This window comes from Muntiacus reevesi, chromosome 1 (assembly GCF_963930625.1).
Source record: "Muntiacus reevesi chromosome 1, mMunRee1.1, whole genome shotgun sequence".
Taxonomy (NCBI): Eukaryota; Metazoa; Chordata; class Mammalia; order Artiodactyla; family Cervidae; genus Muntiacus; species Muntiacus reevesi.
The window spans coordinates 215,133,953-215,422,310 of record NC_089249.1 but is presented as its reverse complement, the minus strand read 5'-3'; the positions used below and the strand labels follow the sequence as shown (position 1 = coordinate 215,422,310).

The window sequence follows — 288,358 nt, the reverse complement described above, 5'->3', positions numbered from 1 at the left end:
AATTTCAACTTGCCACTTACAGAAGGGCCCCCAGAGCAGATCCACCCTATGTCCCAAGTTCCAGCCCTGTGTATCCGCTGCTGGAGAGACAAGTACATGTCTCACAGTGGGGAAGAATGGGGTGACTGTGTCCACCTGTGATGCCCTCCCCCCAACCCTGGGACGAGAGTGGGCACAGAAGTATGGGTGGACTTATATACCCTTTCCCATTGCTGGAGACACAGCTGAGGCCCCTGCCCTCCTTGCTTCTGAAGGGTACCATCTGTATCCTTCATACAGCTCTCTCCAAGCAATGACTTTCAGCTGGGGGCCAATCTCTTTGCAAAGATGGGAAACTGAGGCACCAGTAAAACACCCATCTGGCCGAGCAGACAGAAGTCCTGCTCAAAGCTAGAACTCAAAAATATTATCAGCCTGGATTAAAAAACAACAGCAAAGAATGAATTACAAACCAACTCTCTTGTTGGCAATTAGCATGTTATTGGATGTCTACTATGTGCAATACAGTGTGGGTGTGTGGGTGCATGGAGGGGGATCCCAGGGGACAGATGGAGACTGTGAGGCCTCCTCTCCCAGCAGAGGAGATGAGCTCTAGAACCTAGGAGAGAAATCACATTAGACACATCAGGATGCATTTTTGACTTCAGGGTCCTGAGGAGTGAAATATTCTCATATATGTCATGGCCACATTTTATGCATCCCAGGCTTTTATGAAGATCCTGCATAATTCAAGACAACTTTTCCCATAGCAGCAAATGTGAAGTCAGGGGGCTGTGTTCCAGGAGCACATAAATCTGTAATTACCATGTTGTCCTCTTGCTTTCAAGCTGCCTCCCCACCCCCAGCATTATCTTTAATATTTGGCAGAGCCTTTTCTTGCATTAACAGCATGTCAGAGTGTATGGATGGATTTCATCATGGCATTTTGCCACATCTAACTTCTCTTGCCAAGATTTTGATTTGGGGGCCCCTAATATCAGCCCCCACTAACATCTCCATTCAGGGCTCTTTTAAGTGCCCTTCTATATTAGATTTTCTTAGGATAATAAATTCTATCAGTAATGATTAATATTAGCAAAATAGTCACCAATATAGTAACAGACTCTTTCATATATATAAACATTAAGAAGGTTCACAGATTAGAGATCCTTAAAAAGCATGGCAGACATTTCTATGGTCTGACATGTGGGAAAAATGCCAGCCGTTTCCAAGGACCTCTGCTGGTCTTAAAATTATGCAGTTCTTGTTGGGTTTTTTGTGGGGGGGATTCTGATTTTGTATGTAATATGAGACTGTTAAGTCCATGCTACTTTATATTACTTGGTTTGGATTTTCTGCAATTATATTGTGATAATTAACTGGGACCCTCTCCTGTGTGCCTGTAGGCAGAGAGGCAGGCCTGAGCAATGTGAGGGGAGGTGTAGGGGATGTGGGATGCAGGAGAGGCTGGATCTGGGTGACAGCTGATAGCACGTGTACTGCCCTGCTGGTTGGTCACCTCTGTCAGCAAGGAAATGAGAGCTCATTAACTGCCTCTTCAACCCCCACTGGAAAACACCCCAGGGGAAACTCAAGGGGTGTTGATTCCCTGACTAGTTCTTAGGCAGTAGTTCTCAAACAGTGGTCCCTGATCAGTGCCATCAGCACCACCCGGGGGTTTTGTTACAGTGCATATTCCCATCCAGTTCAGTTGCTGGAGCCTAAGTATCTGCGTTCCTAACAAGTTCCCAGGGGATGCAGATTCTGCTAGTCCAGGGACCACATTTGGGGTCATAAGGCTGTTGAATTCTTTTAGGGCCCATCAGCTCCATCCCCTTATACCTCTTTACCCACCTATGTGTGTGTGCTTAGTTACTAAGTCATGTCCAGCTCTTTGCGACCCTATGGACTGTAGCCCACCGGACTCCTCTGTCCACGGAATTTTCCAGGCAAGAATTATTGGAGTGGGTTGCCATTTCTTTCTCCAGGGGATCGTCCTGAACCAGGGATCGAACCTGTGTCTCTTGTGTTCCCTGCATTGGCAGGTGGATTATTTACCACTCTGCCACCTTGGGAAGCCCCTTCGCCCACTTTTAAGTGCCTAAAATGCACCTTGATTATAAAATTAGAGAAAAGGCTAAACAGTGATGGAGCCACAGTGTCAGTGATGAATTCTTTCACAGGATGCAATGACTGGTTCGCCTTTTGATGGTGGAGAGAAGATGAGGGCCCTGGGAGACCTGGGGGAGAGGACAGAAGAAGGAATCTGGAAAGCCAGAATCATATCAAAGACTTGATGGTTCTGCACAGGATGGGCCAAAGGGGACCTGGGAGCCTCCATCTCTCAGAGTGGCTCTGGCTGCACGCTGCTTTGGCTGTATTTATTATGTCTGACTTTACAGAAAGGGGCTTTGTCTAGGGGGTGAGCTAACTGAGGCATCAAGGTATATGAGGCAGACCTTGTCATCCAGGAGTGTAATGTTGTATTTTTAACTGTTTCCAGAACAAGACTTAAGCACCCCAATTCTGCACAAAAACCACCATGGTTAGTTTCCAGTTTCTAAGCACTTTCTCATTCCAGACAGAGAGGCAGACAATCCTGAAAGAGCCTGCTTTCTTCTCCAGAAGCCAGGGATCTCTCTAATATGTCAAAATATATTCAGCTTTGGGGGGAAATGACATGACAACTCATTTTCCCATAAAATTCATCTTCACAAAGGACAGCTGGCAATGTGCGAGGGCCCTGCATGGGATTCTTTGATTTATTTTTCTTCTTTAAACACGCCTTTTAACGGTGACTCTGATGATGTGCATACAATAAAAACATTCATTTTAGAAGGCAGAGGAGTCTCTGAACTGTTTCCATTGTGCATTGTATTGGTCAGGAGAGAATAAGCTCATTATTCCCATACAGGCAGGAGAGCAGGAAGTGATTAAACCTTTTGATAAGAAGATAAATGATAGGAAATCCATCTGAAAGCCAGTGAGAATTTCCACACGGGGCCAGCACAAAGCCTGCCTTCTGTGTGGGGCAGCCCCCTCCTTCCAGCTGTGGTCACCCATTGGCCGTGACCCTCTTTGAGTCCCACACCTGAGGCAGTGGTGGTTCCTGAAAGCAGGACCCAGAGGCGTGGGCACACCCCTGGCCCTGCTCTCCTGTCATCTTCAGCACCCTGGGAACCATTTGCTGTTCAGTGTGTGCGTCCCTGATGCTTGATGCTTCAGATGTTGGAGATCAGGTTTCACGTGCACAGCCTGGGATACATGGGAACTTGGGAAGATTCATTAGCTGGATGGACATATAGATGGACAGATGAAAGTTGATGAAACTTTTAAGTGGCCTTCACTGAACGCTTGGCCTTAGGCCAGACTGTTGTGTGAATTGGTAACTGAGAGACCATATGTTTGTATCACTTACCATCTAGGGGACTTCCCTAGTGGCTCTAGTGGTAAAGAACCCAGCCACCAATGCAGGAGACTTAAGAAATGCTGGTTTGATCTCTGGGTGGAGAAGGTTCCCCGGAGGAGGGCTTGGCAACCCACTCCAGTATTCTTGCCTGGAGAATCCAATGGACAGGAGAGCCTGGTGGGCTACGGTCCATAGGATCACAGAGAGTCGGACAGGACTGAAGCGACTTAGTCTGCACGCACCCCTCTAAGGGGCAGGTTTCTTCTTGGGGAAATCAGGAAGCACCCATCTTTCCCAGGAAATTTGTGTGCATGCAATGATTTACTTTATTTTATTTTTTAATATTTATTTATGTACTTACTTATTTGACTGTACTGGGTCTTAGTTGTGGCACATGGGGTCTTTGATCTTTGTTGTAGCATGCAAACTCTTAGTTAGAGCATGCGGAATCTAGTTCCCCAAGCAGGGACCAAATCCAGGTTTCCTGCATTGGGAGCATGGAATATTAGCCAAGTGACCACCAGGGAAGTCTCTGATTTACGTGCATCAAAAATTGTATCCACTGATGTCCAGGCTCTTAAATAACACAAACCATCTTCAGTTTGTGTGCTTCAGATGTCATAGCTCACATTGAGGGCCTTGAAGGCACTCCAGACATAGGACCCTCCAACTCTCAGCTCTCTCTCATTTCATCTCAGGTCGTGGCACAGCAGGGTCTGGACTTCCAGTCCCAAGTTTAACATTCAGGAAAAAAGGAGTCACTGAGAGATTATGGAAATACCACTCCATGGCCCACCTTCCTCCCATTTCTGTGCCTTTGTGCTTCAGGTAAAGCATCACATGTTTAGAATTAGTGACTTGCCTGACCACCAGAATCCACCAACCAGAATCCACTCATTTAATTGACGCTTCTGAACTTCTGTGTAGCAAAAATATGGATTAAAAATAGTCTAGGTGTTGTTTCTATGCAAAAAAAAAAAAAAAAAAAGCTTCCTTTTCTTATGTATGGGTAAATATAAATAAAAGAAAACCCCAGACTTCCCGTTAGACATCCTATTTATGCTCTTGATCTCATCTGACAAATGAACAACTCTGTGCCTTGCACAAGCCATATTCATCTCTTCACTTTTGGACCTCACGGTGATGGGTTGACAGCTCCCGAGAGCACTGAAGAATGCTTTTGGTTCTGTTGTCAGCTTGCTCTAAATTTTGTCTCACGCATGTGAAAACAACAGTGCTTTGTGATCCTGAATCAGGAGTTTATCAAATTAGAGCTTTCTCAAGTGTCGGAGTCAATTAGAGGACAAATTATTTTCTGGAACAATACTAATACAATGAGGCCAGTGGTCTCATTTGCTGTCTTGTGTGTGAAATGATGTTGTTTACATGGGTGTATTTTTAACAGGTCCTTCATGCAGGATAAATTGAGTTTTTGGATTACCTATTAATACTAGCGAATTTACCTATTAATTTACCTAATAATACTAGTGAATAAAATATAAAAAAAGAGTCACTTTTTATAAATAATATAAATTTATAAAAAATATAAATTTCAGTGAAATTTCTTTGAACCGACAAAAATCTTTGGTTTAGGAACCAAAACATGTATGTTCTGATCCCCGCTTTGCCATTTACTTACTGGCTTTCTGTCCAGAGTGAACATCTGTTGTTTTTGCCTGCTCATCACCCATGTCCTCGTCTTCAAGTACCAGCAGCTCTTTCTCACTCACTTGCCATGTTTCCCTTGGGACTGATCCCAAATCCCAGCCCCAAGGAATGTTCTAGGCCAGGACATTCAGACTTATGGTGATTAGTTCAGCATTGGGCATGCAATTTAAATCAGGTCAATGAAATTCAAGCTGTGATGTCTGCTAGAACTACTCTTTTTCTCTGGGATTGCCCAGTTGGTGGAATACTAGAGCTACTAGTGGCCATCTTTGTTCACAGGAAAGCAAATGCATTGCCAAGAAATGGAAAACACATACATGTTTGGGATAATTTTAATTGAGCACCTAGATACAGCCTTGAAAGTGAAAGTGAAAGTGTTAGTCACTCAGTCGTGTCTGACTCTTTGCTATGGACTGTGGCCCACCAGGCTCCTCTGTCCATGGAATCCTCTAGGCAAGAATACTGGAGGAGGTTGCCATGCCCTTCTCCAGGAGATCTTTCCAACCCAGGGATTGAACCTGGATCTCCCACAGAATCTGCAGGCAGATTCTTTACTTTCTGAGCCACCAGGGAAGCCCCAGATACAGCCTTACCTGTACAAGTAAAAGCTAATTACAAAAGCTAATAAATGTTCCACATATTTGCCTTTTTCTTTTCCTTCACTCCCTCCTGTCCTTTCCTTCCTTCCTGACTTGGTTTTTGTCATTTGCAACCAAAAGAACAGTGATTTTAGCAAAGGCCTTAACCTGTTTGGGCTTTATTGTACAACTGATAAAATTAAATGAAATGAGATTCCCCGCCTATCAATGCAGGAGACCTAAACGATGAAGGTTCAATCCCTGGGTTGGGAAGATCCCCTGGAGGAGGGCACAGCAACCCTCTCCAGTACTCTTGCCTGGAGAACCCATGGACAGAGGAGCCTGGTGGGCTATAGTCCATAGGTTTGCAGAGTCGGACACGACTGAAGCGACTAAGCACACGTGCTTTTATGACTCAAATATCCATTATGGAGATGGTGAAGCCCCTTTGGAAATGTATTTATCCTGGGACACCAACTAAACATTCGGGGACTGGGAAGAGTCAGTGTAGCCCAAAACCTTTCTAAGCTCTGGCTCCAGGCAGCAGTGGCTGCATCGTGTCACTGGCCGTCTCATCTGCTCTGCTGGGCTGGTGAATGAGCTGACCGCTCCCACCAGGTCAGACTGTCCAGAGGGTGACAACCATTGCAAGCACACGGCTCTCCCTGCCTTATGTGTAACCGGCACACTGACTGACCCAAACTTGGGTGCAGGTAGGAAACAATTTTGTTGTTGTTTAGTCACTCAGTTGTGTCTGACTTTCAACCCCATGGACTGCAACACACTAGGCTCCTCTGTCCTTCACCATCTTCCAGAGTTTGCTCAAACTCATGTCCATTGAGTTGATGATGCCATCTAACCATCTCTTCCTCTGTCATCCCCTTCTCCTCCTGCCCCTAATCGTTCCCAGGATCAGGGTCTTTTTCCAGTGAGTCTGCTCTTTGCATCAGGTGTCTTAAGTATTGGAACTTCAGCTTCAGCACCAGCCCTTTCTCATTGTTGACTCTCCAAATCCATTCCCTGTACCAATTTTTATCCATCCATGATAAAATTTCTTGGGAATTCCCTGAATGGTCCAGTGGTTAGGACTCTATGCTTTCACTGCCATGGCCTGAGTTCAATACCTGGTTGGGGAACTGAGATTCTGCAAGCCACATGGTGAGGCCACACACACAAAAATTCTGGTCGTTTTAAGAATAGTTACAGTTCAGTAATTTAAAGTACCCCGTCTGCTGTAATAATTAAAAACCAAACTTGACTGAAAAAGGAAAGCTCTGTCCTCCCAGCTTATGTTTGAGCAGTGGGAAATGGATGAAGGTTGGCTGGATTCTCTTCCATCCCCACTGTCCTGTTCACCTTCTCTTTACTTTACCAGGCTGCTTCTGGCTCCTCCAGAGCCTGGAGAGGGTGGAGAGAGCGTGGAGAGAGCAGAGATGGGGGTAGGAAAGCTCGTATTTGGCTGGTGTTGCCATAACCCATGCTGTTGCCTCTTGGTTAGACAGGTTCCCAGCAGGGCCCATGTGGGGTTTATGGGGGAACATTCTTGGGAGCCTTCAACTGCATTGGTTTCACCTTTTCTCCTTCAGCCCCTGTAGTCCACTGGATCTGTTGGGTTCACTTTCCTTCCAGGTGGCCCATATGGGCGGGGTCTAAGATGTTTTGCTAGGCCAGGTCCCTTCCTGTGGTCCCACATCTCATCCTGGGGAGAGGGCCATTGTGGATGTATAGTCAGTTTTCAGGATCCCACTCTACTCCACCACCAGGCTGCTTCACAAGCCTCTTCCTGTGGACTTCTTGAGGAGTGAGCCAGACTTAGCCTCTGTCCCTCAAGCATTCCAGGGGACACAGATCAGACTCTCCAAGTGATCCTTTTGAAGCTGTTATCAGCTGAATTGAAAAGGGGAAAGCCTCAGCCCTCCTTCACGACCCCAATGTAGGATGGAGACTTGCAGACTCAGGGCACAGTCTCATGCCTCTCCAAAGAAAACCTGGAAGCTTCCTTCACCTCAACCCTCTGGAGTCCTCCAGGCAGATGACAGCTGGTGCACACATCTTCACAATGGCCTGCATAATGGTCAAGTGCCCCACTTTGGACTGGGGCTTCCTTGACTCCTAGTGTTCTCTGATACTTCTCTGCCTCTGGGATCTTAACCAAGACTGAGACATAAAGAGCCCCCTGTTAATTTCCTGTCCAGGAACTTCCCTGGTGGTCCAGTGGCTAAGATTCTATGCTCCCAGTGCAGGAGCCCAGGTTTGATCCCTGGTCAGGGAACTGGATCCCACATGCTACTACTAAGAGTTCACATGCTGTAATTAAAGATCCCATGTGCCACAACTAAGACCCAGCACAGCCAAATAAATAAATAAAATTAAAAATATATGTCCTGTCCATGCCTTGGGGTCGCTGTCAGAGCTTTCTAGTTCTAAGTGCAAGTGGTGTCGTCTTGGTAGAGGGGTCTCCAATCCTATCTTTAGGCTCTTCCCCCTAATCACCTCTTTGTCCAGGAATCAGTAGGATCTGGGCCACCGTGGCCCCAGGAGTGAAGGGGGCCCACCTTTGAACAGGAGGATTCATTCCGATTTCTTGCTGCCTTGCTCATTTAGGAGGATTTCAGTCACACCTGATGAGTCTTCAAGCACTCTTCCCAATAATCATTATTGGGAGTGCATCATTATTTAGATTCTGACATATATCATTGGTCTGAACACCTTTGTGAGTTAGACTCCTAAAAGGAGACCAGAGAGGTTAAATACCTCATCCAAGGTCACACAGCAGAGCCATGGCAAAAACTCTACGAATGTGACCCCCATATCATTGCTCTGGCCTCTACACCTTGCCAGCTCCCTCCTAAGCTCATTATCATCTGTTAAAAATTCCTCCTCCCGTTTTTACACACAGCCTCTGAGATGTCTGCAGATTCATTTTAAACAGAATGCAAACATTTCCAGAATTCATTTCCATTTCCAGCTCTGAGGAGTGTTAACATCAGAGTACTTGGCTGATCATTTTTCCTCTAGCAGCAATAATTGTTTTGAAGAACTTGACACACATTTCACCAGGGTTCAGTGCTACCGGGCAGGCAGGGAGCTGTGAGCAACTGAATTCCAAGAGCTAAATTTGCATGGTACGGGCGCCCGGAGAATGAGCTGAACACCCAGCTCCCATTAACAATAATGAGAGGTGTGCGTTAAGCTCTTCCTCGTTGCCAGAAATATATCTCATCCTGTGGGGATCTGTTCTGATCCTTGGCCCTTCTGTGCACCCAGCCTCCACAGCATTTGCTCTGTAATTTATAAAAGATGTGTGTTGCACCTGGGTGCCTCAGAAAATTTAACATAATTTAAAAGCATTCAACACCAGCCTTAAATTAAATCTCCCCAAATCCCTTGCCAGACAAGTATAATTAAACTCAGACCCACACAGGTGAGTCTATTAATACATTTGAAGGATCAGGAGACCTGGGCTGGGTTTAAGACCGGAGTAGTTCAGAGACTGGAGTGGGGAGAAGGATTGTCGCACAGGTGGCGTGGCATCCCGAGGGCAGATCCCAGAGCATGGGAGGGCACCATTATTCCCAGACACTGCCGTAACAGACACCGTCTTACTCATCTGGCTCCGCCCATCAAGGAGAATAGCTTTGGCTTCCCACTCAACACCTTGGCCAACAAGGTCCTGGCTGGCCTGACCCCAGGCTTCTCAGCAGAGCAGGAGGGTGAAGTAATCAGAGTTTCTCACAGTACTGGGATCACTTGCTCATTTCGAGGTAGAAGGGTATCCCGTGGACAAAGTGCTTGAGCTTAGGACCTGAATGATCTGCTACAATACCAATAACAACACTTCCCACTTTACCATAGATTTTATTTTCTAAAACACTTATTTTTAAACCCAAGTCCCTGGAACCTTGGGTACCATGAACAGTACCACTTTGGGAATTAGAGTGAACTGGTATGAGTCTTGGCTCTTAGTACCCACTAGTGAGTGACCTTCAATAAGTCACATCGCCTCTCAGCTTCTTTGTCCTCATCTGTAAGGGGGAAGGGGATAACAGAGTCCACTCTGCCATGGCTTTCTTTTTTTTTTTTTTTTTAGATATGTTATCAGTTGGAGAATCTGGATAAAAGGTACACAGGAATTCTTTCTGCTATTCTTTTTAACTTAGCACTTTATTTTTTATGATAAAATTTATTAAGAAATAAAATATATGTAAATATTTTTGAGGACTCAAATACATGTCATTTAATTTTTTTTACCCTATACCAATATTTTCTTCTTTAATTCTTAACTTTTATTGGAGTACAGTTGCCTTAGTGGCACAGACAGTAAAGAATCTGCCTACGATGCAAGAGACCTGGGTTTGATCCCTGGGTCAGGAAGATCCCCTGGAAAAGGACACGGGAGAAGAATACCCACTCTGGTATTCTTGCCTGGAGAATTCCATGGATGGGGAACCTGGAGGGCTGCAGTCCATGGGGTCGCAAAAGAGCAGGACACGACTGAGTGACTAACACTTTCACACTTCGCCTTACAATGTTGTGTTACTTTCTGATACAGCAGAGCGAATCAGTTAGACTTATACATATGTCCATTTTTTAAAGACTTCCTTCCCATTCGGTCACCACAGAGCGCTGAGTGGAGTCCCTTGTGCTGTGCTGTAGCTGCTCATTAGTTATCTGGACATGTCATTCCCGATCTCCCGATGCATCTCTCCAACCCCCTTCACTCCTTGGTGTCCATGTTTGTCCTCTACATCTGTGTCTCTCTTCTGCATTGGTTCATTGCTAACATTTTTCTAGATTCCACATATAAGAGATAGCATACAATGTTTGCTTTTCTGACTTCACTCTGTATGATAGTCTCTAGGTCTATCCACATCTCTGCAAATGGCAGTGTTTTGGTATTTTTATGGCTAATTTTCCCTTGTATATATGTACCACATCTTCCTTCTCCTTTCCTCCATTGATAGGCATTTAGTTTGATGTTGCAATGAACATTGGAGTGCATGTTATCTTTTTTTTTTCCATTTATTTTTATTAGTTGAAGGCTAATTACTTTACAGTATTGTAGTGGTTTTTGTCATACATTGACATGAATTAGCCGTGAATTTACATGTATTCCCCATCCCGATCCCCCATCCCATCTCCCTCTCCACCTGATTCCTCTGGGTCTTCCCAGTGCACCAGGCTGGAGCACTTGTCTCATGCATCCAGCCTGGGCTGGTGATCTGTTTCATCCTAGATAATATACATGTTTTGATGCTGTTCTCTTGAAACATCCCACCCTCGCCTTCTCCCACAGAGTCCAAAAGTCTGTTCTGTACTTCTGTGTCTCTTTTTCTGTTTTGCATATAGGGTTATCGTTACCATCTTTCTAAATTCCATATATATGTGTTAGTATACTGTATTGGTCTTTATCTTTGTGGCTTACTTCACTCAGTATAATGGGCTCCAGTTTCATCCATCTCATTAGAACTGATTCAAATGAATTCTTTTTAACGGCTGAGTAATATTCCATGGTGTATATGTACCACAGCTTCCTTATCCATTTGTCTGCTGATGGGCATCTAGGTTGCTTCCATGTCCAGCAAACAGTGCTGCGATGAACATTGGGGTGCACGTGTCTCTTTCAGATCTGGTTTCCTCAGTGTGTATGCCCAGGAGTGGGATTGTTGGGTCATATGGCAGTTCTATTTCCAGTTTTTTAAGAAATCTCCACACTGTTCTCCATAGCGGCTGTACTAGTTTGCATTCCCACCAACAGTGTAAGAGTGTTCCCTTTTCTCCACACCCTCTCCAACATTTATTGCTTGTAGACTTTTGGATAGCAGCCATCCTGACTGGCGTGTAATGGTACCTCATTGTGATTTTGATTTGCACTTCTCTGATAATGAGTGATGTTGAGCATCTTTTCATGTGTTTGTTAGCCATCTGTATGTCTTCTTTGGAGAAATGTCTGTTTAGTTCTTTAGCGCATTTTTTGATTGGGTCATTTATTTTTCTGGAATTGAGCTTCAGGAGTTGCTTGTATATTTTTGAGATTAATCCTTTGTCTATTGCTTCGTTTGCTATTATTTTCTCCCAATCTGAGGGCTGTCTTTTCACCTTGCTTATAGTTTCCTTTGTTGTGCAAAAGCTTTTAAGTTTCATTAGGTCCCATTTGTTTATTTTTGCTTTTATTTCCAATATTCTGGGAGGTGGGTCATAGAGGATCCTGCTATGATTTATGTCGGAGTGTGTTTTGTCTATGTTCTCCTCTAGGAGTTTTATAGTTTCTCGTCTTACATTTAGATCTTTAATCCATTTTGAGTTTATTTTTGTGTATGGTGTTAGAAAGTGTTCTAGTTTCATTCTTTTACAAATGGTTGACCAGTTTTCCCAGCACCACTTGTTAAAGAGGTTATCTTTTTTCCATTGTATATCCTTGCCTCCTTTGTCAAAGATAAGGTGTCCATAGGTATGTGGATTTATCTCTGGGCTTTCTATTCTGTTCCATTGATCTGTATTTCTGTCTTTATGCCAGTACCATATTGTCTTGATGACTGTGGCTTTGTAGTATAGTCTGAAGTCAGGCAGGTTGATTCCTCCAATTCCATTCTTCTTTCTCAAGATTACTTTGGCATATATCTTTTTGAATTCTGACTTTCTCCAGGTACATGCTCAGGAGTGGGATTGCTGGGTCATACGGTGGATCTTTTTTAGTTTTTTGAGGAACCTCCATACTGTTCTCTGTAGTGGTTGTGGCAATTTACATTCCCACTAACAGTGTAGGAGGGTTCCCTCTTTTTTTTTTTTTTTTGGCTATATTGTGCGGCATGTGGAACTTCCCCAACCAGGGTTCAAACCTGTGTCCCCTGCTCTGGAAGTGCAGAGTCTTAACCCCTGGGCCACCAAGGAAGTCCTGCCGCAGCTTTCTTAACAGACAGACCTGGATGCTGTATTTCCAGGGTTGCCCTACCTCCATGGTGCAAGCTGGATAAATTCGCATGATGCTGAATCCCTGGCACTTTATCCCAGACTGCAAATCATCTAAATATTTCTCTTATTGCTTGATCTAAAAGCAAGGGTGCTCCATAAACTCTTAAGTAATCTTAAGTAGAATCTTAAGTAGAATCCCACTCTAGATGGGATTCTAGAGAAACAGAATCACTTAATTGAGACAATAAAGAAAAAGCCAAATTTAGGACCTGAACAATCCATGTGATGGCTTTACCTATGTACTTGGTGGGGTTGGAGGCCCCAGCTGGGATTGTGCCTTAGAACTGCATAGTGCAATGTGTGTGTGTGTGTGTATGTATGTCTCTGTGTGTATAATACATTATATATATGTGCTGTGCTTAGTCAGTCTTGTCTGGCTCTTTGTGACCCCATAGACTGTAGCCTGCCAGGCCCCTCTGTCCATGGGATTCTCCAGGCAATTCCTGGAGTGGACATTATATATATACACACACACATACATTCTCATTAACCTTTTTTATATTGATTACATGTTGAAATGATAATATTTTGAACTTACTCGGTTAGATAAAATATTTATTTAAATTGTACTGACTTCTTTTACATTTTTTTAATATGGCTACCAGAAAGTAAAAACTACATATATGTTTTGTATTATATCTATACTATCCTGGAGGTATCTTTTGTTGCCATTGTGAGAGGTAGATACACAGCAACATCAGCTCAAACAAAGGGTTTTATTTTCTGGATCCTTGTGTAATTGTTCAGAAACCTCAGAACCCAAACTCCAGTGTGAGTATTGTTCTGGGCTACTGGGTCTGGGAAGTATCCTAGGTTCCCATGGCTCAAAGGCCTCCAGCAGCAGGGTTAGAAGTCATGTTCAGCCTGTGTGGTTCACCAACTCCTGTTCATGCATGTTCTCTCGCCTTCCACGACCAGTGGGCAGCCTCTCTCCAGATTTTGTGTTTATATTGCTGAGAGAAGGGGAATCATACTGGCCTAGCTAATGTCTCTCTTCTCCATCAGCTCTCATGGTCAGTCCCGACAGCATGCAGTTAGTGTTTGGATTCAGACAAAGCGTAGGAAGAAGCTTAGGTGAGAGTTGTACAACAGAGTGAGAGGAAATCTAGGGAGAGGAGGCCTTTGTTATGTCCTGAGTTTTGAAGTGAAGTGAAAGTTGCTCAGTCGTGTCTGACTCTTTGCGACCTCATGGACTGTAGAGTCCATGGAATTCTCCAGGCAAGAATACTGGAGTAGGTAGCCTTTCCCTTCTCCAGGGGATCTTTCCAACCAAGGGATCGAACCCAGGTCTCTTGCATTGCAGGCGGATTCTTTACCAGCTGAGCCACAAGGGAAGCCTGTGCTGAGTTTTGTTCCCCTCCAAATCCAGACATTAAAATCTTAACCTCCAGGACTCCTGAATGTGACTATATTTGTAGGATCTTTGGAAACGTACTTAATATAAAAAGAGGTCATGAGTTGGGCCCTAATGTTTTGTGGCCTAATAAAAGGCTTGGGATGCAGACCTGAGGGCAAAGATCGTGTGAAGACACAGGAGAAGGTGGTCACTTACAAGTAAAAGTGGGGGGCTTCAGAGGAGACTGACCCTGGTGGCATCTTGATCTCAGACCTCTAGCCTGGAGAGTTGTGAGGAAGTAAGTTTCTGTTATTTAAGCCACTTACCTGCAGTACAGTTTTATAGCAGCCCTAGCAAACTAAAGAGGAAACAGGGGCAAACTTTATTTTTTTGGGCTCCAAACCATGCAGTTGGTGACCGCAGTCATGAAATTAAAAGACATTTGCTCCTGGAAAGAAAAGCTATGACAGACCTAGACAGCATCTTAAAAAGCAGAGACATTACTTTGCCAACAAAGGTCCAATCAAAGCTATGGTTTTTCTAGTAGTCGTGTATGGATGTGAGAGTTGGACTATAAAGAAAGTTGAGTGCCAAAAAACTGATGGTTTTGAATTGTGGTGTTGGAGAAGACTCTTGAGAGTCCCTTGGACTGCAAGGAGATCCAACCAGTCAATTCTAAAGGAGATCAGCCCTGAATATTCATTGGAAGGACTGATGCTGAAGCTGAAGCTCCAATGCTTTGGCCACCTGATGCAAAGAGCCGACTCATTTTAAAAGACCCTGATGCTGGGAAAGATCGAAGGCAGGAGCAGAAGGGGACAACAGAGGATGAGATGGCTGGATGGCATCACCGAGTCAATGAACATGAATTTGAGCAAGCTCTGGGAGTTGAGCAGACTCCAAACAGAGGAGCCTGGTGTGCTGCAGTCCATGGGGTCGCCAAGAGTCAGACACGATTCAGTGACTGAACAGCAACAAGCAAACTCACACAGCCCTCAAAGATGAACTTGCCCCAGGCCCAGGTTTTCTGTCCACTCAGCCTACCTGGGCTGCAGACTTGTGACTGGTGAAGGCAGCCAAGGAGATTTCCCGACAGGAAGTCAGCCCATCCAGGTGTTCACATCTCCCTGACTCTGGCTGGAGGCACCAGCCGTGGGGGCAGCCTTCCCCTCACCCCTGCTGCGGTGCACTTCAGCCAGCCGCTCCTTTCTGCTCTGTTGGCTCCTGGAGGACGAGGTCTGCTTTCCACACCTGCTGCTGTCTTTCCCTCCTGAGTTGGCAGCAGGAAGACAAGGACTTGCCCTGGCTTCTCAGCAGCTGCGAGGCAGCTGTTTTTGCTTTGAAAGTCACCAACCTGGGAGCTCCCAGAACTGCTACCCTCTTTAGTGGAACAGGCCCCAAAAGAGCACATGGCAGGATGCCGAGTGCCAGGAGAAAGCGTAGTTGTCATCTGAGGCCTTGAAACTTTTAAAGTGACTCAGCAAAGCTGTGTACCCAAAACTTTATCAATTATGCATCATAAAGAAGTTGTTTAAATGTTCAACGTACTAATTAAATAGTACTTGAATTCATAGCAATATGGAGTCATTATGAACCCTGCTCCACCCCTTTGCAAAATGCAGAGGCATGCAGAATGGACAGCCCTTGAGCAGCCTTGCCATTGGAGAAAAATGCCCAGGGTATATTAATGGAACACAGTAGAGAGATGCTTCTTTAAGTCCATTTTCTGTACCTGTTTTTGCCTGTCATCCTGTGATTGCAGAAATCTGCAGCCTGAAATCTCTACTCCTCTCTACTAAGTTTTTGAGTTCAAGAAAGAGGCAGCTATTTGGCTTCTAACAGCATGTGATGCACCTCACTAGCACTGGACTCTGAAGGTCACACTTGAACCTGGGATATGTGTGGATGTGGCCAGCACCACCCTTCCGAGAGGCTCCACCTTCACCTCCAGAACTTGGGGTTCCTCCAGAACCTATAGCCTTGGATTGTCTCAGGATGTTCCTTATCGCAGCCACTTGCCAGATGCATTGTTATATTGAGAGAAAGGGTTTATGAGAAATCAGAGTGACAGTAATTTAGTTTTTAACAAGGGAGAATTGAAATGCTTGCAGATAAAATTCACTTACAGTGGTTATCTCGGGAAACTTTTCAGTTTTCTGCTCCATTTTTTGGTAGTGACATTATATTCATTTTTTAATAATAATGAAGGAGACAAAGCAAATAAATGTCTCCTCTCTGCAGTTGAATCAGATGCCCTACATCGTGGCTGTGGCAGACCATCCATCCAGACTGCACAGAGTCTGGGATGACATCCAAGCCGTGTGACCCACCAACAGTCTAGCCCATCACGGGGAGTTTGATTGCCAAACAGGCTGGTGTGTTGGAGAGAGCATCCCTGAGAGGGAAAATCCAGAATGCAGCCCCTGGCAAAGGAGAGGCCCTGCGCAGAGCCCCTGGGAAGCACAGCCTTGGCCGCGTGTCTTAGCCCAGCATTCTCTGCCATTGCCTGACCCATCTCCCCTGTTAGGTTCTGCCCTCCAAAGCCAGATGGTGTGAAAGGAGCTGGTTTCCCTGAGAACACAACAAAGTGGCCCTGTCTTTAGGCCTGGAGGGGCAGGGGTGAGAGAAGAGAGCTGCAGCTTTCTGCCTGCAAAATCCACATCTCAGTGTCCCGCCAGCCGCCTCCTGGCAGTCCCCTCTCCTTCCTCCCATGGGCTTTCCATGGGAAGGAAAGAGGGTGAGGAACCAGGGAATGAACAGTCAGTATTTGTCAACCATGAGCCAACTGCTCTATGTGAATTAATCCATCTGAACTGTCACAAGGACTTGGAGAGATTGGGGTGGTAATCTATGTTTTTTTTTAAAAAAACTTTATTTCTGGCTGTGCTGGGTCTTCCTTGCTGCACTGGCTTTTCTCTAGTTGTAGCGAGTAGGGGCTACTCTCTAGTTGCAATGCACAGGCTTCTCATTGTGGTGGCTTCCCTTGTTGTGGAGCACAAGTTTAGAGCCTATGGGCTTCAGTAATTATGGCATATGGGCTCAGTAGTTGCAGTTCCCAGGCTCTAGAACAGAAGCTCAATATTTGTGGTGCACGAGCTTAGTTGCTCCACGGCATAGGGGATCTTCCCAGACCAGGGACTGAAACTGTGTCTCCTGCACTAACAGGCGAATTCTTTACCACTGAGCCACAAGGGAAGCCCACTACCTTTATAAAATGAGGAAACTGGGGCTAACGACCTAAGAAATGAGTCAACTAACATTATGCAGCCAGTAAGACAGATGATCAAGACTTGATTCCAGATTTTCTGACATTGAAATTCAGGCTCCTGGCTTGACTTCTTGTGCGTCCTGCAGGGTGAACGACTAGTTCCAAGACTCCAAGTCTATTTTTTTCCCCAAAATGTATTGCTATGGACTGAGTTTCTTTAGCCTAGCTTAGCAATATGTGTAGGTTAGAGATGCAGGTACAGGGTCCACAGAACGGACAGCTGGAAGCTGACCACACTAGGCTAGAAAACTGTGGATGCAGTAGGTTGTGTGGCTTGGCCATCGTTCCTTCTGTGAACACGGAGCATGGAGAGTGTAGTCTCCCTGCGCAATCCCCACTCCTCCTCTTCTACCACGGCACTCAGCACCGTTCTTCCATCTAGTACAAGTTTAAAAAGTGTTGAACCACAGTCAGAATAAAGTTGTGAGCAGATGAGCCTTTTATTATGTGCCCCAGTATGAAGTCTGCATGTGAAGTGTGTACTAGGATCACCTAATCACTAGGGCTCAAAATTGGGAAAGGAGTCCATCAAGGCTGTATAGTTTCACCTTGCTTCTTGAATTTCTATGCAGGGTACATCATGTGAAATGCTGGACTGGATGAAGCTCAAACTGGAATCAAGATTGCCAGGAGAAATATCCATAACCTCAGATATGCAGATGACACCACCCTAATGGCAGAAAGCAGAGAGGAACTAAAGAACCTCTTGATGAAGGTGAAAAAGGAGAGTGAAAAAGCTGGCTTAAAACAACATTCAAAAACTAAAATCATGGCATCTGGTTCCATCACTTCATGGCAAATAGATGGGGAAAAAATGGAAACAGTGGCAGGTTTTATTTTTCTGGGCTCCAAAATCACTGCAGATGGTGACTGCAGTCATGAAATTAAAAGACGCTTGCTCCTTGGAAGAAAAGCTATGACAAATCTAGACAGCATATTAAAAAGCAGAGACATTACTTTGTTGACAAATGTCCATCTAGTCAAAGCTATGGTTTTTCCAGTAGCCATGTACGGATGTGAGTTGGAACGTAAAGACAACTGAGTGCCAAAGAATTGATGCTTTTGAACTGTGGTGCTGGAGAAGACTCTTGAGAGTCCCTTGGACTGCAAGGAGATCCAGCCAGTCAATTCTAAAGGAAATCCACCCTGAATATTCATTGGAAGGACTGATGCTGAAGCTGAAGCTCTAATACTTTGGTCACCTGATGCAAAGAGCCAACTCATTGGAAAAGACCCTAATGGTGAGATAGATTGAGGGCAAGAGGAGAAGCAGGCAACAGAGGATGAGATGGTTTGATGGCATCACTGACTTGATGGACATGAGTTTGAGCCAACTCTGGGAAATAGTGAAGGACAAGGAAGCCTGGTGTGCTGTAGTCCATGGGGTCACAAAAGTCAAACATGACTGAGCAAGAACAACCACCACTGGGGCACACTTAATCATATAATTCATTGTTCTTTCAGCAGAGCAGAGAGATTACTATAAGCCCAGGAGCCTGGTAACTGCTTTTATGTAGCCAAATGTGACATTTCTATGCTCTGTGGGGAGGTGGGTGAGGGTTGAAGGCAAGAAAAACAAGACAGAATACTCTGAAGAAATGTGGTCCAGAGAAACAGACTCCTCTGAAGACATTAGAGTGACAACTAAGGGCAGAGATTGCTAAATGTCTTTCCTTTCTCTGCCACCTTTATGATTTTTCTCATTACAGTAGATCACTGAGCTATTATTTATTTTATATTTTAACTTCACTCATTTGTATTTTCAAAGAAGGCAATGGCAACTCACTCCAGTATTCTTGCCTGGAAAATCCCATGGACGGAGGAGCCTGGTAGGCTGCAGTCCATGGGGTTGCTAAGAGTCGGACACAACTGAGCAACTTCACTTTGACTTTTCACTTTCATGCATTGGAGAAGGAAATGGCAACCCACTCCAGTGTTCTTGCCTGGAGAATCCCAGGGACAGGGGAACTTGGTGGGTTGCGTCTATGGGGTTGCACAGAGTCAGACACGACTGAAGCGACTTAGCAGCAGCAGCAGCTATCTGTTTTACACATGGTAGTGTATATGTATACATGTATGGGCTTCCCTGGTGGCTCAGAGGTAAAGAATCACTTGAGATGCAGGAGACTGCCTGGAGTGCAGGAGATGAACCCTTCCCTGGATTGGGAAGGTCCCCCGGAGAAGGAAATGGCTACCCACTCCAGTATTCCTGCCTGGAGAATTCCATGGACAGAGGAAACTGATGGTCTGCAGTCCATGGGGATCACTAAGAGTTGGACACAATTTAACAACTAAACCATTATCACCGCAGTATTGTCAATCCTAATCTCCCAATTTGCCTCACCCTTCCCTTCCCCTCCTGAGTCCACGTGTCTGTTCTCTACATCTGCATCTCTATTCCTGCCCTGGAAATAGGTTCATCTGTACCATTTTTCTAGATTCCATACATATGCATTAATATACAATATTTGTTCTTTTCTTTATGATGTACTTCCTTCTTTATGACAGCCCCTTGGTCCATCCACATCACTACAAATGACCCAATTTCATTCTTTTTGTGGCTGAGTAATATCCCACTGTATATATGTACCACATCTTCTTTATTCATTCATCTGTTGATGGACATCTAGGTTGCTTCCATGTCCTAGCTATTGTAAAAAGTGCTCCAGTGAACATTGGGGTATGTGTGTTTTTTTGAATTATGGTTTTCTCAGGGTATATGCCCAGGAGTGGGATTGCTGGGTCATAGGGTGGTTTTATTCCTAGTTTTTTAAGGAACCTCCTGGTAACCATCCTGTTATCCATAGTGACTGTGTCAGTTTACACTCCCACCAATAGTGCAAAAGCGTTCTCTCTTCTCCACACCCTCTCCAGCATTTGTCAATCGTAGACTTTTTGATGATGGCCATTCTGACTGGTGTAAAGTGACACCTCACTGTGGTTCTGATTTGCATTTCTCTAATAGTGAATGATGTTCAGCATCTTTTCATGTGACTCTTGGCCATCTGTGTGCCTTCTTTGGAGAAATGTCTATTTAGGTCTTCCACCCATTTTTTAATTTTTTTATATTGAGCTGCATGAGCTGCTTATATATTTTTGGATAGAATATTTTTAAATGAAACATATCCCAAAAATATGGAGAGCGAGGTGGTTGCAGTCACAGCACTTCTGGAGTGGGGTGGGGTGACTGCTCCCCTGCTCCTTCATGGGTCTGGTGCTTAGAGTCAAAGTGGACCCACTTGGGGCAGCGTGTGCCCTTTGCTTTGCCTTGCAGGGTTTTCTGAGCTGGCTTGAATGCAGCTGTACGTTTTCCAAAACTTTAATCCCTTGTATCTTGTTACTTGAAACCCTCAGACTCTTTCATGAGCACGCGTTGCTGTGGTCCAAACTAACTGGAGAAAGAAAGAGAGGAGAGAAGGGGATGGCGAGGCTAGAGATTGAGAGAGAGAGAATGAGAGCAGGTGAATTGATGCGATATGAGGAGCATGAGGCCCAGCACTGAGAAGGAAAATACAGGGGAAGCCCAAGGGTCTCCTACCAGTGCCCTTTTCTGACCCAGACAAGGTGGCCAGAAGGCAAAATAAAAGAGCTCCCGCTGGGATGGGGGTCTTTATAATATTTGGGCAGAGAGACCTATTCACCTGCGGTTTTCCTGTCACCTCAGGAAATTTTCATTGTGTGTGTTGATTGGTTAGGGCTCTTTCTTTAAATTTTGTTAGTTTAAATTTATTTAGTATTTCTTTTTGGCTGGGCCGGGTCTTCATTGCTGTGCGGGCTTTTGTCTAGTTGCAGAGAGGAGGGGCTACTCTCTAGTTGTGGTGCTTCTCGTTGTGGTAGCTTCTCTTGTTGAGGAGCACAGGCTCTAGGGTGTGTGGGTCCGTAGTTGCAGCTCCTAGACTCGAGAGCACTGGTTCAGTAGCTGTGGCACACGGGCTTAGCTTTTCTGTGGTATGTGTGATCTTCCCAGACCAGGAATCGAACCCGTGTCTCCAGCATTGGCAAGCAGATTCTTTATCACTGAGCCACCAGGGAAACCCTGGTTAGGGCTCTTAATTGCAAGTGGCACAAGAACCAGCTCAAATAGTTTTCAGCAGAACCAGAAGGTATTGATTCTTGTAGGCTACACTGCACTTCCTTGGTGGCGCTTCCCCGGTGACTCAGAGGGTAAATCGTCTGCCTGCAATGTGGGAGACCTGGGTTCGACCCCCGGGTTGGGAAGATCCCCTGGAGAAGGAAATGGCAACCCCCTCCAGTAATCATGCCTGGAAAATTCCACGGACAGAGGAGCCTGGTAGGCTACAGTCTATGGGATCGCAAAGAATCACACACGACTGAGCAATTTCGCTTCTCAGGCTACACTGCAGAGGGGTAGGACTGGTTTTGGGTATGGCTGAGCATGAACCTCAGACAGCGTCCTCAGAACTCAATTTTCCTTTCATTTTCAGCTCTGTTTACCGAGTTGGCTTCTGTCTTTTTAAAATTTAATTTTTATTTTATATTTTATATTGGAGTATAGTTGATTTACAATGTTGTGTTAGTTTCAGGTATATAGCAAAGTGATTCAGTTACACGTATGCCCATCTTTTTCAGATTCTTTTCCTATGTAGGTTATTAGAGTGTACTGATTAGAGTTCCCTGTGTTATACAGTAGGTCCTTGTTGATTATCTGTTTTTGTCTTTAGTTTTTGACCATGCCATGTGGCATCTTAATTCCCTGATTCCCTGCACTGGAAGTGCAGAGTCTTAACCACTGGACCACCAGGAAGTCTCAGTTATGTATATACAGTAGTCGTATGTATATATACTACTATGTGTATATACTATGTGGTAGTATGTTTATATACTTTAACATGTATAGTAGTATGTGTATGCTAATCCCAAACTCCTGATTTACCCCCTACCTTTCCCCTTTGGTAACCATAAGTCTGTTCTTGAAGTCTGTGAATCTGTTTCTATTTTGTGAACAAGTCCATTTGCTTCGTCTTGACTTTGCACAGTCCTAATGTGGCTGCAGGAACACCCTGCTGACATTGTGTTTGATTTCCAGAACATATTTGGCTGCAACTCACTCCCCTGCAGCTTTTCAGCAGATCCAGGGTTGTAGGAAGGTCAAAGGCCATTTCCGCCAAACTCAGGCCTAGCTGAATCGCAAAGGAGAAAAACTGAAGGGCAACAACCAGGCATTGAATCTGATTCAGAAAGACCTCTTTGGTGGTGTTTACACCTTGATGTACAAAGTAAGTTATTGATTTCCGTCATCAAGTTGGGACTTGGATTATCAGATTTCTGCTCAGTGTATGAAATAGACTTTAAATAGATAAGGAAAATATTTTTTAAATAAGATAGCCATACAACCGTCCTTTGCAGAGATTGAGACTTTTGGAAACACTCTCTGGGCCAGACTCACTGTGGCCAAGGACGTCCTTGCGGGCACAGGTGCCCACAGAACCAGGCTGATTCTTTGACTCCTCTCCCTGAATTATTTCCCCTTCAGACTTTCTACTTTTGCTCCATAATGTAACTGACACCATAATCCAAAGGTATGGGCCCAAAAGGAAACCAGAGGGACTTGGTTTAGAATTTCCTGACAGAGAGTACAGAATAACTCAAACTTACTGTTAGACACTGGCATTTGTTTCCTCATAGCACCTTTAAAATAAGATCGATATTCTTCATGTATCTGTCTGGAGGAAGGGTCTCAGACAGCCTCACCAGGTCACCTTGAGCCCCGAGATGATAAACGGCAGCTTCCCACCCCATCCGGGCCTGTGTTGTTCCTTCTCCATACCCGCTTCTCCTCCATCCTGCCTTCTCTACTTGCTGCCCTCCTCTTCCCTGAACTCGGGCCAAAGCTGACTTGGCTGAGAGAACCACGGCTTTGCTGCCTGTTTACCTTGGAATAATACAAAATAAAAGCTGTGCTGCCACTCTTGAGTTTATCGAGAATTTTCAGTTTTCATGCTTTCTCTCTCATTCAAGTGCCGTGACGCTTCCACGAGAAAGGCTGAGAATGTGCAAGGGCTCTGGGTCATTGCTGCATCTCAGCCCAGCCCAAACACGGTCCAAAACGCCGATAATCAGGTCCTCACCATGTGAGTCTGTGATCTGAGAAGTGCTCTGTGGGGCAGGCTCGCCTCTGCTCCACGGGGGATAAGCTGAGACAATTTGACGGGCAGCTGTAGGATGAATTGCTAAGATGACTCACTCACCTGGCTGGCCAAGTGGTGCTGGCCATCCCATTGGGCTTCTCCAGGGGCTAGTTGGATTTCCTCACAGCATGGTGGCTGGGTCCTGAGAATGAGTACCCCAAGAGATGTAGAGTGAAATTCTGTTGTTTTTTAAAAGGCCTGGGTTCGGACACTGGCATAGCAGAATTTGTGCTAGTTTCTGCCGGCGAAGCTGGCACAAAGCCCAGATTGCAGAAGAAGGCACAGAGGCCTGCACCTCTCAGTGGGAAGAGCGGCAAGGAACTGGGGGGCCATGTTTTAAAGTTGCCAAGTTGAGATGAGGGAATTGAAGCCCCAAGACATCTAGTGACTTGCTGGAGGTCACTTCAGTAGACACCTTCTGGGGTGCCTGTCCAGTTTGTTACCACCTTCTCTGAGATTTGCTCTTCACCCTTGGGGTGCCCTCTGAAGCCCTATTCATGCCATGAAACCAGGTGCCATAGGAGTTCGATGTATGAATAGTGCCCTCTGGAGTTTCTCAGTGCTGCCATCCTGAAAGCCCCACTGTGACTTGCTCCCAGGAATTTGGGATTGGAATGCAGACAGATGAGGACTGTAATTGGCAGACAGACCCAGCATCCAGTCTCTGGGTCAGAGGAAGCCCAGAGCAGGGGCACCCTGATACATGTTCAAGATAGGGGAAGTTACTTCTTTTCTCTGGGCCTCATCCTTCTGTGAATGATGCTAATGATCTGCGTTAATTCACTGCAGAAGGGAAATGTACAAACTTGGCTCCCCAAAGCACTTTCAATGTCATATTTCCTGTTTTTTTTTAAATCATTTTTTGAATTGAGGTATAATTAATTTAAAATGTTGTGTTGTGGATATGTAGCAAAGTGATTCAGTTATACACACTTACATATACATATATTGTTGTTTAGTCTCTTAAATCATGTCCCATTCTTTGCAACCCCATGAACTGTAGCCTGCCAGGCTCCTCTGTCTGTGGCATTTCCCAGAGAAGAATACTGGAGTGGGTTGCCATTTCCTTCTCTAAGGGATCTTCCTGGATCAGGGATCAGGGGTCAAACCCACATCTCCTGTATTGCAGGTGGATTTTTTACCACTGTGCCACCAGGGAAGCCCATATATATACGTACAACATATATGTGTATATATATTCTTTTTCATTATTGGTTATTATAAGATATTGAATATAGTCCTCTGTGCTATCCAGTAGGATTTTGTTGGTTATCTGTTTTGTATATAATAGTGTGTATATGTTAATCCCAAACTCCTCTTTATCTCTGCTCCCCCATCTCCTTTGGTAACCATAAATTTGTTTTCTAAATCTGTGAATCTATTTCTGTTTTGTAAATAAGTTCATTTGTATTATTTTTTTAGATTCCACATATAATCTGTCTCATATGATATCTATCTTTGTCTGACTTACTTATTATGATAATCTTTAGGTCCATCCATATTGCTGCAAATGGCATAATTTCATTCGGTTTTTGTGACACACTAATGTTTCATTGTATATATATGTACCACATCTTTATTCATTCATCTGTCTATGGACACTTAGGTTGCTTCCATGTCCTGACTGTTGTAAATAATGCTGCTGTGAACATTGGGTGGATGAGTCTTTTTGAATGAGAGTTTTGCTTGGATATATGCCTAGCAGTGGGGTTATTAGATCATATGGTAGCTTTAGTTCTAGTTTTTTAAGGAAACTCCATACTGCTTTCCATAGTGGCTGCACTGATTTAGATTCCCATAAACAGTGTCATTTCCTGGTATTTTATTTCTCATCTTAGCATTGCCGGAAGACTGAGAATAGGGTAAGGAGTGGCTCATTTTGTGATTTACTCAACTACATGAAGTCACAGATTCTCTGTTTCAGAGTGGAAAGACTGAGGCTGAGATTCCAAGAGCACTGAGGTGCCCCAGGCAGTGGGGTAACGGAATGTTCCTGTGGGGTCTGTCTTACCCCCCAGGTCTGCTATCTGGGCCAGAAGAGATCATGCCTGGAGAGGAGCTTATCACCCATGAGACACTTCATGACATTGTTTTTCGTACCATCATCATATAACAGTGGTTCTCAGTTGGGGTGAATTTACCCCCAGGGATCAGTTGGCAGTGTCTGAGACAGTTCTGGTGGTCACAAGTGGGGAAGGAATATCCTACTGGCTTCTAGTAGGTGGAGGCCAGAGATGCTGCCCCCTTTTTCCCCCCAAAAAATTATCCAACCCAAAATGTCTATAGTACCCAAGGTTGAGAAGTCCTGCCTTATCCAGTGGCCCAAGGGAAAATTTGAATTTACAATCTATGCTGAGTCAAAGTTTAGATTATGGCTTGAGTTTTTAATGTTGGGCTTTTTCTTTCTGGGTTATGACTCAGGTGACAGGTGAAATCTCCCTGCATCTTGAATTAATTTTATGAAGTTAATTCAAATTCCAAGTCTATACCTTCTTGCCTAAGATTTCTGCAAACTCCCATGGTCTTGCTTCTGATCACCTTTCATTACCACATGTGGTGTCTGTTCTGTTCCATATCAGCTCATGTGTGAAACTCACCTTCTGTGTCAATTTCCATTCAAGCGTGAGCATGCACACACACCCTATGTGCACCAGACAGTTAATATGTGTGTGCAGTACAGTATTGTGTGTGTGTGTGTGTATGTATGTTTGTGTATGTTTCAGAGGGGACAGGATGGACTCGGAGATTTTGAATGGGGCATTATTCCTATTCTTGTTTCTTGCGTGCCATCCTCATGGGTCACATGGAAACAAAAGAGTTGCAGCAATGAGTGTATGAAGAATAGAGAGTGAGGAGATATAATAACTGGTGGCTATGAGAGAGTGATATTTTAAAAATGGAATGTTCTGTGAATGAAAAAGCCAAGGGAAGTATTTCTCAAACTTTTTTGACCATAACCTCAGGAAAAAAAAAGTCTGACACCGCAGTTCTGTATGCCTGTCAAGTATGTATAATTCAAGCAAAAGTTTCTTGAGATATGCCCTCATTACATGCAATGATCTTGGCTATTTTCTTTTCTATTTTGTAAAAATGCTACAGCTCACTAAATTGCCTTCATGACTCACCATTGGCTCTAATCGGCAGTTTGAAAACGTGGTGAGGGTGATGCCCTAGGTTTAAAGCCTGAGTAATGGAGATGGATGGATGTGGGGAAGAGTAAGGCTGCTAGTGTTGACAGAGTTGGGAGCTGCAAAGCTCGGGTACTACGTGGTCTTTCACAGTTGTACCCAAGTTCTCCAGGAGAACGGTGGGACTTGTGGATCAGGGAAGGTTGTAACACATGAGCCCAAGTCATCAGTAAATATGGAGGAGTCATCAGAATGTCATTCAGTGTCTAAAAGGACAAGAGTGAGAAAGCAGGTTGGAAAAAAACTCAAGAGGTAGTGTTTCTCTCTGAATGGTAGCATATTCGCTCAGTCACGTCTGACTCTTTGCAACCCCATGAACTATAGCCCACCAGGCTCCTCTGTCCATGGAATTCTCCAGGCAAGAATACTGGCGTGGGTAGCTGTTCCCTTCTCCGGGGGATCTTCCCCACCCTGGGATCAAACCAGAGTCCCCTACATCGCAGGCAGATTCTTCACCATTTGAGCCATCACGGAAGCCCGCTGGCAGTTTAGACGAATTCTAAACATCCTTCCAGTCCCCAGCACCCATGGTACAATACAGCTGCACTGCACAGGTAGGTGATCTTTGTTGATGGATTAATTTTTTTGGCAAAGATTTATTCAGCACCAACTTACCACCAGATCCCTGCACTTCTGTGACCTGCCTTGTTCTCCCTAGAGCATCCTAGAGACTCACAGCTACACCTGTGAATGCTGTCTGATAACGTTATCCTGTTCCTCCTCTACTATCTTCTGCATTAACACATGAGTCAAATGTAAGAAAGCAATTAGAACATGTAAAAGTCTGAACCTGTTGTAACTTGAAAATGACTCCTGACCCCTTTATAGCATAGAATTTAGGGCAAGATTGTATGACTCATACAGTCTAGGACTAACTTCAATACCTGCAAGAGTGTTGGAATGAGCAAGCAGTGAATCTACAGTCTAAATGATGAAAGACTCAGCCATGGACTCCAATTATTACTTCAAACACAATGTTCCTGCTTCAGGCTCTTTGGGAGAAGCCTGGGTTTGAAAAGATCACCGTTTATTTACCTCTTTCCTTGCTCAACATCCATCTGTGGTCCTCTAAGAGTAAGACAGAGGTTGCTGTCTCCAGCTCTCTAGCCCTTGGCAGAGTCTGGGGTCTGTTGAACCCATGTGTGAATCCAGGTCAGTTGCTCACCAGTGTTCCCATCTAGATGTCAGTCTTCTATTTATAATATAGGCTTCTTATGCCTGAAACACATAGGACAATACCTGGCACAAAATAGATCTCTAAAAATATTATTTCTTTTGCCATCCTTCCCTTTATCCTCCCTCCTTATGGCAGATGGCTTCTCAGTTCTTTACCCCTTACTGTGTGCCATTTCCCATGTTCCTTCTATGAGAGGCAGAATATATATTTCTGCCCTACTGATATTGGACTTGCCCTAGTTGGTTTTATCTTGGCCCTGTGACTTGCTCTGGCTATTGGCATATAAGCAGACATGATATGAGTGGAGGCTTGAAATGTGTTTTCATGGTTGAGCTTGCATTCCCACTTTTTTTTTTTTTTTTAACCATGAGAACAACATGTCTCAAAAAGCTGCTGGGCCGAGGAGGGTGGAAAACTTGTGGAGAGTCCTGAACCCAGCCTGCAGGTTGGTGTAAAGTCCAGCTGAACCCAGGCTGATCTTCAGAGGGAGAAATACATGCTTCTGGTCATAGGCCTGTGAGTTAATGCAACATTATTGTAGCAATAGCTAACTGATAACTACCTTATAAATGTCATCATCCATAATAAATGCTTCACATATTCAGTAACAGAGAGAGTAACTTTTCCAGGGAAGCAGTAAACAAAGTGAATCACTGGTGCATAAAAGGGACTAAAGATCCAGTGGTGTCAATGGCTAAGACTCCATATTCCCAATGCAGGGGTCCTGGGTTAGATCCCTGGTCAGGAAACTAGATCCCACATGCCACAACTAAGAGTTCACATGCTGCAATTGAAGATGCCGAGTACCTCAGCTAAGACCCAGCACAGCCAAATAAGTAAATAAAAATAATCAAAGGGACCAGAGCTTTATTTTTCTGCTGAACCTGAAAAACATGTTGCAGTGTCACATACTGCAGCTTCCCCTCCACCTGTGTCTGTGGATAGGGGATTTCATATCAAGATGAAACTGGAGATGGCTCCATTTTCTTGAAGATAATAGTGCCAGGATTATTTTTCTCTGAGATTAGACCCAAACTATTATTAATTGAAAAAAATAAGCATACTTTACATGAAACTAGATTTTATTGACTTCAGGAGAAAGCAGGTTCTTACTGGGTGAAGTTGTCTGCTCCTAGGTGGTCATAAGGTGACCTGAGCCATCATGGTGGAGAAACTAAAGGAGGTTCCTGTTGTACCGGAGATAGAGTCCTTTTCTGTCCACTCTGCAGCTTCTGAAGAAAGCAGAGGAGAAGGGCACCACCTCACATAACTCCCGGAGGCCTGCAGACTTGTCTCCCATGGGGAAAGTGAAAGTGTTAGTCGCTCAGTCGTGTCCAACTCTTTGTGACCCCATGGACTGTAGCCCACTAGGGATTCTTCAAGCAAGAATACTGGAGTGGGTTGCCATTCCCGTCTCCAGAGGATCTTCCCAACCCAGGGATTGAACCCAGTTCTCCTGCATGCAGACGGATTCTTTACCAGCTGAGCTACCAGGGAAGCCCATGGGGAAGGTAGACTCCAAACAGATGGGGGTAGGGGTTGGAAGCAGCAGGGCCCTTCTCTCTGGGATGGAGGCTCCTGGAGGCAGCGGCCCTCCTCGGGCCCCCCGGAGCAGGTTGGGCAGTTTACACACCGAGCATTTGGGAGCTGGTGGGTGGGTGAGGACTAGAATTCCAGGTGTGTTCCACTTACCAGGCCAGGAATCAGGCATGAACCATTGTCTGCCTGGCGCACCATCAAGGCAGAAGGAGGGGACTTTCTTATTTTCCCGATTCTCATGGGAGCACAGCATAAACCGGCAGCTGTTCTGGATAACAAAGCGCCACTTCTGTGGGACTGTCCGTGGGGGACATCCTCTGAAGACCTAAACTTCAGAGGTCTGTTCTTCCAGCCCCAAGTGTGTCTGGGACAAGGAACCATGCTAGTTAAATAAAGCCGCTTCTTCCTGCCCATTCACCATGTCTGCCACAGGCTACCTTTCTTTCAGTAACGTGTCCTGCTGAGTTCAGAGTGAGCGCCTGCCGAGGAAGACGGGTGCGGTGCCCCTTCCAGAGAGGAAGCACCTGTTTCCTGGTTACCTGGTAGTGCCGGGCCCTTCTGCATTGACCTCTAATTCCTTTGGCCCCAGGGACCATCATGCGTATTTCTCTGCTTGTCCACGGTCCCCATGAAGTACTGAAGGACATCTCCCTGTGATATAGAAAGAAGGGCAGGTCCTGCTACACCCTGCTTACCATTCTCTTCTATTTCTTCTGTGCAGAGAACTCCCACTGATGAGTTTCCGCTTTTCATTGCTTTTTCCTCTGTATCCCAGTGGGGATAGAGCCAGGTTTTGTGGGCGTCTGTGCTTCCATGATGTGAAGGGCCTACTTTATGGGGGAAAAAAAGTGGAAAAGAACATTGTGGGATTGGGTGTAGAAGTGGAGTTTTACTTCTATGAGACTGGAAGGGGCTAGTGTAAGGACCTGATCCTGAAGTTGGGGCGTCTTTGCTTCCTGGGAGTCTGCCTCTGAGCACAGCTGATTTAATTTCTCCCCCTTCGGTCTAGGAGGATGGGAGCCAGGAGCCAGAGCCTTCTCGGGGGTTGGGGGCGGGGAGCTGGCTTCCTCTGGGCTCCCTGTGGGAATGTCCTCCAGTTTGAGCTGGGCCCGCACTGCTGGCAGGAATGCCCCGAAAACACAGCTGCCCGCCATGTCCTGGGGTGTCATCCTCAGGAGGGCTCCAGCAAGGGCCCAGCCAGGCTTTGGGGGCAGAGTCACCCCCCTGACCAGAAAACAAGTGGGATCCTCATGCCAAGGTCTTAGCACATGTCAAATGTCACCCCCAGCCCTTTGATCATCCCCTCAATGGAACCTGCTGGTGGAGAGGCTAGGCTACACCAGAAACATTCACTGGCATTTTCTCTTTTCTCAAGGGGTGCACCCAGCCTCCCCTGAGGCCACTTTGTTTGAAATAGTCTCTTCCAAGGCTTCTTTTTCTTAAAATGTCTACAGTTGACCATTCCTTCAGGTAAGAAATGGGATTAGGGCTTTGTGCCTTGCAAACAAATCTGAGAAAAAATAAAAAAGCTGAGGTGCGGTCAGACTCTTCCTGGGTAATTATTCAGGCCTGAGAAAGGACAAGAAAGGAAACAGGGCAGGCGTGGAGCTCTAGATCGCCTGCCTACAGAGCCCTACTTTTGGGTCAGTTGGTTCCAGCTGTTGCGTTACCCTTAGGTCACTTCTGTCAAGGAAAGCCAGATTGGCCTGGTTACGGTCACGTGTTCACCTCTTGTTCCTGACGGATCAGGTCATCCTGAGCGAACATCCTGTTAAGATGGCACAGAACGAGGAGATGAGGTTCTCAAAGGGGGAGAATGGGGGAGGGGTGCAGAGCGGCACAGGCACTAAAATTGTACTCTAGGGTGGAAACACCTTCTCCTGCAGTCTGCCATCTGAAGGAACTTTTGCAGCAGCGTCACTCCACCATTAGATTAATTAGAGTTCAGAGTGTAAGGAGATGGGACACAGGGTGTTTTGATGGAAGGCTGGGCTTCAGGAAAGATCTGGAACATGGAAACTGCTAAGAGTCAAATCTGGGCAAAGGATTCAAGAGGAAAAGAAGACCCTGAGCCCTGGAGAGTGTGGGAGGTCAGTGCTAAATGAGATAAGGTTGCTAAAAGGAGGATGGGCCCTAACCAGAAACTATGTTGAGTTCACCAGTTTGTCTGGGGAGAACTCTAAGTTTTTCCTATAACAAAACACTATCCTTTTACAGGGCTTCCCTGGTGGCTTAGCAGTAAAGAATCCGCCTGCAATTCAGGAGCTGCAGGAGACACGGGTTCAATCCCTGGGTCGGAAAGATCCCCTGGAGGAGGAAATGGCTTGAACCCACTTCAGTATTCTTGCCTGTAGAATCCCGTGGACAGAAGAGTCTGGCAGGCTACAGTCCATGGGGTCATAAAGAGTCAGACACAATGGAAGCAACTTAGCATGCATCCTTTTACAGTAGCCATTTTTCAAAACAGTATCCAGGCATCTCAGCCCAAATGGGGGTCAGAGGGTAAAGGAGGCAGGCTTGGAGAAGCAAACGATTTTGTATTTAGTGGCTGAGTCTAAGACTCTGAGCAGCATCTCTGCAAGGGATTCTGGGAGCTCTGAGGTGTTGAACGGTCATTCGCAAAGCTGCCCAGGAGCTCTCATAAAGCCATGGGAGACTAGGATAGGCTGCTTCTCAGAAAGAGCAGAGGACAAATACATTATTTTGGAATTTAAAAAAGCAAGCAAACTTACAACATCACAAAGCCCTGTGGAAGGACTTACTATATCAAATACTGGGTCACAATTAATGCTCAGGACCCATGATGTGAGGTCTTGATAGTCACAAAATGAGAGTGTCATGACTGGAATGCAGCCTGCTCCTACTTCAGGGTCCCTGGGATCATAAATTACTTGTCTGTTCAAGCTGTGGAAATAAGTCCTTGTCCCATCAGATTCCTTGGGCTCAGAACAGATGCTGTAAGCTCCTCTGTAGAAGTGGCTGTCCCAGGGAAGGACTGTGGGCTCTCAAGGGGAGGCTGGTCAGCGAGGAGCAGGGAATGTGGTCCTTGTCAGAGGCGGAAAAGAGATGAGTGGCCCCATCTCTCCCCCTACTCTGTGCTCTGTGGCTTCTTGCCTCCTCTTGGCTTCCTAGACAACCCCCTACACTTTTAGAACAGGTATATTTCCTATCCACATGCCCCCAGAACCACTGGACTCTGCCTAGAACCCCACTGTTGGCCCCCAACCCATTCTGGGCTCCCATCCCTCCTTCAGCTGCACTATGCTTGGCTTTTCGTCCCACTGGAAGCTGCTGCATGAAGGGGGAACAGGCTATTGCTTTTGTTCTTTTAACTACACAGAGGAGCAGAACGTACCTGCGTGTCCTTCTCCAAGGAACAGTTTTTAGATGGTTCCTGATTTGGCTTTTCTTTTTTTCTTTCAAAATGCCTCGATTTATTCTTGGAAGTAGCCCCCTGCTGCTGACTTGACACCTCTTCTTGGTTATGCCTAAGCAGGATCACTGAGTCAGAGTCCCTGGTTATCTGTTTTATGAGGAAGGACACGCAGTTCTGCTTCGCAAAAGAACACCGAGCTTGCAGGGAATGCCCTCATTTTGGCTCTTGGTTGCTGCAGGTAAGGATTTGTTGGCCAACTTTAGACTCTCCATCAGTCTTGTGGGCTTTGAGGATCTTAAGCAAATAGAGGAAACCCATGATCTGAATTCGTCGCTCCTTGCTTAAACATCTTTGATGGTTCTCATGCCAAGGCCCAGATTCTTGAGCCTCACATAAAAGGCCCTTCATGATTTAACTGCAGTCAAAATTTCAAGCCTCCTCTTGTTTCACCATGACCACGCACTCCACACCCTAGGTGTGCCACCCTGCTCCTTTCCCATAAAACTGGATGCCCATCTCTGTACTTCCTCTGCCTGTAGGAGGCCCTCAGGTGGGAAGCCTCCTGTTCTCTCCTCCTAGTTTCCTGAACGCTGGCCTTCCTCCCAAGTAAAATTCATGTCTCTCTTCTGTGTTTCCATGTTGATGGTCGTCTGTCTTCTGGGACATATGTCTAGGTTCATTCTAATTATTTGCTCACATCTATCATCCCTGACCATGAGATCCTTGAACAAAGGCACCAGGTTCTTATCCTCAACGTTAAAGTGCTAGTCTGGAGTCTGGCCAGAGCTCAGTTCAATTTAGTCGCTCAGTCATGTCTGACTCTTTACGACCCCATGGACTGCAGCATGTCAGGCTTCCCTGTCCACTACCAAGTCCCAGAGCTTACTCAAACTCATGTCCATCGAGGTGGTGATGCCATCCAACTATCTCATCCTCTGTCATCCCCTACTCCTCCCGCCTTCAATCTTTCCCAGCATCATGGTCTTTTCCAGTGAGTCAGTTCTTCGCATCAGGTGATCAAAGTATTGGAGTTTCAGCTTCAGCATCAGTCCTTCCAATGAATATTCAGGACTGATTTCCTTTAGGATGGACTGGTTGGATCTCCTTGCAGTCCAAGGGACTCTGAAGAGTCTTCTCCAACACCACAGTTCAAATGTGTCAATTCTTTGGCACTCAGCTTTCTTTATAGTCCAATTCTCACATCCATATATGACTACTGGAAAAACCATAGGTTTGACAAGATGGACCTTTGTTGACAAAGTAATGTCTCTGTTTTTTAATATGCTGTCTAGGTTGGTCATAGTTTTTCTTCCAAGGAGCAAGTGTCTTTTAATTTCATGACTGCAGTCACCATCTGCAGTGATTTTGGAGCCCCCCAAAATAAAGTCTGTCACTGTTTCCATTTTTTCCCCATCTATTTGCCATGAAGTGATGGGACCAGATGCCATGATCTGAGTTTTCTGTATGTTGACTTTTTTTTTTTAATTTTTTTTATTAGTTGGAGGCCAATCACTTCACAACAATTCAGTGGTTTTTGTCATACATTGACATGAATCAGCCATAGAGTTACACGTATTCCCCATCCCGATCCCTGTATGTTGACTTTTAAGCCAACTTTTTCACTCTCCTCTTTCACTTTCATCAAGAGGCTCTTTAGTTCTTCACTTTCTGCCATGAGGGCGGTGTCATCTGCATATCTGAGGTTACTGATATTTCTCCCAGCAGTCTTGATTCCAGCTTGTGCTTCATCCAACTTGACATTTTGCATGATGTACTCTGCATATAAGTTAAATAAGCAGGGTGACAATATACAGCCTTGACATACTGCTTTCCCAATTTGGGACCAGTCTGTTGTTCAGTAAATATTTGATGAGCAGAATGAACAGTTTGACAAGGGCAGCTTTTCTTTAGATACCAGAAATGTAGCCCTTTTTAAATGGACACATGTCACCCCTGTAGGAGCTGGATGTTCGGGGAGGGACTAACCTCCATTCTCCTCCTCTTCCTTAGATCTCCGCTGGCCAAAAGGGCCAGAATTCCCAGGAGATGGCTAACGCCTCTCCTGATGGTCTGTTTCCTGTTACGAGCTAAAGGAAACGATATACCATTGTGTTTGCCTTCTTTTTTCTCTCTTGGAGGACAGGAAGTTCGGAGCGAAGTCACTGCTTCCTGATATAATTATTCTACAGACTGCCTCTTTCTTTTGCCTTTTTGCCTTCTTGGCTCTCACCTCCTGAGTTTAGTTTTAGAGGTTGCATGATTCTTTCATATCTGTGCTTTTCATTGAAAGCCGTGTCACATCCTTTTGGAAGCAGGTGGGACATAAATAATAAATGGGAGATGAGGACACGCTATGGTGCTCGTATGTTGCTCCACAACAGCCTTGCTGCTAACACCAGAGGTTTCCCACCCCACCTGTGGATGTATGCTCCTGCCTTCCTCCAGTGCACACCCTGGATTCCTGGTCACACTTGCGAGGCAGTGTCACTGCTTACATCATCCCTCGCTGGAATAAAGTCCATTGACTTGTCCTTTCACCGGAGCACCTGTCACAAATTTCAGAGAATAGGTTCTGTGCATGCAATGCATTGATCTTTTTTTAAACAATATGTATGTATGTATTTGACTGTGTTGTGTCTTAGTTGCAACATATGGAATCTTTGTTTCATTATGAGGAATCTTGCATTGTGGCACATGGAATCAGTAGTGGCCCTGTGGTATGTGGGGTCTTAATTTCCCCGACCAGGGAGCAAACCTGCAAATCTTCTCCATTGCAAGGCAGATTCTTAACCACTGAATCACCTGGGACCACTGGATCTCCAGGGAACCCCCCTGCATTCATCTTTTTTGTTTATTTTTTATATATTTTTTGGCTGTGCTGGGTCTTCATTGCTACTTGGGCTTTTTTCTAGTTGTGGTGAGTGGGGGCTGCTCTCTAGTTGTGGTGTGCTGGATTCTCACTGCAGTGGCTTCTCTTGTTGCGAAGCTTGGGCTTTAGGGCTGTAAGTGTTTCAGTAGTTGTGACAGATGGGCTCAGCAGTTGTGATTCCTGGGCTCTGGAGCATAGACTCAAAAGTTGTGGCGCACGGGCCTAGCCGCTCCTTGGCGTGTGGGATCTGCCCGAATTATGGATTGAACCCGTGTCTCCTGCATTGGCAAGTGGATTCTTTACCACTGAGCCACCAGGGAAGAAGCCCCCCTGCATTCGTCTTTACTGTGGGTGGATCTCCCTGACTTGCCTGCTGTGTGCTTTATAGGAGATTCTGAAAAGGAAGGGTGATTAGAAAAATATTACGCTTCAGAATGACCACCTTTCATAGCATCTCTGGACACACAAAAAGACACACATGTACACACATGTACACACACATGTACACACACATGTACAACTTCAAGGGGGTCAGGAAAGTTTAAAAACCCATTCTCTACAGGATGGCTTCAATGGGACGTTGTTCCCGGTCAGAGATGGCTACATCATATGTGGGTGAATAAATACGTGATAAATGCTGAGGAAAGGTTGACAACAGAACAGTATGATGGTTTCGCTTTACCTGCTTTCAAACTACCATAACTAATACAGGCATAGTACTGACACAAATACAAAAATCGATGAATAGAAGAGAACAAGGAAAGAGAGGCAGAAGACAGTGTATGATACAGGTGATGACCTCACTCCAGGTTCAATCACAGAAGCAGAACCACTATCAGTGACATGGAGTGGCAGTTCTCAAGAGAGGTGATTTGACCCCAACGTACATTTGGCAATGTGTGGAGACATTATTTTTTTTTTGTAGCCACAACTAAGGGACAGGTACTACAGTGTGTAACAGGGGGCAGGGAGCTACTGATATCCCAGTGCATGGGACAGCCTCACATAACACAGAGTTCTCCAACCCAGTGTTAATAGCATTGAAATTGAGAAGCCCTGATGTATTATTTGCTATAGATTTTTACCTGGGGCTTCTCAGGTGTCACTAGTGGTAAAGAACCCGCCTGCCAATGCAGGAGACCTAAGAGACATGGGTTTGACCCTTGGGTTGGAAAGATTCCCTGGAGGCGGGTGTGGCATGGCAGCCCACTCCAGTTTTCTTGCCTGGAGAATCCCATGGACAGAGGAGCCTGGCAGGCTACAGTTGATAGGGTCCTAAAGAGTCAGACATGACTGAAGCAATTTAGCACACACACAGAGTATACACTTATAAATTTTACCAGTATTTGGGGACATTAAAAGCAATGAACCTTTTTGCCCACAAGATCAACCCAACTTAAAAAGACAGAGATCTTACAAGGGTGGTCACGGAGCTATCTTTGTGATTGGTTGTTATGAGCTGAACATTTGTGTCCCCGCCAAGTTCCTATGTCAAAACCTTATGCCCTGTGATGTGGTAGTTTTAGAAGATGGGGCCTTTGGGAAGTAATTAGGGCTAGAAGGGGTCCAGATGAGTCCTCTCATCTGGGATTCATGTCCTTGTCAGGGTCACCAGAGAGTTGGGCACTCTCTCTGCTCTCTGCCAGGTGAGCCTATAACAGGGAGTTGGAGGTCAGCACCCAGAAGAGGCTCCTCATCAGAACCTGGTCATCCTGGCACCTGATCTGTTATTTATAAGCCACCTAGATTACAGCATTTTGTTATAGCAGCCCAAAGTAAGACATTAGTGTTATTGTGAATTAGAGGCTCATTTCTGAGTAATTTTCAGAAATAACCATTAATACCAAAATATGCGCAACTTTTAATATAGGCTTCCCTGGTAGCTCAGCTGGGAAAGAATCTGCCTGCAGTGTGGGAGATCTGGGTTTGACCCCTGGATTGGGAAGATCCCCTGGAGAAGGGAAAGGCTACCCATGGTCACAAAGAGTCGGACACGATTGAGCAACTTTCACTTTTAAAATAGTAACCCAACTTCTGGGAATCTAATAAATAAAAATAATGTCAATTTTTAATGACAGAGCTTCCAGTTTATGTATTATAGCCTTGTTGACATGGGAACAAGTAAATACATAATGCGATATAATATGTTTAAAATATTGTGAAGTCTAATATCACTATTCACTTGGAGATCTAGTTAATGTAATTACTGTGATTAGCAGTATATGGATAATGGAAATATAGATAGATTCCATATTTGAAAAGAATCCTGCCAAAGAGAAAGTATGTGAATGCACATGTCAGATTGTTAATACTTCTTACAATATATGTGTGTATGTGTGTGTGTGTGTGTGTGTGTATGTATATACAAGAGGAACAGGCTGCCCAGGGGAAAACAGTGTTGTGTGCAGACATTGACTGTGTAATGTGTGCTGACTTCAGAGACCTAAGCATCTGAAGAAATGTGTCTGTCTTAGATTTGAAGACTTGGGTGCTTGTGGATTTCTACAGGAACTTTATCTGCTGGGCCTTTGTTAAGACACGCTGTCTCTTTCTCATGGAACAACCCCTCTATGCCACCACTGTGAGATCCAACTGTCAGCCCCACTCACCCAGCTCACTCCTATTCATCTTTTAAGACCCAGCTTAGGGGCCACCTCCTTAGCCCTCTCGAAGTCCCCTCCGGCCCCACAATCCAGGTGGGGGCCCCTCCTCTGGTCTCTCCTTGGGCCCCACGTCACCAGATTTTGCCCACTTTTCCAGCCGCTAGAATAGCAACCAGTAGCATGATGTGTAATCAGTGCTTGCTCACTAATGGAGCAGTTTCAGATTTTCTGACAGACATTTTGGGGAAAGGCCTCGGTTTCTATGTGGTCATTAGAATCAGGCCACAATGCTTGTCAGCCTAACACTAAAGCAGATGAGGCTTAGCCAAGAGGAGAGACTTTATTATTCAATGTCCCATCCCTCCCCTACTGCCCCCCATCTCTGAATACCAGGCACTTGTTGAGAATCTTCCTCTTCATCTGACATCTGGGGCTCTGATATCCCAGGAAAACTCTATTTCCATTTTTAATGTTTAAAGAGTAAAAATACACCGAGCACCTCTGGAGTCCCATTAACCACATGGGATGTCATGTTTGTTGAAACACATTCAGGCCCAGAGACTGCTTACAGCATTGCCACTAGCCTAATGTGTTCACATGCAGAGTCGGGATGTTAGAGCAAGCCCAATGAACTTGTATTTACAGTCGAAACAGACCCTCAAAAAGGCCAAGAAAAATCCAGCGGTGCCTACTCGTGTCTGAAACCTCAGGGCCATGCAAAAGTCACAGGAGAAAGTCCCTCTCCTCTGATCCCCCTGTGCAGCAAGGCAGTTGTCGGGGAGGGGGGTGGTGTAGACTGATGCCGTTTATCGGGAGTTTTTGTGTGCCAGCATTTTCTTAAATTATCTGATTTAATTCTTTCCTGAAAACTTACTTTTTAAAAATGAGGAAATTTGGGCTCTGAAAGGCTGAGTAATTTCCCCCAAACTTAAAAATAATGATCATCAAACTGCAAAATCAGACTATGCTCCTTCCTTCTGTCCTTAGATGGTACCCAAGACATCCTTCAGTGGGCAGCTAACTCCTGAATCAGCACAGAGGCGCCAGGGAACACAGCAAGGCCCTGACCTGGCCAGAGAGGATGGCTGCTGGGCCTCCACTGACACAGCCCCCAGCTGTGGGCTTCGGCCGTGAGTCCCAAGGCTGAGACTCCGAGAGTGTGGTCAGTCTCTTGCCGAGTGTTTGAATTCAGAAGTCATGTGCTTTGGGGGCTCATGTGCCTTTGTGGAGTGGCCACTTTAGATCTGTGTGAAGAGAGTCAGAGATTGGCAGGGCAATCTCTGCCAATAAACTAAGACAGAGCACCAGAGACTGAGGGGCCCCTGAGACAAAAAGAGCACCCTGCTTCTTGACTTTGTAGTTTCGGGGACTGGGCCTTCATGTGGCCCAGCGAACCCTTGCACCTGGGATTTGTGATACCCTCCTATCCTGTTAACAAACTGCTGCTTGACCTAATTGAATCTATGTCGTGTTGGGCTTCCCAGGTGGCACAGGGGTGAAGAATCTGCCTGCCAATGCAGGAGACATGAATTTGGTCCTGGATTGGGAAAATCCCCTGAGGAGGAAAGAGCAACCCACTCCAGTATTCTTGCCTGGAGAATCCCATGCACAGAGGAGCCTGGAGGGCTACAGTCCACGAGGTCACAAAGAGCCAGAGCAGCACAGCACAGCCAGTGTTCTTGCCCAGAAAACCCCATGGACAGAGGAACCTGGTGGATGCCAGTCCGTGGGGTCACAAGGAGTTGGGCATAACTTAGTGGCTAAACAACGACAGCTACATGTCATGTTAGTTTGGTCCCCAAGTTGTATGCTTTGTCCAGAAGGCTCAGAATCCCAGCCCCACGATTCACCAAAGCTGACTAAACACTGCCTTTGTTCAACGTGCCTTCCAAGAGGTCTTCCCGGATGATACAGCTGACTGACGCAGCCTGTGGGCCCACTGGCTGGAGATGGAGGGCTCACACAGTGCCTTCTACTTCCTGCTTTACCATGTACACCAGCACATGCTCTCCCCTTCAAACTGCACTTATCCTAGACTTCACAGCACGTGGTATTTCACTGTCTACATCTGAAGCAGCTGGTAGCTGTGGAGGTACCTCACAGTGAGGGACTTTCAAGGGAGCATCTGGTGATGTTCCTTTTGTTCAGGCATCAGTGCCAACCACGGAGAACATCCTTCTCCTTGAGATCCTGGGAAGAAGGCTTTGGTCCAGCTTGGGTCATCTATCTACCTCTTGGTGGTGGTGGTTGTTCAGTTGGTCAGTCGTCCGACTCTTCGCGACCCCATGGACCACAGCACCCCAGGCCTCCCTGTCCCTCACCATTTCCTGGAGTTTGCCCAAGTTCATGTTCATTGCGTCAGTGATGCCATCCACTTCTCATCCTCTGGCGCCCTCTTTTCCTTCTGCCCTACAGTCTTTCCCAGCATCAGGGTCTTTTCCAATGAGTTAGCTGTTTGCATCAGGTGATCAAAATACTGGAGCTTCCGTTTCTCTTGTTTAGAGGAGGACAAACAACCTTAATGTATGGTCTCATCAAGACCATAACAAAGGGGGCATTAGCTCTCTAAAAGGAAAAGTAGGATGCTATTATCAGAAAAAAAAGAAGCAAACAAGCAGGACATCTAAATATCTTCACCACCCAAGGCTTTCATGTGTGGCCTCTGTTCATTTTCACCTGCCTCTTCAATGTACGAAGGCAAATGGGAGGGCTGCTGTGTCCCCTGCCCATGTATCCCCTTAAGCTCTATTAAAATTGAATTTCCCACCTTCAAATGAGGTTCTTGGGTCAGGAGAAGCCCCTGGAGAAGGAAATGGCAACCCACTCCAGTATTTTTGCCCAGAGAATCCCATGGATGGAGGAGCCTGGCGGGCTACAGTCAGTGGGATCACAGAGAGTCAGATACGACTGAAGTGACTGAGCAATGTGGTTCTTTATATTTACTATAAACCAATTCAACCTGCATTTAAAAATTATAGCATGGGGTTGTAGGGTCCCCTCTGGGGCCTGCTGTGTCTTTTAGCATGAGTTGAGTCCCACGAAACCTTAAGGATAAGCATTGTGCATGTCAGCTTGCTTTTGTTGGTTGAGCATCCTACAGTTTCTTATCTTAGTGAAAAGGCCTCAGATTCTGGGTCCTTTCCTTTCCCTGGGGAAGCCGTCACACTACCCTGTTTACAAAGGCAGTTACTATGTGTTTGAATGATCCTCAAGACTCTCACACCAGTTCTCCTCAAAGATCCTGTAAGGAAAACAGTCGTGTTGTTTTTAGCTTGAAGAGGTTTCCTCCCAGAATGTCACCCTTACCCCAACTCAGGGGATGTGAAGAAAGGTGGGGTATAGGTGGCCTGCTGATGCTGGGAGGGGATCCACCAGTACCCACGGTCCCCCTGCCCCACTGCCTTCTCTGGGTTCTCTGCAGTTCTTTGAAGGAGGCATTGGGGTGAAGTTACCCCTAAATGAGGAAGTTCTTATGAGGCTGCATCCCCCTCTCCCCTTTGCCCACGCACAAAAAGATCCAAAACTTCTTTAAACCAACATTTTCACCTCCAGTTTTTGAATAAGTGAAACTTGAAGCTTTGATGCCTTATTTATTTTAAAATCAAATGTAACTCCTTCCCACACAGCCCAGATGTTCCTTCACTTTTCCTATTTTGACTTCCGCTTGACATGAGTGATGACTGATGGAAATGAGAGCCAGCAAAGGTGTCAGTGCAAACCACCCCATGCCCCTTGAAAGGCTCCTGACCTGTGGATTCTCCCTACTCTTCACCCAGAGCTTCTCTGCCTCCTCAAGACCCTGGTTGATCTTGTGTCTGAACTTGGGAAACGTGTGAGCCTGCTAATTCAGGCTCACTCTGTCAGCTTGCCTATGCTGGCACATCACAGAGACGGATGAAGAGCCAGAGTAAAAATGAACCGAAAATAAATGGTATTTGAAGACCTTGAAACAGATTAATTTAGATGTGATTTGAAAAAGAGTGGGTTGGCTTTTCCCCCTGCTTAATTTCTTAGTTGGGATTTGGAGATTTTCTTTTTTTAATGGTAGAGCAAAAGATCCAAGCTCTGTCCCTTTAATTTCTTCATATTGCTGCAGAGAGTAATGAAGGCTCAACTTGGCTCAAATATTTTTCCTTTGTGTAGAGCGGGCACTCAGTTAATGAGAGGACACTTGGGCTTCTGGGTATGAGAGAGCTTGTTCTACCCTCCTAGCTCCCACTGCAGAGAGAGGGAGAGGCAGATATTAAACATGACTCAAAAAAAAAATTAAGTAAAGAAGAGCCCTGGTCCTTGAACTACCTCTAAAAGATATCCTATTACATTTTTTTTCAGTGTTTCCTAGGAAACCAGTTCAGTGTAAAAACGTATTCTTTGTCTTCTGCTCTTTGCAAAATTGTTTGAACCATCATATCTCATAAAAGGTTGCTCTCCTAGCAATTTGAACAGCATTTAAAAAAAAAAGCTTAATCTGCAGTTTGCTGCACCAATGAAGGTGATACACCTTTATCAAAGGCTTGAATGCTTCAGATTGTATTTGCTGAAAACGGATAAGATTATGCCATTATTTCTGAAGTGTCTGTGGAATCAAATCTCGTTGTCTTTTCCCTCCAAATCATGTCTCCCACCCCCCTAGACCCAAGTTGCATTAAAAAATAAAAAAAACAAAAAACAACTCCTATGATGGTTTTAGGAGATTCTTCTCACTACTTACATAGAACATCAAAAAAGAGAAGCGAACCTGCCTCCTTTCTTCGTGCCCTCCTTTCTTCCTCTTCCATCATCTTTCCCTCCCTCCCTCTCCCACCTCCTTCTCCCTGGTATTCAGCATGTATATGCTTGATGTTGGCGGCTGATGTGCTTGTGTGTCTCCAGGGTCATTGCCGGCTCACAGTCCCCTCATGCCTACTCTGCCGTCTTGGGTAATCTCTGATTTCTGTTCCACTATCATCGCCTGTTTAGTTCTTACTGTGATTTTGCAGACAATGTAGGTATTTGAGTGTGTACTGGGGTGGGGCCCTCACGAGGCTCCAGGGTTTAGGGTATTGGAAGATTTGTTTGTTTTGGACCTGTGAAATTTCAGTTGCTAACTTCATCTCACACGCAGAAGCCCTTTGGAAAATAGGACCGGCATCCCCGCAGCACTGGTGTGGGTGTGAGCATATGGCGTAGCTGCGGGATGGGCCGCCTCGTCTTGTCTGTACTGTTGGAAGAGTGTCGCTAAGGGATTAGTCTGACTCCCATCCCTCGTGTCATTAATCACTTAGCTTCCTGCAGAGTTGGCTGTCTCTTGGTATCTGATGCATGTGTGTGTGTAAGTCGCTCAGTCATGTCCTACTTTTTGCGACCCCACTGACTGTAGCCTGCCAGGCTTCTCTGTCCATGGGATTCTCCAGGCAAGAATACTGGAGTGAGTTGCTGTGTCCTCCTCTAGGGGATCTTCCTGACCCAGGTCTTCTGCATTGCAGATGGATTGTTTACCATCTGAGCGACCAGGGAAGCCCAAGAATACTGGAGTGGGTAACCTATCCCTTCCCAGGAATCGAACTGGGTTCTCCTGCGTTGCAGGTGGATTTTTTTTTTTTTTTTTATACCAACTGAGATACCCGGGAAGCCCCAGTGTCTGATAAACGCTTTTTATCATGTCAAAAAAGTTTCTCCTAGCCCACCTCACCTAATAAGACATAAAGTAATTAAAAACACTGACTATGGGGTTGTCCACCCATCACCAGCTCAGTGAGTATGGAGGTTCTTTAGTTTTTCTGTGCTTTACTTAGCTTATCTGGCATGTGTCACTGACAAAGGCATGGTTCTTGTGAGCATTCAATGAGCGAAAGTTGGGAAAACTTATACCCCAGGGTCTGGTACCTGGTGAGTGTGTAATCAGTGCTACTGCTGTTACGACAACTGTGGCAGCTGCTAGCAGTAACTTTGTTCCTACATGGATGTGTGTGGAGACTCAACTCTTACTGTCTTATCTCTGATAATCACTTAGTTTAGCAAGTAATTTCTTGTGTACCTACAATTTATCAGACTCAGTTGTTGACTATGAACTTACAAAGGTGGAAAAGACTCAGTTCCTGCCCTTTGGTGTGTTTACAGTCTAATGGAGAAGTAAATCTTTCCAATGGGTTTGTGGTACAAATGAGAAGCTTTTATGCACAGGCTGCCTTGGGGGACAAGAGAAGGAAAGCCCACTTCTGCGTGAGAACTCAGAGAAGGCCTGGTGGATGCAGGTACCTAAACCAAGTGTTGATGTAGCAGTTCGTGGTTGATTACATTTCATTTCCGCCAGGTCTTAGCTGTGGCATGTGGGATCTAGTTCCCTGAGTAGGAATTGAACCTGGGCCTGTTGAATTGGGAGCACAGAGTCTTAGCCACTGGACCACTAGGGAAGTCCCTTCCCCTTCTTTTTTTAAAGTCCCAGCACACTTCTGAGTTTTTGCTGAGCACAAGCCTCTGAAGTCTACATTTCCTAGTTTCCATCACTTATGTAGCTCTGCAGTTACATTCCTGTCCCTGGGATGTGCTAAAGAGTTCCTTGCAACTATTGGGATGAGCTCTTGAAAATGGCTGGGGATGCTCCAGTATGCCTTCCACTCTCCTTTGCTCTTCCTGTTGACTGAGAAAATGGCACAATTAGAAGAGCTTCTCAGATCCAAAGAAAGAAAGAGCACATTGAAAATGGCAGAGCTGCTGGATCGTGTGTTTTGGGGCTGTTATATGAGAGTGAAGTGAACTTCTGTCTTTTTTTTCCAGCCTCCAAGTTCTGCTGTTACTTTTTTTCAGAAGTTAAATCTGTACTTCACAGCGTATGGTGTCAGGCGGTGAATTAGGAATTGGGACGCCTGCTTCCTGCCCTCAGCTCTAGACACGGACAAGCAATGTATTATTGAGCCACCTCTTATGTTATGATTTCATCTTCTCCAAGAGAAGGATGTCGAACTATATCTTTCAGCACCACGAGATACATGATAATGACTCTCACTGACATTTCTGGTATAATGCTTTACAGGGGTAACAAAGCAGTTTTTCTCTTGAAAAAAATGTCACAAACTCTTGGGATGTGGCACAGGGGTGGGCTGGGACTGAGTGAGCAGTTCTTCCATCCAGGCCAACTGGAGCTGAGATTGGAAATGCTTTGAACCTGGACCAGGTAGCACTACAGGTGTGCTCAGGGAATGAGGCTATGAGGGTGTCGGCAGAAAGTACAAGAGTCATTGGAAAACACCCTGATGCTGGGAAAGATTGAAGACAGGAGAAGGGGATGACAGAGGATGAGATGGTTGGATGGCATCACTGACTCGACGGACCTGAGTTCGAGCAAGCTCCAGGAGTTGGTGATGGACAGGGAAGCCTGGCATGCTGCAGTCCGTGGGGTCGCAAAGAGTTGGATATGACTGAGCAACTGAACAACAAGTCACCATAGCGGACAGGTGGTCCAGGGCCACCAGGCATCCTAGGACGCCATGAACATGGCCTCAACACCCAAGGCGGTGAGTGAACTTGCAGCTGTGTTCCTTGCAGTGCATTCTGGTGGAGGCCAGGCTATCCAGCCCAGAAACTGCACTGGGCCCAAGCAGAGAGGAAGAGTCCTGGGAGCAGGGAAGGCAGGACTTAGTGATAAGACTACCGGTTCTCCCCAGCCAGCCATCTGGGGATGGAGGAGGAGAACAGCACTGTAGGCTGGGGAGCCCCTGGCCTCTGAGCAGGCATCACGTGGCTGAGATGGCCGCACCAGTAAGAAAGAGCCCAGGCTCTCTTGGGCCAAGCAGGGCTTTTGTTTAACCAGGTCCGGCTGGCTGCTTTGGTTTTCAGATAAGGAGTGTTTAGGAGAGAGAGAAAAAAAGAGACGTTTCCATTATCAGCAGGATGGGGACTCAAAGTCATTTATTTAATCGGAAGATTTAAAGGACCAGGATCTCATTTTGGATGCCAGGTTGGGGAAGAAGAACGCAGTAGGATTTCTTGTTTTGTTAAGCACCAGTAAACATTCACCTCGGGTGACTTTAACGCACTCCTGTAAAGTAGACAGGGGCGCCATCATTGTCTGCTTTGCAGATGGGAAGAGGAAGATGCCAAGAGTTTGAATGACCACCCCACAACTGGGGAGGTGGGCTCAGAGTAGGCCCATAGACTCACAATGCGAGGCGCTTCCTTCTCAGCTGCTTTGGCTTGTGAGAAGTGAGAACTCTAAGTTGCCAAATGAGGGTTGACTGTCCCTAAGAGCCCCCAGCAGCTGGCCTTTGTGGGACATCTCATCCTCCTGACGCCACCCCCTCTGAGCCCTGCTCTGTCCCTGGGCCCAGGCTCTTCAGCTGCTCTGGCCAGGTAATTAGAGAGGATCTTTTTGGGTCACTCTTTCCTGAGGACAAAACAAGCCCTTTGGTTTCTCAATTAGAAAGCTCAACAGATTGAGTGACAAGGGAAAGTTTTTGATCTTGCTATTACAGTCACCTAATTAAAATGAGAGGCAGATGTTCTAACACCTAGTAATTTTCACCTCACTTTACTCTGGCTCCAATTACAGCCCTTCCCTACTGACTTACACTGTTTAAATTACAAAGTCAGAAGGAAATATGAGTATTTACCTGTTTCTATTCATTCACGTAAGTCTAACACATTATCTTTTCTCCCCAAGACAGAAATGTGATCATAGGCCTTCTCCCTGGAAGCAGAGAGGGACACATCTTTGGTTCCTAAAATTAAACACCAATAAGAATTTGAATCAGCCCGCACCTAGTCAGACTTCTATAGACAACTTTGTTTCACAAAAGAAATGTACTTTTCCCCCAGGAATGGAAGAGGCAGGTCTTCAGAACAATTGCAGTTGGTATTGTCCTGGAATACACACTTTGAAATAGAAAACTTCCTTTATTCAAAGTCAACCGGTTATTGACTTTAGATCACCCTTTAGATCAGGGAAAGTTAATTGCTTCAAAGGTCATTCTGTTTTTTGGGTACATAATTAAGTAAACAGCACCCCACAGAAGTTGGAATTATGTATATATTTTGTACTAGAGCTACCAAAGGTGGTGCCAGCCAAGCCTTCGTCTTTACTGAAAGCATAGTTGTGTACTGAGAAAAGGCTTGTGGGTTGGGAATGGAGCTTTAACTGGTAAACAAACAAATAGCAAGCCACCAACCAAGCAGAAAGAGAACAGTGGGGTAAAGAAGAAGGGTGATTTTCCTCTCCCTCCAAGTGGAATCTGTCTGAGGTTACGAGTCAGGAGGTGAGTGAAGATGCCAGATTCTTCAGAGTGCTGTAGAATAGCCCTGCATGGTGACTGGCTGGGTCACGCTGCCCCTGGGGCCGGAGGGAGGCCAGCCACCCATTCCGGACGAGATGGGTCTGACTCTTGTGCACCGTGTACCCTCATGAACTCCAGGGTGGCCATGGGCAGTGATGTGACAGAGGAAGGTGGGTACCTAGGTGGAGGCCATCTCTACCTTCTGTCTCCTATTGGAAGAATTGTCTAGATGCTCAACTGAATCATCCCACCACTGACATCAGAGATGAAGTCAAATTGTTTAGCAGATATCCATAGTACCAAAGTGGCCAAAGGGGCTTACGTGAGAAGTCAACAGGGATATTAATTTTTTTAAAGAAAACCATTTATCTATTTTTTTGTTTAGCCTGGGTCTTAATTGCGTCATGCATGCATGCTAAGTCACTTCAGTCGTGTCCGACTCTGTGCTGGTAGGCTTATGGACCACAGCCTACCAGACTCCTCTGTCCATGGGACTCTCCAGGCAGGAATACTGGAGTGGGTTGCCATGCCCTCTTCCAGGGGATCTTCCTGACTCAGGGGTCAAATTTGCATCTCCAAAGTCTCTTATGTCTCCTGAATTGGCAGGTGGGTTCTTTACCACTAGCGCCTCCTGGGAAGCCTTAATTGGGCATGCAGTATCATTTTTTTAGTTGTGACATGTGGGATCTGGTTCCTTGACCAGGAATTGAACCCAGGCCCCCTGCACTGGGAGCACAGATTCTTAACCACTGTCCCACCAGGGCAGTCCCTCAACTGGGCTATTGCTTACTTACCTCTTCCTCTTACTTACTTACTTCTCCTCATTCTTCTATGAAGGGAAGGGTAAGCAGAGTCTTTACCCTTCTACATATGGGACATTTCTTCTGTGTTCTGAATTAATCCTGTGTTCTCTTAAGCTTCTTAAATTTCTCTTGTACTCGAATAACAACCAGGCCTTTCATCCTTTTCTCCCACTGAGGCAGTCCGCGTCACCACCCTTGAAGTGGCAGGGTGCGTCTCCAGAAGGGAGGTCAGGGAATTTGGCTTCAGCTCTTTCTTTTCCTACTTTGTGGACAGTTCCTTATAACCCGGCTGGCATCAGGACTTTGCAGACGCAGGAAGGAAAAGATGTATTCTTTAATGATGGAAAAATATTAGAGCACAATGCCCTCAAAATAGAACGTGTGCACCTCGCCTTTATTTTGGGGACTTTTATTGTTGTAACCATCTCTCCTGGGAAATGCTGTGGGAGGCTTTTCCCCTTTGGTGAAGCAGAATAATTGTGTAACCTGAGGTGTCCCCGAGAGAGCCGAGGGGATGATGTCAACACACAGGTTTTAGAAACATGACTGCATTTTTTTTTAAAATGTCAATCACTGCTCCAGTAACATCCCTTGACTCCAAAGTCCAATTTCTGTAAAATGAAGATAATCATATATGTGGCTGCCCACCCCACTAGGCTGCTATGAGGATCTAATGATATAATGGATAAGATTATGCCTGCAGACTATAAAATGCCCCCAATGTAAGTTGTCATTTTCATCAGCAATCAGAAGACCTGCTTCTTTTGGGTTGGTGCCAGTCCACATTTCATCTTTTATGAAGCAAGTATTAGCCTTATTTTTGAAATTTGTTCTGCGCTGACACAGATCAGGCCTGCAAAATGTTCGGTGTCCATTCCTAAGAAAGAAGTTTGTTGAGATCACCCACTTTCTCATCACCCTGTAATGTGGTCAGGGCAGATGTCATGATGAACAGGATAAAAGAGAACCTTTGGTTCTCAGATGGAGTTTTCATCATCTTTCTCATCCTAGGAGACCCCTGGGAATCCTGCCAGAGTTTCTTTCCATGTTGGTTGCCTGGCACTGGTGTTGTGTCCAATGTCACCTTCATCTGTTTCTTTTTTTTTTTAAACTGAAAATCATCAATGAGAAAAATGCCTTCAATTTCATGGTGTCCTACTTTCGCCTTCATTAACATCCCCTTATTTGAACCTTTATTGCAGCTCCGTCAGTGGGACCAATAATGTGTGGGACCAATCACCTGATGTTAGTGATTCTCAAGAGAGAATCTCCTTCTATTTGAAGCAGATTAGGAAGAATAAAAAAACTGCCAGTGCCTGTGGGCTGCCAGTGACCTGTGTCCAGGCCCCTCTGCAAAGGTCTTGGCTCCCACTCCTGTGACTCTGGTTTATGACAGTTGGTGTGTGCATGCTTAGTCACTCAGTCATGTCTGACTCTTGGTGGCCCCATGGACTGCAGTCCACCAGGCTCCTCTGTCCACGGGGTTCTCCAGGCAAGAGTACTGGAGTAGGTTGCCATTTCCCATTCCCGGGGATCTTCCCAGACCAGGGATTGAACCCGCGTCTCCTGCACTGCAGGTGGATTCTTTTACTGCTGAGCCACCTGGGAAGCCCCTTGTGACTATTCACTTTTGACCAAAAGGTGCTGAGATGGAACGCATGTTTTATCAGGAAAAGGGAGGAAAGCCTTCCCAAAGGGCCCACATTCAGTGGGCACTGCTTCTGACCTCTGTGCCATATTTGGTTTTAGATGCCAAGAGGGGAGAAGCCTTTCGACAGCAGCTGTGTGCACATGTGTGCAGGGACGTGTTTACCGAGGGGCTTGGGGAGCGCCCCACCACTCAGCTGCCTCTCTGGATGGGCTCAGATTTCATTTCCATTTGCCAGAGGGACATCTGCACGTTTTTCTGCCCAGTCATATCTAATGTGCATCAGTTCAGCCCTAACCCTCTGTTGAGGTTAACCACCCCCACCTCCAGGCATCCCCTAGGGCTTTGAGCTGAGGATACACAATAGTCTAAATGGAATATTGAAGATCCCCATCTGTCTGGCAGGCCCGATCAATAATTGTGAGCCCTTCCTTCCCAATTCTGTACAAGAGATACGTCACCACCTGGGTTTAAGATGGGCGTGAGATGCAGGTTTCCAAGGGTTACTGAGTCCAAGCACCCAGCTGTCACAGTGTTCAGCCTGGACAAGGATTAAGCTCTTAATTGTGCTATTTTGTTACTAAAGGGTTCTTTGAAATCTCCCTCACCCCTTTCCCTCATGCAAAATATCCCAGAGTCTGGAACTGTAGGTGCCCTTCTGATAACTTCTATTTCACTTGCTGAATGACTTTTCTGGAAAGAGCTTTTGTTCTGGCAGTAAAACCTAGGCCCTGTGATTCTGTGAGTCTTGTATGTCTTCTGCCAACTTACAAGACTGAATGATGAGACAAGTTTGTACTTGTTTGACATTGTACTTAAGGGAAGCAGATAGGTCTAAGACACCAACTCTGGCCCCATGAAATACCTAGCCTGGCCCCATGAAATACCTAGCTTGTACTGGGACAGCCACTCCTGGGAGCTGGCTGTCTAAAAACTTTTGGCAGAAGCCACCAACCCTGTAACAGGCAAGCAAGCAAACACAGCAATTAAAAAGCTAGGTTACCTAATGCACATCTCAGGTCTGAGCAGGAACATCCCCAGGACCTAAAATGTAGCTAAAATACAGGCTGCATCTGGTCAGCCTTCACCTCTTTACCACCAGAACAAAGCTGACTTCAGTGAAAGTCACCATCTCAACTTTCAGGTTGCACAGTAGGCAGGACTGGTTTATAGTGTGGTCTGAACCTCAGCCTACCCCTTTGCCTCAACCTGGATGAACGAATTTGGAATGCTCAGCTGGGGAAGAGTAAGACATGTCCACATGACTTCCGGTAATGAAGGATGGTTGAGTGATTTGGAGATGCAGTTTGGGAGTAGTAGGTGTCAGGTCTTTTAAGCTGGTATTACTCTAATGATGAAGGTGAAAGAGGAGAGTGAATAAGCTGGCTTAAAACTCAACATTCAGAAAACTAAGATCATGGCATCTGGTCCCATCACTTCATGGCAAATAGAAGGGGAAAAAAATGGAAACAGTGGCAGATTTTATTTTCTTGGATTCCAAAATCACTGTGGATGGTGACTGTAGCCATGAAATTAAAAGACTATGACCAACCTAGACAGCATACTAAAAAGCAGAGGCATTGCCAACAAAGGTCCGTCTAGTCAAAGCTGTGGTTTTTCCAGTGGTCATGTATGGATGTGAGAGTTGGACCCTAAAGAAAGCTGAGCACTGAAAAATTGATGCTTTTGATCTGTGGTGTTGGAGAAGACTCCAGAGAGTCCTTTGGACTGCAAGGAGATCCAACCAGTCCATCCTAAAGGAAATCAGTCCTGAATATTCATTGGAAGGACTGATGCTGAAGCTGAAACTCCAATACTTTGATCACCTGATGCGAAGAATTGACTCATTGGAAAAGACCCTGATGCTGGGAAAGATTGAAGGCGGGAGGAGTAGGGAACAACAGAGGATAAGAGGGTTGGATGGCATCACCGACTCGATGGACATGAGTTTGAGTACCTGGCGTGCTGCAGTTCATGGGGTTGCAAAGAGTTGGACACGACTGAGCAGCTGAATTGAACTGAATAGTAAAAAGCAATACATTTGTGCTTGGTAGAGTGTTCTACCACCAGCTTTAGAATCATGGGCAAATCCTTTTCCTCAGTGGACCACAGCTTCCTCATTTTTTAAAACAGAAGCGTCAGACAAGCTGTTGGTCATTCTCTCCATTTGACATTTGGGTATAACTGGATAGGACAAACCTGTCAGTCACAGAAGGAGAAGGAAGCTCTTCTGACCAGCCAAGGAAGAATGGTCACAGAACTGAGTCAGGTCTGTTTTCTAAAGAATCCAACACTGGATGTGGGGTTTTCATGCATCGCTCCTACCAACTTGGCATACCGCTTGGCACACTGCCCAACAGCAGCCTCTTCCTGAACCAGTCCATTTCCCACATTACTGCCAGGTAGCTTTCTAAACACAAACACGGGTGCTTGGAGCTTCATGGACTTCTAATGCCCTCCGCTGCCCATCAGCTAGAATCCTGCCCATGGTACACAGGCCTCTCCAGATCTGACCCCTTTTCCCAGCCCTGCCCTGGCCAGGCTCTTTCACTGATCCTGCTCAAGGTTCACTGAACTTTCTGTGTGGCAATCACAGTGCCCTCGGCACCATTGTACAAGTTAGCCCTTCTGTCCAGGTCAGATGTCCCGAGAACTGCTTCTATAAGGACCAGCTCGTATGCAGAGCCCCAGATCTCTGGGCCTTTCCCTCAGCACGTTGTTCCCATCTCCCAGTCTTAGAGGCCATGTCCACCCCTCCTTATAAATGAGGAGGCAGGGACTATTTTGTGCTTGATAGCACTTGGCCTATGGGTGGGATTCAAGTTAAACAATTGGAAATAACTTAGAGTTATCTCCCAGTCTTAGAGGCCATGTCCACCCCTCCTTATAAATGAGGAGGCAGGGACTATTTTGTGCTTGATAGCACTTGGCCCTATGGGTGGGATTCAAGTTAAACAATTGGAAATAACTTAGTGAAAGGTGACCAGACCACCGAGGGGGTGTAAACTGAGACCACAGCTTTTCACACTCAGACTGATCCAAAACACTTGAAAAAAATCATTTCAGAAGGTCAGCAGTAAATTACTACAGCTGAAGACTTATTTAAATAACTTTAAAAAATACTTTAGAAGGGGGAAAAAACCTGATCTAGGCATTTCAAAATGCTACCCTGCAAAATAAAAACCAAGTGCTGCATTGCAATATACCTCCAACCGTGTCTTCTGGCTTATAAGAGATAGATGCTAACAAGGAGTAAAATCTGGCACCCTCTACCTTATTAATATGTAAAAAGGCTGAAGTCACATCTGTGCAAAGATCTATTTTTAGTGGACCTTACATACTAAAATCCTAGCCTTGATCTCTTAAACTATCAAGCCTACCATAAATGTTTGATGATGAACAAGCCCATAAAAAGAAAATGCATAAAATGAATCGAGGGAGTCAACGTGTGCTCTGCCTTTTAATTACTGGTGGCTTCTGCTCCAATCCTGCTCCGGGCTGGGTGCAGGCAGAGAAAGCACATCAATAATTTGGGGAGCAGGGTGTGGGTACTGCAAACAAATGGGTCTAACTACATTGTGATTTGTGCTTTGGAAGCCAGATAGAGATGGAAAGAGAAGCATCCTAGCCCAAAAGGGGAGGGGTGAGAAAGGAGGAAATTACGAGATAAATAAAAGCATTCAGGACACAAAAGAGAATGCAGAACAGTCTTGTTTTATTACTTTTAAGTAATAAAGAGCCTTTTCCTTGCCTTTTTGTCTTTTTTCCCTTTTTTTCTATTCTTTTTTCTTTTTTACAACATACATTAAGTCATGAATCAGATGTTAGGGGATGTGTAGATGGAAGGAAAATTGGTGACATCACAAGATTTTTACAACTTTACAACAAATATAAATCTGAGTTGGCTGCATCTACCAGTGTCTAGCAAGGGTGGAGAGCAAAGGCACACTCAGGTTTAGGGACCCTCCCCCCACACGCTGTGGGGACAAAAGGAAACAGGAAAAATACTTCAGTGCAGAAGACCACCTCAATACCTGTGGGCATGTTAGGGTTAACACCATGAGTGATGGGCTGTGGGAGGCAGACACGGGTCTCTGTAACACAGCTGACGCATTGATGCCCGCACATGGGAACCAGACAGAGCGGGTGGGTGCGGCACCTCATTTCTACTGGGAGTGAAGCTTGGGGAAGAAGGCAGCAGGGTGATCTATACCCATCATCTTCCTAAGTTCCCCATTTCTGAAGAAAGTAGACAGAAAGAGACAATATCTCTCTTTGCAGTGAAGTTTCATGGTTTCAGGGCACAGAGTTCACAGGGTGTGAATACGGATTCCATTAACAAAACAAAACAAAAGCATAACAACACAAGAACAACAAAAACCTATCCCAAACAAGAGCAAAACTGAAGGGGTGTCTGGAATAAAAAGGTCATGCATGTGTTCTGGCTACACACCTGGGTCTCACTCTGATTATGGAGGTACCACTCTTCACTAGCCAATTCAGTTATTCCCGATTGTCTTTTTCAGAAGTTTTCTTTTTAAGACAAAACTAAACCCAGAGATCAAACTGGAAATGAAAACGAGACAAAGAGACCACCAGATATACTGTTAAGCTGTTTAAAAAAACAATAACAACCAACAACAATGCTCAGTTTACAGTATGTTGACAATTCTTTGCAATAGAGTAAACAAAAGTCCCATGTGTGTGCGTGAGCTAATGAAAACCAAGGGGAAAAACACACACCCCACCCCCTCCCCCTACAAACAACAGCCACAAAAGGATAAAGAAATAAAAAAAAAAATTAAAAACCCTTTGCCCCAGTCAACGTTTTTGCAGCATCCATTGCGGTTGGCCTTATTCTTGGAGTTACTCATTAATCACAGCAGGGACCAGCCTGCCTGCATCTATTTCCATGTTATTTCTTTGTGTGCATTGCGCGTGTGTGCCTAGCACATGGCTTGGAGACGACCCCCAGGTGCCTGCCCAGCCTCACACAGTGTCTTCTGGCAGTGGACACAGCGGAAATGAGGACGTTAGTCCCTTTTCTGCTGGCTAATGAGGACATCATCATGTTGAAATGATCTGAGAATACAAGGGAAGCAGGGAGCTCTGGAGGGAGAAAGGGGATTTGCCACCCACAACACTGGGATCCATGCTTGGCAGCATGGCCAAAGGGTGGTTGGAGTTGGCACCACTGGATGGAAGTGTGAATCGGGCTGCGGTGCTGCCCGGCTCTCCTATAACCATCACGACTGCATCCTTCTTCCCTCAGCTGGATGCTAATCTTCCAGAGGACTGCAGTGGGGGTGGGGGGAGGGAGGATCAAATAAATATCTGCATTTATTTCAAAAGGGGGAAAAGATTATCATAATGACAGTTTACAAGTGTACACAACTCAGGGTGTAAGGCACAAATTTACATGTGGAAAACAGGCTATTCACAGATGTAACCCCACGAAAAACCTGTGTGATCAAACCATTAATTTATGCAAGGTAGCAGCCAGCATATTAATTAGTTCACACCATTGGTAGATTTTGTTTGCTGTCTCACATGCAAGGTGAAATGAGATGGTGTTTCACAAGCTGGTGCCTTCACAGAAAGTAGGAACCCTTGACAAAGCTATGTTGGCAGCAATGGGCCACGAGGTGCCATTCTCAAAGTTCCTCTCCTGGTTGCTTCAGAAGTTAGGATCTGGAAGGACTTTTAAACAAATTATTCTTTTGCATGTTATAGGCCAGGGACCTGACCAGAAAATTAAGCTGGTAGATTTAAATAAATATTCCCCTCTTTTTTTTCTTTAGCTAGAGATCAGACAGTCCAAACACAAAGCTCAGAATTCCAGCTCCGACTTATTTACTCAGTGAATTTATTGTAAAAATAAAGAAACTCAATTATTCCAGTTAATGGATTTCACGTTAAATAGTTTTAACTATCAAGGGGGCTTTCTGAAGAGCTAGCTGTTCAGAGGATGGTATGTGGAAGAGTCCTTTCCTTAAGGAAAAAAAAATGTGAACAATAAATAAAGAGTTACTTGCGTTAACGGTCACGTTATTTCATTAAAAGAGAGGAGCAGAAATCTATGACATAGTTGCCCAGCATGGCATTCATCTGTTATAACAGAAAGCTGTAACTGGTGGGCATTTCACAGTATCTGCGCATAGTAAACTTCTGCCATTGTTAAAGTCTGAGTTAGAATTATCAATGAATTCTTTTTTTTTTTTGTCTTTTTAATTCTCATTTTTAAAAAAAATGTGTTGCAGGTGGGAACGCTAGCCCAGTGGGCAGCGCCCCGTGCAGTCATGGACACGATGTTGCCGTTGCTATCCACACGTGTGTGTGTGTGTGTGTGTGTGTGTGTGTGTGTGTGTGTGTGTGCACGCGGGCGTGCAGACGCACACGGTGGGCGTGGGTGGAGGGATGGGTATGTGTGCTTTTGGCTCATGTTGTGATGCTGATTGCAGTCTTTCGTGAGTCCAACCTGTTGCAGGGCGTGGGGGAAGAGTGAAGGAAGAGAAATGGAGGTGAGTCCCGCGTCGCGAACCTTCACCGAACCGCACGGCCCAATTGTCGACAGTCCCTTCCCCCCGCTGCGTCCCAGGGAGGGACTCAGAGTCCCGGGCGCCGCCGCGGCCGTCCTTGGTCGGGTGGGTACTCAGCCATGGAGAACCTTGCCGAGCTGAGCGGGCGGGCGCCTCGCCGTTTCCTGCTGGTTCGACACCTGCCCCCTCCCCACCCCGGGGATTATGTACACGCGTCGTTGGGCTTCATGGATGTGGAAAGAGGGGCAAAGGAGGGTTTGGGGGGCACGTCCGGCTTTAGCGAGGGCGTGCGCTTCAGCCCCGCCCGGGTCAGTGAGTTGTAGGCGCTGTTGAGGCTGGGCTGCCTCGACACAGTCACGGCCTGGCCTGAGGGCTGCGGCGAGCTGTGCGCCTGGATGGAGTCCACCCGCTGTGGGGCGGGGGGCGGGTTATCTCCCCGGCCAAAGCTCTGGTTCCTGGAGAGGTGGGAGGAATTGGAGGAGTTAGTATTGTTTCTTTTGAGGGTGGCGGCCTGATGGCTTCTGGTGAGCGAGTTCGTGGGGTAGCTCCTCTTATAGTCCAGCCCGTAGGACGAGGAGGGGCGCATCTCCAGCCGCTTGCTCAGGCCGTTCTGCGACAGGGAGGCCCCGGGAGGGCCCAGGGAGGCCTCCCGCTGGGGGACTTTGGGAGGCAGGCTGTCCAGGTTCTCCACCAGGTTCACCCCGTGGTTGGGACTCTTGCTGCTGAGATGGTCCTTGATGGTCTTATACTCCAGGGTGGCCGCCTGGTCCTCCAGCGCCATCGGCGCCACCTCGCTCATTTTGGGCTGGTCAACGTACTCGTGCTGGTAGCTCTGCCGCGTGGTGGGCAGCACGACCACGCTGGGGATGTGGCTGGGGGAGGCCCGCAGGGGCAGGTCCGTGGGGATCACCGGGGAGCCCATGGGGGGCATGTCCTTGGTGCAGGCGTTGATGAGGTTCTGATTCCGTTCCCACTCGCGGCTGCCGCGGCTGGGCTTGCGTTTCTGCTGCAGCGTCGGCGTGGACTCCGGGGTGGGCAGGGCGGCCAGGTCCAGGTGGTGCTGATCGGCCTTGATGAGCATCTTGGCGGTGTTGCTGGGAGTGGCGAGCTTGCCGTTGTGCATGAGTGGCGTGAGGATGGCCTCTGGCTTGGGGTCTTTGGACTGGGTGTCCCCGAAGAGGCCGCTTAGCTTGGTGACGCTGCTCATGGAGCCGCGGCGCGAGTGGGTGAGCTCTTTCTCCTTGCGCTGCACGGAGGACACGTCTTTGCGCCGGTGATCGCAGACGCAGTAGACGATGATGCCCGAGAACACGGCCCCCATGACAAAAGCCAGAATGACCGCGATGGCCAGGAGCGTGACAGGAACGAGCTGGTCGTGGCCTTTGAGATAGCTCTCCCGAATCACTCCTGCAAAAGACATCGCATATGGTGTGAAGAAGTGAGAGCAGACCCCGAGGCTTAATTTTGTTTGGCATTCACCCTGTTAATTAATAACAGTAATAAGTGACAATGGCACCTCTGCAGAACTTGTCTTTGAGGCTCCCTCTTGCCAAACATGAACTCGTTAATCCTCCCCGCCCCACCCCCCAGGATGTAAATAGACTTCCCTTATTGTCTTCTTTGTGTTTTGAAAAGGTGCATTCCGCTCTTTTCAAGTATGGGCTCTTTCTAAATTGGTTCAGTCCGTGGAATATGGCAGCTTTTTTCCTTTCCAAAATCTAATCCTCTTTCCCTTTTCATCTTTTTTTCAGTCTTCCCCATCATAAAAGTGCCAGTGAGGTATTTTGAGTCTGGAGAAATAGGCAACACTTTTATGCATGTTAAATGAACAAATGGCACACTGCTCCAGGCTTCCAGGGAGTTCGCTGATGACTGACTTCCTGGTGGGCCCCAGGCTCTGTCTGGAGAACAGCTAGGTTAGCATTTCAAGCAACCAGGAGAAAGACAGTGGGTATCATTTATATAAAGCCCATAGATTACAAATGTTTATGCTGATTTTGCATCACTTCTCCAAAAACAAACAAAAAAACCCATGTAAAAAAACTCAATTTTAGGTAAATATGTTGAATATTTGAATGAAACTCTTCCTCTACTTGAGGTGAAAGAATATTTCAAAGTAGAGACCATTTGGGGTCCTGTAGTGGGTTTGAGAAGTGTCAGGTCTCATTATTACAGCTAGAGTTTGCTGTCACGGTGATATTCTTCAGCAGAGCTAATCGCTTCAATTTAATAAAAATTATGTGACTCTGCCTGTCAATAATCTTACACTACATTAACCAAGATGCTGTGTTTCTGAAGAAAGTGACTTTCCCTGTTCCTGCTTAATCAGCCACCAAGCTGAGAGACTCTAATCAAATGCAAACACCGAAGCTTTTATTTTTTAATGCCAAGTGAGAATACACATCACAATTGTCAGATCTTAAGTGCTTGATGCAGTAGCTGAAAAAATAAAATCTCAAATACCTCAATTCCTGCCTCTGGAGAGTGAAAGAACATGAATACATTAGAGGCTTTAACATGAGCTGAGGAAATGTAAACATGTTCCTATTATGGAAATGATAGTAAGACAGAAAATGTACCTTCTCTGGTCTCAGGAGACACATTTTTCATCAACTAAATCAACTCTTTCTGGAATATGTTTAATGTATTTTACTGGCAGATATCAGTAGTACAGAATGAGAATAAAATGCAATAAAAACCTCTACCCTTTCCCAAACCCACAACACACAACTTCTGTTGAAGCTCTTTCACTTGTGTGCGACACCCGAGACCCTGAGGAAATGCAGCTTTGTCATGGGGTTTTTCTGTTAGAATATTTTGATTGGTGAAGCGATGGTTTTTAAAACTCAGAAAACTTGGCCTGGAGAAGAAAGCATTCTCTTTCTCTTTGTGCACTGTCCTCATCCCCTCAATCGTGACATCACAGTTGGTTGCTGTGTAAACGACTGTCCTGTGACAAAGGATTGCAACTGCAGGTGGGGGGATAAGTATTAGAGAATCAGCAAATATCTCTTGAGAAACAAAGATTCTGTGATTAAACAAATGCCCTTGGTGTTGAAGGGCAAGGGAGGAAACTCACCCAGGGAAAATACGGTCAGACACGGACTAATTTCCAAATGTGACACTTGTCAAATATTTCACGATTTATCTTCATGAACTTTTAAAGGGTAGAAACTGAGAGGCAAAAAACCAGCAGGAAATTCAGCTAAAACTCAACACCTTTTTAGGTTGTGGAGCTCCCCAAACAGTGGGGTGTCTTGCATCCAAATATGTTTTAATACCAAGGAACTGTGCTAATGAGAATTCCTTCCTTAAATTTGCATTTCCTTGTAATAGCAACCAATTTTCTTTCAACTTTGGTTTTGCATGGTGTTCTACTGAACATCATTTTTAACCACCTACATATGATGGCACAGAAATGTACACCTGTGAATAAAGTGGGCTTAATTTCGCTTATTGACTTGGTGATATCAGTGGACTGTAACACAGGCTAGGCCCCACCCAATACAGATATTAGGTAGATTTTTTCATAGCGGTGGGCATTTCTTGGGTCCCTTCTGGCAACTGTATTTATGGGGGCTCCCCAATAAATTCATACTTGTGATAGGTAGTGATCTATAATTGACTGTCAATTTACAGTTTAAATGACCAGGATCGTAGAATAAGTAGAGCAATCCATTTGTTTCATTTATTGTTTAATTGGGAAAACTGCAAAATTGTAAAGTATATACATTGCTTCTTAACTTTGCTTTTAGTTCCCAAATAGCCTTTCATGTCTGAAGGTCCTTAACTATCTGAGTCTCAGGGACCCCATTTGCTCTTTCACTTGGAAAAACTTTTAGTGCATGACATTTGAGTTCAGGTTCTGACCTTTGAGAAAAATCGTCTCAGACAGCTTTCTTTGGCTCATTTTGTTATGTAAACAGTGTCTTTAAAAACCTTTCTGCATTTCTTGGGCTTTGAGATAGCTACCTTGAAACAGGTGGCTTCCCTCCTCTGCTTGTGCAAATTCAGAAAGTTAGAAACAGATCAGAGATTAAGTTGAAAGCAGAGTCAAGAAGATAAGATGTGAAAAGTTATTTTTGGAAGATGCCTTCCAAACTTAAAGCTTTCTGATTATATCATGAGAAAAGGGCAAAGCAGCATCTGTGGAAATGATTGAATCAGCTTTGTACAGATGGTCATTGTGAAGACTTGAACACACCAGACCTGTCAGTCAGGCTGAGGATAGTGTAACACTAGAGATTGCCAAAGGGCTGGAGTTTTAGGCTCCCACTTACTGCTGGGTGACCATTAAGCAAGTGACAATATCTCTGGGCCTCAGTTTTTCCATCTGTAATGTGGGGTGAACACCCTTAATCTTAATGCCTTACTGAGTAGTTACAACAATCAGTTGAAATAATGATAAGAAAGAGCTTCAGTACAGCAGTCTGCTGGACACATCTAAAGATCAGAGGAAGCCACCAAAGAGAGATGGAGGTTTAGTAGCTCACGGAGAGCTTAAGAGTGACAGTCACAGCTTAGCCATGAGATTCCATCTGCTTTGGGTCTCCCAGAGGAGGGGTAGATGTGTTCTTCCCAGCTCCAAACCCTGGGCTGTGCAAATGTTGTCAAAAGGTTGATATTCTGAGGCAACATCAGGGAGCATGTACCTCTGTTTCAGGATCGCCTGTAGGCCCTGAGTTTTGAAATAAGTAAAACAACAACAGTGGGAAATGTTGAGCAAAACACAGTGACTATATTAATAGTTGGGCTTCCCAGGTGGCGTTAGTGGTAAAGAACTTTCCTGCCAGTGCAGGAGAGGTAAAGAGATGCAGGTTTGATCTCTGGGTTGAGAAGATCCCCTGGAGGAGGGCTTGGCAACCCACTCCAGTATTCTTGCCTAGAGAATCCCTTGGACAGAAGAGCCTGGTGGGTTACAGTCCATGGGGTTGCAAAGAATCTGACATTACTAAAGTGACTTAGGATGCATGCATGTTAATAGTTAGACTCCTAGTGGGGTAATAATCCTACAATCAGCTCCGTGAGGGTAGGGTACATATTTTATATGCATTTATAATCCTCACATCCCCAGGGCTCTTGGTCGGGCACTTACTAAGTATTAAATAAACTGGTTTGCAACACATTTAGAGACAGCTTTTAAATAGACTTCTAAACTTGGTGGGTCATCTGTGAAGTGATTTGCTTCTGAAATCACAGAACTATATCTCCAATAACAATATAATCATACTAACAACCATTAGATGAAAGAAATCTATAAAGGTGCTCAATATGTATTCAAAATAATAATAGGATAAACTATTTTTAAAGTAAAAAGATATTTGTTCTGGGATAATTCCAAAAGAGAGGATGAAGGTAAATGGGTTATTTGCAACAGCTGAGTGCACCAGCGAAATCAGCTAATACAAAACCAATGCCTCTTTGCAAAGGGCTCAGGGTTGGGATTGGAGGAACATGATTGCTTCAGGAGTGGCAGGGAAACCCTAGGCAAGTGGAAGGGCCTTTGTAGGGTGGTGCCTTTTCCATCCTGGGCTGTTGGAATACCTTCCTCTACCAACCCCTGGGCCTTCTGCTTTCACTGGTTGAAAATGGGGCATTACTAAAGAAAACAGTATCTGAGAAACCCTTTGCATTGATTCATTAACCGCCAGCTATTTCTCACCAGTCATGAGGTGCTAAATGGTTATTCTTTCCACCTTCCTATTGCAGGAAGCTAGACACACAATGGCTGAAAGATTTCTCTGAAATCATGCCTTAAATTGGCAGAACTGAGAAAGAATAGAATCTCCACTTTTTTTTTTTTTTTCCTGAGCTGAGAGAGGTTTCAGAGGCTGCTGGAAGGAGGTCTCAGAGGGGCAGTGTGAAGCTCTTTAGAGGCTGAAAAGATTATGAATAACCCCACCCTCCAGGCCCTACAATATGTAATTCACAATAAGAGCAGTTATAAATGGCAAAATAAGAGGAAACCCAACACAGTTCTGATTTTTCCTGTGATGACAATGTCCATGCACTTTGAAATGTCAAAAATCAAGTTCCTTATTTAAATAATGGTTTTTGGTAGCTCAGAGATTGTCTACCATTGCCTCTAGTCTGCACAGGATGCCCAGTGCCAGGCTTGGGAACAACATGCCTCAGAAACGATACTTTCCTAACCCCGGCTGGATTGTGATGTTGTTGGTGCCTTGACCGTCCTCTCCTGGACTAACAAGGTTTTTACCAAATGCACCTTGTGGCTGCCTTCAGCAAACAATTACAGAGCATGGACGAAAGTCCCTTGGTGGGTTTTGGGGAGACAAAGATGAAGGAGGCCCAAAGTCTGTGATTCAGGAGGGGAGAAGGCAGGTGCGCACACATGAACTGCATCCAAAGCCCAGAAACATCACGAGATGATTGCTTCTACCTAATATGGATGGGCAAAGGCTTTATATAGGAGCTGACGTTTGAGCTAAGTCTTCAAGTGCATGGGATGTCAACCCAAGTAGAGAGAGCAACAAGAGCCAAGGCATGGAGGGGAGGAAATGGAATGGCCAGTGGTCCAGTTGCCTTCTAACCTCTTAGCTCTAGGCACCACCTTCCTTCTGCATTCTCATTGCTTCTGGGCTTTCACACAGGCTGTCCCCTCTGCCCAGAAAACCCCTACTCACCTCCCAGCCCTCCGACCTCCTTCAGGTCTCAGATGACATGAAGAAACTGTCTCCAGTTCCCTCAAGCCAGTCTAGCTCTTCCTTCTGTTAAGGGTTCCCAGACCTCTGCCCCTCTCTCTCCTAAAGTCATCACTCTTATGATGCTCTGTTTGTTTTTTACACCTAAATTGCTCCAGACAGCTCCAGGAAGGAGAGATTTCTGCTCTGCTGCACCCCCAGGCATCCAGGTGCTCAGTAAATGGCTGTTAAATAAATAGTAAATGATTGCATGACTGAATGAGTACTTGGAGGGGAAGGTAGGAGTGAGAGCTGAACCCCATTTGGAAGCAGGCTGTGAAAAGCCTTGAAAGTCTGAAGAAGATGTTTAGAAGACATGGCCGTTTTGGAAGGGAAATTACTGGTTAATTTACCTGTGATTTCAAGGGTCTTCTTGCCTGAGAAAGCTGCCTTTTCAGCTTATTCTGTTCCACACTGAATCCATTATTGAGGAACTACAGGCTTCAAAGAGTCAGTACCTTTGCATCAAAAGCACAGCCAGCCTACTTGAATTTATTATCACTGTTATTAAAATTAAGACTTCGTCTTCAACTCTACTTATCCCCCATACCATACAGACGTGGCTGGGAGATGTTACCTGTCCTATCAAAAAAATGAAGCCAAACAGACAAAGAAAAATACGTTTACTCTATTTCACCTATTAAACTAAGTACCAAAGGAAAAGCCTTACCCATCCCCGCGCCAGTTACCTTGCTAAGTACAGGAGAACTTTTACCGCCAGAACCTTGAAATGGTTAAGTGCACACTTTCCCCTCTCACCCCTGTTCACTGGACTGCCTGTTTCGGAGCTGCTGTGATATGATGGATGTGTCTGTCTCTATAGTGAAGTGATTAATAGGCATCTGTGTGAAGCGGGCCCGGTGACCACAAAGACGACAAAGCCTCTCTGTGTCCTTTAGAGAAATATGCAAAGGCAAAAAGCAGGATGGACATTTCCTCCACCAGCGAGCCAGAGCGGGGTTCGTGTTGGGCCTGAAAGCTAAGAAAGATGGCAAGATACCAAGAAAAGCTCTGGAGTGGGATCCCCTAAAAATAGACTCTTGCTTCTGCTTTATAGTAAGACAAGCCTGTAATTTCCTTGAAATCCTCATAACAACTTGGGTGAATGGAATCCAACAACCCAATTTTTCTCGTTTGAAAATCTTAAGTGCACCAAAATGCCAGCCTCAGAGTCCTGCAAGGCAGCATGAATGAATGAACGAGTCACGGGCCAAGCATCGCGGCCGCTAACCACAGAGGACCCGCTGTAATCCCTGCTAAGAGAGAAAAAAACAAATAGGGGAAAAACCTAACTGCAGATAATTTATTCTCAGAGCCACACCCCGGCCTGTGGAGATGACCACACGGAAAGTGCAGGGGGAGCTCTCTGTGGTTATCTCGGCAGGAAGCAGCCTTCTCCTAGTCTTACACGGCATAATGTGAACCAGATGGTTTAGGAATAAACGGAACCGCCAGCAGCCATGGAAATGGGCTCAGAGTGTATAACTCAAGCTTTCCCTTTTGCTTTTATTTTCAAATCTTTTTTTCCCCCCCTGGCAGACCAAAGATTAGGTACTGGAAGGGGCCATGGTCTGTCTTCCAGAGGTATGAAGTTAATGACTGACCACGCCACAGCAGAGACAGCTTCCTGGCTGTTTAATATCCTCAGTTTAGAAGCTATTTTAAAACTCCCATATTGAAATGATGCTGCCTGTGGTCGTCTGCGGATGAATCCACTTCCAGTCCTATCACCTCTGAAACTGATGCATTTTGATTTGTTGTGGGGATGCCATTGTAGGAAGAACAGGGAGGATGAGCGTAAAACTTCATTTTTCCCTCCTGCCAGTGGGAGGACTGCACCCAAGGCGGAGATGAGGCCTAGAATGGGGGTCATGATCAGATCATTTTTAAAAGCCATGCTTTGGAATGTTGACCTGTGGTTCCATGTGTTGAGACTGTCACTGTCTTTGTAAAGGTAATGACTATTTCAGATGGGTCAAGTTTTAAGCAGAATTTTCATGGTTTACTTTCTTTCTTTTTGAGGTTTGCTTTCTTAGAAGACTGGAAACCCAACATCTAAAGTTTTGGAAACCAGACAAGGCATTTCTGTTTTCCAGCTTCCCGGTTCCATCTTCCTTTGCTCTCTTAAGAGACATCAAAGCTACAAAATAAGGAAGTAGATCGTCTTACAAAATTGTGGAATTTGGGTCATTCTTTGGGATTTTTTGCAGCATTCTGATTTTTTTCCTGTGCAATGCAAAGATAAAACAAATTTGAGGAAACACGTTTGTTTAAATACTCTTAAACTTACTGTTGAGGAGATAGGTTTGTTTGAATACTCTTAAACTTACTGGGAATATAGTTCATGAAATCTGGGTTATAGATGAGTCTGGGTATTATTGGCTAAGAATGTAAATCTTGAGATCATAAAGACCTGGGTATCAGTCTTGGATCTATAACTAACTAGTTGTGTTCCTGGGCAAGTCACTCAATTTCTTTAAGCCCCAGTAGTATTGACTATGGGATGGCTGTTGTGGATGGATTAAATAGATTGAATTAAATAGGTGGATTTAATAGATTGAATAAACAAATTCATGTAAAGTGTTTGGCACTGTGCAGGACACATTTAATGCTCAATTAATAATGTAAGGTGAGTGTTTCCAATTGACAAGTTACCTGCTTTCTGTGTGGGCCCAGATAAACTGTTTTGATGCAACACTTTGTTTGAGTTCGTGTGTTAGCCAAGAATGTAGAAATAAGGATTTAAAAATACAACATAAATACAACAAAATCTTGGAGAGTGACCTTAAATAAGATAGCCCATACAATTTGAAAAGTGTCCTAAATTAGGGTTACTCGGTATTAGTAACTTGTTAGAAATACAAATCCTTGGGTCCTACTTGAACTTTTGAATCAGAATCTCTGGAGATTGGGTTCAGAAATCGTTCACTAAAGCTTGAGAGGCACTGCCCTAAATGATAGGAATAATATTCCAGAGAACAACATCAAAGTGTTTCACTTTGAAGTCCAACCCCAGACAGCACTGAGGCAATGTATAGCCGGACTTCCTAAATTATTTGTAAAATAATAAAAAAAAAAATAATGCAATCTTCCTTGATGTTCACGAAAGTATGAATCTTTAGTAGATCTTGTGTATGACATTTTCTTGCAGTTGCCATATTTCTGACAAAGAATACAAAATTGATGTGATTTTATTGGCGAGAACAATACATGCCTAACACTTTCCCTTGGTACCTGACAAAAGCTTGACGTATGGCCTTAAACACTGTACCACTACTTCTGTAACAGAATCAACCCCTTCTGCTGGAGATAGAAGCTGCTGGGAAAATGCCCACCATCTCTTTATTTGCCCCACCATAAAGTCACAGGAATTTCTCATGCTTCCCATCTCTGTCCCAGGGGCCTTCAGTTAGTGGATAGTACTAGAGAGCCCAGCCAGGACTGGGTCTCAGGGACAGAGGAAAAAGAAGCTTGGTAGGAACGCGCTACCAAGTGACTGCATAGAGCATCCTCCTTTAAAGCTTGCATCCCATGTCACCTTGAAATCTCCTCCACTCAAACAATGCACAGCCATCAAGAGACATCTGGTTCAGGGGATCTTTTCCCCTACCTTGCCACGATCAGATAAGAGGATAAAAAACTCAGGAAGATTCTTTTCCTTTCTTTTCTGGATAGGAGTAGGGGACCTGAGCTCATGTTCCAGTCCTCAAATGAAGGTCCTGTTTGACAACAAACAGTGCACTCGGCAGAGCTTGGTGCTTACACATTCGCTGAGTTGAACTGAATCTGCAAACCCATAGAATTATATAAGACATTTTAAGTTACATTAAATTTCTGCTGTGTGCTTTTAAATCACAGAGTGCAAGACCCGTCAGCACTTAGGGTATATTTATTACCTTAACAAATGTCAGATGATTGTGTCCAGTGTTATCTATTATTTATGAATAACAAGAGGCTGCAGGACTGGAAATGACAGGCTCTAATATGTCCAAAAGGTTAGGCGTAACGCAGTGTGCTGCCCTGTAAATTTCTTGACATCATTTTCTCTCCTAATGAGCGCTGTCTGTGGTGATTGTACTGAACTTCCATTATCTCTATACAGTTCCTAATGGCTGCGCCTGCCTTCAGTGAAGAAATCTAATTGCTGATACATATTTGAAAAAGAGTGCATATTTTTTAAAAACACAAATTTTAAAAATAATTGCAGTGGGAAATTCCTATTGTCCCATTAAAAAGGAATCTCTTTACAAAGATAACACCCAGCTGTAGACTTATAAGAGCTTAAGAAATACTAATTAAGGATGACAAACCTTCATACCACTCGTAATTGGCTTTCTGACACCAATGAAGAGCCCGTGTTCTCTGTACCCAATATATGTGAATTTATCCAACTGTGTTTCACTGGTTGACTCTAGAGTCTTTCTGTGACTGAAGTGCTGGGAGACTGATGTCTGATGGGGTTCTTGTGGGTCTGCTCAGGCCCGAAGCACAGTCCACATGCTTGGCAGGACTTTACCTATTATGACTTGCATAGCCTGTGTCTCCCTGCAACCAGCAAGTGGATACAGCACTTCCATCCTCTTTCCTTCTACAGAAATGGCATGAATTATGTATTCTGAGCAACTCTTGCAGCGTTTGAGGCCATTCTCATGTATAACGTCAAGAAAAGAGAGACTATCCTCAAGAAATTTCCCTGTTTCAACTATTTTGCCCTTGCTAGACTACTTTGTCTGTGGAGCAGTGAGGTTTGCAAAGTCAAACCTGTATGTAACAAGCATTTTTTTTTTTTTTACACTTCAAGAAACGAGGCTATCAGACAGTTTTGAGACAAAGCTAGTATTATTTTCCCATTAGTATACGTGCTCCAAAATATACACCGACTCTTCCCAATTTTATTGTGAGGACAAAACAAATTTTAGCTGAACACAGTGCAGTTGAGCCAATTAAAGAGCACATTTTTAACTACACCAGATGTTCAGTTAATATGATCATGCCTAACCTAGTCCCTGTAGTCCTTGAAAGTTCCATTAAGCTGTCAGAAAACTTTGTCATTTGTGTGTGTTTTTGTGCAAAAGATAGAGAAAGGGGGGAAAAAGACTGAAGGGAAAGGGTGGGGCAAAATGAATTCATGTCAAGGGTGATGTGGCTTAAAAAAGTAGCTACAGATTAAAGTAAGTAGCACTTTTAGAGGTGAATTGATTTTTTTAACACCCCAAGATTTAAGTTGCTGATTTTAAAATAAAAAATTAAAGTCTCTCTAATCACAATTTGAGTTCATTTTTTTTTTGAGAAAATGATATTAGGTGAAGATAAAAGGTTTAATTGGTATCTCTAGAAAAGAAAATTCAAATATTGGTATGCACTTTCAGGCAAGCAGGGAGACGAAACAGCTTTCTACATGGCTGACATTTAATTTCTTTTCTTCTACCCTTTCCACAATAATCTCATCAAGACCCCAGATAAATTTAGCAAGTTGTCAAGAGGATACAAAATTAATTAGATCAAATCTACATCTCTGCCTGTGCGGCTGAAGGAACAATTACAGCTACCCACGTGGGTATCCTGCCGCCCCACCCCCAAATGCCCATGCTCACAGGGAACCTTCCAGGTCGTCCAGTAAAGAGCCCAGTGCCTGGCCTGCTCACAACAGATCATTTTCCTTGGTGCCTCAGAGAAATGTCAGAGACTACCAATAGATTCCTTTTCTGGCAGGTGACAAGGAAATATTAATTTAGTAAAAGTTAGCATTGGCAGGTGGGTTCTTTACCACTAGTGCCACTTGGGAAGCCCCAAATGGTGGCACCCTGAATTATATTATCATTTCTTTCTCAGTCTCCCCGTGTCTCCCTATTTCAGAATCTGTTCTGGATGAAGTCTGAGTCTGGGGCTCAGCTTTACCTAGCACAGAGGTCTTAGTTTGGCATGGAACAGCTGTAGAAAATGCCAGTGATATGTAGAAAAACACTATAGATTCAAAACTGATGCAAAATTCCATTTCCCAAACATATTGTATATGTGTAATTAACAACCTATAGGACTGAATAATCAATTTATTATTTTTCTATCATCTGTCAGTCTCTTTGATCTCTGTATTTTCCTTCTTCCCACCCACTGCCTACAGGTAAAGCCAAAACCCCTGAGCGTGACTTTTAAGGCTGCAGACTAGCAGTTCAATCTCAGTTCCCCTTCTGACTTTTATGTGCCTCTCTGAACTCTCAGCCTTTGCCATGCCCCACTGCTAGTTGGGAGGCCACCTGTGGGTACCCCCTGCCAACCTGCAGGCTCCTTGCGTGCAGGGTCCGTGAATCAGGTCAGCCTGTATTGTAGCACTCAGCAGAAGGCTGCCATATAGCACATGTTTGCTGAAGGGTTTGAATGCATTGAGAAATGAAGGAAGGTTGCTGTTTGCCCTTTCTTTGAGACTAGGGTTGGTGGTTTAGTCGCTAAGTCGTGTCCGACTCTTGTGGCCCCATGGACTGTAGCCTGCCAGGCTCCTCTGTCCATGGATTCTCCAGGCAAGAATATTGGAGTGGGTTGCCATTTCCTTCTCCAGGGGATTTTCCCGATCCGGGAATTGAACCTGGGTCTCCTGTATTGCAGGCAGGTTCTTTACCAACTGAGCTAGGGTTAATGTTACCAAAGTGTATTTAAATTACTAGATCTTTGTGGCCTCCCAGGTGGCTCAGTGGTAGAGAATCTGCCTGCCAGTTCAAGAGCTGCAGGGGACTCAGGTTCAGTCCCTGGGTTGGAAAGATCCCCTGGAGGAGGAAATAGAAACCCACTCCAGTATTCTTGCCTGGAGAATCCTATGGACAGAAGGTTGCAAAAAGTCGCTCACGACTGAGTGACTGAAATGCATGCCTTTCTTTGCGACTAGGGTTAGTGTCACCATTATCACATTTTCTGTTAAATTAACTATGAAAATTTACTATTATTTTCTAGTGCTCTCTGGATTCTAGTTCATCTCCTTCAAAGTCATGGAAATGAGAAATGGAAAAAAAAAAGGCATCCATATAATTATAGAAGAAAAAAAAAACCCATGTAGTTACATAATAGTTATTAAAAACCTGAGGTTAAATTAAAATTAGAAACAGTGGTTTTAATCTTGCCCTTGTTTAGGAACAATTTGATTTCTGAGCCTTCTTCACTTAAAAGTGACACTTGAAAGCTTACTTTCAGTGATAATTTTTAAAATTACTCTAATATCCAAACACATATACAACTTTTAGTGATATTTCTCTGGAATTAGATATAATGAAAATAGTTTTTCCCAGAATGAAATTTTTACTTTAATTGCTCTTATGTAGGTTACTATCGACTTCCTAAGAGTTAGAGGGCAAATGTAGACTAGAGATTATATCTTATATACTTACTGAATAAAATATCGGCAGCCTCTTCAATAGAATTGCCAAGGTAGCAAATAAATATGCAGAACTCTTGGTTAAATTTCAACCTCAGATAAATAATAATGTTTTAGTGTAAGCATGTCCCATGAAAGAGGTGGGGCACACTTATACTAAAAAATTATTCATGGTTTCTCTGAAATTCACATTTAATGGGGGTACTCTGTATTTAAGGTAGCCACCCTACTCTTCCAACCGCAGCTGACGCACATCTATTGGTTACCCATAACTATTCTTCAGACTCACTCTAAACTTTTGGAGATTAAAATAGTTTCACAGAGCATAATAATAATGATAGCAAACCTTTATGGGGCAGCTATAGAACAATTTACAAATTTAAAACTATTCGAATGGACTGCATTTCATGAATTGTCTTTTTCTTTATCAGCAACAACGTGGATGCCAAATTTCTTATGAATTTTGAAGGATACCCTTCCTCTCCCTCTCAAAACCGGAAATAAGTGAACTCTTACTCAAAAGCATTGTGGGGAAAACAGCCACCGGTGCCCCATCTCTTAGTGTTCCCTGGCCCTAACCAGGCAGGCTCCCACCTGGTTGAGTTAGGTGTTGATTGTTAAGTGGAAGTGGGAGCCCTTTGTCTCACCACTGGCAGCCCCTTCCCCATCAAGCAGAACCTCTCTCAACCCCCTTTGCTTCCAAGACGGTCCTGTTCTATCACATTTAAAAATGGCTGTGATACTATAGGTTTTATTAATAAAAACTATGAAAATTACTGTGGAGTATTTTTTTTTTTGGAAATAAAGCTCAGAGTGTTCAAAAAGAGCCCAACTTTGTCAGCACTTCCACAAAAATTTTAAATATGAGTTCTGTACCAAAGACACCTCCTTTCCCTCATCGTCCCTGTCAAGTGATATATGACTGCTTATAATACTGGTACTGAAGGGGATGACTAAAGAAAAGGGGCTGGAAAACTGTTTCCAAGTCCTGTGTCCTTGATGTGTTCAGCCAAGTTGTCTTCAGTTGTCTAATATCTTTTTCTAAATCTGCTGTGCACCATTTTGCCTTGTGAACAAGGATAATGGTGGTCGTAAAGACTTTTTGGTGCATTTTTGTGTCTGTGTGTGCTTCATCTGTCTGGCGGTTTGATATTTCTTGGACAGGAACTCTGCCTATCTCTAGTTTAGCCTCTAACTCCTTATTGGCATCCAATACTGTGCAGTGGAGCCAGTAATAAATTTTGCTTGACGACTCCTCAGAAAACATTTTTGTTATGTTAATGTTACTGAAGAAATGGCAGAAAAAATTGCAGTCCAAGTTTACGAGTCAGGAAAAGAAGCTTATTTTTCTGCCTTTATTACCTTCATCAGCAATAATTTTCTCTGTATATAAGATCACCTGCATATGACTTGCTAGGAGCCAAGAGATCTCTTTCCCCATTGGGAGAAATGAGACGCTTTAAAACCTTCATCCATTAGATTTTAAGCATTGCTGTTCAGTCACTAAATCATGTCCGACTCTTTGCCACCCCATGGACTCCTCTGTGCTCCACTGTGTCCTGGAGTTTCCTCAAATTCTTGTCCATTGAGCCGGCGATGCTATCTAACCATCTTATCCTCTGCTGCCCCCTTCTCCTTTTGCCTTCAGTCTTTCCCAGCATCAGGGTCTTTTCCAATGAGTTGGCTCCTTGCATCAGGTGGCCAAAGTACTGGAGCCTCAGCTTCAGCATCAGGCATTCCAATGAACATTCTGTGTTAATTTCCTTTAGGACTGGACTGACTGGTTCGATTTCCTTGCTGTCCAAGGGACTCTCAAGGGTCTTCTTCAGCACCACAGTTTGAAAGCATCAATTCTTTGGTGCTTAGCCTTCTTTATGGTCCAACTCTCACATTTGTACATTACATGATTACCTGAAAAGTCATAGCTTTGACTATATGGACCTTTGTTGGCATTTTAAGCATTACAGATTGTTAAAATGAAGAAGCAATTGGGCTAGGCTTTGTTACCAAATACACTTTCTGAAAATGGGGTTTCTTAGTCTGTTCATGACGCAACACTGACTCCAGGGTTTGGAACTCACAGTAGGTAAAGTTTGAAAGAGAGAAAAGGGAAAGAAAAGGTCAAGTAAAGGTTATTGCAAGGCCAGCGGGATGCGCTGTAGCACAAGAGTCCTTACAGATCTCGGAAGAGTGGAAGTGCTAGAGGTAAACTGTCCCTGGGCTGCAATTAGGGAAGTAACGAACTGTCGTCTATACTTGGATGCTCACTGCTGGTCTGGAAAGCATCTCGCCAGATGCTTAACAAGCCTAGGATGACTAATTTCTTTTTAGTCTAAATCTATCATGCTCTCGATTCCTATTTGACCAAACTTCTCATCCCTAATCACAAAGCTCTGTAGTTGGAAGAGAAATCAGGAGAGCGCTAGGTCATATAATTGAGGCGCTCAGAGCCCAGCCAGTAGAAGGTAGCACCCTCATTTAATCTCGTTCTTCCAAATGCCAGAAGCACAGTTTTGGTGGTAGTTTAATCCTCACTGGACTCTGTTATTTGCTCCAAGGCAGAGTTCACCCACAGCTTAGTCATCAGCTAATAGTGCTGCAAATCAAGGAGTCTCAACTACAGTGTTATTTACTTTTAATATTTCTATATCCCTCTACTTCCTACATCAGCATTTACTTAGTATTTTATTTAAACTGCCTTTAAAATGTGTTTCAGGTGGAAAGTTTACATCATTATCATAAATGGGAAAAAGTGTCACTTTTCATAACTAGAAGGTAACCACAGAAATAAAATTGCACACACAGTTGCTAAGTTGTGTCTGATTCTTTGCGACCCCGTGGACTATAGCCCATCCATGGCTCTTCCATCCATGGGATTCTCCAGGCAAGAATACTGGAGTGGGTTGCCGTTTCCCGCTCCAGGGGATCTCCCTGACCTAAGATCGAACTTGAGTCTCCTGTGTCTCCTGCCTTGGGAGGTGGATTCTTTACCACAGCCACCTAGGAAGCCTCCAAATCAAATTAACTGAAAGCAAAACAGAGTTAGTTCCAGCTAGCTTCAGCTGCATGGCAAAGCCATCTAAAGCCTGTTCTTTCTTCTCAAAAGGATAGTGGTGAGTTTCAGGAGTTGTTAAAACACAAAACAGACTTTTGCATTGACATAATCAAGAAGATGGAAGGAGAAATAACAAGGGCATTAACTTTCCACCATATGATTTGGTATTGAAGGCCATGATGTCTGAGTCATTTAAATCATCTCTTTAAGATGTGACCTGTCCTCCTTGGAGGCTATGATGTACTTGAGGAATAAAGAATTGGCTGTAAAGAGGATTGTTGATAAACTCTATGATTTATGTAGCTCCATTCAGGATTGTTAGAAAGTGTGGACAGTATACTCAGCATCCTTTATAGGCCTTCTGAATCTTACTGGGATATTATTTCCCAGACTAAAAATTGCTTACAAAACAGCTTGTACATTGATTAAAATATATTCAGCATTTGCTGTACATTTTAGTTTAAATTATTCATTTGATCTCTAATTTAAATTCTGTTTCTACATATTTTCCTGGTCTGAATTGAGCACATCTTCGTGACTAAATATAATAATGTGATAATAACTTGTTTCAAAGATTTCCCAAAATATATATGCATACTACAGTTCTGGCATTTCCAATCCAATGGGAACATTTTTCTACATATCGACTATTTCATCAGCTTTCTGAGAGCTCACGAGAACTCTAGAAAATAAACTCTGAAGGAGATTTTCTTCTAATTTGTTTATTCCTGTGTCCTTGGGGCAGTGGTCCATGTGTCCACTGGACATTTATGCTCTGCAGCTCTCTTGGCAGAGCTGTCCATGGCTAGTCCCCTCACCTCTCTCGCAGTCTTCTTGGAAATCAGGTTTTAGAGGACTGTTACTTTGGGTCAGAAACGAGGCACAAGAGTGGCTATTACTTCTCACTATTGCTTAACCTAGAAAAGAAAGCTCTTATTTCTTTTGCTGTGGGAAGTGGGGGTGGGGTGGTGAGGGGAGACAAGCCAAATCTAAAAATAAACTGGATTTTCTTTCTTATTCATAGGTAATTAGAGCCTCTTTGTAACTACCCATTCCTACCTCAATGGTTAGAGGATGAATAAATAATATATATTTTTAAATGTGGCAAAACCAAGAAAGAAGTAGCCAGGGCTGCTTCTAATTTATCAGCTTGGTGATTAAAGGGCTGGCTTGTAGAGGCTCCAGACATCTAGGGAGCCAGAGATAAAACAGGGCAGTTGGCTGTGTTTTTTCCTAATGAATCTAGGGCTTGAAAGATATCGGGCAATTTTAAAGAAAAGCAACAAGGACAAGTGACATTAGACAAGGCCAGTAGGGTAATGAAGGGCAAGGCCAGTTACTGAGAGAGAAAATTACTTCATTTTCTGTGATAATGCTTCTGTGTGCTTCGCGGGTCTCTTCTCACACTTTGTTAGCATGACTGTATATACACGAACAGTGTCGGAACGCTCCCCCCCAGTGTAGAAGGAAAGAGCCTTGGAACGGTCCACAGAGGGGCAGAGGGCTGGCATCTATTATTAATATTTTGGAAAGGGGAGGCTGAACAATGGTAGCAGAAGAGGGTTAGATTGCAAGGTGAGGAACGGTGCTTTGACAGAATGTGGGGGACGCACAGAATTAAATCAAGACGAAAGACACAGCAAGGAAAAGAAAGAAAAAGGCAAGCAAACATACTCTGGAAATGCAGAACTGTTTGGAAGATGAGGGGAGACCAGGAAGGGACCAGCCCAGTGGTGCTCAGCATTTCTGCAGAGCAGAGCTCCGGGCTCATCTGCTCACTGGCTTTTTTTTCCCCCCAGCAGCCAAAGTAAAAAGGGCACCAGACACTTGATTCCTCTTCAGCTAACTGGTCAGCAGATACCATTTTCTGCTTAGCGGGGAAATGTGTGGTATTTTAGAAACAATTCCAGAGTATATTTAGCTCCTAAAGCCAGGGCACACAAATGTCACATTCCCATGAGACAATTGGCCCAGTGAAAAGAGGACCCACCAAAGGCCCGCAGAAAACCCACGAAACTCGCGCATCCCAGGAGATGCTGCACGCACGGATGTGACATCATTAAGGCGCCCACATCAGGGAATGGAAAGAAGCAAGGGGATCACAGATTGGGTCAAGTTAAAGGACGTCATCATGAGTCAGAAAAGAAACAAGACTTTTCCAACAGAGTCACGCCATCACCAAGTCATACCACACAGCGCTTGGCAAAACCAAAGAAAAGTTGGAAATAAATCATGAACATTAAGTTGGAAATAAATCATAAACATTCAACAGAAAAAAAAAAAACACACTTCAGAGCAAAATGGAAATCAAAATCATAAAAAATCATGGCAAAAGGAACATTAAGCTACATCACTTTTTTATTTTTTAACTTTCGGCATAACAACTCGTTGTCGTTGCCCCATCAAATACATAATCAGTTGTCAAAAAAATGAAGCTCCAGTTTGACAGGGCAAGGCAAAGAGCTAATAGCACAAGAATAGTGATCATGTTAAACACCCATGCAATCACCTCTGCCACCATTGTTTGACAATCTGTAGACTGCTTCCAGCTTTGTCAATATTCATAATAAGACCCAAGAGAATTAACAATGCCGAATTTTCAAATGATCTGTCAAAGTGTTAATTGGACTCTTTGATAACCTCCATCCCCCGGGAGAGTTAACGACTGGAGAAAATTCTCGCCATCCGTCTCGGGGAAGTGAGGAGGAAATGACTATAACCAACTGCTAGATATTTGGTTGACATATTTAATGCTTTACTGGAAAGGCTGTTTGGTTTTTCAGAAAGTCGCAGTGGGCAAACACAATGTGATTTTTACTGTGTTGTCTCTCCTTGAGTAGTCGGCCAAGACTAACACATCTGTAGTCGGGAGCCACACAAAACAAATAAAGGCACATGTTAGGGCTGGTATGGCCTGCGGAGATAGTTCTGCCCTGACACAAATGCATCTAGTGCTGTCTTGAGATGGTGAAGAGCAGGGATCCCACCAACTTAAGTGGCTGCCGAGACACCAGCTTCTTTGAAAAAAAAATACTGGGGCAGGACATACTAGCAGTAAGAAGTTACAGGAGAATAATAAAATCGATTAAGGGGGTAAGTTAGCAAGTTAAAAGGGCTGCATCGTCCCACGTGGGCTTGGCATGTAGCGGCTGAGTGTACAGCATTCTCAGAAGAGGAACCGCCAGAAAAAAAAGGATGAAAATTTGGCATGAGTCTGCCAAGCAAACATTCTCTAAAAGCAGAGATGGAAGTATGTATACAGAAACCTGCGGGGGAGGACACGACAGAGCCTGTCTTCCAAAGGTCACCAGAGCTGGTCTGCCCTCGACACTCAAACCCCCGCTTGGATGAAACTCTTGAAAACATATAGAAGTAAACAATGCTGAATGGGGAGAAACAGCTCGCAACATAACTGAGCTTTTCAGTCTCTGATTTACAGGACTGTTTTTTGGACAAGTAAAGGCCTCTTTGGTTGCAGCTGCAACTAAAGTAGGATGTGTTACCAGAAGCAGCAAATGGCGAGAAAAGAGATGACATTTCCTGTCTCTAGTCTCTAGCAAAGAAAGCCGGGGAGAATTTAGGACAGCTCACAGTAGAGTCCCTTTCATTTAGCGTGGCTTCCTTTCCATTTTAAATGCATAGCAATTCTGCTTGATTAAATAACATATTTTTTGTTTTAGCTGTTGTCCTCTAAGGGCGATTAAGTGCATCTCAGAACCTCGGCTCTGTTCAGATTCAGCCCCATGTAAGGGTGAGGGATGGGACCAGGGATGGGACCAGGGATGGGATCAGCCCATTCACTGATTAAACGGGCTTTGACTACAATTACATGTACTTGCCAAAGCCTGCATTGCATTCCATCTTATTATGGGGGGAAAAAAGAGGATCCAAAAATCACTGGATGAGCTAAGAGGAGTGGAAAGGGAGTTTAGGAGCCAGCGTCCACTTTGGGCCAAGCCATGCCTCTCTTGGGTGGAGGAAGCTTAGAGGATGTGTTATTTGTTTTGTGTGGTTTCTCCTTGGTCAGGGAATCATTTCGGATCAAGCCTAGCACAGAGGATTGGGTTGCAGTCTTCTCTGAGACGCTTTCAATCAGAGTGTGTTGGAGGTCCGTTCCTTAAACGCTGCTGTGGTTCAGCTGGAAGCAGTTACACAGTCCTCCCCGCTCCTCCCTCCCTCTCCCCGCAGAGGAAGGGGTGCTTCCAAGGCCTTACCCTTCTTGTCCTGGTGATTATGGGAAGACACTGCCCCCAAAGAGTCTGTGCTGTCGCGTGACTCCTTCCAGTCCATCATTCCTCCCCTAGACTCATACCCCTCTTGAGCCGCCGAATCGGACGTGGTGGTGCTGGGCAAGAGGGAACTGGAGTGCCCTGTTTTCATCACAAATACAGTTAGGGGAGACATCACCAGAGACACCTGCTTTTTCTTTGCTCAGAGGCCAGGAGGTGGGACACCCACGCTGGCGGTAAAAGACTCAAAGGAGAGTGCCCTAGACATAACAGGGCTGGTGGTAGGATTCGGCAGAAGAGCCCTTGAACTTGCAGTTAGAGGGGGAAGGGCCAGGTCTTGTCTCTGCTGCCTGCTGGGTGAGCCCGAGGGAACCACTTAAGCTCCCTGGGCCTTGGTTTTCCTTGTGCACAAAAGAGAGGCCTCCCATGTTTGGAGGATAAAGTGGCATCATGCTGAAAGTGCCTAGCAGTGTCTGACACATAGTAGGTGCTCAGGAAATATCAGAGTCCCTGGGTATTCCCATGGTAGCACTAAGGCAGAATGTGTCCACTCCGGGGTAACAGTCATGATGATGGGGCCGGTGTATGGTCGTGGGTGGGTCTCTGCCCTGTCACAGACAACTCGGCTGCCCCGAGCCTTTCCCAGGGAGGATGTGTCTCGTATTCGGCTGCGCTGCAGCCTCACAGGCATTCCGCTTTCTAAAGGGAGCTGCTCCAGCCCTCCTGCCTGGAATACAGGGCTGAATGTTCTGCCTTGTTATGGCTTTGCCTTTTGTGTCTTACTCAAACCAAGTTAAGTTTCATGGTTTCCTGACTCATACCCGTGAGCGGTGGGTTTGGAGGCCACCATGACTGATACGATTCAGACTAGAAAGGGAGCGCTTTCTGAGATCCAGAGTCGCCTACCGCAGGATAATGCCAGGAGAAGGATGGCCAGGTTGGGAGTTATGGCAGAAATTGGACATTTCCTGTGAATACATTTCTGAGCCTTCCTTTCCATCATCCCACAAGGTTAAATGCAGATCGCATCTTGCGCTTTGATCTAAACTGTCACAATGATTTAAAGAAGCCCCACTACCTGTTATCTCTGGTGGAAATAAAAAATAACCTCTCTGTGATTTTCAAGTGGAGTCTTTGGCTTATTAAACCATCTTACCTATAGAAGCAACCTCTTGAACAATTTTTAAAAAGACATCAGGGAACTACTGTGAATGTGTAGTTGATGCCTTTGGTAGAAAGTAGGACAGATTTCACAAGTGACTCAGCCTTGGGCTGTGATCATCACACATGTGATAAATAAAATGCCGGCCACCAGAAAGAAAGATTCGAGTGAATGCACTGCATTCTTCTTTTTCACAATTATTATTGCAAGTTGGATTTTCAGGAGACTTTAATACTGTAAATTACAGACCATGTAACCATATACATACATGGTTATATATATAATGTGTGTGTGTGAATAAAGTAGGGAAAAGCAAGCAAACCAAGTGGGTATCTAAGCTATAGGATTTCTGTGTGAGCTCTACATTTAAAATGTTACCACAAAGCTTTAGTAACATTTAAGAGGCCTTTTTCTGTGTAGGGCTTGTTTGGCTTCTACACAGCTTCAAATATCCACTTTGCTGCAAAGAGCCTAGTTCATATCCAACTGCTAAAAACATGTTCATTTAAAACTCAAGAATGCTTGCATCTAGATTTTTTGTTTTTTACATTTCTGGGTTTCACATTTCATCTCCCAATACTGATAAGAGAATATGAGTAGGAAAATTAATAACTTGGAATTGGAAATGCAGACTTTCTTTATGCTTATATTGAGGTCTAAAATATAGCCTCTATTTTCTGCTGTTGAATTAACCATGCTCTCATGAAACATATTGTCAACCTAAGAGAGACTTCAGCATCCAAACAGTGAGAAATAGCTTTGTAGAGAGTCAGAAAGAGGGGGGAGGAAAAATGAAGCCTTTCCTCCAAGTAGCAAGAACTTCTTTTACCTGAATTGATATGCATTTTGAGCGCTTTCAATTTAACTGTGTTCAAGGGGCAATTTTATGGTAACGCCATAAGTATGGTTTAGGGAGAACATTTCTTAATATGGTAATCTAGGGGAAATAAATGCCTAAGGGACACATTTCTCTGTAGAAAAGAGTTCCTGGACCATATGTTGCAAATACATGGAAAAGTCATTGGTAATGGAAAGCTATGGCTATGAGGGGAAATTAGTGTGGACCAGATGGTAGTTAGGTAGGAAAATGTTGCACGCAAATGTGAGAAATCAGCTTCTGCCTATTGCTGAAATGTTAGTTTAATACCCACCACATCTCCATTTTCTCCATGTAAATCTAGAGAAACCATGCATCGTATATACTCAAATGGAAGAAAAAAACAGAGCAGCATGAGGCTTGTAATCTTTGAAACGTATGCTTGAGCACAGACAGTATGTGTCACTGGTGGAAGCAGATAGTCGGAGAAAGCAGTGCCTGATTCTCAGGAATTTTAGAACTACCATGTGAAAGCACCCGCAAGCAGCCGTCCTTCATTTGAAATCAAAGAAGTGTATTATTATGACCTTATTATTACAACCTCTCCAACTGTTAAATAGGTATCACTCATGTTTCTTCTTAGAGTCTGATTCTATGGGCTATATTGTTTTTGTGCATTCCCTAAGAAACTCTGTAACCAAAATTATGCAACAAAAACAGGCAATCATTTGTGGATATGGTATTACAGGTCAACAATTTGGAACCTATAATTTTGTCTTGTTAATCCAACACGAAAAATCATAATTTTAATCAGTGGAGCTTATTATGTATTATTCTTACAATATTCAAAGAAATAAATTTTAAAAGTTAACTCCAATATGCATCATATTGTTTCTCTATATCTACAAGTCTTTGTATTAGTAATTCCACAGGTTAGAGACCCTTCAAACTACTCTAACCTATTGACAATGATGGTAGCCAATTAGACACAGAGGAGGCACTAAATCAATACAAGAGAGGATGAGAGAAGGAAGACAATCAGGGTCCAATTCACTAAAAAGGGGTTCTTGTATATGTAACTGGTATTGCAGAGAGCTTCTACCATGCAGAGTTTGCATGGTTTATTGAGTAATTCTTTTTTTCAGAGGTAGGCAGTTCTTGTTCTGTGGGTCACTCTATGAGTCTGTACTCAGACACTGACCTTCAGTGTTATGGGAACACGTAAAGGACACAGCTAGACACTTTGGACTTTGGGGTTGGCTTCCTTGTTTATATCTGAGATAATAAAAACAGCAGTTTGGTTTTTCTTTTGATGGTACAAAAACAGTACCTTATCCAGTGCCTGGCACATAGTAGGTCCTAAGCAGCTGTCTGCAAATGAATGAATTAAATCTCTTCTAGGTGTATTAGCTCCAAAATAAGCATCTTTTGCAGTAGTTTGTGTAAAGAAAGTCTCCTGTGCTTTTATACTGTCTGAACCAGCCCTCATTTTGATGATCAGTTAATCATTTAACCACTTTACACTGGGGAGACTGAGCCTGAAATGGACAGAATTATTAGCTGAAAGGAAAATTCCAACTCTTCTTTAGTGTCATCAGAGAAACCACTGATGCAGCAAATGGGGATTGTCCTTTAAAGTGTTAATGTGGAGGAATTAATAAGTTCCTTTCCTTTTGTAAAGGCAGGAAGAGGGATCCATAAACTGAAAGTACTTTTTGTTCATCAAGAACATCCCATGCTATAATTATTCTATCTATATGAGAAACTACCTGGGAGTTAAAATTGGCCTTAGTACAACAGATGAATGCTGGGGAGGCTGCTGGTTCAAGTAGATTTGAGACCTGAATTTCTCAATATCTGATAAATATTATTCCATTATAGGAAATGGTTGCAAAGTATGATATTGGAAAGAGCAGCTGCTAACTGGTTCTCTTTCTGAAGGGCCCACTGAGCTACATGACGTCGCCTCCTGAGGAATGTTTCTCACAGTTGTTGGGGTTCAATATTCTGGCTTGAATCAGAGATGAGAGCAGGTTAAAGGTGGATGAATTCAGCGGGCTTATTGACTCCACACTGCCTCACTTCATGACAGGAGACTGGGTGTTGTTTTCCGTATCTGTAGAGCCGCCATTTATAAGATAGACTTTAGGACTTTAAAAGAGGCATTTTATTGATACTAGTTAGACACAGGAGTGACAGTTTCCACCGAGCTATTAAACACATTTGTAGCCATCAGGAGCTGCTTCTCTGAATTCTAAATCTACCTTGCTTTCTTTTCCTTCCTTTATTTTGTTCTCTTCCTGTTACCTACCTCTACGTTGAAAGACTGACCTGGAGCTGTTACTGTTATGTATTTCAAAACATAAAAATAAATGATAAAATGTCTGCATATCAATGAAACTTGTAGTCCCCATTATAATGCAGAAGCTTAAATTTGCCGTTACATATGTGCTGTTCATTATCTTTAAAAAAAAAAAACCCACATGAATAGTTTACCTTAATAAACATTTGGGGAAGCTTTGAGAAAAGAAACTGGAACATTTCAATTACATATTAACTTTCCTTATAAAGAGCTCAGAATATCTGTTTATGGACTTATGGGCTTTATTTAGTATAGTGTCTGTGTATTTCAGAGCAGGAACAATGGGATAGATCCTGTCTGCACATCATTTCGACTGCATCACTCTTCCTTATATACATTTAAAGAAATATTACTGAAGATAGGTCTAAAAATTCATATTCCATGTATGATTAAATTTTGATGGCTATATTGGAAAGTTTTGCCTATTAATAACTTGGTATCTGCATTCTGTGTGGATTTTTCCTGCAGAGGATGTTGTTCTGAAAGTCAGCATTTTGGGGACTGGTACCATCTATCAGGTACGGAGCTGTGGCCTATTATTTATAAGCACTGTTCTTTTACCTTGGATGTACTTATGTCCAAAAGCAATTTCTTCTCCCTCAAGAACTCATTAAATGCATTCACCAAATTCCCTAAGGTTGGCATATTTCATGTTATGTGGATTAAAAATGTAAGACTCATTCTCACATGTCAGTTGTCTCACATATGTGGAGAAATTTTTGAAGCATCATAAAAGCTAGGAATAATTTTAGTGAATTGGGGCCCTGAAGTAGCAAAGGATCTGGTCCATGATGTTTAGGAATGAAAACTCTAAACTACCACAGGATGAGTGGCTTGAAGAATAAGAAAACAAAACAAAACCATAAACTGACCATATACTGTGTTGTAAGACATTTCATGATCTGGTAGAGGAGTTGAAATGTCTATAAAAAATAATGAGAATTTAAAAGTTAATTGAAAAAGAAACATAAGATTCGGAAATACTCAAGAGGGTTAGTGAAATAGGATTTCACGAATAGATTTTCATTGCTGTGAAATTATAAGTAACATCTTCCTTACCATTCAGTGCCACGAAGGAATCTGAAAGACAAAAGGGAGAAGTGAGTTACTTAATGTTTAACACTCTGCTCTATGTGACTTTTGTAATCAGTGGGAATGAGCGGATACAGAGCTGTGCTAACAAGGCCTATACTAAGTAAGTGCATTTTAATTTCTGCTTGTAACAGAAGATGCTTCGTATTTGGTTCAGTTTCATATCCCTGTGTCTCTTTACCAAGTGGGTTTCCTCAAAGTCATGCCTTTGTTGCCAAGAGGCAGAGAAAAAGCAGGCGTGAGTGCAGGGCAAGGTAATTGTGATTCTACATAAGCCCTGCTCCATCAGGAGGGACGTCTACATGGATAAGATGAGTCACGTCTGGACCACACTTACGAAGCACTTGTTCTTTATATTCTCTCTCATTTCATCCTCCCAACTGTGCTGTGAGGAACTGTCCAGTATCACAATGTTCTGACCTCAGCAGGGGTTTAAGTTAGGAAATTAACAAAAATAAAAATCACACATATAGACATCATCCTGTATTTGTGCGTGCATGCATGTAAATATGTGCTGTGTATCTGGGTCATGTCACTGGTTCACTCAGCCTGCTCCTCAGCCTGTGATACTGCCTCTTTATGGTTTCCTCATTTCCCCTAAAACTTCTGTGAGAGAGTCCTTGTGCAGCAGGTATCTAAGTCCTGTGAACGCCTGGGTGTGACTAGGTAACAACCAACAGAGCTAGGTCATGCTCCAGTGGGCGCCCACTAGAAAAGTCACTACCCGCTGCCTGGAGCAGGCACCCCATGTGCCTCTTGGGAATGGGGTGTCAGGTTATGCAGAACACGAAAACACGGGGCCTTGACCCCCGAGACTGAAGGCAAATCTCCGACCTTGGACCTGAAGGCCTGCCCCGTGCTCCGCCCTGGGACCCGGGTGCGGTGTGAACCTGCTTTGTAGTTGACACCTCAGAGAGCCAGTAACATTTTCCCACTTTTCATGTGTGCGCCTATTCAACCCACATCGATACCCCTGTTTTTTCTACAGAGGCCTTTATCATCAACTCATAAAAATATGAAGAAAATATTCACTGACATCAGCTAATTAAGTTCACTCACAGAGACACACATACAGACCAAAGTTTGTTTTCCCTAAAAATGGCACTGGAAGGCGCCAACTTGACTAAGGTCCATCAAACATCACACTGTTTCACTGCACACACCTAACAGATCTTTCGGTGATGCCACTGTCTCCTATGTCTACTTCTTAATTCAGATTTTGTGTGTGAGGACATAGTAGGAAAAAGACAAAGGAAGGAGCTTTTGCCAATATATATATATGCAAACAAAAAATATATATGACCAAGAATTTGGAGATGAGGCTGTCTGAAGCCCTCTTTATTTAATTATGTCTCTTCTCCAGAAAAGATAAGGTATTAAATGGCACCTAAGAGTCTGTCATTTCAGGACTCATGCCTCAAAGATGGAGAGTTATATCCATGATTTTCATTATCGAATCAAGTATCAGAAGTAATATAATTTCATTCCCCTAGGAGCTATTTCTGGTGCCATTCTGAATGCAAACTTCTTGAAAATTCATCACATATAACATTTTGAAACATGGCAAACTAAACATTTTTCAAGGGTATGGCATTATTCTCTACATTAGTGTTAATAAAGCATTTTCAAGAGAATATGGATATTAGTCAGATCACTGAATAGCTGGGCAGAGTTCTGACTAGGATCCTTTATATAAAGTTCTAACTAAAATATTAACATCCAACTAGTCCATCCTAAAGGAGATCAGTGCTGGGTGTTCATTGGAAGGGCTGATGTTGGAGCTGAAACTCTAATACTTTGGCCGCCTTACGCGAAGAGCTGACTCATTTGAAAAGACCCTGATGCTGGGAAAGATTGAGGGCAGGAGGAGAAGGGGATGACAGAGCATGAGATGGTTGGATGGCATCACCGACTCAGTGGACATGGGTTTGAGTAAACTCCGGGAGCTGGTGATGGACAGGGAGGCCTGGTGTGCTGCGGTTCATGGGGTTGAAAAGAGTCGGACCCGACTGAGCAACTGAACAGAATAACTTTGAAATGAACCCTGAGATTTAGCACAGTAGGTCAGTTCTTATAAAAAGGGTATTTTGAATCACTTTGTACTTAGTGGGTTCTTTCTGAACATTTGTTTTTATTGCAAATGAATAAACATAAGTCTAATTAAAAAATTACTTTTGTTCGATATGTTCAAGAAAATAAAATAGTCCCATTTAACTTAAAAAACAGAGTTCAGTGATCAACTTTTTAAATCATTTGTCTAAAAATTATGCCAATATTGTATTTTTAAAGACAAAACTAGTGTTGTTTTGGCTTTTATTTAATTTTTTAATAGTTTTTTATTCTTTAATTGGAGGAAAATTACTTTACAGTGTTGTGTTGGTAAAGCTGGTTTTTAAGTGGAAATGCTGATATAGTTGACTGTTCTGTTACAGGTTCATCCTCAAGAGTGAATTTGTTTCACAACATTTATGATAACAAACTAGGTGCCAGCATTTTCAGCAACAGCACTGACAACTCTGGCTTCAAAAGACAGTTTTCTCTGATATTTAGAAGGTGCTTTATGTTATTTTTGCATGTTTTAGAGGCAGCTGCACTCAACTTCACATGTGGGGTCATGTTTCTAGGCCATTCTATAAAAGCATCCTTTATCGACTAAATATCCCAAAACAAGCATGGATAAAAAAACTCCACTTACTGTGACAATCCCCCAGGCCATCGGTATTGCCACGCTCTATGTCCTGTTCAAAAGTCAGTCTTCAAAAGGAAGGAGGGAGAAGACAGAAACAGATTCAATGATATGAGTTTATTCCAGCATGTGTCTTAAGTTTCACTAAAGCAACTAACACAGTTTAAAAAACTGAGTGCCAGGTATAAAAAGAAGTAGATAAAACAGCTTGAAAATTTATCTCCGAAGTTTATAGAAATGAGTCCTTTGTGAATCTCCAAGGAGAAGCCATGGTTTGGGCAGTCAATTCAGGTTTTATCCAGGGGGTAAACAATTTTGTGGATCACCTATATCACTCTTTGCTGCTAATGCCCTGAGCATTTTTGAAACATCTGAAAAGTTTAAACATTAACCAACATCCTGATGGAAGTGATACAGAAGTCTATTTAAGAAAAGCGTTTTCCTCTCTCCTTTCTCTTTCATACCAACTCTTGCCTTCCTAGAGCTTTATCTATTTCTTTGTTTAGAAATAACTTTGTATAGCAAAGTGTTCACAGTGGTCGGTGGATATAAGGGGCCTCTGAGAGGACACAGGACACAGTGGTGTGTTTTGCTGAGACTATGTGGGTATTTTGTTCACACCTGGCCCCCACGTCCAGTTCTCAGGAGTATTGCTCTCATGCTCCTCTACAGGTTCAGTCTTCTTTCAAGTCCACTAGGTTACCTTTGGGCTGCATAAACTTTATACCCCAGAAGGACTGATCTTAATAGTTTTGATTTTTAAATAAACACACTGGAATAGTCCAAAGGAGTCTTGTTTTTTGGGGGGACCTCTGCTCTTCTTTCTGCAACATACTCAAAACTCTGATTTTGCAACTGCCTTCAGAGTTTATTTATGAGCCATCTCGGAATACTACTTTGACAGTCACACCTTGATCTAATAATCTGTGGTGTTTGTTTCTAGTGTTTTTATGCTGTGTCAAAAATCAAATTCAGCCTCAAAGGATAAAGATTTCTAGTTGTAATGAAAGCCAGGATTCACCCGGTCCTGAGGCCACGTTCCAAGGAGAGTTCCACGTGGTTTGAACAATTGGGTTCTCATGCTGACTTAAAAATGATTCTTAACATTCAGTCTTATTGCCTTTGTTACACCTTGACTAAAGAAAGGAGATAGGCCATTTCTCAGCTTCTCTCACTGTGCGCTTCTGTGATCCTTCCTCCTTCACTTCAAGGTCCCCGTGAAAAGCTATAAAGCCCTCACACTGTCGTCTGTCAGTACTGCTACTTGCAAAGCTGATCTAATACTGCATGGTGAGTCAACCCTTTGCATTAGCCAGATTTCCAGGTCAGACTTTACAGTTTACATCAGCTCTATTTATGGGAATACTTTCCCTCAAATTATGCAGGTGGTGGTCAATCAGCTGTCCTATCTAACTTGCTATTCTCAAATGGGAGAGGGGACTCTCCCATTGTGTTGGGAGGACAATTCCTTTTGCCTGGTGGATTGGGGGAAGTGAAGAAATGAACTGTGCTGGCATCTGGTGTCTTCCTTGAAATGCCATAACCTGTCAAGGATATGCACATATCTCCAAATGTTATTTTGGATTTCAAATCCACAGAAGTAAAAGCATAAAGCCTTTGAACTGACACCATCCAAGCACTGGAAGTCAGGGTAACAATTCTCAGCACCAAAATCACATGCGTGGTAGACTGGCTTGATCTAGCTGATCTGCTGGAGAAATGCCAAGAACTGATTGACTCCCTAATGAGGAATAGGGTCAGCTGTTCCATGGTGCAGGAGAAAGGTTTATTGGATGTGTAAACCATGCTTGCAGTACAAATGCATTGCTTATTAACAAATGCCCTGCAGTTTCTTCTCAGCCCTGGATGGTCAATTACAGGGGCCAGTTTTGCTATGGCTGGGACAGACCACATCACTAACCTAATTGGTACCCTCCTGCTCCCCTTCTCTGCCGTTCTTGCACTATGATCATCAAGGCACATACCCTCTTGTCCCTCTCCCTAGGGAATACTTAAAGTCCACTGTGTTGTTTTTCTCTGTTTTTACTCAATCTGAGGATGGATGGTTAATCAATTGCAAGTCTGCCACGTGTGATGTTGGGGTGTTCTATGAAATGGGAAAGGGAAGGAGAATGGTGGCAGTCACAATGATAAGGTATGTGCACAGAATGCCGAGCAGCAGTGGTGTGTGTGAGCACAACCAATCCTATGTTTAGGCCACTTTAAACTCTCTCATGCCTCAGGCTCCTTACCTGCTGCTGGGCGACAGATGGGCACACGCACCTGCTTCCTTTACCCACCCACAGTAGGGGTCTCTGGAAGCAATACAGGTTCTGCAGGAAGAGAATGACTGTGAGCTTACCGAGGACCCTTCCCTAAGCACTGTGAACATCCAATGATCAATGAGGCAAATACATACTTTTTACACTTGCCATGCCGCTCACACCGGCCAAGGGGAACCTTGATCACACAAGTGGAGAATGCAACATACAGAGAGCTGCTGGCTTTGTCCAGCTGCATGCCCATGATCCTCTTGTCTTCTACTCCGTCATAGCTGCACCTAAATTTTTAAGGCAGTATAATATCATTCATAGTCTCTCTTGGGCTAGTTCTCTTTTTCCTGTCACCACCTGACACCCCTGCTCCCAGCCCATGAGGTTAGATCTCTTCATCTGATCTAACTGAAGAAGCGATGGATCCTTATGTGTGCACATACATACATATGTGTTTACCTATATAAACACACACATTAGCAGCAAGGAGAAAATAATGCTTTTAAAATATGAAAGCATTTTTACAAATAATGCTAAAAGTCATCTTAAATGCATAAAATCTAAGTCTACCATGATTTCTCTGAATGGAAAAGATAATAACGTGACAAATAATTACTAGAAAAAGAACCAAACGTTCTACGCACTTTTCAGGATTGTAAACGCTCATCTCCTCCAGGAAAAGGCTGTCATTTAGGAAACCGCTGTTTCCTGTCCTGGCCAAGAATTTCAAGATGATTCCCTTCTCGGATCCCAGGAAAACCACAGTGTGGTTCTGATATGGGCCAGCAGCGGTATCCACCGCAATTTTGGTCAGGCGGTATCTAAAATGACAAGATCACATTTTTTATATCTTTGTTGGTCTTTCATTAACGTGTCCCCCTTTTCCACTTCAAACAATTCTGATTGAGCTTTCTAGTAAGAACCTCAAGAAAAATATATGCATATAAATAATGCTCTCAAGCTGTTCTGCTCCTTTATTTCCATATGCAGAGCATTAGTATGGCTCCAAGGGGAGGAAAGAGGTATGTATGTGCAGAAGCCAAGTTACATAATAAATACGTAGCCATACCATCTGAAACCACTCAGCAATTACCCCTCCCATGAGCAACAAGGAGAGACTGATGTCTTCTATGAAGAGGGGAAGAAATAAAGTGAACTCATTTAATATTTCACACTAACCACTAACGTTTCACAGAATACTGAAAAGAAAAGCCCTGGCTACCATTTTTTCACACTCTTCCTCTGAGGTGCCAAGACTTGTCAATAAAACGTCAGGTTGGGAAGATTTCGGATTGTGTACAGGGGGGTTGAGAGTTCTGAAGGATGGGGGGAGGGCTAGAGTGTGAATGGCACTGTTAATAAATAAAAGGATATAAAAGCCAAACATAATTCATTTAAAGCCAAAGGTAAAGAGCGTTAGTCCTTGTCATCCTCTTAGGTAAGTCCTACATGGCATCTTCCTTCTCTAAAGTCCCACAGCAGTTCAACAGTCCATGGATACCCTTTTCTCTGTAAGCAGTGTGGCAGGAACTGGAAAATATGGACTCTTCTGCAAGTTATATACCATGGTTTCCATCTTACAGGCAAGAACTATTATAGTACTTTGTGCGTGCAAAGTTGCTTCAGTCATGTCTGACTCTATGTGACCCCATGGACTGTAGCCTGCCAGACTCCTCTGTCCATGGGATTCTCCAGGCAAGAATACTGGAGTGGGTTGCCATGCCCTTCTCCAGGGGGTCTTCCTGATCCAGGGATTGAACCCAGGTCTCCTGCATTGTAGACAGATTCTTTACTGTCTGAGCTGTCAGGGGGGCCTGTGTGATAGCTAACAATTCAGAGACAGCGCTCAGATGGAATCTGCAGCATGTTTTGCAACCACAACAAATAGGTGTGTACATCCATTGGCTGACTGTCTTCATGCTCCTCTACTTGAATACACATGGAATTAACCAGCTAAGGCAAAGGAGACATCTTTGTTTTCTCTAATTGCTGGCCCGGGTCCAGTTACCCTGAAACTCTCTGAACTGTGTTTTCACTGGGAATGTGGTTATGGGGGTTTGGTGGCATCCACCCAACCACCCAGGACTTCAGAACTGAACCCAGGCCTGGATGACAGAAGGGGTTCGTGGCACTTCAAATCACGATCCACCGATGACAGGTCCAATGATCATGGGCAGCAACAGGGGAAATCCAGTAAGGACGCGGTTTGCCTGACACTCACCTGACCATCGTCCTCAGGAACCACGGCCTGTTGATGATGGACGGAACGGCCTCATCCATAAGCGGGTGCGTTTTGATGAAATTCAAGGTGTCGTCAGGAAATTCATTGGAGGTGGTGTATTTTTCTAAGGAGGAGGAGCCGGCGCAGCAGCCTGGCCTACAGAGAAACAAAGGAAGGGAGCTTCTATCACGCTTTATGGCAAATTCTTTGAATGAGCTGCTTCTCTGTGCAACTCACATGAGGGAGAATAGACTTGAGGCTGAGAATAGGAAGCTGAACAATGCATAATGCCACCAAAAATATGCTTAGATTGCCTTGGGCCGCCTCCGCGCTCCATAGAGAAGCCTGAGCCAGGACGGTTCAGCCTTGGCTGAGAGCAGCCGGGTTTCCCCGCCAGAAACACAAACAAACCCCATAAACAGTGATGGAGCTCGAAACAAATGAGAGTTTCGAAACAAGTGAGACATTTGCACGTCTCTGGGACTGCTCTGCCTGTCCTAAAACCTTGCTAGGAGTTCTGGAGGTATTTGTTCTACAGGAGACAACTGGGCTGACTTTTTCACAAATGTAGAAAACAAAGGTGTTCAAAAAGTTGCTGGCCTTATGTAACCTGCTTCGTGGTGGTGGTTTAGTTGCTAAGCCGTGTCCATCTCTTTTGCCACCCCATGGACTGTAGCCCACCAGGCTCCTCTGTCCATGGGATTTCTCAGACAAGAATACTGGAGTGAGTTGCCATTTCCTTCTCCAGGGGATCCTCCCAATGCAGGGACTGAACCTGCATCTCCTGCTTGGCAGGCAGATTCTTTACCACTGAACCTACCTGCTAGACTCAGTATAACCCTCTCTCATTACCAGGAGGTCAGGGAACCTTTTGTTTTTTATTGCTTTCATTTGATTTGGGTAGGCGTGAAAAGCCAATTACACTGAAATTCTTGTCTGAAAAGTCATTTTAAAACACGCTGAACAATGACACTGAAGATGGGTTTCTAAAAGAAATGACATGGTTTCAAAAGTCAAGGTATACCTCAGCAAAGTCAGATTAGGGAGATACTAGAGCCAGTCTTGTCCAGACTGCTGGCCTCCCCTCTGGTGCAGGAGAGAAAAGTGGGCCCTGACAGTACTGGCAGGATCTAGCCCTGGGTGCATGCTTTCATGGCAATAACCCAGCCAGTCAGAGAAAGCATCCTGCTGTTTATATAAGAGAGACAGGCCAGCACGCAGAACGATGACCAGTGGAAAGTCACTTAAAGTATGCGTCCTGCTTGCCTGGAAGGTAGTCAACACTCCTTCAGAGAATCCACCTGACTTAGAGACTTTGACAATTCACCTGAGGTTGCCAGGGTGTATTTTTTACAATTAGCCTGTTCTCCTTTAGTAACAGAGAAGGCACATGCCAGATGATTCAGGGGATGAGAAAGGATGGATCATAGGGGTTTCTGCCCTGGGTACAGTGATTCATATTATCTAAGGTAGTTCAATTCAGTGAATTGGGTTAGGTATTTTTGAGGGGATGGAATTGGATGTTGGAGCAAAGAGTTGGAAACCAAAAAAGTTTAAAAGACATTGGGTTTCCTTCCACAGATTCAGTGGAGGGAGCTAACATACAGGGATGTTTCTGTATTTTCATAATGTAGGTTTCAAATGCTGCAGGCGTCAGAAACGACTGAGTGGCTGAACAACAAAGGGAGGTATGCTGCGTGTGGACCATAAAGAGGGTAGGCACAGGGCCGGGAGAGGGTTTCATCCTGTCCCAGTTAGAGAAATGAATGAACTGGTTTCTTGTTCAGTCACTCAGCTGTGTCCAACTCATTGCGGCCCCATGGACTGCAGCATGCCAGGCTTCTCTATCCTTCACCATCTCCTGGAGTTTGCTCAAACTCACATCTGTTGAGTCAGTGATGCCATCCAACCATCCCATCCTCTGCTGCCCCCTTCTCCTCCTGCTCTCAATCTTTCCCAGCATCATGGTCTTTTCCAATGAGTTGGCTGTTCATATCAGGTGGACAAAGTATTGGACTGGTTTAGTGTGCAGATTTGATGGAAATTACACAGGACACAAGGTCTCTAGATTGTCTCTGGACAATAGGTTCCCCATGAAAGCACTTTTGGGGCATGTTTTGAAGATGAGGGAATCTATGATACATCTGGACCCCAAACAGACTAGAACCCTCAGACCAGAGACATCCTAATAATGGCCCACTGCACCTGCTGGTCCCTACCTGGCCTTAGCTCGGGATTAGCTCTGATCCAGTCTAGTCACAGAATCCAGCGAACATCATTGATATTTTACATTTTATTAAGGCTGAAAGACATGGGTCTCTGTGAAACTGAAGGGAAGCAGGGAGAAGTGGTGGAAGTCATCTCCCCAGCAGCTTGCACAACACACTCTGTACCTCTCCGGGCCTCAGTTTCCTCAGCTATAGACCACTGGGGCTGCTGGGGTGGATGGCTCCTGTCATCCAAGGATTACAGTGGATAATCTAGAGTCTAAGTGAAAGACTAGAGAGTCACTGTTTTGAATATAACTTGGATAATTTGGGGTTTTGGTTAAGGGAATGAAGGTAAATGGCCTCATAGGCCTTTCTGTTGTGTTGGCATTTGTATCTGCCAGCATGGAAGGCCTGGTGTGCAGTTGATAAGATGCTCATTGTGTGTGTGCTAAGTTGCTTCAGTTGTGTCTGACTCTTTGTGGCCCTGTGGACTGCAGCCCTCCAGGCTCCTTTGTCCATGGGATTCTCCAGACAAGGACACTGGAGTGGGTTGCCATGCTCCTCCAGGGGATCTTCCAGTCCCAGGGATCGAACCCATGCCTTTTACGTCTCCTGCATTGGCAGGCGGGTTCTTTACCACTAGTGCCAACTGGGAAGCCCAAGATACTCATTATCATGGGAGCTAACTGCACCACTTCTGGAAATTTAAAAGAGCCTGATAAACATGGGCGCATACCTGGGCTTAGGCACACGTTCATCAGGAACTGGTGTCCATGTGGAATCTGGAGACTTCTGTTCTTTGAATCTCCCAGTAAAGACATTGGCGATGTCATGCATGTCATAGGCACATACTGCAGACCCAGGGATGCTGCGATGGGGCATTTCATACAAAGTGTTACTTATGCAACAGTTCTGCATGCCGTTTGGAAAACATACACCAAAGAAACTTCCCTAGTACTGGCAGTTGAAATTTAATGTTCATACCCTGAACATTATAAATGTAAAAGGATCCTAGTGCATAAGGAGAATGTTTCAGTGAATCAAATTTGCCTTACTGGTCTTAAAGAAAGGGTTAGTTAAAGCAAAATCATAGGGAAAAAACCCCTTTTTTGGTCTTGTGTCTAGCACTGCTTTTGTTTATAAAGGAGGAATGGTTGACCTGGTGATTTTCAAGTTTCATAAATTTCCCGAGATTAATTACCAGTCTTTAAACCAAAGATAAAATGTTTGGGCAACATTCTGAATCTCTGATACTGGTAAAAGTTTGAAGTAAAAGTGCCCCTGCTGTCCACATATTCCTTCTTTGAATTTGGCTTCTCAAGTCAAGGACATCAGTAGTGAGAATGTATGTGTGAGGAACCCAAACATATTTTATGTTAGTCACTGTACACTGCAAATTTTACTTCCTGTTTATTTGCATAAGACTAAACAGTTTAAATCTCTAAAGCACCAATGCTTTGCAAATAAAATGCTCGATTAAGTGTTAAATAATAATAACATCAGTAATCTCTACCTATAATTATATTCTTGCCTGGCACTCCTGGAAGGACTATGGGGTTGTTTTTCATCAATGGTGAGAAGACATGAATTATTCATTCATCTAGGTACATTACTTGAACCTGTGTTTGTTTCTATGGTTGTTCCTTGATTTTGATCAAATAAATTTCAGGCACTGGTTGTCCAACAGTTTGAATCAGGCTTTGAGATAGTGGATCACTGCACACAGAAGCACCCAGGGCAAGACACAGGTGCTCGGCAGCATCAGCAGCATGCAGGGCAGAGAGAATGATTTGGCCTGGATTTTGCACATGTCAAAAGGATATGGAAAATACTCCATGTATGATTAGGAGAATTTTATGCCATCTTTAATTTCATAAAATAATTATTGAAGTATTACTAAGAAAGTGAGAAATGGGGGAGGATTAGAAAGCTTATTTAAAACAGAGTGGCAGGATAAATTTTAAGGGTATGTAGTGTGTGTGTCTGTGTGTGTGTGTGTGTATGTGTATTATTCACAATAGTAAGTCTATGATAAGACAGTGATCTCCATTTGTTTTGAAACTTCAGCACTCCTAACATTATTTCATTTTGTAAGACTCTTTCCACATCTTGCTCTCCTAAAAGTAAGAGATATACACATTTACTTTAAATATTAAGAAAACAAGGATAAATTTTGAAGTATTTTATGAGGCACGTCATAATCGCTAAAGATACCCTAGGGTTTATAATCTTCCTAATGTTAGAATCATGTGTAAAATCCTTTCTTTTTTCTTCCCTACTTTATCCCCTCCCTTTATTCCCATCTTCTGTTCATTCAGCACATATTTGTGGAATCCCCAATCTCAAGCAGTGAATGCTTAGTAAGTAACAAACCGTGCTCTCAGCTGATTCACAATTCAGTGTGGCGGCAAGCAACAAGAGCAGTGATAATAATAATAACAGCAACAACTTTCCAAGACCATCTGGTAAAGGCAATATATATGAAAGGCTTGTGCAGAGTCCCAGGGGATGTGATTGGAACTGAGCCTTGGAACATTCCCAGGGGTTCAGTGGGCAAGCAGATAGGTTGGGGGAGCAGACTTGGCAAGACAGCAGGGTGTGAGCAGTTTAGTCAACCCTCTGCACTGGAAGAGGAGCCGACACCTGACCATGATAGGTTCCATGCCATGCCAACAAGGGAGCTGGGCTTTATCTTCAGGGCAAGAGGAGCCCCTAAAGGGTTTGAGACAACCTGACGTGATGGAGTGGAAATGTGTGGAGAATGGGGTGGAAAGGGATGAAACCAGAGGGAGTAGTCAGAGAGGGGCTATTGTTTATAGATGAACGCTGGTCTGCATACTCCTGCCATTTGCTAATCTTACTGACCAAATATGGTTTCTGAGACTGCATTAGCATGCACTCATTGAATGTCTCCTAGGGACCTTTAAAGAAAATTCTTTAAATGGAGTATGTGTAATATTTAGGAATCTACTACTTTGTTGTAATCATAAAGTAACTCATTTTCTCAAAAAATGTTAAAAAAAATTAGAAATGTGCTCTGAAATTCCACTGGCACCTACATTCCTATGTTCCAGAACAATCTTCTTTTTCAACACTCCTAGATACATGGGTTGCAAAGTACAAGCAGTTAAGGTCTGAATTTTTACATCTTTTCTATTCTGAAGTCTAAAAATTCCTTCAGATGGTCACAACTTACTTAAACCTAACTAAATACTTCTTGCTGCAATATAGGTTTATGTTTCCTTATATCTTCAATGGGGGACTCTTGACTCTTGCCCTCTGTATAATTGAGGAATGTTATTTCATCCTTCAGCCTGCTCTGTTGTGGGCTTTACCCAGTTCTTAGGCCATTTTTTCCTAGCTGCTGTCCTCCAGCCTCATCAGATATGTTCCTGTCATCTAGCCATTCATCAGGTTCTTCAAAATCTTTGTAAAAAGTATAGTCCAAAACAAGACAGTGTATTCCTAGTGAAGCTCAGAGAGAACAGAGAGAATTGTACATAGTCTAGAGCAGGTACTTCAATTTCTAGGCCACAGGCAGAGTGCGGATCATTTCCACAGGAGAGTGCTAGGACTCTGAGGTCTAGGAGAGCCGAGTTCCAGGGAACATGGTGTCCCTCTTCCTCTATTTTTGAGTCTCCACACGTGTCCACTGCTCCAGGGACAGATATTAGTGTGCCATTTCATAGCTCAGTGTCTTAGCTTAAATAAACACAAAAATAGGAATGAATGGGCTGAGACTCAGTATTTCTCAGTACAATGTTTGATGACTTGTAAATCCTCAGTGGTGGTGGTGGTGGTGTTGCTCAGTCACGTCCAACTCTTGTGACCCCGTGGACTGTAGGCCACTAGGCTCGTCTGTCCGTGGGATTTCCCAGGCAAGAATACTGGAGTGGGTTGCCACTTCTTTCTCCAAGGGATCTTCCAGGCCCAGGGATCAAACCTGCATCACTTGCTTTGCAGGTGGATTCTTTAGTACAGAACTACCAGGGAAACCTAAATCCTCAATAGAACCCTCCAGAATCAGACAGTGGTGCTGTGGTTGGGATTCTGGCATGCCAGATGGACTCATCTACTTCCTAAATTTCACTCTGTAGCATTTCAATACATATCCAGTATTTTTACTTCAAAAATTACTGATCTAGTCATAGAAATATTAAAAGTCAAATAAAATGTTAGGTGACCTAGAAAAGAGGAACATTCTTGAGTGCCAGAGCTGCTGCTTCTATCTGTGGACTACCTGGACCAGACAGTGTAATTAAACTCGGTTTCCTCAAGTGTAAAAAGAAGGCAACGGTATTCACTTTTCAAGATAATTAGCGGGATTGAGAAATAACACATGAATAGTGTTTCTGTCCCAGACATCTGAAAAGAAGATATTGGTATAATTTATCTCATTACTTTCTCCAAAATTCTACTTTAACAGCACTTATACCGATTATCCATTTGTGAATGAAGGCTGAGTGTTAAGTCCTTGTTAGTTACAAATAGTGAATGGCCGTGTTTCCATCAGTTGCAAATCTTGTGTATTAGACAAGAACCTCTTGGGAAAAGGAGGCCGGGAAGGACTGATGAAGTCCGCACCGCCAGGGCATGGTTACCTGTTATAAGGTGTGGAGAAGGTTGCCAGGACAACATCACGGCCATGAATACGAATCACGTCGGTAACTGCCTGCAGGATGTTGAAATAAAAATGGGAGTCCCCGGGAACGGAGCAATTGAGGCGAGCCTTCAGGAAAGAAGTCCACTGCTTCTCCAGGACTCTCTGAGACCCTCCCATGTCATTCTTACAAACCTGAGCCACCCTTGGGAAAACTACCTGCAGAGGGAAAACACGGAGAAGAGGAAATGCACTTATTTTGCATGGAGATCTTGGTAGAATTTACCTTTCTTAGAAAAATAGAAACAGAACAACAAGATGCTTAATTTAATCCTGTGTTTCTAAAATCAGTGGCAAGAAAAAAGGGAAAAACTCAGCATTGGAACAGCATGTTTTGAAAGATAAGGCTGTGGCATTTAATACAGAACCATAAATCCTTCAGGGGATCAGCTCCCAGGCACATACACTCATTTCCATACAGACTGCTTAGCTTTTTATTTCCTCAAACAAAAGCACACTTTGTATGCGCCATCTCTGCCATCCTCCCTGGCTGCCTCTGGGCCCTGCCTCTCATGCCCTGAATTCCTCTAACTGTGCAAGTCACCCTGGTATCGAATTTGTGCCCTCCAACTCAGTGGTCTTGATCCACTCTCTGGTAGAAATAATCAAAATAGACATCCCTTAAGTCTTCTATTGCTTTTTGCAATGAATACAGTCAAGACCCTGGGTTTGCTTATAGGTATTGAATAGTTACTTTCTCTCTGTAGAGCAGCTCATTTTAAAACAAAACAAAGCAAAAAAACTTGATGAATAGACCTGGAAACCACATCTTTCTTAAAATACTTGAAATTCATCTGTTTATTAAGTTTTCAATGTATTTAAGAGGTTTTCCCTGTATTCTGTTACTAATCAGAAAAAGCATGTAGGGGTTCAAGGAAGCAAAATGTTTCACTTCCACCAGTCTTTGCTGGGTCTTCTCAAAACGATGACCTTGTCCTTAGACTTATGTTTCATTTCCAAGCCATTCATGACCACACTGACCCCATATTAAGACATCCTCCCCTCTTACCTTTCCCATACTGTTGTACTCCACCGCTATTTCCCTAAAGAAGAAGTAGATGTAGTCTCCATAATCTACCGCTTGGACAAAATACGGTTCTGTGGACAAATGGGCACGTTAATTGGGGGCGTGTCACACAGAGTTAAAAGAACTGCAATCAGTTGCAAGCAAAGACATGTTATGAAATAAAATTGTAGGGCCATTAGACATTTGGTTAACACTAACCATTTCTAGTGACTTTACTCATGCAAGTGCTTAGTGATTTCCAAAAGCATTTAAGCTTACAGATTTAATCTTTCAGAAGCAGTTGCAATGAACAATGAAGAATAAATGAATTTTGCATATCTCTGTAATTTTATTTTCTACAATACAAGGCTCATATTACAGAACAGATTTTGTACACATTGCCTTGTCAACCTCGACTCATTCGGGTTGTGAACAGCTCTTTTCCTGTTCCCCACCACCTCTAATTCCCCATTCCCTTCCATGAATGAAGTGTTTTGTTTAGTTGTTTTCATGTGGGACTTTGGAATGAGAGCTTGAAGCAGGAAAGATGAATGTAATGTATTCTATTATAGTGGTGTTGGTAGTTTTGATAATACTCCAGAAACTCAAGGGAAGTGAACAGGGGAGGTAATAAATCAACTTGGGGCAAGAGATGCAATTTCCACCTTCCTGTCTGTGAGAAGCCATTACTAAAATGAAACTACAATCTGGACCATTCAGACGCTAAATCTCCTTCAAGATATATATCTCCCCCACCACACCTCTTTTCTTTTTTTAATTGTTTGTTCACCTTTTAACCATTTTGAATCATGCTTGACGGTCCGTAGGGTTGGGCTATCTCCAAGACTCCGGTAGATGACTGCATCAATGGCAAGGAAGTCTGTCACTGTAGCAGAGTATAGTTTTCCATCTTTGAAGAGAAAGAGGAGGAGAATATGGTTAGAGCAAGATGGTGGGCATGGGGGAATAATAGAGACATCCCCCACCTGGCTTTCCTATATCAGGCAAATAAGATAGGACAACTGGGACAAATCCAAGAGTCACTAGGAAAATACTTGGCCCATATTCCTAACCATTTTAAATTGGGATCACGAGAGATGAAACATTTTTCATTTTTAAATTGCATGGCAATTTCTAAGCAGCAGCAGCAGCTCAGGGAACAGGGTAAATGAAAAATGTTGTTTGCTTCACTCCATTAGATGAACCTTGACTGAAATCTCAAGGCCAAGGCCCCTTGGACACTATAGCCACCACCATAGCATGGTACACTGGATTAGGTGGGAGCCCCGGGAAAGAGAAAGGCTGACTGCATCACCAGAAAACTTTAAGTGCAAGCAGAAGTAAGAAAGTCTGCAGCCTAAGCAAGTGAGGGAAGTTGAAGAAAGAGGATTTGTAAGCAAAAAAGAGCTGACTAAAATTGCTACATGTAATCATACTCCGATTAAAAAAAAGAAAAAAAAAGAAGATTGGTATGTGTATTCTTTCTGAGTCTCTGCTCCTCTTTACCTCAATCAGGAGAGCCACTAAGTCCTACTGATTTAGCTTTCCATTTAAGAGATACTTGTTTCAGTATTTCCAAAGTCTCAAACTGAGAACATTCTGATATACAGGAAGCCAAAATAAAGAAGGGGAAGGGATGATGCTGAGTTCAAACTGGACTTTTCTTTAAGAATTCATGCTCTTTGGGACTTCTGCTTGAGGATACATCCAAGGCAAAAGAGAGACAAGATGATTGAAAATGAATCCTTAAAATTTTTGGTTCTTTTGCTGGATTAGCAAGCATTCTTTACACAGATAATCAAATGGGCTGCTCTGGAATAGTAAAATCTGTATAGATGAAATGGAAACAATAATTATATTCAATATAAAAAATAGCTTCCTTGGCTCAGCTTTAATGGGTTACCTGTGTTCATTAATTGTGGTTTCCAGAGCATGTTCAGAAGTGATTTATATATATCACAGTTCTCTTGAAGCTCTAACCCTCGTGGGATAAGCATATGGTTCTGTTTTAAATAAACATACCTAAGCAAAGTCTTTGAGGTCTACTTTTGGTCTTAACTGATATTTGCTCAGTTTCAGGTAGAGCTGTCTTCATATCTACATTATTGGCAGTCATATATCTGTATGTGTTGACCTTCTGGGTTAGATTTTGGCTGCAGACAGCAAACCTTTCTATTGAGACACATGCGTCTGCAAAAATCACAATTTTTCTTATAGAATCATAGCTCCGGGTCATATGGATATACCTGAGGAGGAGAGGACAGTGGGAGCTGTGTGTGTGTGTGTGTGTGTGTGTGTGTGTGTGTGTGTGTGTGTGTATACTGCTGTTGAACACTCCTTCATACTCTTTTTGCTTTACATTTTAAACTGGATCTCTTGCCAGAACTTTTACTTGTAAAATAGAGTACTATTTTGTCACTTTTGGTAATATGACAACTATTCAGGGGTAACAAGTATCTTCTGTTTATAATGGTGGAAGTTTTAAGAGCTTTCAAGCATTGCAGTGAACATGGATTCAGATACACCTTCTGCAGCTGCTAGATGGTTTCATGGGGCTTGCTCTTGGAAGGTTGGTGGCCTTAGAAAACACCCGCTCATTCTCCTTTTTCTGCCTTGGGCTGCTCCTTTTTCATTAGTAAATTTACATTCTCCACTGCAGTCCACAACCTCCATTACTCTATTACTAACGCAGGTTCCAAGTGTCAGAAAAGTGCTGCAGCAGAAGTGAGGCACTTAAGAATATAATTCTCAAGCACTCTTTCCAGTGGCGTTGCCCCTACCCATGCTTATAAACAGATTTACATGACTTTGTTTCTTACAAGGCTGCTTGCTAGGAATGCTCTACCTTTGGAGGAGAACCTGAGAAACCTTTCCTTCTTAACTTGGCACAAACTGCCTCTTCAATTTTTGACAGCAGATTTGGGTTCACAAAAGATGACACTGAGGATGTGGTTCAAGGAGCTGATCTTTTTTCATAAAAGTTCCTCATCAAGCTAGGCTGCGCCAGGTTTTAGCTGTGGTGATGGAAATTATAGCTAACTGCTTTATTACATTTCATAACAATCACTATTATACCAATACTTTTCCCTACACCCACCTCAATGAGCACAGCTGGGAATGAATTCCACAAAAATCCCCATCTGAAAGTCATGGCTTATTTGCTTTCATTCTATATCCTTTGCAATGGAAGGAAGGAGTAGCAATGGGGAGTGTTGGTCAACCTCTGATCATCAGCATCATCCCTTTAGCCACTACAGTTCTATCAGAGACAGGCATGTAAGCTCATGAGGTCATGATATTTGAGAAGATGTGCTGGTAACCAAGAGAGCTTCCAGAAACTTCCTTTTGTCTCTTTCCTTCTCCCTTCTATATGTAGACAAGGGGATGCATGTACATGCTAAGTTGCTTCAGTCACGTCTGACTCTATGCAACCTTATGGACTGACTGTAGCCTGCCAGGCTCCTCTGTCCATGGGATTCTCCAAGCTAGAATACTGGAGTCAGTTGCCATGCCCTCCTCCAGGGGAATCTTCAAAACCCAGGGATCAAACCCACATTTCTTAAGTGTCCTGCATTGGCATGTGGGTTCTTTACCACTAGCGCCACCTGAGAAGCCCAGACAAAAGGATATGTAGCCCTAATTGAGACCCAACAGCCATCCTATGACTGTGAGAACAGCCAGTCTCCCTCAGAGAAAGAAAGAAAACTGAGCAGAGAAATGAAAAGGACCTGCGTCCTGGATGAGATGAATGAGTTGTTCAATCAAAGCCACTCCAAAGTCTACCCCACCTTAAATATTCAGTTCACACTGGGGGTTTGAGGTGGGATTTTCTATTACTTTAGCCCAAACATGCCCTCACCAGTATGCCACATGTTCAGCGCAAATTTGTTACTCTTTCTGAAGGCAGAGAAGTATGGGTAAGCATGGCAAAGACTTGTCTTAAGAAGTGAGGAGAGAAAAAAAAAAAAGAAGCAAGGAGATCAAACCAGTTGATCCTAAAGGAATCCACTCTGAATATTCACTGGAAGAACTGATGCTCAAGCTGAAGCTCCAATACTTTGGCCACCTGATGTGAAGAGCCAACTCATTGGAAATGACCTTGATGCTGGGAAGGATTCAAGGCAGGAGGAGAAGGGGACGGCAGAGGACGAGATGGTTGGATGGCATCACTGACTCAGTGGACATGAGTTTGAGCAAACTCCAGGAGATAGTGAAGGACAGGGAAGCCTGATGTGCTACAGTCCATGGGGTCGCAAAGAGTCAGACATCACTGAGTGGCTGAACAACAACCAAAAAAAACCCACAAAAGTACAATTTCCATATGAATTTCAAATGGAAAAGGCATTCTTAGTTACAGTAGTCACCAGAGAATCAAAGGACAACTGTGACTCTGCGAATCCTCCAGAGCCACAGGCTGAGCCCACGAAAACAAATGCAATGAGGAGAAATCAGGTCGTTTACCTGCAAACAGTGCGATATTGGCATGTTTGGCATCGTAAGGGCATCTGGCCATTCCGCTAAATTCATCACCCACAGGTTCCAAAGTATCCATCTAAATGAAATAATAGGACTAAATTAGGAACAACAACTGACAGTAATGACAGCAACTAATATTTACAAAGCACTTAATTTTTTGAGCAATTTATATGCCTGGTGCAAATAATGCTCAAATACCCTCTGAGGTTAAGTCTTTTGGTTTCAGATGGGGAAGCTGACGTTGAGAGCGATTAAGTCACTTGACCAAGATTCAGTAGCTAGGAGAGTCAGAAGAATCAGTCATGTCTGCTTGACTCAGAACCATGACAATAAAGAAATTCCCATATCCTCCTGGAATGCTAGAGATATAAGCATCTTTCTCCTTGGAAAAGGGACTTCTGATGTATTCAGCAGGAAAACATATTCCCCCATCCCCTAGAATTATCTGCTAATTCTAAGTCATGAGCTCTACAGAGAATGACCTCAGTTTTGGTTTTGTTTTGCCAGAGGAGTCTTGCCTTTGTGGGTTAAGTTCTAGGAGAAGATTCTGGAATTCTTTCTCAGGTTATCTGCTAGAATAGCATGGCATCAGCAAGCATGAACAAAAACACGGATGCAAGCAGAGCTCAGGCAGCCTTTGCGCGTACTTCAGAAACATGTCTGAGCCTCAGATTGTGTAGATGAGAAAGAGAGGCCCAGAAGCTGAGAGGCTCCCGTGGGCCCCAGATATGAGCAGTGTGCTTGCCACGGGACTCCCAACTCCTCGTGCCCAACCCAGGCTTGTTCCTGGTCATCTGAGTATGTTTAGTGAAGGAAAAAGGAAAACTAACTCGCTTTTAAAAGGGCATATTGCATACGAAAACATGGATTTCTTGCATCTTTTGAACATGTGGGTAAGTCAATTCAGGCCCTTCTTAGCCAAGTGGCAGCAAGCTATAGTTGAGTAATGGTTACCCCTGCCATTTTCTTCAGATCGGCATATAGTCTCTAGCACCAAGACCCCTTTACCCAGAGATTGTATTGACATCCTGCTTGCTTCACTCTTACAAGTTACCTGCCTGGCTCATAAGCATTTGCAGGTGAGGCAAAGTCTTACCAGCTGTTCAACAAATTCATTTCCCTTTCCTCCGTATCACACTAAACTACATTTCCCATCCTCCCTTGCAGTCAGGTGTGATCACATGACTGAGCTCTGACCAATGGGGTGGGAGTATAAGGCTCTGCCCCCACCTCTAGGTCTTGCCCCAGAAAACCTCCCCAGATCCTCCACTCTTGCTCTCTTTCCACATTCTTCCCTTCTCCTTTCATCTTCTTCACCGGATCCTACAGAGGATCCAGTGGAGAATTCCAAGATCCTAGGAGATCACAGGAGATGGCAGACATTTAAGCAGGACGGAGCTGGCTTTCTGAATAACCTCTCAGAATAGAAACTCTCTGACTGACCCTCGCTTGACTGGGATGTGAGCAGGAAAGGAACCTCTGTTGATCAGCCGTCAGTGCTTGGCCCATGTAGACCAATAACTCAGGGGTTCCTCCCACCCTCCCTTCCTGACACCACGAGAGCTTCCTAGCATTTAAATCTCAGCATCACAGAGACCAAACAGTTATCTCCTCCACAGCACTAACGTTCTGACTCCTCTGTATTTCAGTCTTCTTTATGGTTTTAGGGTATTTTGTTTATCATCTGGCAGTGGCATAGTTTGACTCCAAATATGAAAACGGAAAGAAGACAAACCCAAGACAGCACTGAGGAAGGATCTGTGAAATGCCCTTTAGCACTAAAATCAAAGTGCCTGGAGTTGCTGCCCAGGAAGAAAGAGCAAAATCCTTACTGAGCAGCCACAAGTATAGTCCAATCAATTGTGCCCTTTGCCCTCAACTCACAGAAACTTTTCAAGGATAGGACAGACCTTTTCTATGTGCAACCACTTTGGGATCTCCCCGGTCAAAGCCATAATGCTTGTTTAAACTGTGGCTGAGAATCACATAAAGCAGTTGTGTTAAAAACACATTTTTAGGAGAAAGATGTTCAAGTTAGACACCCTTTAAAGCAAACGTACTCTTCCCCAGCACATGTTTATGAAAGTCTTTTCCTAATATTTTAGCCCAACAAGAGCTTCCTGTTGAACTGCGACAGACTTTACAGCCATGACAAGTATTTGGAGTGATACCCGCTATACAGTGATGCAACAGAAATACCGTTATCCCAAGCAGTTGCAAGCTGTGATCCTGCCCATGGGGAAACAATAATATATGAGGGGGATATATTTTTAAAAATGTACCTACTTCTAAAAAAGCGGCCACAGCTATAGCTAGTCAGGGGCGGGAAGCAATGAGGAATTAATGTATTGGTTTGTGAACTTGGAAAGGTCCAGAGACAAGACAACGCCATGGTGAAATCCTCTTTCCCTGAAGTAAGAACTAATCCTTGTAGCAGTCATCAAATCTCAGACTTAACAACAGCCCCTGGGAAATTAAATCACTGTAGGGTAGAGATAATTATACTAAGAACCAGCCTGACTTGTGCAGAAGTTCAAGAGGTTTAGAAAACAGGAGGGAAAAGGTATGGAGTGTAGTTGTAGATTTATAATGGACAGCCTTCAGAATTCTTTCCCAGATAATCTTATTTGGGGCTCTAATCTCTCTAATATATTCAGCTAACTTCTGTTATAAAACTTGTGGAAGTCAGGGCACGGTGCAGAAGCGGAGACCAAAATTTTGTCACCTTCCTGCTTCAAAGTAGTTTCACTTCACGCTTCTGAACTCTGATTTGGGTCTTTCAGTGGAAGACCGGCTATTGTTTTTGCTTTGACCCTTTGGTCCTGATCTGGTGATTAAAAGGCACTTATGAGATAGGCTGTCCATTTTCTCTGAAACCAAATACATTATGTCCCATGTCCTCGGGAAATTCCCAGTCTGCCCGGAGAGTCTAAAAACACTTTTCTGAGCAATGCCAAGCGTTCTCACTGCCATTCTCCATGCTAGGTGTATCCTGTCTGTCGTTCCTGAGAGGCCCTGGGCTCCCGGAACATGTCTCAGTAGGTGTGGCTAGAACAAGGGGAAGGTGAAGGCACTTCTTAGAGGTGGAGCACCTTGGGGAACGGAACACGTGCGGGAAGAAGGAGCTGGATCCCTTGCAGGCTGGGTAACACAGTGCCAAGGAAACCTGTAATTTGTCATAGGAGATAGGTCTCCAGCTAGGGAATTCGTTTGGATTTGTTCGAAGCATTCATCTTAATGAGTCCTAAACAATGACACACAGGGATGGAATATTAAGTGGCAGAATTAAAGTCAGAGCTCTAGTACACCGTTACTGGCTGAATGTTTGACTTGACGGACTGCCTCTTACCACCTGAATTAGCTCCTGTCCTTATGTGAAAATTTAATATCTAGTGATAGTATTTTTTTGCATTGTTGTTCAGTTGTTAAGTCATGTCCAACTCTGCAACCCCATGGACTGCAGCATGCTAGGCTTCCTTGTCTTTCACCATCTCCTGGAGTTTGCTAAGACTGCTTAGACCTCAAACTCATGTTCATTGAGCTGGTGATGCCATCTAACCGTCTCATCTTCTGCTTTCCTGGTGGCTCCGATGGTAAAGAATCTGTCTGCAAATGCAGGAGAGCCGGGTTCGATCCCTGGGTTGGAAAGATTGGCTGGAGAAGGGAATGGCTGCCTACTCCAGTATTCTTGCCTAGAGAATTCCATGGACAGAGGAGCCTGGTGGGCTACAGTCCATGGAGTTGCAAAGAGTCAGACACAACTGAGTGACTAACACTTTCACATTTTTGGCATTAGTTTAAACTTATAAAAATACCAAAAAAAAAAACACACCCCACATTGAAAATATTATGTATCTTGATTACTAAGTTAAAAAAATTTATTTATGTGTTTATTGGCTCTGGTGGGTCCTAGTTGCTGCAAGTGGGCTTTCTCTATTTACTAAGAGGCAGGGCGAGGGGGTAGTCTCCAGTTGCCGCGTGCACTTCTCACTGCAGTGGCTTCCCTTGCTGCGGCTCATGGGCTCAGTAGTTGTGGCACACGGGCATAGTTGCTCCACAGCACGTGGGATCTTCCTGCACCAGGGATTGAGTTATTGCAAGGCAGATTCCTCACCACTGACCCCCTGGAAGCCCCGTTACTGAATTGTTTTTGGTGCGCCCTCACATGTTGCACCTGATTGGAGTGCCTCCCTTGCCTCACTCTAGTGCTGGCGTGCTGGTGCCCATTTCCAAACGTAAGTGGAAGGCGAGCATGAGGGTCAAATAGATTCTCCCTCTGTCTGTGCTAAGGCACAGTCTTTTAAAACTGTCCAACCCCGGCTGGTGAGCCCTCTGGTCCTGACATCAGCCCATCATTTCTTTTCTCGTCCTTCACAGCCGCTAAGGTTTTACTTTATGCTGGTGAACCCAAATCTAGGCATCCCTGTGTCTCTCCCTAAATCCAGGGTGAGCCGTCCATCTTTTTGTTGGAGATCTCTATTCATGTCCTGTAGACAGTGCCATCCGTGGGGCCAGGCGCACTCATCATATGCAAAATGGAACCCCTGTGTTCTCATGGGGGGTTCTTCTGTCACATGGGGGGTTCTTCCCGCCACTCTTCCGTCCTCCCTGTCCAAATTGAAGGCCGCCCCATCCACCCAACCAAGAGATAGTCTCACAGTCGTTCTTAACCCTCTCTCTCTTTATCCTGTGCTTCTTGTTAATTAGTAAATCCTCCTTGTTTTAAAAAAATAGGATAATTGCCTTACAGAGCTATGTTGGTTTCTGCCATGCAACAACAACATCAATCCTCCTCGCTTTTGTCACTTCAGTATTTCCTGAGTCTCTTCTCTCCCCTTCATCCCTGGGGCCACCTACCTCTGCTGACTCTTGTTTATTGTCACTTGTCACTTCACGGTCCAACACTTTGGAACCAAATGAAGTTTCTCCAGCTCGGCAGACGGTTTCTTGCTCCGTGCCTTTGTTCATGCTGTTCCCCTACCTGGAATGCCCCGCTCCCTTCACTTGGTTACTTCTTCTTTAAGACTGACGTTAGGCATTATCTCATTCACTGTTTACCCCGCAAAAAATGAACTGAACCCCTGTTTGGAGACACTATGTCAGGTTCACATCTGGGCAATCACAGAAGCTCGGGTTTCTCCTGGGCTGGGGTGTTCATGTTCCATATGTCCGGGCAGCAGGAGGGAACACTCGAAGAGAAGGGTTGTCCACCTCCTTCTGGAAGCCTTCCCTGACTCCTCGTCTCAGGCTGAAGTAAGCACTTCTCTGCGATGCTTGCGTCATGCTCTGTATTATGCCGCCATGGCAGCAAACCCATGGATTCAAGTTTTTCTCCCTGTCTGGCTTCACTAAGAATGGACGCTTCCTATCTGTCTTTGCAGTGTCTATTCCTAGTCGTGGGAGAAACTCAGTACGTATTTTCTGAACAAGAAAACTGAGGGAAGAGGGACAAGGAAAGGTAAAGATGTGGGGTCAAAACCTCAGGTCATTTTTACCTCTACTCCTTCAGTGACACCATTATCAGATGAACTAACTTGATTTATTAATGCTGCAAGGGTTGATCTTTTTCTCCTTTGCATGAAGGCCAAGATAAGTCAGACCATGGTCAAGTAAGCTGAGTTCTGAATGGAATTAAATTCCCGTGTTCTTGAAAATCTTACCTAGAGGAATGTCTACAGTTTCCAATGGCATGCTTTTGAGATCCCTTTTAAAATAGAAATCATTCACAGTATAAGTGTGTTTTTGTGCTCAGAGAGGAGATGGTGGGGTGGGAGGGAAAAGGAGAAAGGGAGAGAGAGGAAACCCACATGGTCTGTGGGGTACGCAGGCTGACATTCTGAACAATAGAGAATAGGGTCTTAACAGAAACGTACTTTGCCGGTCGGCTCTTTAAAGCCACGTCAATCAATCCTGAACAAACAGGAAGCTTAGAAGCCTGCTCAGGATCAGTCATGTGGAGCACTACATTAAGTGGAACAAGCCAGAGGAACCCAGGTGGTGTTGAATTAACCCTCTTAGGTGACTGCGGGCACAATCACAGTAAATTATGAAATACCTCCGGGCCGTGTGGTTCCAACAGACAAAACAACATTTACCTTATAGTTTCTGCAGGAAGGGTTGAAGGCATTAGTTCCACAGACAAACAAAGTATCGTCATTTTTCTTCAGCAGAACTTTAATAAAGTTGTGACACTCATCCTGAAAAACAGTTCAAACTTTTGGGTGTCCAGTTTAGGGTAGAAACCCATTCAGCTGTGGGTCATGATGTGCTGAGAGCAAGGTGAAAATCAGGGGGCTGGGGAGTTCTCCTGTGAACAATCCCGGCTCCTCCTTGCATTTTTACCCCCAAGATGCTGCTGCTGACAGTAACAACCGCTTTTCAACAGTAAATAAGAACAGGAGGTGTGTGTTTGTGCCACCAAAGGAAGGCAAGCCAGGACGTAGCAGCATCCCATCACATTAATTTTAATGCCAGAGGCTCCAGAATCCCCTGATACACAAGGTTCCCAGCTGAAGTGTGTTTATGTTGTTCTGTGACGGAAGGCACAGACCGCTTATGTCTGCGGCAGCCTTTCTGGGCTCTCCTGCAGACTCTGAGGGCTGTGGACCATGAGAAGTCCCAACAAGTGTGCTCAGAGGAGTCAGCACAAGCCAGTTTGGGGTCCAAAGTCCCTGGTGCCCCCTAAATAGTTCATGATGCAGCCCTAGCAGCTGTCACACTGTTTCATCACATTAAAAGCAAACTGTTTTTTGCAAATTAAAGCCTTCAATAAGTTGATGGAAGAAGCAATTACTGGGGAAAAAGGGACTAGCATGAGCCATTCCACATCACGGTCTGCGGCTGGAGATAACAGTCAAGAACTTAACCCAAAGTGGCAGCTGCAGAAGAAATGAAAATTGCCTACCTTATGTTTTCCCTTCATTCTGCATGTGTCTACATCAGCCTGTCTAGATTTCCATGTCAGTTTCTGCAGGGATCAAGAAAGAAATCAATTAGAGCCCAGAGGTTGTTGCATTTGATTTTTGAAGTAAGAGTTCCCTGGGGGAGATTAGACGCTGAACATATATTTATTGAAAGCTTTCCACACCCTTTCTCTGAGATTAACGCATCATAACAACAAAAGATTAGAAATGGAAATGTTCATTTAATTTTGAACCCCTATCTATTCATTAGACTACAAAATGATCTGCTTCTCTTTGAGAAAAAGATGAAGGAGAAAGGAAAGAAGAATAAACAACAGTGTGGAAATTTCACATAAAATATCCACACTAACTTGCTAAATTATGCTCATTTTGATAAAATACATGTCCTTGCCCTTCCCTTTCACTTGATAAATCAGTTTCCATAAAGCAGGCCTTTTCCTTAAAATATGGAAGTCATTTTCTTAAACATAAAGGGGACATTCACTTTAGGTGGACAAAGATTTAATTCAGGTTACACTCCTTCACATAAATTCATGTGCTGAAGGGATCATCTACTTCTGGGGCAGACTTTATTAACTAAAATACCTCCATGTGGAGTTATAAGGAAGCATGGGTTATATTTTATATCTGTCTGAAATGGATAATGATCAAATTCATGAACCACAACAGTCAAGTCAAACTTAATATTGCAAGATATGGAAACATAACAGTGAAACACTTGTGGGACAAAAGTTTATGTATGAAAACTGATCTTTTCCTGGACAAACATCCAATATTTTATTCAAAGAATTTAGAAATTACCTAAAATTCCAGTGCATTTATGTGCATGTAACTGATGAATAAAATATGAAGTACATAACCATTTCATATTAAGCCCTAACTCATCACCGAATTAGAGTTTCATAAAATGTTCCCAGTTATTCTAAGCCATGTCATCTTAATCAATGCATTTAAAATACATACTCTCTCCAAGAACCATCCTAAGATCCTTCATTTCTGAAAGAACATTTTAAAACTACTTACTTTGCTACAATAAATTTCTTCTGTGTGTGAGGTGTCTATATCAACAGTATAAATATGGTCCCTATAAACAAAGAAGAATTAAGACAATGTTAAACACAAAAGTCAAGGCAGTGCATTTTCTCCTGAATGAGTCCATATCTCATTCAAGGCAGATAAATCCACATCCATGTTATTAAAAACAAGATCTGAGGGCAAGAATAAGGGGAGGGTTCAGCTTCTAAGAGATGCTTCAGGATCACATTCAGCACCTTCAGAGAAATCATGGCATCTTGCCACCTTTTATGAAAACTTTCCAGTAGCCTCTCGCATCCCGTAACAATAACATCTGTATGTACATACATAGTTTAGGTGGGAGATGTCTGCAAGTTAAATAGGCTTCCAAACTAGCATACAGATGGGTTCACATGCCCTTTCACTTGGTATTCAACGTGCTGGAGTTGTTCATCAAGAGACCTAACAAAAAACTAATGTCTATCTCCATCACTTTTTCGAAAACATATTTTCAGCTTTAGCTTTGATGATTTGATTGACAAGACGGAAGACGATAAAGGTAAAATTATTTCCAGAAGCCACTCTTTTTCACACAGGGATGGTCAATTAAGGTTCAGATGTACTTGAGCTAAAGTTTACACTTCTTGCTTCTGTTCACCTTCCTGTTTTGCTGAGAACTTGGTTGTCTTTATGGTTTGCTGCCAATCTCCCCTTGGAAGGGGAGAAACAGAATGAGCAGCTCAGGTGTGGGGCTATATTTAAACATCCCCTTCTGTGTGAGCTGAGTACAAGGGCGTTTTTGTCTGCAATTCAGAAGAAAGCAAAGAAAAGCGCTACATTCAACTGAGGAGATGGGGGGCTAGTGAGGGAAAGCAAAACAGCTCGTTTTCCCTTGAAATAACATTGACTTTTTCTAAAATGCAGGAAGTCCTGGGGCTGGAAAATTACCCACAGCTTTAAAGCAAGACCTCAAGGCTCCCATGCAGACTTTCAGGGCCCCTCATTACTTAAAAGGAAGGGAAAGGGGAGAAGAGAAAAAAGAAAGGAATTATCTGCTGTCAGGATTCACTTCCATTTTTTTCCCCCAGTTCTTTGGAAATCTGTTTGCTACTACTTTTAGGGAAAGAACAACAGAGAAAAACAGAAATAAAAACAGGCTTCCTCCTATGAAAATAAAAGGAGGGGGTGAGGCAGTTGGCCTATAAAATTCCCTTGCCCTTGTGAGTGTGTGTGTGTGTGTAAGAGTGGTGAGGGAGAGAGAGAGGAGCGTGTTTTGTAAATTGCTGAATTGGAAAGTTCTTCAGACTCCAGTAGGGTGCCAGAACCGCTCTGCCCTTTAATTCTGAGGCAGTTTTATGGCATTCCTTTATTGCTTGTTTGACTTTATTGGCGGTGCTATGGGTCAGGTTCATTATTGGAGTGGAATTGCCTATTACTTTGGTATCAGCTTTGAGATAACTTGAGATTTTTTCTGGCCCTGCCTCTCCTCAAAACTTTAAGTAGGAGCTGAACGTATGAACTGTGAATTAACATCTGATTAATATGCACTGGCAATTCCTCAGAAAGCTCTTGATTGCCACCCCCACCCACCCCTTTGGCATGGCCTGTTTATGTTAATTAGCAGTTCAGAGATTAAGCAACAAAAAAAGAATTTACAAAATGGATAATAATAAAGCAGAACTGTAAAGGGGCGTTGCTCATCAAGCTTCCCTCAGTCCCTGGGTTCTGGCTGGGGACATGGTTTCTGATAGCTGACACCCATTGTCTAGAAGAACTGGGGAGCCTTTTAAAAATCAAAATTCCATGAATGAAATCTCCTTTGGACAGTGGCAATATTTTTCAGTCTCCAAGAGATCACATTGCCCAGCACACAGAATGATGCTTTATGCTAAACCACAGATCAAGGGTCAGGGATTTTTCCCCAGCACCGTGTGTGCACCCCAGGTTCATTCGCTGCTCTTACTGAATTCAGTTACTTAAACACAAACTGACTTAATCCTAGGACTTCCTCTTCCCCTCTCCAGTGAGAACCACTGAACTATGTTGGCATGACTTGAGCCTGGGGAAGGATTTCACTTTAAATCATGTTAGTGGCTGCCTAGGAACGTGGATCTCTTGGGGCTCTGTTGGGAAATGTGAAATTAAAGAGAGAGGAGAGACCCTAAATATGCAAACCACAGAAATCATTTAGGAATTTTTCCAGGGGTGTGTATTCCAGGGAAGTGACTGCACAAAGTGAAAACCAACGTGTCAGTACTAGGCTGTTACAGGTTTGACCTTTAACCAAGGGCAAGATTTGACCTTTAACCAAAGATGAGTCTGTTTTATAGAGTTGCAAAAGTGAATGTGTTTCTCCTTTTTTTCCTTCTTTCCTTTCTCCTTTTCTTGGGGTCAGGAGTTAGGATAAAACAGTCTTGGTTTTAACAAGGTGTAATATTGGTCACTTTGAAGTCTGCAGGGCACCTTATTCCTAACTCTGGTGCCCCCTGGACTGCTGCACACCCAAGTTAAAGTCATCAGGTAGTCGGTTATGTTTCTTTTCCCCCTAAAGACTGGGTTGCCAAGTGAACAATTCATAGAAGATTCTTGAGTCAGCCTATTTCTCACAGATACAGTGTTTTATCACTTGTTTTGACCAGCCTTTAGCTAACTGGGTACAAATGTAATCTTCCACCCCTGTTACATTTAGGAAACTGAAAATGGTATTTAAGAGGGAGCTAATACTCTCCAGAGAGGTGGCTACTGGGGACTCATTGGAGTGTTTTTAATGAATACCCACAGTGGCTACTATTCTTGGAGAACAGCTATTAGAAGGTTATCACCAGGACAAGTAGGCCTTCTATGGCTCAGCAGACTGCAGAGCACAGAGAGTAGTGACCCAGACTCTAGAGCAAGACTGTTCTAGCTCAAGTCCTGCCCGTGTCGTTCTGACCCAGTCATTCCACCTTTGTGCACCTTGGTTTCCTCCCGGAAGACATGGGAATGATAATAGCTCTAACTCAAAGGGCTTTTTTTTTCCCCCAGGATTGAATGAATTAACATTTATAAAGAACTTACAACTGTATTTGCAAATTTATATAGCACATACAACAAGTATGTACTAAGTGTTTATAAAGAAGAATTTTTAGAAAGTGCTTTGGCATTGCTCCCTGTGACCAAAATGTAGGGTACTCATAGGATATTTTAATCTAGCCAGTGGTTTTTTTTTTTTTTAACTTTACATTGTATAGCTTGTATTTTCAGAACATCTAAGTGCTTTGAAGGAATCCAGCACTGTTGTTATTTACTTGTTCTTTACTTGTGCTCACAGCCAGACAGGTACTACAAACATAATCTCTATTTCTCCTTCCAGTGTAAAACGATTCATCAGTCTAGACCCAGGTGATACCACGGTGGACCCCACAAGATACTGCTCCTTGTTGCTGTTTATTTAGAAATATTTTGAATAAGTGACAACCCCTGTCCCCAGTGGGGGATCATGTATTTTTAGAATCCCAAGGGACACCATTAAGATAATCTATTCTAGTCTCTTATTTAACAAAGGACACTGAACAGCCAGAGAATTTATGGTCCAGGTAAGTTAAGAGTAGAGTTGAAACAAAACCTAAATCCATATGATCCCTGTCTGGGTAGTATTCTTGCCAGGCCATTCATCCTTAAGGCATGTTCTGTTTGAATAACATTTCCCCAGTGGATGAGTATTTTCTGAACTAGATCCATATCAAAAACTACTGTGTGGCTGCTACCATTCTGCTAAAGTAATAATATATACTATATATTACCTGCAAAAAATACAGGTTTAACTACACCCACCCACACACCCATTCAACTTAATTTGATACATGTTGACACATTCAACTTAATTTAGCAAATATCAAGGAGAGAACACTTTACCCTATGCTTGAGTAACTATCTGTGTATACTGTATGTGTGTATATACATATATATGTATATACACAATGTTCAAGATAAACAGTGGATTATTTGAGTTTAAACTCCAAAATATGCAATTATTTCTATCCAAATCCACATCATCAAGTTACAAGGACACAGAAAATCTTGAAAGAATGGTTGCTTGACAAATGAAAGTCGCCTTTAAATGAAGTAACGCTCTCTTTGGGAATGTCAGGATCTTTACTGCAAGGCAGAGTGTGGACATTTAGGTATTAGCTAGATGCTCCAAAGGCAAACATGGGGAAAGGGGGCTCACCTGGCAGCAATGTACAGGGTTCTGTTCATGATCACAATCATTTGGATGTCCAGCCTGTGCCTCTGCGTGGTGTTCCGTCCTGGCTTGTGGCCCACAAACACCGGATACTGTTTTGTATCTGTGAAAAGAGGACATGGGGCAAGAGAGGGAAGAGGAAATCAGGCCAAGAATTGACAGGACCGGGGCGGGGGCGGGAAGGGGGGTGGCCACAGAACAAAACCATATTGAAGTTCAACCATGCCACCATTTTCCACCCAGGCCTGTTATTTTAGGAAATGTTGTGATAGAAAAGTGGTCTTTAAGGATAATCGAGTTACAGTTTCATTTCCTGATGCTAATAAGCCTGGGCTTAGGCTTCTGAGTGTCAGTCTTTCTGACTTGTCCCTCTTTCTTGGGGGGGGTGGTTACACTTGCCAGTGAACCCTTTGCATGAAGGTGCCCTTTTCTTCCCCAGTTTTCTTTTCATCTTCTTTAGAGTGCTAAGCCCGAGGGGCAGTCTGCCAAAGATCTTGTCTCCGGACAAAACTATTTCAAAGCAGCCTTCCCATCAATCACCACAAAGCCAATGTGGTCTGGAGGCGAGAGCCCTCATCCAGGGGCCAGAAGGAAAATGCAGTCTCCACAGGCGTCCAGCTGGAATAATCCACTATTGAAGGCAGCTCCACTAGGTCGGCTGGCATTCTAGGAACTGTGGGAAGTTCACTCTTGAGTTAAGCAATTGGCTAATGTCACAGAAATGGGGGCTTTGACAGGACAGGGTCAAACTGAGTGTAGCCAGTCGGGTGATCTGGAATTTTCCCGGACCTGGAGAGTCAGCGAGCCTATTTCCTCTTTTTTGCAGTTCTCCTCAGTGGAGAATAGGCAATTTGTAATAATACCTGACCTTTGGAAATACCTACAGCTCAAAAATCTCTCTGCCTTTAAACTTATATCTCCAGAGCACTGGCAGTCCTTCAGAGAAACTAAGGGGGGGAAAAAAAGATGAGTCACATTTAAAAGGCAGTTGTTTTGGGGGGGTGAGAGGAATATAAATAATGACTCAAAATCCATTCATAGATTAATGCTCTGACCCATACACCTTAAATCCCTGTAGCCTCTGAGTCTGACTCACTCTTATTGGAGAGCATCAGTATATCTTACAACCCTGCTTGGTATGGGATTATCTTGTACTTTCCCTTCCACTGCTCTGAAATTTTATCCACCCATTCAGCAAGGAAGTTGCTAAAACAATTAATTCCTGTCTCTGTCCTGTCAAAGATTTGAGTGTCCACTGAAGTAGGTTTTCAGTAGCATATTTGGGGTCTCTTTCTTATTTATTTATTCATTTTTTTTCCTGGGGTCTTTTCTGCACAGGGGCACCGAAGACAGAATACTTATCTCAAATGGAGATAAATGCTTATTAAGGTTTAGTACTTTGAGTTAGGTGGAAGAAGGAAATGGCAAGCCACTCCAGTGTTCTTGCCTGGAGAATCCCCATGGACAGAGAAGCCTGGTGGGCTACAGCCCATGGGGTCACAAAAGAGTTGGACATGACTGAGGCGACTTGGCATGCACACACGCCACTTCAAGAATGATGATTTCAAACTACACAGTTTGGTCCTTAGTCATGTCCTAACTTTTGTTCTTAATTAGAGGTGTAAAGCCTTGCCACCTCACCTTCATGTAAAATTACTTCTTTTTACAACCTAGACTGTCCAGCAGAAAGCTGGGTGGACAGTGTTAGTATCCTAATATTACTGTCAAATACCTTTTTAATGGTTCATTCAATGTTTGAGGATAACTACTGTGATGATAGATATTTGGGTAAAATGCTTTCCCCTTTACTGTGATAAAATATTTTATCTTTTGGAGAAAAGGAAAAAAATGAAGTTAATTGTCTATTTCATTCCAGATGCAGGTAGAATTATCCTCTTTTGAGGAGTCAACTGACCTTTTCATCATGGTGCCTTCTACCCTTGATATTAAAGCAGAGATCAAAAGAAAGTTATGAACAGTTAAAATAGGTCCACTTGGAATTCAGCAGCACTTTAAGTCTTGCAATGATATACTTCTAAGTCTAAACAAAAGTTGATTTTTGTCCCAGTCTTCTTTTCTGTTGTAACAATGCCTTTGGATTAGTTACCCTATGAAAATGTGCAATCCTGGCAACACCCAGAAGACTGTGATGTTCTCCCAAAGCTGGTTTCTAGGCGTGATCACAGCCTCCTCATAGTGACTGAGACTTCACTGGAGGTACTGAGGGATGTTTCAAATCCTCACACAAGTGTGTCCCCACGAGCTGGTTTATTGGATTCATAGAACAGCCATCCCACTAGTTTGACTAGACTTGAGTTATCCACCTTCCCAGGTGGCGCTGCCGGGGTGGGGAAGACTTCCTGGAGGAGGGCATGGCAACCCACTCTAGTATTCTTGCCTGGAGAATCCCCATGGACAGAGGAGCCTGGCCGGCTACAGTCCATGGGGTCGCAAAGAGCTGGACATGACTGAAGCGACTTAGCACACCCACATGCATGCCATGCACGTAAGTTTAAGTGACTACCAAGTCTCCTCTTCTATGAACTGTGTAATGGGTGTGTGTTGCCAGCTGATGCAGGCGCAAGGGCCCGCGGAGGGAGAGAGTGAGAGAGAGGTCAATACTTACAGTTGCCATGCGAAATACTGATTGGCTCTGAATCTTCTGGGAAAGCAGCCCCAGCACAATGCAGCAGTGTGAGATATAGCAGCAAGGCTTCTGACCTCATAGTAGTTCAGCGGGGAGACGTTCCTTCTCTACTTCACCCTGCCAAGGAGCGAAGAAGGGATTTTTATTCTTTTCTTTTTTTTGCAAGTCAGTTTTATTCCATTCCATAAAATCAAATGGCCTTGAAGATAAATTTTAGAGCAAGGGGCCTCTGTGTTCTATCTTTCCTATTGTGGATACACCCGTGATGGTATTTTGCAGGAGGAACCTGTGTCTTATCACCCATTGCACCCTCCTCCCTCATGCATAGGAGCCCTTTTGCAAAATTTCTCCCAAACCAGTGACTCAAGAGTCTTGGTTCTTTTGCCCTGAGCCATCGTGAGGCCATTATGTGTGACTATTTCACAATCACGAAATGATGTTCTGAAAAAATGTGGATAATTGAGAATGCTTTTTCCCCCCTTTTAATGTAAATACTTTTTTTTTCTTCTCAGCAGGTTTAGAGCAGCATGCCATCCCCAGACATGTTTTATGTGGCCAGCCCAGGATCTTTCAGATTTTTGAAATAGTTCCCCAATACTGAAAAATTAGAAGGTTTCTACCCTTCTTTAGAAAAATCAGAATATCTGACATACTGACCTAAATGACAGTTCCCTTCAAGCATTATGCTCTCAGCCACAAACACCACCACTCCACCTGGCCCTCAGCACCTGTAGAGGCTCAGTTCAATGATTTCCCATTACCCCCTTGACCTCTTAGTTGAGATTTTCACTCCTGGTTATGTAATTCTACAGTAATTCTATAGTGACCTTAAATAAAATCACACAATCTATGTTTAAAAAGAAAGAAATGGATCCTTTCAGACTCTGTGGAGAATGTTACAGGCAGCATCTGAAACCACATCCTGAACAGTATTGTTGACTTTGAAAAAACCCTATCTTTGTATATTTTAGTGTCAGATGTGGTGAAATGGTAGTGAATAAAAATGCCAGATATACTGTTCTACCCATCTGCATTTTCTTAAAGATGCTCTTTATGTGTAGGAAAAAATCTCCTACATCATTACAAGCAGAAACACTCCCATGTGGGGCTGCTGGATACAGTGAAAGGAAAGCCATAAGACAGAACATATTGCATAATTCTCAGGCATATTTCAAATAACTGTTGATCAGGGAAATTAATGTAAAGTGGGGCTATCTTTTTATCTTTGTAAAGTCTTTGAAGTAGCCTGCCAAAGATTGTCTTTTTTGAACAAAGCTATTTCATGGTAGTCCATCAATCATTTAAGATTTGGGTGTAATAAAGTCAAACTTAGCAACTTACATGTCTTTGAAAGTTAATTTGGCAAACAAACTGCTAACTGACGCTTTTTGGAACACACTTAATATTAGATACCTGTGTGCCTCTTCTTCATGCCAAAAAAAAGCATTAACAAGCCCCAAGTGTTGCATTGCAACTGATAATTTCACAGACACAGCTGGGTCTTAATCATTTGTTCAATCGAAAAGTGCACATTAATTAATTTGCCTTACCTTGAAAATCAAAGAGGGAGAGAGGTTGAGAGAAAAGCCTAAGCCATTCCATATCTCCATTTCTGATGTGTAGGTTAAAAGTAAACTTTAAATAATTACTTGTTCACAGGGCAGTCCATTACCCAGAGATGCAAATGTGTATTTACAGACAGGTGAAAAGCACTGCTCTAACCATTCATTCATTTGCCAGTTTTTCCTATTCTGGAGAATCTAAACCCAAAGGGAAGCTCTGAGATGCCCTGACTTAGCTTGTCAGGGCTTCTGTTCAGTATAACATTAAGGAAGAGAAGTCAATCACAGGAGTAAGTACAACATAAAGCAGACCCCAATCAGAAAGTATTCAGGTAAGACGAAGTGGCAACCTTTACCAAGGGCTCAAGAGCAATATCATGGTATTGTACAGAAGCCTTCACCTCTGAGAGTTTGCAGCATGCTGCAGAAGAATAATGGAGACTCAATGACAGATTCTCATTCCTTTAGAAATCTTTGAGAATATCTGTATCCGTTTAAAGATTAACTTTTCTTGACATGACAAAGGAGTCTGTATCCTCCCACAATTACATCCATCTTTGTACAGATGTCCTCCAGCTAATAATATATCTCCTAATTTTAATTTTTTCCATCTTAATGATTGCATGGTTTGATGCAACACTCTCAGACCCAGATGCTGGCAGGAAGAGCAACGCATGAAGAGGAAATCTCTTATGCAATCCAATGGCTTTTTTTTTCAATCCTTACACCTTGCCCCAATCATGGTTGAGATGGGTTATTTAAATATCTCCAGGTTTACAGGAGGGCTCTGTGCCAGGAAAAGTATCTGTTTTATGTGTCTTCGTCTCATCATATCATCAGGTTTTTAACGTGTACATCATATGGGTGAAAGTGTTCTGGCAGTGCCGGTTAATCTTGGCTAGTCCACGTGAATGCTTTATAATTTTCTTCAGCTGAGGTTTTGATGTATCATTCCCTTCGTACACAACTTTGGGCTCTAACCCTTGTAGACAATATATTTTCCTGCTGAAACGATGACTTTGTGGAGAGATCCCAATACAATCACATTGTCATTTTCTATCCTGCTGAACATGGGCTGAGTTTCCCTGCTAAGACCACAGCACACAGACTTGTACCAGCCCAGGAGAATAAAAACAAATTAAAACTTTTCACTGCTTTTCAACATCTTGAGCTAGCTGAGCTGCTGCTATGGGGTTGTTTAAGTGATCTGGAAACTCTGTAAAGCGTAGCATGGGGCTTCCCAGGTGGCACAGTGGTAGAGAATCCACTTGTCAAGCAGGAGACACGGGTTTGATCCCTGAGTCAGGAAGATCCCCTGGAGAAGGAGATGGTAACCCACTAAGTATTCCTTCCTGGGAAATCCCATGGACAGAGGAGCCTGGTAGGCTACAGCTCATGGGGTTGCAAAGAGTTGGACACAACTGAGCAACTAAACAAGAACATATAGCATATTTATAGACATCTGTAGACTCGTGTCAATTTCCCTCTCTGTGACTGTGCTTGTATAGGCTGAAAATGACTTAGACTTAATCAGCTACCCAGAAAATTAGATCCTGGGAAGACTATCAATATGAGGATTCTAAACAAAAACATTTACTTCAAAAATAAGCTTATTATGCCTGAATATTCCATCCACATCGTCTCAGCCTTCCATTATTCTTAGCCTGAAGAGAAATGACCCATGTAAAATATACCATCCCTAAAACATGATATTCCAACACTTTTCTAACCCACAAAATTCACTGGAAAATCTTAAGAATAGGCAGACGAAGTTATGGGTAAAAAAGACACTCCTAAGACAATGGTGGGAATGTTTCCACTGGGGGAGGGATGGCCCCTCTCCTGTGGACAGTAGCCACGCAGCTCCGGAGTGCTGGCCCGGTGCACTGTTGGCCCACAAATCTAGTTCTTTGATTTTTTCTTTTCCTTAAGAAGCCAGAAATCTAGCGTTGTATGTTAAATCTCCTATTTTTTTTTTTTTCTAAATGTTGGCAACTAATTTAGCGCTTTTCTTCTCTGTAAGTCAGTTTGTCCAAGTCCTACTGGTCTGTGAGCCCAAGTAGAATTTTCTGGGGCAGGATTTGGGGAGTAGTGGGTAGAGGATTGGAACTAGTACTGGGCGAAGCGTGAGCAATTCTCTGGCCGGGGGGGGCTTATCATGGCTTCTCAGTCATATGGTGCTTGTGAAATTAACCTGATTAATAAGAAGGAAGATGTGACCACTTGTGACCTCATTCTTTGACTTCATAACCATTTCTGGATCTTGTGACATCCCCTTCGCTTCATGCTTTTACTGACACAATGACTTCTGTACAACAAGGGTCGGGGCGGGGGGTAAATGGAAACCCCAGTTATTGTTGATACATGCAAGTCAATGGGCATTGCTGTTTTTAAAGACCCAAGTGGGCTGTTCCATGTACCGTCTATGTGTTCAGCTGTAGCATCACTGTACTTCGACTTGGCTATATGGATACAGCTTGCATCTGATTTGTTACAACCATTCTTCCAGAATGTTGGTACCCAGTGAACATTTGAATAGTAAGTGGTAATATGAGAAAATAATTTATCTGGAAACTTGCAAATGCAAAATGCTCTTGATAATAACTCTTAAGTGTACCCTAGAAATAAAGAGGAAATGATGGTAGTAGCCCTTTTTTTCCTGTGAGGAAAAGCACTTGCTGACGTTTCTTTTAAAAAGCACATTTTCTACTAATATCATAGGAAGTTTAAAAGGTAATCATTAGTTCACGCCATCATTAATAGACAGAAGGTGTGACACTGGGTAAGTCTCATAGCCACATTGACGCCTACCTATGTCACCCCAACAATGAGGGGATATAAAATATAATGGCCTACCAAAACTGCTCTGAGCTCTAAGACTAGAGCAATTACAATTCTAGGTGATTCTGCAAGTACGTGATGGTGATTCGGGAGGACAGTACATGGAGTGACCCTGAGCTGGGATGCTGCAAGGCCACAGACACCTTCTGGAGGTGTGGGGCTGGGATGGGAGGAGCAGGAGTCCAGGCAGAGTGGGCACTGGGGCTCCAGACAGCGGGAGATGCAGCTGGGCTCTGGGGGGGCGATTGTTTAGCCCCCCTCTGAGATGGAACAGAACAAACTCCATGCACCTAGCAGGTGCTCTTTCCAAAGAGAATAGGGCTGGGTTTTTTCTGTATCCTTTCCTGAAAGTGAAAGTCCCTCAGTCATGTCCGACTCTTTGTGACCCAATGGACTATACAGTCCATGGAATTCTCCAGGCCAGAATACTGGAGTGGGTAGCCTTTCCCTTCTTCAGGGGATCTTCCCGACCCAGGAATTGTACTGGGGTCTCCTGCATTGCAGACAGATTTTTTACCAGCTGAGTTACCAGGGAAGCCAGTATCCTTTCCTGGTTGCCCCTAAATTGCACATGGTTTGGAAACTCAAGGGGCCATATTGTGTCACTGGTTCTGTATGTGGCAAACAGGAGGAAGGGAACAGGCTGTCTTCAGCTTTGCTCACTGAGGACTGCAGTAGACAGCACAGTAACTATGGAAGCTTCCTCAAGCTGGGGCAAAGAACTGTGATGCTGCCTATTGTCAGCATCAGGGCAAAGTTCAAGGCCCATCAGTAGTTCTGACCTGGTTGAGGAGATCACGGTTGTTACTGTTGAGTCCCATTTGGAGTTTAGACAGGTTTTACTCTAAGGATGACATTTTCATTTTTATTGCCCAGCTTTCTGACCTCTTCATCTTTGTCTTTACAACATGACTATCTTGAAAAAATCTGAAGTGAAGCTGGCGTAAAAGCTTTTCCTTGAAATTAAATGATGGTTAATAATAGAGGGAGGCAGTGGGAGGAGAGGGCAGGAACACAGGACTTGAATGCCTTTGCCCCACTCATGAGTTGGGACCTCTGGAGAGATGCTGAAGATCTCTGAGCTTTGGATTTCTCATCATGAAAGTGGCTAAAATCGCTTCTCAAGATTGTGAGATAACGCACATTAAAAAAATGGTAGCCCTCCACAAACATCTGCTCATTCTTTAGTTGAGGTACTAAAAATTGGCTCTGAACAGCTTTTCTTGGGATTCTTTGAATTCCCAGATTAACAACTGGAGTTTTATGTCTTCAGTGGGAGAAGCAGTCCTCTCCTCCTTCTACTTTCCTCCATCCCTCCCATCCTCCTTCCAGCCCCTAAGCTTCCTCTCTGGAGGGAGAGTCTGTCTCACATGTCTCACACAGCTCACGTTGTGTGATTTTAAAAATATGAATCACAGCACTCTCACAAGTACAAAGGAAAACATTGGTGTGGACACTGATGGAAGGGTGGGGTGGGAGTGAAAGTTTATTGAGGACCTTCTATGTGTGACACACACGTATGTTATTTTACTTAAATATCAGAGCAATCCAGAGAGACAGGCCGTATCCCCTCCACTGTGCAGACAAGGAAACTGAGGCTCACAAAGGATAAGTAACATGTCCGGTCAATATTTACAGCATGTCATTAAAACGGGAAAGCCAGAAAACCAAGCCAGGGTTCATGCATGGTTGCTCAGTCATGTCTGACTTTTTGTGACCCCATGGACTGTAGCCTGCCAGGCTCCTCTGTCTGTGGGACTTTCCAGGCAAGAATACTGGAGTGGGGTGCCATTTCCTCCTCCAGGGGATCTTCCCCACCCAGGGATCAAACCTGTGTCTCTTTCATCTTCTGTATTGGCAGGTGAATTCTTTACCATTAGCACCACCTGGGTTGAGCCAGGACTATGTGATGCCAAAATGGATGTCTTTCCTAGCATGTCAAAGAAAGGTTGGATATAGGTTGATACATCTGTGCTTAGGTGGACAGAGTGGCTGAAAGTCCCTAAAGGCTTTAGTAAAAAAAAAAATCTATAAAAGGAGTACATAGTCGCTTGCAAACATGTAGGCATGCAAAGGCTCATTCCACTTTATAGCCTGGTGATTGCAGGCTGAAGGTGGTAGAAAGATTCAAATGCTTCTCGACCACAGTTTTAGGAGGTATAGATGAGCTTGTGACACCTCTGTGTTAAGTAGAACCACTTGCCTGCTGGCAGCCCCCAAAACAGTGATGCTTTAAAATAAATACATCATGGAGAACATTGTCTGTGATGAAGGGTGAAAACAAAGCTGCCTGTTTCAGGAACTGAGAGGATAAATATATTTGGACACCCTTCAAGTCCAAGTAGGGAACCTCTGCTCAGAGAAGAGGTGGGGAGCGGATGTCAGTGCAGAAAGCCCAGTTTGCTGAATGCTGGAGATTACAGGTTATTCCCGTACCAGGGGGACAGTTAGAGAATCAAGGAGTGTTTAAACAGCAGGTGTCCTTCCCTGGCCTGGGCCTTCCTGCTCCAAGGGCTGCAGCATGATAGGGATGGCCACGAAGAACCCTTCCCACATGGTGGTAGGAACAACTGGGACCTGCTGGTCTGGTTGAAATGTCTGCCATTGGCAGTCTTCACAGGTCATGTTGGCCACCTGCTGGGTGATGTTGTGTGGAGATTCGTTTTATGCACATGAGAAAAACAGCTCTAGCCTTCAAGTAAAGCATTTGATCTTTTCCCCCTCCTCTTCTCAGCCATTAACAGAGACATAAAAGCTCCCATGTCAGGGGAAAGGGAAGTGGCACAGACCGAACTTCAACACATTTTGGAGAAGGATGATGGCATTCAGTGGAGTACAGTAATAAATATCGACTGTGTTTAATAGGTGTCCTATTTTAGATCCGAAACCACTGTCACAAAGGAGCAGGAAAACAGCTGTGAATTCAGAAGTCCTTTCAGAAAAAAAAATTTTTTTTTAAAGAAAAATAAAGGTTGTTTGTAAACCTATGATACTTTGGAGGAGAGAAGGCAAGTCTGGTCTTTCAGGTGATAAAGTCTTTGTTATGATCATTTTCTTCCTTTCTACCAAGGCTCTCCCCACCCCATCCATGCTTGAGATGATGCATTTAATGCACTTTTCTTGGCTGTTTCAGATACAGTCTTGTGACTCATTAGGGCTCCATAGTTACAGGCATGATCTTGGCAATCTACGCAGAAAAGACTGTGGCAAACTCCTTGATCTCAGAAAGCCGCCACCATCCCAGCCATGTTCACCCACGTCACACCCTAGCTTCCTGCCATCTCTGTGTTTTTCGACATTTGTAATATTGCTGTCCTCAAACATCTGCTCCAGAGATAGGAACAGATACCCGCTTTGTTTTGCTGTTGAGGAAACTGAGGCCGTGAGAAGTGAGATCATTTTGGCAAATGTAGCGCAGCTGAGAAGTGGCAACGCTGAGCAGCCATTGAGGACTCCGGACGCCAGCCCCGAGCTCTGTCCCTACGTTACGTGGCTTTCGGAAAGGAAGCCAAGGCTCATTCATTTGTCCTTGGCTTTCTGCCTGATGTTCATTACTTCCATCACTTGCCCTCCCTCTTACTGGTTCCCTGCTTTCTGCCAGGAGCCAGGCTCTGTGCTGGATGCTGAGACAGCCAGAGATGGAAAAAACTAGATCTCTTCGCCCCGCTCAGGATCTTGCTGTCCTAGCAGGTGGGCCTGACAGTTCTAGATCATTGTCCAAAAACAGAACACCTAGACAATCATTTTTCCAAAAGAAATTAAAATTCTGTTCGGGAGAATACTATCTGGAGGGTGCAGGTGTTGCAGAGGAAAGTGGATGGGATGCTCAGTGAGACCTCTGTTTGGAGAAAGCCTTGGCAGGTTGCATGACTGTTCACCGTGGATGGTGGGGGTTAGAGGAGAGGCAGGTCGGAGGACATTTCCGGTTGAAGGGCCGGGTCTGGAGAGCAAGGCATTGAAATGGGCGATTCCATGCTGATCAGACTTTCAGATGCTTTCAAATGGGGCCATTTCACTCTCTGCTTAAGGAATTTCAAATATTTGTCTGAGGTTGTGAATGGATTTTTTTTTTAACTTCACCCAAAGTTCAGTTTAAAGAACGTAGCTCAGAGTGTAGCTCTGAAGATGGTATCTGATTATTTTTTCCTTCTAAGAATATGACAGAAGAAAAAGTGGTGTTGGGGGAAATTCTGAGGGAACAGCTGAGCATATTGGTGTTTATTCTTTCAAGGTGCTGAGTAAGTGAGTTATTGTCATATTACTCTCCCTGGTTTTCTACACATTTGTGATTTCATTAAAAATGAAAGAGGGCAAAACTAACATGCTTAAATTGAAGGCAATTTTGGCCAGTCCTTAGAAAGATATTTGCAAAAAAAAAAAAAAAAAAAAGAAAAAATATTTGCAGAGTAACTCTAAAGGGAACAAACAAAGGATATTACTGACTGGAGTTTTCCATGAACATTTGTCAAAACCCTGAGCTGATTTAAATAAAAACAGAGCAATGGCTGCCCTTTGTCAAGATGATTTTCCCTTGTAATTACTCCTGTGTTTGCTCTCAGTCTAATTCACAGAAAACAGAATCTCCCAGCCATAGCTCTGAGGCTCAGGTCACTGACGGATTGTGCTCATTCCTGATCTTGGAGTGGAAGTCCACCACAGACATGGCTCGGAGAGAATTAAGAACAACTTGCAAGCTTCTCCTTTTGAGCTCTGAGTAACAGTCCCAAATAACAATATCACCAAGCACAAAAGACCGAAACTGACAGAATCCTATAAATTCTTACTGCTTTTTTGGTAAGAAGTTTAAGATCAGGGAGTAAAAATGATTTCCTTAAACTAAACTTTTGAAATAGATTCTCTGGTGTTTACTGCATGCCATCTTTCATCATATTTATTATCTCTTTCAGTGAGCTCTGATGCTCTCCCAGTATCCTTGAAGCCAAAAGTAGAGTTTATATCTGACTACAAGCTTCTGATTTTAGACCTGCTATAATTTCAGGATCTGTTCCATCACATACCATGATATTGCTGACCGGTACTTATCAGCAGTAGAAATCTCCATACACAGCGGACTATCTGTTTGTCTCTCTGTGTGTAGACACATCCAGAACAGAAATGAGATGCAAGCATTGTCTCTTGAATTTCCATAATTTTCTTATATTCTTTAGGAAATTCATTTCATTTATGAAAAGGAAAAAAAAAAATAGTCCACTTTATGTCCCATTAAGCTAGAGGGAAATTGCAAAGCCATGCATTTAAACCTATTTCAGTTTATTATGGTATCTGGTAGATATCACTGCACTTTTCTGAAATAAATATCTTTACTGGCTTTGTTCATGTTCTTTACACAAATGAAAGTGACTCATTAGTCCAGCTTGGTTTACTTAGGGCAGGATCAGTTTGGATTGGGGTCAAGAGAGCACTATTTACTACTTACCCACTCCCTAAAGTGTTCATTTGTTTTTAATGTGAAATCCTACCTTCAAAATGAAGAACTGTTCCTAAACATCCTGAAAATAGGCTTCCTTAAGGCCACTGAGAGTCAGTTCCAGGAAATTATGAGTTTGTCTAAATGCCTCTGCCACTTAGTGACTTGATTCCTTATATAGGTGACCTAAAGGTCACTGCACAGAACCATCTGAAATCCCATCCACTGAGATGGAGGCAGTCAGCATCCAGCTGAAGTATTTTGGTTGTGGGATATAGAAAGACAAGCAAATTAGTGTTTGAAATACAGGTATACAATCCTTTATTTGTAATTACAAAACAGTAACAATGCCCACCCCCCCCAAATCAAGAGTTGTTTTTTTTTTCCTATTCATTTGGTGACAAAACTTGACCTCCAGTGGCATGACACTATCTCTCTCTTAGGATGAATATTTATACATTTCACTGCAAAAACACTAATAAGTTGATTACTAGATATTGCCTGCACTGGGAGATATGTCCCAAGTTACCTTTCAGAAATCGGAAAAATTTTAAATTTTCTGATGCCCACATCTGTTTCAAAGGTTTTGATAAAGAGACTATAGAACTATATTCCTCTGTCTCTGAAGAGATTTAAAAACAGGAAAAAAAAAAAGAAAAAAAGGGAAAAGGAGATCTTTTAGAGCAGAATCTGCCTGCCAGTACAGTAGATGAGGATTCGATCGCTGGGTCAGGAAGATCCCCTGGAGAAGGAAATGTAATCCTAGTCCAGTATTCTTGCCTGAAGAATCCCATGGACAGAGAAGCCTGGTGGGCTACAGTCCATGGGGTCACAAAGGGTCAGACACGACTGAGCAACTGAGCATGCACGTACCCACTCATGGAGCTCTCTAATTATCCCTAGGTGTATTGTGAGATTCTCACAGAATTTAAAAAATGTAATCTGATTTCATTTTTTGAAAAAACTGTATATCTTGTTATACTTCGCTTGCAAGAATAATTCAGAGATTAGGAACTGCTGACGGGGTCATCTAGTCTCAATTTCCTCTGTTCTGTGCTCATCACGACAGGCTTCCAGGCTCCCAGCCATACCAGGGGCTGGGCAGGCTGGCACAGCTGAGTGATGCTCAGAGCAGGGCTGATCCTGGTAGACGGGCTCCAAGGCTCTCGTGAGCGAGTGGTGACATCCACCAGTGGCAGAAGGTGACAGGCTCACCTGGCACAGTGCCCCTCCTCTGGCGAGGACGTTCCTCCCCTTCAACAGCCAACTACAGGGAGTGCTGTATTCCTTCCTCTCTAAGTGAAACACTCAGTCGTGTCCGACTCTTTGGGACCCCATGGATTGTACAGTCCATGGAATTCTCCAGGCCAGAATACCGGAGTGGGTAACCTTTCCCTTCTCCGGGGGATCTTCCCAACCTGGGGATCGAACCCAGGTCTCCCTCACTGCAGGTAGATTCTTTACCAGCTGAGCCACCAGGGAAACCCAAGAATACTGGAGTGGGTAGCCTATCCCTTCTCCAGCAGATTTTCCAGACCAGGAATTGAACCGGGGTCTCTTGCATTGCAGGCAGATTCTTTACCAACTGAGCCCAAATGGAAAGACCTGAAAGGCTTTTTTTGTGCATTTGGTGGTGGTTTCTCCAAAGGATTGTCTGCAGCCTGTAATTTTTCTCTTCCCCATGGAATGACACTGGTAATGGTTTTGTCCAGTCCCTGCAATCAGTGGGAACTCTGGGCTGGCAGGGCCTGCCCTCTGCTTTGTTAAATGTGCATGCATGCTAAGTCACTCAGTCGTGTATGACTCTTTTACAACCCTATGGACTGTAGCCCGCCAGGCTCCTCTGTCCATGGGATTCTCCAGGCAAGAATACTGGAGTGGGTTGCCATGCCCTCCTCAGGGGGTTGTCCCAATCCAGGGGATTGAACCTGCATTACCTGCGATTCTCTTTTCATGGAGAATACTACTAGGTTGCAGGATTAATGAATACAATGAAGATGTTGAATTTCAAAAATATTTTGGGAGGACAACATTTATCTTGGGCATTGGGCGGGGTGACAGAGGAAGAAGTCATACTCTCTCACCCTCCTGTCTGAGGAGTTCCTCTACACACTGTTCCTTCCTTTCTCATAGATGGGATGCTGGGCATTGGGTGCAATGGTAATCAGTTCTAATTCTGGGATAAAATGGAGGCAGATGGTTAATAGCAGGTAACCTGGACACCAGGTTAATCACTGCAGTCCAAATTATCTGGGGGCAGAAAACAGCACATGGCCATCAGCAATTAGCCTCTGAGTCTAAAAATAAATAAATAAGCCACAATTCCCGTAATTAATAGCCCAGCAGACAAATCGGTATAATTACCATCTCTGTGAGAGAGACCAGAATTAGGAGGAGAAGTGAAATTATTCAATAAGCTTGAGGGTGACAGGCAGAAACCAAATTAAAGTGCTGAGGGTTAGACGAGAGGGATGTGATAAATCAGAGAGAAAGTGAATATGTGACCTGGGCTGAGCCCAGCAGGCGTGCCAGGGCGGCTGGTCACCCAGGAACCCTGCACGTGCAGGTTCACCTTTCAGGGGAGGAAGTGGAGGAGGCAAAGGAAATACACAGATGGTTCTGAAAGCTCCTCATTGCCTGGTTACTGGAAAGCGCAGAGGTGCCTCTGGGTCACCCAGACCTTCCCTGGTGAGGATTCTAAGGTCTGAGCAGTGAGATGGAAAAAAACAGAGCCATGGAACTCAAGGAGAGGGCATAATGCATGAACTTCTTGAAAGGGAGAGTCCACCGGTTCACTCTGAACAACTCAAGTGAAGACTAAGGCAGAATGATTTCCTACCCTAATAGCAATAGTCTTCCTGCTCAGTTAACACAATTGGCATCTCTCCGAAGAGCAAAAACAGAAAAGTCATTCCGAAGTGTTAGGCGAGAACGGGCAGTGTGCTCCTCGAGTTAATCGACTCAATAATCGGTCCTTTCCAGCAGCACTGAGACAGGAGAGGCCGAGTCTCCTCCAGAATCTTCAGTGAGGAGGAAGCAAGGTGCTCCAGAGCAGGAGGGCGAGATGATCCCTGCCCCCCAGGCATTGCTGCCTCATCTGGAAGTGAGGGACATTCGGAAACCTCGCTCTCTATTCACATGGAGGGTGTATTTGAAGGTTGAGGGTCATGATTCGTCATTTTCCTATGTTTTGCAAGTCATTTTACTTCAAAGGAGCATAGCTTTTGTACATCATGGATTATTTCTTTAATGTTTTGGGGGTTACCAGTAAGAACATGAAGCATGAGGAAAATATCATACAAGTGGGTAGGCACTGAAGGTAAGATAAGAAACTGCCTTTGTTGGTTCCACCTTGACTCACTCACCCCGTCATGCACTCAGGAGTCTGATATGAGCAACCAAGGCACTGTGCGGGGTGGTGGGGGAGACCCAGGTCATAGGTCAGTTGTGGGTTCTGCCCTCGAGGAGCCCCACGACTACTACAGAAGATAGTCCACGAGCAGCTGTAGCAAAGTAGAAAGCATGTAAATGTAAAAGGAAATGATGAGAGTTCACAGCACTGAGAGGTAACATCCAGGTTCCCTGGTGGCCCGGTGGTCAAGAATCTACCTGCCAATGCAGAAGATGAGGGTTCAATCCCTGAGTCGGGAAGACCCCCTGGAGAAGGAAATAGCAACTCACTCCAGTATTCTTGCCTGGGAAGTGCCATGGACAGAGGAGCCAAGCTGGCTATAGTCCACGGGGTTTCAAAAGAGTTGGACATGACTTGGTGTCTAAACAACAACAATGACGTTGATTCTACAACCAAAACACCTGTTGAATCTGTCCTCTTTTCTATGTACAACCTATGATCATCTAACCCATCATCAGCTCCTGCCTGGAGTAGCTTCCTAATTAACCTCCCTGCTTCCACTTGGTTCTCCATCCTTTCACTCTCCATATAGCAACAGACAGTCTTTTAAAAACATGGATCAGATCATGTCCTCCTCTGCATAAAACTCTAGTAGTTCCTTATTGCATTTACAACAGAGCTGAAACCCTCTATCCTGGGTGCAAAAGGCGTCACCCATCTCCCAGACCCAGTCTTGTTCCACCCCACCATGGCCCACTTTGCTCCAACCTCTCAGTTTGGATTTCCTCAAATGCACAGCTCTCACTCCTGCCTCTAGATTTGCCGCTCCTTGTTCCTAGAATAATCTTTCCCCTATCCCAGTCTTTACGTAGCTGGCTCACTTCTGTCCTTCAGAACTCAGTTAAAATGCCATATCCTTCAACAGGCTTTCCCTGACCCTGAAAACAGCCCAGTGCCTTTGTTCTAAATCTCTGTAATGGATTTGTCCCTCACTGATGTTCCTACATTTATTTTCTTATTTGTTTCTGTCTGTCCCTTCCCTCCGTTAGAATGTAAGCTCTGTATGGGCAAGTTTGTTTTTTGTTAATCACGGTATCTCCACAGCCGGGAACAGTGAATTCCCAACAATCAATCATTGAATAAGGAATAAATGTTAATCCAAGGAAGAGCGTCAGAATAGTTTCTGACAGATCAGTTAAAAACAAAAGAGGAGATGCAAGGGGCAAGGAGAGGTATTTTCAGATATCTGAAGAAAAACCTGGAAGACAGTTACGAGGGTAGAACTAAGATCAGTGGACAGAAATTATGAGAAGATAACTTCTGCTGAAAATAAGGAGGAACCTACTAGTAGTCCTAGTAACACAAACATGGACTGGCTCCCCTAAGGGACCAGAAGGCCAGAAGAATGCTGGGATGGGAGGAATATTGTGCATGGAGTCAGACATCGGATGTGGGGCTAGACTAGACAACACCGAAGGTCCCGGTAGAGAGGCTGACTGTTGATGATTCCTGGATCCTCTGACAAGGCCTTCCTCCCACATACTGAGGAAGCACTGCTTACAGCAGGAAACCACAGGTGGTCCAGCACAATCCTCCTGTTGACTCAAGCTCTTAAGATGAAATAACGTGCCTGCAATCAAAGGATCAAAGAGGATGTTGTTGGGCTTTGACCAGGCTTCATTCATTCAGGATCCCAGTTTGAGCCGCTTGTAGAGGCTACGGGTTAGTAGCCGAAAAGCATGTGCAAGGAGAGAGATGATCACAACCTAATGACCAGAAGCCTTCTGGGCTGGGAATATTCCGTGTGCATACTGCCCAGCCTCTTCCATCTCTGTAAGGCTCATGGAAGGTCCTGACGTGTGGGATACAGTTAAGCTCTGGTGTGTGGCCTTCCTAGGGATGCATGTCATCCTCTGGCTTATTACTAAGGCTCAATTGCCAATGACACACAGAGCCCAAGAGATGATTTAACTCCACTCTTGTCTCAAATCCCTTACCAGTGACTCATAACTTTCTCCTGACAACACAGCAGCTGGGCCAGCCAGCTGGAGGGAAGACGTACAGATGTTGCTGGCTGGAGTCAGAGGGGGCTGGGGTCTCCCATCTTCAGTCAGCCCAGAGTGCTCCTGTGGGGTACAGAGTTGGGGGGGTGTTTCCCCCTCTGCAGACGAGAGATGGATGGGGACATCAGCTCTGTCATGGACCATCTCCCACCCTTCAACATGTATGTGTCTCTGAGCACAAAACTCTGCAGCTCCTCTTCTTCTTCAACTTGGAAAAGTTTTATTTCTTTGGGGGATATTAGATCCTTGAGCCAGTCCATCTGGAAAAGGTATGAGGGATAGTACTCTGGCCATGCATGAACCACCCACTCAGATGTCTGGCCTTAAAACAGATCTCTAATCAAAGAATGTGTGAAAGGATGAGAAGATAAACGAGGGGGTAGAGGTGGGGGACAAGGAAGGGTTGATCTTGGTTTCTGAGAAAAGAGTTTAGTACGAAGACATTAAATTAGATTAGTTGATTATACACCAGAAAACTAGGAAATATATATGTGTGAAATCCTCATTAGAAATGGCTTGCTTAGGCAATGTTTTGTACACTGAAAGCACTTGTTAAATATTTGTTGATATTGATCCCAAGTGGCTTTGACTATTTTTATATATCAGCGCATTGCATTCTGTAGCGTTTGTAAAAGGGGCAAAATTTTAAGTGAAAACTGAAACACAAGTCAGACTGACTAATTTTTTAAAACTGTGGTGAATATTTCATCTTGGTTACATACGCGACTACAGTGGTTGTCTCTGAAGGGGGGAAGGACTGGGGGTCAGATGTGGGGAAAAACTCACTTTTTATGCTGTGTCCTTTCATGTTTTTTTGAATTTTTTCCCTTATGTATATGTTTCATTTTTGGAACAAAACAAAACTAGTTATTTTTTTAATCTGTGTCTCCAAAGGCAAACCTGGAACACAGGCCTGCTGCTACCTGCCAATTCCCACAGTTTTTCCCAGGATCCTGTCCCCTCACAGCATGTTCAGCCAGTGGGAATGTTCTGGAATACAGGAGGAGGGTGAGGTACGTTTACAGGCACTGGAGGGTCAGCAGTCGTAACTCCATCTGTGACACAGATGAATATAGACAGCGGCTGGTAGTTAACGTAACACCACAACCACCCCGTGTGCCTTATGAATAGCTGCCTAATTTACTAACTTTCAGATAAAAATGTAACCAAGTCAGAAAGGCAGGACGCGATGAAGTCGAACACCACGAATCAGATGAACTCAAAGCAAATGCCCTTCATATTTAAAATTTTACTTTCTGTAAGCAAGATTACAGGGCTGTGTGTGGGAGTTGATGTTTCCTTCATTTGCTTGTTCACTTCTGGGCAGCTCCTGGCTGCATGTTCTCTGGCATGACTGCCCTTTCTTGGCGTTCACGTCCCATGGCAAAGGCTGCTTCCAAAGCATCTCCAGAGGATGCCCAGTTTTTTGCAAGTGGAATGAGTGTTCTCGTCTGTGAACGATCACCAGAGACTCTCCCAGAATGCCTGCTCCCAGAGCAGAGGGGTCATTGACTAGAGAAAGAATGAAACTTCATGAGAAGAGCGATGGGGGATGAGTGGCAAGGTACCCACTGTACCCAAGCTACGAGGGACAGCCTCCTCCTTGCTCCTCTTCTCACTTGTTTACTCAGCAAACACTGAGCTCGATGCAGAGATGGGGGTAAAGGCTGATTGCTTCCTTCCTTGGTTTCCATTCTCCTGAGAGTCCATTTCAATCACTGAGTTGCTTTTCCTGCCAGCTGGGTCACATACTGCTCTTCTTGGGGCTCTAGGTCTCTCACTGGGGTGGGAGACAGTAGTTTCTGATTTGAATTTCAACTCCAACTTGAAGCTTGGAGGCAAGGGCTGCCTATTGGAACATGAATGTTCTCTTTTCCACCCTCCACCAGTACCTGTTGCCCTGTGCGTGCATGCTCCGTCTTGTCTGACTCTTTGCAGCCCCGTGGACTGTAGCCTATCAGGCTTCTCTGCTCATGGCGTTCCCCAGGCAAGAATACTGGAGTGGGTTGGCATTTCCTCCTCCTGGGGATATTTCCAACCTGGGAATCGAATCGGCTTCTCCGGTGTCTCCTGCATTGGCAGGTGGATTCTTTACCCCTGAGCCACCTGGGAAGCCCTATCCACAGCTAAATGTGAAAACAGACCACATGGTGGGCATAAAACAGTGGTTTCCACACTTGCCTGTACATTGGAGTCGCCTGGAAAGCTTCAAACATTAAGGATGCCTGTGTCTTACACCTAGAGATTGTGACTGAGTTGACCTGGGGGTGTGACTTGAACTCTGGAAATGTTAGTAGATCCCCAGGTGACTCAAGTGAGCAGACAAGTTTGGGAACTGCTGATATAAACACAAATGGCTTCCAAATTACAATCCGAATCCCTTTCATTGCAATGCCTTCAGCTTCAGCCAGGGATAATTAATCATGATTCAAAGAACTTGTATTTGTGCCAGCCACATGGAGTGGCTTTTCAAATATCCAAGTGTATTTCATGCCCACCCACCCTCATGCCAAACCACTAGCAAAATGTAGTTTAATCCATTCAAAATTACAGGGAGCCCTGCAGAAACTTCTTTTCTAGCACGGGGCTTGCAAAGTATTTCTAATGTAAACACAGACAATAGGTACGTTCTCTTCTATGACAAGAGTTGAAATAAAGCAGATCTAATTAACCCACCCAGATGCTACGGAGTAGAGGCCACGTGAACACTGGATTAGAAGCCTATCTCGCAGCCTTATCAGGATGGCTTTTCTTTTCGACAGTGCCCTGGTAACCTGCGAAATATAAATTTTGATTACTGATTGCTGCATTGTTAGTAAGTGACTATATATCATCAGGAGCTGGTCACCAGTGTCAGCCCAGACTTAATTATCTCAGCTGAAGAGAAAGTAACCCCCTGAAAAGAACTGTTTTCCAATTAAAGCAGCATAGAATATGTGATTTGTCTCTCTGGCGATAACCAATTCATCTCCCCTTTTCATGTTATTTGTATTGTCTTCTTTTCCTCATTACAAGCTCACAGTTGTGCATCTTGGGCTCCCTAACTAGAAACACATAAATATCAAGAGGGCAGCTGTCAGACCTTTGAACAAAAATCATGGCCACCACCAAAAACACAACAGTTATTACAGAGTTTCCACTAGCAAATGCTACAGCTAAGGTTAAAGACAGCTTTCAGTGTATCTACTTATTTTCACAGGTTTCTAACCTCAATAGAATGTGTGTATGAGTACTTGTACTCACATAAACACACACACGGACACACACACACACACACGCTCACATACTTAATTTTCAGAAGCCATTCTTCTGGGGTCAGATGTTCTATGCTTTGTCTTGGCTATTGTTTCAGTGACAACATTTTTATACTAGTATAAGAAAAAAATATTTTGGGTAACAATCTAGACAGTACTCTCTCATCTTCCTCATCTTGTTAGTTTTTACTGCTGTTTCTTTGTTATTTATTCCCACTGACTGACTGCCCCCTTGCCTATCAAGGCAGTTCTTTTTCCCAGGAGATTGGATAAGTTTGTCTCTGTGACTGACTCAACCTTGACCATGCCAGAAACAAAGGCTTAGCAGTCTGGGCTGTTTCAGAAGATCTGCTGAGCACCTACTGAGCGCCAGGCACGTCCTAGGCACCGAGAATTCCTCTACTTTCAGGTAATTCTAGTGGCCTTCCAGCTGATTCCTTCTGTTCCCGGCTCTGTGGCCTTGGGTGGGCTATTTAATATCTGTAAGCTTCCTGTAAAGTGGATAGTAATACTTTCTCTTCATCTGGTTATTTTGAGGACTAAAAGCCCTTGGCCCCTGAAGCGGTGTTTAATATATGCCTCCATTTCCTTCTCCATCCCCCTTTGTGCTTGGGGTTGGCATATGGAAACTCTATCTTCATGTTTCAGCATTTTGAATTGTGTATACTGTACTTATACATCACTCGTTTCCTAAAAACACTTCCTCACTGTAGTTCCTATTTTGCCTCTTTTCCCCCAAACTTCCCAACCGCGTATACCCTTCTGTGTCTTGCCTTGGCGTCACCCACATTTTGATTCCCTTATGCGTCGCTGCCATTCTGAGAAGGTGGCAAATGCAGTCTGGTGCTTAACCAAACTGTCATGGCGGTTTAATGACTTCTTTAGGGGAGGGAGTGCTGTGCTTTTTTGGATGCATGGGGCCATGACATTATGAAAAGGAGGAACAGCCCATGGTCCTTGGTGTTAGTCATTATCTACTAGGCTCACAACCCTCTTTCCAACTACTTTACAAACACCTCAATGGAAAACACCCTTTTACAATAGACAATACATGGAGTATAATAATAATAATAATATAAAATATAATAAAATATGTTATATAAAATATATTATATATAAAATATTGTATAAAATAAAATGTTATATGTTATATATAAAATAAAGATATAATATAACATAATAATGTCTGTATTGATGAGCAAGGTACTGTGGCGAGTAGACTGGTGAGGGCCGGCTGATGCAGAAGAACTTGAGAAGGACGCAGCACCGAGAACCTCTCTGAAGGGGCCCCCCTGGCAGCCCAGTGGTTGAGGCTACGAGCCTGCACTGCAGTAAGTGCAGGGTTGGTCCCTGACCAGGGAGCTAAGATCCTGACCTGCAAGGCATGGCCAAAAAGATTTAAAACACATTTTTTTTTTTTTAAAGATTTCTTTCTGGAATCTTCTCACCTAGCATTCCCTGGTGAGGGCCCTGGCCTAGTACCTTGGCTTTCCTACCTGTGCCCAGGATTAACAATATACACCAGGGTTTTACTGAGCGGCTCCTAACAACAGGATGAGAATCTCTCACAATTCAGTGAATTGAATTGGCCATTATTGGTTTTTCTTTGCGTTCTTTTTCTCCTCGTCTATCCATCCTTTGTATCTGTCTTGCACTGCTCTTCCCTCTACTGAAGTGAAAGTCACTCAGTCCTGTCCGACTCTTTGAGACCCCATGGACTATACAGTCCATGGAATTCTCCAGGCCAGAATATCGGAGTGGGTAGCCTTTCCCCTCTGCAGCGGATCCTCCCAACCCAGGAATCGAACCAGGGTCTCTTGCATTGCAGGCAGATTCTTTACCAACTGAGCTACGAGGGAAGGGTTTTTTTTTTTTCCCCCTTAATATTTTCTTCATTGTCTTTCCCCCAAGCCAGGGGACTTCTCCATCCCATTCTTTTTTCTGCCTTGGGAATTCCTCTCTTCCCTAAGACACTCTTCAAACATCATCTCCTCTGTGAGGTCTTTCCTGATCCCTACTGACAGTTAATCATTAATGTCTCTCTTCTTTCTTCCACTTGAAAGAGTTCTATCATAACAGTCAAACTGACATTATTTGTTTACTGATCCGCCCACACCACTGGACAGTGAACCCAGCAGGCAAGGGCTAACAAAATAACAAAGGTTTGGTGGATAGATAAATGCATCAGTGAATGAATAATCAAATACACAATCTCTGTCCCCAGAGGATTTCCAATTTATGGGGGAGACATCTGTCAATAACACAAACTGCAAGGTAAAGTCAAATACAAATGTATTGTAAGGAAAATGCCACACATTTGAGTTTTTCCAGAAAGGCTTAGACTTACCTGCTTATTTCACTTCATAATGGATTGGAGCCGTGAAGCAGTTACTATAGATTGAACCCAACCTCCTTTTTAAAAGACTTTCATGCAAACTGGCCTCAGAAACCCTATTATGTATGCATGCCCTGGTAACACACAGCAGCAGACTAACACAGGCTTGGCCTTTCTATTTGCAAACACAGGCTCTTGAAATATACATGAAATGTAAGACGCTGGTATTCACATAGTGACATAATATACGAAATCCCTGACCTAGTTACACTGCTGAAAGCACAGCTTAAGTGCATGTAATGCCCAGCACGTGGAAGAAATTGTTATCTTGAGAAAAGTAAATTTTGCATTCCCCAAGTTCTGTATTATTAAATCTGTGATCTTAATATTACATTAGAGTATATATTTTATTCAATTACATAGACAATGAAATAAGAACTGGGAAAGAGGTAGCTGGCCCAGATTCCCCTGGGTGTGAAACGATGATATTTATTTTATCTACTCCCGACAATGAAGTTTAAATTGTTGCTTCAAGCTCCTACCAGCAAAATATCATTCAAACAGAGGTTAATCCTTCATAGTCATACTTGGCTTGCAACATTTTGTCATCAGAACAAAGCAGTTGACCACTTCTGCCCTAGAAATGGGCGGAGTTGGATCTTCCAATATGTTGGCTCAAGAAGATTGAACATGGCCAGAAGATGATTATTGCCAGATTAAACAAATGGATTTGGGACTTGCTCAATAAAATAAACTGTTTATAATGATCCAACGCATGGAAATATAAGGGTTTTTAATTTATTTTTTTCTCTATGGAGGGAAAAATGTTTCTCACCAAAGCACTTTCAGAAAGTGGTCTTTTATAATCAGCAGACCAGGGAAAGATGAAAGTATAAATGTGGTTGGAGAAGGAATTCTCCATCTTTTTCCTGAGAGCTGATATTCTCGCTCTGTACTAGGAGAAAGAGGTAGGGAACATGGACTGTTTCATCTGTCCTTGTCAACAAGTTGTGGTTCTAATGAAGTCTAATGATTAGTCTTAGATGGTCTGTTAACTGCATGGTGTGAAAGTTGGTGAGCACTTTCAGTTAAAAGTCAACCCTGAGACCACAAAACCTTAGATAAGATTAAATTTTACATCCAAACAGCTCTCAACTAATCTGTCTAACAGGCTGAAATCCAACTCAAGTGTCATTAATAACACTCAAGTCTAAATACCACAAAGCAAAAGCTTATTAAAAATGAACAACTAAGAGGACCAACAAAGGGAGGGGGAGGGAAATGTGGATTTTTAATTAACAGCTTCTTACAGGACATAAGTTGGAGATATCATTTCCTTTAGGCCATATCATTTAAGTGAATCTAGCTGTAAAGCAATTTACTCTCTCCAGGATCACTGGAGGTTAAACACCTAATCAACAAAAGCGCAGCCTTTTTTTTTTTTTTTTTACCGCTTCCCTTTCCTTTCTTCATTTCCTTTCTTAACAATTGGATACTATTCTTAAGCGATTAACATAGCACATGCTCTCGTTCTCATTTTCCAACTTCATCCTTTGAAACCAAAAGCGAATACCAAGCTGTGGTAAACTTCCTGCCACGGTTCTTGCTTGCTTAGGGACATGATGTGAATTTCTGGAAATGTCCCATGAAAGGCAAGTGCATGTACGCAGACCCCAGTACCCTGCACATCAGTCCTCTCACCTCATCCTGTCCTCGTGTGTCTTTAGAATTAAGCGGGTACCGCAGAAGCTGTATTATCATTGAGTTGATTATCAGGAAAGCCTGCTCAGGTAAATTAACTTAATGAAACAGATGACTCTGTATCGAAGTACACCTTTGAAACAAGGCTCAAATATCCACTCAGCTAATGAGCCTGCGATAGGACCCGGGCAGAGGTGCAATCCTTCTGCCGCTAAAAGCCTTTCCACAGCCCTGTGTCCTATCTTTCTGGCCAAAAACTAGGCAGGAGCTTGACAGCTGCCAAGCTTCCAAGATGCAAAGAGCAGCAGCAGCCTATCTTAAGTTGTGGCTGATGGTGCACGAAAATACACAGCTCCTTCATAGATGTTCTGGCCGGCAGCAAATTAAGAATCTAAACCTTTGTGCTGGGCAGATAGCCAGTGTATTGTGGGGGACTGCTGCGGCTGTACAATTATATCCATCCTGATAATCATCCATCCCACCGCTGTGAATGGCCCGGACCCACGGGCTTTAATTTCACTGTCCCCCCTCCACCAGATAAGGCCTGACCCTGTGTCACTCTGAGTATGAATTGCACTGAAGGAGACAAATGAGTTTTGCTCTGTGTTAAATTAACTAATGGATTCTGATTGTAAAACTGCCTTCATCATAATAATCCAAGATCTGCCACGTACTAGGTGGACACATAGACAGTCTCTAAGGGTGGTTATTAACTGCAGGCATTAAAACAAAACATCAACAAAACCAAAAAAGAATCTGGCAAGTGTGAACAAAGAACCTAGTTCGTGTGAATAGTGATTCATAGACTACTTTATATTTCAACCCGTTATTTTGGTATCTGGAGAGACATCCATGAGAGAGCTGTTGTATGGCCTAAAACTAGGGATTAAGTGAGCATTTAAAATCAGCATTTCCCCCTTTTCTTTCAGTGCTTTTGTTTTCCTAATCACAAGGCGCTTCTGATTCAATATGGCTGCACATCCATTTGAGCTAAATGTAAATCCTGAATACCTTAGAATGAAAATTTTCATTGCTTTCATTCTAATACAAAAAGCACTGCTTCCAGCAACTAGTAAAGGACATTATAATAGGCTAAATATACGAATTTCAATGTTGCAGTTATACAGACACTCCCTGTTACACATGGTCTTAATTTTTAATATATACTTTTCCTTTAGTTCACTCAAGTACTGTGGGCTTCATTTTCATGCAGCTGAAAAGATAAATGTCCTTTCCCATGTTCCCATCACAAGTGTGTGTGTTCTGGGAGGTTAAAAAATTACAACTCAGCTGTTCCATACCGTATTAAGAGTGAAATTTGGCAATCTAGATGTGAATCTGTTTCCAAAGAGAATCTGGTAAGTTTTTGCTTTTTAGAGGAAAAATTATTTTAGAAGCTTAACTTATTTTTTAAAAAGGCTCATACTGATTTTTTTAAAGATAAAATTGTATATAACTTTATTTAAAACCCTTTGGTCTTCTGAAGAGTAAAAATCCCATATTAATCTGAGAATTTTACCTTTAGGAACAGGATAATGAAAATGCAGAAGCTGTAGAATCTTTCTTAATCAGTGACCAAAAATATGTGTTTACCTTTATTATAGGTGGTATATTTCAGAAGGGTTCCCTCTGCCCAAGACGAATTTTGTTTTGCAAAATAACAACATTTTATTGTGTTTACCATGCACCAAGCTCAGCACTCTTTGTGTGTAATGATATTTAATCCTCACAACATCTCCAGGCACATGCTATTATTATCCCCATTTTACAGGGCAGGAGACTTCCCAGGGTCACACACTGGATTTGAACCCTGGGCAAGCTGACTCCAAAGCTTCTTCTTAACTACTACATATACTGCCTTCTAATCATAGTCATTTCCTAAATCTTAAATTTGCTAAACATTTAATAAGTGCCTGTTAGGTTAGGTGCATGGCATTGTGCTGGAGGCTGGGGGTCAGAAATGGGAGGGTCTAGAGTGGAGGAAACTGGAGGACAAAGTTTTTAAAAAACAATTCTTCCTACAGTTTTGTGGGTCAGATAGATATGACTCAATGACTCCCCCCGCCCCTGGGCACCAGGAGGTGTTTCTAGGACCCTGGTCCCTAAGCTGTTGAGATCCTGCTGACCAGTCCACCTCTGTGTCTCCTTTTCTTAAAAAAATAATTAATTAGGCTGTGTCAGATCTTAGTTGTGTTATGTGGGAGCTTTCGTTGCAGCTCACGGACTCTCTACCTGGGCTTAACTGCCCACAGGAGGGATCTTAGTTCCCCAACCAGGGATAGAACTCATGTCCTTTGCATTGCAAGGCATATTTTTAACCACTGGACCACCAGAGAAGTCCTCAAATGACTATAGTTGGATATTATAAATCCTGCCTTTTCCAGCTGATCTTTCCAGCTTGGAGAACTGTGAGACCCAGAGGATAGTGTGGGAGACACTTGGGTTCCTCAGAATGGTATACAGAATGGTATGCATGCCTGGCCCAGTCAGCCTGTGGAAAGGCCCTGCCCCTGGGGACATTTACAGCGTTACTTTCCTGAAGGCACCCACAGCCTGGTGGTAAAGGTCCTCACCCCTGTCACATCACAGCGCCTTGTGATCTTCCCCCAAGCTCCAGCAGACGTCACTCAGAATGCCCCTGGATGCGGTGACCCTGACGCCGCTAGCTCTGCACGCTCTGTCACACATAAGCCAGTTGTTAAAGTGTCCCAGACAGAGATGACAAGTGTAAACAGTTTATAATTTACAAAGTGCAGGATCGGGTTTCTCCATGCCCTCGGCCAGCAGCTCACCAGCACACCTTAATTGGGCTCCGGTAAAATGCACGGTACACATTTTTACAGGATCGTTTTTAGATAAACCCTGTGTCACACCTACTTAGTAACCTTTTGGCCATCTGAATCCCTCTGACTGTTCATGCAGACTGTGCAGAGCTAGTGGTTAATTTTGAAGTTAGTATTTCAGGATGCCCGGTCCACAAAATAAACACACGTGTCTTGAAATACTCCGAATGGACAGTCTTTCTACTCTGAGCTGTGGATCTCTTTCTTTTCTTTTTCCTCTTTTGAACCCGAGGTGCCCTTATGCGTTGGAGATGGCAGGTTTGAAACGGCTAGCCTTTCAGACTGGCTATTGTTGCTCTCTGATTTCTGATGCCTTTTCAGTCAGCTCCTACTTAGCTGCCTTCTGCATTTTTCAATGCTGACATGTCTCAGTGAAACTTTGACTAACTGGAATACTTGGGGGAGGGGGGGGGGCAGTGCCGGTTGAATGATTTCCTGGTTAAGCTGAAAGTTATTTAGAAAGCCCTTGTTATTGAAAATCTTTCCAAAGTACATCAGCTGCTTTTCTCTGGAGTGAAGCAATACTGCCGGAAAAAAATTGTACATAGCTGTTTGCAGCGGCTGCAAAACAAATTTAGCAATGCTGCTCCGTGTTCTCCAGTCCTTGCTCTTGCTCGAAAGCTGCCCCTCTCTGGACTGGCGAGGCACTTAGGATTCCAGACCCTTCCTACCGTCTTCCCTTGTCTAGGTGGAGGCCCTACTTCCTTTGTTGTTCAGTCGCTAAGTTGTGTCCGACTCTTTGTGACCCCATGAACTGCAGCACATCAGGCTTCCCTGTCCTTCACCATCTCCTGGAGTTTGCTCAAATTCATGTCCACTGGGTTGGTGATGCCGTCAAGCCATCTCATCCTCTGTTACCCCCTTCTTCTCCTGCCTTCAGTCTTTTCCAGCATCAGGGTCTTTATTGGAAAAGAGTTGGCTCTTCACATCAGGTGGCCAAAGACTGGAGCTTCAGCTTCAGTCCTCCCGCTTACTACTGGGGGCATAAAACCAAGGCCAGGTGGCCATCGGCCCTCTTGTCCCTTCCTCACATACCCCCAGGCTTCCCTCTTTCCAGTCTCCACTTGCTTCAAGACTCGGCCCTCCTTCACCCTGTTCCGGATTCATTCTCTCCATCCTCCCCAAGGAGGCTGCCATCTCTTTGCCCTTTCTCTGGAAGTTTCACCTCTCCCAACCCACTGAGATGCCCATAGGCACTCCTGTCTCCCTACTCCAAACAAACCTTTCTCTCCCTCTGCCCTTCCCGTGAAGGCCTTAACCTTCATTGCCAGACCCCTCACTAGGGTAAGTACAGCTCTGACCCACCTTGAAACCTCCCAGCCTCCATCGCTCACAGAGGTACATGTCCCCCCACCTGGGACTACACCGAAGCTGCCCTCACAAAGGCCATCGGAGACTAGCTCTGCAATCCAGTGGCTCTGTCTCTGCCAGCCTTGTCGATTCCTCCTGTGTTGATTCTTTTATACAGCTAGAATTTCTTCCCTCTTCTCCACTTCTGCAGCCACCCTCTTTCTGCTGATGGGGTATGGAGCATGAGTCAGGCTTCGCATGACCCCCTTCACTGCTTCCATTGCACTTGGAACAAAATACAGACGTCTTGAACTCACAGACCTGCACACTCAGCTCCTGGGAGCCCTGCTCCCTCCTTCAACACATTCCAGTCGAGCCAGCTTCAAGGGTCCTCACATATCCTAGAGCTCCTGGAGCTGTTTTTACCTGTGGTTCTATCTACCTAGAGAGCTCATCCCGTATCTCCCCTGGCTTGCTCCTCCTCCTCCAGGTCGTCTTTGTTCCAATGCTACCTCCTTCAAGACTTCCGTGACCAAACCATCTATGTGGGTTCCCGACACCCCCTCCTTATCACCTTGCTCTTTTTCATGGAACCCCCTTCTTTCCCTTCACACTGCTGACCACAGGCAGTCATGGGCAGTGAACTCACTTGCTTACTGGTTGGGTTCATCTTTTGTGGCCACTAGGCTGTGAGCTCCTAAATCCTCAGATCACGGTCTTTTCATTTACCACTCGACACCCAGTTCTGAGCCTGTGCTGGGCATGTAGTTACTGAATGAGCAGATAGACTTTCTACTCTTACAACAAAGGGCCTACTTAGAAGGTTACTTAAACCTAACCAGAGATATAACTCCATGAAGAGCAACTGAAGAAATTCAACTTTCCAGCTTTCTAGCCTTGGAATTGCCTTACTCATATTTACCTGTAGGTAAATCAGGCCATGGGGCTTCCATGGTGGCTCGACAGTAAAGGATCCACCTGCCAGTGCAGGAGACCCAGGTTTGATACTTGGGTTGGGAAGATGCTCTGGAGAAGGAAATGGCAACCTACTCCAGTATTCTTGCCTGGGAAACCCCATGAACAGAGGAGTGTAACGGTCTACAGTCCATGGGTCACAAAGAGTTGGACATGACTTAGCGACTAAATAACAACAAATCAGGCCACACAGCCAGGAAGGTAAAAGCACTCAGCATCATACGAACACATGTACTGTTATAAGGAGATGAGAGTCCAAAGAAAAGCACAGACATTGTGTCAAGAGCAGGGACTAGGGTGGCCTGAAGGAAGGAAGAAGGGCAAGTGGGTGGCAGGATGGCTGTGAGTACAGGGGGTCAGGGGGTGGGAGGGGCAGGGAGGCTCAAGTCAAAACATGTAATAAGGTCTTGACCTTGTCAGGAAACAGGGAAGCTGGGTAGCTGGTGGGATGCAGAACTGCAAGTCTGCACAAATGCAAAGTTGGCTTTGCGATGGTTAGAGGGAGAGGACAGGAAGGATCTGGGTGGAGATGAATAGAAACTGCAGTGATGAGCAAAAGCCCGTGGCAGTAGGATGCTGTTGTGAGCACATATAAGTGAGCAGCAGGAGTTTCGTGGTAGGCATGTGATCACTGGATTCTGAACAAGGTGAAACTGTGATCCAGGTAATATGGTTACCCTGACTTTGTATCCAATCAGAAACACAGGTAATTGGATCGATGATGTTTCGAGTATTAGATGGGAATGTAAGCCAGGAATAAAGGCTGCTGTCAACCCAAGGAAGCTAATGAGAGCAGCCTGTCAGCTGGGGCTCAGCTGGAGTCATAAAGCATCACTGTGCATATTGATATCCTACTAGGTTCAGGGGGCCCATACACCCTGAAGTGTGCGGCTGATGCTGAGCTGAAGGAGAAGTTGGAAATACGTATGTAGTGTCTTTCAACAAATGTTCAGCTTTTTAAAAAAGTCATGTTGTAGCTACGGGAGCAGAACTGCTGAAGACTCCTCCTATAATGATTCTGTGAAGCAGGTTACATCCACTCCCTTGATTTTCTTCAGTCTGGATTTTCCTATACAGAGACTACTGACAGCAGGGGACTTCTGCATCATTCAAAAATAAGAAGATATGGTAATCATTTTGCATAGCCCTTTAGTTTTTAGGCACTAAAAAATACTATTTAAAAATGAAGTGCTGACACTAAGTAACTTAATTAACTCAATCCTGTATATCCCAAAGGAAATGATTTCAAATAAAGATGCCTGTCTGGCTTTGAGTTCACTCAGCCCTGTCTACCTGCAGGGAACACAGTCATTTCCTCTGCATTAAAGAATTCTCCAGAATCATCGCTTAGAAAACTCACTGTAGGCAGCATGGGGGAACAGCAACCAGCACCAGTAAATTTGCCTTCCTCTTCCTCCACCCCACTATTGCAATCAGATTTGTTTTTTTGGTATTATTTTAAGAGTGATTGGAATTTAATTTTAGTAAGGAAGATCGGGCCCATTGTTTAATTACAAACAAACAAAAGAATCCTCTCCCTGCAATAGAATGCCTGCTTGGCTGGTTTTAAATAGATGAGGCCATCCAGATATTTACCATCAGCTTGGGGGAAGAAAGAGACATTGTCCTAGCGAGGCCGAGTCCTGGGAACTCAGTTCACACAGTGATGCGTTGCTAACTGGGCATGGACTATGACCAGTCAAAGCCTCGCTGTACATTTCACGGAGGTGGGACCGAAACAGGAAAAGAAAAAGTCCCCAAGTGTTGGGACACTGGGAAGACAGGGTGGCAATAAAATTGTGAAACAAATGCTGGCTGGCAGGCCATGACCAGCAACAGACTGCAAAATGCTTATCGGGGCTGGACCGAGAAAAAGGCCCTCTGTGTTCCCAGGACACTGGCAGAAATCCCAGGTCCTGCGACTCCTCGGCGGTGTTTCCTTCAGGTAGCGCATTGTCAGCAAGGCCCTGTTCTCAGCAGTCAAGGAACAGCTGTACAATGCAAGCGGCCTCTGAATGGTTCAAGAGCTTTCTATTCAGGCCTTGTGTGATTTAAAAAAAAACAACACCCAAACTGGTGTTCTTTTGTGCTTCACAAAGGCAGTACTTTTCTGGCTCCAAGTTCAAGACTCATGGGCTATTAGGAGAGGCAAGACAGTGTATTAGCATGTGTGAAAAGAATAGGCGTTCCTAAGAAAGAGTCCATAATAAGAGCAGCCCAGTATTTGGAATACCTACCTAGCCAGAAGCAGCTTGAGCAGCAGTTAGAAGGTAGGGATGTTGATTCCTTTGCTTTTGATGAAAATCTTTTGGCAACAATCACACACACACACATACACACACACTCACTCAGAGACCAACTGATAGGAAGCTACAGCTTGTGTTCATAATACATGCATTTCTTATGTAAGATGGTAATAGAAGTTATGTACCATAATGAAATCTATAGTAGTCATGTACGGATGTGAGAGTTGGACCATAAAGAAGGCTGAGTGCCAAAGAACTGATGCTTTTCAACTGTGGTGCTGAAGAAGACTCTTGAGAGTCCCTTGGACAGCAAGGAGATCAAACTAGTCAATCCTAAAGGAAATCAGTCCTGAGTGTTCACTGGAGGGACTGATGCTGAAGCTGAAGCTGTAGTACTTTGGCCATCTGATATGAAGAGACAACCCATTGGAAAAGACCCTGATGCTGGGAAAGATTGAGGGAAAGAGAAGGGGGCAGCAGAGGACGAGATGGTTGGATGGCATCACTGACTCAATGGACATGAGTGTGAGCAAATTCTGGGAGGTGGTGAAGGACAGGGAAGCCTGGTATGCTGCAGTCCATGGGGTTGCAAAGAATTGGACACGACTGAGCAACTGAACAACAACAAATAGAAGCTAAAATCACAGAAAACATCTAATCCAGTACCTCTGCTGCAGGGAGGAAGCCTTCTTCCTGAAGAGCAGGCTTCTGGAGAGGTTAAATGACCTGCCCAAAGACAGTGATACTTCACAGAGAAACTTTCACAAGCCTCACATGTAAGTGGTGTTGGAGTCAGTGGAGACAAGATCATGGGTTTTGCCATCAGTCCAGTCTGGGCTTGGACACCTAGCATTGCTGATTCCCAGTTGTGTGACCTAGGGAAACATCCTTTTACTCTTCAGAATCTCAACTCATCTAACTAAAAAATGGGGATCATAGTAACAAGTACCTTTAAGGGTGCTGTACAGATTACGTGAACAAATAGCATGTACTAAAAATATATTGGTTGTTAATGATTGTTGTCATTATTAACAGTAGTCATATTTTCACCTTCTTGGAAATTTTAGTATATTTAGGAAAAAATATTAGGAAAGATATTTTTAAAAAGCCCACAAAAGTATATGAGTTGGCATGTGGGAATAAATACAGGTAGGCCACACAAGCGGGATGTTTAATTGCTTTGTGTGTGTGTGTTAATCGCTCAGTCATGCCCGATTCTTTGTGACCCCATAGACTGTAGCTCGCCAGGCTCCTCTGTCCATGGGATTCTCCAGGCAAGAATACTGGAGTGGGTTGCCACACACACACATGTATATACACATACATACATATATTATATTTTGATTGGGAAAAGTATCCATTATCATTCTTTTGATTCACCATCAGTTCAAATACCACGGGTAAAGTAGGTGAGTGAACAATTACTATAGTAAGTGCAGGCCAAACTGGACCACGTCATCACCACACACTGCAGCGCAGAGGCCATTTCCTGCCCTGTGGCCTCCATCCCTGGATGAACTCCTGTGCAGGTGTTCATGAAGATCCCCTACTGTCTGGCTATGGCTCTGTTTCACTTTTACTAGAAGAGGCTAGCTCCCCGTTGTTCCCTGAAGCAAAAGAAATGAATTCCCCCGTCTTTGGCACAGGTCATGCTAATCTCTCACTGTCAGAACCATGATATGGCAAGATAAGGGGGTGGGGCATGAGGGGACAGTAGAGTTTTGGCCCAAGAGTCCCTGTTTGCTTGTGATCAGACATCCCTCCTGGTTCAGAGACTGATGTTGTGTGTCACATACCTAATGTCAAGAGTGAGAGAGAGAGAGAAAAACAAACTTGGCCCAAGTTAACGTTTTTTACTTGTGTCTTCCCTGGCAGTTTCTTCTCATCTGACTGGCACCCATACCAGCCAACAGATTCTTCAGATCAGCATCTTTTGGCATTTAGATGACAGTATATTTCTGCACAACAGAAAGCAGACAGGAAAAAGTCTTGTGTAAATAATATTTTCCTTTAACAACACTGGAAGCTCTTGATCCACCCCAAGACAATAAAATTCACAAGCACGTTAATAGGAAGATGACAATGTAAATGGCTTACAGGGGAGGCGGCTGTGCCCATCCCCACCCCCAACCCCGATTCTAACTGGGGCAAAATGGAGGAGTCAGATCAGGATCATGTCTTTCTCAAGCTGCAGTTGCTTGATAGCATTCATGTGGATCAGCGTCGATGGCTGGCACAGGTGGAGGGCGGACACACAAACAGTTGAATCACATGCTAGCCTGTGCTAGCCTGGCTACGCAGAATGCTCATTAGTGATGATCACTGTGTCCAGGGTGTGTTACATATTCAAAATAAGAATCCAAATTCATCCTGCAGGTCTTTGATCTAAACTTGTTGTGTTTGTTTTCAGAAGTCCTATTGTGATTATTGTGTGTGGGGGAAGGGGGGGATAGAGTCACCAAAATTATTGTTATATATATATTTTAAGTGATAACTAGTATTCCAGGACATCTGAAAGTGGTAGTCTTAAAAGGTAGCAACTCTGGACTAACGTAACTAAATAAAGGATAAATTACTGTGTGTGATCCTGTGCTAAACCCACACAAGTTCCTCCTGTCGGTACCAAGCTCACGTTGTTGTCATTAAAGTTCAAATGCTAATTAATAGTTAGAGGAACTTGGTAACATCTTATACATGAATGGATATCTAGGGCAGAAGAAACTTTTAACTTTTTCAAGATGCTTTCTTATCCAATTGCTCACATGTAGAAACACATGTTGTATCTTGGGAAATGCATGGGGGTTTGCCCACTCCATTTCTTCCACATGTTTTCTGAAAATTCTGTCCCTGCTGCTGGGAGGGTAGAAGAGCCATCAAAACTAAGTCTCTTTATATTTCATTTTCATTTGAGATACAGGAGTTGGTGTGGGATTTTTAAAAGGACATTAGATAGGGAGGTTGAGCTCATCACTTCCTGTAAATTTTATAACTGTTCTTTGCAAGCCAAGAATGGTATAAAGGTCCAGGAACCACACACCAAAGCCACTACTATAACTGACCAATATTCTGGTGTTTATACAAGTCAGAAATCTGGACACTTCTTTGAGAGATAAAGTATCTTCTAAAGGACTCTCACCATTTCCTCTTCATTGCTCTCTTATGTTTTATTTCTTCCCAAGAGACGCCTCCCCAACCTCTTTACATACAGATATTATTTTAATAGCCTTTTTAAAGGACCCTGAATGTTCCTTTGTGTTTCATTAACAGGGTTAAGAAAACATTTGTTTTCTTCCCTTTCATTTACTTTAGACTACAGGGACACATGTGCACACATCTACTGCATCAAAGGTACTAAAAAAAAATGCTTTTTCCTTCAAAGGCAAACAACAAACTCTACTGTATGCCAAAAGATTTTGGATTTCTTTAAAGGTGAAGTTTGACTATTTGTAGATACTAGTATATCAGGGCAAAAGTGTGTTTAGCATCATTTTAAACTCTGCATAAAGTTGGTTCCCGCGTCATGCTTGGAGAAACAGGAAGCGTCTGTGGCTGAATTGTCCCAGGAGCAAGGAAGTGAGGGCGCCAGAGCCTCTTCTGCTGGGTTCTGCTTGGTTCACTTCTCCATCTCTTCACTCCTTTAGGCTGGAAACCGCTTCCTTTACTCCAGAGCCTACGGCTTTGGCACCACTTGAAACTTTTCCCTGACTTTTTTTGTCCTGTTGGAGATAGCATCATTTTCCACTTATAACACTGAGATTCTGTGAATGTCAGTCAGTTTGAATACTCACAAAGCCCAAGCAGCATATCATGAAGATGAAGGTTTTTTTCCCCCTAAGCTCTGAAAATACTAGCTTTTCCCTTCCAAGATGATGTCAATTTCATTTTTCAACTATTAGGGGATGTGATTGGTTTTTTGGTTATGACTATGCCTGAATTCGTTTAAGCCATAGAAGTCCGGCCATTGTACTTCATAACTAGTTAAATTTTACTTCATGTTTTTAGAAAGCCCTTACAAGTTCCCTTGGTTCAGTAAGACCCCCTTCTCCTGTACCCTCCCACACATGGAGCCCAAGAACCAGGTGACCCAGCTCAGGAGAGGTTCTCTTCCATTCGGAACCCCTTTCACCTTTTCTGAGATCATCTTTGCAACTGGAGATGGGTCTCAATCTTTTGTTTTTCTCTTGACCTAGCTTCTGCTGAAAAGACGTCTTTCTTCCTAGAGTAATTCTCATTACTCTTGAACTCTCACAGGCTCTACTATAGAAATACTATATATAACATTACCCACTAATCTAAAAACAATGCTTCTCCTTAACCTTTGGACTTACTAACCTTTTAAATAAGACTAAGAATTTCATTTCCTAATTCTGAGTGGTCAAGACTGGCCAATATATGGTAACTTTTTGATCTTCTCCAAAGGTTTATAATCCAAGCTTGCTGCCTGCACAGGGCTGTCATATCCAGACGAGCCAGCAGAGATACTGCCCTCACTACTGACATGAGTTTAGGCTGGAAGAAGAAAAAGGAAATGGAACACTACGATAAAGCAAACAGATGTGTGTAGATAATGCGGTTACGCCTCCACACTCTTGGTGGAGTCTCCAGTGTGGTCAGATCCATACCCAACTAATGCTTTTCCCATTTGTAGTAAACTTCATAGACTCTCTCTTCTCCTCTTGTCATGAAACTCTTTTAATGTTTTGGGCCTGAAATCCATTTGGCCAGTCTTTGATGATGTGGCAGTCAGTATCCTCCACTGAATTTATCATGCAGAGTAAATGCACCTTGGTAGAGATGGGAAAAAAAAGAGAATTCTCTTTGGTCCCTAGTGTTTCCAAGACATGATTTGTCTATTGGAAAAGCTGGGAATAGACTTTAGTCCTTCTTCCAGCAACATGTTTACACTTGTGGTTTATTACTGTTGAAGCCATTTCTTCCAACCTTTGTCACTAGGGGTGGCCCTTCCTTTTCAGAGTTTGTTCGTGAGCTCACCTTGCCGAGCTTGGGGCCAGGCAGTCCCGGGGCACAGATGCAGTGTGCAGTTTCCTCGTGTACCTCTCTGGAGAGACCTCCTGTGACTCTCAGAATGGATTCTGCCTGCCGAACAGGACTGAGATAATTACATCAAAATGTTGCAAGGACAAAAAATAGATCTGTAATTATTGTGATATCATCATTTATAGTCAATATTGCTCTAGTGCTGTATTTATTGCTTTTAGACTTTGCCATACAAGGTGAAGTGGCAAGCGTTTATCTGCAGCCTCACCCTCCACTGTTACAGGAAACTGTAAGAGGCGTATTCACATACCACCTAATCACTTGATTGCTCTGGAAAATGGTGGCCTAGAGTGGGAAGGTAAGAGAGAAGGTCTGATCTCGTCTCTCCATGTGGGCGTGAAGAGGCTATTCAGATGTGGTGACAGACCGCTCTAAAGAGGGGCATTGCTTTCTCCTGACATCTTTACAGCCTCATCTGGCTCCTCTGTCCAACAAAATTGTGGAAGTGATGGCAGAAATCTTCATTTGACTTAGGATCAGGGAACACAGTGCTGAATTACCCAGTGAGGTTATTATGATGACAAAGGTTGTCTTTAAAGGGCTGGAAAGCATTTTGGATGCAGGAAGTTTTAATAAAATGATAAGTCATTTCAGTAATAAGTACCTGCTGGAAACCAAGGGCAGAGTCTTATTTCTTAGAGTCAAAGCTCTGAAACCTAATAACAGCCATAATCCTAAAGATCATGGAGATGAGCATCACTCTTCTTATCATCCAGTGCTTTGACCTCACTTCTATTTGCCCACGTGGCCTTGGGGCTATTAGACAAATAATGGGCCCTCATGACTCCACAGGTACAAGTATGTCAAAGTCCAAGTTAACAACTTCCTCAAGACACTCTGCTTTACATCCTGAAAGATATATATTACCAATAAATATCATCACATCCCTACAACATAGTTAGCTGGTGAGCTAAAATTGTTCCTCCCTTTTCTAAGACCCCCATTTTTGCACCCCACATTCCACTGTGTCCTCATATCTCTTGTCCACATATCCTTTAGACCAGTAGCTCTGAAACATCATTGAGTACCACTGTTACAGTTCAGACTCCTCCCCAAACAGTCTGGCTGGGGGGTGAGGGCGGGGTAGAGAGGGCTGAACACCTGCAGTTCTGGTAAGCTTGCAGGCGATGCTAATTCTGCTGGTCTCTTGGCCACACTTCCAGGAGCAAGGCTATAGGTCACCTGTCAACTGGATCGTAGGGCTAGAAGTAGATGATGACTGATAGTTCTTGCCTGCAGACAGAAAACTGTCCAGACTGCCTGGGAAGCCCCCTGTCCAATTACAATGATCCTTATCCTATTACACAGATCCTTATCCTGACCTCTTCCAGTGACCATCACAGCACAAGGGAGAATTAAAGAGCTTTCAAAACTCACATCCCGAGTCGACCCATTTTTCCTGATTCCATCTCCCTGCATATTAGCCATGCCCACCTCTTTTTATTGCTCATTATCGCTAGTCTGAGCAAACACAAGCTTCAACCTGATAAGCAATCAGCTGACTTTTCCATAAATATAGATTCTCATGAAAAACAAAAAGAAAAGGGAACAGAATGGAGAGGTGTTATGTGTTCCATTTATTTTCAGTTCTAAACCTACTTTTTTCCTGAGGCTTGTTGCCTGATTTCCATTAAGTCATTCTGTTTGCTGCCTCTGTATCAGTTTTTCCTGCTACTCTATAAAGACACTGAAAAGGATTTTGGAAAAAAAAAACAACAACAAACTATTAGCTTAAAAAAAAAATCTATTCTTTTTATTCTACTGGCATTAAAGAAATGGACATGTGTACCAAATATCCTAATGAGGTAGAGCCCTGATGTGGCTGAAAAACCTCACATTCAATTTTCTGGAAATATTTGCTTGATCCTTTTCCTTTTGGTCATCCCAATTGGACCCCCAGTCAAGGAATCCAAGGCGCTAAACCCTCTAAATATATTCACACTCCATTTATATTTGTTTATTTTTTCAATATTCAAACATGAAGTTAACACTTAAGAATTAACTCCTCAAACACCAGCCAATCTGGAATGTGTTATCAGAAATAAGTGGTTTTTATATATTCTTAAGGTGAAAAGTTTTAAAAGCATTTATTTTTTCTCAGTATTGAACTATTTGACTAGTATTGTTAAGTCATATGCTGATTAAGAAAAGGTCTTTGTTTTATTTCTTAATGAAGCCTCTGTAACAGAAGCTTTTATTCATAACAGTAGTACTAAGAAGCAAGCATTCAGACTGACTAATAAAGTCTTTGGCTGTAAACCAGAGAAGAAAATCCAGTGATGTAAACGCCTATACATCTGATATTTAGTAAAAGCAGCCAAATGAGCCCGTGAGTAAACACCATGAATGTAAAGCATTCTGCAAACAAGGAGGGAACATGATTCAATGCTATTATTAAGGTGTATTCCACCCAGAACCTTGCAATACGTACACTATTCTTTGGGAGAAGTGAAAAGCACTTTTAGGGGCTACAGATCAATGCCATCTCCAAAAGGGCTAAACTTTATCCCTGGACACACATCCCTTTTGTGCTGGAAGACTCTGGCCCCATGGCTATCGTAGTCATTGTGTAAGACTGTCTACCCTATCACTTACATTCACACCTGCATGCAGGGATGCCTGGCAGCCCTGGACTTAATTGTCTAGCTGGTGGCTGACTGGTCTTGAATTGTTTCCAAAGCTCTGTGGGCATCAGCACAGCTGGGCACTATAGAACAGTGAGAGCCAGTTATGACACCTTCACCCCCCTTGACAACTTTCTTTTCTTTCTTTTCCATACTTGAGATTTGATTTATGGACCTTAGTTCTTGCTTCCAAAGAGGACTGGCATACTCCCTATGGTGCCTACTGAGCTGCCATGTCCAGGTCAGCTCAACAGTGGTTCTCAAGGCTCCTGGGGTGTTTCAGTAAATATCACACTTGTTGTCACATTGGTGCAGAAAACTTCCTTTGGGGTGGTGTGTGGAGAAAAGTTGCAAGCTCCTGCCATGCAGGGCAGAAACTGTGTGTGTCATTCTAACACAGACTGCTTTGAAAATGGGTTCTGGAGGGTTGTGGGCTGCTAATACATCTCTAGGTTTTTTTGATGGTCAAGAATCATAAAGCCAGCCTCCTACTATCTGTTTTACATTTTGTTCAATTTAATCTAGAGATACAATGGTATATACAGATGGTGCAGTGGTAAAGAATCTGCGTGCCAATGCAGGAGGTACAGGAGACATGGGTTCAATCCCTGGGTTGAGAAGATCCCCTAGACTAGGAAATGGCAACCCACTCCAGTATTCTTGCCTGGAGAATCCCATGGACAGAGGAGCCTGGTGGGCTACAGTCCATGGGGTCACCAAGAGTCTGATACATCTGAACATACACACACACACACACACACACACACACACACAATCCAAAAGCTACTGCTATGCTTAAATAATACATTTTTCATTAATACAGCTTCTTCAGCCAAATAAAGGGTTTTAAGATATGTTTCTAAAAAAATCCCCCTTTCCATGGGAAAACCAAGGCCAGGGAACAAACAGGCTTGCTCACAGATTTTACCAAGTCCACAGAAGATATACAAAGGCAATTCTATTCTCTTTGCTTATATAGCTTCACGCCACCCTAAGACAGTACTGCTCTGCTCCGTTCCATTCTGTAATCCATGGTTCATAACCAAATGGGTTTTTGTCACTATCCAAAACAATTTAAAATTCTGTTCTTACATGAATGCTGTCTTGAAAATGAAGGGAATAATGGGACAGGCCTGGCATTCTCTGTTGGCAGTTCTTACTTCTAGAAAAACATGTACAATAACTAAAGCATTATCTTGTAGATACAGTATTGTAAACCATGAATTTAAAGGCTCTCAGAACTAGCTGATGGGAAGACCAAATAAGCACTTTTCAAGCTCTTGATGAATCAACTAAAAATACAATTAAAAATCATTATAAGTAAATAAGAAAATAGATCTGATAAATCATCTCTCAAATGTCTCTGAAAATTATGGGGGGGGGGGAATCACATGCTATATTCCCTTAATATAAGGACCTAGTAAGAGGATACTGTATAAGCCTCTTTTTGAGAACTATATCAAGAAATAAAAATTTCCCTTGGAGTCTGAGAGGTTAGCCTTAACGATAGGACACATTCTGTTTTGCACCATCCCACAGCATCTGGAGATCTCAGATACTAGAACATGATTCAGGCTGAAGCCTGGAGAGAGATAAGCGGCAGAAGGATTTAGTGATTATGTGTATTTCCTGGAGGAGACCAGACTCCTGTGAAACCCTTGTGACATTCAGAAGGGAAGGATAAGGATGGGGAGCTGACCCAGCAGGGGCTCCAGCTGGAACCCCCTGTGACCCACTTTGCTTACCCTCTGATTGAGGGTTAGAAAGGTTAATTTTCTTGTCACCTCTGCCAACATTGACCAGAGAAATAAAATGTAAAGAGATGGAAACTGGAGACAGAAAATAAAAATGATTTTTATTTATAACCAGTGATAAATTATACTCCCCAGGGCTCAGTTGGTAAAGAATCCGCCTGCAATGCAGGAGACCCCGGTTCGATTCCTGGGTTGGGAAGATCCCCCGGAGAAGGGAAAGGGTACCCACTCCAGTATTCTTCCCTGGAGAATTCCATGGACTGCATAGTCCATGGGGTCTCAAAGAGTTGGACACAACTGAATGCCTTTCACTTCACTTCACTTTCAATGAGGCATAGATATCCAATTCTTGTTCACAGAATGTGCCACGTGAGTACTCTCTTCTGCTGACAACAGGGATCCACCATTTATGTGAAGTAGGCAAGAGAGTTTTCCCTCATGCCACTTATACCATGTGTAAATTATAAATTTTCAGATCACATACAAGTATACACACAATAACCAGAACTCTTAACCAATATTCATACACGATCACAAATACTTCTTGCCAAAGGTCAATGCCACTACCTTTGGGACTGGCGACAGCAACCATTCAAGGTCACTTGGCTGGGACTGGGTTCCTTGGTCATGGGTCTCCTCCCATCCAAGTACTGACCAGGCCCAACCCCGCTTAGCTTCCAATACCAGACGAGGTCAGGCGCATTCAGGGTGGTATGGCCACAGACGGTCATACGCCTTTTCACCAGGCATCTTATGATCGTGTTTAACTCAGTGATGGATCCTAGCTTTGTACAGACAGACAATAAGGAACTCTCTCTCTTTAGGGCGTGTATAGAAAGGGGTCCATGGTTAACAGTTTATTTTTTTTAAAGGCATTTTATTTATTTATTTATTTTATTTTTATTAGTTGGAGGCTAATTACTTCACAATATTGCAGTGGGTTTTGTCATACATTGACATGAATTAGCCATGGATTTACACGTATTCCCCATCCCGATCCCCCCTCCCACCTCCCTCTCCACCCGATCCCTCTGGGTCTTCCCAGTGCACCAGGCCCGAGCACTTGTCTCATGCATCCAACCTGGGCTGGTGATCTGTTTCACCATAGATAATATACATGCTGTTCTTTCAAAACATCCCACCCTCGCCTTCTCCCAGAGTCCAAAAGTCTGTTCTAAAAGGCATTTTAAATAGAGATGTTCTTATAAATATCCCTGTTATTGCAGGTAATTAATTTCCTGATATTTCCTTCTATGACTACTTCTAAGCCACTTTGATTGTGTTTTATTTTATTTTTTTAATTGTGTTTTAAAATAAAAACAAACGTATCTATTGAAGGTTAATCACAAATTTCATGCCATCAGCAATGTCTGAATTATTTTTAAGAAAGGAGAGATTACCAAGAGAATGATCCCCTCCAAGGTTATCTGACACCGTTACTCTACCTTTTAGTTCTTGAATTTGAAACCAGCTTTGTGAAATAATACTCTTAAAAAAAAGTGCTAGTGTTAACAATATCGATGATCCAGAGAACCCCATGTCCGGCTCCATGGGCTTGAAATCTTGGCTTCAAGTGGGTTTACTGAATCACAGCAAAAGCAAAAGATTCTCTCCAATGACCAGCCTTTGAAGGGCCGGCGTGTCAGTGTGCCTAGCAGACATTTCTGGGCCCTGTGGCCTGAGCAGCATCACAGCTCCCAGGGACTCAGAATCTAACAATATGAAGAGTGCCTTAAGCTTACCAGGGACTTCACCCTGTGTAAACACAGATATGACATCTGCAGCAAACTCTGGGAGCAAAGTTTGACTCTAATCCTCTTACACCACAAGGGACATCATTCTTAGAACAGTTCACTAAATCAGGGCTCCCCAAATGGGCAGATCCTCACAAGCATCTGAGGGACATTTGACTCCTGTTGCTCCCCAGGCCTTCACCCTGGTGATTCTGGTTAGGTAGGTAGGTCTTTGGCAACTTAGTTTCCCAAATAACGTCATGCCTAAAATTCTCACCTTTAAGGTCAGCTATCCAGGATCATCAAAAGAGGTCTCGGGTTAGCTTGATTTTTAAAACATTAGCATCGATTAGCTCATTCAACAAGTAAGTGAATGCAAAAATGACTAGGGTATAATCTCTGTTCTTGGGGACCTCAAAGTTGAGTGGCTTCATGGAGTTCATAAAATGTCACTTAGATGAGAGATGAACCATGACCAAAGAGAACACGGGTGAAAGAATCTGAAGGAGGGAAGGTAGGGAGGGGAGTGACAGAACAGGGACTTTGGGTGTAGGGAAGGTGTAAAAGCAGAGGAGGTAGGCCAGGCCAAAAAGGGCAAACTTGCTCATGCTGTAATTTCTGTCACTTCAATTCTATATCACATCCTATAGCATGTGTGAATGTGATACAGAATACACACACACACACAGTCTTTGTAGCTTATGCCTCATCAGTATGCTTATATAAACAAGATTTGAGCAGGTGGTGATGTAAAAATAGCAAAAAAATAAATAAAAATACAAATAAAAAAAACAAAAAACCAAAAAACACTCATCTACTTGGGAAGATCCCCTGGAGAAGGGAAAGGCTACCCACTCCAGTAATCTGGCCTGGAGAGTTCCATGGATTGTATAGTCTATGGAGTCGCAAAGAGTCGGACAAGACAGAGTGACTTTCACTTTCAATGCTTAGTATATAATAGACCCTTAAGGCAATTTACACATATTGACTCATTGAATCCTCACAGCAACCCTGAAGCAGACACCATTAGTATCCCATTATACAGAGGAGTAAACTGAGGCACAGGGGGGCTGAGACTTTTTTCCTAGGTCACACAGCCCAGTGAGTGATAAACTTTGACTCTGTACCCAAACTCTAGCCCCTCTGCTGGTGACCACTGACATGCTGTCTCTTTTCTCGGGCACATGCTTTTTTTGCTAAAGTCATTTCCCTCCCACGTAGCCTTAAGTTTTGACCTGGTTATTGGATTCAGATAGAATAGGTATCTTGGAGGATGTAATCAGAGCAAGCTTGCTCTATCACCTTCCTCTTTGCAATTAAATGCAGACATGCTACAACAACATCAATAATCCCTCTAAGGAATTCGAATGTCTGAACTGACAAAGTATCAGGAGCCATCAACTTTCTGACAGCTCATGTAGGGCTTTAAAAATACCTGCCTGATGTTTGCCACAAGGACTCTCCTTAGAGTCCGTCATAGGATTCTGTCCGTAGAGCCTGACTCAGTGATCTACATGAACCTAAAAAAAAATGATGACCAAAAACCGTAGGCAGGCCACCACCACCCCCTGCATGTCACTGACAACAGTCAGAGAATTACTGATTAACCTGGACAGCACCCTGAGGTGAGCCGCGGTCTTTGTTCCTACTCTTGAAAATTTCCCGGAACGTGTCAAATAACCGTAGTCCCGGCCCCAGGCTTCCTCTGATGTTCACATTTCTGTTTAAAAAAGGATTCTGCAGCCAACCATCCTTTTCACCATGTTTCACTTTGCCAAGCTGAAGATTGCAAAGCACAAGAGTTGGACCAGACAATAAGCACATCTAACTTTACACGGACTTTTTATTCAAGAGGAGAAGGTTTCTTCTCTTTTTCCAAACCAAGGCAAAAACGTGCCACAGAGTATTGTGAGAGTCAAATGAGATGGAGGATATAAAAGAGCGTCGACAGCCTTGCACTAATTGTGGTTTCATTGTCTGGGCCCATTACTGACTTGGTACGAAGTGCAATTCTCCCAGGCTGGGCTTGTTAGGAGGGTGTTCTTCCTCATCTCTCAGCTCAGTTGCTTAGGGCCCTGGAGCAAGTCAGGTAAGCTCCTGCAGAGCTGGAAGGTGAGAAGGTGAGCTGGTCTCCATTTTGGGTGGGGCCGGGCTTCCCAGGTGGCGCTAGTGGTAAAGAACCCGTCCGCCAATGCAGGAGACATGAGAGACCCGGGTTCGATCCCTGGGTCGGGAAGATCCCCTAGAGAAGAAAATGGCAACCTGCTCCAGTATTCTTGTCTAGACTCCCCATGGACAGGTGAGCCTGTCCGTAGGATCACAAAGAGTTGGACACGACTGAAGCGACTTAGCACTCTGCACTGATGGGGTGGGGTGGGGTGGGGTGGGGTGGGGGGGCATTTATTTGCGCCTGTCATTCAAGTGCAGCTCCTATCCTCTCTCAAAGGCTTTTCTATCAGTGGCAGATAATCGCGTATACTCACACTTCCTTACAGCAAGTGTTATTTTTAAAAAATATTTTATTTATTTATTTGGCTGTGCCAGGTTTTAGTTGTGACACACGGGATCTTCAGTCTTTGTTCAGGCATGTGGGATCTAGTTCCCTGGTCCCCGGTGAGGGATCGAACCTGGGCTCTCTGGGTTGGGAGTGTGGAGTTTTAGCCACTGCACCACCAGGGAAGTCCCCCAGAAGTGTTATTAAAAGGGCAGTGTTACCCATTCAATAGAAAATTATTTCATAAGTGGTGCCATATGCTGTCAGAGGTGACAAAAATGAAAACATTTTCACCCAGTGTATTCCTTGCCAAAATCCACTAGAAAGTTGAAAGGGTGAAATTGTATGTGGATAGGATGTAGGGATAAATAAGAAATGATGGAGACCCTAACTCCAGGAGGAGAGCCTCTTCCTGGCAGACGAGGATGCAGGGGGAGTGGACTCTCAAGAGCATCCCTTTTTCCCAAGAATCCTTGTGAGGCACCGAAGGACACATCTCCATTGGGAAAACGAGGACAATATTATGAGTTTGCAAACTGCTTTGAAAACTAGATTATAAATGAGTACAGTACATTCAAATAACACATTCTGCAACTGTATCAGGCTCATTTTTCGTGACTGTATTGGGAAGACTTATTTTTTTAATATGTTCAGTTTAAACACACACAGCCAGCCACCTCACTGACCGTTAAGCACTTAAAAATCCAACTGTAATTTCAGCCAGATTTCTTATGAACCTCCGGGTAACCACTATAGGGAGACCACCTCTGAACTCCAAGTTCAGGCCCTCAAAGGGATTAAGTCTTAAACGCACCATCACGTCGACTGCTGTAGCTGATCACACTCGATGTCATTAGCGTCCGCTTAATATGGCAGCTGATGCCTCGTGGTCCCTGCCAATGAGGCTGAGCGGAGCCTTGGAGAGAAGTGAATTATAATTGCCAGCCTCGGGGCTGCGTGGCGCTGCCGGTGACGGTGGTAAATGGGGAAAAGAGGCAAGCGTTAGAGAAGGTCTGTTGTGCTGATGAAGTGGAATTCCCAGAACACACTGTGCTATCAAATGAGCTTTGACTCCACAGTACTGGGAGCAGACAATGGGCTCAATAGGACCCAGCACCGGTTGCTGGGCATATTCTAGCTGCTTTAGTCGAGTTGCCTTTCATTCAAGGGAGCAGGAGCTATTCTAAAGAATGGAAAGGAAGGGAGTGTAGTTCTGGTCCAGAGCAATCCCGAGGATAAATGTTAGAGGAGAAAAACTAGAGAATTTCAACCAGGATGAATACAATAATAAGATATTTTCCCACACTCAACCAAGTCTCTCTCTCTCTCTCTCTAATAAACATCTACAGAAGGGACTAGTAGAATAGCCCAGCCTCTTTAGCTGGGTTAGTATAGGGCATGCTTTAGAAAGATCTGGGTGAAGGATGAGTCTTTCTTAGATCTCTAGTTCTGGAAAGGCATGGGGGAAAGAAGGCTTTAATGTGTAGGGAGTGGTAGAAGGGGCTACGGAGTTTCCAGAGTTAGCGAGGGTCTCTATTCTGAGTACTCATTGGTATACAATCTGAATCCAGGGAAAACGAGCAATGAACAGTAACATCAGAAAAAGATGTTCTAAATCACTGATTATAAAACTACATCCTGCCTCCCCCTCCTTGATGTGCTCAGTCATGTCCAACTCTTTTCGACCCCAGGGACTGTAGCCCACCAGACCCTTCTGTCCCTGGGATTTCCCAGGCAAGAATACCAGAGTGGGTTGCCATTTCCTTCTCCAGGGGATGTTTCCAACCCAGGGATCCAAAGCATCTCCTACACTGGCAGGCGGATTCTTTACCACTGCACCACCACATCCTGCCTTATAAAAAGAATTAATTGTCAGTCTCAAGATAGGTAACATTCTGTTATTAACAAACCAGGAGTTAGTTTGTTCCCAACTTGCAAAATGGAGAGAAGACAGTGGAGAATTCCTATTCAAAAAGGGCCCCAGGCACTTAAAAGACAGTTGAACTGTTAAAATCAAAGACAGTTAATTGTAGTCTGTACAAGTAGGAACAACTCCATCTAATTATGAATGAGGCATTGTCAAACCAGTTTGACCCTGAAATGCTCACTTTCAACTAACTTAGTTTTTTAGAAACCATTTTATCCAAAACATTTGAACAAAATTACGCTGCAGCTACCCAGGTAAACCAGAGGTGTGAAGTGAGCACACATTCTGTTTGAGGATTCCCATGAAGGTAATAATTTTTGTAAAGTATGAAAAACTACTGCACAGAAACCAAATTTGTGGAAAAAATTCACCACCCTTAAGACTTGCCTTGGTGAGTGATATAGTCTAAATTACACTTACAGACTTGGTTGGGTAGTCTGATCTGCCCACTTTCTAGAAAGCTTTTGATTCTCAGTACCTACAAACAGGCCTCCGTACACACAAAGCAGACACTGAATATCCATGTGGAGGTTTTATATCATAGGGTCCAGGAACCCCAAACCCCTGAGGCTGGAGAGAGCCGGGTTTCCCAACCAAGCCTCATCCACAAGCTGGGAAAGGTGGGCGTGGGCCCTGAGGTGGTCACGGCAGATCCAGCCCTTTGCTGCCTTATTTGTTTGGATCATTAGCAGGGCGCCAATTAGCGCCTATCTGGTGACGGGTGTGTGCTGTGAACATCTGTCCACTAGCATCTGGCCAGGGCCCAAGTCCATTTCACAGGAAACACCAAAGAGCTGTCAGACGGTCCTGCGTTTGGGTGAATACCGCACACCGAGTCCGCTCTGCCACAGGGGAGGGGCCAAACCTCCATCTCTGCCTCAGGAAGGACCTAACTGCTGACTGGCAACCCCCTTATTTGTGAATTCAGCTTTGCCCACTGGAGTAAGTACTTTGAATGGATAAAGCCAGAAGTAACTTGGCGTTTGCTTGAGAGCTAGTGAGCAGCGTGGCCCTGGTGTTTATGCTTTAACCACCCAGCCTTCTTTCGCTCTTCTCGCTGGACCTCAGGGGAGCAGGGGTGAAGACTGGGTTGGATTGGGGATTCACTTTTCAATCCATCTACTCTGCGGTTCAGTGCTCAGCTCTTGGGTTTTGTGAAAAACAACCACTTAAAGCCAGTGAATCAATTTGACATTTTCAGTTTACTAGAGTAGGTACTTAATGCCATATACATCTTAAAGTTCTGTTGTATAAAGTATAAACTTTTTGTATTTACACATTGATTTTTGAGTCAGGTTAGATTAACAGAGACCTTTGGGCTCTCGGTGAAATATTGTAATTCCAAACGTAACACTAACTACAATCTAACACAGAAAACTCCCTCAGTGAGAAAAGCCCTCAGTATTATTCCCTTGGAGTTTCTACATAGTCTGTTCCTAGAGTGCAAGAAGGTTTGTGTGGCATAAGCCTGATAAATACAGGCTACCTGCAGAACACCAGACCCAACAAAGAACAATTAAAATGGGAGAAAAACCTATTCAGCTAACTTCTCATCCCATAGGAACTAATATATCATATAGCTGGATGCATATTGTAGGTACGCACTAAAATAATTCCTAAATGAAGTGAAGAAATGAAGGATTATTCAATCAACCACTTAAAATCACGCCCTGACATACAAAAGTACATAGAAAAAGACACAGCGACAGAAGCAGAGAGAAAGACTCATCTGGATGCTGTCATCTTGTCATCATCTTGTCTTCTCAGTTTTAACTTGCAGTGTCAACAACAATGCCCCCCTAGTGACATGAAGCACTGAATTCCACCAATTCCATTGGGAGAATTTGGTGCCAAATTATAATAGGTAATTCTTCTGCATGCTAAGTTGTTTTAGATATGTCCGACTCTTTGTGACCCTATGGACAGTAGCTCACCAGGCTCCTCTGTCCATGGGACTCTCCAGGCAAGAATACTGGAGTGGGTCACCATCCCCACCTCCAGGGGATCTTCCCAACCCAGGGATCCAACCCACATCTCCTGCAGTTCCTGCATTGCAGGCAGATTCTTTACCGCTGAGCCACTGGGCAAGACCCAGATAATTCTTACTGAGTGCTTATTATGTACCAGACGTTCTTCTGGTACATATAGTCTGATTTAGTCATCAGAATTGCTTCATGAGGTTGGTACTGTTAGTATTCCCATTTTACAGATGAGGAAAACAAGGCACAGAGAGGCGAAGTGACTTTCCCAAGTTCTCTCAACCAACAGAACAGGAAACTCCAGTGTTCAGACTTTTAACTCCTTCGTCATGATACCCCTCTAGAAGAAAAGTTGACTCCTAAATGCACTTTTAACCCTCAGCTTAATTCTGTGTGTTTCCAGCAGTAATGGGATCTCAGTTATTCTTCCTGATCTTTGTCTCAAACTTTAGGGACATTATCATCATCATTATCATCAGTCAGCATTTCTAACAAATTCATGTCTGTCACTCTGCTTCTATCAGCTCGATGCACCCGGAACGTTGTAACGTTACCTCCATAACCCACTGAGCATGCCAAGGTTACACATGCAAAAAATAGCCACCGAGACTGAAATTTACTCTCCACTTACTGCCGACTCTGGAGTATGCTTACTCTTCATCCGAGAAAAAGCAGAGCTGGCACTACTGTCAGAAAGTACTTAATGCCATGGTTTAGGCTGCAAGTGCGTGCTTCTCTTCTTAATATCTTCAGAGGATAATCTATAAAGTGCTGAAATGTACTCTTTGAAGGTCTGTAATAGGATAGTGCATTGAAGTTACAGAACCTTTCCCTGAGGGCTAATTATGCCAGAGACTTTGAGGTGAGTCGCTCTGGTCAAACATCTCCCACCCAGGGGTGGTTGAAAATTCTTCCTTGACATTTGTAATTTTAGTTAACTTGTTAAAGGAGGTCTTGTAGCCTTATTTGACAGAGCTTATGTTATCGTATATTGCTCTTTTGCATGACATAAAAGAAAAATATCAGTGAAATCAACTGGATAATATAGTCCTAAAACTTCTCGTTCAATGATTAACTTCGTGATGGAGTTGGACTTCCATTCCCAGTCATCAGCATGTGTTTTCCACACAATATTGTCCTCTTTGCTATCAAGAGCTTTGGTGATGGGCATATTTAAATGTGCTTGCCACGTTTCAAACCAGGCATCAGACTTTTTAACACTGGAGACAGTGTCTAGGTGAGCTAGGTTAGCTGCTAACTAGCTGGTAAGATTTGTATGTTTTTTCACCTTGCCTGGGATCTGAACAAAAGTGGTTGTGCTGAGATTAAGTAACACTAGAGGGCAGCCTACAAGTTAGAAACAAGTCAGCCTACACAGGCGCAGTCTTTTGGCATCGCACAATAGCCAACAGCTCAAGTATGGCGTCCCAGGGAAAGACAAAAAATCATCATATCATTCCTTACTGTTTAATTTGCATGCGCCTTTAAAAGAAGACTTCAAAGGAAATAACTTCATAAATGTTTTCTCCCTTCTCCAAACTCACTAATTTGTTAAACCCTCCTGAAGATGCTTGATGTTTCTAGTCCAGTTTTGTTTCACTTCCATTATTCAACCTCTTTTTAAAATAACAAACAAAACTTTATTAGAGAATAAAACTCTTTTAAGTTTTATTCAGAAACCTCTGAAATAAAAATGCAATGTGAAGGGTAAAGACAGCATATCTATCTTTTTAGGGTTCCTTTTTATAGCATAAATATTAGTTATTTTCAATCATTAAAGGCATTGGAGGACTCCTGTGGACAACTATATGCTATCAGTACTTATCCAAAGGTTGAAACCATAAAATGAAATCTGTAATATGTCGTTCACCTATGAGTTGAAGGTTGATTTCTTCCTAAACAAAATATTACTCAACACATTTTTTCTTCTGCTACATAAGCAGTGTTCAATTTTAGCACCATGCAGCAGAAAAGGCCTAGCTGTATGCTAACACTATCTTATTAGATAAACAACACAATTTAGGTGTTATTTGTGTTTTGTGAATTACGTCACCTGTAACATTTCAGTTGCACAAGGCAACTTAAGAGATAAACACTCATATAAATCTGCCCACGGCGGGGTGGGGAGGGGGGAGGGAAGGAAGGGGTGAACACATGTACATTTAATTTCAGAATTCAAAGACTTGCATACTGTTCAGAATGGAAAAAATAGGAAACAGGTGGCTCGATGTAGGCCCTGATTCTTCCATGAGTGAATCACAAGCTTCTTGCTTGCCCTGCACTTTGTAGCCAGGCTTTATAGATGCGCTGGATGGTGCTTCAGTCATTCTCATTATTATCCACCTCGGCTCCTGGTATTAACCTCCCTAATGTTGGAGAAAGTGGTACCAGCTGCCAGACCAAATGCAACAGTTTAAGTGCTCCTAATTTGAGAACCTTTAACACTCATTTTACAGAGCTGGGTATGACTACAATAGAACTTAAGTCTCAGGCTTTGGTGTTTGGCTTCTTATGTGTCATTTACATATGGTTTCTGATCGCCATTAAAAATGAACAATTTTTGTCTCTAAACCTGGCCTGTCTTGGCCAATTTCACCACCATCCACTCAGCTCCCCAGATGTGACATCTTGGAACCTTTTTTTTCACTCCTCCACCCCCTTACCCCACACATCCAACTGGCCCAAGTCCTGAAGGCTATACTTTGCCAATGCACCCAGAATCCATTTCCTTTTTTTCACTCACAGACGACCAGATTTCTATTTCTAAAACATGTGTCTGATGACATCAACATTTGGCTGAAAAGCTTTAATCGCCCGAAGCTTAGAGTCCTACCTCTTGAGCAGGGCCGAGATCTCCATGGACTGTTCTCCATCCTTCTTTCTGTCCATGGGGCTTCCAGGGCCATATCACCAGTCCTACCTCTTGAGCAGGGCCGAGATCTCCATGGACTGTTCTCCATCCTTCTTTCTGTCCATGGGGCTTCCAGGGCCATATCACCAGTCACCAGGAGTTCCCCTTGCTGCTCTGGGGCCAAATCTTGGATTTCTCTGTCTCTGGCCTTTGCTCCTGCCTCTCTCTTAGCCCCACTGCTCCTCTGCCCCTTGCCAACTAGGTACCAAAATCTTGTCCACTCCTTAGGTGCAGCTCAAATGCTTCCTCCCAGACTGGACAGTGCACTCCTTTGTGTCCTCAGCATTCTTACGACGCTGCTTTGGACATGGAGAACAGTCAGCCCTCAGACACTGTAGTAATTTTTTTGCACATCTACCTTCCTGGATAGTATGTGGGCCCAACGTCTGTGTTGTTGTTCAGCCGCTATGTCCACGTCTGACTGTTGGCATCCTCATGGACTGCAGCATGCCAGGCTCCCCTGTCCTTCCTTCAGTATCTCCCGGAGTTTGCTCAAATTCATGTCCATTGAGTCAGTGATGCCATCCAACCACCTCATCCTCTGTCATTCCCTTCTTCTGTCTTCAATCTTTCCCAGCATCACAGTCTTTTCCAGTGAGCTGGCTCTTTGCATCAGGTGGCCAGAGTATTAGAGCTTCAGTTTCAGTATCAGTCCTTCCACTGAATATTCAGGGTTGATTTCCTTTAGGATTGACTGGTTTGATCTTGCTGTCCAAGGGACTCTCAAGAGTCTTCAACTCCACAGTTCAAAAGCATCAATTCTTCGGCTCTCAGCCATCTTTATGGTCCAGCTCTCATATCTGTACTTGACTATTGGGAAAACCATAGTTTTGACTATATGGACCTCTGTTGGCAAAGTGATATCTCTGCTTTTTAATATGCTGTCTAGGCCCTGAGTGGTTATGCCTGTAATTGATCAATAGATTCTGAATTAGGTCATCACTGTGTCTCTGTCGTATCTAGAACTTGCCTAGAATAGGCGCTAAACAGGTATCTGCTGAAGTAAATGGACCTGATGTTTTCGTTGCACCCAGCAGTGTGGACCAGAGGACTAAAATGACCTTGGTCGGAGGGAAAATCCATTTATGCTGAGCCATGCAGTCTACTTTACTCCTCGCTAATAATAACATGTTTGTTTCACAGGTACAGGTTGCAAGCCCCAGGAGAATATTCCTGCAGGAATATCTGGTTGAGCCCTCTGTCCCTCCAGGTGTACCCTGCACCAGGGTCAAAGTTTCCACCTTTGTTTTTATTCCTACTATCAAATAGGGCTAGAATCCTAAATAACAACATCCTCCATTTTTCAAATGATGTCCTTTTGGATGACAGACTCAAGGTCCTAAGAGCTGCTGGAGACAATGACATGTATCAAGAAGCAGGAGTTTAGGTCCTGAACCCTTGTGTGGAGTCCTCAGAAAGCTACTTCTAAGATTTTTCTGTGGTAGGAGTCAATCTGCAATAGTAGGCATAATGTGAAAACATCTTCCATTGGAAGACTAAATTATTTCAAAATTCTTTTTAAAGTATTCAGCAAACCGTACAATGTCATGGAGCGTAAAAAAACTCAGATTCAGAAGGCTTCAGACCTTGTCTCAAGCCCTTCCCTTCCCAGAGGCATATACTGTTAGGCCAAAGATTTGACCTCTCTGAACCTCAGTTATCTCATCTTTAAATTGGGCATAATAATACCCTCCCTGCCTAACCTAGGCTGTAATGATATTAAACGAGGCAGTGTTTGTAAACATACTTAGAAAAATATAAGGACTATATAATGAGGTCTTTATTAATAGTAATAACACTGTTAAATGCTGTTGATGCTGATTATCATCGGTAAGCCTGACTTCTAAATCTGAGCAGCAAGATTCTTGCTGGGCAGACCTGTCCTGGGTGTGCACCTCACTGTCCTCTCCCTACAAGATACCATTCCAGGAAGGTGTGTCGAGCTCTTCAAACATAGGCAGTGAGAAACAATGAAAAATTGCAAATGCACTGTGATTACTTTTATTAGAATAAGCCCTCCAGTGAAGATACTGGGTATCGTTGACAATAAGCAAGAATAGACATTGCCTATGTTGAAAACCTTTGCAAGTTGTGCTGGAGAATTTGCATTTCAGTAACAATGTGATAATGTCAAACTATTCACAACATTTCAAAGCCTCCTCTGGCACACCTGGCGTGTGGTAGGATCTGCCTGGGGAACTGGAAGTGGCTGTTTTCTAACAGTACTGGCAGTGACGTAGTCCTTTTCATTCTTGGGAACGGATGTGTTTGAGTAGTATTAATACGTCTTGTTTCTGGACAGGACAAAATATGAAAACGAAAGCTCCACCCTCCATGATCTCCCAGGAGAATTAATTAATCAGCATATTCAACATGTTGAACTTCCCCTCATCACAAATGAGCGGAAACATCTTGTAGATAAAAGTTGCCTTTTTAATAGAAAACTTTTCCCTGTAGGCCGAACATCCCTTTAAAAGAGACAAGTATCCAAAAGATGTTGCCTTCCCCTTGGCTACATAGGAAACTACTCTGCTTTCTAGATGATACCAGTAGCATATCTTCTTGTCTGAGCAAACATGGGATCATGACACTGGGTTGACTTTACTTCTGTTAAAAGTACAACCATACTGCATGCAGGGGGGACAACCATCTTGCCTATATTTTAGGTAATCACTACCCTAGAACACAGTACAGCAAATAACATCAATCAATTTAATTTAGGTAATTTCTCATTGAAGATGCTTTTAGATTCGTAAGCTTAATTGTAAAAGCTAGGCATTTATAATTCATAAGCACAGATTATGCTCAACCAGATAGGTTATATGCTATTAAGAGTTTCAGATAAGCTGCAAAGTGATTATTCACACAGATACTTAACACATAAGTTGGCATTAATATATTATACCTAACTTTCATTAGGTCCTCTGGTTACAAGCTGAATGTAAATAGTGTGTTAACGTTATAGTTCAGTTACTTGACATCTGTCCTAAACTCATGACACAAGAAACCAAAAGTAAGGCCAGCTTCTCCAGTACTTATGGTGTTTCAATCCCTGTGGTCAGCACTCAGGAGAGAGTACTTTGGTGTTGTTGTTTAGTTGCCAAGTTATGTCTGACTCTTTGTGACCCGGTGGACTATAGCCCACCAGGCTCCTCTGTCCATGGAATTCTCCAGGCAAGAATACTGGAGTGGGTTGCCATTTCCTTCTCCAGGGGATCTTCCCAACCGAGGGATCAAACCCAGGCCTCCTGCACTAGCAAGCGGATTCTTTACAGCAGACAAAGGCAACACCACTTGACCCAGCACCACCAGCATACAATGGCTTTCATTTGAAAGACCTGGGGCACCACTCAAAGTCTCATTCTATTTTTGTAAAAGCATGGCCTCAAATCCAGCTAGGTGCCAGTGAATATCAACAAATTTGTTAAGTTAAAATAAAAAAATGGTTCCTCTGAAGATTCAAAACACTTTGCACCACTTATCAGTTTGAACTCTCCCCCAAGTGATATTTCATTCTTTACATGACCATTCTGCAAATGATACAGAATCATGTTTCTAATAAGTAAGAACCTCATGTAGTCTGCATGGCAAGATAATGGGAGCACGTTCAAGTCACTGCTGTCTGAAAATGTTCCAACAGAATGCAGCCTTTGAGGTATTGATGCCTTGGAGGCACCAAAAAAAAAAAAAAATCTGTAATCAGAAATCATTAATTAAGGTTAATTAAAGTCTGCATTGTATTTGACTGACAGCCTCACAAAAGCCCTGTGACTCTTCTTCAGACTCCGGTGTGCACTGTTGCGTCTGACCAGATACTGAAGAGTAATCACATCTTGGATTGTCGAGAGGACAGCAAAGTCAATTTCCAGAAACTCTCCTTGGAGCAGAAAAAGCTTCTGATCTGAAATATGAATCCCTTTGTCCTTCCCACTCTATGCCTTCTAAAAAAAAAAAAAAACAACTATCTTGTAAGAATACCATAGAAGGAGCAGGACCTATTTTCTGACCCTTACCAAATAATCAAGAGTCCGTAATACTGAATTTACATATGCATGTTTTCTTTGCTTCTCCAGAGATGTTGGAGGGAGGTGGGGAAGGGCTGGGGGATAATTGCGGCCTATGGGTAAGCCAGACCACATGATCAAAAACTGCTGTGACACTTAAAAGTGTTTCTCCACAAGGAATTCTGGTGCCCAGAAGCCTGGTGAAGCCAGTAGCAATTAAGGCCATGTTAGTTATCCTTTTCATTTATTTCAAATTATTGGCCTCTAAAATCAATCATTGAGTGAGGCTGAGTAAGGGAGGGGTCAATTTAATAGGCACGTGCATTACAAATGCTTGTTGATCTTAAGTAAAATTTTTGGCAGGCCGGATCTGTGGAAATTTAAAACGGCTGCTTTGAAGCTCGCCCTGTCATTTCCTAGTTTAAAAAAAAAAAAATGACAAATTTTCTAGATTACGCCCATTTGTAATGAATTCAAGGTTTTCTTCTTCTGAACTCACCTGGATTTTCATATGCTGTGTGCTTCAAGTGTGAGATAGTTTTATGTTTTAATCTTCAAAGGAAGAACAACATGTATATTATCTAGGGTGAAACAGATCACCAGCCCAGGTGGGATGCATGAGACAAGTGCTCGGGCCTGGTGCACTGGGAGGACCCAGAGGAATTGGGTGGAGAGGGAGGTGGGAGGGGGGATCGGGATGGGGAATACATGTAAATCCATGACTGATTCATGTCAATGTATGACAAAACCCACTGCAATGTTGTGAAGTAATTAGCCTACAACTAATAAAAAAAAAAAAAGAAAAAAAAAGGAATTAAATGGCTGGGCTTAGACGGGTAGGAGTCCTTGAAAGTCCACTTGGAATATGCGAACTAAAATGTGAAGACACTACCTGTATCTGTCATACGAGGCCAGATTTACCTAACAAAGGAAAGCTGTGTTCTCCATTGTGCACGAAGCTCATAAATTGTGGAGTGGATCTCCCTCTTGTAGCAATTTACTCCTCCATATCTTCTTTTGACTGGGTCACTCACACACCATGTCCACAACTGGAGAGCTTTTCCTCATCACCCCGACATAGTAAGATATTATAATTATAGGAAGAAAAAAAATCGCTCATACACTCAAGAACTGGCAAAGCAGTAGACCTCTGGGCCAGTGTTGCAAAACACAGTCAAATGGTCCCTAGCCCTTCAGTAATGTGTGTCGAACCTGGAAAAATTAGGGTGAAACCTGAAGGAAAGCACCAAGTATTTCCATGGCCATGCTAAAGCACAACATACAACACTCCTGAGGTCACTTTATTTAGTCAGCCAACTGCAGAGCCAAAACCCAATTATGAGACTGAAATGTGAGTCAAGTCAGGACTGGCCTCATTTACCTCCATGGGTAGGAGCAGCCTAACGAAGGGTTCACACCCTATGGCTTGTCCAAGGATGAAAGTGACACCAGCCCCTGGACCCTAATTTTTTACCAGCAAGACTGAGTGAAAGACAGATCCTGGAGTAAATATCAGCTGGATGCGCGCATAACAAGGTCCAGAGAGACACTCTCAGAAGTGCCTCTTTTAATCCAATGCTGAATTATACCAGAAGTTGTTTTCAGTGCTTTCAGAAGACCATGGCTGCCAAAATCACTGCGAGGCTCGCAAGCCTAGTCCTTCTCAAACCTCTCCCAAGACACCCCAACACTATCTGAGGCCCTGAAACTATGGCAACCGAATAAGAAAGCAGCCTCCATGATTAATAGATGAAGATCTCAGCAACAGTGTCTAGCTAGGGCCATCATTCATGATGTGAGAAGAATTAGCACAGAATCCATCTTGGAAACCATTAACGAGTATTTATAAAAATCCACCCAACTGCCATCCTGCTACGGAGACTCCAGTTTAGAATGCTGTAAACAGTTTGTTTTCTATTTAGTGCTCACTCTACAGAGAATGTTCTTAAAGTAACTCAGAGCTCGCGTTTTTAGAATAATGCAAGGCTTTATAGGCTGGTTTTCCACCTGGGTTTCTGAGGCCTAAGAACAAATGCATTCATACACCAAAATGCGTGAATGAAGTCAAGTGGCTCTCGGGGTAAAAAGGAGAGACAGTCGCTGGACTGTTGTGAGTGTCTTTTACAGAGTGCAATTTTTTTCATAAAGCATTCCATTTTCAGGAAAGGAACCTTTCCATTCACCAGCTCCATCAGTATTCTCTTAGTTTCCTCATTCAAGGGCAGTAAGAGTCTGGGGGGCAGAAGTCGGGGGAGCACTGCAATCGCTGCAATATTAATGAAAAGATTGAATATGCTCCTGAAAAAAAGACTCAGGAATAGGAAAAAGGAAAAAAGAATGGATCCACAGACAGCTTGTTTAAAACTCTCATATAACATGAAACCATAATTAATAGATTCTTTATTTCCCAGTCCCTCAAAAGCTTATTTTCCAGTGGTGTGTTTTCATTGTGTTTCGATGTCAGATGCTGTTCCATTCTATAAATGCTTCAAATCAAACGATGGCCAAAGGCTTGGTCTTAAACACGTGTGAGGGCAGAAGGGATAGGAGTGGGATAAATAACATCAATTTTAGAAATTTATCAGCTAAGGTTTTCAAATTGGCTTGGGTTCTTTGAATTGAAGTTTCTGCAGATGGCAATTATAGGTTAGTTGGAAACCACTAGAAAGTGCTGAGTCATACTAAATGAAAGCCTCGGGTCTGAAGGCTGTATGTGGAAACATCTATTACTAACAATACTTTCAAAGCACCAGTCATCGCACGGGCTGCTCCGTGGGAGATGATCCTTCAGTCTCTGGGGCCTGTGGATTGCTGATTTATTCTGCTCTCTGTACATCCTCTTTCCACTTACAAAATTTAAGAGAAAAATTTTGTCCTAGATGAAAATAACTGTAATTCTAAGCTGTGGAGGGATTCTTACTCCTTCAGGGAACTGGAGTGATAATAACAATTTACTGCCCCTTTTGCTATGCTCTTGAAGAGTCAGAGTCTTCTCACTGATAAGGACATCTATGGCTATCGTTTGAATCAAATTTAAGGTTGTGTATCAGTGTATCAGCAGTTTGAGTAATCAGCGTCTCCACTGGGGTCAGCTGACTATTTCCTGCATTTGGTGGGGAAGGTATGCACAGTCGCTACGTCGTCTCCAACTCTTTGCGACCCCGTAAACTATAGCCCGCCAGGCTCCTTTGTCCATGGGATTTGCCAGGCAAGAATACTGGGGTGGGTTGCCATTTCCTTCTCCAAGGGATGATCTTCCCGACCCAGGGATCAAACCTGCATCTCTTGTATTGGCAGGTGGATTCTTTACCACTGCGCCCCCTCGTGGGAAAGTAGTGGTCTGCTTCTGCATGGAGATTCAGGCACTCCCAAACTGTCACTGTGTCAGGTTTGGCCATGGAAGAGGGATCTGGCAAGTATATGTCCACCATTAAGAAACTCATGCAGATCCCCGCCATAGCTTCCTGGAGGAGCTGATTGACGGCCAAGCATCTCCTCTGTGACACGTATGTGGCCCTTGGGGTCAATTCAGCTCATCCCTGAATGGTCATTATGGGCAGCTCTCAGATTCTAAAGGTGGGTGCTCTCAGATTCCTTAGTGGATACAGGCTGTGTATTTTACTTTCACAGTGTTAGTAAGTGAAAGCTATAATATTTTAAAAACAACTGTCCTTTGGGTACTTAGTTGATAGACAATCCTTAGCTGTTTGCTGTTGTTTTACTTGTATAGTGTTTTCTTCTTCCCTGTTTTGGGTGTGATGTTTCCACTTCCAAAGTTAGGAAAAGGACCCCAGCTCCTCTTCTCACGCAAGTGACCCTTTCACACACTCCTCTGCTTAGAACCCCTGACATCGTGGCCAGCTTATGGTGTGAATGTTCCTTTCCAGTCAAAGGGTCATTTCCTTTGCATCCTCTCTTCATGTTGCAGACGTGAAAGGCCATTTCCTTTGGTCCTCTCCCCACCAGGGCACTCTCCACGACAACTGTCACCCAAATAAAAATAACACCTCATATTTAGTATGTGCAGTGTGTCAGGCATTGTGCCATGAATCTTACAGATGTTGTCGTATTTCCTCTCCTCAACAACTGTAATACCACCAGCATTGACAAATGGAAACTGAGACAGAGATATAACTTCCTCAAAGTCACGGCTGTTTGTAAATGGCAAAAAAAAAAAAAAAAAAAAAGGGATGCAAATCTGTGTTGTGTCTGCCTAAGACTGTGACCTCTGCATCACCTCCCAAGCTGTCTACAGTCCTTCCACATTTTTAGAAACTATATGCCACAAAACCTAATGAATCTACCCTGCATTTGATGGGGAAGATAGTAGTATATAGCAGAGATCAAAACTTTACCCTGGCGTGTCTGTTCTACATTAATGCTTTCATTTTATTTTGTCTGTAATTTTGTTTGTTTAGCTTTTGGTGGTGCCTCACAGCCTGTGGCATCTTAGCTCCCTGACCAGGGATGGAACCCATGCCCCACTCCACCCCACCCCCGACACTGGCACCAAGGAATCTTAACCACTGAACCGCCAGGGAAGTCCCAATGCTTTCATTGATGTGAACCATTTGAAACTTAGCTGAGCAAAAAAAATGCCCTTACTTTAAAAAAAATACTGCCTGGCAGAGTGACACTCCTATGATCTTGCCTAATTTAATGATCACATTGAAAACAATCACTAGTTGAAACGGTTGGCATCTGATTCATAAATTTGCCATCCATACACTACCTAGATTGTTTTCAGTGAGCCTGAGGACCTTATTTATTTCATCATGTGGTTAACATTAAAATGATATCCGCAGGGTATAATCTTTCTTTTGTTCTATAAAAGACAATGAAGCAGGGTCTCTGCTAGGCCTGGGGTCTCTGGAGATGAGAAGGGAGTTAGTGTCAAACTTGTCAAACTTGTCAAACCACACAGCATTTTATATTTTACCAAATACAATCACACTCATGATTCTGTATTATTCTCTCTGTACTTCTACTAGATAGAAAGCATACATTTTTACTGTTTACAGTTTTTATTTAAAATATTGACCTTCAGAAGAGTTAAGGGGCTTGTCCGTGGTAATGAGTCTGGAACTTAGGTCATCTGACTTCAAGCACAGGATCTTCAACAATAGCCATCACTGCACTGGGACCGGGAAGAAATGCGAGTTAATGGGCATGCTTATTCCTCCTGATGGAAAGTTGAATTTTAAAAACGACTCTGAGCAAACTCCTAAAAGGCAAGAAGCTTCTGTGGCCAGCGGTTAGAATGCAGAACAAATGAGTCCAAGGTCAAAAGCTCAAGCCCCATAAGTGCTGGCCGTCTTCTTAGCTCCGTTTTTTGGGAAGGTTGATTCTACCTAACTCACAGTCCCCCCAGCGTCAACCAGGTGTCCCACAGATGTGCACTCTGAACTACAGAACGGGGACTGATGGGCACGAGTGTGGGAACGGGCAGGCTCCAATCCATCACCAAGACCGGGAAAACAACCGCGCAGGGATGCTCCACCAATGGTGTATGAGACTCATCACCTGTGTCCATGGAAGACAGTGTCTCACACACACACACACACACACACACAATTCATCAAGGCAGAGAGATGTCTCGTCACACACACACACACACACACACACACACACACACACAATTCATCAAGGCAGAGAGATGTCTCGTGTGATGGCCACACAGAGAAACAGGAGCAGGCGAAAGAGACCAAGATTGGCTGTTCACAAAACGATCCCCTCTTCATTCATTCAACAAGTACTTGTTATGAAAGGCCTGTGATGTGACAGGCACAGGTGTAGGTGCTGGAGACAGCAGTGAGACATGAGGATGTCTACCCTCATGGCGTTATGTCCTAGCGGAAGACAGAAAATAAATGGGGACAACCGACAGTCTGTCAAGATGTGAAAAGTCCTGAGGAAGAAACAAAAGAACCCTGAGGCTGTCCACCGGGATAGGGAGTGTTGGGGGGAAAACAGTGAAGTAAGAAAGATGATCAGGAAAGTCTTCATTGAGACAGCGACATGTGAGCAGAGAACCTGCAGGAGGAGAGGAGAAGCAAATTCTACAGCTCTCTGGGCAAAGGCATGCCCCAAGCCTTAAAAGGGCAAGACCCTGTAAAGGGTCGGATTGGGAGGGGGCATGCTCAAGTGACCCCAAGGAAGAGTGGAGGTCAGAAAGGCGGCGGCCCCAGTGCAGGTCATGTGGGTCCACAAAGACCATAGGAAGGACTCTGGCTTTGATGGAATAAGATGGGAAAGCATCTGAAAACACATAACCTGATGAGATTTTGCTTTAAAAAATATGTATCACTTTGGCTGCTGTGTTGAGAAAAGACTGTAGGGGACATAGACCAAAGGTGGGAGACGAGCTGGGAGGCTAGCCCGGCAGATCCCCCAGCAGGCAGGCGGAGACAGGGGTTTGGCCAGTGCGAGGGCCACTGAGGTGGAAGACCTGGAAGGGGTCTGCATGCTCTCTGCAGGTGGGGCCAACAACATGGCGGTGAGAGCAGGTGAAGACATCAGAGAGAGGACAGTCAAGGATAACTGTTGAGTTTTTTGGCCTAAGCAACTCAGAGGCTAGAACGGCCATTTACCAAGATGGAGAAGATGATAAGAAAGGCATATGTGGAGGAGAAAGATCTGTGCTGAAGGGGTTATTTGGGAAAGATCAGAGTATTGATAGTTGTATACGACATTCTCCATTAGTGTAATCAGAATTGCTCTAATAAAAAGGTTTTGCAAGCACTCATCTGCTTCGCAAGGCAAGATACCCTACCTTTGTGTATAAACTATACTGTAATAGTCTCAGGCTAAGAAGTATCCTCAACTCCCTTCCCCCTTTGAGGTTTGTGTGGTATGACATCTTACTCACCCATTTCAAAGGGATTAAATGCCTCCCTGCCTTCCCTACCTTCCCATATCCCCAAGAGGCAGCTGTGTGGTTGCCAGTAGAGAAATAGCTCAGTTGCTCTTGCAGCACATTTTAAGGCAGAGGAGAAAAGCCTTCACTCTGGAATAGAAATCTCTCAGAGACAACTTGGCTCCAGGGCACCCCAAGAGAGTGGGGGACACTGGGAGGTCCCAACAGGAGGCTTCCAGGCTTCCCCTGGAGATGTGAATACCCAGGAACACTCTGGGAGGAGGGTGATGAACTTAAAGTGTGTGTGGAGGGCGGGAGGCAGTGCAGGGATTCATGCAGACTTTCCTAGACTTTCTACTGCTGCAAATGGCAGATGCCTAATTAAAGCATTTGCAATTAGTTTGGCTTGTTCTGTGATTCCTTTCTGCAAACAAATATGATGGGAGAATATATTAGCTCTTGGCAATCTAGTTCTAAAAAAAAACTTTTTCTCCCATCATTACTCTTTTGTCCTGCTCAGAAGAGAGCTGAAGCACTGTGTACACAACCTTAAGTATCTGACTTACTTCCTTGTCCAAAACAGTATTTTTCCTTCCATTTCATAAAGGAATGCAACTACCCATTTGCCTTTAAAAGCAGGAAGATTTATTCCAAATTTAATACAAGTTCTTAATTTGGGTGTCTTATTTGTATTCAATGATGATAACAGTCTTCCTAATTCTTGCCATCCTTCTGATTCAACACACTTGGCTGGCGAAGTTATCCACCTCCTCGAAATGCAAATGCTATATTTTTTTAATGATGGGAAAAGCAGTCACTAGACTTTGAAAGAACTTGAGGGGTGTATGTTTGTGTGTGTGTGTCTGTGTGTGTAAATAAAGAGTTGCACTTACAGCCACTTTATTATAACCACTTACTTAAAGGCACAGATTTTTTTTTTTTTTTTTCTTTTTCAAACTGCAGGGGAAAAAACGCGCCCAGGTCTCCTTCAAGAGGAGACATGTGACCCATCTGGGACTGTTTCTTTCCTTTACTCATTCAACATTTACTTGAGTTTCTATACTGGTTCTTATGAAACTTTAACTTATTTAAACTTAGATGGTTTTATCCAATGAGCATACTCTGCAGGTAGCCCCTGAGATAATGATCTTAGGTGTCTGTTGAACATTAAATGCATTATGAGAGGGTGGCCCATCTCTAAAGGGTAATAACTGCAAAACAGAACACTTAGGGAAGATTGCCATCAAACAGTGCAAATTAGAAAAATGAACTAGAATGCCTGACACAAAAAAAGGTTTAAATCTGATGGTTATTCATTTCTGCTTTCAGATTGACTTGCAAAGCACCTCATTTAAGAAGGTCCTAAAACCAAAATAATAATAGAGGGTAGTGGTTACTCAAGAGTCAAATAAAAGTTACCATATAAACAAGCATGGGTAAGCCAAATTCAAATAGTGCAATTATTTTTTAACAGATAGTTTAGGTTAATAGGTGGAGACACATAGTGTTGCCACTGTATTTAAGGTTAGGTTAATAATTAACTTTGATGCCTGGAGTAGTTTAATCAAAGCTTACTATAAAAACTGCTCCATGCAGACTAAACAGGGTATTAAAAAACCATACAAAATACTTGCAATCTTGACCTCTGTAGTCATTTGGAAAGGGTGTGAAAAATCAGATGTTCCATTCAGAAATATGTACCAGCACCTTTACTTTGGGGGAAAAAATATCTTAATAAAGATTCATATTATCTGGAACCAACAATCATCTCACTGTCATCAGAGTGGCAGTCTGTGGACTTAATGCCCAAGAGGTATGTTGAAAGAAGACCAGACAATTATCAGGATTAGAGAAAGGCAAGGCAAAAGCACTCGACCTTCCTATCCGGAAAGGCTTAAGAGTCAGCGCTGGGGGGCATTAAATAGCTTTCCTGAGACCTGCTGGCAGGACACTGCCCCTGGGTTAAATGTCTTTTCAGATCGGAGGCAAAGAAAGTTGGGTGTACATGTGAGAGAGTCTGTGTCTGTCTGTGTGTGTGTTCACACGCCTGTGTTTTCAACCTTTCATGGATTACACTCAGCTGCTACTTGATTTCCATCCAGTCCAAGCAGAGCACGATCCCACGATCCCACCGCGATCGTCTCTGGTCACATTCACTAAACCGCTTTTCTCCCATGGACCGACGCGGACTGGCCGGAGGGGCTGCTCCTTGCAATACAGGCAGGGGGAGGCCCCTCGGCAGTGATGGCCCTGGCTGCGAAAACCGCGGGGCCTCCGTGGCTCCACGCACACCTGACTCCCGGCTCTGCTCCTCGCTGAACACCCGCCGGCTGGAAAACGGCGAGCGGGGTGCAGGACACTGGAGATGCTGCGCTTGGAGCCAGCGATCCCCGCCCGGTGTCCACACGCACCCGCGCGCCAGCCTCTGTCCACAGTGGCTGGACCCAGCTTCCGAGTCCTGCTGGGAAACTTCCCCTTCTCGCCCCTCCCCACGCCCACCCCTTGTTCGACTGCTTGAGAGACCAGTCCAGCAAGTGCCGCACCGCGACCCCAACCAAGCTGACCATCGGTCTGGGTGCCACTCTCCGAGGAGGCTCCTGCCTCCCAGCCATAACCTGGGCGGTCAGTCCACCTTCCTGGGGGTTCGTTTTCCCGCGGGTTGCACGTGCTGAGCCCGAAATCGGTCGTGCCCCCCCCCCCCCATCCCTGGCCTTCAGAGAAACTTTCCAGAAGTGCCTGGTCGAGTGACCCCGTGCAGGAAAAATAAAAAAATAAAGAGGAGGAGACGCTGGGCGGAGGGGTGGCGCGGCGAGGGAGCGGGAAAGACAGCGGAATCCTGTTTCCTTTCCCGATACCCACAAGTCTAGGACTGCTCCCTGGCTCCCCCTGTACCGTTCCGGTCGTGGAAGGAGGGAACGGACTCCGGGATCCTGCTATGCACCGTGTAATAAAGTGGGGAGCCGAGAAAAAAGCAGGGCATCTGGGGGAGGGGGGAAAGACACGTCCCATCCCAGCGGGCTCATGCAGACTGGGTGGGCGCTGTCGGGCTGGTTGGCAGCGGAGCGCCCCACTGCCAGAGAGGCAGCGCTCTAGACGCGGCAAGTAGTCCGCACAATCGAGAACCCCGGGCCCCTGCGGAGGTCTCGTCTGGTTAGCAAGTACTGAGCCATTTCTAGCCACATCTTCCCACCCTTCCCCCTCTGGGGACACCTCCTCTCCAAAGAGGGACCACGTAGTGTTTGGAAGAGGGCGCAGCGGGCGCCAGCCCCCGGCACGGGGCTCGGTGCCCGAGGGGGACGCAGACGCCACAGATGCTGTCTTCGCCGCCCAGGAGGGAGCTGCGGCGGGGAATAGGACCCAGGGCGGGGAAGCCGCGCCACACCGGGAGGAGGCCACTCATTCGAGCGAACAAAGCCCGGAACCTCTGGTGCCCAGCGGCCGCGGGAGCCGGGATGTCACCAAGGGGCAGGGTGCGCGGGTGCCAGGGCCATTACAAGTTTCCCGCACTCCACTGAACCCAGCCCAGACCCCGCGCCGACAACAAAAGACTCCCTTTGCTTCCCCCACCCCCCAATCTCCCCGTGTCTGTGGAACCCCTCCTCCCACCTCGAACCCAAACCTAGTGTCGAGCGAAAACAGCGCTCTTGGACCGAACCTCCTCCAGCCCTCGAGGGTAGAACCCCTTCCCCCTGCCTTCGCACCAGGACCGGGCGCTTCCGAGAATCTCACCCTTTCTTGGCCTCTCTGCTGCCTGCTGGCCCGAAAGTGAGGACGAGCCCCCAGGGGTACTGCACACACCTCCCAGGGCCAGGGAGCTATCCGCGCGGCTGGGGTCCCGGGCGGCGCCTGGCGTGTGCGCGACGCGAGTGGGGAAGCTCACAGCGCGGAGCCCCGAGGTCTCTGGGGCGCAGGGCGGAGAGGAGCGGCGGACAGGGCTCGCGACTGCTCCCCCAGGGCCGGGCAACGCTCGGAAGACAGACGCAAGGCAAAATAAAACGCAAGCACCACAAAGCCGAGACAGGGTGTGCGGACCGCGGCCCCGGGACCCGCAGGAGGGAGCGGAACCGCCCGGGAGGTGGGGCGCACCGGGGCGCCCCAGCCGTACCTTTTCGGTGCATCGACGGGCAGGCGGCCGGGGCTCGGAGCGGACTGGTACAGCGTGTATCCCATTTAGTAATCCATTATCGAGGGGATCTCTCCGGGCCGCGAGCTGCGCTCTCTGCTTCGCAAGCCTTTGTCATTCCTACATGGGTGCTTGTCTCTGTAGGGGTATAGTCGCAGCGACTACTTTCTGGGATGCAAACGCGCCGTATTCATTTCCAATGACAGGCGGAGAAGGGGAGATGAAAAAAGAAAGAAAAAAACCAACAAGAAAGGAGGAAATGTTCAAGAAACTCTTCTCCAAATCCAAATTCCACTTGGATTCCACTCCGGCGAGTCCCTTCGGTGGTGTTTGCGCCGATTAACAAGTCATTTCAGGGTGGGGGGCGGGGTGGGGGCTGGGGCAGGGGTGAGCGCTCTAGCCCCGCTCCACGACCGGGAGCGCTACGCCGCGGGTGTGGCGGTGCTGGCCGCTACCGCCGCTCCTAAGCGGGCATCGCGGGCGGTCGGCCCCGCGGAGAAGCGCTGCTGCTGCGTCCGGAGCGCCTGGGCAGCCGAGTGCGCGGGGAGCGGAGTTGGCTGCAGCCTCACCCCGTGCCGCTCACTACTCCTCTGTCACCGGAGAGGCCGCCGCTCCAGGGCGGAGCCAAGTCCCGGACTGGATTGCGCAAAGCGGACTCTCCTCCTGCAACCCCGCCTACTTTGGCTGGCGTCTTCTCCGACCCGAAGGAGGGCTGCGGTCTCTGTGTGTGAACCCGAGCGAGCGAGGCGGGGAGAGGGAGAAACTACGCGCTGTGGCCGCAGGTGGAGCCTCGGAGCGACTGGTCAGCGCCGCTTCCTTCCACCACTATTGCCCGCCCGCGGCGCGTTCGGCGGAGGTCCCCGCGGGGGCGACACCCGCAGAAGCCCAGCCCGTGCCTCCCCCACCCCCGCATTTGCTCTTGCGGGGGGAGGGGGGAATCTCGGACAGCATTGCCGAGCCCTGTCAAATCAAAAAAATAAATAAAAATAGACGTAGTGCAGGAGCAAGTTACAAGAAAGGATTTGTTCATCGATTTTTTTAAATGGAAAAGTTTTAAAGGATGAGGGTAAGTGAACGGCGAGCCTTTCTGATTACTATATCAAGAGGTAAATTCCAGAAGTGACGGACGCTCTGCGCACCCAGATGAGTTGGATAGAAACCGGTACACTTAAAAATACACTTCGACGATATGAACTCAGCTATTAGTTAACGTACGTTCAACACACCTTAATAAAGCACGTTAAGTAAGCAAATTAGTATATGTGCTGCCGAAGCGAGCAAGTAAGCAAATTAACTATAGTGCAAGGAAGGCTGGTAGCGGCGAACTGCTTTTAAACTTAGAAAGTATGGAACACTGTTCTTAGAAATAATTATGTAAACTTCAGAAATAACACACAATTCCAAAGAGTATCCAACAGCTTCATGGAATAAGTAAATCGCAACTTCTTCCAAGGCGCTTTTGTGTTACCATCACGAGGAGAATGCTTGAAAGTTCAGCAGCCCCAAAGTCCTGCAGTTACGAGGCTTGTGACCTCTGGGCAGGCTACACGACGTCCCCCTGTCCCGGCCGTTGCGCGCTCCCTGCCTGCCGGCCGCAAAGACCGAAAAGGAACACGTTACCCCCCCGAGGGGGGCTTCTCAATTGGTTGGCGCGGGCGGCCAAGCAGTTCTCCGACCAATATTTACTAGCTATGGGGTCGGCCGAGAAAAGCACTGGGAAGATTAGGGTCTCAGTATCCCTTAGGCCGAGTTCCGTTAAATAAATGCATTAGAAACTGTACCTGTTCCCTAATTGGGGTTAGGGTCACTAATAAGACCCTCCCGCCCCCCATTTTTTTGCCTTTCGTACAGGCAACTAAAATACGCACAAGCATGCTAATGAGGGCTCAAGAAGAATAAAATAAGTGCACTCGTGACAACAGTATAGATATTGTCCACAAACCATTTGGAAAAGGTGAGAAAAATGGTTTAAGGGAAAAAGGTCCGTCTCCCTGCTGTTCGCCAAAGATGCCAGCAGGGGCCGCTGTCCCCACCTTTCGCAGGCAAAAGCCGCCAGAGGTCCGCGGTGGTGGGGGTGGGGTGCCGCCGCCGTAGGTGCGCGCGCAGCCCCCGCCGCACGGGGCGCCAGCTCGAGGAGGGGCTGGGCCGTGGGGGCGTGGGGCCGTGGGGGCGGTGGGGGCGGTGGGCTTGGCTGCGCGCTCCCGCAGCCCGGGTGGCGACTGGCTCGCGGACATCCCTTTCGAATCCGGTCCGGACCCGGGGGAAGGGCCCGACTAGCCGTGACCGCTCGATCCTCTGCCGCGACTGTTTAACTCCCGTGATTTCGACGTTCAATCCCGAGCTCGTCTGTGCGTCCCCGGCGCGGTCCCGCATGTCTGGCCCAAGACGTCCCGGGGTTCTCCGCTGGGGGTTTCCATCCCGGCCGGGTCGCCGAGGCGCCTTCTTCCTTTTCTGCCCCTGGTTTACATGCTAATTGTGTCTGGGAAAAGTTCTTTAATTGGCAGAATGAGGCAGAGCAAACGAATTGTTTCACAGGCTGAACCAAATTAATTCCGGGTTTAGCTTCTTCCCTTGGAGAAACAAACAATTAAACTGCCTTGTTTGTTTTATGGATATATTGGAAATGCCCCACATCGACTTTCAAGATATGTTTTTAAAGGGAAATTATTTTCATTATTAATACTTGCATGTTTAATTTGCAGTAACGCTGAGCCAAGAAGCAAGAGATTAAATTTACGTAATTTAAAATTAGAGAATACAGGAAGAAAAGAATTTGAGTTAACTTTTTGCGTGGCTGAGAATTACCGCCCAGAATCTTCCTGGCAAGGACCAGATCTGAAGTCTCACCATCCAATTAGGCACCCTCGTCCTGACCAGGTGAGATGACTTTTCCACCTGCCAGGGGAGAGATGCTCCCGGGGAGCTGGCAGAAAAGCCAGCTATTGTGTCGCTCCGAAGCCCTCGGGGGAGCACGTGTGGGGAGCTGCCCTGAGAAACCCCATGACGTCATTTCCCCTTCTGCGCTCCGCGGACCGACTCCCAGAAGTCTGCCTTAACTTTTAGGTAAAACCGCTGCCCTTGAGACCCTTTGAAGTCTGCTGTCTACCCTGCCCCTTCAGGGAAAGAAAGTTAATGAGAGTTAAAGAATCACCAAGCGTTAGGACTAGAAGAAACCCTGGACTGTTTAGTAGTTAAGTGGCCTGAAGTGGAGTGAGAACAGCGTTAGTCTCTGGGGGCCGGCTGTTTTTAGGTAACTTACTAGCTGGTGGTGACCTTGGGGGCAGTCACTTATTTTTCTGGAGCAGCGTACTCAGTTGTTAATGGGGACTCCCTATGACTTTCTTCCCAGGGATTGTGTGAATTAAATGAGATGGAGAGTGTAAACCGCGGGGGTGTAGAGATAAAGGTTAACTAGCATCTATAAAGATTAACTAGCGTCATTGTCATCCTTGCCATCCTCCACTTCAAACCTCCCACCACCGTTTTACAGGGGTCAGAGGGAGGCGGAGGAAAGAAGGGGCTTGCTTTGTGTCAGCGCTGGGAGCTAGCCCATCATAACTCCTCTTCGGTGCTGAGAAGACCACGCCTGCTTTCCCCCACATCACCTGGAAAAAGTATGATGGAGGAAGAGGAAAGGAAAAGGTGAAGTGAACTCACCCAGGATTCTTTTAAAGATCCCATCTAGCTCTTTGATCTGACCTCTGCTTTACCACTGGCCTCCCTGGTGGCTGAGTGGTAAATAACTCACCCGTCAGTGTGGGAGTGGTGGTTTCCATCCCTGGGTCTGGGAAGATTCCCCTGAGAAGGAAATGGCAGCCCTCTCCAGTATTCTTGGCTGGGAAGTCCCAGGAACAGAGGAGCCTGGCGGGCTGCAGTCTGAGGGGTCACAAAAGGCACACAACTTAGCGACTGAACTTAGCTTTACCACAGAATGGGGTAGTGAGTTTGGAGGAAAGGTCTGCTGCTGCTTACTTACTGCTCAGCTCCATGTGGGTGTTCCTGGAAGTTACATGAGGAGTGCAGTTTGTACAAATAGGCCGTTATCACAAAGTGAAATTAGTATCATGAAGGGAAGCTAGTGTCTTTGGTGCTTGTCAGACCATTCCTCCTTCTCCCCAGAACTCTCAGACCTTTGGAAGCCGTGCCCTGTGAATACGTCAGTACTATTGTCCACAGAGCTTGTTTTACCCCACTTTTTAAAGATTTTAGCACCAGGCTTGCTGTCCTCTTATCTGTCCCCCCAGCTGTCACCATTCATGGCTGTGTGAGCACCCACCTAACCACTCTTCTGCTTTCTCAGCTTTTTGCCTTCCTCATCTACTCTGTCCTTTGGTCTTCCTCCCCTCTACCTCCCACTCCAGAACTTCATTATTATCAGAAAAGGCTCCAGGTTCAAAATCACAAATTCTGACATCCTCTCTTTTTAATCACAATGGACTCTTCTTCCAGCTTACTTGCCTACGCACCTCCCCACACTCACCCTAATTGCAGGAATCCTTCTGCCATTCTTTCCATCCATCCAGTCCCTGCTTCTTTCATTCCCCTCTGTCTCCAGGAGAGCTTCATAATAACTGTCTCTCTGGTGAACGCTTTCAACTCTGTGACTCCTTTCTTTTGGTCACACCCATCTGAGTGAAAACCAGTCCTAAATTACAGAAATACCTTCCTCTCTGCTCTTGCATCTGGCAGCTGAAACCTACTAGAAAAACATTTCAAGCACACATCTAAGCAGGCTGTACACTCTGTCGTGAACCTGACTTGCTTCGTGAACCTGCTTCATCATCATCTTCCCTTTCTTTGAGTTAGTCTGTAACTTTATCCCCTAATTGGGTAGTTCACCCTCTGTGTCTTCTACTTCCCTGAAAAAGAGTCCATCGTGTGGGTACTTCTTGCTTCTGTACTTATAATATCCTGCTTATCTCCTCTTAGGGTGGAGGCAGTTCCCTCCTCCAATTTGAGGGCAAACCCTCCACCTGTTTTCAGATCATTTACACAGTCTCAGAAATTCTGCCCCGCTGTCTCCATCTCTTCTGCATCTCCCCAACTGCGTGGAAACAGGCTTTAGTCTCTCTCATCTTAGAAACAAGCCTTCCTTGGGTCTTCTGTGCTTTTCAGTATTCTCTCCTCTCTTCCAAAGATGAAGGATTGTTGATGATCACCGTTGCCACTGCCTTCTCTCTCATTCCTCCTTCCTGTCTGGCTTCTATTCCCAGCATTCCATTGCCATGGCATTAAATCCAGTGGACATTTTAAAGTTTTCATTGTATTTGAAGTCTTAGCAGCCATGCATACGACCACTCCTTCCTTTGGGAAATAGCCTTTGCCCTCTCCTGGTTCTCCTGCCTCTCTCCTTTTTTTTTTTTTAAACTTTTGAGGCCATTGAAAGATACAGAAAATTTTGAGGAATAATAAAACATCCCAGTTTTTACCATCCCAGAATTAGCAACTGTTCATATTCTTTCATATTTGTTTCTTGTCTTTATGGCAAGGAATAAAACATGGTGTATAAAGCTTAGCATCCATAGAATCAACACTGTCTTTCCACTTCTTCATATTACTCATGGTCTTGAGTTTCCTGTGCATGTTTAGAGTTCCTTTTCCATACTTATATATAGATCATATGTACCCAGAACCAATATATAGAGAAATATTTTTGGTGGGGTTTATCCCCCAAATTAACACAAATAATATCCTGTTCACTCTTGTCCTCCACATTGTAGCTAAAGCGATCTGGGAAAGTTGCATATCTGAATACATCACTCCCTGGCTTAAACACTGTGAGGTCCCAAAGCTTTAATAGGACCTTCAAGCATGTACATGACTCACTTCTAGCCTACTTCTCTGGTCTCATATCTCTGCAGGCTCCCATCCCCTTCTTCCCTCTATAGCATCACTGTTGTGGAAAGTTCCAAGCTGCTTTGTAACTACACACCTACTCTGCAACACCATCATCTTCCCCTCTTTACCTCGATAACTCCTACCCATCCTTCAAATTTCAACCCAAATGTTTCTTCCTCGAAACAGACTTTCCTGATACTCCAGAAGGCATCATAACCCCTCCACTGTGTGTTCTTAAAGTATCCTGCCCAATCAGTCTGTCTATCACAGCTAGAGGTAATTTTTGGTCCAGTAGCTTATTGAATGCTTCTCTTTCCTGTCAGATCACAAACTCCTTGAGTCATAGGACTACATATCTTTCATTTCTCTTATACCTCTAGCACCTAGCAGACAGTAGGGGCCTGGTACCTAAAAGACAGAGTGAATTAGTGAAAGCAGTGAGTTCTTTTTCAGGGATTCAGTTAGAAAAGAAATAGATGGTTGAATGGGACCACTTTTAGGCACCACTTAAAAGGGGGAGGTGGAAACTAGAAAATTATTTTGAGATTTCAGTTCTCAAGATGAACAAAATCTAGGCTTTCCCCCATCATAGAACTTTCCGTGTATGGTATCTGACTTGTTTTTTGAATGAGGATAAAAAGGTTTACAGATGTGAGTGATGAGTAAATACCACAGTTGCAAAACAAGATGCTTGAAAATGAGGTGCAATAAGAATAGAAATGTAACCCTGAAAGACCACTGGTGGAATGAGATAAAACTGTAGTTTGAATCCCCTGGGCACGATGTAAGACCATCTCTGGGGACCGCTGTCCCAGCAGGCTGGAGTCTGCTAACAGTGATTTACTGTCTGCACATCGTGAATAGCTTCACGGGTGGCACCCTCTCTGTGTGAAACAATTGTGCCACTGTCCCGGACGGCCGCTTGACCTCCATTCCCTCCTGATATCAAATCATTGTTTGGGAAGTGAAGAGAATGGTAGATTAGAAATAAGGCCATGAATGAACAATACATGTTAAGTAAACCAGAACTCTGTTTTTTCCCCTCACAAGAGCTCTTTACATTTAATCGAAGTGTTTAGTTATGTAACACAGAGCCAAAGCTATGTCTGACCTTATTTTCGTCTTTCTGTTCTAACCTAACTTTTTTTTTTTTTAACCTAACTTCTTTTAATTGTCCTTCCTCCTACCGTTTAGATTTTTAAAAGTTTCTGCTTAAATATGAGTTTGTTTAAAAATTCGCTAAGTGTAATTTAAAATTTTCATAACCAGATAAACCAGATGATGAAATACCACTTTGAAATTTGCTGTTTAGCCAAAAGAATGATGAAAAGTAAAATATACTTATTTTCTGAGAATTGTTTTCAAAACCTTTGCTTCCTGGTAGTGGAAGGCCTCTGGAAGCTCTGCACTGGCCTGTGCTTAGCTTAATATCAAATTATTAATAGGTTCAAATTCACTCCAGGTCTAGTTTTTAGATTATGTGAGAAAACAGTGAATTGATATCAACTGAAAGATTTTTTTTCCAGTCTGTTTATGATGAATGTGTATTTAAGATAAATTTTATAACTGGAGAGATGGAGACAACCAAGGGTATTTTGTTTGTTTTAACATCAAAATCTTAAAACAGAAGACAGCTGTTTTAAATGTCAAACTTAGGCTGGATAATTGCGGACAATGAAAGCACTTTAAAAAAATGATACACATGGATCTAAAGTAGATTTTTAAATGAAGTATGAAAAAATGATGTCTTTGAATACAAAATGACCCTCCGAAAACTCCTCTATACTTACAATTATAAAATATAAGCATGGTTTCCTAAAGTCTTAGCTGACTTTGGATTTTTACCTGGGCAAGTCTCTAGTTAATGGTCCTGTAAAACACTGTCAACATGTAATTAGCTATATTTACTAATGTTTTCAGAGATAAGTTTTTGGTGGAAATGAGCTTAAATATTACCTTTTAAAATAAATAGCATACTGTTCAGCACATCCCCAAAGTTTCAAATGCCTCAGTCACAAGGTACTAGAGCTTAATTGGTACTTCAGAATTTAAGACAAGTGGAACAATTGATGTCATGTTCTTTGTGAAACTTCTTAAGTATACCTTTATTCATAACCAAGTGCTTATTAATTTAAACGAGAACGCTCCATTTTAACATTTGAACTGAAAACCTACCCACCCGTTTTCTTAAAAAATATTGTGTCATGAACTGTATTATTAAGACTTCTAAAAAACACACACGTCGATTTCCTCCTAGCTCCTCTCCGTTTCTCTCCATGCTTCAAAGCGATTGAGTCATTTCCTTTCTCCAAATGGCCCTTTACAGCCTCTTTCTTCTTTAAGCAAACTTTTGAAAGGCCCTAACTCTCCTCTCCTCCTCCCCATTTCTGTACCCTTCTCTACCCTGTGAACAAGATTGCAAGCACAGATTTTTGTATTATTACAACCCAGTGTCTACATCATTTTGTCAGAGTCCCTTGCCCTGGATAGTTATCCCTTTTGCCTTGAATTAGTCTGTCTCAGTTGGTGAAGAATTCACCTACAATGCAGGAAACCCTAGTTTGATTCCTAGGTCAGGAAGATCCCCTGAAGAAGGGAACAGCTACCCACGCCAGTATTCTGGCCTGGAGAAGTCCATGCCAGTAAGGCATGTTACTGTCCATGGGGTCGAAAAGTGCTGGGCATGGCTGAGCGACTTTCACCTTCTCTTTTCTTTAGTCAGTACATTTTCTGGTCACTTTTTTGGGAGAAGGAGAGGAGAAAGCTGTTTAGCTATTTTTCTTGTAAAACACTTCGTGTAAACTGTAATAAAAATATTACGTAATATTAGTCATAGTATAATAATAATGTTGTATGGTAGTATGGACCCACTCACGTGGAGGGAGAGTCATCTTTGTGCTCTCAGGTTTCTATCAATGCGTTATTGAAGGATGGTGAATCGGATGCTGTGATGCCTTTGTCATCAGCTTGCTCCCTGTGGATCGCATTAGGTCCCCGTCATCCTTCCAGCTGCTCAGGCCAAGCAACTGAGAGTCATCTCAACTCCTCTTGTTCTCCCATGTTTTTCACCCGGTTCATCAGCAGATCTTGTTGGCTCTGCCTTCAGAATATATCCAGAGTCTGACAACTTCTCCTCTGCCCCATTATCACACTGGTCCAGGCCACCATCATTTTCTTCTGGAGTTTACTCTTAACTGGTCATCCCACTCCTGAATGTGCTATTATCTGTACCCTACAGTCTCGTCTCCACGTGGCCATCAGAAAGATCCATTAAGTTAATGTCTTCAGTAAAGTTTTGTCACTCCTCTGCTCCAAACCATCCAGTGGTTTCTCTCCCACCTCCTTAGGGTGAAAGTCAAAACCTATGTGTGGTGGTCTGCTCTCTACCTGTCCCCCTCATCTCCTCTTAGCCTCCTCTCTCCCTCCACATCTCGCCGTATGTTCATTGCTCCTCCAGAAACACTGTTTCCTAATATACCCCTGTGGTCACTCCTTCACCTTCTTCAGGTCTTTGCTCAAATGCCAGGCGTCCCTGATCACTATATTTAATGTTACAAATCCTCAACCTTTTATACTTCCTCTGATACCCCTTACCCTACATCCTTTTCCTCATGGCCCTTGTTGCCCTGGGACCCTGTATGTATTTACTTATTGGTTTAATGTTCCTTGGGCTTCCCTGGTGGCTCAGATGGCAAGAAATCTGCCTGCAATGCAGGAGACCCGGGTTCAATCCTTGGGTTGGGAAGATTCCCCTGGAGGAGGGCATGGCAACCCACTCCAGTATTCTTACCTGGAGAATCATCGTGGACAGAGGCGCCTGGAGGGTTACAGCCTATAATGTCAAAAGAGTCGGACACAACTGATAACTAACACTTAGTGTCTATTTCCTGCTACTCAGACTAAACTTCAATAGGGCAGGAACAGACTTTCATGTACCAGTGTATCCCCAGCACTTACAACAGTGCCTGCCACTTCCTAGAAATGCAATACTTATTTGTTGAGTAACTGAATGAATAGCCACACCTTACCAGGTGTATTGTCATCATGTTAGAACCACTGGCTGCAGGGACTGTACTAGGCAAACTTTTAGGGCAAGTGAGTAGGTCTTTTTGGAGAAATGCTCCCAAATACACAGTTCCCTTTAGCAGTTTCTCTGCCTAATGCTACAGTAGGCAGCACTCGGTACATTTTTGTTTTTTGCCCTTAATACAGCGCTGCTGTTTGGTGGTCAGAGGACAAGTAGGGCATGCTGAGCCAGAAGGTTCTGAATGAGAAATACCTGGTATGATGATGAGGCTGTTTCTGGCTACTACTTGCTGGTGACTTCAGATGATCACTTTCAAAGGCCCAGAGGTAAAGGACAGCTGGCCTCACATCACAGCCTCCCTGTGGGCCTTAGTATTAGCTTGGGCGGCCATAATAAAATATCACAGATGTCTTAAACAATAAAAGTATGTTTTCTCCTGGTTCTGGAGGCTAGAAATCTGAGATCAAGGTTCTGGCTCGTTTGGTTTCTGTTGAGAACTCTCTTCCCGGCTTGCAGATGTTTCTCTCTCGCTGTGTCCCTGCATGGCCTTTCCGGGGGATGAGTGAGCAGAGAACAGAGACAGTGAACTCTCATGTCTCATCTTATGAAGACACTAATCCTATTGGGTCAGGGTCCCAATCTTATGACCTCATTTAACCTGAGATACCTCTTTACTCCAAATAGAGCTCCACTGAGGGTTAGGGCTTTAACAAAGGGACTCTGGGGGAACACAAGTATTTAATTCCTAAAAACCTTAATTTAATTCCAGGTTTAGCTGAATTCTAGGAAATTTCATGCTTACTGTCTTCCAGGCAGGCTTATATAAAGGAGTGCCCAGCAGAGCCCTTGGGTTTTGGGCTCATGTTTCAAGAAGTTCTCACATGATCTTTTTAAATTGTCTTCAAATAATGTCCATATACATACATATACCACATGCATAAAAATAATCATGTGCATTAAAATATTATATTAATCAGTTCAGTTCAGTCACTCAGTCATGTCTGACTCTTTGTGACCCCATGAACCACAGCACGCCAGGCCTCCTTGTCCATCACCAACTCCTGGAGTTTACCCAGACTCATGTCCATTGAGTCGGTGATGCAATCTAACCATCTCATCCTCTGTAATCCCCTTCTCCTCCTGCCTTCAATCTTTCCCAACATCAGGGTCTTTTCAAATGAGTCAGCTCTTCGCATCAGGTGGCCAAAGTGTTGGAGTTTCAGCTTCAACATCAGTCCTTCCAATGAACACCCAGGACTAATCTCCTTTAGGATGGACTGGTTGGATCTCCTTGCAGTCCAAGGGACTCTCAAGAGTCTTCTCCAACACCACTGTTCAAAAGCATCAATTCTTCTGTGCTCAGCTTTCTTTATAATCCAACTCTCACATCAATATGTAACTACGGGGAAATACCATAGCCTTAATATCTATATGTATATAAGAATATATACTGTATTAAATATATATAACACATAAAACTGCTATTTATTATTTTACTTTATTGAACCTCATTAATTTGCAATATTAGTTTCCACTGTACAACATAGTGATCCCATATTCTTATACCATGTACTCAATTTAAAGTTAATCTAAAATATTGGCTATATTCCCTGTGCTGTACATATATCCTTGTAGTTTATTTTATATGTAGTCATATGTATCTTTTAATCCCCTACCCCATCATGCCCCTCCCCCTTCCCTCTCTACACTGATAACCACTGGTTTGTTTTCTGAATCGGTAAGTCTGTTTTAGTTTTATTATATTGATTAATTTGCTTCATTTTTGATATTCAACTTACAAATAATAACATATAGTATTTGTCTTCCTGTGTCTGACTTATTTCATTGAGCATAATACCTACCAGATCCATGTTGTTGCAAATGGCAAATTTTCATTGTTTTTTCTGGCTTGTTAATATTCCATTACATATATATGTCACAGGTTCTTTATGTATTCATCTGTTGATGGACACTGAAGTCACTTCCATATCTTGGCTATTGTAAATAATGCCGCTATGAACATTGGGTGCATGTATCTTTTCAAATTAGTGTTTTTGTTTTCTTTGAATCTATACCTAGGAGTAGAAATGCTCGATCATATGGTAGTCCTATTTTCAGTTTTTGAGGAGGCTTTATACCATTTTCCATAGTGGTTGCACCAATTTAGATCCATACCAACAGTGTACAAAGGTTCCTTCTCTGTATCCTCACCAACATTGATAATTTACAGTCTTTTTGAAGATAGCCATTTTAACAGGTGTGAGCTGATATTGTATGGATGTGAGAGTTGGACTATAAAGAAAGCTGAGTGCTGAAGAATTGATGATTTTGAACTGTGGTGTTGGAAAAGATTCTTGAGAGTCCCTTGGACTACAAGGAGATCCAACCAGTCCATCCTAAAGGAGATTAGTCCTGGGTGTTCATTGGAAGGACTGATGCTGAAGCTGAAATTCCAATACTTCAGCCACTTGATGTGAAGAGCTGACTCATTGGAAAAGACCCTGATGCTGGGAAAGATTGAGGGCAGGAGGAGAAGGGGACGACAGAAGATGAGATGGTTGGATGGCATCATCAACTCAATGGACATGGATTTGGGTGGACTCTGGGAGTTGGTGATGGACAGGGAGGCCTGGCGTGCTGTGGTTCATGGGATTGCAAAGAGTCGGACACGACTGAGTGACTGAACTGAACTGAACTGAGCTGGTATTTCATTTTGGTTTTGATTTGCCTTTCTTTAATGATTAGTGATGTTGAATAATTTTTCATTTGCCTGTTTCCATCAGTATGTCTTCTTCAAAAAACTAGCTTTTCAGGTCTTCTGCCCATCTTTTTTTTTTTTTCAATTGAGTTGTATGAGCTGTTTCTGTATTTGGATATTAACCCCTTTTCGGTCCTGTCAATAGCAAATATTTTCTCCCATTTAGTAGGCTGTCTTTTAAATTTGTCAGTGGTTTTCATCACTGTGCAAAAGCTTTTAAAGTTTAATTGGGTCCTATGTTTATTTTTGCTTTTTTTTCCTTTCCCTTCAGTTGTTGTTCAGTTACTCAGTTGTGTCTGACTCTTTGTGACCCCATGGACTGCAGCACACCAGGCTTCCCTGTCCTTCACTTTCTCCTAGAATTTGCTCAAATTCATGTTCATTGAGTCAGTGATGCCATCTAACCATCTCATCCTCTGTCACCCCCTTGTCCTCCTGCCCTCAATATTTCTCAGCATCAGAGTCTTTCCCGGTGAGTCAGTCTTCAGAGAAAGAGGCCCCGGGAATTTTTCAGTTTATGTCAAAAAGTGTCCCATGTTTTCTTCTAGGAATTTTATGGCTTCTGGTCTTGCATGTATGTCTGGTCGTGGGTCTCTTTGGGTTCATCTTGTTTGGGACCCTCTGTACTTCCTGTATCTGGATGTCTTTGGGTTTGAGAAGTTTTCAGCCATAATTTAATCAAAGACATTTTCAACGTCTTACCTCTTCTTCTTTTGAGACCCTTAATAGGTGAATTTTAGTATGATGTTGACATAGAGGCCCTTTTAAATATCTTCGTTTTTACAAATCTGTTTTCTTCTTACTGCTTTGAGTGATTTTCATTGTTCTGTCTTCCAGATCACTTATATGTTCTTCTGTGTTCCCTATTCTGCTGTTCGTTTCTTCTAGTGTGTTTTCCATTTTGGGTATCGTATTCTTCAGCTCTGACTGTTTCTTTTTTATATTTCATAGTTCTTTGCTTCAATTTTCATCTGTTCATCTATTCCTTTCTCAAATTCAGTTAGCATTCTCATTACGAATGATTTGAACTCTTTATCTAGTAAATTATTCATCTGTTTCATTAATTGTCTTTAGGGTTTTTTTTTTTTCCTTTTGTTTATAGCAAATCCTCTGTTTCCTTATTATGTTTAACTTTCTCCATCTCTATGAAATTAGGGGAACCATTTACTTAGCCCTGTCTTGAAGGGACGTCCTTGTGAGGGAACGATCCTATGAAGTCTGTCTGCCCAGTGGCTCTGGTGGGAAAGCTGGGTCTGAGTTGAACACAGGTCATGTCTTTCCCTGGGTGTGCTGGCAGTTACTGCCTAAATTAGGGGAACCATTTACTTAGCCCTGTCTTGAAGGGACGTCCTTGTGAGGGAACGATCCTATGAAGTCTGTCTGCCCAGTGGCTCTGGTGGGAAAGCTGGGTCTGAGTTGAACACAGGTCATGTCTTTCCCTGGGTGTGCTGGCAGTTACTGCCTTGGTAGGAGGTGGGGCTGGAGGTGGAGGGGTAGTGCCAGGGCCAGATATGAACCAGGCCTTCTCCTGCCCTCGGTGGCTATCAGTGCCCTGTTAGGGCCAGGAGAAGAGCCCAAGATGCTGGAAGAGCAGCCCTGAGGGTCAGGTCAGAGCTGATTCTGTTCCTGTGAAGCGTGTATTCCCCCTTCTCGAGGCAGTGGTCCTTTTGCACCAGAGGGAAGCAGTGCTGAAGCCTGAGGACCCAGAGCAGGTGCCAGATGTGATCCAGGGAGCCTGTTGGGTTGGTCTCGGTGTGCCAGTCAAAGTTCAGATGTCTCCTCATCCACTGCCTTCGTGAACAGCAATACTGGCTGCCCTTGCATGTTCAGAGGCAGAACTGGATCTGAGCCAGCTCTGTCTCCCCTGAGTTTGCACTACTCCTGGCAGTGGCAGCCTTCACGCTGGTGGGGGGCTGTAATCTAGAGCTAGAGGGGCCAGGGCAGGTGCTGGGATGGTTTCAGGAAACCAGCTAGAGCCCAGGAAGTGTCAGTCTGCTTCCTCAGCCTTGTTTCTGGGAATAAAGAAGCATATGAGCACTCTTCACAAGTTCTCTTACAGCCCTCCTGTGAGCTCCCCTCGTTTTCAGACCAGCTAAGGGGACTTGTCTGCCCAGGGCCAGCCCCTAGGGCTGGCGTGCCCACTCTGTGGCCCTGGGGAGCGTCTCTGAGTCTGTGTAATCCCCTCCTTTTCTGTGTCCACTCCAAGGAGCAAGGTTCCTGTGATCAGTCGCTCCTCTTCCCTTCCTCCTTGACTCTGTGTGGATTTTTCTTTACAACCTTGGTGGCAAAAGAGTCTTTCTTCCAGTCTCTAGTTTGTTTTCAGTGAGAATTGCTCTATGGGTAAATGTATCTTTTTAGCTTGTATTGTTTGATTGACGTATAGATGATTTGCAGTATTTCAGGTGTATAGCAAAGTGATTCAATTATTCATATTATTTATTCTTTTAAAGATTCTTTTCCATTGTAGGTTATTATAAGCTATTGAATATAGTTCCCTGTGCTATATGGTAAGTCCTTGATGTTTATTTTACATACAGTAGTGTGTATCTGTTAATTGAAATTACAAAGTTGTCCCTTTCCCAGGTGGTGCTGGCAGTAAAGAACCTGCCTGCCAATGCAGGAGACATAAAAGATGTGGGTTTGATCCCTGGGTCCGGAAGATCCCTTGGAGGAGGGCGTGGCAACCCACTCCAGTATTCTTGCCTAGAGAATCTCATGGACAGAGGTGCCTGGTGGGCTACAGTCCATAGGGTTATAAAGAGCTGGACACGACTGAAGTGACTTAGCACACACACACACTCTTCCCCCTTAGGTAACTATAGCTTTGTTTTCTGTGTCTCTGGTGGATGGATTTTTGATGTGTTTGTGGGGGAGGTGAGCTCTGCAAACTTGATCTCTTCACTCTATATTGTTATTTTACAAATTAAATATTCGCACAGTGCTTATGAGCCTGGTTTAGCACGCCTTATCTTTTGGTGTATGGAGCATCTAGCCTCTATAAACATCAGAGGGACTGCCTTCTAGATTTGGGGAACTGTATTCGCCATGCTGGCCATCTCTATTACTCTTAGTTGTCATCCAAATATTGGCTCTTCCTCCCAGCATTTCTTTCTTGGGTCTTAGTGGGTGGGTCTCCCCTCCTCTCCTCCCATCCATATTTCCCTCTATTGTCCTTGTCTCATTCCAGGACTTCTGCAGAATGAGCAGTGCCCCTGTGTCCTCGGCCTCTTCAGTGACTAATCTTACCACCTCTGGTTCTCCCCTAATATGGCATACCATATGCTTTAAGGCTGTTCTTAGGTTTCAGGGTAGAGCCCCAAACATACAGAGGTTTCCCCCAAACTGATCATCCCCCAGGGTGGGGTTGACAGGGGAGCCTCTGAATTAACACTGAAGCCTGGATTCTATAAAATGAGGGCCTCTGTGAGAGGGGGAGAAAGCCTGGGGAGAGAGCCTGGGTGGTAAAAGAGCCTGGGGTGGGACCCAGGACACCTAGGTGACCCCAGAGATCCTGAACGTTAGTTTTTTAAATCTGGGATAGATACCTGAAATTTCCTAGCAAAGTGCCTCTCACGAAAAGGCCCTTGGACAGTTAACATGGCAAGATGCTTGCAGTGTCATGAGGGAGCAGGGGTGTTGGGACCTGGAGCTGGGGTGACTATGGCAGGATCTGGGGCTGGGTCACACAGCCCCTGGGATCTAGCTATGTGTGGGGATCAAGGTGCTTTCCTCCTCAGGCTGGCAGCAAAGACATTTTCCAACTTGCCTCGACAATGCATTTGGGACAAAGAATCTATTTTTGAAAGTAAACAAGAAAGCCCCGATCATGGAAAAGAGAAGTGAATCTGACAACACACACAGTTTAAAAAGGGGAAAACTGGGGCATCATGAAAGCAGCAGGTCTGAAATCTTCCTCTGTTGTAGAACACTGGTCTTGCTGGAGACTTTTCTAAGAGCTTTGTGGGTACTAGCCCATTTTGTCTTTATAATAATTCTGATATCTGAGTAGTGCTTTTTTCCCCATTCAACAGATGAAGCAAAGAGACCGGTGAAAACATGGCCAGTGTCTTGTAGCTACGATGTGACTGAGGCAGCATTCAGAGCCAGGCCTTTGGTGGCAGCCACCAGCTTCACTGGGCAGTCAGGCCAAGGAAGGGTGTGAGTTACATGCAGCTGGTTCCTTGTGTCAGCCCTTGTGAGAAACACATGGAAGTCCAAAACATCCTTGAGGTGTGTGGTGTTTGATGCTGCTGCTAACTTGATGACATAGGGCCTGATTGTAACTTGTGTCATCTTCTGGTGAATCTACCCCTAACACCATTTCAGAAAATTGTTTAAATGTGTGCTCAGTCAATCAAAACTAAATTAGAGGAAAATCTTAATTGTAAAAGAAATAAAGCAGGGGTTGATAATTTTTTTATAGAAACATTGGTGGCCTTTTGAGAGGCATTGATATTTTAGTCGACTCTCAATTCAGGTTTAATGTTTAGCCTTACTGAAGTGTCACCTACTTAACCTGTGTTAGTTGCATGAAGAGTGGATACACCCTGGGGTCTGTACTTCCAGGGGTGTGGTCTTGTTCTTCTGGGCCATGTTGGGAATGTCGTTATACACCAGTGCATTTTCTTCTTGAGCTGCATCCAGAAACAGTGAGGCACAAAAGTGTTTTCTCTTTTTAGAGCTTGAGCTTCTAACAAAAAGAGTCAAGTCTCTACACTTGAACAACTGGCTGCCCATTCAGACAATAGTAGCATTAGTTCCTACCTCACACCACTTTCAAAAATAAATTCGAGATGGATTAAAGATCTAAAAGAAAAACATACACAAATGTTAGAGAGCTGGATGAGCATGTAAGAGAACATGACTGTGATCCTGGGACAGAAAAGGCCCTCTATGACCCTAAGAGCAAGACCTCTAAGGGAAAAAATCAGAAATTTTGACCATATTCAAAGTCTATAAATTAAAAGGCAGATGGCAAATTGGGAGACAGTATCTGCCATCTAACTAACAGAAAAGAATATAGTACATTTAAAGGAGCCAGACAAATTGAGAGTAAGAAAGTGATAAATAATTTGATAAGAAGAAATGGACAAAACACATAAAAAAACAGAACTTTGGAAGGAATGCAATTGGCCGATATACATCCCAGAGGATGCTCGACTTCACATTAATCGGGGAAGTACAAATTTAAACAATAAGATAACTTTGTACTCATCTGCTTGGCAGAGGATATTAAAGTTTGATACTCTCACATGGTGACAAGTGTGTTCAAGCAGCCTCATAAATTACTAGTGAGAATGTAAATTAGAATAGCTGCCTTGGAGGACTGTTTGACAGTGTCTATTAAAATTGATAATGTGTATATTCCATGATCCAGCAGTTCAGCTTCTGGGTATCTCTGCTAGAGAAATATTCATTCATCTTTGTGCACAGAGAGGCAGGTACAAAAGTTTTTATTGCAGGGTAGTCTGTAATCAGGAAAATATCCTAGAAATGACTTAAATGTTTATCAGTATGGTGGCAGTTATTTAAAATAGCTGATAGGATCAGGTAATCATATTTTAGAATATCATGCAGCAATTAAAAATAATATAGTAGCTAGCTACTTGTATACCACTCTGAGAATTCACCCAGGCATATTTTATAAAAAACAAGTTGAAGAGGTCTACACACATTTAAAAACTGGTCAGAATTAATGGCTCAGAGGGTAAAACGTCTGCCTGCAGTACGGGAGACCTGGGTTTGACCCCTGGGTCGGGAAGATCCCCTGAAGAAGGAAATGACAACCCACTCCAGTATTCTTGCCTGGAGAATCCCATGGACAGAGGAGCCTGGTAGACTACAGTCCACAGGGTCACAAAGAGTCAGACATGACTGAGCAACTTCACTTTCTTTCTTTCTTTATAAAACCTGTAAGTCTATAGATTTTTTTTTTTTAAGAAAACAGTCTAGAATGTCCTTGTACCTGAGAACTGATAATAGAAGACATAATTGGGGAAGAAGCATTTAGGTGTGGGATGGAGGGGATGATATTATTATGAATTGAATGTCCATGTCCCCAAAATTTATATGCTGAAGCCCTAACCCCCAGGGCGGCTATATTTGGAATTAGGAAATAATTAAGGTAAATTGAAGCCATAAAGGCAGGGCCTACTTTTATGGGATTAATGTCCTTGTAAGAAGAGACAGGTGGCTCAGTGGTAAAGAATTCGCCTGCCAATGCAGGAGCTGCAGGAGATGTGGGGTTGATCTCTGGGTCAGGAAGAGTACCTGGAGGAAGAAATTGCAGCCCATTCCAGTGATCTCGCCTGCAGAATCCTGTAGACACAGGAGCCTGGTGGGTTATAGCCCAAGGGGTCACAAAAGAGTTGGACACAGAGTGGCTGAGCATGCACGCAAGAGGAGACCCCAGAGGGCTGCCTGGTGTCCCCGCCCTCACCTCCTCTCTCTCTGTGTCTTCACCGTGTGAGAACAGTCTGAGAAGGTGGCCCTCTGCAAGTCGGAAGAAGAGATATCACCAGAAACCAAATCTTGTAAACCCCGTCAGAACCTTGATCTTGGACTTCTGGCCTCCAAACTCTGAGCAAATAAATGATTTCTTTTTAGGCCACTCAGTCTGGTATTTTGTCATGGCAGCTCAAGCTGACTAAGACAGTTGTTTTAGGCTCAACTGACATGTTAGCTGTAATGTTCTAATATTTTAGAATAAGGATGTATTAACATATTATATCTGTAATTAAAACTTTGACTTTTAAAGCTGAAGTATAGTTGATTTACAATGCTGTGTTAGTTTCAGGTGTATAGCAAAGTGATACAGATAGATATTGAATATAGTTCCCTGTGCTTTGCAGTAGGATCTTGTTGATTTTCTATTTTATATATAGTAGGTGAAACATTGACTTTTTTTTTTCTTTTTTAAATCTAATTTTTTTAACTTTTTATTTTTTATTGGATTATAGCCGATTAACAAATACTGTTGTGATAGTTCCAAGTGAACAGTCAAGGAACACAGCTATCCATATACATGTATCCATTCTCCCCAGGCTCCTCTGTCCATGGGATTTCCCAGGAAAGAACACTGGAGTAGGAGGAACATTTCCTCCTCTCGAGGTTCTTCCTGACCCAGGGATTTAACCTGGGTCTCCCTCATTGCAGGGGGATTCTTTACTGTCTGAGTCACCAAGAAAGTTCAACTGAGTGACTAACATTCTCCCCAAAACTCCCCTCCCATCCAGGCTGCCACATAGCATTTTGCAGAGTTCCATGTGCTGTATAAAACACTGATTTTTTAGAGGCAATTCTTTCCCACTTCACCTGTAACTGCCCTTCTCTCCTCACCACCTTCCTCTGTATCACCTTAATACTGATGGCCAACATTTATTTCATCTCAGTATGTGGCAGGCACTCAGTAAATATTTTATATATTATCTCATTTAATCCTCACAAAACCCCCTATGAGAAAATTGAGATAATTATTCTTAAATCACAGAATTTCCTCACTAAATTTTATTTATTGTAAAACAATATTATATCAACATTGCAAAAAACTTAGACAAACTAGTTTTCCATTACCCTCCACTGTAAACAAAACATGGTTTCCATTTGTAGGTAAGGTATTTCTTTCTAGGCTTCATCTATATGCTTATATATTTTCTGTTGTCACTAAAGGGTTATATAATTTTGTACATACCTTCTTTCACTTATCAGACTTGTTGTATATGCTTCGTATTGTCACTTTAATGGCTTCTCAATATTTCATTCATTTGGAATTATGTTGTGTTGGAATTTACTTATCTGTTCCCCTGTGGTTGACATCTAAGCCTTTTCCAACTTACCATAGATAATGTTGAGTAAACAGTTTCACACAGTGCATTTTTAAACTTGAGTTGGTTCTCTTGGATAAGTTCTCAAGGCATTGCTAAGGGCCAAATGATACAAGCAGTTTTTATTCTTATTGAGTAAAATTGTTCAATAGCTTTCCAAAGCCTTGTGCCAAGTAATGATGGCCCCAGCAACGCACAAATATACCAGGTTCACCTCAGTATTGTTGGCAACAGCTGGCATCATTTCAAGTTTTCTGCTGATGTAATCAGTTGAGGAGCTGCTCAACTCTTTGAAGACTACTTGGTGAGCTGATTAAAAATTCTTAAGTTGCATAAAAGCCCAAGGATTATTTTTCCCAGCTCAGCATCCATGCCCTTTCTCTAGGAACAGCACCCTGAGTTCCTCTGCTTTCTCAGTCCATGTGGTTTGATGGCACCTCCCCCTCTTCAGATCCAAAAATCAGCACGTGACAGTGTGCATCCGTACACATCTTCTCTCACATGCAAATGTGCAGAAGAATGGGTTCAACAAAACGCAAGCAGAGCCAGGAAGAATGAGTGAGATTAAGTCCTGGTGACAGTGTTTGAGCTCCTTGGTTAGCTGGCCTTGACACCAGATTCTCCTGGGATTCGGGGTCATTGTAGAGAACTTGTGAATTGCACAGGGTCCCCAGCCAAAGCAAGGAAGGGGGGCAAAGTCCATTTTGTGGGTCTGGGAGCCAGTCGGCATCTACCGAGAGGAAGGGACATCTTGGTTGTTGTTGCTGTTTTCACATAGAGGCCTGTTGAGCCACATCCTCACACAGGAGTCCCTCTTTCCATTTCTCAGGAGGCGCTTAGTGGGCTGTCAGTAGCTCTGCGGTTAGTTACGTGAACCAATAAATCTCCCCTTTTATTTAGGTTCGTTTGAGGTCTGCCTCTGTCACTTAAAACCCAGCTAACCCTGGTTAATATATCAGGTCAAGGGATTTTTAAAACTGGGATAGACCTTGAAAGTTGCTGAGTAACTGCAGGTACTTTACAGCTGAAATGATAGGGAGTTTAGTAACTTGCCCCAAGTCACTGTGGGCAGGTGGCAGGCCACTTCCTAGCGGCAGTGTGTTACACCACGGTGGGAGTGTTGGGCCAGCACTGAAGACCTGATCCCCAAGTAAGCGTTCTTTACAACTCAGTATATGGCCCCTGTGTTTACTTCCTGCAATACTATTTTATGAGCTTGAGTTGGAGAGCCCAGCCCTTCAGGAGGGCTTAGCTCCTCTGGGCTACCCTACCCACCACATTGCTAACCCAGGTCAGTGTCAGCCTCTTGTTGATGGCTCTGTGTTCCACCTACCTCTCCGTGGCATAAAGATCAGAAAAACAGGATGTGATTCAGTCAGTTTATTACTGTGTATAAGAAGTCATCGTAGAAGGTGCCAGAAAGCTATGAATGCTATGCCTAGGAAAATTAAACAGTTGTACTCTTGAGCCTACGATTTAAAGAAATAAATACATTTAGATATATTTGCACCCATCCTTTAGCTGCTATTAAATACTGTTTAATTTGTGTGTGGTCTTTTCGAAGGTCTAAGTGGAAATGTCCTCACAGGTCCTTCCAGACTCATAGATAAGGTCTTAGAGGGAACTTCCTCTTGGTCTGTGCCCAGCAAATGCTGGAAAGTGTTCAAGTGTTTTCTGACCACCATCCACTGGGTTCATCATTCTGCCCGCTCATTCTGATGTTCCTGAATTTTACTTACCCTGGACAATCTGTCTTCTGCTCTGTATGTCTCTTGAAGCTGGAAAAAGAAGCGAGCTTTCAGCTTTTTGACAGACACAAGGAATGGCTGCACGGTTTCTCTGGGTTCCTATCTCCTCCCAGACAGAAGAGGGTCATTGGCTTCTACCAGACAACTTTCTTCCTACCCAGGTTTGCCCTGTGACAATGTAAAATCAGATTCTCTGCCAGGTTCTATAGGCGTCTGCTCGTTTGAGGCCTAGTATCTCTGACAGTGACCTTTGAGCTAATTGCTTTTCAAGGAGGCCCCTTTTCTTCTGCTTATGAAATGCATTCAAGCAGAGTTCTCAAACTGGCCCCTCCTCTTATCGCATTTTGTCCTTGCAGTAACACCCAGGGCAAGGTGTGCAGCAGGTGCCATCCAAGGGGAGCTACCGCTGCCCTCCCCAGCAGCCTGATTCTGCCCGTGGACTTGGATTCCAACTCCAGGCTTTCGCAGCTTTCCACCTTCAATTATCCTGTGCATCTGTGTGTCATGTTCTAATCATGCTCAAGTCTTATCCACCTAAATAAGTCCTTTTATCAATCCAGAATTCCCTCCCAGATATCACTCTGCCTTCTTTTGTCCCCTTTATCCCCACATTCTTGAAAGATTTGTCTGCATGCACCATCTCTGCTTCCTAACTGTCACTTACTCTTTATATACCACTCTCCAAGCAAAGAGGAGCTAAAGAGCCTTTAGATGAAGGTGACAGAGGAGAGTGAAGAAGCTGGCTTAAAACTCAACATTCAAAACACTAAGACCATGGCATCCAGTACCATCACTTCCTGGCAAATAGATGGGGAAAAAATGGAAACAGTGGCAGATTGCATTTTCTTGGGCTCCAAAATTACTGTGGACAGTGACTGCAACCATGAAATTAAAAACAATGCTTGCTCCTTGGAAGAAAAGCTATGACAAACTTTGATAGCATATTAAAAAGCAGAGACATCACTTTGCTGACAAAGGTCCATATATTCAAAGCTATTGGTTTTTCCAGTAGTCACATATGGATGTGAGAGTTGGATCATAGAGAAGGCTCAGTGCTGAAGAATTGATGCTTTCAAAACTGTGGTGCTGGAGAAGACTCTTGAGAGTCCCTTAGACAGCAGGAAGATCCAACCAGTCAATCCTAAAGGAAATCAACCCTGAATATTCACTGGAAGGACTGATGCTGAAGCTGAAGCTCTAATACTTTAGCCACCTGATGGGAACAGCTGACTCATTAGAAAAGACCCTGATGCAAGAAATATTGAGGGCAGGAGGAGAAGGGGGCAGCAGAGGATGAGGTGGTTGGATGGCATCACTGACTCAATGGACATGAGTTTGAGCAAGCTCTGGGAGATGATGAAGAACAGGGAAGCCTGACGTGCTGCAATCCATGGGGTCAGAAAGAGTCAGACATGACTGAGCAACTGAATAACAACAACTATAACATCCTTCCCCAGCTCTCCACCAAAACAGCTTAGGCTCGAGGCATTCGTTGGGGAAGCATGTAGGCATCTAAGTGGCTCAAACACAGGAGACCCTTCCTGAGCACTTCATTATCACTTCCTGCTGACCTTTCCCTCCTCCATCCAGTCTCTAAATGTTGGGATTCATTTGGGCTTTATAATACCCCCTCCTGGTTTTTTTTTGCTTCTGTCTTCATTCCTTTGATTTTAAAGACCATTCATATGTGATGACTCCTGAGTATGCATCTTCTGTCCATAGCTCTGCTCTGGAAATCAGATCGACACATTCAGCTGCTGCCTGGCGCCTCCATTTAGATGCCACTCCAGCATGACCCAGATAGGGCTTGCTTTTCTTACCAATCTCGAGTCGCACTCTTTCTCATCTCACTTTTCAGACTAGAGACCAAGGAGACTTCCTGATTCTTCCTCACCTCTCACAGTTAATTCATTTGCAAATGCTGTCTTCTAGCTCCAACATCTGTCATATCCCTCTCTTCTTTCCTGTTCTACTGCCACCACACCCATTGAAGCGCTGTCATTTCTTAACTCTTTCGCTACAGCAGCCTGCCAACTAGTTTCTCTGAACCCCATCTTGTGTGTGTGTTGATCACTCAGTTATATCTGACTCTTTGCGACTACATGGACTGTAGCCGGCCAGGCTCCTCTGTCCATGGAATTCTCCAGGTAAGAATACTGGAGTGGGTTGCTATTTCCTCCTCTAGGGGATCTTCCCGACCCAGGGATCAAGCCCAAGGTCTCTTGCACTGAAGGCAGATTCTTTACCACCTAAGTCACCATGAAGGACCATGAATCCCATCTTGGTTACTGCTAGTCTTTTGTTCCTAATACTGCACCTGGAATAAAGATACAAATGTTATCTTACCATTCTGTTGCAGAGAACCATTTAACCATTTGCCATTGACCTTAAATCCTTACCACCATCTGGAAGTCTTGGCTAATCCTCTGGAAAGTCAGCCTCATGAGGGCAAGTGTCTCTTCTCTCTCATTCTTTTGTTTCATCCCCAGGGCTTCACATCGTATTTAGCACTTGAAGGTGTTTGATAAATACATATTGAAAAAAATGAATGATGAACACTTTACCATACCATATGTATTTATTTCCTTGAAGTCTACTCTCCCAAGTAGAATGCAGACTCTGTGGAACTAGGACCCATGAATTTTCTTGCTTGACCCTTTATACCTAATAGCTAGAAATAAGGCTCCATCATTAATATATAAGAATTGGGAATAGTAGACTGACTCTGTATATGGCATTGTGTCTGCTTAATTGCTCAGTCAGGTCTGACTCTGTGACCCTGCGGACTGTAGCCCACCAGGCTCCTCTGTCCATGGGGATTCTCCAGGCAAGAATACTGGAGTGGGTTGCCATGCCTTCCTCCAGGGAATCTTCCCAACCCGGGGATTGAACCCAGGTCTCTGCATTGCAGGCAGATTTTTTATCATGTGAGCCACCAGGAAAAGCCCAAGAATATCTGAAAACATGGTGCTGAGTGATAGTAGGGGGAAAGAAAATTTGATGTATAGCACAAGGCCACTTAAAAAATAGCACATATATGCAGAACAACAGTGCATATTCTGCAGGATCCAAATAAAAAGGCATACATTAAACATCTCAGAATGGCTGCTTGTAGAGGGGAGGGATGGGCATGGAGTGTTGTTGTTTAGTCAATAAGTTGTATCCACCTCTTTTTGCAACCCCGTGGACTGTAGTGTGCCAAGCTCCTCTGTCCATGTTATTTCCCAGGCAGGAACACTGGAGTGGGTTGTCATTTCCTTCTCCAAAACGTATCAGAATGGCTTCTTATAAAAGGGAGGTATGGGCATGGGAAGTAAGATAAAATAGAAAAATATCTAAAGTAAGAGAGGGCGAATGTGTTTGTTAAATGATTGATAAATGGAATCTACAAGTAACATGAAACTTCAAGTTGAGAAAATGTGGGTTTTTAAGGACTTACAAAATAGGGTTATGAAGATGTTATAAAAATCCATTTGTTAGTTGGGGATTCTGTCCAACATTTTGAGAATAACGATGGAAATGCGACAGTCATATGGTATCAATACTTAAAGAGAAAATTCCTTAGCACAGATGAAATAGAGACATTCCGATTCCCACCAGCATCAAACATTCCAAATAAGAGTACAAAATTGTCCTTTAATTCTTAAAGAGTCCTTGAGGAGAAAATTCCATTGTTCTTTGCTCTTGTGCGTGCTACTTAAGAATGGCTAAGTTTCAGTATCCTCAGAAATGTGGTTTCTAAATCTGATTCTGCTGATCTTCAGGAAATCTCCATGGGTGCCAACAAATTCTTCAAACAAAATTTGCTTTAATTCATTTTTAATAAGAACAAATAAGTATGTGTTATTTAGTACTTTTAAGAGAAAAATGGATTGTCACATCGAATTAATGAGGCTGGGCATGATAAGTGAGACATTATCATCTTGGAATCAAAACCATAGGCTCTGTACAACATAGTGTAAAGATTTTAGGCTATTTAAAAATTTCCAAGGTTATCACAAGATAGATTCATGGCTCAGTCTGAGCACGTAAAACTTGCTTTTTTCAGTTGAGAATCACAGGCTGTTTATTCCAGCACCTAAAGCAATGGTGCAGCCAAAACAAGACGTAAAGTCTGAACAGACATTAATGAACAAAGAAAAGGTGAGAAGGAAAAACTAAAAGTAAGTCTCACAGTTAAATTTAAGTATTATCAAAGAAGGTCAGCCTCACTGAGACAGACACGCACACTCATACTTTGTCGTGAAAGACAGTTGAAATTCTGAAAATACTGTACAACTGCAACTTTTCTTATGAGTTTACTATTTGGTAATTTCAAATTACCAAAAACTATTATGCAAAACCATGTTGCATAACTGTTTATGAAATATTTATAAACTTAGCGGATTTCATTTCCACATTTCACCAAGGGATCTCACATATCAACTTGATTATAATCATAAAGGGCTTCCCTAGTGGCTCAGATGATAAAGAATCCTCCTGAAATGTGAGAGGCCTGAGTTTGACCCCTGGGTTGGGAAGATCCCCTGGAGGAGAGCATGGCAATGCACTCTAGTATTCTTGCCTGGAGAATCCCCATGGACAGAGGAGCCTGCTGGGATGAAATCCACAGGATCGCAAAGAGTCAGACATGACTGAGCGACTAAGCATGCACACATAATGATAAACTTGACTTTTGCAATGGGATTATGACATCCTAAGTTCTGGAGCATCTTAAGAATTCCCCCCATCTTCATTTCCAAATAGAGGAAGGAGCATGTATTAACTGGGAATCAAGATTCCATTTATAAAATATAACCCACATATTTTGTTATGAGGAATATAATCTGGAGTGTTTTTACTTGGTTGTAATAGCTGGTTTTCATCAGAGGTTCTTTAGTTCTTCTTCAATTTCTGCCATAAGAATAGTGTCATCTATGTATCTGAGGTTATTGATATTTCTCCCAGCAATCTTGATTCCGGCTTGTGCTTCATCCAGCCCTGCATTTCACATGATGTACTCTGCATATAAGTTAAATAAACAAGGTAACAATATACAGCCTTGATATACTCCTTTTCCAATTTGGAACCAGTTTGTTGTTCCATGTCTGGTTCTAACTGTTGCTTCTTGCTATTTCAGGAGAAAGATCAATAACCTTAATGATCAAATAATCAATAATCAAATATCAATAACCTCAGAGGTATGCAGATGATACCACCCTTATGGCAGAAAGCGAAGAATAACTAAAGAGCCTCTTGATGAAAGTGAAAGAGGAGAGTGAAAAAGCTGGCTTAAAACTCAACATTCAAAAAACAAAGATCATGGCATCCAATCCCATTGCTGCTGCTGCTACTGCTAAGTCACTTCAGTCGTGTCCGACTCTGTGCGACCCCATCCCTGGGATTCTCCAGGCAAGAACACAGTCCCATTACTTTATGGCAAATAGATGGGGAAAAAATGGAAACAGTGAGAGACTTTATTTTTTGGGCTCCGAAATCACTGCAGATGTTGAATGCAGCCACGAAATTAAAAGACACTTACTCCTTGGAAGAAAAGCTATGACCAACCTAGACAGCATATTAAAAAGCAGAGACATTACTTTGTCCACAAAAATCTGTCTAGTCAAAGCTATGGTTTTTCCAGTGGTCATGTATGGATGTGAGAGTTGGACTATAAAGGAAGTTGAGCACTGAAGAATTGATGCTTTTGAACTGGTGCTGGAGAAGACTCTTGAGAGTCCCTTAGATAGCAGGGAGATCCAACCAGTCCATCATAAAGAAAACTGGTCCCGAATATTCATTGGAAGGACTGATGCTGAGACTGAAACGCCAATACTTTGGCCACCTGATGTGAAGAACTGACTCCTTGGAAAAGATACTGATGCTTGGAAAGATTGAAGGCGGGAGGAGACAGGGACGACAGAGGATGAGATGGTTGGATGGCATCATTGACTTGATGGACATGAGTTTGAGCAAGCTCTGGGAGTTGGTGATGGACAGTGAAGCCTGGTGCGCTGCCGTCCATGTGGTCACAAAGAGTCGGACGTGACTGAGTAACTGAACTGACTGAATAGCTGGTTTGTCTCCAGTCGTGTGACTTAACCAATACCATTTCTCCTGTACTCACTATGTGCTAGATTGGGTTAGTCAGGATGTCTATGCAATGGTTAGCAAACTTGAGAGTACAGCAAAATCACCTCGAGAGCTTGTTACAACACAGATTCCTGAGCTCCATCTCCAGATTTTCCGAGTTAGCAGGCCAGGGGTGGGGTCTGATGGTGTGCATTTCAAGCCCGTACCCAGATGATTGAGCAGTAGAAAGTAAACTCCTGAATCTCAGGAGCTGAAGATCACAGAGCTTTGTCTTTTGCTTTCACACAAAAGTGTATGCCCACGCGAGTGAGCAGCCCTCGCTCACCTGTGGCTGCGCCATCTGCCCACATGGCCTCCAGGGATGGCAGAAGCTCTGAACTTCCTCAGCCCGCTCGGGACACGAATGCATGCTCCCCACGCACTGACCGGAGCTGGATTCCAGGAGCGCTCCTTCTGCCAAACAGGTACTTGACATCGACTGTCCTTGCTCTGCATTGCAGAGCTGAAAGGCAGTGTGTGCACATGGGATTCAGAGATAAGAAAATGGAAACTCAGAGAGACTAGCTGCCTTTCCAGGGGGAGCGCCTGGAGCTGGGATGTAGAGCTGCTGGGCTGACTTCTTCAGAAAACCACTGAACGTGCTGAAGTGGTAAGTTAGTTCAGCCAAGGGTTGGCATAGAGCTAGCTGCTCTATTGAGGTTGGGTAAAACATCTGTTCAGCCTCAACAGAACAGACCCACAATTGCAGGCCTGCGGCTGGCTCTTTCCACAGCTCCCTCTCTCCATATAGTTTGGAACCTGAGAGCCCCTCAGAGTAGCATGAAATAGCCATGTATTTTCACAGCAGTGTATGCCCCTGTGGTAGCTAGATATTTTGAGGAAATGTATCCTGAAGAGGAGAAAGAGGTATTTAAGCAAGAAGCTGCTAGAAGATGGCAGAGGAAAGGTCATTACAGGTTGTCACAGAGTCATTTCTCAGTTGGAAACATTGAGGAGAAACTGAGTCTGCCCAGCTCTTCATTTAATCTGTCCTTCTAAGAAACTTTCAGCCATGCCTCTCTTTCTTGCCATCCAAGCTTTATCCCAACATAAATAATACAATTTGATGTTTTAAATTCAAATCTTTTTTAAAATTTAAAAAGCATAGTTGATTTATAATGTTGGTTTCAGGTGTAAAGCATAATTATTCAATGTTTTTATAGATTATACTCTATCTACAATTGTTATAACATGTTGGCTGTGTTCTCTGTGGTGTACAATGTATCCCTGTAGCTTATTTATTTTATACATAGTAGTTGGTGCCTCTTAATTCCCTACCCTTATCTTGCCTCTCTCACCCCTCTCTCTCCCCACTGGTAACCCTTAGTTCGCTGTCCATATCTGTGAGTCTGTTTTGTTTTGTTACATTCATCAATTCGTTTTATTTTTTTAATTCCACGTGTAAGTGATAACACAGTATTTGTCTTTCTCTGACTTATTTCCCTAAGCATTATGTACTTTAGATCCCTCCATTTTGTTGCAAATGGCAACATTCATTTTTTTATGGCTGAGTAGTATTACACTGTATGTATATATGCGTATATGTATACATCTGTTTATCTATTGATAGGCACTTGGGTTGCTTCCGTATCTTAGTTATGCTGCTATGAACTTTGGGGTACATCTTTCTTTTCAAATTAGTGTTTTCATTCATTTTCTTCAGATAAATACCCAGGAGTGGAATTCCTTGATCATATGGTAGTTCTGTTTTTGGTTTTATTTGGGGAACCTCCATACTGTTCGCCATACTGGCTGCATCCATTTTCATTCCCACCAATAGTGTAAAAGGGTTTTCTTTTCTTCACATCCTCACCAGCTTTTGTTATTGGTGGCCTTTTTGGTGACAGCCACTCTGACAGTGTGAGGTGTGAGGTGATCTCTCATGATGGTTTTGATGTGCGTTTCTCTGACACTTAGTGATGCTGAACATCTTTTTGTGCGGCCAGTGGCCATTTGTAAATACAAAGCCTAACTGAGTGAAGCAGAGCATAGTGATGCCTGCATGTTCAAGCCCTCCCACAGATGTTATTAACTAGTTCTTCAATTCTAGGTACAAGTATACCTAATACTGCTTTAAAACTTAATGTTTCATGAACTAACGATCCTATATGTAGTCTTCATCTGCCTTTTGCCAGTTCACTCCTTTTTCAGGCTTGTTATGCTCTTCAGAAGAGACTTTAAAAGAAACTGGTATACTAACAAAGATAAAACAAAGCTCATTCCTTCCACACACCCACCCTGTGTGTTTTGAGTCTTTTAAGCAGTTCTCACAAGAGAATCAGTGGACAAGGGGGTCTGAAATACAGACTGAAAATTAACACTTCCTGTGGATTTACTTTACGTTGTGACTAATTGGGAATTGAAAACATATATTGACCAATTCTCCTCCTTCTATAGGTTAAATTTCATGTTGATTATTCTGTGTCACTCACTTGCATCTATTTCCTTGAGGGAGGGTCTGTGGAAATTTTTGGTGTGATAATCTTTTAGATATCCTTTAAAAAGCTTTGTTTAAACATTGCCAGGGAAATTGAAAGATTCTGTTATCTGTAGTATTTTACTTTATTTTTGCTTAATGCCAGAAAATTTGATTTCTTCAGGTCTATATACTTGTTACATATTAATCAAATGAACTCAGTGCTAACATATGCCATTTAAAAAGAACCATGATGATCATTTCTTGCCATTTTGGCTAAGATCAAGTGTACTAAAAAGAACCACTGATGTATATAAAAAATTAATTCAGTATGAGAACTTGTTATTTTTTGCTTAAGAAAGTAAAATTAGCCACATTCTAAGAAAAATTAAGTATTGGAGTTTTTTTTCAAGCAGATGTCATTAACCTGCTGAAAATGAATGTATTAATGTAGAAAGAATATTAAGTTTTTTTGAAAATTACTGCAAATAAATAGGCACATTTTAACTATATGCTGAAAATATAGTGATTAAGTTTTAGGAAAAATCACTTTATTAAATGTTGTAATGTCTTATTCATGGTCCAGTTAGAACTCTTTATTTTATTTTTCCATTTATTTTTATTAGTTGGAGGCTAATTACTTTACAGTATTGTAGTGATTTTTGCCATACATTGACATGAATCAGCCATGGATTTACATGTGTTCCCCAACCCCATCCCCCCTCCCACCTCCCTCTCCATTCCTTCCCTCTGGGTCTTCCCAGTGCAGCAGCCCTGAGCACTTGTCTCATGCATCCAACCTGGGCTGGTGATCTGTTTCACTCTTGATAGTATACTTGTTTCAATGCTTTCTCTCAGAACATCCCACCCTCGCCTTCTCCCACAGAGTCCAAAAGTCTGTTCTATACATTTATGTCTCTTTTTCTGTTTTGCATATAGGGTTATCATTACCATCTTTTTAAATTCCATATATATGCATTAGTATACTGTATTGGTCTTTATCTTTCTGGCTTACTTCACTCTGTATAATGGGCTCCAGTTTCATCCATCTCATTAGAACTGATTCAAATGTATTCTTTTTAATGGCTGAGTATTATTCCATGGTGTATATGTACCACAGCTTCCTTATCCATTCATCTGCTGATGGACATCTAGGTTGCTTCTATGTCCTGGCTATTATAAACAGTGCTTCGATGAACATTGGGGTACACAAATGAAGAAACAGACAAAGAATTAATCTCAAAAATATACAAGCAACTCCTGAAGCTCAATTCCAGAAAAATAAAAGACCCAATAAAAAAATGGGCCAAAGAACTAAACAGACTTTTCTCCAAAGAAGACATGCAGATGGCTAATAAACACATGAAAAGATGCTCAGCATCACTCATTATCAGAGAAATGCAAATCAAAACCTCAATGAGGTACCATTACACGCCAGTCAGGATGGCTGCTATCCAAAAGTCTACAAGCAATAAATGCTGGATAGAGTGTGGAAAAAAGGGAACCCTCTTACACTGTTGGTGGGAATGCAAACTAATACAGCCACTATGGAGAACAGTGTGGAGATTCCTTAAAAAATTGGAAATAGAACTGCCATATGACCCAGCAATTCCACTCCTAGGCATACACACCGAGGAAACCAGTTAGAACTCTTTTACGAAGGGCACTTCTGCTTCATAAGTTTAGTAATGCTAAAAATAATTTGAATCTTTAACAAGATTCTTTGACAGTGAGGCCAAAATATATGTGTGTGTGTTTTCCAGTGATCTAACTTTAGTGGATATATGACTTATTAAACAGGTTCATTTTAAAGAACAGGGTGAAGAAAAATATATAGATAAAAAATAATATGAAACATTCTAGTGTTAAAATGGACTAGGAGAAGGAGTATATATAGTATAATAAAGACTGAATTGATATCCAGGATATAGTTTATAACAATGTCTATAAGTCAATAAGAAAAAGACTAAAAAGTAGAAGTCTGTAAAGGTTGTAAGGAGATCATTATCAAAAGAAGTTCAAAAAGAATAAACAGGTATTGAAAAAAAAGATTCGACTTCATCAATGACCAGAATTCTACAAATTGAAGTAAAAGTGATATGCCATTTATTACTCATCATAATTAAAAAATGACATTAGGGTAGGAGAAAGTGTGGGCAAAAAATATACCGATGAGGGGGGAATACAACCATTTTGGAAAACATTCTAGAATTATCTAGTAAATTTGAATTTTTCCATGTGCTGAAACTTAACATTTTCACTTCTAGATGTGTTGTTTATAAAATATCTCTCACAAGTGGATAAGGAGGAGTGGCAAGAATGTTTACAGCAGCATTGTTCTAACAGCAGAAATAATATCCAAATGGAAATGGTTTAAATGTCTGTAAATAGAGAAAAAGTTCGGAGAAGGCAATGGCATCCCACTCCAGTACTCTTGCCTGGAAAATCTCATGGACGGAGCAGCCTGGTAGGCTGCAGTCCATTGGATTGCTAAGAGTCAGACACGACTGAGTGACTTCACTTTCACTTTCACACATTGGAGAAGGAAATGGCAACCCACTCCAGTGTTCTTGCCTAGAGAATCCCAGGGATGGGGGAGCCTGGTGGGCTGACGTCTGTGGGGTCACACAGAGTCGGACACGACTGAAGTGACTTAGCAACAGCAGCAGCAGTATCCTAGGATGTGGAATCCTTGGGTACAAGAGCTGAATTAACTATGCCATTTTGTGTAAGGGACTTGAGTATCCCTGGATTTGGGTGTCGTCTTGTCTGAGGGGATCCTGGAACTGGTCTTCTACCCATAGGGAGGGAAGACGTACAGAGATACCAAAATAATAACACTTGGAGTGAATGTGCTGCACCTGTATATATTAACGCAGATCTTAAAAGAATCCATTATAGCCTAGTGTATTGTTAGTAGAGGGGGAAACTCAGAAGTGCCAGTTGAAGAGTGTTATTGGGTGTCTCCCACCATGTTCCCAGCCTTCCCTAAATGTCTCCTAACCCTATCCCCTTTCCAGCATAGTTTGTGCTTCCTGTTGTTCAGTCACTGAGTCGTGTCCAGCTCTTTGTGACCCCATGGACTGCAGCATGCCAGGCTTCCCTGTCCTTCACTATCCTCCTGAGTTTGCTCAAACTCATGTCCATTGAGTCGGTGATGCTGTTCAACCATCTCATCCTCTGTCGTCCCCTTCTCCTCCTGCCTTCAATCTTTCCCAGCATCAGGATCTTTTCTAATGAGTTGGCTTTTTGCATCAGGTGGCCAAAATATTGGAGTTTCAGTTTGAGCATCAGTCCTTCCAGTGAATATTTAGGATTGATTTCCTTTAGGACTGACTGGTTTGATCTCCTTGCAGTCCAAGGGACTCTCAAGAGTCTTCTTTAGCACCACAGTGGGAAAGCATCAATTCTTCAGCACTCAGCCTTCTTAATGGTCCAACTCTCACATCTGTACATGACTACTGGAAAAAGTGTAGCTTTGACTAAAAGGACCTTTGTTGGCAAAGTGATGTCTCTGCTTTTGCTGTCTAGGTTTGTCACAGCTTTTCTTCCAAGGAACAAGCGTCTTTTAATTTTGTGGCTGCATTCACCATCCGCAGTGATTTTGCAGTCCAAGAAAATAAAATCTGTCACTATTTCCTGCTTCTTAATTCCTGGAAAAAGTCTGTTTACTCCACCCATCCCACCACCAGCTTCCTGCTTCCACTCCCCCAGGGCTGGGCTGCCCTGTCCAGCTGATCTGTATCAGATTATTATCAAAGTGGCGGTTTTATTTGTGAGATCCTGAAAAGCAGGGTCTTGTGCCTTTTAATTCTAAATCCCTAGCACTGAGCACACTGCCCAGAACATGGAATAGTGAGTAAATGAAGCAGGTTGATTTGACTGATGGCATCACGATTCATTTGAGGCAGCAGGAATAGTGACAAAGTGCACATAGAAGAGAAGAAAGTTACATATTATTCTTTTATTTCTTTGAAGGATCATCAATAGTTTATAGAAATTTGTTGTTTTCCAAGTGCAAAGAAGATAGTTAAATAAATACATCATTACACTGGAAACAGAAATGTGAACTGAGATCCAGTTTACTAATTGGACCTATAATTCTTTCAGGTCTGTTTTTAATACAAGTTAAATTCTCAACTATTGACCTCCCTTTTACACTATACTTTTTTCATATGGGAACCATCTTTTAGTTTAAAAATCGAGGGTTTAAATACTGACCTAAATTTTTCTTGGAGTTGGCTTTTCTTTACAGCTTTGATCACAACTAGATTGACCTCTTGAGTCATGTAGTTTGGGGAGATTCTTCAAAGTATGCAATCTACATGTGGCCACGGAACTACTGATAACTGTCCTGGGGGCAGGACTGTGACTCGAGGGTATTATCTAAATAGGAGTAATGGCATAGTCCAGAACAGTTCTGAACTTACACATGGAGGACATTTTCTTATGGGAGTTGAATCAAAAGTCTTCTTGAAATACTGATGCATTTTAATTATTATCAATCAGAGTCATTGCTCCATCAAGAATTAAGTGAAATTACACAATTTTACCCCTTCCACTGTTAGCTGCTGCTATTACTGATATTAGCATTGCTGCTGTTTGCTTGTTCTTCTATTCTGCTCACACACACAACTCCACAGGCATCCAGATTATGTTTCTGTGGGGTCTGACTTTAGTGGGTGGGGGTCTGACTTTAGTAAGTGTTGGAAGGCAATTTAGCTATACAGAAATGTTTTGTAACGGTATAATTTGTAATGTAATTTTACCTGCAAGTTAAACTGGTCTTCCTTGAGTTTCCTGTTATACAACCAGATTGGTTGCTATTTCATCATCACTATTTACATTCTTCTAGGAGTTTTGTATTTAGTATTTTCTATGATCTTGGTTGACATTAAAATTAAGTTGACCAATTTAGCATGGTAAGCATAGTTTTTTCTCTTCTTTAAATATAGAGGATTTCAGGAAAATGGTATATTTCATAGCTATCTTTAAGCAGAAGTGAAACCAAATGTTTGTATGAACATAAATAACACACCTTACCACCTCCAGAAGTCATGCAGTAATTATTTAAAAATTATTTTCCATTTTCTTTCTGTTGCTCTTTTTCTTTAAACATGAAGTTGGCAACTTAGGAGCAAAGACAATAAAATTCACAGTTTTGCAGCTGCTATCCCTGTTTATGTGATCTGGAGCTACAGCTAACCCTACAGTGTTGTTTGGAGAAGCAAAAGCTCTCACTGGGAATGTGCAAAAGGCATCCTGACAGGAGCGTCATGGATTAAATGCTGTGTTCACAGCAAGACTTCATAAAAGGCAGAGCATCAATTGAGAATTTAGAGGAGCAGTGGGAGAGGGTTGTGTTTGTCTTGGCAAGATCCATGTTCTCACAAAAGAAGACTAGGGGTCAGTGTAGGCCCTTACCACCTTCTGAAATAGCCAAAGTCAAGGAAAGGGTGTAATTGCCATAACTGGAAATAAGTGGCCCAGAGAAGCCTGTTTTATATCATAGAGGTATTGCATACGCTTATAACATGGAACAGAGTATTAAAAATCATTTGAAAATAATAGAAAAAGTATCTGTGATCTTGGATCCTTCCATGGATGAAGTCTGGTCAACTGAACACAAAATAGTCTCTTGCAGTTGAGAAGCCATGTACACCTTCAGAGATTTGAACTCTGGGTTTGAATGGCTAATTTCAATTATTATGAAGCCAGTCGTTTTTGTTCTTGGGATGAAAGGGACTGAAGATGGGAAAAGAAGATGATACTCTTAAAAGTTTTACAGTAGAGGTGGTGCTAGAAAGAAAGTCAAGGCCCAAAATCAAAAATGTCTGGAGAGAAGGCGAGAAACAAAGGGGGAAATAGTGAAAGCACTTAAGGATGACGTCAAATAGGAATCTTGGAAAAGCTGGGGAGAAAGTGGGTTCTTTCCCCAAGTTAGTGTCTAGAGTACAGCTATTGACAATATTTGGCTCTTCTCATTAGCTGAAATAGGCTGACTGCGTAATCCAGATGAAAAGTGAAACATGTTGTCAGTTATCCAGGTGTTTCCAAATATCTGGAAACACCAAATAGATAAAACATCTCAGTGATCAGCTGAATTTTTTTTCGCTTTGCTTGCATAGATGTTGGCATCAGGCGGCAGCCGAAGTTTGCTTGGCACCTGTCTGTGTAGACTATAAAATAGGTTTGAAACTTGAACCTGTTTAACATATAGTGAACCCTTAGGCAGCCACTATGGGCACATGTTTGCTCTGACTCCAACACAGTGCCACAGCTATCTTTGTGTATTGAAAGGCAAATTAATGTTAAGCATGCTGTCATTACCCATGAAAAGAGGTGACAGTGTTTTGAAAGGTAAGAATGCTTCTTTTTCAATATGATATTCAACTGGTGCTCCAGAATTTGGAAAATCATTTTGATTTAATTCTAATCTTTGGGAACAATTGAAGAGCAAATCCTGGAGCAGATGAAAAAAAAAAACAAAACAGCATAAATCGGGGATTGGCATATCCTTTCTGTAAAGGACCAGAGAGAAAATATAGTTGGGGCTTTATGGCCCCTACCATCTCTGATGCTGCTTCTAAACTCTGCTGCTGGACCATAAAAGCAGCTGTCAACAGTATAGACTTGAATGAGAGTAGCTATGTTCCAGGAGAACTTTACTTATGGACAATATGATTTGTATTTCATATCATTTTCACGGCAGGGCTTCCCATATAGCTCACTGGTAAAGAATTTACCTGCCGAGTAGGAGACGTGGGTTCGCTCCCTGGGTCGGGAAGATTCCCTGGAGGAGGGAATGGCTACCCACTCCAGTATTCTTGCCTGGAGAATTCCTTGGGCAGAGGAGCCTGATGGGCCACAGTTCATGGGGTTGCAAAGAGTTGGACATGACAGCGACCAAACAGCAATGATTTTCATGTCAGAAAATATTCTTCTTTTGTTTCTGACCACTGAAAATTAGAAGAACAATTCTTACCTGTCCAACTGTAGAAAAGCAAGTGGTGGGCTGGTTAGTTTGCTCACCTCTGCCCTAAAATAGGAAAGATTTAGATGAATAAAAATGCGTAATAATAGTAAAGACTTGCAGCCCACTTTGTGTGTTTGCTCTGTAGCAATGTAATCCTCCAGACAGCTCCATAAGATTCTTTCAGCAGACAAACAGGAAATGAAAATTCTGAGATTTGGGGTCATAGAGCCACTATGTACAGTTGTGTGGGTTGCTCATTGCACGTGGGTGCCTAGTCATGTGAGTGGGAGGGTGTGGGTCAAAAATGGGCCCTCTGCCTTCTTGGGATTTCATCTACCTAGAGGGCCACCTGTTTCTAATTTTCCCAAGGTCATAAGGGCCAGTCTTGCAAGTAACATACTCAAGGCTATACGTGGTCTTTAAGTGGCTGATCAGGATTTGAACCGGGACTCTCTGAAAGACTCTGCTATTTTTTGAAGCAATTCCTTGAATCCTTTTGGATATATTTCATGTTCCAGAGGTAATTTTTGCACAAATCTTGCTTGTTTCTGTATGAATTCCCTCTTCCTTCCCGAGAACTAGCAGATGCAAGCACTCTGAGGTGGCTTTGTCCCTGCAATTAGCTCTGTTTGTCTTCATAGCTGCTTGGTGCAGCAGTGCCTCAAAGTGTCAGAAGACATAAAACAGCAGTAGCTCCGAACGTTACAAGAATGAAACATTCTGAGGATGGAAACACTTGTTTTCTCTTCACTCCCGTAATTCTTTCCCAGCCCAAACCAAGACAGCCCATTTCCAGTGGGACTGAGGTGAACAGCAGCTTAAAATAGCAAACCAGAATGTATTACACGATGTGGGCCTGTAACATTACTTGTGCATGCTAAGTCGCTTCAGTTGGGTCCGACTCTTTGTGACCCCATGGACTGTATCCTGCCAGGCTCCTCTGTCCATGGGATTTCCCAGACAAGAATACTGGAGTGGACTGCCGTGCCCTCCTTCAGGAGATCTTCCTGACCCAGGGATTGAACCTGCATCTCTTACGTCTCCTGCATTGCAGGCAGATGCTTTACTGCTGAGCCACCAGGGAAGCCCCGTTTTGGCTATCAATAATCTTTTGTATCAACTTCATGTTCATCTTAAAATATAAATTTTGCAATATTCATTTACTTATTTGGTTGCATTGCATCTTAGTTGTGTCATGCGGGATCTTTTCACTGCAGTGCATAAGCTCTAGCTATGGTACACGGGCTTAGTTGCTCTGCTGAAGATGGGATCTTAGTTCATCCACGAGGGATTGAAGCCAAGTCCCCTTCATTGCCAGGTGGATTCTTAACCACTGTCCCACCAGGGAAGTCCTTAGATTATAATTTTTAAAAAACAATTTCACAGTCCAGTTGGAGACTTTTGTTGCCTGTGTTGTACAGACTTGAGCCAGGCTCTCAAGACCTTCTACAGGACTGCCCACCTTTATTTTTCTAGTTATCCACTATTCTCTCAGCTTATTTGGTTCAATTATCTCCTTTTCACTGTCACCATCGAATATATATGCTCACTCTCCATCCTGGCTCCTTCTGCCCCATGGCCTGGAGAGCCTGCCCCCAGCCCTGCACATCCCACTGCCGCACCCTCTGCTGAGTTACCGGGTCAGGTACCCACCCTCTCCAGAGAACTTCTTTTGGGTTCCTAGCTCCAAATCACATCTCCTACCCCACATTGTATCATGTAAGCTACGTTCTCTGTTTGTTGGCCTCAGATTCATCTTGTCTCAGTATTCTGGGTACTAGAAGTTTATAAACTCTTAGGGCAGAGTATTGAGTTCTCTTTAGCAGCCATGGGATCCACACCCCAAACTCTGCTACAACAAGTAATACTTCTCACTTTCTGGAGCTCAACTTGAGAACTGACTCTGATGTGCCCATTCTGGGAAGCCTGTGGAAAAACAAGCCAACAAGCCAAACACAACTAAATTTTAGTTCTCCGTGGGCTCCTCTCTCCCCTCCTCTGGCACTGTGCCACGGTTCTGGGAGCTTCCGCAGAGCCGAGGACTGGGGAGGCAGGGGACACTGGGCCCTCTGTTAGCACTCCAGACAGGGTAAGCCTGAGAGCCTGTCGCCTCTGTCCTCAGCTTTAATGGCCTGCTGTTCCCATGTCATGCTGGGAGCCCAGGAATCTTCATGAAGGCTGCTTGTATTTCTGTCAGTGTGCACAATGTAGCCATCCCTCTGGGGGCTGGCAGCCTTCCTAGTGGGCTGCTTAATGCAGGGCGCAGCTCTCTGCCCTGGGGACGGGTCCTGGGCCTCCGCCTCTTCTACGCTTCCCCAAGCCCCGGGAACTGGGAGAGTTGAGAGGAACGGCTCCATTCTTGTTTCTTCGGGATGTGAATAGAGACTCTCTCCCCATAGGTTGGGGCTTTTAGAAAACAAAGACACAAAAGCTTGTGGTTTGCTCTGTTCTTTCCTCTATTGTGTGTTTCTCCTGAATGAATGGAGATCTGATCTGGTGTTGGAATGGGGTGGGGTGGGAGAGGTTTACTGGGCTAAAATGAGAAACATCGAGAAAAAAAATGTCAGTGAATATTTTAAAAGAGTAACCATCCACAGACATGTTTTGTTGTTTTCTCTAGTCCCTTACCCAGCAATACTGATGATGCAGCAAGAGCTTAATAAAGACTGTCTCATGTAACTCATGGAGTTCATGCTTTACATGTACAAGGAAAACAATAAGAGCATCCATTTCTACCATCAGACATTTTAATGCATTATTTTGTTTTGTTAACTTTTATAGCTGGATTAGGTTTAACTAACATGGTTACCATGTAAGCAAAAAAAAAAAAAAAAAAAAAAAAAAATCCTCTTCCAAATAGGTGCTTTTTTGTCCTCATATCCTTGTCTGTAAAGAGGAGTGAAAAAGAGAGGTCGGATCTGTTTACAGAGAAAAACTTTGACTCTCCGTGACATCAACAGGTTAGTAGGTGGTGGCGAAGCCTGTGCAAGTAACTGGCAGGAGAACTCCCTCTGTTTATCTAATTCCTTGGCATGAATCGCTTCAAACACTGTCCACTTAGCTCTGCCAGGTATGTCTCTGTCTGAACATCGTGCTGCATTCAGATGACCCTAGTTATGTCTCATGCTGAGTTTCAAAGGAAGTTACGAACAAAGAGGACACAGAGAACACCCAGTATCGGAGTGGGAAATCTCAATGAAAGCTTTAAATTAAGGACGGAAAAGGCAGGAGCCGCAGAGGGTGATGGGCCAGCACTGGAGCCAACCTCTGGCTTGAGTTGCAGCATTTAAAAACATTTTTTATTTATTTATCTTGGCTGTGTTGGGTCTGTTGCTGCGCGAACTTTTCTTTGGCTACAGTGAGCTCGGGCTGCTCTTCATTGCAGTGCCTGGGCTTCTCATTGCAGTGGCTTCTCTTATTGTGGGCTCTAGGGTGCACCACCTTCAGTAGTTGCAGTTCCTGGGCTCTAGAGCACAGGCTCAGTAGTTGTGGCACATGGACTTTGTTGCTCCAAGGCATGTAGAATCTTCCTGGGCTGGGGATCGAACCCATGTCTCTTGCATTGGCAGGTGGATTCTTTACCATTGAGCCACCAGGGAAGCCCTTGAGTTGCAGCTCTTATGAGCTATGGAACCTGGGATGGGGGCACCATGCTTAACCTCTGGTGTTTCTGTTTTCTTCTCTGAAAAAATGGAGATAGATGTAATAGTATTATGCAATTATTATGAAGAGTAAGTGAGTTAATTTGTCTACTGCCTAGGATATTGCCAGACACACAGTAAGCAAAATGTGTTATTTTTATTGCCAAATGTGTATTCTTTTTTTTTCTTTTATTTTTATTAGTTGGAGGCTAATTACTTTACAATATTGTAGTGGTTTTTGTCATACATTGACATGAATCAGCCATGGATTTACATGTATTCCCCATCCCGATCCCTCCTCCCACCTCCTTCTCCACCCGATCCCTCTGGGTCTTCCCAGTGCACCAGGCCCGAGCACTTGTCTCATACATCCAACCTAGGTTGGTGATCTGTTTCACCCTAGATAGTATACATTTATCTTATTCTCTTCCTGATCACACCTTTTTACTCAAAAGCTGCTAGAAAGACCCTGTCTAAAATTATTCACAGTTTACCATTTTGTTCAAAATAATTGGAACTGCAAGGGTCACTTACTATGATCTGTCATCTTAGGAAGCTTAGACTTTTCTACTTAAAGCCATTGCTTTGAAATGGGCAACTACTTTCTGATTTTCAGGTTCCATCTAGGTCTTCAGGCAGCTGGGTTTCCAATCAATTTGTAATTATATTTGTTTAAGTGTGTGTTAGATACAAGGACTCAAAAGCCCAACAAAAGCTGGCATAAGGAAACATTAGAAGCATATCCGTTGGTCTGTATAGCTGGCAGCCTACAGTTAGGAGAGAACTCTGAGGGATTCTTTAATTTGGTGGTTCATCAACGTCTTCAGGTTTCTCGTTGCTTCTTTTCTTTGCCCACCAGTATGGTGGATATTTCCTGGGGCTGGTCTTGCCTCGTGGTAGTTGAACTGCTGACAAATTCATAGGATGCTTGCTTTCACATGTATCCTTGGAAACAGCCAGAGAGATGATCATATTCAGTAGCTCTCAGAAAAGGGCAAGGATGCTTCTTTCTTGGAAGGTACAGAAAGCATCTCCCCCAGTCTTACTGACTCCCATGTTGTCCATCCCCACCTGAGCCAACTACTGTAGCCAGGGAAGGCGATCACACTGATTATTTTAGGCTTGAGCTACATACCTAGTAGGAACAGGGCGCATTCACTCCTTCAAAGCACAAGGGCTCATGGGAGAAAATCAGAAAGATGAGTCAAAGAGAGGGGATGGATGCTGGGGGCAGGTGGTGAGTTCATTATCCAATACAATACTGTGCCATCTGCTAGAGTCTAGATTGTAGTTTGTCTAAAAGCATTCTTTTTGCTCTCTGCTAAAACTCTCATTTCTCCTCATTATGTTCAAAAGAACTGGTTTTGTTCTGGGTTTCTGTTTGTTTGTACCTGTTTTCTTTTTATATTAATAGCAAATATCATGATTCATACCTGTCTTGGCTACCTGGAATTGTAACTGGCCACAGCAGTAAGTTAGGAGACTCTACCCTTTGCTAATTAAATTAGACATAACTTCAAAGGGCTAATTATGTGTATACTTACTCATGTATTTTTTAAGTAATTTTTTATGTTGTCCTACTTTGAAGGCTGAATGCTGGTGGAATTAGACTTTCACAGCTTGGATATGTGTTGAGATACATTCATTTTCAGATCCTAACTAAGCTGACAAATTAGCAGTGGGTACACACTTACTGAGGAGGACAGGCACTTCCGCCCTTCCTCCTGCCAGCCCCGGGGTGATAATCTGCTGTTCTCAGCTTCTTTTTTTTCCTACCAAGTCACACGTGAAGGAAGACGTTCACCCCGAGGACAGGCTCCGATTTGCATCATTCAGTCCATCTATATTTCCTTTACCTACTCCCTTCCATTGGAACAAAAACACATCAGACTGCAAGTTAGTGAGAGAGGTATTTTAATAGGCATGAACTTGAATCTGCTCCAATGTATAAAAATAAAAAAGTTCTTCTCACATTTTACCTTTTGTATTATTCAGGTAAGGCTAGATTATGCTTCAGTAAGAAACAACCTTTAGTGGCTTCATACAGCTCTTCATTTCTGTTTTTATTTTTATTTTTATTTTTTTTTTTTTTGAGTTTTTTTTTTTTTTTTTTTTTTTAATATTATTTTATTAGTTGGAGGCCATTTCTGTTTTTAAAAATTCATTTATTTATTTGGCTACACCAGGTCTTATTTGTGACACTCACGATCTGTAGTTGCGACAGTCAAACTCTTTGTTGTGGCATGTGGGATCTAGTTCCCTGACCAGGGATCGAACCCCGGTCCCTTGCATTGGGAGTGTGGAATTCTAGCCACTGGACCATCAGGGAAGTCCCCAACATTTAGTTCCTTGTGCAGTGTGAGCTTACAGGGGAGGGCGTGCTCTGCTAGTCGTCCAGGGACCCTGCTGACACAGTTGGCATCTTGAAGCAGCTCACACAGTCACAGAGCTGACGAAGCCAACATCACCAATCGTGGAGCTGTTCTTGTCATGCCCTGGCACAACACACATCACCTTCTCTCCTGTTTTGTGGCCAAGATGAGTCACCTCAGCCAAGCTGTGTGCTGAAGGCCTTAAGTGGTCCTATTATATGAAAGCCCAGGTACCACTACAGGTTGAAAAAGAGAAAAATAGTAACAAATGAGTTCTATCATACCTCATTGCTCTGCTCATTCATTGCACTTCCTGCCATCCCGGGGGCCTCGCATGGGTACTGGTCTACAGCCTGTTCGGAACTGGGCCCCACAGCAGGAGGTGAGTGATAGGCCAGTGAGTGAAGCTTCACCTGTCACTCCCCATCGCTCACATGACTGCTTGAACTGTTCCCACCCCCCACCCCACCCCCCAAGCTGGGGAAAAATTATCTCCCATGAAACTTGTCCCTAGTGCCAAAAAGGTTGGGGACCCCTGTACCAATCAATAAAACTCCGTTGGGCAAACCTGTAAGCTGAAGAAGATGCTTCCTGGACCATTTGCTCTATGTTTGCTCCCTGGAAAGAAGGACTTTTTAGATACTTTGCTGATTTGTTGCACATTCTGGTTTGTCAGCATTTCGAATTATATGTATATACATATATATACAAGTATATTGCATAGATAATTGTAGGGCTGCTCAGCAATGTGTGTTAAAACCCAGAAGATGAAAATAGGCCTCCATGAGCACAGTGAAGAACCAGCCTGAAAACTCAATTTAAATAGCTAACAGTCTACACAGTGAGATCTCCCTTCTATAAATACCCATATATGTATATTTATAATGCTTAGGAAAATCCCAGAAGCAGATTTACTAAAGTGCTAAGAGTGATTATATCTGGTTATAATAGCAAATGGCATTACCCTTTTTATTTTCCTTTCCTTTGTGTTTCCTATCATGTCTTACATAGAAAAATAATTATTTCATTGCTTTATCCATTAGGTGAGATGACTTGAAAAGCAACTGTGGCAGGCAGAATTCTCAGACAGCCCCAAGTCTCCTGCCCTTGGTGCATATGCCATATACAGTCCCTTCCCCAAGTGTGGATGGGGCTGTGAATAGCATGGGATACTATTACCATCATTATGTTATGTTTTGTGGCAAAAGAGATTTTGCACACGTAGTTAATGCTCCATATCAGCTGATTTTTGACTGAATCAAAAGGGAAATGCTCTTGACTGGGAGTAAGCTAATCCAGTGAGCCCTTACAAGAGATGAGAAGGAGCAGCAGCAGCTTTATTCTCCTAGCCTTGAAGAAGGACGGTGCCCTGTTGGAAAAGGAGGAAGCCCTATGTCTAGAGCCTGAGGGTGATCTCTAGGAGCTAGGAACTAAGAACCATCCCTGGCTGACACTTTGCAAGAAACCAAGAGCCTCAGGAATTCAGCTGTAAGAAATGAAGTCAGCTACCAAGCAGTGACCTGGAAAGAGGGCTCCTCACCTCCACGCAGACAGCAGCCCTGGGCTACACCTTGACTGCGCCTGGTAGTGTCCTGAGCAAAGTGAAAGTGAAAGCCACTCAGTCATGTCCGACTCTTTTCAACCACATGGACTATACAGGAATTCTCCAGGCCAGAATACTTGAGTGGATAGCCTTTCCCATCTGCAGGGGAACTTCCCAAACCAGGGATCAAACCTAGGTCTCCCGTGTTTCGGGCGGGTTCTTTACTGTCTGAGCCACCAGGGAAGCCCAAGAATACTGGAGCGGGTAGCCTATCCCTCCTCCAGCAGATCTTCCCAACCCAGGAATTGAACCGGGGTCTTCTGCATTGCAGGCAGATTCTTTACCAGCTGAACTACTAGGGAAGCCCAAAAGACCCAACTAACACAAGCCTGGACTTCTGACCCCTGGGCTTTGAGAGAGAATACATTTGTGTTGTTTTAAGTCAATAAGTTTGTGATGACTCATCACACTGTAACAGAAAACTCAACATCAGTGTCAACAACTGGCACAAAAATCTACAGAGTAAAATCAGGAAAAAGTGGGGGATGAGTAAGTGTATTCAAAGGAAGAAAAAAGGTTCTTCAACTAGAAATCAGGATTGCAGTTAGCTTTGTGGAGAGTGCCTGGGAGGAGGAGAGAACCTTCAGGAGTACTGGCAGTTGTCTACACCTTGATGTGGGAACTCGATCTGGATACTGGTGTGTTCACATATAAAACATGTATTGAACTGTATACTTAAGGCTTGTGTGTATCTTGTTGTTGTTCAGTTGCTTGTTTGCATTCAGTCTTGTTTGCCTCTTTGCGACCCCATGGACTGCAGCATGCCAGGCTTCCCTGTCCTTCACTATCTCCCAGATTTTGCTCAAACTCATGTCCATCAAGTCAGTGATGCTATCCAACCATCTTGTCCTCTGTCATCCCCTTCTCCTCCTGCCCTCAATCTTTCCCAGCATCAGGGTCTTTTCCAATGAGTCAGTTCTTTACATTAGGTGGTCAAAATATTGGAGCTTCAGCTTTAGCCCCAGTCCTTCCAATGAATATTTAGGGTTGATTTCCTTTAGGATTGTGTGTCTCAATAAAAAATAATGAACTAAGTGCAGTGAGCTTGGTGTCAAATCATTACCAAAATTCTAGGTAAAATCTGTGTGTATTGTGCATGGTTGGTAGTCGAAAAATATGTTTTTATTGTGGTAAAATATACATAGCATAAAATTCACCATTTAAATCATTTTCAGTGTACAATTCAGTGACATTAAGTGCATCCACATTGTTGTGCAACCAGCGACACTATCCATCTCCAGAACTTTTTCATTATTCCAAACTGAAAGAAATATGTTTTTGTTGTTGAGATTCCTGGCTCTGTTTTCTTTTGGCTGTGTAAATAGGTCAAGGAACAACACAGGATGGCTATGAAGGCACTGCTGGCATTTTGTTTTATTTATGTATGGGGTTGACATGAGCTCTGATATGCTTCTGGATTTTAGTGGAGTAAAAGTTCTTGGAAGGTGGCCATTTATTTTACCCAGTTTTATAAGCGAGGATTTTTATCATCCCTTCCCAGTTCCACTTTTCATCGCTTCCTCACTCAAACCACATTCTCCATTGTAACAAGTTATTTGTGATTCTCAGACCATACAAGAGCTGTTTGATCCTTGCCTGTGTACCTGCCCCGAGATACTGTCACGTCCTTCTATGCCTGGTAGACTTACTAACTTACAGTTAGCTCATTTAGAACATCTTATCGTGCACACACTCTGTCCTAGGTGCAGAGCATACACTGGCGGACAAGACTTAATCCTGCCTTCATGGCATCAAGGGCCGAGATGGACACATGTCCTTCAAGTCGTTACTCCTTTGTGAAACTTTCTCCAACTGCCTTCCCTGTGTGCTCTGTTCTCCCTAGTGCCATTGCCTGAGGCTTTTTTTTTTAAAGCAATTTATACATACATCTCCCTTCAGACAGTCCCCCTCCCTGTATCACATTTATTTATATCCTTGTCTCCATGGACAGAGGAGCCTGGCGAACTGCAGTCCTTGGGGTCACAAAGAGTTGGATGCGACTGAGCATGCATGCACTCTTCTACTTAGCTGAAAGTTACCTAAAAATCTGGTTCTTCCTGTTCTTTTCTGTGTCCCATGTACATGGTACGCTGCCGGCCAGGGTGTCCACTCACTTACTATTCCCTGAATGACTGAGTTGGATGTGGGGTAGGGATGCTAAGGATATATTATGATTAATTTGCAAACTCGACCTGAGAATCATAGCACCTGAACATCTGTAAGTTACTGAAGTTTGGTTAATAGTTAAATAGAGAAAATGCAGAGGCACTTTTAGAGTTTACTTATGATGGATTTATGTTATTAATCACACCGAAGTATAGGAACCTGTGAACCTGTAATTCCTCCTCTCAAAGTTGGCTCCCTTTCTTATTAATTAAGTTGGATATGCTATAGTATAAATCTCCCGATGCTTATTCCACTCATTTCATACATACTAATGAGGACAAACCTACGAGTGTGGTGGTGGTAGGGAAAATCATTTATTCAGCTGTGGGAAAAATAACATCAGGACTCAGACCCCCTGCTGACTTTGCACACAGCTCTTTTAAAGATTGATATTGGCATACTAATTAAGTAGCTGAGTGCATTAAATAAAGAACATGTCACTGGAGGTTATTAGCGACTCCTTGTGTTTCTCCACATTGCATCTTGTAGGTGAAGGTAGAGTGTATGGACATTATCTACCATTTTTCAAGTTTTCTGCTTTCATCAAAAATAAATCACAAAGTTCAGAGAATTTTCAAAGTTCCAATTAACTGTAGAAAGACTCACTTTGATACAAAGCACCATAGTTATGCCTGTCTCCTTTACAGTGTGTGTGTTTAACAGAAACTGTGGGTAAGTGAGAATAGCTAAGTGAGAATGTATTCTGAAGATGTGTCCTCAAGGCTTGATGATTGTGCCTAGATTGTTTTCTAATTTCTAGAAAGAGAGAAAAGGTAAGATAAGTCCCCCAGTCATTGTTTTCTTTGCAGGAAATGATTTGTGCTCTTCCTGAAAGTGAAATTTGCATTATTTTTGACAAGTCCACATGCCTAGTCAGCTCTGTCTGTATCCTGCCCGACTATAATTAATGATGGCAGAATTGAACCCCGGTAGTATTAATTTTATCGTATATCACCTACTCATTTATTTTTTGAATGTCAGTACAAGCAAAATTTTTCAAAAAGCACAGGGAGAGCATTTGTGTGTGTATTAATATGTAAAGGTGACTGTTAAATTATTTCCTGAGTATTAAAAATCTTCAAACAAGAAAGCTGGTGACTAATATTCTGGGAGTTGGTGACGGAGAGGGAGGCCTGGTGTGCTGCAGTTCATGGGGTCGCAAAGAGTCGGACACAACTGAGCGACTGAACTGAACTGGTATATAGCAGTTTTCATCCTTGCCTTTTGCTTCTTTCTATGTCATGGACATAAAGTGTAGGAGCAGTTTAGGATGGGTAGGTGCCAGTGGATTGAGGAACTGATTGAATGCTTGTTTGGATTATGGCTTGACCAGAACTGGGAAATGAAAGCCAGAAACAGGCGGTGTCTCTGCCAGCGTCACACAGCCAAGACCAGCTCGTCAGCTCTGACTGCCAATGGCTTGTCTTTCCACTGAAGAGACACAGTTACAAAAATTTTCCTCTTTCTTTACTTTTCTTATTTATTTTTCCCCATATGTTTTTCTCCATCTGTATCTTGACACTGTGTGTATTAGGAGAGATAAAAGAACTCACTCTTGTTTTCATTTCTGTTTCTCTTGATGCATCCAGTTTTTCCCCTCACTGGGCTCCCAGCTGACTCTTTTCACTCTCTTGTCAATATTCTGTTCCCAGAGAGCTGGATCTGTTTTCAGTGTTTTTCTGGCTAAATCGAGATTGCAGGAAGAGTTGAAGTGTTGACTTTGTCTTGTTTCTTAGTTTACCACGAAAGCGGAGAGGGGAGGTAGGATGATGGGAAGGGAAATATTAAATCATGCTAACAGACTCTTCCCTCCCTTTTCTTTTTTTCCAAATCTCATTTTATTGATTTGTTTTCCTTTTTAAAACTTCATATTGGAGAATAGTTGATTTACAATGTATTAGTTTCAGATGTACAGCAAAGTGATTCAGTTATACATATATCTGTTCTATTTTAGATTCTTTACTCATATAGGTCATCACAGAATATTGAGCAGAGTTCCTTGTGCTGTTCAGTAGGTCCTTGTTGGTTATGTATCTTACATATAGTAGTGTGTGTGTGTTAATCACAAACTCCTAATTTATACCTCCCTGCCATGTTTCCCCTTTGGTAGCCATGTTTGTTTTTGAAATCTGTGTCTATTTCTTTTTGTAAATAAGTTTATTTGTATCATTTTAAAAAAATCAGATTCCACATATGAGTGATGTTCCATGATATTTGTCTTTGCCTGGCTTACTTCATTTAGTATGATAATCTCTAGGTCCATTCATGTTGTTACAAATGATATTCTTTCTTTTTATGACTGAGTAATATTCCATTGTATATAGGTACCAAATCTTCTTTATCAATACCTCTGTTAATGGACATTTAGGTTGCTTCCATGTCCTGGCTATTGTAAAGAGTGCTGCAATGAATATTGGGGTGTATGTATTAAATATCTTTTAAAATTATGGTTTTATCCAGGAGTAGGAGTATATTCCTAGGAGTAGGATTGCTGGATCATATGGTAGTTGTATTTTTAGTTCTTTATGGAACCTCCATACTGGTCTTCATAGTACCTCTATCAATTTACATTTCCATCAGCAGTGCAAGAGGGTTCCGTTTTCTGCACATCCTCTCCAGCATTTATTGTTTGTAGACTTTGGATGATGGCCATTCTGACTGGTATGAGGTAATACCTCATTGTAATTTTGATTTACATTTCTCTAATAATTGTGTTGGCTTCCCTCTTGGCTCAGATAATAAAGAATCTGCCTGCAATGCAGGAGACCCGGGTTTGATCCCTGGGTTGGGAAGATCCCTTGGAGAAAGAAATGGCAACCCACTCCAGTATTCTTGCCTGGAGAATCCCATGGACAGAGGAACCTGGCAGGCTACAGTCCATGGGGTCACAAAGAGTTGGACGTGACTGACCAGCTAACCCTTTCACTTTTCTCTAATAATTAGTGATGTTTACCATGTTTTCATGTGCTTTTTGACCATCCGAATGTCTTCTTTGGAGAAGTGTCTTCTTAGTTCTTTTTCTAAAAATTTTATTTATGTGTTTCTGGTTGCTCTGGGTCTTCATCGCTGTGCCTGGGCTTTCTCTAGTTGCAGTTAGTAGGGGCTACACTTTGTTGTGGTGAGTAGGCTTCTCATTGCGGTGGCTTCTCTTTCTGCAGAGCACGGGCTCTGGGTGGGAGGGCTTCCGTAAGTGACGCATGTGGGTTCTGTAGTTGTGGTGTGTGGCTCTAGAGCACGTGGGCTTCAGTAGTTGTGGTAATTGCGGCATATAGGCTCAGTAGTTGCAGCTTGTGGGCCCTAGAGTGCGAACTCAGTAGTTGTGGCGCACAGTCTGAGTTGCTCTGCAGCACGTGGAATCTTCCCAGACCAGGGATCGAACCTGTGTCTCCTGCATTGGCCACTGTCCCACCAAGGAAGTCCTCTTCTTAGTTCTAAGAGAAGGCTTTTCCTGTCACCAGTTGCCTTGCAGAACTGTCTCACTGGTCAGATCATGTTTTCTTTCCACTGCCTTACCCAGTGACCTTGAGGCAGGTGCCTTGGCTGGAGAAGAGCAGGGGTGTGGCAAGGGGGAAGCGCAGCAAGGTGGGGGAATGCATTCGGCATGTCTTGGAAGAAATGTGCCACTTCAGAGCAAGTTCTCAAGAGTTGACCCCTGACCCTTGCACCTTTTAGGGCAGGGTACACCATGACCCTTTTGTGCCTTATTTCCTCATCTTCGAAACAGGAACAAAAATATCTTTTTCCCAGGTTAGAGGTGAGGATGAATGAAAGTGCTTGGCACAGAGCCCGGTCTGGAGGTGGTTATGATTTTCATGGAGTGACATCAACAGGTAGGACATGGTTTCTGGGAATTCTCAAAATTCTCTCTGAACCAAGACGTCATGAAATGGAGCTCTGTTTCAACAAATTTTCTTTCTTGGGCGTTGGGATAAGAGAAAGGTCTTGCCCTGGGAGGTAAAGGAGGGCAAAGGTAGTAAGATCTAGATGAGATGTCAGCACCTCAGCCAGCTGGTGTGAATTCTAGCTATGCTCCAATGCTTGGCAAGAGCTGCAGCGCCAGGCTGGAAAGAGATAAAGCCCAGAGCCCCACATTGTAGACACTGGCACTTCCAAAGCTATTTCCGTGTATGCAATTGAAAAATGTCAACGCTGGCTGTTCCTGTCCATCCTGGTGTAGAGGTGGCCAGCGTTACCCAGCAAGAATGGCTTCAGGCCAGTGCAGATCCTCAACTGACCTGGAATCTCTTGTCTCAGAGAGTCTTCATGGGAAGCTCCCTTTGGGTATTTCTGTGCTGTACTTGGCCCAGGCTCCCAGCCCCAGGCTTGGTCTTCAAGTCTCAGTCAACCACGATGATGCAGCCTCAGGCCAGCAGCTCTCACTGCAAAAGGCCACCCAGGCCTTGGGAGACCTACATGATGCCTCTTCTGTTCCCAGCATCGTTCTATGTGGACCAGACCCTTGGGCTTTAATTGAGTCCGTTCCCTTTTCTGTGCTCCTCCCACTGTGATGGGAGGGAGAATGAGGCTCACTGTAATAAAGTGTGAAAGAGATAAGCAGAAGCAGAATCTGGGCTAAAAATTCATTTTTCTTGTTGCCATATTTCTTTGCTTGTTATAGCTTCTTCATACCCTAGAGCTCTTGTCAGCGACCCATTTTGTGAATGGAGACATTTCTACTTTGAAGTCATAATTTATCCAGCAAGAGCTGCTAAAAGAAGCACTTTTAAACTCAGATCTAAGTGTAGGCTAGGAATTGTAAGTCACCTCCAAGCACTTGGGTAAATTGCAAAGGGTAGAGTCTTTTTACCTCCGGGAGTCAGTTTTAACTTATTGCTTTTTTTTCTCTGAAGACAGTTTTCTCAAGCATTTTCTCCTCCTTGCTTTCATTGCATATTCTGACTTAGGTGGTACGAATGAGCCATCCGTGGTTTACTTACGACCTTTAGTTTGCTGTTAACTTGTGACTACCTTATCATTAACCATCTAGCTAAACAAGAGTTTTAAAAATTAACCTATGGAAGGCCTCAAGAAATACTCTATTTTTCCAACCTATTCCAAGACAATTGCAGTTACTGCCAGCCATCTCTCTTCCTAATAAGCCTTAGAAAGAGAATATGGCAGAGAGGGTAAGAATGTGGATGCTGGCATCCACATGCCTGGATTCAAATGATGACTTTATTATTTGTCAGCTCTGTGATGTAGGGTAAGTTGCTTAACCTCTCTGTGCCTCAATTTCCTCATCTGTGAATGGAAGTAAAGTTCATACCTTCCTTAGAGAGCTGTTGCAAGTAGTAAATGAGTCAAGATACCCAAAGATTCTGGAAGTTGCTGGACACATAGAAAGCAAAATGTAAGCACATCTTCTTCTTATTAAATTGTCTTGTGAAACATTTGAGTGTTGGAAAAAAGACATCCAGATGGACCAGGAAAGCATATATTTGTGAAAACAGTTATCTTGTATGGTTTGATTAATAGTCAAATGGCTATGAGAAGCAAGTCAGATTTAATCAGAGGTGTTCCTAGAATAGATTTAGTTATTGAAAGTGTTTTGTTTTTTGTTAAATTAAATTGGAGGCATTATCTACTTAAATCTTCCGGTTCTTATTACAATGCTATTTTGAATGTCATGTTTTAAAGGTTGAAAAGAATGTCTTCAATGTGTGAGTTTGCATAACACAACCACCTGACTGAATAGGGCTATATTAAGTGCCCTGCTTGACTCCCTAGGGGCCCCCCCTACCTTTCTACCTTCCCACATGCTCTCGAGAGAGCGACATGTAGCACATGTTATGCAAGCTCCAGAGAAAGATAATAAAAACACTTCTCTGTCTCCATATGTTATTGCTTTTTCTACACACTGAGTTTTCAGGGTAAGTGTCTTGTTGAATTTGCCTATTGCTGACAAAGCTATTCAGGATTAAACAATGCTCTCTGCCATCTATTAGAAGGCCAGATTTCCCTAAGAGAATTCTTTTGTGGAACCTTCGAAATGTCCCTTTGTTGCAACCACAGAAGATCACAAGCGAGCAGCTGAACTGTGCAGCTTTTTATTTATTAGATGTACACACAGGCGCACATATGCAAATGCATGTGTGTGCACACACATGTACACAGACACCCAGAGCCCTTGTGCCTCATTCCTTCACATTTTTCTGAGGTCGATTAGTGAAGAAATTTGGGAATAAATCTCTGCTAGCTTGGGGCCATGAATGCTTTATGTTTCCAGGAGCTCAAATGCATTACAATTATTCCTTAATCTTCACAGCTTTTAGTAGGACTCTGTTATACCCATTTTACTGCCAGAAAGTCCAAGGAGAATTCTAGGAATTTAGCCAAATATTGGCAGATGAATCACTGGACAGTCACAATTCAGCCACGTGGACTCAGGCATGTGTTTAATTGTTTGGATGCCCCCCAAAGGAAGGTCATGTTACTTGAATTTCTAGGGGAGGTGGAGAATGTGGGGAGGTTTGCACAGTTTTAACCTGGAGGCTCAGAGTGCTGGTTCCAGGATGGTGCCCTGGGTTCTGATCCTGCAGGGAAGGTCTGGTCCTCTTGCATCTTGTCTTCAGAACCCATATATATCCTTGTCTTCTAATATGTATCATGTTGTCATCTTATGTTACTTTTGTGATCACCTGAATAATTACCTCCACCCTGAGGGCCAGAACTCCGTGAGGAGAATGTTTTACTGATCACTGTGTTCTCAGCACCCAGCCCAATGGCTGGCACAGAGCTGGTGCCTAGTAAACAGTGCCCTGTGGAGTGCGCTCCTCTTCGTGCGTGTTTCTTGCGCCAGTTCCCTGTATCCTCTGTAGTACCACTGATTCAGTTGGTGATGACTGGGCCCAGACATGTTGGGGGGGTCAGTGGCTAAAATGATCACATAAGCCTCTAGGCAGCCAGGGAGGTGTTATTCCATCAATCAGCACTTTCACAATAATTTATTAGGTTTACACTTATGCTTCCTTTGTGCTCAGTGCTAAAAACCAAGGGAAACATCGAAAAGAATAATAGTTTCCTTGCCTAGAGAATTTCAAAATCTAGCTGACAAGATGAGTTCTTATACAAATATCATAATTAAGTGATAATTGAAAAGATTAAAAAAAGAAAATCCCAGACTGGTTCTAAGGGAAGTAAAGTTTCAGAGGATGGAGAGATGAAAGTGTTCTGAAATGGACAGAAAAGTTTCCTGTGGAGTGAGGAGGGATATGTGGGGTTGGGATTATCACAAGGCAGAGTGAGCCCTCCTGTGTGCGAAGGGGAGACCCAGTGAGCGGGGACTGGCATGAACACGGCTGCTGTGGGGACAAGAGAGGCCAACAGCCTGGCTGGGGGGGCATGTGCTTGAGAGAGAGGAGGAGATCGAAACCAAATGTTGGAGAGACAGGTGGTCTGTGATTTTGACTCAGCCGGGTCAGCCTGGGACTTCAGTGCCCAAGGTTGAGGTGTGACAAGGGTTGGAGTGGTAGTGGGGTTGGAGGGAGTTACAGGGGCTCATCCCAGCACCTCTATGCCTCACTCTCCTCTTGCTTTCAATTCTACTCTAATCAGCACTCAGTTTTTTGACTTGAAAACCCCCGATGATGAACCGGCCTGATCTCTCTACAAGGCAGTGGTTCTTAAACTGGAGTGTGCATCACCCCCTTCAGGGATCTTATTTTGAATGAGGATTCCTGGGACTTGTCCCCCAGCACAAACCCAAGTTCTGATTCCATAGGATAGTTCTGGAGGGCTTAGGGAGCTGCATTTTTGCAGGAAGTCAGGGTGCTCCATAGATCACACCTCGCAAATATTGCCTTAAGGAGTAAGTGGTTCAAAGGACAATAAAAAACTTAGAAGATGGGCAGCCAGCAGAAGTCGTGTATAATAGAAGCAAATGTACAGTTCACCACTGTGACGCTGTTCTTTGATGAAGTTTAAACACTGTCCAAATAATTCTTAGCTTTCCCATTATCTAGGGGCTTACCTTAACTTGATAGTAGAGTGATATATATGGTAGACATGGAAACGATCCAGTTTCCAGAAGCTCAAATTGTGAGAATACTCAAGCTCCCCTTAATCCAAGGACATCCTGAGAGCAGCCACTTGAATTTATGCTCGGCTATCAGCTGGGCCCAGAGCAGCTCATTTTAAACTACAATTAGTAGCAAATTATAGTCAGACTGACTTTCAAAAGAGCTGGTTACATTCTGCTAGGAAACAATTTAAAGGATCAGATTGGTAGTGCCACTAAATCAGGCAGGCTCATCTGGCTCCCGAGACTGGGGCCTCCCTACCCTGCAAAGATGGATTCTTGTTTAGCAGAAAGTCTAGGTTTGGGCTTTGGTATTCTTATCAGTGTTCACTGACAGTAGCCGGATCTGCCTGGAGAGGGTGCAGAGAACTCAGTGGCAAACGTGCAGAATGGTAAGGATGTGTGTTCCTTCTGCAAATGGGGAGAACTGCCAGGGACTGTGGTACCCAGCTTCTTCAGTCTTGTGATGTGACCTCTCTGCAAGCCTTGTTAGGAAGTCAAGAAGCCCCAGAGGTCACACCAAGGAGGGAAACTCCTCTGTCCACTGTTCCCTCATTCAGCATACACTAAAGGCCAGACAGCGCCGGGTAAAATCATGCCACTGGGCTCCCTACAAAGTCATGCCATTCCAGTGTGATAACTGGAATGCTGTCAGCTGTCAGATGTAGTCCCGTACAGAGCTGGAATGTGGGGTGTGCAGAGTGGGGTACAGTTTTCAATGGGTCAAGTGAACCTCCTCAGAGTTATAATTTGAGGAAATTGTAAAAGGTATTTCATTTCTTCTATCACAGCTGTGGGGGTGCGGTGGGGGAAGCTGCTGCAATACTTATTTCACCAGAAGTTTATTTCCTTTTGTTTCCCACTCTGCTGCAGTTTTATAATGAGAGCACAGCCATTTCACCTGAGATAAAAGCAAAGGAATGAACTCTTAATAGTGAAGGAAACATATTTTAAAACCAATACCACTCCTCTTTTTTTTTTTTTCCAAACTTGTCAGCAAAAAACTCTTTGGCTTTTATGTGATGCTAGTTGGCTAGAGTCAAGCATTCACTGGGGGAATGTGCAGGTTAAGTGAGTCCAGTGCGGCTGCCTTGGCTCACCCATGCCTGCGTGCAAACACCTATAATGCCTAGAGTTCAGGAAACAAAATCCCCCACTTCTGTGAATCTCCAGCTAAAGGCACTAAAGGCAACCTTCACCTCCTGCCAAGGACAACACAGGTCAAGGGAGAGAATGTTGTTGAACTACACTGAATTTGATTCAAAAGTCAACACCCTTTTCAAAAATGTAAAAAATTTTGCTTGCTTTAAATATCTATCAGGCACTGAATGGGTGGGTTGCTGGCGATTCTCCAGGACCACCTAGTCTCTGACTACCACCCAGGTATCTTCCAGGCTCCAACTCAAGATAAAGGAGAGACACCTATCCTGAAACACATCTTGCCTGTTTTCTTCTTTTGTTCTCTTTCTTTGATTATTCTCCATTCACCGCTTAGCATGGACAAGTTTGCTGTCATAGAGGTGGCAGGAGATGAATTCAGTGTATTCTGTGCTGTAGTATATACCAAAGGAGAAAGTGACATGAACTTAGGGCCTCATGAAGCCTCAGGCTTCCCTGGTGGCCCAGCTGGTAAAGAATCTGCCTGCAATGCAGGAGCCCTGGGTTTGATCTGGGTTGGGAAGATCCCCTGGAGAAAGGAACAGCTACCCTCTCCAGTATTCTGGCCTGGGGAATTCCATGGACTGTGTAGTCCATGAGGTCGCAAAGAGTCGGACACGACTGGGTGACTTTCAGAAAGTGACGTGAACCCAGGGCCTGAAGACTCCTAAATGCTTCAGAGTGGAGGTAGGGAGATTCGTCTTCACTATCCTGAGCGGGACTGCTGGGAATAGTGGGGGGTATGGTCATTCTTACCAACCCTGTTATTTTTTTCACTCTAATGCACATCACATCATCTCTGTGAACTAGGTATTATTATCCACACATGAAGAAAGAAGGCTCAAGGAGGTTATGTAATTTGCTCAAGACTGTGCATCTGGAAGAAGCTGAAACAGGATCCACTTCTGACTTGGCCCAGGGTTGTACCATCCATGCTGACCTCTAGAGACAGGAAGCTGCCCAGGGGCGGAGCCGGTGCTCTCAAAGGACACGCCCCCCTTATGATGGTTAATTCAGGGGAGGGGCTGTGTGTGTGTGTCTCTCTCTATATATGTATGTATGTATGTATGTTAGTCCCCAAGGACAGGGACACAGGTGAGAAGGGCTATTCTGCTGCTCAGCAGGCACGGCTCCTAACCACCTGCCCTAGTTCTCTCCTTTCCTCTTGGAGGATTTTTTTTCCCCCTCTGAAGTGACATTGGGAGGCAGGAGACTCTTGCAGAGGTGTCATGAATAATGACACTAGTGTATGTGCTGCATAAGACGCCTGATTGCATAGAGCTCTCAGTTACCTGGGTGGGGATGGGGAGGTAGAGGAAGGGAATAGTGCAGGCATCTTCTCTTTGGGCGAAAGAAACTCAGACCATCCTGCCTGTTGGGCAAATATACAGCAGGGCCCTGGTTCCCATGTCCTTAGCAGAGATGTTTTTGCTGAAGCACTGTTATTTGCTTTTTCTGGGTATCTACTTAGAGGTGGGTTTCCTCCCCCAGGTGGCCCTCTGAATGGAGGTGGAAAAGGAGATGAGTGAGAAGGGAATTTACAAGTGTTGTCCAGGTGCAGCATGTCGGGTACATGGCCCCTTGCTTCCCCTGCATTTTTAGAACCAGAGAGGACAGTGCTTGCTTCCTCTCAGCCCAGAAGACAGACTCAGATCCTCTGCATCGGTCATCTAAGACAACTTCTGTGAGAAAATGTTTTCTAATGTGGGACTTTTCTTGGAGGAAAACTTCTGAAGTGGAAACCCCATAATCTGGTTAGGATGTAATTTCTCCTTTTCTTTTGCTTGTTCTAGGTCTTCACTCACTCCGTTTGTCTTTTAAGACACTGGGACTTTAATTAATTCCACTTTTTCTTTATCTCCAGGGATTTGACTTTAGCTTATTTTAAGATGGCAGATTACCAAACCCTTTTTCTTCATCTTTCCAAAGATTTGCTAACTGCCAGAACTACTTAAATGCGGGTAATCTGAAGAAATGTTGGCTTACTCTATTCAAATATGGGTGTTTTTTCCCCCCCTAGACGAGTACAAAATGACTTTTTGGAGTTGAGAGGAAACTGAAATTATTTTTTTATTTTATGCAGGAAGACAGAACCCCGAGAAAGTGCAGAAAGTGATATAGGAATAACATTAGACTGGGGTGGAAGTTGCTCTAGGTTTATATGCTTTTAATTTTCATGAACGCTCGCCGCCCTTTTCTGCACAAACCTTGAATACTGATGAATTGCTGCTGTTTTGAAAAGGGTGAAAAGTCAATCCACTGCCATGAGTTTGACTCACAGGATTATCACCAGAAGAAAGCCTATAAAAGTATGCTTTTCAATGGCCATGGCAGGCTTTTTAATTTCTTTGATAATTCCTCCACTGTTCTGTTTTGGTACAACTGGGACTGACCTACTTTGTTCCTTCTTTACAGGGTTCTGCATAGTTATTAATAACAGGACGAGGAGGCTCTGATGTTCAAACTTGTCCCTGAAACGCAGCAAGACCTCTCAGCTTCAAATCCCTAGCCCGGCTTCATGAATTTTATTTATGCATTCATTTATTTATGTGATGTCTGGTGCCGAGCCGCAGATGAAAAATTAAAACGTAAATTCATCAGCAGGACCCAGAGCAGAGCTGGATTAAAATTTGAACTCCTGAACTTCAAGGCCCCTCCTGCCACAGAGAAAACAAGATCATCAGCTGAGCTCCACAAACAAAGGAGGAGCTTCTCTCTCCTCCCCCAACAACAGGCGAGAAGGCAGACCTGCGAACACTCAGGCTCCAAATGTCACTCACAACATCCCAAACCAAAACAAAAGCAATGCGCCAAACAGCCACACAAACAGAGGCGGGCGGGACAGGTTTCTAGTAAGCTCTGGTCAGTTGCCAAAATTGGCTTCTGGCTGCTGGCCCTACGGGAATTACGTAATTCCCAGACAAGGGCCCTCAATTTCGAATTTCATCCTCTCATCTTAGACTTTTACTCTGAAGAGCTGGCAGCAAAAATAGGTGCGAATCTCACTTCCACTGATGCAGTGAGGCTGCTGATTTCTATTAGGCAATTTTGTTGTTCAAGTCATTGGGATGATGTTGGAAGGAAATGCCCTGTTTGTGAGATAATAGAATAACCCCACTCCCACCCCCACCAAAGTAACTGCATTGCCCTCCATTTTATACTCCTGGGTCATCCATGACCGATTCTCTGAGATCAGTAAATGCGAATGTCCACAGTGGAGGACCTTGCATATTTCACCCTTCCACAGTGGGGTGGCAGGCTCTGACCAAAGAACAGAGCTGATGTGCTGGGGTCTTGCTAAAGAGAAACAGGCAGCATAGGAGAGAGTTGAGGCTGGTGGCTACTATCAGAAGACATATTAGTGAAATGACCCCTGAGAACCAGATACCTTACAGATGTCCTCTCATTTCCTACCCACAATAGCCTTATAACGTATGATTCTCTTTTCATAGAGGAGGAAATTGAGTCTCAAAGGATAAAGCAGCCTGCCTGCAATCACACAGCTGGTTAGTATGACTGGGGCCTGAAAGACTTCAAAGCTTATTCCATACCCCAGGCCAAAAAAATTCTGCTATGTCAAGTTCAAGGGATTTAGGTAAAGCGTCCAGTGGCTTCATTAGTTCCATAGGACCCTGTGTGATTGAGCTGCTAAAGCTCTTTATTGCAAGTGTCAAGGCCACCTCTGTGTTTTCTTATGGCTCCTAGCCATGTGTGGCCATTTACATTTAGATTAATTATGATAAAATCAAACCATTTAGTTCCTCTATCACACTAGCCACATGTCAGTGATCAGTAACCACATGTGGCTAGCGGCAGTCTTTCTGGACGGCACAGGCTTCTAGCATGTTTTCAACTTCACTGCCAGAAAGTGTTGTTGGCTAACGGTGGAGATGGAACATTCTAGTTGTTAATGGGACCTTCCCCTTGCAGCCTGCACCTAGTTCTTCTGAGCCTGAAATCCAGACCTATCAAAGCAGATGTTCTAGTCCTACTCTGGGTTTCCACTGGGATAGGTTTCCCCTAAGCACACTTCTGACCTCTGTCTGCCTCTTTACTCAGTCGACTCCAGGGTGTCTGCTCCAGCAAATCAGATGCTTTGCTGATTGGTCAGTTTGGGAAGAATAATTTGAAATGAGTTACCCACAGAACAAGTTCTGCTGGTCCCCCAGGGCTCTGCTCCTGGGGTGGGCGTGGTTTGGGGATGCCCGATACCTTCTGTTTGCCTGTAAACCCACTCTCTAACCTTGTCCACCCTGCTCTGAGCTCCAGGAGGCTGGTCTACATCCAGGAGGTCCTTACATCTCTGTCAGACCTACTGTATCGTGTGATCTGACACTCCCAACTGTAATTTATGGCCAGGTGGAAGGGCTACATCCGGGAGACAGCACAGGCAGGGGCAGGGGCACAGAAGCCACACGAGCAGGTCGCCTGGTGTGTCTTCCCTCCCTGCCTTCCACTGATGCCTCTCCCTCAGTTCACACCTATGACTACAGGGCACGAGAAGGTTTATTGATGAGCAAACCAGCACCCTAACACGCAGGGGAAGGAAAGATAGAAGAAAGAGGCATGTCACTTCAGATGGGTAGGTGGCAGTTTTCACAAGCAAGGGAATTTACATAGTAGGCTTGTCAAGACCAGTAGATCTCCAAACCAGGCAGAATCCTAAAGTATATATGAAGGCCTTAACTGAGTTCAGCCACGTATACTATCCAGAGGGTCTCAACAACACATTGATCTCCCAAGGCTGTGTCCGTGAAAATGGCTCCAGCTGTGGAAATGATGAGCAACATGTACATTCCAAGGAGGGGCGGGAGGTGGGGAGCCTCCCGTTGCCTAAGTCCAGCTCTCTGGTCAACCAGAGGTCAGACCCTCTCTGTGACCTCTTCCAACGAGACCCCTGTGACCATCTGATGTTGAAGGTAAAAGGTCACACTGGTTCATAGATGGATTGGCTCTTTTTGTGAGTGTAAACTGAAAGTGGGCTGCTCTTTTACAGTTCCATTCAGGGATGGCCCTGAAAGAAAGAGTGAAGGGAAATCCTCCCAACAGAGATTTGAGAGATGGATCTGATCAGCCACTATGTATAGAAGGAGAGGGCTTCCCAGGTGGCTCAGCAGTAAAGAATCCGTCTGCCGATGCAGGAGACACAAGAGATGTGGGTTCAGTCCTTGGGTTGGGAAGATCCCCTTGAGAAGGAAACGGCAACCCACTCCAGTACTCTTGCCTGGGAAATCCATGGACAGAGGAGCCCAGTGGGCTACAGTTCATGATTGCAAAGAATGGGACACAACTGAGCATGTACTCACTCACATATGGAAAGAGAAGTAACCCAAAATAACAACAAATATCTGATTGATCAAGGCCTGGAAAGAGGAAGATTGGAGGATTAAGGACCAGGAGATCTGGGGAAGAAGCCTGTGGAAGCATCCATGGGCTGGAGCATGGCGTGTGACAGACTTCGTATCAGATATTAATGCTCAACAGAAAGCATGTATTAACCATGGAAGAGGCACTAAACAAGTTGATGAAGTGACTTAGCCAGCTGAATTCAATCCTTTGGATGGATATTCAGTACTGGCAAAATGCGCTTCATGCCACGGTGTTAGGAATGAAAGCTGTGCATTGACTCAACAGCATGGGCTTCCTCTCATCAAGGCTGGTTTGCCACTGCTGAAAGCCCAGTTTTCTAGGAGCAGAGATGAGAACTGAGCTGCTGATTTGACACCGTCCCCTGTAGAGGCCCACCAGCCACTTGGTGGCAAGTCAATACATCAGACCTCTCCGATCTTAGAAGGAGGTCTTGACTGAATTAGCATGCACAGCAGATAGGAAATTGCCTGAAAGCATCTGCCAGCGTGACAGAGGACTTAGAGAGTGCTTGATCCCCTGCCACAGAGTTTTGGTGAGCTGAAGAGCCCAGTTATGGACCAGGAGGTGTGGCTGTGGGCACATGACCTTGGACTCTGCTGACCTCATTACATGCTGCATCATCCAGAAATTGTTGTCTGTGTAAACAGCTTCTTAACAAAGATCCAGCTTAGAGATGTTAAACTGTGAGGATTGGCACCATCCTCTAGGACACAGTGTATACCCTACACCAGCAACTTATAGGGGGCAGTGTGCTCAGTAGCAAGCGTGAATCTGGAACCTAGGCGTAGAAGTGGGTGTGGCTCTGCTTATATCACTCTCAGTGACCCACTTAGGGAATCTGTGCTTCCTGTTACTCCATTTCTAAGCTTTGGCGGTTTGACTTCCAGAGGGAGAACATTTCTATCAAGAAATCCAGTTGGGTGTCCCATTAAGCTCTTAAGTTCTATCTACTGACTGACCCTTGTGCCAAAGTCTATCAAGCAAGGGAACTAGGTTCCATCCCAGTAGGAGTACTTGACCCTAGTGATCAGCAGGAGGTAGGGCTGCTGTAACATACTGGGGTGTCTCTTGGAACCCCCTTGCCCACTTTAACAATAAATGGACGAAGGAGTAACCATACTCTGAGAAGGGCATAGTGACCAGGGGCTCAGATCATCTTGCTGATGAGGACCAGGATGACCCCACCAGGGTGGACCAACAGAGGTGCTAGCCGAGGGGGAGAGGAATCTAAAATGAGGAGCAGAGTGGAGGGATGGTGTGTATCTGTTACCTGGAAAGCAGCTGTAGCAACAGGAGTTGGAATTCGTGTCACTAACCTTCCTCTGGTAAGTTGACCCAGAAAAATAGGCCAGCCAGAATCCTGGAGAAGCTGTTCCTAGATTTTACTATTGAAGAGAGTGGATCCAGGTGGCTTAGGACTGAACCCTAGTGAATACATTGGGGACTCTGCCAGATCCCCTTTAAGAGGAGCTCATTCTCCCAGCTTCTGAGAATGGGAGTGACTTGTGCCTCTGAGATGAAGCCTCTCTGGGAGTTGCCTTCCACTAAAGAGAGCAACAGAAGGGCTTCTCTGGTGACTCAGTGGTAAAGAATTCACCTGCCAATGCAAAAGATGTAGGTTCAATCCCTGAGTCAGGAAGATCCCCTGGAGAAGGAAATAGCAACCCACTCCAGTATTCTTGCCTGGGAAATCCCATGGACAGAGGAGCCTGGCAGGCTACCGTCCATGGAGTCTCAACAGAGCCAGACATGCCTAAACAAGAACAACAACAAAGAGAGCCACAGGTCACACTCCACTCCCAGAGGCAGCCTGCATCCAGTGTGTGAGGAGGGTAGAAGCCCAGCTTCCTTGCATCAATCAAGCAGAACATCTGGGAAGGCTCATCCCAGTCTCTGGGTCAAATGAGGCTTTAGATGACACTTCTTAGCGATTCAGCACCTCCCTGGCCCAGATCCACTTCTTCCCCTCTGCAACAGGCATAGCTCTTGAGTGTAAGCCCCATTAAACTTCTTGTTTGCTAAATCTCTTTCAGAGCCCTTTTCCTGGGGAACCGACTTCGGACAGTGCTCTTCCTCAGCTCAGAGTACTTTCCCTGCTCACCCTTCTGATGGATTCTCTTTGAATTATCCAGATTTGAATGTGTCCTCCGAATGCTGCTGGGACCCTCACTGACTGGCACGGTGACACGGGGCAGGCCCGCTCCACGCTCCAGACACCCCCCAACTGATGGGTAAGTCTGCCTGGCTCTGAGGTTCACTCTCAGTAGGACCCCCTGCCCGCATATAGAATCTGCATCCTCAAACCTACAAAAAATCAGCTCGATTAAGACATTTTGGCTTCTCCATTAATTGTGTTTAAATTATTCATATTCAGAGCGTGAGTGGGGAAATACTCATTGGTGGCTTCCTCAGAAACCCCTGACCCCAAGGAGTTCAACTTGTACCAGATTTAGATGCAGCAACCAAGTGTTTGGCCCGATCAGGGGTTCCTTTTTGACTGCGTGTTTATTTCTGTGTTTGTGTGTGTGAGGGTATCTAGCAAACTTGGCCTCTTTTCAATAGGACAGTCATTCCCCTCCCATCCCACACACACTGCCCCTCATGGGACCCTGACAGGATGAGCAGGTTAGTTGAATCTCTTTGATTCTCAAGGTTATTTAAGATGTTGATGAGTTCTGTATCTAAAATCTCTTTTTATAATTTATTTTTTCATTGTATAATTAATATGTGAACTCATTCTCTTTGTTTAAAAAATAATTAAAGCATTCCAGATAAGGTGAAAATTCCTTTTGGCTTTGACACCAGTCCCAGTTCCCTCCCAGAAGACAAACTATTACCCTCCAGACATTTTCCAAATTGGCAGTGTCTATTTAAATTTAAGTTGTTCCTTTTCCTTGACCTGGAAATTCTACTTTTTAGAAGTTACACTGAAGAAAGCCTCTTGAATACGCATAAGAAAGAATGAACAAGGATATTTATGGCAGCGTTGTTTATAATAGCCGTAAAGGTAAGCGGCTTAGTAGGGGTCTAAATAAATTGTGGTATATTTTTAAATTGTCGCTGGATGCAGTAGTGAACACAGTGAGGTGGCTCTGTAAGTGCTAACATGAAAAAAATCTTCAGGAAGTATACTGGTGTGAAAAAGGAAGTTGCAGAATGATAAATGTACTATGATTCTATTTTATCTGGGTTATTAAAATAATTGCCTAATAGAAACAACCTGGACTAAGAGTCCAGAGAGGAGTTGGTTTTCTCCCTGTCCAGCCTATCTCAGCCATTTCTTCCCGTTTTCCTTTACCATTTCTGCTTCCCTTTTATTCCACGTTCTCCCCTCTCTTAATCACCGCTTTTCATGGGTTAACATTGGAGCCAAATCTACATCCGGTGAACTGTTTCTGTTTACGTTCTTTATCAACCGGTTGAACTCAGTTGATGAACAACATGGCTAATCCAAACTGGTAGTTAAAGTGTCAAAATAAATGGATGCATTGCCTGCGCCCCAGCTCACATGGTCGAATTGATGAATAATTAATTGAGCGGCAACATGATCTGTCTATGGAAACCTGCTCTCTTTGGCTACTCTAAAAGCTTCAAAGATAAACCAACAATTTGACAAAGTTATGAAAAATATATACATATAAGAGAAACTTCAATTGTGGGTTGAATAATAAAAGTCTAATGTTTGCATTAAACAAAATGCGAATAGTATTATATTTTGTGTTACTGGAGCATGTAGCCTGAAGAATTCCAGTCTTATGGCTTCTTTTTATATTGGAGAGAATTGTGGCCCAAGGAAGTGAGGTCACAAAGCAGCCCTGCCGGTTTAACTGTTTTCTGATGACACATTTTTTAGACAGTAGTGATGTTCATTCTTCTTTACTCTGGTCCTCTCTCTCTCTCTCTCTGATATGAGAGGATCTAAATATCTGCTCGTTTCCTCACGGGTCAGTGATTGAGGCACAATCTTTATGAGATGGATGCAAATGTCTGACACAGTCCTGAGTGGGGTAATGGCAGGAAGGACCAGCTCTGGGCCTCTCTAGAATTCTCCATTATGGTTTGATGATATTCCAATGCTCGAGGGTCTTGGAATAAAATCCTGTAGCCACAGGAATTAGACAATTGTTGATGCAGAAAGAAACTTTGAAGTATGGTTACCACATAAATATAGGGCACCAGTTAAGTTTGAATTCAAGGTGAATAATGAATACTTTTTAAATATAATTATGCCCATATATTGCATGAGACAAATTTATAAAAAAAAAAGTATTCATTGCTTATCTGAAAGTAAGTTTGTTTGGGTTCCCTGTATTTTGTCTGTTGAATCTGTTAAGTCTACTCATGATACATGTATAAATACTTAACTGGCAGTGTCTTACAACTTAAGAGCACACTGTTTTGTGTGTTTCTTTGTCTTGCTGACTCTAAAATTACAAATTATGACCAATTCTTTGAACTCAAAGAGTGTTGGATATTTAATCAGTTTTAGGGTTCATTTTCTAATAACTGGAATGTCCTGCAAAGAAACAGGTGGTTTTAAAAAAAATAGTGCATCCCTGAGCCAAAGATAGTACTACAGCACCGTTTTTAATAACTAAGGACTGGGAGGATCAAAAAAGGTCATGAATAGGGGCTTTTTTGTTTAAAAAATATTAGGGGCACCTCTATGCAATTAGATTTTCCACAGGTAGATCTCTTTTCTTCTGGCCTTTGAAGCTTCTAGCTAATTTTATGACAGGACTATAACGGTTCTCATAACATGATCAACTGTTTCCTCAACTGACAACTGTTTCCCCAACAGACACCTGTTTCCCAAACAGACATGCGGGTCTGTCTGACTCTTCAGGATCACTCCTCGCACCCTCCAGGATGGTTCCCTGTGTCCACAGTGGGATGATGTCCACGTCCATCTTGAAATAAAGCAGAAGAGCAGCGTGCATGGTAAGACCCCATTTGTGAAAATTCTCAAAAGTATCAACATAAATATTGTTATAAAAACAACACTATTTTTCTGCTTAAATATCTAAGAAACTCTTAAGACTATTTTGGGATGGGATCAGTTATTGAAGGTTGGAGAGAAAGACTTCATACTTATTTTATACCTTTATGGATGGATATTTTAAAAATAACTGTTCACATTGAAACAGGCTGAGTATTTACCTTTTAGCCACCACACTGTCAGCGATGAACTGGAATTTGTGATAGAAGGTGGTCTTCTGGCATTCCCTTGAGCTAAAAAATTGTATAAACATATCTACTTTGAGCATCCTCAGTCTCCACTGCCCACCGGAAAGCTCAGATGAAAGTGTCTCCCAAGGCAGCTGTGGCCAGTTGCACATATTTTTGCCAGTGAGTGTGTATGCACACTGTGCACACTTACCCTGAGGGTAAGGAGTATGAGCCTAGGGTCCACAGACCCCCGTGCAGCTCTTAGCCTTATGTCCAAGGCAGGTCCAGACACTTCAATGGCCAGAAAAGCAAACTTTTTAGTTCTCCTATTAATCATAACTCAAGCTACCTGAAATTGCTATTCAGTTCAGTTCAGTTCAGTTGCTCAGTTGTGTCCAACTCTTTGAGACCCCATGAACCACAGCACGCCAGGCCTTGCTGTCTATCACCACTCCCGGAGTCCACCCAAACCCATGTCCATCGAGTCGATGATGCCATCCAACCATCTCATCTTCTGTCGTCCCCTTCTGGAAGTGAGAAATAGATTTAAGGGACTAGATCTGATAGACAGAGTGCCTGATGAACTATGGATGGAGGTACGTGATGCTGTATAGGAGACAGGAATCAAGACCATCTCCAAGAGAAAGAAATGCAAAAAAGCAAAATGGCTGTCTGAGGAGGTCTTACAAATAGCTGTGAAAAGAAGGGAAGGGAAAAGCAAAGGAGAAAAGGAAAGATATACCCATTTGAATGCAGAGTTCCAAAGAATAGCAAGGAGAGATAAAAAAGCCTTCCTTGGCATTCAATGCAAAGAAATAGAGAAAAACAATAGAATGAGAAAGACTAGAGATCTCTTGAAGAAAATTAGAGATACCAAGGGAACATTTCATGCAAAGATGGGCACAATAAAGGACAGAAATGGTAGGGACCTAACAGAAGAAGATATTAAGAAGAGGTGGCAAGAATACACAGAAGAACTATACAGAAATTGCTATTGCATAGGCACAAAAAACTGGCTGAATATCCGCAATTTCATATTGCTCAAGTAATACTACTCCCATCCAAGTACTAACCAGGCCTGACCCTGCTTAGCTTCCGAGATCAGACGAGATTGGGTGCATTCAGGGTGGTATGGCCGTAGATAAGTAATACTACTTCTGAGTGTCCCTGTTTATTTTCTCCCTTGATAAATTAGAAAAACAAATCAAAACAACCAAAGTATGTGTATTTCTAGGCTTCCACATCTGCCTTAACTTTTATATTATATTACCTATTATTGATGATCCCTATTAATAAGCATCTAAAACTTACATAGCATTCTGTATGTAGCAGATGTTTTAAATACTTTCCTTGCATATGCTTATTCACCCTTTACAATAAACCTCTGAGATAATTCTGTATTTCTCATTTTGCATATGGCCAGCCTGAGGGGTGCAGAGTTCCAGCCTCTCGCCTGTGTGGGTGCAGCCGTAGCTGAGGGAGCAGGGCCGAGTCCATCCGAGGCTGACTTATAACCATGATGTCACACGGTCTTTCCTTTATTCCTGTCCCTGACTTTCAGCCATTGCCCTCTCATTACCTGATTTCTTTCCCAGTAGATAAGTTGGCCTCTCTGGGCTCCACCAGGGTACGTGTACTGTATTCTAGGTTGGTGCCTTGAAGCAATGTAGGAGTTTATCTAGGCTTCCCTGGTGGCTCAAACTATAAAGAGTCTGCCTGCAATGTGGGAGACCTGGGTCTGATCTCTGGGTTGGGAAGATCCCTGGAGAAGGAAATGGCAACCCACTCCAGTATTCTTGCCTTCTTGCCTGGAGAATCCCATGGACAGAAAAGCCTGGCAGGTTACAGTCCATGGTTGCAAAGAGTCGAACACACGACTGAGTGACTAACACACAGGCTGGTCCCTTGAAGCAGTGTACGAATTTATCTAACTGCGTTGAGGCCAGGGTGGCCCTGCACCCAGCCGTTTGGAATGGAGGTCCTCAGGCAGGCAGCGGCAGCCTGATCCTTCCTTGGTGCCAGTGCCAGTCTCATGGCAGGGAAACAGTCCTTGAAAGAATCATCAGTTTTCTCCTGAGCCGCTGCTCCTGCAGGCCCCATGGAGACACCTGGTTTAACCATCCCCACGAACATGCCCTCCACCCCCCTGCACATGGAGCTCCTTGCTCCTTTGTGCCTCTGCATCATTTTCCTGAAATAGTGGTGCTGAGGCTGCAGCCAGGCAGAGTGGCTGGTGTGTCCCACAGACAGGAGAGGACCCGCCGCTTAGTACCCATGGACACCGATCCTTAACTTTTCAAACTCAAGTCAGTTCCTTCCCATGTACAGTGAGCATAATCACACTTCCATTTTGGGGTAGTCATGTGCCTTAACTAGTTCTTAGATGTAAAGTCTGGGATAACATACATGCCTGCTAAGTCACTCAGTTGTGTCCGACTCTTTGTGACCCCATGGACTGTAGCTCCCCAGGCTCCTCTGTCCATGGGATTCTCCAGGCAAGAATACTGGAGTGGGTTGCCATTTCCTTCTCCAGGGTAACTTCCCAATCCAGGGATCGATCCCAGGTCTCTGTGTCTCCAGCATTAGCAGGTTGGTTCTTTACCACTAGAGCCACTGGGCAAGCCCAGTATAACATGGGATACATGGAAAATCATAGGAAGAAGCAGCATTGGGGTTCAGTCACTTCTGTGTGAAGCTGGGCCTGTGACATGGGCTAACACAGTTTTCTTTGGCTTACAGAGTGTGCTTTTAGCAATAACCACCACATTTAGCTAGTGGTAAAGAACCAATGCAGGGGATGTAGGAGACACGGGTTCAATCCCTGGATTGGAAGGATCCCCTGGAGAAGGGCATGGCAACTCATTCCAGTATTCTTGCCTGGAGAATCCCATGGACAGGGGAGCCTGGGGGGCTACAGTCCATGGGGTTGCGAAGAGTCAGGCATGACTAAAGTGACTTAGCGCACGCCTCATTTAAAGGTACTTTTGTGGTTATTGTTGTTGTATAGTTGCTTAGTTGTGTCCGACTCTTTTGTGACCCCATGAACTGTAGGCTGTCAGGCTCCTCTGTCCATGGGATTTCTCAGGCGAGAATACTGGAGTGGGTTGCCCCTTCCTCCTCCAGGGGATCTTCCTGACCCAGGGATTGAACTTGTGTCTCTTATGTGTCTTGCTTTGGCAGGCAAGTTCTTTACCGCTGAGCCACCCGGGAAGCCCAAAGTTGCCTTCACATTTATTAATTACATCTTGTTATCCATAAGTGAAGAAGATTTAGACCTGCTGTTTCCTTCCATGAGGATGGAGTTGGACTATTTTTGGTATCTCAACCTGCACTGGTTTCTTCCCTCCCTGGGGGTGGGGAGGAGGAGGGTATGAAATTGCCTATTTGGTGAGTTTCTCCTTGCTTCATCCTTTCTTGTGGGGTTTGTCAGCTACCCTGAGCAGATGGTCTCTTCTGCTGCAGCAGAGGCAGTCCCCTATACTCTGGTTCAGAATCTGGGCTGAGAAGGTGGGTCCTACATTGCAATTTTTGTTGAAATGTTAGAATGTGGGATTTTTCTGAGCAATATATCTCAGAAGATCTATTAGAATTCAACTTCTCCTTTGCTCTCAGACCATGCTTTGGCTTTGTTAAAAATTTGAAATGCTAATTAAACTCATGTGTTGCATATATCTAGTATTTTAGGCAATAGCTACCATATTAATATGAACATTTGAGATTTGCTGTTTGAGATATTTGAATAATTTGATACTGGAATATTATAGGCATTCATGCTGTTATTTAAATATGTGATGGTATAATAGATTTTTCTTTCATTTACTCCTGTGACTTTTTTTTTTTCTGTGCTCAGTTTTGGAATGGAATGAACACAATATTCATTTTAGTGTGATTGAACTGGGTCTTACTGATGAAATGGAGTTTGCTCCCACAGAAACACCCCACAGTTTGTTTTTTAAATGAAATAGAATAAACATTTTTTCTATAGTCAAATTGTAGCTTAGTTGGTAAAGAATCTGCCTGCAATGCAGGAGACCTGGGTTCCATCCCTGGGTCGGGAAGATCCCCGAGAGAAGGAAATGGAAATCCACTCCAGTATTCTTGCCTGGAGAATCCCATGGACAGAGGAGCCTGGCGGGCTGCGGTCCATGGGTCACAAGAGTTGGGCATGACTCAGTGACTAAACCACCACCAGAGAATAAACATACAGAAAAGTACATAATAGTAAGCTGGCGCCCAAATGGAGAGAGAGACCATTACTAGTCCCTCAGGGATCCCAATCACAGCCCCTACTAGTAAACTACAGTTTCGACCTCTCACATCATCCACAAGTGTTGCTGGGTTTTGAACTTGATGTACATGCAGTCACACTGTAGGCACTTGGTGCGATCTGGCTTCTTTTCAGTTAGTAGCACTCTAATTTCCTGATTCTGCAAGTAATGCTGTGCTGGTTTCTAAACCAATTTTTGAAGGAGGGAGGCCGGGAGGGAGGAGGAAGAATGGGGAAGTGAGAGGGAGAATGTGTGTGTGGGTACCATTTGTCTGTTGCTACTCTGAAAGTGATGCAGCCCATGAAGAATTTGGGGGAGAGTATAAACCAGCTTTGCCTTCTTGCTTTTCTTTTTCTTTGGGATGGTTTTGGCCACTGCCTCCTGTACAATGTTGTGAACCTCCCTCTGTAGTTCTTCAGGCATCAGATCTAATCTCTTGAATCTATTCATCACCTTCACTGTATAATCATAAGGGATTTAATTTTGGTCATACTTGAATGGCTTAGTGGCTTTCCCTACGTCTTCAATTTAGGCCTGAATTTTGCAATAAGAAAGTCATGATCTGAGCCACAGTCAGCTCCAGGTCTTATTTTTACTGACTATATAGAGCTTCTCCGTCTTTGGCTGAAAAGAACATACTCAATCTAATTTCAGTATTGACCATCTGGTGATGTCCATGTGTAGAATTGTCTCTTGCCTTTTTGGAAAAGGGTGTTTACTATGACCAGCATGTTCTCTTGACAAATCTTTGTTAGCTTTTGCCCTGCTTCATTTTGTACTCCAAGGCCAAATTTGCCTGTTATTCTGGATATCTTTTGACTTCCTACTTTTACATTCAAATCCTCTGTGATGAAAAGGACATCTTTTTTCAGTGTTAGTTCTAGAAGGTGTCATAGGTCTTCATAGAACTGGTCACCTTCAGCTTCTTCAGCATCAGTGGGTATAGACTTGAATTACTGTAATATAGAATGGTTTGCCTTGGAAATGAACCAAAATACTCTGTCATTGTTGAGATTGCACTCAAGTACTGCATTTCAGACTTGTTCGTTAACTATGGTGGCTACTCCATTTCTTCTAAGGGATTCTTGCCTATAGTAGTAGATATAATGGTCATCTGAATTAAATTTGCCAGTCCATTTTAGTTCTCTGATTCCTAAGATGTTGATGTTCACTCTTGCCATCTACTGCTTGACCACATCCAGTTTACCTTGATTCAGGGACCTAACATTCCATGTTCCTATGCAATATTGTTTTTTACAACATCAGAATTTACTTTCACCACCAGATATATCCACAGCTGAGTGTCAAGAAAAATGTTCCTGCTTTGGCCCAGCTTCTTCATTCTTATTGGCGGTATTAATAATTGCCCTCCGTTCTTCCCCAGTGGCATATTGATGCCTTCTGACCTGGCTGGGGGGTGGGGAGGTGGCTCATCTGTGGAAGCAGTGGCAGATTTTATTTGTTTGGGCTCCAAAATCACTGCAGACGGTGACTACAGCCATGAAATTAAAAAATGCTTGCTCCTTGGAAGGAAAGCTATGATAAACCTAGACAGCATATTAAAAAGCAGAGACATCACTTTACTGAAAATGTTCATTTAGTCAAAGCTATGGTTTTTCCAGTAGTCATGTATGGATGTAAGAATTGGACCATAAAGAAAGCTGAGTGCCAAAGAATTGATGATTTCGAATTGTGTTACTGGAGAAGACTCTTGAGAGTCCCTTGGACAGCAAAGAGATCAAACCAGTCATTTCTAAAGGAAATCAACCTTGAATATTCATTAGAAAGAATGTTGTTGAAGCTGAAGCTCCAATACTTTGGTCCCCTGATTTGAAGAGCCAATTCATTGGAAAAGACTCTGATGTTGGGAAAGATTGAAGGCAAGAGGAGAAGGGGGCGGCAGAGGAGAGATGGTTAGATGGACATCACTGACACAATGGACACGAATTTGAGCCAACTCCAGGAGATAGTGGAGGACTGGTGTGCTGCAGTCACTAAGAGTTAGATATGACTTTGTGACTGAACAATAACAATATGAACCAGCTGTGTTAGTGACTACCTGAAACCTTGTTTAGGTGAGAAAGTAAATTGAATCTGAATGAAAATCTGGCTGAACTGACTTGCTTTGGCTGTACAGTGGTGATATGAACATGTGGTCCAGATACCTGTGAACCTCAAGAGGACCCCAGGATGTTGGCCTGGCTGGATTTTACAGTAGTGACCTGCGTCTCTTTGCCTTCAAGTTTTATGCCCCAGTCATCTGCCCCTGGTCTAAAACAAATGTCTCTTGGAACATGTTTACTTCTAGGTGTTCATCCAAGTGATCAATAATAAACGAATGACCAGATTATAGCATCTTTCCTCTTTTCCACATTATGTGCGCTCTGTGGAACACTAGGACATTCTAAAGAAGATGGAGACTGTGTTTGTCATAGTCATATTCACACTACAGACATGGACTTCATGGTGGAGGCAGTTATGTTTGTCCATGTGCCTCCCAAATTCTTCAGCATCTTTTCCAAGGATATACCCTGAATATTATCTTTCAGGTTCTGAGGGCCTTCATACTACTCATTATTCAGGGTGGAGGGAAAGTTAGATAGTTTTCTCAGTCTTCTAAGTGAGAAAGCTAGAATGTGAATCTCCCAGTCTGATTTCCTGTCCAATGATTGTTTATTCCACGGCATGAATGAAATGTAGTGATCATAGTGCACTCTTTCAACTTTTCAGATGAAGCAAGAAGACTGTGTATCTTTTTCCAGGCTCAGTGGCCTTTGACTTCATCACCCTGTCTCCTGTCTTCCTCACCTCTTTGCCAACCTCAATCCAAGTTTTCTCTGAGCTCCTACCAGCATTTCATAATAAGTATGTGTTTTAGCTATTCTGGACTATTTTCTATTCTGGACTACTATTTACTGAATCTAATGTAGGACTTGTAGGACAAAGAGTAGAGGACAGTGGTTCCTTGGTATTGTGGTGGGGAAGCTACTTTGGGACAAGAGAAGCCCCATCCTGTCCCTAAAAATCATACCGTATAAGTTCCTTTCTACTCCATTTCTGTGTAGATTTTGTTTTCAGATTATTTATTTGCTCAAGAATTACTCATTCAGCACCTGCTAAGTGCCAGACAATATTCTGAGGACTTGGCAGGACACATCCAGGAGCAAAATAGACAGTAGTCTCTTATGAGCCTTAAGGGAGGGGTAGAAAACCAGCAGTAAGTATTCTGAATGATAAATGCATCAATTACATGGTCTGTTAGATGATGATAAGTGATATGGGAAACAGCAAAGTGGAAGGTTGGGGAATACTGGGGGCAGGTCACTGCAGGTGTAATAGAATGTTCTAAGTGGACTCGCTGATCGTAAAGACTTGCAGGCAATAAAGGACTAAGCCACGTAGATATTTGAAAGAAGAGCAGCCCACAAAGAGGGACAAGCCAAGGCAAAGGCCTTAACGTAGGACCGTGCCTGGAATGTTTAATGCGAGGTGGAAGACCAGTGAGGGAGTAGGAGAACAATAAAAGGTGAAGTCACAGAAGTAACCAGGAGGCAAACCATGTAGTAACTTGTCTGTCATTGTTCAGACTCTAGCTTTCCCTCTGATCAAAGTGGGGTGAGGGATTGCAGAGCTTTAACCAGAGGAGAAACACGCTATGGCTTACATTTTAATCATTTTGGTGGCAATGCTGAGAACAGGCTGTTGGTGGGTGGGAGATAGAGTGGGAGACCAATTAGGAGACAATTTTAATCACCAAGTTGAGGGATGATGGTAGCTTCGAATGGTGAAGAGAAGTGCTCATAGTCTGGATACATGGCTTCCTGATGTAATGGACATGGAATATAAGAGAAAAAGAAGCCAAGAATGGTTTTGGTGTTTTTGCTATAAGCAACTTGAGAATTGGAGTTGCCATCATCCGAGATGGGAAAGACTGCAGGAGCAATGGAATGGGAGGTGATCATGGACCTCAAAGCTGGACATGTTGAGTACAAGTGCTCTTTAGATGTCTCAGATAGAGATGTTGAGTCTGGAGTTTGGCAGCATTCTAGTGGAAGGATATTGTGGAAGTAATTCCCCACATACACGTGATACTTAAAGCTATGAGCTAAAAGCTTAACAAAGCAATGTGGGTGGATAGAGAAGAATTCAAGGTCTGAGCTTGGGCACCCAACATTAATAGGTAAAGAAGAGGAGAAGGAATCAAGAGAGGAGATACAGGAGTTTCAAGGAGGTCATGGGTTGGGGTGGGGCAGGAGGAAATGTAGTGTTTTAGAAAACAAGTAAAGAAAGTAAATGAAGGAGAAGAGAAGGTCACCCACATCAAATGTTGCTGGTGGGTCAAGCAATATGGGGACTGAGAATGAGAAATTGGCTTTAGTACCGAGGTGGTCCTTGGTAACCTTGACAACAGTAGTTTTCATGGGGTAGGGAGTTTGAACACTTCATTAGGATTAACTTAAGAGAGAATATGGAGATACAGATGAAATGGTGAGTATAAACAATTCTTTGAAGTGATTTTTTTTAAGAAGGGACAAAAGCTATTGGGTTGATCGAAGACATGTGGTCAAAAGAAGCACTTTTTTAAGATGGGGGAAATAACAGCCTCTTAATGTGCTGGTGGAGTTGTCTATATAGTGGGCAGAGGGGTGGACTTCAGGGAGCACTGGGATGGGAGGAAACAGAATCCAGTGTTAGGGCAGAGGGACTGGCTTTAGAGTGGGGCATGGATGGTCCATGCATGGAAGGCAGAGGGCCTATTGGCACCAGGAACATGAGAGGGTGAGGGGTGGATGGGAACTCTCTTTGAATTGCTCTGTTGTTTCAGAGAAGTAAGAAGGTTATCAACTGAAAATGAGGCTGTAAGAGAAGATGTTGATGTTGAGGAGTGGGGAGAAGGTGTGAATCAGACGTTTGGGAAAGCAGAGATATGAATGAACGAGGGAAGCTCTGCACAATTGTTGGCAGCATTGAGGTTCAAGGTCATGGATTTTAAAGGAAGCCTGTCAGCACGATCGTGTGTTTTCTCCAGGGGATCTTCATCTGAACAGCTGATGTACATAAAAGGTGGAGGACTGGATCTTTTCTCCTTTGGAAACTTTTAAAAATGCAACAATTTAAATGTTCTGAGAATGAGTGCGCCACTTCAAATAATTCTGTCTACCAATTTGCCTACATCTTCCTCCCTTCCCTTCCTCCCTACTGCCCCCTCTTACTTCTTTCCTTCCTTCCAAAAGCATTGTATCTCCTGATTATGAAATAATCATACCTGAGACTAGTTATGTACATTTCTTCAATAAATTTTGCATGTATACTAAATGCCAGAAGCTCTGTTAGGCACCATGAAGACACACAAAAGCAAAGAAGACCCTAGATGCTCGTAGAGGAGAGGTGAAGATGAAACCTGTTTATGACAATCATAAGATGGAAATTGGTCAGCATCAAGTTGAAAATGGAACATTATGGGAATTGATAGAAGGATACCCTGTTCCTAGCTGGAAATGAGGGATCTCTGAAGACGTGGCAGATTGTATCTTCCAAGGGTGACCACACAGTATCTCCCATCCCACATGCTCTTCTGGGCTGAGACATCGATACTCTTCCCATTTACTGTAGGCATGCATGTCTTCTCCTTAAATGGGCTGTGACTCATTCATAACCAATACAGTGCACAGAAGAAATGATGCCACAGAACTGAGACGGGGCCAAAAGAGGAGATTTGCCTCCGCCCTGTGTGCTGGGGCCTCATGTAGAAAGTCCTGAGCCTCCAGTTACCCCTGAGGTCACCATGCTGTGAGGAAGCCCAGGCCACATGGGGAGGCAGCTTGTAGGCACTCTGGTTCACAGTGGTCAGCATCAGCAGTGGACACGTGACAGAAGTCACCTCCGCAGGATTCTAGCCCCCAGCTGCTGAATACCCCTCAGCTACTCAGCACCCCCAGCCATTAAGTGCTTCCAGCTCAGGTCCTGGGCATTAAGGGAGAGAGTCACTGCTACACACTCTCTGAGTTCCTGACCCATAGAATCTCTGAGCTTCATACAATGGAGTTTTTACACCTTTAAGTCTTAGAGTGGTTTGTTAAATAGAGGTAGTTATCAGAACAGAAGATTTCTTGAAACAGGAAATATTGGAACCAAGTCAGTGTTTAGATGTGAAGAAAATGTGATACTAAATGAGACTGGTGATTTTATTGATTGTTTATTTTATTTATTTATTAGAATTTCCCTTTCCTAATATTAAACATTCTTTTGTAGAAATATCTCTAGATATTCATCAGAACATTTATGAATACTTTGGAATGCAGCTCTTTCTTGTGGTTCGATTTTGTGGTGATGCAGTACCATTAAATACACTTTAGCAAAAACTAGGTCTTGAGGAGAGTTGAGAACTTCATTAACAGAGTTCCTGGAATATTTTCTATAAACCAGTTCTAAACAGTACTATTTACGGGGTGGTGTGAAAAAACTTGGTAGAATATGCATATGACATAATTTGCTTTTAAAACTAATTTTTATTGTAACCATACCAGTGTTTTTATTTTTGGCTTGAACTTTTCAACTTTTATTGACTTACAAAAAGAGGATAAAGGGAGATTTTTAAGTACGATGGCTGTATAGTTATTGACTCATTTACCTGGTTAGTCTTCTCTGTCTTTCCTAGTGCAGTGGATTAATAGGATCAAATGGTTTGATTTTATTGATTTCCTCTCCTCTGTTCACCTTCTTCTGGTTTCATCGATCTGTGTTGCTGCTTTCACAGTTAAGGTGTTTTGTTTGCAAGTAGCTGAGACCAATGTGAGCCAACTCAGGAAACTTGAGCCGACTCAGGAAAAACCAATAAACAACGAGAGGTACAAGGATCTGAAAGTGTTTCGAGAATTAAAGGGAAGGCTGAAGAACTAGGCAGGGCAGGCCGAGTAGCCAGGAGCTCTAGGAATATAGAAGATGGGAAGCCACTTCCAAGCCATTGCATTCACTTCCTGCCCTGGTGTGAATGAGCTCCAAGTGATCATGGGCACCAATGTTCCTTGGCTCACAGCTCTAATTCCCACGGAGTGTGACTTGGCCCTAGGAAAGTGAGTCCCTCAGTGAAGCACCTTTCTTGTCTGTATCTGGTGGGAGACATATCCCAAAGTAAATCTGTGTCTTTTATGATCTGAAGGGAAATGGAAGTCAGGCAGACCAGAAAGTAGCTGTCCACCTCACTTTTGATTCCAGGAGTCATCTCAATGGCCAGCAGCAGGCTGGATCTCATAGATTTTTTTAAGGGGGTATGTCCTTGTAGCTTTATTTATTTGAACCTCAGATATTTTAGTGCATTCATTCAATCCAAGTGTTTCTGTTAACTTGCAATATACCTTATTTAAAAAATTATCTCTATTGCCCACATTTTAAAAAGAGTTGTTGTTCAGTCACTCAGTCGTGTCTGACTCTTTGTCACACCAGACTTTGCTGTCCTCACCATCTCCCAGAGCTTGCTCAAACTCATGTCCATTGAGTTGGTGATGCCATCCAACCATTTCATCCTCTGTCATTCCCTTCTCCTCCTGCCTTTAACCTTTTCCAGCATCAGGGTCTTTTCCAAGGAGTTGGCTCTTCACATCTGGTGGCCTAAGTATTGGAGCTTTAGCTTCAGCATCAGTCCTTCCAATGTATATTTAGCATTGATTTCCTTTCGAATCAACTGGTTGGATCTCTTGTGGTCCAAGGGACTCTCAAGAGTCTTCTCCAACACCACAGTTCAAAAGCATCAATTCTTCAGCACTCAGCCTTCTTTATGGTCCAACTCTCACATACGTACATGACTACTGGAAAAACCATAGCTTTGACTATACAGACCTTGGTTGGCAAAGTAATGTCTCTGCTTTTTAATATGCTACCTATGATTGTAGCTTTTCTTCCAAGGAGCAAGAGTTAATGTCTCTTGAAAAGAGTTAATGTCTTTTAAAATAGCTTCCTATTCATTGACACCTTCTTTGCTTAAAACTTCACAAGGCAGAACCAGGATTCACATTCCCTCTTGAGAGTGGAAAACTGGAGGTGCTGGATGTTCTATGCCCTTGTCCCAGGTCACTCTGATGTCTTAAAAATATGGTCAGGGCTCCAACTGAGTTTGACTCATCCATCCATTGTCCTTCTCTTTTTTTTATGAGGCAGTTTCCTTAAGGACAGCTGTTGCACCTCCTGCCCACTGGGTCTCAACATTCACTAGGAAAATGAAGTACTTTGGAAAGGGAGGATTCAAGTCTTTGCTTTGTACCACCTATAAGCTGGTGATCATGATCACAATCTCTCTCACCCGAATTCTACTTACTGGTGCCTCCCAGGGCAGATAAAGAATAAAATGGAGGGATAGATATTACAGGGGGTTATGAAGCAAAGTGTCATGCAATTGTGAAGTGTTATCACTTTATCCATGCTTTTAATTCTCCTTATGTGTGTGGGCATATAGTAGTACATTGTCACTGACTATTATACCATGTGCTACTTCAGCATAGGAGCAATAGCAGTGCAACGTGAGTTCCCTAGGGTTTTATCAGGGCAGATGGAATCAGTGTATTCGGGCCTTTATACCTGAAATACAGTTTCTGCAATTTGTTTCTCTTGCAACCTGCTAAGCCTGTAAAGGTGTTCAATTTCCAAAGAATAATTAAGCCAAGGACACTGTGTCCCATCTTTGATTAAATACAGTTTTCACTTTAGAATCAGATTCTTCATTTTTTAAAGTTGAATAGAATAGCATCTAAAAAAAAAAAAAGAATTCCCACTGGTTAAATTTAGGATGCTGGAAAAAAAAGTTTAATGTAAGATTATTCTTGGTACAGAAACATTTTCACTTGGCTGTGAACTGGATACATTTAAAAATCATTTTAGGCTCTTGCCTTTGAAATTGTGTGTGATAAGGGAGATTACTAAACAAATGTCAATAGGTATATTGGATCCAGTAACACTGCTTCCCTCATTCTAATGAACTAGTGCACCTCTGAGTGCCAGGTAAAGATGCTGCTCTGCTTACATGAACACTTGCCGTTCCTGATTGGTGGAGAAAGCTTGACGGTAATTTTGCTCATGTTGGTCTCTCTGTTCATGCTTGGCTTACCCTGTTTCTGGACAGGCAGGACCTTTGTCTTGCATATTTAAAACTGTTAGCCTTATCTATACGGGCCTAGGCACTTATGTACTGGGTGGCAAATCTAGCCATTTCAACAGATGTACCAATTTATATTCTCTGTTGCAGATCTTATGCATGTAATTACAACAAGAGATGGCATTTAATAAACTTGTACTATGTACCAGGTGCTAGACTGATAACTCTCTATATTGTTTTAAAACCTCATGCTGTAAACATAAAACTTGTTGAAAAAGATAATATGACTCATCTGGCCATGAAATAGTCCAGCCATTTGGCATACATAAACTTGACCATCACCAGCTAGGGTAGAAAAAAAGAGTGTATGTATCTTTCCCTGCAATTTGGAGATTTTTGCTTTCTTTCTGCTTCATCAAAGAAAGCGCTCCAAGCAGAGAAGAGGAGTCACCCTTTCTCGTTCCAGTTCCATTAGATTGTTGTGTACCAGGTGGAGTGAAGACAATCAAGACTCATGCTTGTCCCCCTAAGGCTTTGTACTCTGTGGATCCTAATAGACTCAGAAGGAGAAAGTGACCCTACCGGCGGCCAGCTCTCATCCCTAGCTCACCCACCCCTGCCAGACAGAGGTCTTGGGGTGTGCCCCTCTGGGCAGGATGCCCTTTTCTCAGTACTTCTTTAGCCACTTGCAAAGCCTGGCCACATTCTCAGCCTTGGTGGACTTTTCCAAGAGGACCAGAAAATGATGGGGTTGTTTTCCCCGTTGTGGGACATGGTGGCTTCCGTCAAGAGCCATGACCAAGGGCAGGAGAGTGACCGAGTTACAATAATACCTGTCCTTCTACCTCCCAGGAATGTCATCAGTACAAGATGGCCTCATAGATGCAGAAGTCCCTTGAAAACCATAAAAATACAAGTCAAAACAATAAAAGAACAAAGAGTCTTATGACTGCTGTGACATCAGAGCATTCCGGTCCAGGACAGTCAGGGCTGTTGACGACAAGCCAAGTTCTCTCTGCAGGACCCAGGATTTTCACCCAAGTTTTAGCAGATTTGTCTAAAATTGTCCACTCCCTTTAGCCAGGGGGAAGAAAATGAAATAGAGCAGTGAGCTCATATTTGGGGTCATACACTACCCCAAATTTTTTCTCTCAGACATGTAGAGACTCGCACCTACATGTATACAAAACATGTGTGTAAGAAATACATACATGCTGTGTAAATGTTGAGAGAGGGAAAAAGTATAACCCAGAAGAAGCTAGAATTTCTTTCCTCGTCTAGACTCAGATCTGATTCCCTCCATCTCCATCTTTGCAGCAAGGGTGACCCCAGGCATCCTAAGTCTGCAAGATTTCTGCAGGCTCCCCAGGTCTCCTCTGGTTCCTCTGTCCTTGGGTTTCTATACCTTATAGGAAGTCTGTTTGCTGCTTAATCTGGGCAGCACTGAGAAACTCAGCTCCTCGCTGATCTCAGCAATCATTATCCATCCCAGATATACCAGTAGATTTTGCTGGCTTGGGTGAGAGTGCAGTGGGTGTGCAGGGGGACTGAGTTTACATGGCCACAGTGAAGACAGTGTGAATCAGCTCAGGAGGCATTGCCTGAAGTGACAGCCTCTTTTCAGGGGAGATTGAGAGTTTGTTTTTGAAGCCCTGTTTTCCCCGCCCCCCTCACTTCCATCTACCTCTGGACACCCCACATCCCTAACCCCTTGGTGGTGGTGGTTTGGTCGCAAAGTCGACCCCATGGACTGTAGCCTGCCAGGCTCCTCTGTCTATGGGATTCTCCAGGCAAATTACTGGAGTGGGTTGCCATTTCCTTCTCCCCCTAAGCCCTTAGGGGAGTCAAGTAACAAATTTCCTTTCCTCATCTCAAGCAGGACACCCCCTCCCAGCCCCGATGGTGGGTGGGGCTCCCCTCTTCCACGTGGTGCTCTTTCAAACAATGAAGACATCTTCCTATGTGAATCCAGAGAATAAATTATCTTCATCTCCTTCCAAAAGTGTAAAATATTTACATATTACCTAAGTCCTTGACCCCATCAGGGCTGAACACTGATAACAAAATCATGTCCTGTATGTTCTTTTTTTAAAAAGATGTGTCCAGTGTGTTTTGACTATAACTTTAAATAGGTCACTTATGAAAGCTTTAGATTGGACCCAATTGTCTTGAAGATCTAGTTGAGCTCTGACATCCTATGTTGCTCTGCTATTCTATTGAGAGAAAAGCGGGAGGAAAAAAAAAAGCTTTATTTCTGTCTGTAAAAAAAAAATGATCATCTGTCTAAAAATAATGTAAGGAGAACACCCACGATTCCTGTCCTTTCTCAAATGTCACATCCCATTGATCTAGGTCAGCCAGGAAGTCACTTAGCGCTTTCTTTAAAAAGTCATATTGTCCGGGGGATGAAGGACATCTTCTTTCACTTCTAATCAGCCAACCCATTACTCCTTGTCTGCATTTGTAGGTTCGCAGAGAAACTTAAGTGGCATGAGTCATGTTCTGAAAATCAAAATGCACACGCAGAGCATATAAAATGAGCCACGAAGAGAGTGGGAATTGGCCGCACAGTGTGGCCCTTTGTGAAGCATGACGACGTCCTGCGGACCAAGGTTTCTGAGTGTTGTTGGACTAAGGAGGGTAATGACAGGGTTCAGGGTTTGCCAGAAAGTGTATCATAACATGAGGTTTTAGGAAAAGTGCAGAGTGCCTTTAATCAAGCCTACGAGGAGCTTACTAACAGTGCTGTTTCTCAGTTGTTTATGTGGTGGGTGGGTGGGCTGAAATCACACCAGTTCCATTTTTTTTTTGTTATGAAAATTTAGAGTGTATTTATCTAATTCTTTTCTTCTCCAAGGAAACATTTACAAATGCTAATTACAGGGATTCTGGTTTTACCTATCCTGAAAGCATCCTCTGGAGCAGTACTTTTACTGGGGATCACCTCTGTTAAGTGGGAACTTGAATGACTTGGCAGGGCACCCTCAAGGGATAATATCTGTGTCCTCAAAGGAACCCCTTGGGATCCACCACTTGTTTTGGGAAAGGTATTATTTTGTCCTGTGGATTCTGGCAGCTGGACAACATCTTGGGAGGATCCCAACCGCACACAAATGAAGGAATTTTTTACATGTTAAGCCTTCCATTTTGCCAAGGTACTTATTACCTTATTTCTGTGGTGATGGCTGTTTGTTCAGTTGCAGAGCATTATGGTTGAGTCTTTGATCTCATCTCCTGAAGTTAATTGTAAAACTTTTGCATGATCCCCTATATTCCTGAATTACAAAATTACACCATCAGGCAATTCTTATTGTCATGGATAATTGTCTTAAAGAGGGGAATAAGTTAGAGGGCTAGAATAAAGAATGAAAGTAAACACTTATGGGGAATACGTGTTAGAAAAAGGCATTAGTGTAACAGAATGGTGAGTCCAATCCCAGATTTATAGTGATTTAATGAAATAAGCAGCAGGCATTGGTTCTAAACATATGTTGACAGAAGCAGATTGAATATCAGAGATTTCTATTGTAAAGTAGTGATTTTTGTGTCCAAAATGTCATTATCTTCAAAAGATGCATAGTCCTTTGAGGTCTGAAAATACCGATAGTTTCCTCTTATTGCTCCTTGAGCTTAGCACTCTTTGTTTTATCTTGGAAGACATTTGCTATTTCTACATTAGGGCATTGTAATAGGATTTACATTACAGCAGTCAGCAGTCCCAAGACTGTTTGATAGAAAGGCTCAGGAAGAATGAGAAGACTTCTTATTCTGGCTGTCATAGATGATGCTTAGGTTTGCAAAGGACTTGGATAGAATGACAGGGAGAATTCATAACCTGATACTTTTGAGTCAATTTCATATTCTGTTTTTAATTAGAACTAACCCTCTTCTCTCTTTTTCATTTGCCAAGGAACATACCTTGTCTTAATTTCTTGGGGGACAAAAGTCTGCCAAAAATGGATTAAAAAATGGTTGATTTGGAATCATGTCATAACATAGAACTAAAGGAAAGGGTTGAACTGGCTGCTTAAGCCTGAAACAGTCCTCTAGAGTTGGTCCCACTGATGGCAGAGAAAGGCAAAGCAAACACAAATTGTGTTGAAGTGGCAACCAGTGTGATCCTAACTTTGAATATCTACCGAAGCTGGCATGTAGGCTTTCACTTAACACAACTAGTATTTTATCCCACTGACATAATTAGAAATTTGGGGCCTTTTCCCACACAGGACTAGGAATCCCTTTTTGATTTGGATTTAAGATAATGATCACCTCATTATATATCTACAGCTTCTTTGCAACCCTCATCTTTGGTTTTAATACATAGCCTTCCATTGTTGAGCCCTAGCTTTCATGCATTACAGGAGTATTCAGGTTTTAAATTATACCTGTACTTCTCATGCTTCTTTGAGTGCAGACCTAGGAAATTGTTCCTGAATGAAGAGATTCAGCAGTGCTGTTTTAATATAATATTTTCCTTCCATAAGTCTTGAATCCTTCCCCTTATTTATTCAGCTCTTCATTCATCCCAGTGCTAGAATACAAAGTTTCAGAGGTCACTTTTTCCCTTGAAATTCTGCATGTTATGTTGACTTAAAGAAAAATGCTTGTATTTCAGTAAGTAATTCATCCAGATTTGAAGAAGGAGATTAGAAAGTTCAGATGTTATTCCAAATGGATGTTTTTTGAAAAGCCAACTATCAAAAAAAAAAAAAAAAGAAGGTAAAATAGAACTAAACAGAAAGCAAAATGCTTCCAGTTTGAATAAATAAAATTTACTAGATTATCTCATTGGATATCAGCCCTTTCAAGATTTCAAGTGCCTAGTCATTGGGAAACCTTGCTCATTTTCTATCATAGTAACATATAGAGATTGCAGTAGTTAATTGCAATTATTCACTCTAGACAAAGACAAAAAAGAAAAAAAAAGGAGTTTTTCATCTTCCAGTTTCTTAGTTTGTGTGCAAAGTTGCCATTCCAGATGGGGCCCATTATGCGATGCTGTATTTCAAAGGGAAACATTTCTTAAAGTTGCTGAAAAAAAGTCTATTAAGGAAATAAGAGCTGCTGAAGGAAAAACACATGTTAAATATTTCTTCAATTAGTGGCAAAGTCCTGGTAGTATGATAAAGAACTGTGGGGGTTCTAAGTGAAATAGTTGAATCTTCTCTCCTCCTCAGCCCACCCGATGCTGATGTAAAAAGGGAGAGAGAATCATTGGATTCAATTCTGGGGGAAAACCATTGCTGATTTTGTAGCTATGAGAACAGAGTTGCACTCTCTTGCTTAATGTGTCGTTTATTAAAAGTTTTTCTCAGTAGGACAGCAAGCAATTATGTGAAGCAGCTGGGTTACAAGAAGACCTGCTCACATGTTATTACACGCAGAGGAATTATGGATTATGGAAAGATGAACAATGTAATTATGCTCATGGAGTGTCACTTATTATTAATTTTTAGGGTGAAATTTGTAATAATTTCATAATAGCTCTAAAAATTAGAGCAAATGTTTGGATTTCTAAGGGTTCTTCAAGGTTTAAAACTGGTCCATGGGTTTAATTTTGTCAAAATGTGGTCCAGTGCCTGACAGTGCTCAGTGTTTCAAGGCGAATGAAATCCTGCAAAGGCTGAAGACAAAGTCTAAAACTTTTAATAAAATTTCTCATTTCATTAACTCTCATCTATCACAGCCCCATTCCCTTGCCGGGATCCTTTCGAGATGGACTCAGAAGAGGGTAGCCCACAGCTGCCTTGCAATTTCCCTGAGTAACTATGCAAAGGTGAAAAGAGGCTGTATTCATGGAAGTCAATTAACAGCTTTCCTGGTTCCACCTGGCAATTATTTGAGATGTATCATCTTCCAGAGACCTGCCAGTCACTCAGAAATCAGGGTTGTCTTTGCCTTTCTAGAGCCCCTTCCTTTGACCGTTCAAACTCGTTTCTCTTATTCTTCCAGCGCCTGTTCCACCCTCTTCCTTCTTGTTTATTGTTGGCAGTATTGCTAATTAGGCCGCTTTTTCAAACAGAATGAGGAGTCTCTTTTGCCAGGTAAGTGGGTGGTATTTGCAATAAGTAATTAAAATGGATTCACTGAATTAAAAAAGGCCAACAATAACAACAGCAAAACAACAACAACAGCAGCAAATGTGGGCAAAAACTAAAGTGACCTAGAAATGAAGCTATGTTAGTAAATGGTGAAGTGGCCTGAAAACTCTGCAGGTGTGGATATTTGAGTTGCTGGAAAAGTGGTTCTTTGGCCATCTAACATAAAATAAAAAATAAAGGAATACAGAGTCATCATTATCTCAAGTTTAGTGTATTTTAAAGTTTCCCGGGTGCTATATAGTGATAGAGCTTTAATTTTTAACTTTAAGTATGTCTTTTCCAAATGGCAATAACTTAATTATCTTAGCCTCTAACTGCAGTATGTGCATGTGTGTTAGTCACTCAGTTATGTCTGTTTGTGACTGGATGGACTGTAGCCCACCAGGCTCCTCTATCCATGGAATTCTCCAGGCAAGAATACTGGAGTGGGTAGCCATTCCCTTCTTCAGGGGATCTTCCTGACCCAGGGATCAAACCCAGGTCTCCTGCATTGCTGGCCGATTCTTTACCATCTGAGCCACCAGGGAAACGCAGTAGAAACAATTAAAAGTTCAAATGAGGTTTAAAAAAATCCCTAAAAGTTGCCAGTGGAAAAATTTGCTAAAACTTAATGCTTACTTTTCCAGCCCTTTAAAAAAAAAATTGAAGTATAGTTGATTTACAGTGTTGTTTTAGTACTTTATATATGACACAAACATAAATCACAGGTACCAATCTATGTAAATACATTTTTTGTGTGTGTGAAAATCGATTTAGTCAACATTATTTGCCAAACACCTATTATGTTCTAGGCTGTGGGATACCATGATGAATGAAAACAGACGTCCCTCCCCTCATGGAGCTTACAGCCTACTGCAGGAGAGACATTAGTTAAAGGATCATGTAACTGAATATAATATTACAAATGTGACAAGTACCATAAAGAAGAGGTATATATATGTAAGACCATATATTAGGGAACGAGGGCTTAATCTAGGATGTCAGAAAAGGTTTCACTGAGGAAGTGATGATACTGAGTTTAGATTTCAAATAAAATGGGGATGAGGGGAAGGAGGGATTCAGAGCAGCTGAGTAGCTTGATTAAAGCCTTTGTGATAGGAAGGAGCGTGTACACTGAGAAAATAAGTGGTGGGTAAGAAGCCAGACTTTGTGGGGCATTGATGCCGGGGAGGACTTGGTTCTCAGCCCTGAAGTAATGGATGCTGGGATTTAGGCATGAAGGTCGCACATGTTTCATCAAGCTCAGCCCAGCTTCAGTGTGGAGACTGATTGGAAGGAGCAAGTTCGATTCAGGGGGGTTAAATGAGAGGCTGTCATGTAGAAGGGAGAGAGTTGCTGGGAGTGTAAACTAGAGTGGCGGTATCAGGGCTGGAGGAAGAGAACTTGGTGATGAATTGTATGTGAAGGGGGGAGTAAGAGAGAGGAGCCAAGGGAGCTTCTTTCCCTGGTGTTTGCTGCGGTCAACTTTCAGGCTTTTTGTCCAGACTATACTGCATGCATGTGTGTGCCCAATCGCTAAGTCATGTCTGACTCTTTGCAACCCCATGGACTACAGCCCACCAAGCTCCTCTGTCCATGGGATTTCCCAGGTGTGAATACTAGAGTGGGTTGCCATTTTCTCCTTCAGGGGATCTTTCCCACCCAGCGATCAAACCCACGTCTCCTGTATCTGCTGCATCGGCAGCTGGATCTTTACCACTGGGCCGACTTGGAAGCCCATTTGACTATAGTGCTTTCCCTCTTTTTTCTTATTGGTTTGTAGGATATGTATTCATACACTGTGGCTATTACCCCTTCTTCTGTTACATGTTCCAGGTATTTTCTTCTGGTCTTTTCCTTGTTTTTTTCATTTTACAGTATTTTTTGATGATTTACATAGTTATACTTGCCAGTCTGTCTTTTTGTTCCAAATTTTGTGTCTTCTGTGCTTTTCTGATAATGTCTAATTGGCTTTTAAAATTCATTTGGAACTTATATATTATGAGGTAGGGATTGATTCTCTGTTTTCTAGATGGGTAGTAAATTGTATTTATACCATTTAGTGTCTTTTTCCAACTAATTTAAAAGAAAACCCCATATACACATATTCAGCAGATATTCCTTACATTATTCTAATTCATTGTTCTAGTTGACTTTCCTGTGCTAATCATGCACTGCTTTAATTAGCATGTGTGTGCTTGCTTAGTCGCTCAATTGTGTCTGGCTCTTTTCGACCCCATGGACTGTAGCCCACCAGGCTCCTCTGTCCGTGGGGATTCTCCAGGCAAGAATGCTGGAGTGGGTAACCTTGCCATCCTCCAGGGGCTCTTCCCAATCCAGGGATTGAACCCAGGTCTTCTACGTTGCAGGCGGCTTCTTTATCATCTGAGCCACCAGGGAAGCCCGAGAATACTGGAGTGGGTAGGCTGTCCCTTCTCCAGGGGATCTTCCTGACCCAGGAATCGAATCAGGGTCTCCTGCATTGCTTATTTTAATTAATTAGGGCTTCCCAGGTGGCCCAGTGGTAAAGAATCTGCCTGCCAATGCAGAAGATGCAAGATTGATCCTTGGGTTGAGAAGATCCCCTGGAGGAGGATATAGCAACGCACTCCAGTATTCTTGCCTGGAAAATTCCATGGATAGAGGAGCCTGGCAGGCTCCATTTGTAACACTCCATGGGGTTGCAAATAGTTGGACATCACTGAGCATGCAGTCACATATTTAATTAATTAATTAAAAATATTTTTTATTCCTCTGGTATGTTTTCTCTTAGACATCTAGAGAATTAACTAGTCAGTTCTATGAAAGGAACTCTTGGGATTTCGCGTGAGATTGCAGTGAATTTATAGATTAATTTAGAAAGAATTGGCATTTTTTTGTTACAACATTGAGTCTTCCTACCTAGCAACATGGTATATCTCTCCATTTATTTCAATGGGGTGTGTCTTCTTTTATGTCCTCCCGTAAAGTTTTATATTTTTATTCATATAGATCTTAAGGCAAAAGTATTTTGTTTTACTTGAATTATCTTAGAGTTTCCTACTTTGTGACTTCAATTAAGTGTGTATTTATAAATACTATTCCATCTTTTCCATGTGATTAAGATGTGTCCTCTGTCTCTTAAAAGGTTTCACATCTGGTCCAGGCGGGAGGATAGGGGTAAGGTGGATTTTTCTTTTCTTGGAGTAAATACCTTGATGGAGACTTTCAAATCAATCTCTCTGCAAGTGATGATCTGCCTTCTCTAGCACAAGGTTTAATGTGAGTGGACGTTATGTATTTGTGCTCTATATCTACATCTTTTGAAATACACTCTCTAATGATTTGGAAATATTCCAGCATAATTTCTCTGCTGGTACATGTTCAAGGCTCAGCAGAAGAACCACTCATCTTAACCTTGTTTGTTTATCTGCTTGCTGATCTTTCTTTTGACTGCTACCTCTTAGATGCATTGAAGGGTCAAGGGAGTCTAGCCAAAGTCCTTAAGGACCAACCCTAAAGTTCATCTTCTGTGCTTCTGAAAGACATTCTCTTCTTGCCCCTTCTGCTCCGGCAAAGAAGGGAATTATCAATAGATGTTATGACTGATAACGCACACAGGGCATGCACAAAAAATAGATCAAAGACTCTGAACATATTTATCTGTTTGGACCCAACTTTCTTTGTTCACACAGTTTCTCTCAAAACTCTTCTTTCAGTGTCCAAGCTAAGCTTGTGTCTAGTGATGCAGACTGACTTAAATTAGAGAGACCTGGTAAGTGCCCTGGCTGAGCTGGGAGGGACGAGCTGGCTTTCGTCAGCCTCTTTCTATCATCTCTGTGTGCCCTCAGCCTCTTTGGTTTTCTTGCTTGTGAAGCTCTGTCAATGATACTGGTGTCTTTGTTTTGTAGATGTAGCCTGGGCTCTGCAGTGGTGATGGCCTGCCGCTTACTATTGATTTCTTTGGGGGTTAATATTTTCCTATTATGCCTGTTGTCTGACCCTCACTTCTCTGCCTGGTACTGTAATACACAGCTTTCAGTATTCTGATGGGATAGTATGAGTCTGCCATCACTAGCTTGATTTTTTTAACAGGAAGCTCAGACAATAAAGGCCTTGAGAAAGCAAATGTGAGAAATGCATGCTTCTGCCTAGGGATATGAGTGCAAAAACAAAACAAAACAATAGTGTCTATTTTGCTAGCTTCTGCCACCCTGTTTTTACAGTAAAGAACTAGAAACATTCCTTGCACCCTGGGCATGAGCAGAGAAATTAGCTGCAGCCGTTAGAGGCTGCACTTTGGGATATTAAATATGTTTCTTTATAAACATGTAATTATCACCTGTTATATGTTTTCTCTCCTGCCACTCAATAAGTAAATGCCTTCTTGATTTAAGGAGTACATCTTGAATACTACTACTATTACTTCTACTACTAACAATAACAATAAATGTGCATTTAAGAGAGAAATTCATAAAACCTAGTGACAGGTAACTATCAATCCCTCCTTCGTGCATTAATTGAACCTAAGTAGATAACATATACGGCTTTGTTGGATCTAGCTCCCTGTGGAGCAGGTTTTTGAGGAGGAGGTCTCTGTTTTTCTTCAGACTCAGTCAATGAGGTTTTATTTAAGAGCGACAAGTTAATGAGACTTTAAACAGGATTTGGCGATATCAGGGGAAGAGGAACATTCAAGAAAGGGTCATAAGTTTTTACTGTTCTAAAGAGGGGAAATGTGGAAAGTCAGAAGTGGTCTCTATTTTAGCTTCTAGGCATTGTCAGATATCTAGCTTCTAGCTTTCTTTATAGAGTCCTTCTTACCCTTCTTTGTTGCAGTTACCCAGTTGTTCTTGCTGATTCCTCTTTCTTTGCCCTGGGTCTTCCGTGATATTCTTCTCTGCTCTCACATGTCTTGTCCTCACATTTTGTACTGAATTCCAAAGTTGTGTTCCTTCTTTTATAATCAGAGTTTTGGCTTGGCACATGGTTGTCTACTTTGAAACTACATTTCCCAGCCTCCCTTGCAGCTAAAATTCTGCCTATAAGTTAGGTTCCACTTAAGAAGTTCTCCCAGGAGATTAAGAAGAAGAGAGCTGGACTTCTTTTTGGATCCTGACTGTCTTAATAACCAGCCGGACCGTGGGTTTCCTGCATTGACTTCCTATCCCCTCTGAACTGGTGTCAAGAAGCAGTGGGGGTCGTGGCCCCTTCTTGGTCTCATGTCTCATCTCTGAGTGCTGCTCCTCATGTCCATTTTCCTGCTTCCTGCTGCACCAGGGGCCTCAGATTAGACTCAGGTCCGTGGCTCTAGTTGTGCCTTTGAGTTAGCAGGCCCCATGCTAGGTTGGTTCTGGGTTGCTCTAGACATCTCTCACTCTTTTCAGTGGTTTTATGAACCCCTCAGTCCCTGCATTAAACTCATTTTGCTTAAAAATACATGGAGTTAGTTCTTAATCCTGCACTGATCCTGTGATAACATTAATTATGTCCATGCCCATAGAATAGGTGGGCCGGGATGCTCCTCACAGAGTAACCTCCAGTGAGTTCCGTGGGCCCGGCTCCTGGTGAGGCCCTTGACCTTCTCTCATTGACTCATCCCATCCACCCTGCAGGGTAGGCATCACTGCCATCTTACAGAGGTCTCTCTCTCAAGAGGGCTGGGGAGGTCTGTAACAAGCCTGTGGCCACAGGGTTGGGAAGTGAAATCCTAGGCTTTAAGCCTTCTCTGTCACCCCGCTGTGAGCAGAAATTGTTAGGATGTCAGAAATCAATGCTGCCTACTGAGATGCCAAAACAATGGCTTTCACTTTCACATGGAGAAACTGAGTCTGTCAGAGGGACGTGACCTCATTCCTTTAACTTCCCCATGAGCTGGATGCTCTGCACAGTGGGGTTAGACCCATGCCCTGAACCCACAGTGGAATCTTAGGCCTCCGGGTGATGTGATGTGTTGCTCTCACAGCCTCCCCTCCCTACCCTCATTCTCCTTCCAGGGAGGAGTGGGTGCTATCATCAGCCCCTTATAAGAACTGCCAGTGGCTGAAGATTTTATTACACTCTATTTAAAAAAAATAAATAAAAGCAGTAGTGCATGCATTGTGAACACTTCAAAGGATCTCACAAGGCAGGAGTGGAAACGAGGACGGAGGCCACTCCCTGCCACAGCCCAGTTCTCTCTCCTGTTCTTTCCTGCATCCCTGGCTTCCCCTTCCTTGGCTGGAATTGTTGAAGGCCTGGGAGGCTCCCCTGTCTGTGTGTCCTGCCCCACCCAAGTCCTTATGTCCTGCTCTCTGTGTCTGGCTCCTTTTTCCCCCGCACTATATTCAGGATTGACTTTTTCTCCAGCCAGAGTCATGAGACAGACACTTTGGGTTTGGGGTGAAATAAAGCAAGCCTTCTCTGCTGTGTTGGGATTCTAGGGCATTTCAGCCATCCTAACTTAAAGGCATTTTCCATGGGTCTCAGCTCTCAGGCTTTTTACTAAGATCTGGGGAAGGGAGGGGGTCAGGGAGCTAAGTAGGAAATATTAGCTGGCCTGATTTTGCCTTTATTGCGCACATATACCCTGAGAGATCTTGAGGAAAATGACTGGCGAGGCCAAAGCAGAATGTAGGGACTGCAGTGGTACCATTTTATTATCACTCCTTATCAGTTCTCTGCACAGCCGTCCCTGGAAGGTCCTCTGTCCCATGCATGGCCCTCCCCACCTGAGTGCGGTCTTTCTTCTGTGAAGCCTCAGCGCAGTGGTTACCGCCTCTGTGAAACCTGGCAGACAGCCTTAATCCCTTTGTCTTCAGCAGCCCACAAGCTTTGTTGACACAATAGAAATACTACCACAGCACTTAGCACAGTGCGCTGCGAAAAGCTGTTTGCTTATCTGTGTCTCCCACTACATATTGACCTCCTTAAGGAGAGTGACTGCATCTTACTCATCTCTTAATCCTCCACAGCTAAATAAATATTTGCTAAATCAAGCCAAATTTCCGTCCCAATACAATGTAACGCATCAAAGTGCAGAGTTCTTGAATTTTTAGCACCCGTTGATTGCACAGTCACCTTTGATTTAAGTGGTGTTCGGGATGTGTTCCATGTTCATGTGTGATATTCCCTTAAATGTATTGCTGATGAACGTGGATTCCGGAGCCCAGCTCCCCAGTGTGAGTGCTGGCTCCGCCGTGGCCAAGCTCTGTGACCTTGGTTGGACAAGGGTCTTAACTCTGCTTCGGTTTCCTCGCCTTTAAAATGTGGCTGAAGATGGTATTTATCTCATCACAGAGTTGTGTGAAGATTCAGTCAGTGAACATTTGAAGAGCATCTAAACTACATCCTGGCAGATAGTAAGTGCTATCTAAGTATTTGTTGTTATTGTTATCTTGATACCACTTAGAATAAAATGTAAAACCTGAAATGTACATCTTAAATTCATTTTAAAAAGCTGGCTTGAACAACTCTTAGAAATTGTGTAGAACAATTTCCACAACACCAGCTGCTTCTGAAGCTGGCTCTTCTTTCTCTGGACACTTGAAGGGTTGCTCTTGCCCCACCCATAAAGACGTTGATTCTCTTCTTGCGGTATCATTTTTCTCCCTTTTGGTCAGTCTTATTTTCACCTGAAGGGCCGGCCCAGTGTCTTGTCTGCTTTAACATCACCTGGCAGGAAATCTAACAAACAGTAAGTACCTAATAAAATGGTAAATGAACCAATGAATCACCAAGAGAACCCACACAGAACACCTGGAATCAATGAATAGATCCTATATATATGCTGATACTTGGAGTTAGAATCAAATTAACAAACAAACCCCTGTTCCACCTCTTGACAGGCACATAGTCTCATTTTGGAGACAGAGCTAAATGGGTCTCAGGTTGCCTATACATCTTTTGCCTGTTTTCTTTATTACTTTACCCCTTCTCTTGTCTAAACTGAGATATGGACAGTTTTCTCCATGCCCTTCTTCATTATTAATCCATTGACACTTCTTGCTCTCTGCCTCCATCTTACTGCCCTAAAATCCACTTTCCTGCTTGAGTGAGTCCTTGGCTTGTCCATGACAGCTGTCTTATCATCTTCTATATATCCAGACTGTTCAGCTATTTATATTTTTGATGCCATCTTTCTTACTTATGTGCTCTGCTCTGTGAAGGCATGAGTTTGCCTACATTATTGTTACTCCAGGACTCTTCCAGGTGCTACAACTGGAAACCATTTAATAAATGCTTTTGGATTAAGCATTGGTACTTACCTTGGGTGACTTTAATATGTGAGGTAAATAAGATAGATAATATGGCCAGTGTGATCCTTTATTCTTTGACTTCTTGAAAACCTATAGAGTTTATATCACAGGTGTAGTGCCAGGTGTTGACAGTCTAACTGAAGAGACAAGATTAAAAGATACTAAAATCCATCATAACTTGCAGAATTGTTGGATACAGCATCAGAGGTGTTCAGTGGAAGGACCTTAAACTGGGGAAGGCCAGAGTGGTCACAGCTGTTTTTCGTGCAGGGAGTGGAACTAGACCGACCTTGAAGGACAGAAAGATTCAAGCTCGTGACGGTAAGGTAGTCAAGTGTTCAAGAAGAGGAGTATGGCAGAGAGGCAGGAGTGAGCATGCCATGTGTGGGAGTGAGACCAGTTTGACGGGAACAGAGAACAGGAAACTTTGAATGCCAGGTCCAGATATTTGATGTAGACAGATTCAGATTTCTGAGACAGGAGGATTGTGATGCAATCAGTAGGGGAAGATAATCTAAGTTTTGAAAACAGGATTGAAGAACAGAAGACATAGCTTGAGGGAGGCCCACTGGGAACCCCAGTTTCAACGAGTGGAGATGGCAGCATGGGAATGGAGAGGAGCTGGGAACATGAGGATCCCAGGAAAGAGAAGCAGAGCCTGACAGATCTTCCTTCTTGTTCTTTGATTAGACTTGTGGCACATTTTTGGCCTGTGGGAATCCTATGGCTGCTTTTACATCACATTTCTGTAATTACTCTGGGCCCCATCTCACCCTAGCCCTCCTTATAAAGCATTCACATAGAATACAAACCCACAGAGATGTGTTAGGTGATGTGATGGTTAGTTTTCTGTGTCAGTTTGCTTGGGCTACGGGATGCCCAAAGAGCATATTAGACGTTCGTTCTGGGTGTGTCTGTGGAGTGTTTCTATGATGAGATGGGCACTCACGTCAGTGGATGCAGTGAAGAAGACTGCCCTCCTTAGTGTGGGTGGCCATCATTCAGGCTGTCCAGGAGAACAAAAGGCGGGGGAGGGAGGATTATGCCACTTTTCTCCTGCCTTGCTGTGGAGCTGGGACATTGCATCTCATCTTTTCCTGCCCTTGGACTTGGATTTACATCATTGACTGTCCTTATTTTCTGGCCTTTAGGCTCAGACTGAATGACCTCACTGGCTTTCCTGAGTCTCTGGGGCTTATAGAGGACAGGTTTTGGGGGTTTCTCAGCCTCCAGTAATTGTTTGAGCTAATTCTTCAAAATGAATCAATCTTTCTCTGTCTCTGAAAAAAAGTATATATTCAATTTCTGTTTCTCTGGAGAAGTATGACTAATACAGGGAGGGAAAAATTCAATCACGTGAAGCACAGGTCTCTGTTATTGGGTTGTTATGATGGTGATGTGTGTTCATGAAATGCCCAGGAAGACCCTGCACAGCTGGCCAGCTGGCTAGGACTTTCGGGAACTGTTCTTGTTACGGTTTGGTTTCCCAGGTAGTTCAGCTGGTAAAGAATCCACCCTCAATGCGGGAGACCCCGGTTCGATTTCTGGGTCCAGAAGATCCCCTGGAGAAGGTATAGGGTACCCACTCCAGTGTTCTTGGGCTTCCCTGGTGGCTCAGAAGGTAAAGAATCTATCTGCAATGTGGACGACCTGGGTTCGATCTCTGGGTTGGGAAGATCCCCCGGAAGAGGGCATGGCAACCCACTCCTGTATTCTTGCCTGGAGAATTCCATGGACAGAGGAGCCTGGCAGGCTAGAGTCCACGGAATCACAAAGAGTCAGACACAACTGAGCAACTTTCACTTTTCACATAATGAATGACAGATGCTTTCTGACATGCTTTCCGTCTCTGCCACACCCCTCTGCACTACTAGCAAGAAAATAAAAATGGAAGCATGTGGAGGTTAGGAACCAACCACTCATCGGTTCCTTCCCTTAACCCCCCCATTCCCTTTCTGCACGTTTATATATTAGTTCTTTGTGACATTGTTAATTGTCAGAAGACAGCTTCATGAAGCTGCTCTGAGTCTGGTAAGGACTCAGCTTTCTCAGCCACACTGAGGGGCTTGACAAACATCAGTTATATTTTTTCCCTGTGCTCTAAAGATATTTTAGCCTGACATATTAGTTAGCTTTCATAGAAGCTGCTAGTATTCTTTGCTGCTGTTTTATGGTGATCAGTTTTCTTGAAGTTCAGCTTGTTTGGAAGGCCTGGTATGTCTGGCACTTTTCTTTATTCCTGTCACTAAACAGTGGTTGAAAGAATGAATGAATAAATGAATCCCCTGGAGTGCTAGAACCAGAGGTGAACTCATAAAAAACAAGACAACTTTGTGACTGATCATGATTTTTGAAGAACTAAAAATAAGTGTGCAACATAAGTTCAGAAATAGGTAGATAAAGTAACTTGGAACGTGGGAGAAAATGTAGTTTAAGCATCAAGTATATTTATGTTGACTTTAAATGATAATAAATGGAGGAATGGCCAAACTGGTATAGTGTCCATATCACAGAACTGTAGAATTTAGGGGTCATCAACTCAGATCCTGCAGGTTTTAAAACTGATGTTTAGAAGAAAAAAGTTTGTGCATGGCACTGTGTCTGATGATTGTATCTGAAATAGAATCCAAATTGAGTATCCCCAGGTCTGCCCAAAGAATGCTGCTTTTGGAGGCTAATCCATCTGGGAACCCTCCAGAAGATCTGCAGATGCTGTTAGAGCTTGCAAGGCCCAGACTACTCTTCTACAAAGGTCTTTGGCCAACAACTCTTCCTGAGGCTTTGTTGGTTAATATTGGTTAATGAAGCTCTATTTCACTTCTAGAAACAGAAGTGCTAGCAGCAGAAGAAAGATCAGGAATGGAAGAAGAGGAGGGCTAGGAAATGTGGGGACACTGGTGATGGTGGTGGGGGTGTGTGTGCCTGAGAACCAAGGCGATGGTGGCACAAGTTGTTATGGACTGAGTATTTGTATCACCCTCAAATTCACAGGTTGATGCCCTGACCCCTTATGTGAAGGTATTTGGAGGTGAGACCTTGGGGAAGTTATGAGATTTATATGAGGTCATGAGGGTGGATCTCCAAGATGGGATTAGTGTCTTTACAGGAAGATAAAGATGCCAGACCTCTCTCTTGTCCATAGGAAGACATGGATGTCACAGAAGGCAGATGTCTACCATCTTTCAAATCTATCAACACCTTAATCTTGGACTTCCCAGCTTTCAAGACTGTGAGAAATAAATGTTTGTCGTTTAAGGCAGGCAGTCTGTAGCTTTTCGTTATAACAGCCTGAGCAGACTAAGATACACGTTGATGCTCTGAGAGTTTGGAGAGTCCCTTTCTGCTGCTGGAGCAGAAAATAAATACAAGCTTACAGTGAACCAGATATTCCAGGGAGTATTTACTAACCTATTCAGAGGTTGCTTTTTTTAAGGATGTATTTGAACTGGGACATGATATAAAGTAGGGCATTTTTTCCCCTGAGTATGGAGAGGCAGAAAAAATTACCCTGAGAGAGAAGAAAGAAGCAACCTCACAGAGCAGACCAAAGCCTAGCAGTGACCCCCTCAGTGCTGGAGGGTAGAATGTCTGTTTCTGCTCGCTTCGCATCTGAGCCTGCTTCCTCTAGTTCCTCCTACTTGCCTGAAACTAATTCAAATGTTTTTGTTTCTTGCAATCAGATAGTCCCTGGTTGATACCTAGAGTTATAAATTGCAGTTTTTTGCTTTCCTTCTCCCACAACAAACCCAAACACCTAATCCAAGAAAATAAAGAAAAGCAAAATCACCAACAATTAATGCAGCAGCGATTAAGCATTTATATGAAATTCTGGTTTCATTCATTGTTTGCAAACTGATCTTCCGGTCTGTCATTTACAATGATATTTCTATATCAAAGCACCCTGTACATTCTTGACACCCAAATTAATAATTTTTAAACTTATTTTAAAGTGAATGTCCACGGGTATGTAACAGCTTGGTCTATTTGCAGGTTAACATTAAAGGTAAAGTGGGCTTCCCTGGGGTAAGCCAAACAGTAAAGAATCTGCCTGCAATGTGGGAGACCGACATTGGATCCCTGGGTTAGGAAGATCCCCTGGAGAAAGGAATGGCTACCCTCTCCAGTATTTCTGCCTGGAGAAATCCATGGGCAGAGGAGCCTGGCGGCTTGCAGTCTATGGGGTCGCAAAGAGTCGGACATGACTGAGCGACTAACACACACACGTGGTGTAAAGAACATGGACAGGTTTGCACCCCGGTGGCTCAATCTGTAGGCGCTATGGAGCACTAGCCAAACCCGTTAAGTTCTTTGGATGTCAGTTTCTTTCATCATTCCTAAAGTGGAGACAAGTATTTTCACCACAGAATTGTTATGAGGGGTAAATGACAGTCTACATAAATTACAATTGTCTGACTCATAATAGCTCTCAACAAATGGTTATTCTTTACTTCTTCTTTCTTTTTTTCTTACCACGGCCAGATGAAGTTCCATCCATTGACATAAATGTTAGTCCTCTACTTACGTAGGAACTTCAAATACATCAGTTACTTGGCTTATTTTTGCTAAGCTCCAAGTAGGTGTCAGTTGACTTTTGCATTATTATTCACAACCCTTTGTCAAAGTATATCACCTTATGTTATTTGAAATGAATTATTTCATTGTTCCCCAACCTTAGAAAGAGAAGAAGGATTTTTCCAAAAAGGCAGTTGACTAAATGTGTATCTTAACTCAGAGAGTTGCCTGCAAGTAGTCTCTATTTTATGGAATGATGACCGTAGCATGAAGGGAAGAGTAAGTTCTTTAGGAGAGCAATAGAATGGCACCTTTTTAGGTTCATTCATTTTATAATCAGCTAGAGGGACCCCGACTTGATTTCAGTGTGATTTAGTTTATAACTGGATTAAACTCTGCACTCCATTAAAAACCAATCAGGGGACTTGCCCTGCAGGAATTTTGCTTTTATGAAGTCATCATTTCAGAGCCCCTTACCTTCTTTTTTCTTGTGGATGAGTTATTTAGCCTACAGCTTTCCTGGGTTTTCCTTATTGGTGCCTTCATATATAAATTTGAATATGGACATGAGTAAATTATAGGTTCCCTGTTGGCTATGGCTTTGTTCTTTGGAGTGGAGATGAATTTCTCAAAGCTCTTTTCATCATCTATCCTGTGGATTCTATCACTGGAGAAGTTGAGAATTATTATGCAGAGTATAAGTCTGAGTTTAAGAAGAGATTGGAATATGTTTTAATAGAAGATGTAACGTAATCATCATATTGGGAGAAACAGCTGCATGACTCAAATGGAACAACAGAGTACCCGGGATTATTTCTGAGAGTACAAAGCCCATACCCTATTTCTTCTGTACTTACTGTAAGCCTGTACACATGTTTGGGCTTGATAAGTGTCCTTTCTAATAACATTGTCAACATTGCTAATAACTTTAACACTAGGCATCCATTTTAGGAAATGAACTCTCATAGTTTGGCACCAGTAATAACAACAACAATAGAAATAAGACTGAAAAAAACAACAAGAATGAGGAGGATTACTGCCTCCTGAGCACTTGCTTAATGCCTGGCATCGTGCCCAGCATGTGACATGCTCATGGGCGCTTAACACTCAGAGTCACCTTTTAAAACAGGTTCTATTGTTATTTCCTCTTTACCACTGCTGAAATCAGATGAAGTTCCTTGCCCAGGAACACAAAACCTAGTATACAGTAGAGTGAGGTTCAAACCCAGGCTGTCCATTCTGCTGGCTAATTCCACCAATCCTTGACACCTGATTCCACAGGAGAGTATTAGCTGAGCAAAATCAGACAACTTATCAGTGATGTGGGAACTATTTAGCAAATAGGAAATTTAGAGCAGTGGGAAATCTCTCCGTGAGTGACAGATGTTGTTGAACACAAAAGTTCTTACAGACTGCTTGCTTCATTGGTTAAATTCAATTTTAGAAAGGTGCTGATTCACTGACACAGTTGCTTTGCATTAGGGCCAGATGCCGATTCAGTACTTGGGACTGTTGCCTTTCGATTCAGTCTAATGGGAAATTAACAAGTGACTTCTGGGGAAAGCAAAAAAAAAAAAAAAAAAGAAAGAAATGGCTAGGGTGGGCTACAGATAATAATCTTGTTCATCAAGGAGCTGCCAGTCCCCCGCCCCCACCCCGTCCTCCCCTGAAGGCATCTCAGTGATGGCCAGTTGCTTTGTCTTGGTTGACACAAAACTCTGTTGTTTGTCCAGCTGTTGCCAAGTGACGCTTTGACATTTGCATAGACAGGAAGTGCTGGAAACTTGGGCTCCAACATTGCCCTGTCTTATTTTTATAGTAATTAGGAGTTAAAAACTATTTTTAGCTTTCTGGCAGGAATTATTTATTGCAGCTTCTATTTTAACTTTGTAAATAAAGTTCTATTTCCTGGTTGCTTGGAATGAGAAGTTTATGACTTATAGCATCTCCTGGAAGATGAAGTGGATTTCTGTTGTGGAGTTTATGAAACAACTTCCAGGACTGAGTAGCAGGGAAAGCTCCATGGAAAAGCCTTGGGATGTACTTGGGGAGAATTACTCACTATTACCTGTAAAAGTGTAGCACTTGTTTTCATTTTCTAAAATGTGTGAAGACGGTAATTTCTATGGAATCAGAAAAAGCTCTCCTTTGTTTTGACAGCTTAGTAGAATGAAGACTATACGTTGCCTTGGCTCTCAGTCTTTCTTGGTTACATACATATCAGCTCTAGTTCTTTCAGCATACTGCATGTATTTCATCTTTGAATCAAGTCAGAATTCACTCGGAGGATACTACAATGTATTACTTCTCTTGCTGTCTTTGTTATTTATATAATACTGTTTTTAAATGTTACTGTTTATTTTTCTTTTTCATATGATCTCATTAGGTTTGATTTGGAAAGGAAGGACATGATTAAGATCAAACCATTTGATATGTCTTGTATATGCTTGCACTGTAATGAGCAGTGTGAGAGGGATTCCAGAACACAGTAGCAAAAAAGCTGCCAATGAGAGTCCTAATAGGAGGAAGAAAGAAAGAAAAAGGAAAGGGCATCCTAAAATACATATCATCACTTAGAAATCTACTCTGTTTCTCTCCCAAGATTAGGGTTAGAAATATTGATTTCTTGTCTATTGAATCAGCACCAGAAATATCAGTGAGTTAGCCACTATTGCCTCTACCTTGGGAACTTTCAAAATTGAATGTTTCATATTCTGTTCCCTGGTAGGTTAAAAAAAATGCTGATCTTACTTGACATATTGCATAAGTTAACAGTTTCTGAAAAGCTCTATTGACTTATCAGAAACAATCTCTAAATGCATAGCAAATGCAAAGTCATATTCAAAGAAGTCGACTGTAAGAACTTTGGTGCCTTGTGATTTCAATGTGCCTCTGAAGTGTGGGACCTGAGCTTGTAGTTTTCTCCTGGATTAAGAAGACATGTGACATTGCTAGTGGGAGCCTTCTCTACAGCACAGGAGGCTCAGCTTAATGCTCTGTGATGAACTAGATGGATAGGATGGGGGGTGGGGTGGGAGGGAGGCCCAGGAGAAAAGGGATATATGTGTATATATATAGCTGATTCACTTCATTGTATAGCAGGAACCAACCCAACATTGTAAAGCAACTGTATTCCAATAAAAAAAGGAAGATGTGTGAACTTGAACTGGGAACAGAACAGAACCACTGATGGTTTTGTTTATCTTCTACCCCATTCTCTTGGCCTCTAAGTACACTTGTTTCTAGTGTGGTTGAACAAGGGAGAATAGTTTTTAAAAACTATTTCATAAAAATATGAGTATTTAAAAATTAAAATATGAATATTTAAAAATATGAATGTTTTAAAAATATTTCATAAAAATATGAATATTTTTTAGCATGTGACCCTCTCAGTTTTAAGTCTATACCCAGGCTTTTCTCATCTCTGGGAGGTCGCGGAGGTAGGTCCTTTACCAATAGTGACTTGGTGTGTGGGGAGGGTACGGTGTACCATCAAATCTGATTCCACTCAGGTGGATGTAAGCATTGCTCAGTGCCTTCCTGGCTCTTGGCTGGAGGCTTCAGTTTCCCTACCACAGGCATCTCTCGTAGGTCTGTTCACAACATGGCAGCTTGTTTCTGCAGAAGAAGTGATGAACAGAAGAGGGAAAGAGAGAGAGAGAGGGAGGGAGGGAAGGAATGAGGGAGGGAGGAAGGGAAGGAGGGAGGCAGGGATTAAAGGAAAAGCAGGAGAGTACCCAAAAGCCACGGTTTCATATATCCTAATCTCAAGAGTAATGTGTCATCACTTCTGCCATTTTCTGCTGGCCATACAGACCAAATCTAATACAGTGTGGGATGAAACTTCACAGGGGTTCGAATGCTAGGAGGCAGGGATCATTGGTGGCCATTTAAAGACTAGATATCATTGGATGCTGTTTATGACTTGGGTACCTTTTCTAGTAAAACTTTACTGTTTTGTGTTGATAAAGGATAGAGGAAGTATTCTGGGTGTTGCATGGTGTTCATACTGAGTGTTGTCTTTACTTGTCATTTAAAATGATGGAACTATGTTTTATTCTTGCATTCTGATCACTTTGAACATATGATAAATTTTTTTTAAACTGATAGTTGACAGCAACACATCCCAGAGTGTAGATTTATAACTGGTTGCTGCCACATGCATAATATTAATGGTATAAGGTATCCATATAATGCATGCATACCTAAAAGTAGCTTTATATTCTCAGAAACTTTTGGTCAGTTTTAGTATGTGAGATTAAACTTGGCTTTTCTTCACTCTTTCTGGGTTATTAGGTCTTGTTTCTCTTGAATTATATCCAGTTTGCTGTAATTCTTAATACCCTGCCTATACTGAAGATCTTACTTTTTAATCCATGAGATGGACTTAAACAGCTTGAGACCTCAATGTCCAAATTATGCCTTGTACAGCAGAAAGAAGTATGTGTGTTAATAGGTCCTGATACCACACTGTATTCCGTCAGCTACTTTTATGAATTAACATCCTTTGGAATATGGGTTATAGATGAACTATGAAAGAAATAGGTTGAGATCTAGTAAAACATGTCAGGACAGTAAACAAACCCGGGTGTTTGTGTAGAAGACTACTCAAGAGTTTTTAGAAATGGAAGAGAAAATGTGCTCTAGTGATTAAGTCAATCATAATGAGCTTGGTTTTCATGTCCTTATTTTATCCTGGAAGGTGGGGGGAGTTTGGCATCCTGGCAGAGTATAGACAGGGATTTGAGGCAAGAGGGAGGGGCTACTGAATTTGACGCCTCATTTTGGGCTGGTCAAAAAGTTTGTTCAAATTTTTCCATCACATTTTACAGAAAATCCCAAACAAACTTTCTGGTCAACCCAATACTTAGGGTTCAGTGATAATAGAAGTTTTAACCAAATATATGTTATGGATTATCACACTTTCTTCAACACGGTACTCTGTCCAGCCCTTGGAGCATGACAGCGTTGGCAGGCAAAAAACATGGTATGTAATTTATAACCCTGGGAGAACTGGGCTCTCCTTTAAAATTGCTTTGTTTTTCCTATGAAGAGGGTGTTTATAAGTGCCAGACTTTTTTTCAGAATCCAGTGAAGAACTGGTCAGGCAGGGTTAGTCAGAGTTACACCAGAATCTTTAGCAATGTTGATCGTATAGCTCTTGCAGCTTCTGAAATCTCAAGTTCCAAAAATTTTGCTATACTAGCCCTCTGCCTACTGTCTATGACGCTCTTTGGTGACTTCCTGGATACCACCCTGAATGATTGGCAGGGAATCCCAGCCTTTAGAACTCCTTTGGAAAAAAGATTATTCTACACAGCTGTAATATAAAGTAGATATGAAACAAAGTATATAGATTGCAAAAAAGAAATAAACTTTGACATTTCAAAAGGCTGTCAGATACCACAAACATCAACAAATTCAGAAAAGAAGCCAGAATAGCTTCTGGCTTCATGCATTACAGAACTTGCTTCTCTTTTACTACCCACAGACTTTTGGTGCTGGGGTGTGTGTGTGTGTGTGTGTGTGTGTGTGTGTGTGTGTGTGTGTGCGTGCTCAGTCATGTCCTAGTCTTTGTGACCCCGTGGACTGCAACCCACCAGGCTTCTCTGTCCCTGGGATTCTCCAGGCAAGAATACTGGAGTGGGTTGCCATATCCTTCTCCATTTGGTGCTGGTACTGTGGAACTAATTCATATCACAATACTAGTTCAGACTTTGAGCCTTTAGGACCCAACTAGATGAATTGGACCTGTGGGTGAGATGTCCATTATTAGAAGTCATTGTTACCCCAGATGATTAGCGATAATTACACACAGAAGTTACTGAAAAACTCGTAAGGATGTCATACTAAACCCAAACCAAGGCATCCCCTACTTGACTTCCCATTATCAGATTCTCAAAATGTACATGGCCTCCCAACATGAAGGAGGGCAAGACAAAGTGGAAAGAGATGGCAGTTTGTATCCATGGTAATTAAGGTATCTTACAAGTTTTGTGAAAATACATGGCCACAGGAACACATACTTAGGGCTCCTCTCAGAATCTGTACAAAGTGAGGGGCCCTGAAACTTACGTGTCCTGAGCACCACTGGAAATTTATCTTCGATGCCCAGACCTCAAACCATTATTCTGAAATGTGTTGACTGGTCCAGACCAGCTGATTATATTTTCCTTGACTTTA

At 43.5% G+C, this 288,358-nt stretch overlaps 1 protein-coding gene across 2 annotated transcripts; it reads right to left on the bottom strand.

The window, feature by feature from the left end:
* Positions 1 to 53,514: 53,514 nt before the first annotated feature.
* On the bottom strand, positions 53,515 to 183,389 carry SEMA6A (semaphorin 6A). Of its 2 annotated transcripts, XM_065918229.1 has the most exons (19): positions 182,804 to 183,389; positions 117,448 to 117,585; positions 114,807 to 114,924; positions 110,606 to 110,666; positions 109,564 to 109,626; positions 108,755 to 108,856; positions 102,645 to 102,735; positions 98,974 to 99,093; positions 98,187 to 98,275; positions 97,119 to 97,336; positions 93,254 to 93,385; positions 90,308 to 90,463; positions 88,731 to 88,907; positions 88,233 to 88,373; positions 88,066 to 88,146; positions 85,823 to 85,881; positions 83,095 to 83,115; positions 77,680 to 77,835; positions 53,515 to 57,756 (listed from the first exon to the last, which is right to left on the bottom strand). In XM_065918229.1, exons 2-19 carry the CDS (start codon positions 117,545 to 117,547, stop codon positions 56,552 to 56,554), a joined length of 3,090 nt encoding a protein of 1,029 aa, XP_065774301.1. In that variant the 5' UTR covers positions 117,548 to 117,585; positions 182,804 to 183,389; the 3' UTR covers positions 53,515 to 56,551. The 2 variants fall into 2 exon arrangements, with proteins under 2 accessions (XP_065774301.1, XP_065774302.1); XM_065918230.1 differs by lacking the exon at positions 77,680 to 77,835.
* Positions 183,390 to 288,358: the final 104,969 nt, after the last annotated feature.

Excerpts from the sequence above, each read along its gene's own strand:
- SEMA6A (XM_065918229.1), bottom strand. The coding sequence starts at position 117,547 with ATGAGGTCAGAAGCCTTGCTGCTATATCTCACACTGCTGCATTGTGCT. Across the intron at positions 108,857-109,563 it reads GAATGAAGGGAAAACATAAG|GATGAGTGTCACAACTTTAT; the intron begins GTAGGCAATTTT and ends ACTGTTTTTCAG. Across the intron at positions 90,464-93,253 it reads GAACGTGTGCCTAAGCCCAG|GCCAGGCTGCTGCGCCGGCT; the intron begins GTATGCGCCCAT and ends GTTTCTCTGTAG.